Raw genomic sequence first — 246,040 nt, 5'->3', positions numbered from 1 at the left:
GAGACAGACAGCGATCCAGCTTCTCGCTCGGGCCCTGACTCATTTGCGGGAACAGAGAGGCCGCCGTGTCACGGCCGCGGCTCCGCCGAGCGCGGATGAAGGTGTGAAAGCTCGCATGTGTGAAACGAGGCGACAAAAGAGCACTCAGCTTCGCCCACTGCTTCGTCGGAGAACCCGCTCCCCCCACCAAGCCCAAACCTGTTCCAGGGATAATTCTAGATGTCTGTCAGAACACTCCCACTCCCGCTGGAACACTGGCCCTGGCGAAAAGGAAGCTTTCAGGCTGCATGAGGCCAGAGCTCCATTAGAGGCCTGTTGTCTTGTTTTTTTCTCCTCTCTCTCAGGCCGATAGAGAAGTGGGAAGTTACGGCGATATCTAGCGACTTTCTTAAATAACAAAGCAAAATTTTTTTTGTCATTGTGATACACAGCAAGCACAGCGCACGGTGACACAATGAAATGTGTCCTCTGCATTTAACCATCACCCTTACTGAGGAGCAAGCAGTTGACGGGCGGTTCAGGATCTGAACCTCACAACCCAAGTGCCATTATTTACCTGCTAGCCCGCTGAAGTATGGGCTTCCACAGGAGCCTCTAATCCAAACGTACACCTGCATCCCGTGCTCCTCCACCACTGCCTGGTTTGAAGCAGCCACCAAACAGGACAGGAACAGTCTGCATCAGACCGCAAGGACTGCAGAAACAATCATCGCCGCTCACTTTCGCTACCTCCAGGACATCACGATCCAGGAAACCATCAGGAAAAAATCATCTCAGTTTTTTGGGGTTTTTAACTCCTCCACTCTGGCAGATGTTTGCACCCAACATGGGACCAGTTTCTTCTCCCATGCCATGACAGTCATTAATTGTTAATCTACGACTGTTACTATGTCCTGTTCTACACCAGCAATCTTATTTTGATCTAATTTCACACTTAATTTCAAACGTAATTTTTTTTTTATATATTATGTATTATACTTCGCTTGTTGGAATGGCCAAAACCAAATTCCTTGTATGTGTCAGCATACATAAAAAAAAAAACTCAGATTGTCAATGCACCCAATTTTACTCACTCACTCACTCACTCACTATACATAACTGCTGCGTTGTGGCTGTGCACCCAGTTTAGCGATAATAAGAGTAACACAAAAAAACATTCATACAATGGATCAGCTATTTTGTATGAATTTGATTCACTGCATAGGATAGTGAATCACAACCACATAGTCGCTGTGAGCCAGGCCAGGTCGATGTAGAACATCATATGTTGCAGATTTTCCTTTAAACATTTATTTCTACACTTATTAGGGCCGGCAATTGATTAATTTCTGTAAAAATATGTTGATCAAACATTGCAAACAATAAGTTGTGACTGAAACTTATGACTAAAGCATATAACATTTAACATTAACTTTACTTCCCATTCACTTCCCATTCAGCTGTCTTGATCTCGTGCCACACATATCACCAGCATCCAGTCTGTTATAATGAACAAGTGTCCAAAAACAGCTTTCTGTCCTAATTCCCTTGTTAGTCTACTGTATGACTGAACATTTTTAAAACTATTTCAATGGTATTACTTTTCCAAACAGGATTTAGGTTTGTTCCACAGTTCAGTTTAACAAACACACTTTGCTCCATCATGCAAGATACACATATTTCACCAGTTTAGCATCAGCAATTAATCTGACATGCTTTTTTATGAGAGGAAGTGGGGACGGTGTTTGTAAAAGACACAAAACAACAACAAAAAAAGAACAATTCCTTTCATTAAGAACTATTTCCTTTCTTCCTGTGCATTGTGAGTAAGATATTTAATCAGGGCTGCTTATGGCGCATTACTTCAAGCAGCCCTGGGCTACGGAGCTGCATTTCTGCATTACAGGAAATTTAATTATGAAATTACACAGCGGCAGGTTGATCAGCACAATTTAAATTAGCGGCTACACACAGCATTAGCCTCTCTGGCTGTGGCCTCAGCCAATTAGGGCAACAGAAATGAGTTCCACTGGGTCTCAGTGAAGCTTTTCATTAAGGGAATAGCAAAAGCTTTAGTTAATTAAAAATGAGTTGGTAGGTAAACTTCCTCGTCCGCTCTAACAGGTCAACGCACCGGCAAAATGACACTTGCATTGATCCTGGTTTCCCCCCAACTTGTCTCCCAGAAGTCTTTGTGAGGGGGGTATTGGGTTTCCATAATGAAAAGATTTGTATTTTTCACTGCTGCAATTACACAGAACTGATTATATGTGTGTACGCATTCAAATGCAAATGCAGGTAGTTTAACTTTGAAAATGCTGCACGTATTATTGCAAAAAAAAATTCTGATGTTTTATAAAACGGGACGGTATAGTCTGATTCCCATGAAGCGCCTTTTGCTCACCTTCCTTCCTTCTTTTCAATGCAACAATTGCGCTCGAGTGTGAGAACAATGCACTTGCACATTTTTCTCATTTGAGTGACCAGATAAAAGTGTTTCAACTGTGCTCCAAACACAGAAATTGCAAAGAATAAGTGAGAAACAAGAGATGTGGCCCCGGAGAAAATGTCTGGGAGCCACTACTTAAAACAACAGATGGATAGGCTGGATTAGAATCAAAAGTGAGTTTCAGAAGAAGCCATGCTATTGTCCTTTCAATAATAACTTGTCATGGCACCGGAACACTTACACTGTGATCTTGCTAATATTTCTTTAATGGTTTAATAAATGTTCCTTAATGCTTTCTTATTTATTGTCTCTTTTGCATTTAATGTTGTACAATGAAATCAAAATGCGTGAATCTTGAATCTACCACCATTGTCTTAACAGCAAACAGCAGCAAACAAATTGCCAGCAATGGCCTGCTGTGCTGTGACAGAAACCAATGAGTATGTCTGTGTGTGTGTGTGTGTGTGTGTGTGTGTGTATGTGTGTTTGTGTGTGCCATAATTACAGCCACTAGTTCAAGCATCATTCCACTAAACTTTCTACTCAAGCTTTATGCCAAAACCAAATCCTGTCCTAGACTATACATAAAGTGCCTGTGGATTATACAGCAAGAGATCCTAACATGAAGCAATAAATATCACAGAGCTGAAATTAGTGAAAATAATAATGACATTTATTTAATCAAGACACAGTTAATAATTGAAACCGCAGAACAGAACCAATGTCATGCGGCGTTGGATAAAGCAGGACGAGGCACAAATTAAAAAAATGAAACCATGGTGCGATGGCGGGAAACGCACAGAACAAGAGCAAGACATGCAGCATGTAGGGTGCAAACCATTCACAACTTAAATCATAGTCCCAACCTACCCAAATAAAAAATAGAAAAACATATGGGTCGTGATGATCATAAATAGGCGAAGCGGTGCCACCTGGTGAGCCTGGGCTACTGTGTCCTCACTCACAGTCTTAAAAAAAAAGTGTAGTAATATGACGGCTGCCGGCTGCTCTCTGACACAATGTCCAGACTGAAAATGAACAAGCACCAAATACCTGTCATTTATAGCCTGATATGATGAGTGCCCCCTCATTCTCACCATGCCTGACTCCACCATTCACCTCTTTCTCTTGTCCACAGTCTTCACTAACTCCACTCTGATGCATCTGCCTTTATATTTCCAAATTAGGGCAGTCGAAAGTGATACGTTAATCATTGCGTTTAATTAGAGATATTAATTAGCCTAACACTGTTGGCGCAGCTGTATTTTTGAGGGTGGGCGTGTCTGTTGTGCAGCTCCCCTGGACGCCACAGGGGGTGCAGGAGCACCGGAGGAGCGCCACCTGCGTGATTGGGGCTTCGATTTAACCAGGCAGGGGCGGGGATCAGGAGAACGATTCTCCTCGTCCCCCGTCCCCCCCTTCCGTCCGGTTTGTGTGTGATGTCACCTGTTTGTGTCACATACAGAAGCGGGTGAGAGTCCAGGACGCAGGACTTGTGAAGGCTGCCTGGCAGCCTTACAGCTCTACTTACAGCTGAACCAGGGGGGGCTATTTTCAGCAGAAGGCGCCATTCCCAATAAACCGCTCCTTTTTTCCCCACCCTTGTTGCCCCTTGTCTCCATTCACCCCTTGGTCGTGACAGCAGGGAGCACTGGAGAGGCAACCAACTATTGTTTCTTGCTTGCAGCAACACAGCCCGACTGACTGGTCAACACTCTCACGTTCACAAAAATTGCTCTTTCTATCAACAAGCACCACTAGCAAGTAGGGGTGTGGACCTTCACTGGTCTCACGATTTGATTTGATTCGATTACGATTATCAATGCCTCGATATTGATGCCTCACGTCGCAGCCCATTCATTTTTTATCTATCTATCAGACGACCCTACCCAAATATAGACACCCACACTCAGCATAAATAATTCGTTTCTGGACACAGAAACGCTTGATGTGGGTGTGTTTCCAGGCGGGTCTGGTCTCTCGGCAGCAGCTAATGCGAGCCTGTGATCTGCCGAGCGTAAGTAAACCACCAGCTGCACACTGTCAATCGGGCGCGGCTTGAACCCCTCTTAAAGACGTCAGATCAGACCCTGCGATTACCTCTGCCAGGTTCTGCCGCGAGTCCCACAGGACTGTGTCTGTGTGTGTGTGTGTGTGTGTGTGTGTGTGTGTGTGTGTTGGGGGGCAATTGCATTTGCCGCCACTACAAGTTTCCGATAAGGGGAAGATTTGTTCTAAGAAACGCAATGACGGGGCAAGATTATCCGAAAAAACGGAACAGAGGAGCAGCTTCGGGGCGCAGCTACACCTTCAGGGAGAGGTCGGTGTCCGCCGCTTCCCAGCCGTATCAGGACAGGGCCTGCAGGTCACTGCGGGTAGAGCGGGAGGTGAGTGTGTAGCACGATACCGACAGCGGCTAAGTCCACCTCAGAGCGCTGTGGTTGAAATGGGAGATCATTATGCCTTTTTCCTGGCCATTATTGCAGCACTCAGGGGGGCAGCAGCTTCTGTAAGTGTGTGTAGTGAACGCAGTTAATGTGGGGAGTGGAAGCTGTTGTGGTGAAACTCTACAAGGCACACAAGCAACGTGAGCCGTTTGCTCTCCGCGCCCTGATACAGTGACTTTAAAGGGTCAGAGTCTCTGCTGCCACCAAGGTAAAGTCCTTACAAACTTTTTTGGATGCACTCTTCGGGGTGTCGTCACTACGTAGCTTCCTGACATCTAGTTGCCACAGACACCTGACTGCAAAGTGGCTTTTAGTAGCCTGCAATTGTGTGACACAGTGGCTGCCTTTTGCATTGCATTGTGGGATATCTCAGTGTTTGCACACTCCCAGTCAGACAGAAAAAAGGAACTGAGTTTTATATGTTGCACATTAGATTATGGTTTGAGACTGTGGTGGAGGCATTTCTGTGAAAGGTCAACAGCTCATAAATGCCAATTTGCGCTGGAAGTTAAGGATGGATATGTATGCAGAGAGAGCCATTCATTTCGTCCGTATCTTTTCAGAAAGCTGGTGAAGTCACGGAGGCCAGCATCGGCAATAGTTGAAGAGAGTAATGAAGAGGGAATGGTGGTCATATTTGAAGAGAGGTTACATGAGATGTTAAAAAGTCGTCAGATGGACAGAAATTCAATACAGAACAGATGGGAGGAGATTGGAGAGATTAAATGCATTAACATAACCTCCTCCACTATCTCCATGCCTGTTGTTGTCAGAAGGTCAGAAATGATTTAACTGCAGGGGATGTTTGGCACATTGATGCCAACGTGAATGATGTGCAGAAGAATGTAGACTGTGTTGGTTGAAACTTTTGAAAGGGACATTTGTTTCTTTTGTCCATAAATTGTGAACAAATGAGTCATAAGTCTACACCTTCACCCTGAATTGACCAGGGTGTAGGGCATACTTCTAGAGTTCATACTTCTATGTTGTGCAGTTTTGAGTAAATTTGACTTTTACGAAAATTATAGCCTCAACTCAACTACTTCTCAAAAAAAGATGTCAGCTCTTGAAGCTATAAATGGCCCCATGTTGATCCCCCTCCACCTTAAAGTTCGTTCTGTCACCTTTTGACCCAGAATAGGCTGTGCGGCTCAGTCGTCAGCCCTCCTATAGACGCATGCAAACGAGCCGCGCCTCCCCCGGTGCGGGTTTTAAGCGCAGCGGCATGGTGTCGTCTTGCAGGTAATTGCTCTCCGGTGGGAGAGGCGGCGCGACAGCCCGGGCAGATGTCAGTGCAGCCTGTCAGTGCCTTCAAGCCAGGAGTGGCAGTTTAAAAAGAGCCGCGCCTGACAGTCTGTCCCCACAGGATGTGTGCGTAAGCATGTCATGCGCCTTGGGTTAAAAGGAAATTAACATATGCAGACAATAAAGCGCTAGCGTGTGTGCACCGTTATTTAGGATTAATTGCCTTTCAACTTCTCAACTTCTTCAGTGAGGGTTTGGCCTTCTGATGCCAAAAAAGCCAAAAACACAAGAAAGCTGTTCAAAACCAGATCAGTATGGACATCGGTTTTCCAGAGCACCACAGAAGAAAAAATGTCATTCAAATCCCTATGACGTGAAATTATAAAAGTCATACTACTCAGTGTTATAAACCATTTTATTCCTTTCAAACTGGGACAGGTGGTCTAACATCTTGACCGGTGCTAACATCATAACTAGCTTGGATTTAGGCCTGGGTTGCATGAACAGTGGAAAAGGGGTAAAAATTGTGAATTTTGTGATTTCTGCCCAATCGTCCAATTTGGTCCAGTCACCACAACATTTCCAAAATACTTCCACTTCCTTGTTTTAAGCTGGGGATAAAATAGGGAAATACAGTAGTTATGGCAGCTTTATACAATTTTGTTGAGGGATTATAAAAGAAAAGACGATCAGTCTGTCACTGATGAAAGTGAAGTGATTCTCATTCTGAAACCCTGCAGCACAACGAAATGTGCCATTAACCATCACCCTTGGTGAGCAGTGGGCAGCCATGACAGGTGCCTGGGGAGCAGTGTGTGGGGACAGTGGAGGTGCCCCTCAGTGGCACCTCTGTCACTTGGGATTCGAGCCGGCAGCCTTCGGAATATACCCTACTGGAACAAGTTGCCTTTTTATTGACTTATAAAAAAGAACAATGAATTTTCAATTGCTACTGCAAACTCATAATAAAGAAACAATTAAAACATTACAACATGCACAGCAATTGTTCAGAAAAGCCGCAGAAATCTGGCATTTTATGCTGCAACAAGTTTCAGAATCCTGGAACCACTCTCTAATTTAAATCCTGAAAATAAGAACTCCAACAGTGACCACGAAGGCCAGCAGATGCTTGTTTTTATCAGTAGTTTATGAGGGTCACCATTCATGAATGGTGTCCACAGCACAAGCGCTCGTGCTGCTTCTGCGGCAGAGCATGGGTGGGAAGTGCTGAAATAATCCGAGAGGAGCCTCATTAATCAGCCGTTTTGCAAGTGTCCGGAGTGAGCAGGTGGCACAGGGAAGAGGGTTTAACATTGGAGAGGCTATATGCTCCATGTGCTGCCAGTGATGATAAAGGATGCTGCGTGGGAGGCAGGAATAAACCGTGGCTAATTGTCCAGGAAGCTCTGCTTCTGTTTTTTTTTTTCCTGTGGAAGAATCCATTCTCTTTAGGGCACGGACTTCTCATAATATTAAGAAAGTGAGAAAGTGAAGAAAGTGAAGTGATTGTCACATGTGATACACAGCAGCACAGCACACGGTGCACACAGTGAAATTTGTCCTCTGCACCTTGGCACAGTGGCACCTTGGCGAATGGGGATTCAAACCGGCAACCTTCTGATTACAATGCCGCTTCCTTAGGCCACAACTGCCCCCTAAAACAGAGCATGTCAGAAGTGGGAGTGTTTTGCAGTGCAGGTTGGGGATAAATACTTTATATTTTTCAAGTTCCAGACATCTGCAGCGAGCAGGTTGAGCACTATCTTTCACGTCAGGATGCATTTATTTGGAGTAATCACTTCATGCATCAACGGAGGCACAAGTGGCTCTGCTGGCAGAAAATGCACGGCCCTCGATTCAGCCACTACGTTGTTGTCAGATCTTGAAAGAGAAACAAGCAAACGGCCCTGTCGCAATTATCCCAGTGTACACCAAGGAACGACAGTGGGGTAGAAGGTAGGAGACAGCAAAGGATGATTTGGAAGTAGAAAGAAAAGTTGGAATGAGGATGAGAACCAGATAGTGATGCTGGATGACTGATTTCACTTTCAATCACTTCTGCACTCAATCCCCCCGGAATTTGAACAAATTTTCACTTTACTTTCACTTTACTCAACACATTTGCACACCTTCACCCTACCTGTTATGCATATTTTATGTTTAAAAACATACAATTTTAATATTTGCTTATGTTTGCAATATTTGCATATTGGTTTCACTTGAATACTTTAAATATTTGTAATATTGAGGTTTACAGCAGTCGCAAAAGCATTTCACTGCATATCATACCATGTATGACTGTGTATGTGACAAATAAAATTTGAATTTGAGTTTGAATTTGACTGAGTCAGGTCATCTCCAGAACTGTTGCTCATGTATGTTGTTCCCTGTATGCAGTGGCTAGTACCATTTACATTTACAGCTTACAATCAGTAGTTAGAGGGACAGTCCTCCTGGGTTTATGGGGTTAATGACAGTTAATGGGGCAGTGGTGGCCTAGCGGTTAGGGAAGCGGCCCCCGTAATCAGAATCCCGATCCGCCAAGGTGCCACTGAGGTGCCACTGAGTAAAGAACCGTCCCCACACACTGCTCCCCGGCGCCTGTCATGGCTGCCCACTGGTTCACCAAGGGAGATGGTTAAAAGTAGGGGACACATTTCGCTGTGTCACCGTGTGCTGTGCTGCAGTGTTTCACAATTACAATCACTTCACTTTCACTTTGAACCTGTGACTTTGTGGCTTCTGGTTTATAGTACTGGCCAAAAGTCATCCATGGAAGGACAATTGATGAAATAGTGACTGGGTCTTTAGCACCTTTTATCTCACTAGTCTCACTGAAATTGGTAACACAGTAGATATGTGTTGAAGGAAGAGCAGACCATTGGCTGCTGCAGTAGGAATCGAGGTTTCTTGGTTCCATGAATGGAAACAGGCATTGTCCTAGTGTGTATGAAATCAACATTGCAAAAAAGTTCTGTGCAAAGTTTCATATAGATGACATGTAGAACCCAACAAGAGTAGCTACTGTTTACCTATACACCAATTCAAGGAAGCAGCGTTCTTTCAGCAGTACCTTGCACCACAGTTTTCAGGAACGATTTGAACAACATCTTCAACACTATTCAACATATGTTCATGTATAGAACTTAAAGGATCTTCTGCTTGGTAGACCTATGCAAGGAAGACCTTGAGGGCTTTCTGTCTCCTTTATGTATTTCTTTTGATAATTTGTTCAGTATTACTACTAATCCACTTTAAATTTATATAAACATCCATTTGACATTCTAATATAAAAATTAATTGTATACAACTTAACATCTGACCTTTTGCCAAAAGTCTATTTATGTGTGATTTAATGACAAAATTACAAGCCTGAAGAGGAATTTAATAAGCATACCTGGCAATGCTGAAGCATGTTCACTACACACACAACTTGGAGCAACATTCCTCAGGGAGCTGAAACTTCCCCCGTTTTTTTATTTCCTACTTTCTTTGGTTTGTTTTTCTTCCTTGGAACTTACTCGTATTAATCTGTCTTGTTTGAATTGCTCCAGGAGTGTAGCGCGGTGCTAAATGTGGCAGATCCCTGATGCACGCGCATAGCCGATGCTGTTTTTGATTTACTGCTTGGCAGAGTAAATTAAATCGTTCCTCAAGGCCTTCCCAGGCCTGCTTGTCCAATAAAAAGATGCATCGCCCTGAGTGAGTCTTCCAGGACCCCCCTATCCCACCCCCACCCGCCACAGAGGCAACTGGGCAAACTTCTCTGGTAAATAGGTGCTGCTGGATGGAGTTCAATTTGGGCGCAGAGACTCAATATTGAGAGACAGAAATACACTTTACATGCCCATAGGCATCTTTACTTTCAACAAAATGATTATCAGCTCAATTCCTTATCCTAAAAGCAATTTTCTTCTTACCCGCTGGAACACTCCATACACAGGACTCTCTGCCAACATTATTAAAGTGTTTTTGTTCTGGGGAGTAGCCTTAAAAAAAAGACATCACAGGTTGAGGACAGTATTTTTACACAGCATCCAACGTAATAGTAAACACAGGAGAAATCCAATGAAAGAAAAGGATTTATATATTCTTTTTGCGAGTTCTCATGATACATCATCATTATTGGAACATTCTAATATTTTTAATGAGGACAATAATAACCCTGAGTGTCTCCAGGGGGACTGTCCCTGTCCCTACTGACTGTAAAGTCACTCAGGATATGGGCTTCTGATAAATGGCACAAATGTAAATGTAAAAAGAACCATGTTCTGTCATACGCACTGTTGTGTCAGTTCACTCTGAAAAAGAGCCCGTTTAAATTTCATTTCATTCTAAAGAAAATTACCTTGCGAGTACACCGAAACAATCATTTGTATTTTTGTAAACTTTTATCTGAGCCTGTTTGTTCATAAAACTTGCATGAACAGATGTGTCTGTATATGGTTCATGGTACCATAAAGGCACAAATCTCTTCCACTTCCAGCGTCCTGGTAGCTACCAATCCAGGAAAATGCTTAACAACCTAATAATATTTTCTACCTTCAAGTCTTGAAACACAAGGAGCTGAGCCCAGGTACAGCTGCACCTCTCGCTGTGCAGTGGTTTATGGGGTTGACCCCCCACCCTCAGCCGGCTGAACAGCGCTGCATGATTGATGGCATTACAGCGCTTTTATCCAGGTTTTATCAGGATTTAGGGGGTCTGCTTCAGCGCTGGCTTCCAGTGGGCCCCGTTTTAATAAATCATGGCTACACCTCCCCGTTCCACGCTGGGGCTGAGGGAGTGCAGATGGAAGATTGATGACCTGACCGGTGCTGTGTGCCAAAATCAACCCGTACGACACGCCGAGGGATGAAACATATGTACATTTTTACTTCGTAATGGAAAATGTCAATCTCGGCGGCTGAGGCCAGGAAATTGTATTTCTCATTATTGGAAAATGCCACCTCATTTCCTATTTACAAGCTTCCGATTAATTTCAAAAGGAAGAAAGACACGAGAGACGTAGGTGTCGGACGTTTCGTCCCTTCTGTATTTGTGCGAATGCTCGTGCAATTACGGCATGAGCAAATGGGCAAACAATGTCGATGGACTTGTTTTCAGCTCTGAAAAGAGCTGGGAGCGTCCCCGACGCCCCCTCCCCGGTTAACATGGCCTCTGCCAACAAAGACACAGATTCCCCCATCAGGGTACAGAGGGAAACAAGCGATGGGAGAGATGCAAATTAAAATAAAGTGAAATAAATGGATAAATGAACAGAAGTGCTCCCTTCCAAACGAGTGACACTTAAATGGAAAAAGTGGGACCAACAAAGGCCACCCGGTCCAAACATGAGACCCCTGACACCGGGCCTAATGGCATCAGATGGAATATTCTAGTCAAATTACAGTGCTGGGACAAGAGCGTTGATTCGATTTAAATGCTGATTCTCTGCGCCGTTTTCTCCCCCGCGTTAGAAAGCATCAACGTTCCGTGGCGTTTCCCGCGCTTTGGCCAATTTGGCCACTGCGGCATCAGATGAGGATCTGCTCCACAATTCAGTCACATGATGAACAGTCGCCGCGTTACCGTAGTTATGCAAGTTCTCCATGGTAACAGATGTAAAGGGACGCTATTGCATGTGACAAGCCGGAGTTAAAGGATCCGTTTATTTTTAGATCACCTTGCCGCAGCCACTAAGTCACATACAGGAAAGAGAAAGAACACGCTAGACGCAATTTCGCGCAATCTTCTCCGCCCGGCCTCCATGACATCTGAAAATGCCTCCACTCCAAGCGCCGGCTAACATATTGCCGCAATTATTGTGTTTGCCGTACTGCGGCAGGCCCGCTAGCAATTTTCAAACTAGATGCGCCCCCCCTTCCCCCACACTAAACTGGGCTGACCTTGGCCTTGTTGTAATATAGGAGCATTCTGGAGAAGAAGTTGCAAGATGATTTAATCATCTTTGAAAGGGTACCGAGCATTCAGCAGTACATCACACACAGCAGGTGTGGCTTTCATCCACTTTTTTTCGCGGGGTGAATAGATTTTTTTTTCGAAAACCAATGTAATACTGGCAGGAACGAAGAAAGAATTCATCAGAGACGATAGAAACCTGGTGGGAATGAGAACTGGTGTTCCCTGGGGTTACAAGTGTCTCTGGAAACTCGGGTTTTAGGCTGGATATGAAGACATTTGATCATTATGCAAGATCTTCCATTCCAGCAGTAACTGGTTTGTTTTTAAGATGGTCTGGACGATCAGTTCAGTAGTTCTGATTGGCTGATATGTCTACAAGATAATTAGTTCAAATAAAGGTAGATCAATGCAGTAAAAATCTAAGTGAATTAACTGCTTGGTATTTGACATGGTATTTTGTGAGATAATCCACTTTAATGCACACCGGATTATGGAATATCCCTTTCTTATTAAGGCATATTCATTCATGGTGAAGAAATCTCTCTCTAGGTCTCTCTAGAGACATCATTCATGATTTTGGTAATTTATTTTATTAATTACTAATGTAATTAAAGGGAACAGGGGTCTATTAGGGTCTGGCCAATATATCAATACATAAATATGCATGCAAACAGAACCCCCATTGATATTTATTTTTCTGAACAAAATGAATTCAGACTTGATGTTCGGTGTTCACTAAGTGTTCGTTTTTTTCATTCCAAAAATGTAGACAAGTCTTTTTTTTTACGTTCTGTAAAACGTTGATGCTTTGTGTTTGAGTGCTTTTGTGCTAAATGTTTTTCAAGATAAAGACAGTTAAGCTTGAAATGCTCATGGTGATTTTCTGGTGACAGTGTAATGAAGGTGGTGCTCAGTCAGAAGAACACTTTATTACGCCAAGACATCAGCACCTTTTTTCTTCTTTCCATCTCTGATTTAATAGGGCCACGGCGAGCTAATCTGCTGCCCCCAAACCCAGACCCCCAGCGTCCACTCTCCTGGTATTACAGGCGAGATTATTTTCAAGTCATTTCTCTGGGCTGCCTTGTAGTGTGTGGGAGAGGAGGGAACAAGAAGGGGCTGAAAAGTGAAGGCGAGAGAGAAGAGGGTGGTGGCAGGGGGGAAAAGGGTCGGCAAAATTTCAATGCTGAAGGGAAAATGAGATTTCAAACGAATTTCCGCTATCGCAGCGCACACGGCTTATTTGCCCCTCCCCCAACCTTTTGACAGATTGCATTGGGGCTATTATTGCCAGATATAGAATTTTTTCAGTTTATGAGAAAATATGGTGAGATACAGTCTTCACGTCAAGGGACGCGGTCTCGTAAACCGCTGAGTCCAGGAACTCGTGACAGACGGGCTCCCTTCTGAGAGCCACGGTTAAGTCAATATTACAACATCCCCACGGCAGGCCGTCCACGGGCACGTTACCCTACACAGATACACACCAACCTATTTATTAAATCTGCAAAATCAATGGAATGCGCGAGCGAGAGAGGTTATGTGATACAGTAGCCCCACCCCCACAACACGTTGGGATTAAACAGGCCGCTTAATCTTGTTTAGTCTACAGGCGTCGGCCACACGAGAACGCTTTCCTCTACAACGGGTAGTCGGTGAGTTAAACACATCATTGTTCTCCAGCCTCGTCTTTTCATTAGAAAAGTGCACCGTAGAGAGGATTTCGTGTAGTTGCTTTATGAGATTCTGCATTATCCGCCATTGTTTTATAGATAATGGGTTTGGGGTTATAGGTCAGCTTGGCTAATATGACAGCATTTTCACAAAAACACCACTATACCATCCACATAGACATGCAGTAAAAAATATCCCATGAGGTAGTGGTGGCCTAGCAATTAAAGAAGTGGCCCCGTAATCAGAAGGTGCCACTGAGTCCCCACACACTGCTCCCCGGGTGCCTGTCATGGCTGCCCACTGCTCACCAAGGGTGATGGTTAAAAGCAGAGGACACATTTCGTCATGTCACCGTGTGCTGTGCTGCAGTGTTTCACTTAATTTTCACTTTAGAAAATAACTCTTCTGGGTCCCCTGAAATACCATTTCCCTGTGGACGAAATGCCCGATCGGAAATTATTTTTTTACAGAAAAACATTTTTCTGTTTTACAGAAAAACATTGTAATGTGGACGGGACCTTAGCCTTCCTCTCTATTGCCTCACTTTCCAGAATAAACAGTCCATGGCAGATTAAGCTATGGGTCACTTTCCAAAATTTATATGGTTCTGATGGGTACATTCTTCCTATTACTGGAGTCTATGGGAGGTTTGTAGGGTTTTTTCTTTTCTTTTTTTTATCGCCGTAGGCAACGTCTCACAAGGAGCATGATTGAAGGGCGCTTGAACATCACCAAGGTCATTGAGCACCGAATGGCCTGAAGAAAATTAATAAAATAAAACTGTGTGACCCAGAGTGAACCCTCTGCAAAGCTCCCTTATGACAGGTTTTATTTGCCGCCCATTTTTTGAGGTCTAAGGAGTTCCAGCGTCGACCTTTTGCCTGGTTCATTTTAAAAAGGAAACTGGATGTAAACACGGGAGAGCTAATTACCCCAGCAGCACATGGAGGACGGCGAGCTCCGCTGAGCAGAAAATGTCTGAGGGCATCACAGTCATTTCAGCAGGACAGACACGCGACCCGTAACTGAGCGTTGGAGACGAGGTGAATGTAAACTTTTACAAATGTTATAATTTAATACATAAAACCTTACTAGACTTAGGGTGCAAATAAGAATAAAAGCATTCATTTCATTATTTATCATGGCACCAGTTCACTGTTCCTGTCTGCCCTCACCTGCAGTCAAGTCCTCAACTTGTCTACTCTGTCTGTCTGCACCCGTGTCCTGTCCCAGCTCACTCCAGCATTATCACCTGCAGCAACAATATATATATATATATACACACACACACACACACACCACTATACTGTATATATAAATATATAAAACATATGTATATAAAATGTATTTAGTATTCCAAACTTTGTGCACACTAGGTCCAAGCCAGGATTCGAACTCACAGCCTTGGAGGTGTGATGTCACATCGCTATAGCCAATTTACTAGTTGATGTGCATTTTAAGTAAAATTAAAAAATGAATCCATCCTTCAGTAGCACAATCAACTGTTTAGCATACAGTACAGGACAAAAGTTTGGACACATCTTCTCATTCAATGTGTTTTCTTTATTTTCATGAGCATTTACGTTGGTAGATTCTCACTGAAGGCGTCAAAACTATGAATGAACACATGTGGAGTTATGTACTTAACAAAAAAAGGTGAAATAACTGAAAACATGTTTTATATTTATATCACCTGAAATGGTTCTCCAACAGTCTTGAAGGAGTTCCCAGAGGTGTTTAGCACTTCACTCTGCGGTCCAGCATACTCCACCCAATCAGAATGAGGCCTATAATAAACCCCGCCCCCCACATTGGCATGCAGGCTTGCAGCACGTGATAAACACACAGGTCATAATGAGTTATGCCTCAACAGATGAAAATTTGGGTTCTCCCGTCCCGCTCACGTAAATGCAAGCTGAAGATTGGCTCGCAAGCTCCAATTATCACTCCATTTCCACAGCCAATGACTTTATAATTCTATATATAATTCAATAACATATTTCTAGAACTCATCAATTGATAGCAAGAGTGCTGGAGAAAAAAATGACTTTTCACGGTAGTATAATTCAGATATTGATGGTTATGGAAATCTCAGTCAGTTGGGGTTTTTTTGTAAATGTAAAATATAGAATAACGAGTGTTATTAAAATACTATTGGTGCGGGTAAATTCAGCGTCAGGCTGACGTGCAGATGGCAGCAGCTTTGCTTGGTGTCCCACCAGGAGATTGTGATGGAGCGCATTGGGCATGTTTGCTGATGTCTCCACAGAAAGAGACGGACGCAAGCGAGAAAGTGCTGCTTACTGATCCAGACAACCATAAGACAAACTCTACATACACAGTCTAACAATACAAATACATAATACACTAATACAAAATTGTGTAAAATGATTGTGCTGCCTCACTTATAATTACAGCAATTACTGTACTTCATAGTTGATCTTTTTTTTGTATTAAAAGGGTAACAAACACCAATGTTTTTAGAGCCACAATTCCAGATATGGCCAAATTGTTTCTGTCTATTCCAGAACCGTCTCCGAACACAATCACGAAGATTTTAGATCTTAGCAGTTAGTCCCATAATTTTCCACTATTATTCAACTTTTTTTTTCATAAATTGACGGCCAGCTCAAGTACAAGATGATACGCAGGCATTCAGCACAACAGCAATCGTTCCCTCTTCCATGTTTGTTTGTCACTCGGCGGCAATGTCACACACCGCTGACAGGTGCACACCACCAGGCATCAGGCAGCCGTCCCCAGAGGAAATTCAGGCCCAGACGAAGTCTGCATTGGCAGGATGGGAACATTTTGCGTAGAGCAATAAGTTTCCTGACACACTGCTCCATAAAATCCCCTCTGGGATGCTAATGGGACCCCAGAGGCAGTTCCTGAAGACTCGTACACCAGAGACAGCTATCCTCATACCTTCAGGAGTCAGAAACGGCGAGAAGCCACCTGAAGCTTGGGGGCGAATGGGAGGAAGATGCTGTCCCACTGTTTGATGTGTGCAGAGCACCCGCTCTGGTTTTGATGTCTGGGGGCTCACAGAGCTTTGTGGCATCTGACACATCCAGACCAACCTTCCTTCAACCCTGCTGGTGAATTGGAGGGCGTGGCAGCCATGAAAGAGCGCGTTATGAGCAGTTATGCACTCAATGACAAATAAGTGAATGAATACATTCATAGAACATTTAATAGATGCTAGGGTCCAGCTAACAGACTTCAGTATTTAGAGTTTATCATCATATTATAATCATTTCAGATATCAGTGTTAGAGTAATCGTTGGAGTGCGATTAAATAGCGAAACAGACCCATAATGGGAAGGTTGCTGGTTCGAATCCCAAACCGCTGAGGTGCCGCTGAGTAAAGCACCATGTCATGGCTGCCCACTGCTCACCAAGGGTGATGGTGCTGTGCGGCAGTGTTTCACAATGACAATCACTTCACTTTCACTTTATTACATGATATTGTCTGTATATCAGATTATATCATATATAACAACAAGGCTATGTGTCCAAGGTCCTTCTAGATTTTTTTTTTCAAATGATGATTAACACCCGTATGAAAATGTGGGACTTATTAATGTTGAGCTCTTCTCCAGAAAGTAATTAGAGCAGCAGAAGACACATATATTGTTCAGAAACGATATATGTGGCGACCCTGAACCATCAAGCTGGCCTTTGAAGTGCCACAGACTGGCCCACGTGAACAAAATAAAAGCCGGCGCTCAGTTCAGATCAATGCGGATCAATGGCGAACTGGTTCTGCATTTTCATTCGCATTCCCTCCGCCGTAAGAGCTGACTCCTTTCGTTTGTTCTTTCTTTCTTTCTTTCTTTCTTTCTTTCTTTTTCTTCTCATTCCTGCTGCTGCTCTAAATCGTCTCTGTCATTTAGCAGAAGCACTTCTGGTGGCATCCAGCTCATTCACTCCTGAAACCAGCTGTTAAAAAGTCTTTTTTTTCTGAGGAACTTTCTCCCGTCTCTCCTCCCTTTGGGTCTTTCTGGAGTATCTGGAATTTTGTCCTGGGCCAGACGGCTTTAATACTGAGAATGAGCTGCAGTGAGGGCGATGGAGAGAGACAGACTCTGTCATAGATAGGACACAGACAGAGAATGGAATATGGACAGGCAGACAGTAAAAGGGAATGGCACATCGAGTGGACGGACAGACGGAAACAGTCAGATTTCACACAGGGAGAGAACGTTACACATATGGCAAAATAGACAGCGAGAGATAGACAGACAATCAGAGAAAGACAGAGCAAAGCATACAGAAAAGAAAGAGACAATGAGAGGAAAGGTGAACAGAGAGATTGAATGAGAGAGACTGAGAGAGAGAGAAAGAGAGAGAGATAGTCTGGGTGGGTCTGGAAGAGACATTATCATGCATCATCCTGAACACAGAGACCGAGGGGAAGTAAGGAGTAAGAAATAGAACCTCCCCCAGGGGAAAGCAGAAAAACAAGGAATATAAAAATCTCTCAGCATTAAATCATACTGTGTGTATGTGTGTGTTCTGGGCATATCACATGCAAACAACACACACACACACACACACACACACACACACACACACAAACAAGAAATGAACAGCATCACATGAGACCCAGTAAACAAAAGACAGGAGTTTCACCTCCAGGCACAAATCATAAGCGCACACCAAACCACGCTAAAACACACCACACCACACCATTACATACATTTGTATTTGATGACAGAAAATTATTCATATTTGGAATCATATTTAAAAAAAAAGTGCTAATAAATCCTAAAAGGATTTAAGCGGTTTGTCCATATTTAAATACATTTATAGGCACATACATCTTTAATATGACATTCTAATAGCTATGTTAATATGATAAATGTTTAGCTAGACTTTAAATTAAAATACCCAGCAAGAAACACATATAACCATAAACATAACTGAGATGTGCACTGGTGCCATGCTCAACGTTGCCAGATTGCATGATTAAGAACTTCAGGAAAATATTTTAGGAAAACTGCTTGTGATCAATAGGAACACATTTCGCATGTAAACATGGAAGAGCATACAGTTAAATATTTAGCATATAGTTTGAATTTGGTCTGACAGTCATTATCTGGCAACATTGTAATACATAGTGGGCCAACATGCTGTTTACTGGTTACTGAGCAGGGAATTTTATCTAACTGGAAAAATCTGAACTAATGCAGAAAATCTGTTAAGGATTTCAGTGGAACTTCTCTACGTGCTCTTTCCAGTGTAAATATTTTTTTCCACCCCATTCCATATTCTCAGCTTCTCACATTTCACACACAGAAAATAAATTTAAAGGTGTATAAACATGGCTGCATGGCTGATCTGTGCCATCTGTGATGTGTTTCTGATATGAATCGATGCGCTCAGTTGGCACCGCCGCTCAGGAAATGAGGGTCATTGTGTTTGAGGGTCTCGGTGTGTAGAGGCTTTGAATTAAAGCCTCTTGTGATTGTGAAAAGGAGTCAACAATGAGGAGTGATTGAGAAGGAGCGAGGGGGAGGATGGGGGGCACTGCCATTCGCCGGGTACACGCCTCTCACCATTAGACCGGCGCACTGCATGCGCCTCACGAGGGGCTCGACATGAAAGCGTTTAGACCCCTTCCAAAAAATCAAAGGCGCCTGACAACTGCCTGCCACGCCCATTTCATTAGCCATGCAGGACAACTCAATCAATGGGGTGCTGACGCAGACGCCCCCATCATGCCCGATGGGAGGTCAGGAGGGAGGCAGGTGGGCCGCGTTGACGCCGCAGAATCATATGAAAGGCGGCTCCACCTCTTTGAGCCGAACTGGGACTACCTCGGAGCTCTCTGGTTCTCTTTGATGAGGAGAAACGTTGTTTTTTTCCGAGGCGCCAGCACAGTCACATCCAGTTTGCCTTCTGATAATGAAAAGTAATATGTTACATTTACAGCCATATGTTTTGTTGGAATACTTCTGCTTGCAAAAATGAATTCAGAAAGAAAGAGAACCAAGGGTTATTCATTTAGTTCTGCAACAAACTTTTTTGTTATTGTAAAATTGGGTTAAGATACAAGGAGATAAAACATTGTATGTTTGTGAGTTTGTACAACACTTTTTTCCCCCATTTGTCTGATACAAATACGTACCATGTGCAGTCTGTCCAAATACACTCATGCATGCACAACACACACATTCCATCGTCTATGGTTTATTTGAAGTACATTTGCCTGTAATTGTAAACCGCCCACTAATAACAACAGGGTCGGACGCGGATTTGCATATCAAAAATACGGTCATCTGCAGATCTGAGATGCTGTGGGTTACAGATTCTTTTTCAATAAAGCTGTTTGCCCCGCTCCACCAGACGGTCAGGCTCCAGCAGCACAAATAACAACATCACACAACTTACATCTCAATACCTTTTATCAGAGTCGCTTTTTGGCAATTTATACATGAAGCAACCAAAAAAATATATATATTTCACAAAAAACATGAAACAGTGTTGAAGTCTGGGAAACTGAAACGTGAACCGAACAAAACATGTCATTTTGAAGGTGTCGCCTGGGAAGAAGAGTGAGTTTGAAATAAAAGTAAGGTTAAAATGCCAGGAGAGATGACAACTCTGACCATCTGGGAAGGGGAGGTCCTCCTCTGTGGAAGAGGGGCTGAAGGTGACTGTAGGTCTCTGATCTGGTACCAACATTCTTCATAAACAACGACAACAGCAACGACAAACGACGTGGTCCAACCCAGAGACAGGCAGGAGCTGGACCGGTGATCTTCAGTGACCAGGGCCATCATCACCATAAAATGGACCCTGGAGTTGCATATCTATTTTTTTCCATATATGTTTTTTCCATAATAAATTATTCTGTAGAGATACTGTTTTTATTCTTCAATCAAGTCACAGTCCAAGCTAACCAATAGGCTGCTTTAAAAAAAAAAAAAAAGATCAAAGTAAAAAGGCAGTTTGGCCCAAAACATGTCACACAGGCATTGTGGGCAATATTTTCAAACGCACTTGTCTGCAATGCTTGTTTGCCAGGGTGAGGTAAGGTGTGGTCAGGATTAAAATAAATCGATAAAAACACCCAGAGCAGATTTAGACTGATGTTTTCGTGAAAAAATGGGAGGAGTCCAATGATTGGCAGCTCTCATGCACATTTTTAGCTCATTCTGGATGATTTGAACCTGCGTCTGTTGATATGTCACATGCACAATCATCATTAAGGATTGTGTTTCTATATATTCTGTATACTAGTTTATTATTCTATCTATTTATTTATTATATCGAGGATTGTTTTATCTATTTACCTAAATCCGGAGGACACCTTTGACCTTACACTAGCAATCAAACCCCATGCTTAGCGCATAGCACCACCTTGAAAATAGTGCCCTGTGTGTGTTTTATGTGTGTAGTATTTGTGTGTGTGTGTGTGTCTAAAGCCGCTCAATGTCCCTGTACTTCTTCCTCAGGATGGACACTTGGTCCTTGAACAGCACAGGGTCCAGACGCATCTGCGAATGCAGGAGGGGCATGAAGCCGAACCAGCCGCTGAAAGAGTTCATGCAGGTCTGCCGCTGCGCAAAGTGGTCCGGATCGGCCCAGCGGGAGGTCTTTGAGCCCTGCGGAGAGAACACACGCATCATTGCACCGGGGTCTCGAGCCCGACGTGGTCTACATTACAGCGGCCTAAAAGCAGAAACGTGTCGGACACGACAAGGACGGAGGACATTTTTTGAACCCTCTAACTACCGTCACAGGCATTTTATCCAACTTCAGAGATGAAGATGGAGAAGGGAGCCGAGGGTACTGGGACTCATTCGAGTAGAGGAAGGATGACAGATCTTTGATTTCCCAGGCAGGGTTTAGATCAGGACGGAATGTTCTAGATCACACAGCAGAAAAGTGCTTCTCCACGTGTTCCCTGTAAGAGTCTCCTGTGATTTCCACCAGAAGAAACACATCAAGCAGTGGACTTATGAAGTGCCCTGAAGATGCAAAAAGGCACCGCACGTATGATGACCGGTTCAGGGAGAGCGAAAGAGAAAGATCTGCAGCAATAAATCCTTATTCTTTACAACTAAGACATCTGTCTAAGGGATCCACACTGCTGAGTCAGCAGCGGAACATCAGTCAAGAAGGACTCGGGTGGAGCTGACCTACGTCCACCTCACCTGTCCCGTCCAATATAACTGGAGCAATGAGACACACAAACACAGTGTAACAACATGTGTATTACAACTTTGTATCTATAGATAAACACTATAGATAACTATAGATAACTTTTGTCTCTTTTTTTGTCTCTATTTTTGTTATCTATTGGCCCAAAGACAAGAAAGTACAAAAAAAAGTTATCTTACAGTCATTGTCTAAAAAAAAATATGGTAGATAATTATGCCACACACGCACACTTCTTAGTGGTGAACTGACCTGCTGCATCATGGTCTCCTTGTACTGCTTTTTCTGAGTGACTTTGATTGGTGGGAGCTTGGTGACCGCAGACACCAGGAAGTTCATGAGGATGTCCTCGCAGTTGGCCATCTGGTCCACCATCCCCAGGAGGCTGGCGGGCAGGTAGTGAGTGTACAGGTAATGGTAATACCTGCATAGAGAGTGAGAGAGACCAGTCCAGTACAGTTTAGTTCCCATGAATCCACTGATTTTCAAAGCTGCCCAATTCATCCTTGAGAAAAAAATGCTTTAAAAAATAAATGAGGAGAAGAGAGGTGGGACGAGATTGAGTGGGCATTTGCGGAAATGAGCAAATGCGAAACTGAGCAACTGCAATGCTGCGCATGTTTGGAATCCATGACTGTCGGTGGAGTTACTTTTTTAAGGGGGGTGGGAAATTCTCTGGCCGGATAAAGCATGAGAAAGGGGAGGTAACCTTTCCCTGACATAAGCGGACGACATAAGCGGACAAACTCCAGATCTGACAGGCCCTGCAGTTGACACTGTCCACAGTTTTCCCCTTTCTGTAGAACAGGAAAAAGGAAATAAGAGACCTTGTAAAGGAGTGACTCATAAAAGGACCCGTTTCCAGGGTCCCAGAGTCCACCAAGGGGCAGTTATGGTTAACACTAAATCGATGGAGAGGCGGCTCTAACTTTTTAAGACCTGGTATAACCTTTCTTTGAAAAGATTGAACTGCTGGCTGTGCTGTCCCCACAATGTCCAGTGGTTGTGCTCTTTTCTGTCCACATTCGCAGGCTTTTATCAACATGGCCAGATCCTGATGAAACGAATGTAGGGTACAGAGCCTTTAAGTGCATAGTTAAGCAATGGGAAGCCTGGCTACCCTGACATCTTCACGGCACTACAAATATTTGATGGCACTACAAAAAATTCATTTGTAATATTTGTTTATATTTCATATTTGTAATATTTGTAATATTGAGGTCAACAGCAGTCGCACAGGCATTTCACTGCATATCGTACGGTTTAATTTGACAAGGGAAGAAAGCTCCAACCCTGAGACATTCAAGGAGACCTCCAAACGTTGTGAACGATTCACACTGGAAACCTGGGGAAGTTGTGTTTGAGTTAAAAAAACCTCGTAACAACATTCAAGATATGTGTCTTTATAAAGTGGGTGTCTGGTCACGCTGGCTTCTTCACTTCTTCAGTTCCATTTAATCAAGTCTCAGGAATGTCTAATTCACCGCAGAGAAATGGAGTCTGTGTCTCAAACATCAAACTGGCAACACAAACAGAGAAAAATAGCGGAAAAGGAGAGAGATTTAAGGAGCCGAACACCATTATCGCCCCTGAACTCAGACGTGAAACAAACCGGAACAGCAGAATAAATACGGAAAACTGTGTTACTGGCTGTCAGACGTGTCCCACGCAGCGCTAATACCTTTTTGCTTTTTCAACCTCAAACAAATCCTTCTGCAATGGATGTCTTTTCTTTGCTTAATGTGGCTTTTCATTCGCCGAGAGGTGTTTAAAATGCGTGTGGTAATTCTGCCGCTGCAGAGGGAGGAAGTGGAGCGTCGCTCTCTCTCCTCCTCTACCTCCTGCCACGGCTCCCCGGGAGAGACGGATGTTTTAATTTGTGACTGGAGGCTCCTCTCGCCACACTGGCAGCCCTGATGGAGTCGTGTCTCTTCTGCTGTTTGATTATTAAGCTGTGGCTGTCTGTGTCCTGAACAAAAGCCTCTCTCACTTCCTGTCCTACTGAGCAGTGGAGATAGCCACAGACACACACACACACACACACACACACACACACACACAAGCAATTCATAGAATAAATACATTCAAACAGTTACAATATAACTGACATGCATGTGTAGACACACACACATACAAATGCATAAACCTACACAAACATACACACATTCTTTTTTTTTGTGGCTGTTTTGCTTTGCGGCATCAGCATGTTGCCAGACAGCAGGTGGTAAATCTCTGTCACCTCGCTCTGAGGTGTCACTGCGAAGGTCTCCCCAACTCAGGTGTCTGTCTTGCCACGGAGACAGATGCGCGCCCAGGCCTTCCTCTAAAACAAACTGTGTGCCCCTCGCTCGCTGGAACTATTGATCTTTAAAATACAGCTCCTCGACCTGTCAGGGACTACAGTTTCTCCTCCTCCTCTCTCTGTCCATCTATAAAACACTCTCATATCACGGAAGTGGAAGAGTCCACATATTAAGCATTATATTTAACTGGAAATGATACTGATAATTATACAGTATAAAAAAAGCTGATCATGTTGTAGGTGTGTTGGTGTTGCTGCTATAGAAACAGAGAGTTATTAAAATTGTATTTTATTTCCAGAGCTTCATGACAGATTTATTTCATACTAAACTGTGCTTTCAAACAATAATGTATTGATTTTATGAATGATTAAACTATAATATTTTAATTTCAATATTTCAATTGTCATGTAAGCAGAAGTGTAAAACAAGCATAATTTCCCTGAAAAACCCAGAATAGTGAATAAGTATCATGGCCAAAATCTTTTATGAAAAGTTCAAATTATTAGCAATTTTGCATGCATGATTGACATCAGAGCTGGTAAATTCAGCACAGTTATACATGTTCCCACCCGGCTGCGTCTTTATATAATGCATCAGACGCATACGACAGCCCTGTTGGCTTCTCTTTAACTTGCCATAGCTTATAATAAAGGTGGCGATGTGAAAGTGGGCTGTTGTTGGGTGCTTATCAGCAAGTGGCTGAAAATAAATTACTTGGCATCTCTCATGAGACGGCAGATTTCTCAACTCAATTTGTTGCCTGGCCTGATGCTAATATTTCTTTGAAACGACTCCTGTATTCAATATTACATTTTTCATAATAGAGTAACTATGGAGGGGGGCTTTTATCTATTAATGTTGTTAATGAAAGAAAACCAATGCAAACCATGCAGAAAACCAAATAATTACTTAACACATCTTATAATTGTAATAAAGCTGTCTAAACCTAAACCTTATTCTTTTAAGATTATTTTTGAATTATTATGTATAATATATGTCTAATAAAAACTCAAAAAGTTTATATTTATTTTTCTAGCAAAATGTCACCGTTTTCACACTTTCCAACTTTATTAGAACACACACACACACACACACACACACACACACACACAAACAACTGAGATTTCAAATCCCAGCTTGGTCTCTATCAGCGTTCACTGGTCAGGATCATTTCTTATTTATTAAGGAGTCAAAAGAAGGTTTTGGATGAACTCTCCTGTTGCTAAGGCTGCACCTATGGAGGGCTGAGGTCAAGTCGAGAGAAGTAAATTTGCTGTGTCTGCAATGTCTGCAACTCTACATCTGAAAAGATTCATAGAACTAACCTGCATTTAGATCTCATATTTCTGAGGTTGTTTTTAAGAAGGAAACCTGAGAATAAAACTGGGTTATTGACTATTTGAAGAATGTTAAACAAAGATCTAAAAACATGGCATAATTGCATGATAAAAACACAGCCAATCCAGACACTTGCCTATGGTAGAAGGCAGCTCCAGTGAGCACCATCGAGTACTCGTTGGTCCATTTGGACGTGTAGCCCCACCGCGCTTTGCCCGCATCCCAGTAGTGGCTGCGTGCCGGGTATCCCACTATCCTGTCTGGGAAGCTGTGCCAGACGATGAAGGCGAAATCAACCTGCAGTCATAAATAAAACCGGAAAAACAGAAATAAAATCAAAACAGGGTGGTGAAAAAAGTTACTTTCATGTTCTCACCTGAGGATAAAAATCCCAGCATGGTACGCTATGAAAAGTGGTGTGAAGAAAAAAAAAAAAAACACCTGACAAGTCCCCTATTAGGACCATTCAAAAATATCTTCACACATTATGTATATTTATTTTTGCTTTGGGCAGTGAAACCTGTGACAAACATGCTTTTGAGGTGAATTTCTAATATAGGATAGATTAACCATCATGTTTACCCTGTCACATAAATAATGCACTTATTTAAAATTCTGATTCTTTAACTGCCACATCCCCTGCCCAGGCAAAGGAGAAACAGTCAAACACAACAAACACAGAGAACAGACACCATAACAAGGGGATCGGTGAATAAGAATAAACTAGGGTTGATACTCAATTAAAAAAATAACTAATCAATCACATATGTTGAAATAAATTAATCATGATTGATCAGAATTAATCATCTGTGGCTTAGGCTTGCTATAATGGATATTTTTAAAAAGTGTGGGAAAGAGGCTCAGACAGGGAATGACAGGGAGATGATCCAGTCATTTTTAAAATATAAAACTCCCTGCAGACACCCTAAAGTAATTAGAATGGACTTAAAATTTTATGTAAATGACTTTCAGTTCAGTGCTGATTCTGATGTGTCAACAAAAGTAAACATTTTACATTTCTGACAGCCCTAGAACATACGCAATCATCAGTCAAGTTGCAACAACATGATGATGCCAGGCAGTGTTACAGGTACGCCAGGGCTTCTTCTTTTTTGAATGATGGTGCCGATTAGGAAGTCAACCGCATCAGTACGCGGGGCAACAAATCTGCCAATCCAGGAAGGACGGCATGATTTTTCCCCATTTATAAAGTGTCTGGTTGAATTATGAATGTGAAATATGGAGCGTGTCTGAAGATAAGCAGGGAGATGGAAAGGTAACATTTGTAATCATATACAGGTATACAAGACCCTACTGTATCATATCCTTATGCTTCTGTCTAGCGGATAAGGAGGTGGACATCACTTTCACGTTTTCACGTTCACTTGGGCTAGAGTTCAATGGTAGGCGTGGCTGTGCTTGGTTAAAATAAGATGCCTTGTGTGTTCCATGCATGATTGGAAGGAGGATTGGTGGAGTGGAATAGCTGTGTTGAAGTAATTTGTCAGTAAAGTGACATTTCCTGTTATTCAATTACATTTAGGAGAAAGAAATGTTACATAATATATGAAACAGTATGCTATTTTCATGGTTTTAATTAAGAAGCTTCTGGAATGTCAGCTGATGGTATTTATTTTGTGTTCCACTTCATTGGCTCTGAGAAGGATCTTGCACAAATGTGATTTAGATTACCAGTTTTTTTTTTTCTAGTTTTTCTAGTTTTTCATCAACTTTCGTAAACAGTATCTTTATTTGCTTATTGTGATCAATGCATGTCTTAAATCATGTCTGCACCTTTGTTAACTTTTAAAAAACAAACTAGTTTGGACATTTGGGCAACATGAAAGTGAAGTGATTGTCATACAGAGCACAGCACAGCACAGCACAGCACAGCACAGCACACAGTGCACACAACAAAAGTGTGTCCTCTGCGTTTAACCCATCACCCTTGATGAGCAGTGGGCAGCCATGACAGCCATGGGATTCGAACCGGCAACCTTCTGATTACAGGGTCGCTTCCTTAACCGCTAGGCCACCTCTGTCCCAAAGGCCACCACTGCCTTCATCAAAGTGATGTCAAGACAGCTATGGATGGAAGATTCATGGTGTTCAGTGATCTGGAGGTGGAATTTGCAGATGATGTCCTCATGGTCCCAACTGATCCTGACCATCAATGCACACTCAAATTATTTGCAGCCAAATGATAAGCATTTGAGATGAATCCGAAACTCAAAATCAGGTAAGGGGGAAGACACTGCCTCTAGTTCAGTATCTCACACAAGTGATGGCAAAAAGGGATTTTGAGATTGACAAGCAGATCAGCGCCAGCTGCACTGGTCTGTCATGGTGAAGAGAGCTAAGTAAAAAAACAAGGCTCTCAATCCACATCCCTATTGTCACCTATGGTCATGAACTTTGGGTAATGGCCACAAGAACAAGATCTCAGGCCAAAATCAGGTTACTCCTCAGGAATTACTCTCCTTAACAGGATGAGTAATACTGGAGAGCTGCTGCTCCTCTGTTTGGAGAGGGACCAGCTGAGGTTAGGGCATGTCATAAGGACATCCACTGAGATGTCACCATCGCGTCTCTTTCAAGCACAAATCACTGGGAGGAGAACCTGGCGAAGGCCCAGGATCTGCTTCTAACTCTCAGTTTTCTGACCGTTGCTGGGTCTTGTCTTGGCATGTCTTGTCTGAGCAGATCAGCATGCTGATTCTGAAACGTAATAACTATTTACTTTCTCAAATATAATGTGTGGCAAATTGATTACAATTAGACTTAATAACCTGTTCATTTCTTAGATATAATGCATGACATAATTTATTTAAATACAATTAGATATTAGCAACATTTTTTGATATGCTTCCAGCAATGGGAGCTCAGAACATGAATCCAGTGGACCTTTTTCCAGCACATTCTTTCTGATAAGATTAGCTCAATGGCCCATCCAGAGCTGGTGGAACGAAATAAATTTGAAATGTTCAGAGAACCTTTCATGACCTCATTCATAAATAACATTCAATTTCATTTAAATCTAACATTTCACTTCCTCTTTAAAATAATAACCTAATCATTGAGTTGAAACAGGACATTATGGATTCTGTTCAAAGCATGATTCAGCAGCACTTAATGCAATATCAGAAGTTCTATTAAAGCCACACTCACATTTCTTTTTTTCTTGACTTTTCAATTAAACCACTTCATATGTTTAAAGGGCAATTACCAAGACGGATTATTAAGCAAATTGATTTTTTTTCTTCAAAAGATGTCTCTGCAAGTCTTTCAGAACGCCTCCAGATATCTTTGCAACATGATTTCTGTAATCCTGTCCCACAATAAAAGCTACGTGCCTCTGCTCAAGACAAAAGCAAAAACTCTGTGTCATTTAATTACATGTGGTGGGTTTTAGACACACTGGTTCTGAAGGATGATTTCATGCTTAAATGTCACAAGAAAGTTGTAGGACTCATTTTAAATGATTTGAATGGGGCATTTTACAACATTGGGGCTGTATGGGTTTACTGGCATTCCGGTATCTGACACCGAGTAAGGGGAGGACCCAGGCGCAGGTGCTTAAACAGAATTGAATTTAAAATGGACAAATGCATAGGCCTCTACTTGGGGCAAATGGAAGTGGAGACGGGGAAAGACATTGGAAACACACACTGAGACACCTGAGTTATCCACACTCAGACCACAACTCCTTAAAACCGCTGGTGTGGACCGCTACGGGTCTGCCCTGTGGCCACACGGCAGGAATTCACGCCAGCCCACTGACCCTTCACCATACGCTCACTCTCAACGCCCACCACATTACATGGTTTCTAATTTAAAGAAATCAAAATGTCAAAACTCCAATGCAAATGTTAACCTTAAATCTCCATGGCCTGTCTCAGCGCTAAAAAAACATATATTAAATATTGTCTGAATGTGTTGTGTGAATCATTACACACACACAATAGACTACAATGCAAGTGCAGCAAAGCTGACTGTAATCAATGTTCTACAATAGATGCAAGTATCTTATTTAGCTGTTTCCACAACAGGTGGCACAAAAACCCAGCTAAGACCCTCTCGCTCACAGGCCTGAGGAACTTAATCAGTCTGTGACTTCTAATGGGGGGCAGTGGTGGCCTAGTGGATAAGGAAGTGGACCAGTAGTTGGGAGGTTGCTGGTTGAGGTCCCCTTGAGCAAGGAACCGTCCCCATGCTGTGCTCCCCGGGCGCCTTTCAAGGCTGCCCACCGCTCACCAGTGAGGCTGGCACAACACACATTTGCATCTCACCACAAGGGGAGATTCTTTAGTTACATTTGGCCACATAATAAGAGCATCGGCAGAGATCTCTTACACTCAGGAAATATTGGGCACTGAAGAGAATCTGAATATAACATACTAACAAAATGATAATTGTGTGTAATTTTAGAGACTAAAATGCCATCTTTTATAGTTTAGCAAAATCAGAATTCAGACGAACGTGAGGGTTTTTCCAAGAACAACCTGTAAACACAGGCACTGAATTATGATTAACTTTCCTCAAATGCACATTGAAAAAAATCACATGTTCAAATCTCAATGTTGTGTTCCAGAACATTCTGCAGGAATTGATAGTCACATTCTGTAATGATAAAGATAACTTGGAAGATAACTGGAAAATAAACGGTTGTTAAATCATAGAGCAACCTGGAATATGAAATTGTCAGAATAATAATGACGTCATGATTTCTTTCACTTATGACATTATATTCTACTTATTTTACAGTTGCTCATAATTGTTTTTTTGGAAATACAATCTTAGACACTGTGCCATTGAATTCATCACCCCTGTTACTCCAAACATCAAAAGACGTGGATACCTGGTACTACCCATAAATTGCCCATAGGTTTGAGTGTGTGGTGTAATGGCGCCCCACCCTGGGTGGGTCCCTGCCCCACAACCAGTGGCCCATGATGAGCTGCTGCCACCAACCGCGGTGTGGATTAAGTGGATACTTACAATGAATTTGAGAATTTTTTTCCTTATAAATTACTACATTTTAGCTTTAAAGCTACAAGGCCTTCAGCCCCTCTGCTATAAAAGCAGACTCAGATGTTAACCATGCAATTTAATCCTTGCCATCGCGATTTATTCCATCCCATTAGTTGAGAGCTTAATATTGTAAACTGGCCGACTAAATGTCTCTAAATCCTTACTAACTTTTAACAGAGCCTGTGACTGGGTTAAAGTAGCCGAGTCCCAGCCAAGCTGCACCAGACGCCTGCACACGTCCAGCCCAGAAACTGTCACCGCAGCTGGGCTCCCTCAACACCTGCTGCTGTTTAACTGCTGCACCATGTCAGGGCTGGCCTTTTCAGACTGGACGGCAAAGACAGGAAGGCACCAGGACCAACCTGTCCTCAAATAACAGACATTATTGTTGTGCTGCATTGTACAGGCAAGAACAATTAAAAATGAGCTTCGCCAGCCTGCTGACTCAACTCCGTTTTATTGGTGGGGGGGACTAATTGAATACAAAAGGAGAGATGGGACCACATTAACAAACGCAAGGCCTGCACAAACCACGCTGCTGCAGAAAAGAGACGCGTTCAGTGCATGAAAAAGATAACAAGCTGAATTAAGACACAAATTAATGTATGATGAACAACTACAGAGCCCTTCTGTCCCATTTTGTCCCCCTCTGTCCACCTCCTGCTGCTGATTCAGGCAAAAATGCCTCAGTATCACCATAACTGATGAAGTCATCCGAGAAAAATAGAAAAAGGCAAAATTGCAATGTTAACAGAAAATGCAGGATCTTTTAGACCCACGATCTGAACACACTCTGTATGAATTGTGCAACTGCTCTGCAATGCAGTAATAAATGTTTATGTGCGTTTCAGATGGGCTCTGCCGTGGCGTTTATTTTAGACCAGCTGCATGACGATCTGCAACATTAAATTTGAACTATGCGTGAGCGATGGCTTTGGTAAGACCCGTTGGCAAACCAAGAATACGTTTCCTGAAAAAACCAGGGTGGAGTGGAGTGTCCGTAATGGCTCTGCTGCATTTCAGTTTCAGGGGCGGGGGTGGCAACTCTTACCTCATTGGTTGACAAGACGGAGTCCTCGTCCAAACTCAGGACAGCGTCTGTGCGGATGGCATCATGGGGGAAAAAGCGACTGCTCATTGTCTGAAAGGAAGTTGGAAAAGGTTTATGAGCCGTTACAGTTTTAACTACACCTCAGTGTGACGGCAAAACAAGTCAGCAGAGGCAAGAGGGCCATTTTATGGCTCTCTATGAACTGTGTAAAAAGACACTGTAAAACACCCTGCGTCTGCAACCTCAAATTCAGCCCCAGGTATGGTTTTTTATTCTTCCCGGTAGTTAACCTAACAGTTATTGATTTGGTCAAGAAAGATTCAAAATCGAATTAAAGACAATGCAATGCCAGGCCAGCAGAGAGGGTGAAGTGATTGTCATTGTGAAACACTGCAGCACAGCACACGGTGACACAACTCTGCTTTTAACCATCACCCTTGGTGAGCAGGGGGCAGCCATGACAGTCGCCCAGGGAACAGTGTGTGATGAGGTACTTTGATTCTTGCCATGTCATGTTCTTTTACCCCAGCTTCAATTCCACTTCACTGGTTTCAGCATCAATTCTGGTGCTGGTTTCACTGAAAAAGATTAGTGTCCATGGTCCCAAATCAGAATGCTGTATTGGTCACAATGCAGAATTGGATGAATAAAGTATCAAAAAGCAAAATTGGAGACGTTTGGGGTACTGAAGACACAGATGCATTTGAAAAACTCAATGTTTTCCACCATTGTTATGTAGCAGGTGAGCCTGAGAACTGAAAACTTCTCACATCCTGGGGTAAAGTTGGAGGTTATCCCAGGAATCATTATGTGCAAGGTAGATGCAGATGTCTGAGGCAACTGGGGGCAACCAAAGGAAACAAAAGGGAACATGTCGAGAATGTGCTGACTCCACATACAGAGAACTGAGGAAATGCTAGGTCAAATGCACCATGTAGCCTCTGCACAGCCTAAAAAGTAAATCATCATACAGACATGCTAATGATTCCAGACATGGACAGCTGGCAACCATCTTCACAAGTGTGTTAAATATACCACAATGCCACAGAGATGGCAGAACCTTTACTTGGCTTAATTTCAATATTTTTTTTTTTCTCCAAGTAACAGTCCATGGATGTATCTTGAGATGAGCCGTAGCCTTTTCACCCTCTTGTTTTGAGAGACAGATCACTCTTCGTTGAAAACCTTCAATGTCAGAGCCTTGCTTTGTTGTTCAATGTCCCGTCAGCCTGAGGCCTCCACATCTGGCGAGCTCATCTCATTCTACTCAAGCTGCTTTCATAAATTGCTAAAACCCAGTCTGCTGCTCAGTTCAGATATGATCCAGATGTTGATGACAAAGCAGCTGGACAACATCATGTAAAGCCCTGCATTAATTATGGAATTATGTAGTGGTTTCCAGCCTCAGTGCGATTAATATCCAAGAAATGGACAGAGGAATGAGAAGAACTACTTTGGCCTCCTTTGTCGTGCTGGCAAATTGGAGATTATTAGCACCATGAATTATATGTGGTAAATGTTTTTGGTGGTAAAGAACACAAAAACAACTGCAGGCCAGTTGTCATCTGCTGGCGTCACCCTCCATAAACAACTGTAGGGTAAATACGCCAAATATGTGGTTATGAATCAATTCGTAAATTTTGAGTAAATTATTAATAATTCCACATGTTTGACCACTTTCCCGCCGAGCAAGTCCCATGGTCATTTTAATAATAATGTTTTAAAAAGAGCCATGGACAAAAAGAGCAACCCCAGAGGTCATCTGAAGTCTACTGCCTGATTATTGTATGCCACAATACCATGATTATTAGTCCGATAACAATATTTAACAAAAAGGATTTTCCTCTGTTCTTCTGGGCTTTTTGAGGGAAGGCCTCATGACCTCTTCCCCAGTGTCCTGGTTAAAGGGGTGTCTTGGATTTAATGGCCCGGTTGTTCTTATCAACAGCCAACAGAGAAGGCTATCTAAGCTTTGTGAGTCTCTTTGTTTTTTCATTTCTTTGATCTGAACGTTGCTCTGTAATGAAAATTTTGCTCTGCTCTGGTGTGCCAGTTTATTTGGAGGTTTGGTAATGAAATATGTTTTTTTTATGTTTAAAAAAATATGCCTGATGTCTACATATTTTTACTGTTAGGCTAATTTTTATTCAAGAAAATTGTTTGTTATAGATTAATAAGAAAGAGAAACATGCATTTAATGGGGGTAATGTATTACAGTAAAAAGCACAGCATGATATTTGCTTCCTTTATTGCAAATTACTATCTTCAGGGCCTGTATTAGTAATTTTCCACCCACCCTTGGAAACACCTCACTCTGTGACTCCAAACATTTTATATGAAATACCTAGTAGAGAAACGTTTAGTTTTGAAATCATTTTTACGTCACAAAAATTTGAACATCGGCTGGTTGTACGGTTGTATACACAATAGCAGTGCTATTTAATTCACAGATTGACAGACCTGTGCTTTTTAATGTATGCAATAAAAGGTCTCCAAATATTCAGGAAGCCAGTAGTTCAGTCAGAATTGAAGGTCAATCAGATGTGATCAGAAGAGTATATTGTCTTCTTTGGAGACCTGCTTGTATGTGAGTGTGTCCATGTTACGGTCCAGCAAAGACCAGCAAAAAAAAAATAAAAATAAATCAGCGTCAGCACTGGCCACCAGACAAAATGGAAGCCAAATCGAAACCCCTCCCTCCCACAGTGGAAAGCTGCCAGATCCAGTTCATACCTCGAGAGAGAAAAACGGAACCTGCACAGTACAGTAATGTACCTGACACTCTGCTTTAGGGGTTAATGTACCCTACTGCATAACCACTTTCCCCGCGACCGCCCCCGTCGGAAAACCATTCATCATGGTGAGTCTTTATCGACAAGAGCCTGCTGTCAGAGACATTAGCCTCGGGTAACCTGCGTAAGAGCAAGTGGATGCGGTGGTCGGCAGAAACGGGGAGGCTGGTCTGTGCTGGCAGTCAACTGGCTTTAATTGGCCCATTTCAGAATGGGGCTTTCGGCTCCTGTGATCGAGAAGACAGAACTTGGCCCGTCTACCCTGAAGCTCTTTCATGGAAAAAATGGTGAGAAGCTCCACGGCAATCAGGCTATTTCATACCTTCCCTGTCCAGGAGCCTTTATTAATTGTGGTTTCTGCAGCACTTGTTTATCGTGCAGAGAGGTTCCTCAAATGCCACGAGTGAGATGAAGAACATAATGAAGCAGTCTGTCCCGTGTGGTGATTAAATACCCTGTAATCAGCTATTTACCAGCGGCACTCGCTGCTTGCAATGAATGACAACGATCAGGCCACGCCGAGGACCCCAGTGAAAATGACAAATACTAAAAGTCACCTAAATGACTCTGACTGAGTAACTGAGGTCTCAAGGGTCTCAAGGAATAATTCCCCCCCATATTCTTGTGCCGCAGGGTTTTGCTCTGCTTTCAGACAACCCTGATGTAGCAGCTCATGCTGTAGCACCTCACAGATCAAGTGCTACAGTGCGAAAAGCAATCAAAAAGTAAGCATATATACAAAAGCTAACATAGAATAGAATTCATTACATTCAATTTTACATGATGGTTCAAATGAATTTTCACTTTTGGGTCAAACGAATTTTTTTATTTTACCAAAAATTTCTATTTTTCTAACACTACCTCATGTTTGCATTTTATGACATTTTCAGAATTTTCAGATAATGCTCTGCAATCATTTTTTTCTTTTCATAGGCTGTAATACCAAGGTATATTAGTCTGATTCTTTATCGGGACAGTCTGGTAGCCGTTATCTAAGATGCATGCATTTTGGCTTTGTGCCAATAATTCATACAACTATAAAACTGATAAGTAGATCAAACAAGACCCAATGTTTACTAATGCTTACGCATGTGACGTAATCGTGGCATACATTTATACCATTTACTAGACTAGATTATCGAGACAATCAGTAGTTACAAGTACAGTCCCCCTGGAGACACTCAAGGTAGGGCTGCACAATTAATCGAATTTTAATCATTATCACGATTTTGGCTGCCACGATTAAATTTAGATGATCGTTTAAATTAAGATGACATTTGAAGAGCGGGCTCTGCTGTAAATCAAATCAAGCACTTTCTCAAGCCAACCACAAGGGGGCGAACAAAAGCATAGGTGCCCCCTAGCCCATAAATATCAAGAAAAGCTCGCACATACACTATGTTCACTCGCACACATTCTACTTCTGCTGCGCATGGATTCACATAGTTTTTCGCGAACATTGCACATTGCGATTTTGAAGAATATGGTGCATATGTGCGAGCTTTGTATGTAGATGCATGAGGAAAAATTCATATATGTGCAAGCTTTTATTAATATATGGCCTAGTGGGGACCTCATACTCTGGCCAAGAATAACAGCTCTAGATCCAAGCTCATTCAATCTCGCTTCTCTGATGGTACGAGCAAAAAATGCCGGACTTCTGCGCTGTGTGTGGCTGTAATAACTAGCAAATGAAGAATCAATGCATAAAATGAGTAAGATTTTATTTTATCATCTTATGTTATGAAATTTTGTGTTAAAATAACGTTATTCATGTTACAGGCCAGAGCATCTGTCTTGCCACCCCCTACCACATAGGAAGGACGCAGCTTCAGTACTGATACCTGTATATATTGCAGTTTATTGTCTATAGTTCTTGACATACCAAATGCCTCTGTGTATGGACCTGCCCTGTCTATATATTGACTTTTTCCCAAATAATCAGGCAAATGGATATTCATTGTATTCATATTAAATATTAAATAATAAGTATTAAGGCTTTTTTTCTTGTTTGCACTTTATCATTGCACTTTTTTTTTGCCAGCCCTTTGTTTTGGGTATTTTTTTTATTTGATATTTCATTTTGAAAGACTTCATTTACTGTTTTTAAAACACGTTTTACCTGTGATTAATAATCACTATCACAATACTGATTAAAGTAATCATGATTATCATTTTGGCCATAATCGTGCAGCCCTAACTCAGGGTTAAGTGTTTTGCTCAGGAACATCATGGTAGTAAGAGGGGTTTGAACCTGTGACTTACCCACTGGGCTACTACCACTTGTTCTGGGTGAAAGAAATAATTGCACACCATCAAAAAAGGGTAGTAAGTTTCAATTCGTCAAGATAGAGATAACTACCAATCAGATCTTGTTTAATCTATTCATGTAAATAGACAATGGCTTCTATTTACCAAACTAAACATAGAAAAGCAGACAAAGGTTGTTTGTACAGAATTAAAGTGTTCAATCTGATATATTTTAGAGGCATTAAGGTACATATTCCAGTAATGAGTAGACCTGGAGCTTAATTCCCAAAATTCAGAAAGAGTGAGTTGGGTTTTAAATAAATTAAGCTTAACGGCACCTTAATGAGAGCTTTTCACAGAAAAGAATATTTAGGAGATGCTTTTATAAGCAATATTAGTTGATCACTGCCAGGTCAGGATTGATCCTCTGGGCTTAGACGTTGGCTTAAATGAGACAAGCTTAATCAAGGCGTTGACTCATAATTAAGGATATGAAATATTTAATAGTGTTCTTTGCAAAAACGGCAGCATAGGTCTATTTAGCAAAAGACCCTGATCTGAAATCTAAATGATGCGACCCATTTTCAGCTGTAATAGTCTTAGAATAGCCATAGGAACTTGGCATCTGGGCTAAACTTTGTCTAAATTCATTATTTCTCTATTGTGACTTTTGACTAAAGCCCATGCGGTGATGGTCATGTGACCACTTACAAGGATGCATTTCTGCTTTGTGTGAATGCGGATGTCAGGTAATAACAACTATTTCAATTTGATTAATTTAGTTAATTTTGATTAATTTATATAGGCCCATACACACTGAAAAAGAAAAACTGCCAAATTTTTACATTACACTCTTATTCCTCACTTCAATGCAGCTCTTCCCATTAGCCATTAATGGTTAAAAACTGCATTTCCTGTGTAAAGATTTAATGGCTGCCATTGCACCTCTTCTTTCATATCTACTGCCTACATACCCTCTCACCAGGGTTATCACGACAGCCAGACATTTCTCAGTGCCACAGATCTTCTCATAATCCTGCCTTTAACTGCAGGTTTCTTCTTTCTCTGAGATTTTTCCACCCTTTTCTTTTATTAACTATTAAAGGCAAAAGGACATATGTGGGGACTTTGTGTCCTTTGGACTGACCACTGCTCTCCTGATCCTGCTTGAAGGTGCCCTGCTGCCTGGTGTTGTGACTTCCGGGCTCCTAGAGCCGGCCCTAGAGAGATAGCACATCACTGGGGTTTCATCTTCCTGTCTCTGGCCAGTGTTAATGCATTCTCCCCCCAGGCAGGAATATAATGTGATACCGAGCTCCCAGTGAGGCTGTGGCATCTTTCCCCCCCTCACTCGTCCTCCTATCTCATGTTACTCACTGAATCCTCCAGACTGACTGCAGGACATCATCAGAGTCTGTCCCAAATCTCTCCTTCCTCTCCTCTCTCTTTTTCTCTCACTGACATGTACACGAGTGAAATGATAAAGAAATGTTCATCATGAACATTTAGAATCTCACCAGAGTGAACATTATGCTAATAGAATAAATGCATTGTAAAAATGGGTCTCATCAGCGAGTGTGTGTGTACCATTAAAATGCAGCCCAGAGGGGCAATGCTCGTCAGTGTCATATCAAATATTGTTCTGCAGTGTTATAAGTGAATGGGAAAAGGCTGCCTGCTAGTTATCTGTAGCTCAGACAGGCAGAAAGCAAGGCTATCTAACTATACCCTGCAGTATTTTCCTGCTCATTTGGATTTCTTGTTAACGTCCTAGAAGATGCATAGTGTCTTCTTCATGCATGGCGACAGGAAAAGCTTCTTCTTTGAACTTTTTGTTCTGCACTTTGTGTAGTTGAAATTTAGCACATTGACAATTAAGGCACTTTTTTCAAGTGCAGTGCTATGCATGAGGCTTGTTCAGGTATTTGTATCTTGAATATTCAGAATCAGTTTATACTTGTGTGGAATTTGATTCCGGCCGATGGTGGCCAATTGTTGTACAATGGTCTAAACAATGACAGTATACAATATAAAAAAAAATTATATATACACAAAAAATACAAAGATTACAGACTGCATTAGTGAGTAGGTAACAGTTCAGTAGTTTAGGGGGGTGATGGCAAGGGGAAAAAAAAAAAGATCCTGTGTCGGATGGGCCTGGTCTGCAGACTTCTGTATCTTCTGCCAGAGGGCAGCAGATCAAAAAGTCTGTGTCGAGAGTGTGAGGGATCTGTGATGATCTTCACTGCCTGTTTCCTGGTTCTTGGATGGAGGGCATTGAGGCACCAATGATAGCCTTTTGTTGAGGTGTAATTATTTCTTAAACTAGCTAACAAACTCCCCAAACAGCTATTTGAATGCACTTAAAGGACTTTTAAAGAATTGCTCACAAAATACAATTTTTCTCAGTCATACAAAACTTCTCACATTCATACTGAGGACGATTTGGAGTTCAAATTTGATCCCAAACGCATTTGTCAAACTGAGTGACAGCTCTCTCTGCCAATTCTACACACTCTAAGGTTTAAAACGACATATTACATGACCTGGGTGCGTATCGGTCAGTGTCTCACGTGAGTCTCAGCAGGCGGTGTATTACGCAAAATGGCCCTTCTGCTAGACAATTCTATGTAGATTATATTTTTGCTTTATAATATTTTCTAGGTGATTTAATATGTTCATACATGTATTTAGCAAAGTTTATACATTTTTTATGCATGCGTCCGAGACCCTGATGATTGACAGCTTGGGACACCTTGGTATAAGGAGTATCCTTATACACATTGCTAAGTCTTATAACCATTTGCTCCAAAACAGAAATTGCAAAGAATGGCACCAATGTGACTTACCATGCGCCCCAGATGAACTAAGCCAAACCAAGGATGTCATCCTGAGAGCTACTCAAAGCTCAGCCTTTGCAAAGGAGCTGTCAGCCCTCCAAACTAACCAACCAATATCCACAAACAGCCCTTTCAAAGAAGCTCAAATCTAATCCTGGAAGACGATCTCATGGTTGTTGGAGGTCGCCTCCAGCATTCCAGGTCAACACCTACAGAAAAGGACCCAACAACCTTGCCAAAAAACAGTCTCATTGCTCTACCGCCATCACCATGAGCAGGTCAAACACCAAGTTTGTCACCTTATGCCGGTTTGTGGATTTTAAAGGCAAACTGCTTATCAATTCAGTGATCCATATATGTGTGACCTGCAGTAAATTGGGTGGCAGACAGGAAAGGCAACACAAGGCGAATCTTTCACCTGAACGCCTCAAGATCTCCCCTTCATTTGGCTCTGCATGTTTTTGGTCCATGGTTTGTCACCACAAGGCATACAAGAGGAGGACATACTGAGAGCAAAAAATGGGCTATTATGTTCAGTTGCATGAGTTCACGAGCAGTAAACATCGAGGTCAATCTTTGGATATATTCAGCTGCATAATTCTTTGCACTTTGAGGTCCTGTAAAACTGATGCAATCTGATTGTGGCACAAATATTATAGGTGCAAGCAAGGAGCTTGGTATGGACAAAGCTGTGCAAAGACATTGTGGAATGTTTTTGCATTATTCTGCTGGTTTATGCAACACCATACTAGTATTAAACACTGAAAATACCTCCAGAAGGCAAGATAAAAGCAGGACACTCCCTGCAGGACTTGTTTCTCCTGGGCTTTCGTCCAGAACTGCCCACCCTCTGCTTTCTCCAGCCCTATTCTGCCCCATTAGCGGCCAGTTAAATTTAATCAGTCACATTGAGATCTAGTTTTAAAACTCTGCTTTCCAGGGATAAATTCGATGAGCAGTGGAGTAAGTGGGTTGGGTCGTCTGCTGTCGGCTTTGCAGACCTCTCTGCTCCTCTCTCCTCTCCCTCCACTTGTGATGAGTTGGGGGGGTTCAGGTCCGGTGGGAAGGAGTGCTTCTGGTGTTCCGTGGCCTACATCAATAATGTATGATGAAAGACAGATTGCGCTGCCACTGGCGGATCTCAGCCTGACAAACCCCCTGTCCAAACACAGAGCCCCCCCACTGAACATGCCAAAGGAGTTCTGGCTGGTTCTGCAACGCGGCTGGGAACACTGATGTTCACGACCCATGCCCTAGAACCCAGCAACCAATCCATTCACATTAATTAAACATATGCTTTTTTGCTTCTGTTGTGTTCAGAATTGCATAGATATAGCTGCTAGGAGAGGGAAAGAAACCATCCAGATAAGATACTAAAATTAATGAGTGAAATGTATTAATTAGCCTGCCATCTGCTAAGGCTGCAGGGAAAAGAAAAAGTTATGCTTAAATTGATGGCGGTCAAAAGTGTGAGTGTCCTTTGGATGGAATAGATCTCAAAACATTTGAGGGTCTATCAATTAAAGCTTGACCTTTGGATACTCCTCACTGGAATTATGACTTACAGGCCAGCTTCCTCTTCATGTTATATCTTATATTCATCAAGTCATTTTTACGTGTGTCAGTGTGTGTATGCAAGTTGATTGCAAAGAACTAGTGAGGAATTAGACACAGTGTTGTAGTAAGAATCTAAAATGATGTTAAGGTCACAGGTCCTGCAGATTAATAGGCCACACACATTTTCTTTCACTACAAGTCAAATGGTTTAGACACATCAGCTCTGTGGTAGTTATAGAGAATAAGATGGAGCCATGTTGAAGAATCCAATGCAAGACTCATATTTAGACATTTTTGTAGCAGGAGAAAGCGAAGTATGTTTGATGATCTGTTTTTTCAGAGTCTCCTCTTTTTACCTTCATGTCTTCTTTGTTCACTATTGCCATCATCAAAAGACAGGGAGTGTATTATCTCAGTATTATGTTATAAATTTGTAAATGTTGCTATGTAATTTACTCTTGTACCAAGAGGTCAATCATCTGGGTCAGATTTGTTTGTCATTTTAAGGATATCTAAGGATACTTGGGAAATAATGCACAAAGGTGGCAAAGCTCCAGCGTTTCTCTCTGCAGGCAGAGTCTGGAAGTCCTCAGATAGCAGCTCTGAGCCTTTTAACCTGGGCGTTTCCTCCCAGCTGGGCATCTGCAGCCAAGAGACAGAAATGAGGAGACTCCGTTGCTGCGTTACAATACTCCAGGAGAACAATTAGGACCTTTTGGAGATGCAGTTCATTGTTGTCTTTGGCGGAGATAACAACATTTTTAAAAACACGCCCTGTGTTCATGGAAGAACACAAACGGAATCAATTAGAAGTCCTGCCGCCGGGTCTTCCAGCTCAGACACTGAGCGCCTGCGATCCAATAAAAAACAAATCTGGGCCTGACCAGTGGGGTAGAAATGGAAAAAGCAAGGCATGTGTGTGTGTGTGTGTGTGTGTGTGTGTGTGTGTGTGTGTGTGTGTGTATGTGTGTGTGTGTGCTTTGCGTGGGCGATTCAGCTCTCAGCTGTACTTGTCGATGAAAGTGTACATGAAGTTGAACAGCAGGACTTTTTTCGTTTCATGCATCTCCACGAATACGGGGTTGTGTTGTGCATGTGTGTGTATTCTGCATTGTTTTTGTTTTCAAGTTTCCATAATTTGCTCTGGCTTTAATACCCCCTTTTTTCTATTATAATTTTATTTGATAATTTCAGAATTTTTGATTGTACGAAAGTGCAGGATAAAAAGGCTTTAGAGTAATCTTAATCTAAATCTCAAACTGAATGCCCGTTACATTAAAGGGAATTTGTTACCACGTACAGTCTGCTTTAAGCATCCTCTAACCCTTCATGTGAGGTGAGGTCAATTTTTGGGGTGTTGATGAATTTAGCAGAGATGAATTTCTAATTAAATGGCCCATGTATTTCTTCAACTGAAGGGAAGAAATATTAATATAAAGGTGGAAAAAGCACAGATAACTGGAGTCCATCGGTGCACATTTTGCATGGCCGATAACTTTGACTGACAGCCAATATAATTATAGTGGCAAGAAGACAACGGCACTGAGAAATGATCCAGCCGACAGTTTCAGATCGATACGACTACTTTGCTAAGAATACTAAAACCGTTCTCTTTCCCCACGCGAAGCAAACATGATATTGGCGGATTTATGAATAACTTATCGAATGACTTCTGCCGGCTGGATGCGGCTGTTAGAAGGACTGCGGGGGAAAGTTTAGGGCGAGTAGGTCATGCTAACACCTGTCATTTGTAATGACGGTGATTATTCTGCGTTGGGGAGGCGTCGGCTGAGGGAAGAATTTGATGCTGTGAGAGCTTCGTGGGAGTTACTCATGCTCCAGTAGTGTCCTTGCATCACCCCAACCCGACACACAAACTAACGGAGCCAAGCAGCAGCCTCCAATACAGGACAACATAACACGGGTTGCACACATAAAAAATAAAAGAAGAGTTGCTATAAATGGGCTAATTAAATATTTGCAAACCATAAGATCATCTGTTCTGTACTCAATCATGAAAAAATAATAGAGTCAAGGTAGTGCTATATTGAGACATGAATAAATTACAAGAACACATGCCTGCACACTAATGACCGTACATGGTTCACCCCTTATTTAATAATAAGTGCTGCATTAAAAAAAATGCACAAAGAATCTTTATCTACAAAGACACTGCTCCTAAGCAACATGCAGCAGTGAGTATCATTAGGTAGAAAAATATTTAAAAGATATTTAAATAGCTGTCCTCTCGGCATAAATCCAGGTAATTGCTGTATAGTATAACTTGTTACTTTCTTGCAACTAATAAATTATCAAATCATGCAGAAAGAATTTGTATTAAAATGTATTTTTTAATACGATTTCAATGAAGTCATTAATCCAATTAATTGATATTTTAGATTAATTTGTCCCATTTAACAAACACAGATGAATTTCATTTATGCAAATGAAAGGAACAATGTCTTGTTATTATAAAATATTGCATATTATATTTCCTTTGTAAGCTAACACCACATTTTTAAAAATATTTTGAAAAAAAAAAAAAAAAAAAAACAGCCGCATTTGGTTGTCACTTTTTTTTATTAATTATAACCCTATAATTGCTGCATTGTGTGTATTAAGAGTCTGCCAAAAATCTTTCCAATTCTGCTAATATTTTAACGAGAGGCGACAGTAAAAATCCCCCTTAAATCCGCATCATGAGATACAAGAGGACTGTCAGGAGCTTGTAACTCATAAATGAGATTAAAAAACCACCCGCTGTGCATCACTTGGACAAGAAATGTCCAAAACGCTACATATTTCCAGAATCTGTCAGAGAACCCTGTTCACTGTCTCGTTATGCTGCATCTGAGAGCTTGGTCTACTGCTACAACCTCAACTGACCACTCTTATCAACATGAACCACGAAGTCACATATAAAAAAAGGGGGGAAATGCTACCGTATTTACTTATTGCAGTTCGGACATCAGAAGGCTTTCTTAGAAAATCTCAAGAGGGACTTAAAGGACATTTACAGTGTGTATTTATAACTCCATTTTCACCTGACTGGTTTATGCAGCTGGCTGACTGTAAACTAAGTGGGATATTTTCATGGTGCTACTTAAGGAATAGTGCATTGGGGGTGTTCACAAATGTCATATTCAATTCCGGAGTAAAGCAATGATAGTCTATCTGCATGCTTGGGTTTTGTAGCGGATATGATCCTGAGTAAATGGACGATCTATCCAAACAGTGAAAACGTGCTTTGTCTCACTTACAAACCATCTTCATGATGTTTTAGGTCATGTCATACTCTGGAGGTAATAGCATAGTGGGAAACACAGTCTCCTATTAACCAAACCACAAAGTCACAGGTTCAAACCCAAGTACCATTGTGTCCCTGAGCAAGACACTTAAGCCACTGTCCCTGTCACTACTGATTATAAGTCGCTCCGGATAAGTGCGTAGGCTAAATTGCATGCTTTAGGCTGGAAGGTAGACACATGCATTTCTATGTGTTCCTTTATTTGTATAACATTGCACTTCCAATATTGGGACATTTGGGACATCAGCTATTCTGAGGCTTTAAATGTGGTGTCTGTAATTCAACAGTATTAACAGACTACTACTACTAACATAATAGCACAGTACTTATCACTAAAAACTCACTCTTAGGACCCCCCCCATATACATTAAATCACAGGCCTGCAATAGTGACTCGGCCATATGGTCTGCACCGCTAACCTGCACTTACCTTCCTCTCTCCCTCGATGACGGTGATAGGCACGGAGGTGGTGGGCCATTTGCTCCTAGGGGGTAAGGGCTTGTCACAATTCCACAGCACTATTATCTAAGGAAACAACCCACCACTTATTAGATCAGCTGGCACTGTAACAGCATGACAGAGTAAGTCACACATAACAGGAAAAAAGGGGGCTGTAATTTAAGTCCACCAGTGAACCAATTCAAACCTGCCACTTTATTTTAGTGCTTGTCTCCAATTGGTATGACTAAACTATTAAACTATTATGTTAGAATTAGCACTAATATATAGAGTGTGTAAATAAATATAAAGGTTTAAAAAAGTCTAAAATTCTACACACAATACCCATAAACATTCAAAGGCTTTACCATGACACTAAAAAATGAACTCATATAGAAGAAATTTGGAACCACCTGGACTCTTCCTAGAGTCAGCTGCCTGAAGGTGACTAAGAGCCCAATGGTCATTCTGACAGAGCTCAAGCTCTGCTCCGGAGAACCTTTCTGAATAATTCAATGAATAATTCACTCCATCAACCAGTTCAGTTTTGCCAAAAGGTACCCGAAGAACTCTCAGACCACGAAAAAACTAAATTATGTACTGAGTCAGGCCTCTAGGCAATGTGGTCTTACACCTCCAGCTCAGCGTTCCTTGTGTTGGTGTCCGGGTTCTCTGGTTTTCCCCAACCACCCATGGGCATGAACACTAGGTGAATTTGTGTCAGTGAATGGTGTATCTGTACAAACAGGACCAAGTGGTTTTGGAAAGTGGAGTGATTGTCCTACCTATTGCCAAATGTGCTGAGCAAAGCCTCTGAATTCATATCTACAGTTGATTTTGTTTTGAGATTTTTTTTTATGAACTTGCAAATGATTCAATTAAACCTTTTCCCTTGTGATAGGGTATTGTGTGCAGAACTTTTTCAGGCTTTGGAATGATGCTGTGTGGAAAAAGTGAAGCACTGTGAACGCTTTCCAAAGGTGCGGGTATCTTATGTGTAGAGGTGAAGCAGATTGCGAGAGGAAGTTCTGTGTCCTCTGGTGCACTCAGCCCTCTGAGCTGTAGTTAAGATCAGAGCCCAGTGCCTCACCTGCGCACAGAACTTGGATTTGGCAACAGCGATGATGAGTTTGACCACAGGCTGCAGCTGGGACTGGAGAGGGGTCAGCACCTGGACCACAGCCGTGAACTCCAGCGATGGGCTTTTACCTGCAGAAGACACCCGGCGTTAACACTCTCCCCTTACACACTCACACTGTGTGTCTTTGACGCACACGGCAGTTTAATTCTTTCACTCAGGTGTACACACAGACACACACACCCTCACATTTCTGGATGGATGCCTAACTGGGCCCAGGCCTAACTAACAGCATCCTAATCCATCTCCTTGACATGGAGCTCTGAACCCTGCCCTTCCGCTGAGACCCACTCAAGTTCTATTTAAAGATAGGCCCTCCAGATGAGGGCTGAGGAGGGGAGGTGACGCCCCATCAGCCTCATTTTTACCTGAAACCTATACTGAGGGCTGTTTGCCCAAACAAGCATCAGTATAAAGTTTGATGAAAATCACTGTCTGTGTCTTCCAGCAACAGACATCTGAAAGAGCAGGGTGAAGAAAGAAAAAACACTAAGATGTGCTCTCGCACCGACAACTGCTTTAAGCGCCTCGCAAATCTCCCAGATTTAATAAAACAATTTACACATATTTGCCTGGAGGCTTTTGACACCCATTTCTGTCACGCATCTCTATAGTTCAGTTCAAACGTCTGTCTGAACGTGGCTTTATGTATCCATGAGCAACGCGTAGTGCAAAGTGCAAACTGCTTCTATTAATGAACATGTGAAGCAAATAAAATGTCAGGTACTCTAAAAGTAACAATATTCTAAATACACTAACCTTTATTGTTACATGTATTTGTTACATGCAAACTCTGTTCTTCAAATCTGATGTGGACCAAAGTAAAAATAAAGGTTATAGTAATCTATAAATGGATAAATGTATATGAAAATGCTGAGCGATTGAGGAGGCACAGGGGTAGGACATCATGACAAAAGTGAGTTTTTAATAAAAGAAAAGAAACAGGCAATGGCCAGACACACAAACAAACCCAACTAACACAACGAGAGTTCAAACCAAGGCACTTACAAATATAGACCAGAATCAGTTCAAACGAAATCACCCAAATCATGAATTGGTGTCACCTGGTGACTGCAGGGGAGCTCTGGGAGTCTCCTAATCTACAACGGCATAGTTCAGGATAAATACATTATTTTCATCTACCTGAACAATATGCTGTTGATAAGTTAATAAAAATACTTTAAAGAGTTATATCAGCAGAAGCATCAGCTCAGTATTTTACAATTGAATACTAACATTTTAACGGAACATTATGCTAACGTACTGTAATTTTTTTTTTTTATCATTCTACACAACAGAAAAACTTTTTGGCCTTGTTATCTTGAGACCACAACAAAAAATTCTTATTACCTCAACACAACTAAAAGATGTTCTCGAGAGTAACAAAAAGATCACAGTAACAAAAGATCTCTAGATTTAGATAAAAAATGTTCTTGCCTGGTTGCTCTGTCCCCGTTTCAGGGATCCCAATTTGGTCTAGAGTAGAACTGACCCGAGTCGGGTTTGGGCTCAATTTCTGTTATTTTAGTTGTCACATTGTCAGGTGATGTGTTTTAATTATCACAAGAGAGATTTGAAAATAGATGCTAAGGAGGGGAGGTGGAGGCTAACCTCTCGCTCATTTCCCTGCACGTTGTCGAGCACGGGCTGGGCTTTTAAAAAGATGTATTGGTCGGATCAAATTCTGACGCACTAAAATTGGCCTTGGGCTCTAGTCTACAGTCTGTATAATCTACTAATTCTCTTAAGTGAAGTGATTGCCCAGCACACGGTGCACACAGTGAAATTTGTCCTCTGCATTTAACCCATCACCCTTAGTGAGCAGTGGGCAGCCATGACAGGTGCCCGGGGAGCATGTGTGGGGACGGTGCTTTGCTCAGTGGCACCTCAGTGGCACCTTCGCGGATTGGGATTTAAACCGGCAACCTTCTGATTACGGGGCAGCTTCCTTAACTGCTAGGCCACCACTGCCCCTTAAAGGTCCCCTGACATTAAAATTTCACTTTGTGAGATTATCTAACATTAATACAAGTTCCCCTAGCCTGTCTATGGTCCTGCAGTGGCTAGACATGGTGATAAGTGTAAAGTGTGCTTTGGCCTTTCTGCTTCGCTGTTCAGAGAGCTTCTATAGGCCGCAATCCTCCTCGTCCCGCCTCTTTCCTCTTCATTAGCATTTAAAGCTATACACACTGAAACTGTGTGTCCTGGGGAAATCTCATTGCGGGACTGGATAAAAGTGGCTCTAACTCTGCACCAAGGCTGAATTTTGGAAAAAGATTCCAGATGCAGTATTAATGGAACACTAAGACCGATAGAAAAATAATTATTGGGACCTTTAATCACAAACTCTAAAGCTGCATTCACACAATTTAAAAAACAGAAAAAGTAAGTGTTGGCTTGCTAGTTAGCTGTAGCTCTGAAAGCATTTCAGGTCATGATGTTCTATAAAAACCTACAGGTTGTGCCCCATGCGCTGGTCTTCACTGTGTTAAAATTCCACTTTAAAGCTCCAGTTCTGAAGGTTGCCGGTTCAAATCCCGGTCCACCAGGGGCCACTGAGCAAAACACCGTCCCCACACACTGCTCCCCGGGCGCCTGTCATGGCTGCCATCTGATAACTAAGGGTGATGGTTAAAAGCAGAGGACACATTTGGTTGTGTCCCCGTGTGCTGTGACAATTACTTAATTTCAACTGGCCTCTTTAATATTGACAAGGGTGATGGGAATGGGTGCTGCCATGAAAAAGAAGCATCTCCACAGGTCAGGGACTGTGGCGGTCTGGTCCAGCAAATGAAGCAATTTGAGACATTTTTTTAAGTGCTCGGACATTACGGCAGCAGGCGAGTGCAGGCGGCCATGGAGAATCAGAGTTTAATTATCAGGGCTTCTGAAAGCCAAGTTGATGCCACCAGCGAGGGGGAATGGTAAAGCTGCCGGAGGTGAGAGGATGTTGGAGTCTGATTAAATGGGACTCAGTGGATGTGAAAGGCAGAGTGGACTCCCTTCTTCTCATCCCAACTGATCGGATCATTAAACCTGTCTGCCACCCCGTTACGGGCTTTCACGTTTTACAGGAGCAACACTGTCAGCTCCTCAATACTGAGTCCTCACTAAATTGCAATTTCCTTGACTGCTCTGCAATGAATATTTCCACAAAGACTCTCCGGTTTTTAACTTACGCTTTGAGGACAGTTTCCAAACGGGTGATGGGTCCTACATGCCAAGTGTGGGGCTTGTTCGCTAGTATAAGGTCAAAAATACCCGCCTAGCAATACCTCATCATTTAAGATCAAATAGTAAAGTTCTTGGAATTTAATGCTGTGCCCAGCACCCAGACCTGGGACTGATTTGTTGCCTTTGGATGAGGTTTGCATGGGTTACTTTTGCAGGTTCTAGTTTCCTCACATAGTCCATAATACGCAAAAAAGGTGAACTGATGATGCTATATTGACCTTGATGTGTGTTTGGTCACCCTGAACTCACATATGAATCCTCTGGATAAGTTGACCTAAATCCTAGACAGAAAACGAATAATCATAACTCCATAAAAGTGTTGTTAAGCTGTGCTCAAAAGACATTTGAAGGGATTTAAGAAATCAAAAGAGTTACAGCAGTTTTTGGCAGAAGTGGAAGTAAAATGTTAAAAAAAAATTTCAAAAGTACAATTTCAACAGCAGCTGCATTCAATTAAAATTTCAGACAAATAAAAGATAATAAAAGTTTTGCAAGTGTACAATGATTAATCTGTCGCTATCAACTATGCGGTTTAAACCTGACAGCTCTACTGTTAACTGAACAACTGAGTTGCGACCACAAAGGTGGCAATGAAACAATGATGTCTGTAACGCCAGCGACTGAGCAATGTCAGTCTCAGCTCCATAGGAGAAAGCATTTGCATTCTCATTTACATCACAAAATCAATTACGAAAAATACCCCCCCCCCTTTTTTTTTTTTTTTTTTTTTAGAAGAAAATCATAGTACTCTACCTAAGGCAGAAACTTTCTTCTTTCTTTCCATGCTGGCAAGGCTTCACAGCCCTCCAGCTTTCTGCACTTTTAAAACAGCTTCAGAGGAAAACCTGTCTGTATTTTGAAGCTCACAACAGGAACAGGAGGCTGGCAACAGGCAAGAGGGAAAAAAAAAGAAGCTGACTGAACACGGTGAGCCTGATCGCCCTTACAGGACAACAAACGTCCGTCCGTCCATGTTCCAAACTCGTTTCATCATTAGAGGCTGGTGGGGATGCTGGAGTCTCAGCAATCAGACACAGAGTGTCAGTCTAAACCAGCGGATGTCTTTGAATGGTGGGAGGAAGCTGGAGCAGCTGGAGGAGTAAAGTCCATCAGCATCAAGAGCATTGCAGAAATGCCCATATGCATTGATTAACGCATGTAATTTTTTTTCAGTATATTTTATTTAAGCCTAATTAATCATAATTTATTTTACATTTAATACATACTCAAGTCATAATTTATAAGAAGTTAATGCTTCATAAGAAACACGTAAAGCCATAAACATTGAGACAAATGAATGTTCAGGCTGTGATCTTAACACTAGACACACGGTAAAGACCAACTATTTGATCATGATCATGCCACAGACATACAGTAATTCAAGGGGTATATGACATTTTGCCAACTTTTCAGAAGAGTATAAATGAAACATGGCCACATTTTAGATGTAAGTTTGTGTCATGATGTTTTAAAGGTTAATAAAAAAAAATATATATATATAAAAAAAAAAAAAAAGATATTTTTTAGCCAACAACTGCTTCTGAGCGTTTCACAAAACAATATAACCTGCTGGTCAACCACAGATTATTTTGATGAGCAATGGCTGGAAGACTGAATTTAATTTCTTCACAATTTATTGATATCTTCTACTACATGCTTCATCTTTAAGCAGAAAAAAGGTAATTGCATGTGACTAACACTATTGTTCATCCAGCTTTGCAGGTGGTTGGAATAGCAACGTGTATGTGGTGTCAAATCCAGCATCTCCACCCCCTCCAGAGTGGAGTGACTGATTTACAGCAGAGGGAACAAGCTTCCGTCTGAGTTATGGCTTTGTTGCTGCGTCCCTCAACATGCAGAACTAAAAGCAGAGTACTACACTGGTGTGAATCTATAAAAGAACTGGTACCTGAAATCCAGACACAGAAAAGATGGCTGATCATTCTAATGAAACTCAACCAAATAGAGATGCCTGGTCTCTGATGCTGATAAAGTTTGCAGACAATTTGAGTTCTGATTCCAGTAATTCCAACAATAATGCTGTTTCAATACAAACTGTTCATGAAGAATGTTCACAGGAGGAAACCCATGCAATGCTTGCATAAAGTACATCATAAAGTACATGATATCACACACAAGGTACAATATAGTAATGATATAGATCGTACTTATATTTAAAGCAGGGAGATGGGAGCCGGTGAGGACAACATAAACCGGGAAATGAGATTGGGGATGGGGTGATCTCTAGTGGTTTGAGTCTGTTTCAGTGGAGAGATGACACCTGCCATACACACCAGCTTTCTTCTGTAATTCATTTTTCTTTGTACCTGTCTGAATTACTGACAAGCATGGCATATGCAAATGAGAAGATGGGCGACATCCCATGTCCTATTATTATGATTAATACAATTCATTTATCTTAATCAATTGATAGCTCAAATGTAAACAATGTGAAATTAAAAAAAAAAGAAGTTTATCTTTCCTGCACACTACTGAACCGACTTTCTGCTCTATTTGCTGCCAAGTGCCTTCATACAAAATGAATCTGGACACCTGCTATTATTATGCTATTACTGGGCCATTAACATGCAATTAACATACAATAATCTCAACAGCCAGGCTGTAATTACGCCAGCATTGACATGCGATGGGGACTCACCCAGCGTGGAGAAGTAGAAGGGGAACAGGGAAGGGTCGGTGGAGAACTCCGGCAGGGTGTACAGACCCCCCGGCAGCGAGTTCCACATCAGCCTGGACCTAGAGATGTGGGAGTTCACTCGGTCCTGGATTATCTACAAAAGTAAACATGGATTTGGGAGAACTGAGCTGAAACAATCTATGCCATGGTTTTGTGTGTGTGTGTGTGTGTGTGTGTGTATATATGCAAAAATCTGATGTTGCCTTAAACATGCCTTAAAAACTGGATTTAAATCGAACAATCTTTTTAATATTTAATATTAGTTTTGATAGAGTGCAGAATTCATGTACGTGGACATGAAAAAATAGCAAATTAAAATTAATAAGGAATATAATCCAATAATGAAAAAATAGAGCCTACAAAGGTGCTTTGGTGTGATGTTGCCAAGAGACCCCTGGAGGCGGCTTAAAATAGAACCCATTCTGGCTTTTGGCTGAAGGTTCTTGGCTCTGAAGTGTTGGGGCTCCATATGGACACGTCCCTCTTTTTCTCGCCGAGACACTGGTTTTCCAGTTTGCTCTCAGACTCTGGGCTGCTGGTCCTAATTCATCAAGAGCTTCTAATTAGCAAATAAACCCCATTTGCCAGAGCAGGGAATCCACCCCCAAGGGTGTAGTGTTCATTTATGATTTCTAGCGCAAAACCAACAAAAATCCTCCACATTCCCTCTGTGTGCACAGTGTCTGACATTTTATCAAGGTTTTAGTTGTTTTTTAGTCAAGATTTAAATACTGTTACGTTTTATTCAAGGTTTATTTAAAAATATGTTAATCTAGCACTATTTTAAAAATGCATTTGCTTTCATTCTTCTAAAAAGACTAATTATAACCTTCATTGCAATGCCATCTAGTTGATCATTAACAGAGATTTTCTCATTGGTATTTTAATTCTGTATAATGCACAAGCAACTGCAGTTCTGTTTAATAGCTGTTGAATGAATGCAGTAGCCACCTTGATATTGTCAGAGAATCGCTGACTGTGTCCATCATCTGTGAACTGAACGGCAGCGCAGATGGCAGTGCTGTTTGCTTTGTATGGCGTCTAAAGGCTCCTCTAAAATGGCCCATTCCCTCCATATTAATGACTTCCAGGTAAAAGTTTCTGATGCAGAGTCAGTTATGTTCCAACCAACAGCACAGGTAATGGCTGTGCTGCAGCTATGCTAAAGTCCGGATACTAAACCAAATAATTTTTTTTTTCTTTGATATGAAGTGGATGTTGGCCAATGAACCCTGAGAGTATAATCACAGTAAAAGGCAGTGGTGGCCTAGCGGTTAAGGAAGAGGCCCCGTAATCAGAAGGTGGCTGGTAAGAATCCTGAGCCACCAAGGTGCCACTGAGCAAAGCACCGTCCCCACACACTGCTCACCAAGGGTGACGGTTAAAAGCAGAGGACACATTTCGTTGTGTCACAGTGTGCTGTGCGGTAGTGTCTCCCAATGACAACCACTTCACTTTCACTTAAGAGACAGTGGAAATGCTGAAAGGAAGCTTCAGGAAATATGTGATCACACCCATTCATCCAGACTGCCTGTGTTGAACAACTTAACCGGGTGGGTGAACAAAGCAATTATTTCTAGTGGGGACTTCTATTGTGAAAAGCAGCATAAAGTGGAAATCCATGTTTCATATAATACGGGCCAATCAGAACAGTGGAGTTGACATAATCAATATTATTGAACAATATATCTATTTTTTTCAGAGCTGTCAAAGTTAAAACATTAATATGTTAACAACACGTCAATGGCAACATTTCTTGGTTTAACCCTTTGCGCTGCAAGTCAAATCCTTCCTAGCTGGCTACTGCAGCTACAGTGGGTACGGAAAGTATTCAGTATTTTTTATTTTTTGTTATATTGTAGTCATTTGCTAAAATAACTAAAGTTTATTTTTTCTCATTAATGTAATGATTGGACTTGATTAGGAAGCCTCTCCTTAGTGCAAGACACATGAAAGCCCACATAGACTTTGCTAAAAAAGGACTCCAAGATGGTGAGAAATAAGCTTCTCTGGTATGATGAGACCAATATACAACTTTTTGGCCTTAATGTGGAGAAAACCAGGTATGTGGAGAAAACCAGGCACCACTCATCAACTGTCTAATACAGTCCCAACAGTAAAGCATGGTGGTGGCAGCATCATGCTGTGGTGGTGTTTTGTAGCTGAAGAGACAGGATGAGTGTTTCTATCGAGGGAAAGGTGAATGCGGCCAAGTATAGGAATATCCTGGATGAAAACCTTCTCCAGAGTGCTCTGGACCTCAGACTGGGCCGAAGGTTTACCTTCCAACAAGACAATGACCGTAAGGGCACAGCTAAAAAAACAAAGGAGTGGCTTTACACCAACTCTGTGACTGTTCTTGAATAGCTCAGCCAGAGCCCAGCCAGAGCCCCGACCATCTCTGGAGAGACCTAGAAATGGCTGTCCACCAACATTTACCATCCAACCTGCCAGAAATGGAGAGGATCTGTAAGGAGGAATGGCAGAGGATCCTCAAATCCAGGTGTGAAAAACATTTTGCATCTTTCCCCAAAAGACCAAAAAGGGGCTTCTACTGAATACTGAGAAAGGTTCTGAATACTTAGGACCATGTGATATTTCAGTTATTCTTTGTTAATAAATCTGTCAACAAAAATGTCAACAATTCTGTGTTTCTTCTGTGTTCTGTGAAAGTAAATAAGATATGTAGCGCTGTCTAATGAAGTGAAGTGATTGTCATTGTGAAACACTCCAGCACAGCACAGGGTGACACAACGAAATGTGTCCTCTGCATTTAACCATCACCCTTAGTGAGTAGTGGGCAGCCATGAAAGGGACGGTGCTTTGCTCAGTGCCACCTTGGCGGTTCAGGATTTGAACCAGCGACCTTCTGATTTCCTTACCCACTAGGTCACCATTGGCCCAGTCTGGATGTCTGGATGGGGAATAAAACCACATTGCCACTTTTTTCATTTCTCATGCCTTAGAGAACGATGGGTAAAAATAATATATCAGAATGCATTGCGAAAGCTCACATACCAAGTGGCAGGTGCTCACTGTTTTCTTAAGTACAATGCAGAATTGTGCTTAAAAACAATATTTTCAATTATGAAAAGAGGGAAGGCAAATATCTCTTTCTGAACAACTGGTGTAATTGTGCAAAACTGTAGAAAAAGACTGAAATAAGATGGACAAATAAGATGAATTTGATTATCATCCAGGATTACTGAGGGACCACGGGAGGCGGGTTAAAATAGAAAACACTCCCGCCAACCTCATCCCCGGCAGCCGCCTCGCGACAGACATCACTTGTGTTACACACACGCACACAGCGGTGCATGTCACCAGAGTCACCTCACACCACAGCAAGAAATCTAACACAACAGCACGCATTGTGCTGGGATGAGAGGAACCTGGGAAAATCACACAATTCTGTGGGCTGCCGGTACTGACCCGACCAGCATGCTGCGTCCGGCCTGCACACAGCTTACTAAGGATGAAAGAATAAAGCGTGAGGCCGTCCACGAACAGTCCTGTCAGGAAGACACAATGTCAAAGCAGGGCTGCGGACTCATGAATGTTTTGCGTCAGGCGTGGCCCAGCGGTGGCCATCAATTCATATCCTGAAAGAACCCATCCATTACCACATGCTCCCCGACATCTGAACGAATGATTCTGCAAATGGGAACACTTACCTCTAATGTAGTTAACACTATTTTGGCTACCGAAGAAAAATAGGCGTCCCACAGGAACTGCGTCTGTTGCCGGAGTGCCAATATTTTGTCATGGTCCACAGATCGGGTAATTGAAGGGATCTGTGAGAGGGAGAAGATGAAGATGTGAGGGGAAAGGGGGAGAAGAAGGAGAGGCAAGTGTGAGAAATTGAATGAGGTTGGGGACGAGGTTGGGGACGAGGTGGGCTGCGCTCCGGGAGGGACGGTGACATTTCCCAGCTAGTCTTTCACCCGTGGAGTGCTGTCACAGCAGGACCCTCATCTGGGTGTTGGCGCAGCGCCTTGATGACCTTTTTCGGTGCAGCAGCAGTATTAAACGACAAGATAAACCTCACGGTTGATTGTGGAACCACAATACAAGCACAATAAGCAAAAACCAATCAATCAATCAATCAATAAAATGTTCCTAAAGAGGAGGTGTCAGTGTGTTGAAGGTAAACATACCAGCAATACAGAGGCTGTGTAAGTGTGTGGATGTGTATGAGTTCACAGATACACTCGGCAAATTTTTGAACAGTTTTCAGCTGAAATGTTTGTGTACCTGGCAACACCGCTTGAGCTGCTTTGCATTGTGAGGCATTGACAGGAGGGGGGTTAAATTGTTATACTTGATGTATACTCCCCACACAATGAACATAGGTCTCTCTCTCTCTCAACTCTGTGTGTGTGTGTGTGTGTGTGTGTGTGTGTGTGTATGGTTCGCAGTGCTGCCACTTTTCTCTCATCAAATGATGAATTATACAAGCAGGAGAGCCAATAAGCTGCTGAGACTCTGGGACCCCATACGATCAGTGTTCAGGGACCACATTACAGGGCCACAGGGGAGCAGACAGCAGGACAATGAAGCAACACACTAAGGCAAAGACAAAGCTTTTAATTAATAAGGGGGATATAAATAATTCTAATTAACTGACATGCACACACACATATTGTAGCATTCTCCTGCGCCTACTCATGCACACAGCCACACTCAGCATAAAAAACGCTATGATCTAAACAGAAGAGAGTGTACTCATGAAACGAAGAGACAGGACAGATGCAAAGATGGACACAGCCAGTGAGACACATCCAGATCGATGGAGAAATAGAAAGTGAGAATGAGAGAGAGCGGCTGATGGAGAGACAGACACAGGCAGATTCTGCATGAGAGAGTGAGAGACAGGTAAGACAAAGAGACAGTGGCAGACACATTTTAAGAAAGACTGAAAAAAGATAGAAATGAAGACAGAAAGAGATAAAGGGGAAATATTTTCACGAGTACAAGGTGAAGGGCGTCCGCAGTATTTAATTAGATAGATAAAACCGGAAGAACTACTCAGTAGTTATCTGTATCTTGAAGAAGAGAAACAAACTACCATGTTTTGTTGGTGTGTAATTATTTTGATATGATCTAAACATCCCTAAAGATTTATTCATGTAAATCCTGAGGATGCCTTTGGCCTTACACTAGTGAACAAGCCCCCCGCTGCAATTATTGCGGCACTTTGTACTTTACCGCTAAAAAAATAGTGTCCGAGGGGAGAAGGACAAATAGATAAAGTGACAGCCAGACAATGTGGGAGACTGATAAAAAGAGACAGACAGAGAAACGAGAGAAATACTGATGGAGGGAGAAGACAGTGTCAGGCAACAGTAACAGATGGAGAGACCGTGAGACAGACAGACAGTATATGTGTTGCAAGCTACTACTGCTGTGTTCTGCTGGAGGTTGCGCTTCACTCCTCAGTTTAATTGAATGTAACGAGATTCTGTTTCTTCACCAGGTGCACCGACTCGGTTCCAACGCGTAGGACGCGGAGCGGCGGCTCTTCCTTAAACCCGTCGTCTGTGTCCCGGGCAGATGTGCGCCAAATGGAGCCGGCCACTCATTAAACGACCTGGCTGTTGTTCCTCCTGGCAACATGGTTAATAACGCCTGCCGCTAATGGCTCTCGGTTATTCATTTCCACTGCGTCTCTAATGCGCTGTGTCTGCAGGCTGAGGCATTAGCCGGAGTGAATGATGTTGGTCGCCCTGACTCGGTGACGGCGCCTCAGTCAGGTTTAAAAGTGGTATCTGCAGGCCGAACGCAACCTGTAGGTCTGAGGAAAGTGAAAACTGCTCCACTTTGTTTGTAAGGCAAATGGCAAAATGCACAAGGCGCACGGACATTTATGAATAAAATGCCACAGTCTAAATAAATAACTGTGTTTGTCACATTTTAAAGTTGTAAAATTATATAAAAATGCTCACACCATGTGAAAAATAATCAGGAAAGGATGGGTCTCACGGGTTAGCTGTATGAGAGAGGATGGGGGAAAGCGTGATAAAACCGTTCAGACAATTCCCTCCATTCTCTCTCCTCTATAAACCCCAACACACCCCACCCCCCAGCGGCATATAATGTGCTCATTCACTTTCATGTCTTGGGTGACATTTTGTGCCTCATATTTCAGAATCCCGGCTTTTGCTATATTAATTACCCCTCTGCCTGTGAGCCATGGAGGGCCAGATATGCAGCAGCTGCTAATAAGTTCTGTAATTAAACCTTATAAATACCATACTTCACGTGGGACGTGTCGGTAATGAATGGCAGTGTTTATTGATAAAGGGGTGGGAGCTGTGGGGCTGGATTAATATGCCCAGGTATTGTGGCGTCTGATCACCCAGTTAGCCTCCTCCTTCTCACTTGCTCTGACTGGATGATGTGCTGTAATTTGATCAATATCCTATAGCAAATCTAGCACAATATCAGCAAATATAAAGCAGTGTTCTGCAGAAAACTCTGGATGGACATTTTAGATTTAGTTTGTTTTTTTCATGATGACACAATCGCATTTGTTAAATGCCAGTCTGTCATTCTGGGCACTGCACAGTATTAAAATGTCAGTCCAATAGCCACACAGCTAAGGCTGTCACGATTAAAAAATATAAATTACAATTAAATAGTACAATGGAAAATTGTGATTAAAGTGCATAAAACTGTCTCAATGTTTTTGGCTTTTTGTATGTAATTTACAGTGATTTTCTATGATGATCTGTGATTACTGGGAGAGTGGGGATGTCTTCATACAACAATCCAAAAAGGGTTTCGGAAAAGAGAAATATTCTGCTCTTTAGACCCATACTACATGGGCTCTTGTGGGTGAATCTGTTCTCTGGCCACTCTTGGCTGGAAGTGGCCTATAGTTCATTCATCATTTCTCCTTCTCTTGCTGTTCATCTGGCTGCTATCATAATTGGTGAATCATACATTTTGACCTATATTTGTCTTAAAATTTGTATCAGTAGATGGGATTAAAAAGGAAGACTAAAGTAGTCTAATTAATGTAAGCTAAAATTGCACATGACCTTAATAAAAGCATTGAAACATTGTTCATCATTGGGGGACATGTACCAGTTGTTTACATTGCTGTGGTATAGTAAATAGTACAGTGTTTCTTGTTCTCAAGAGTGGAAAGTACCAAGTCAGATGAGGAGATTGAGACAGAGGCTGGAGGGAGTGCAGGAGACACAAAGATGGAGCCAACAGGATGAATTCAGAGACAGAGGTCACACTGAGGGATGGTGTTATTTTTTAGCACATTGTACGGATAACGTATAACGTAAGTGTCACGATTGGGTGCAGCTGGAGATGCACCTGGCACCAATCTGCATGGCAGCAGGGCGGTTATAAGGAGCTTCTGAGCAGCCATTCAGGGCTGCGACGACTTGTGTGTACAGTAGTTTTCAGTTCTGGCAATCGCCACATGCCTGCGGCTTTGTTTATGTTCTCCCCTTTTTGTTTCCAATTTTATTTTGGCCCTCATGCCTGTTTTGTTTCGTGTTTAATAAATCATTGTTTCCCAGTATGGTCCCGCCTCTGCTTACAAATCTCGGTTCATAAATGAATGTACAATGAAAGAATAAGCGAGAATTGTGAAAGATGAGCTCAGACTAGCATGACACTGTACCTGTAGCAGGAGCCTCTCGTCGCCGATGATGACCGCTTTGCTCCAGTCGATGACCTCTGAGAAAGGAAGCTCCCAGCCGTTACTGAGCAGCACTGGGATGCAGGCAGCCTGAGGGAACAGAAGTCATTATAAGTTCAAAGGTCATATGAAATCTCACATTGTGACCCCTCAGCACCTCAGACCATAGCTCCTTTTTATTCATTATTATATTAATGCAATAAATTAATTGATTATTTTTCTGTGATTTTGCTGATTTCAACTAAAAATTATTAATAATATAATTTATAATATAAATTATTACAATTTTAATTTTTAATAATACACTGATTCGGTCGGCAGCCAGATAGACAGCAGATGCTTGTCAATTCATGCTGTGACCATTAAAACCAGAAAATACAAATGCAAAAGTATGTTTTGAAAGAGGCTATTTTTTACAAATGCAAACTTCACTTGCAAATGCGTACATGACAGCATGTCAACGGGACCAAATTTCATGGAAGTGAAGGAGAAGCAAGATCCTGTGGACTGTTCTTGTTTCCAGTTTAACTGTTAAGGCACCAGGAATCAGCACCACAGACGGAGCATCTCCACACGATGCTGTATGTGAAATGGAATAGGTAACTGGGATCCACAGTGGCCCCTGTGATTAGAGGATAATCAATACATGATTATTGCCATTACTCACCTGACGTCTAAGAATATTTTGTAACCTCTGCATAATTCACGCAGACTGCCTACGCCGTGGGACTGAACAGCAGAAAGTAGCAGCAACGCTTTGCTCTGGCATCATTCACACAGGCCTGACAGGAAATGTAGCGCTGGCCGCATCCTTTGTCTTTAATCTCGCGCTTGATTGACATCGGTAAAGTGCGGAACCCACTGGCAATGCGAAAATTGAAGGGAAGCGGCAATGATGGACGCTGCAGGCCCATGAAATGCTGTTGTCAAAACCGAAGTGCATCTTCACTGACAAAAGCACAGAGTCATTATGCTCTGTGTTCCACCACCCTGACAGAAGGAGAAAAGAAAAAAAAAAAAAACACAGAACACGTCTTCATTCATCCGCTTATGCCATTTGTTTTTTTTTTTTTAGAGCGAAAGTGTCAGGAAAATAAGCTTTTGGGCCAATTTTTACACGATTTTATTGTTCACACAGACAACTCTCAGAAAATAAAAAAAACGGACGTACACATTTTACACTGATGTGGAAATGAGAGCGACCTATAAGCACTCAGAAAGGGCTGTGCCGAGACAGCAAGATGATTAGACATGTTCGCTAGCGAGCTCAGAACAAGCTCCCCACCCAACCAATTTGCTTAAGCAAGTGTGTCTTAAATTCAACCGAAAACAACCAAGTAAACGCTCCAATTAAAAGTGCAGAGGAAGAAAAGAAAAGTGCAGCGCAGTGCCGGTGCTGATTTGTAACGACTGATTTGCTCTCGAGTTTAAAGTCTTGAAAATCAAAATCCAAAAACAAACTAAATTTCACTGTACTTAATTAATCACATCAAACGCTTTTGGGAACAAAAAGGTTAATAATGTAATAATTCCTAAGCAAAACAGTAATAATCATACAATACATACTACTGTTCGAATGTTCAAAGGCTTAGTGGGTGGTAGTAGCCTAGTGGGTAACACACTCAGAAGACCCAGGTTCAAATCCCCCTTACTACCATTGTGTCCATGAGCAAGACACTGAACCCTGATAAATGCTGTTGTAAATGTAAATGTAATTCAGAAAAGGTCATTTGAAAACAACAGTTCTGTCTTCCAATTGATGCTGTGTTCGCTAATGCTAGCCCATCCCTTATAGAAGGTTATTCGATTATTTGAAGCTGAGAGCTGAGAGCATTTGGACAAATTAAAGAAGCAATTAAAGTATGTGGTGTAAGTAAATGTGGGTTTGTTAATGATTATTTTATTCCTTTTGCATTACTTTATTTTCTTTTTAAATGATCTTTCAAACAAAATTTTTGTTTTAAACTTAAAACTTTCAATTGCATCAATGTTTTTTATTCAATGAAAATATAATACACTGTTCAAAAAATAAAGGAAACGCTTAAACAACACAGTGTAACTCCAAGTCAATCACACTTCGGTGAAATCAAACTGTCCACTCAGGAAGCAACACTGATAGACAATCAATTTCACATTCTGTTGTGCAAATGGAACACAAGTGGCTCAGGTTCTGCAGCTCATCCAAGATGGCACATCAATGCGAGGTGTGGTAAGAAGGTTTGCTGTGTCTGTAAGCGTAGTGTCCAGAGCATGGAGACGCTACCAGGAGACAGGCCAGTACGTCAGGAGACATGGAGGAGGCTGTAGGAGGGCAACAACCCAGCAGCAGGACGCTACCGCCGCCTTGTACAAGAAGGAACAGGAGGAGCACAGCCAGAGCCCTGCAAAATGACCCCCCAGCAGGCCACAAATGTGCATGTGTCAGCTCAAAGGATCAGAAACAGACTCAATGAGGGTGGTATGAGGGCCCGACGTCCACAGGTGGGGGTTGAGCTTACAGCCCAACACCATGCAGCACTTTTGGTATTTTCCAGAGAACAGATTGGTAAATCCGACACTGGCTCCCTGTGCTCTTCACAGATGAAAGCAGGTTCACACTGAGCACATGTGATAGACAAGCCAGAGTCTGGAGACGTTATTGGAGACCCCTCAGGAGACCATCCACCACCTCATCAGGAGCATGCCCATGCCTTACCATGTAAGGAGGTCATACAGGCACACACCACTGAGCCTCATTTTGACATTTTATCAAAGTTGGATCAGCCTGTTCTGTGTTTTTCCAATTTCATTTTGAGTGTAACTCCAAATCACTTTATTATTATCAATATTTTTGTGTGATTTTATTGTTCACACATTCAACAATATAAAGTATTTAAGAATATTTAATTCATTCAGATTTAGGATGTTATATTCTTATGTTCCCTTATTGTCTTTGAGCAATGTATACAAAAAATAAAAGATTAACTATAGGAAGTTTATTTATTTTATATGTTTTTCATTTTAGACAATATTCAATAACACTCAATTAGCTATTAATGATGAATTGAAAATGATCCAATTGATCCATGGTTCTCTCTGTAATTGGTGAAGAGGTTGCAAATATTCGGCTGTTTATGATAACCCGAAATGAACAGAGTTTAGTTCGAATCGTATTGTCCCACTTAATGGACTTTAGCCTAACGCCACTACAGTGCGGTGTTATGCAGACCATTCACCAAAAGTTCACCAAGTCCTAAATTGAAATCCCAGACTCGGGCCCAGGGGATCCAGATCCTTGTTCAGAGCTCAAGAAAAACCTTGTAGGTCGGTCGGGTTCGGGGTTCCGTCCCCGTCTGGCTAAATCCTCACTGCTCCGAGCTGTAATGCTTAGCACAACGCTTCACCACTTCTTTAGAGTGAGTGAGAGAAGAAGAAAGAGGCCATGTTGGGAGTGCTCTGCCTCTCTATCAGCGATGGTAATTGGAGGGTGTGCCGCTCAATCCGTGTTGCGGCTAATAAGGCCTTCTGATGTACTGCTTTCAAATTGGCCCCTTGGAACTCTAGATGCTGAGTGACACTTCCTCACAGCAGAAAGACTGCTGTTCTTCCTGTTTTGTGTTTCTTATTAATTCATTCTTAATTGGCCGCCTTACGCTCACAATTACGATACAGTGTTGTTTTAAAAAACATCATTCATTTTGTTCATCTTTTGGGTTTCTAATAAAGTCCTGAATCCTTAATGTTTAGTGTGGCCTTTTGTACTCTAGGAGACATGGACCAGACAGTGTCCAAAAATGTTAATATGCCACAAGAACTAAGAACCTACATTAGTTCAGTATATAACATCCACCAATAGGGTTACAGATTACGATCCCACCCTCCATTTCACTGCATGTTCTGAACCTGTGGTGGCCATCAGGATCACATTACCACCTCATCATAGAAATTTGAAATGCGTCCTTCATCCCGCTTTGTTCTCCTGGGCTGCTGTACAAGAACCCGTTATATTGGCTTGATTTGGTGATAGAGCAGTGACTGGACAGTGACCTTATTTCAAATGTCACACTTGAAAACCTAGATAAAGAAAAATAACAAAATGAAGACGAAAAAGGACAAAAGGGATCGCTAAAAGAAAAAAAGGACGAAAGGTATTGTGAAAATTATGTGTGTTCTAACGCTGCTACAAGGTCTGGGTATCAACGTCTCCTGCGTTCCTAATCTTAAAAACAACAAGGATGGAGTTCTCCCAGCAGGATCTCTCCATGGAATTACTTAATCCACCAATGATTATCCAATAAAAGACAAATTAAAGGTCATTCCTACAGGACAGGCTTTGACGCTCATTTACCAACGAGACGAGAAATCCAGTTTCACGGAACACCCCGCAGGCACCTCTCCCATAATACACCCCGCTCCGGAGTCTCTCGGAAAATGACCGGCGAAGTGATTACATTGATTAAAAAAAGAAATAGGTGAAACAAATAAATACTGTTGCTTTTCTAAACCACTTAGCCATCTACCTGCGTTACAGCGAATTAAATCAGCCAGATTCTGCTGTGGTCATCACGGCAAACTTAATTTTAACTAACGGCTGCGGGCAAGGCCGTAAACCGCAGTCTCTAATGAAAAGCTTTACTTTCGCAATGGATGACAGGAATTGCTCAGCATTCACAAGGCATTTAGGTGCATTTTAATAAAGGCCTTAATAAGCGGGGTTTTTTTTGCAGACAGAGAGGGGGAAGAGAGGGAGGCAGAAATGAAGCAGGTGCTAATGAAATGAAAGTGGGTGGATAAAAATAGCCCGACTCGTTGTGGCTACTGCACAGAAATCTTCTCAGGGCTGTTTTTTTTTTTTTTGGTATATAAAAAGATGACAGGTTGTCAATACCAATAACCCAAACGTGGCTGCTCTGAGCCCAGAGGGCCTGCAAAAGAATATGTCTCGCCACAACCTTGCCTGCCGACAACCACGGCCAGTTACCAAGGGAACCACTCAGTGGACTGGTGGGGAAAGCATCTGGTCTGGGTAAGTTTAGAAAGACGAACCTGCAGGGCCTCCAGGAAGCGGAAGGAGCCCAGTCGGCGACCTCGGGGCACCAGGCAGAAGCTGGAGTTGTGCAGCAGCTCCTGGTAGCCAAACCTGCCAAGACAGAGAAAAAGAAAGAGAGAGAGACACATATCAGTCAGCTGTCACAAAAACACTCACATGCCTTGAACCGTGAACTTCTCAAGGTTATATAAATAGATGAAAGAATGACACAAAGCAGCCAGTTCTGCTTCTAAAACTTGATTGGCCAGGTTTTTATATGCACCAACAGATAATATATAGTGTTAACATTGTTAATTTATTCATATTTAAGATATATAGAGATATTTGTGCGGACCTGCAAAATAACAAACGACTGCACATTTTTTAAGTATGATTATCCAATCCGTTTGAGCATGTGCTAGGAAACATAGACCAGGCACACTGAAAAGCATCACCTCATGCATCTTCCTATAACGCCTCATTTGGTGGGAGGGACTGATTAATGGGTTCCCACACGTCCAAGAAAAACGTCTCCAGATGGTTGCGGGTATAAGTGGAATGCTAACAAAGTGACGTGAATCGTACCTTTAACTTTCACAGAACATGAGGAACCTCCATAAATTTCCCCCGCTCTGCATCAGCATGCGTTTGAAAAGCAAAGCACACAGAACCAAGCATCGGATCTTCAGGTGCAAGCGAAAATCACATTTACGGCATTCAGCTAACACCCTTGTCCAGAGCGATTTATAATCAGTAGTTATAGGGCAACGCAGGGTTTAAGTGTCTTGCTCATGGAGTTTGAACTTGAGGCTTTGTGGTTCCGTGGTTCACAGGCAAATGTCTAACCCCCTAGCCACCCCACAAATATCCCATGCAATGATGCAAAAGATTTTAACCCATAACTTGGACCCATTTCGCAAATTCACCAAACCACTTATTTTATTTTAATTTATGTAATATCACAATGGATATTATGTGACTATTTTAATTCAATAAATCACATTTTCTCCCCAAATTACAATTTCAGTACTGATGGAATAACGTTTGACTTTCTCTCTTTTGCGTCACCTCGTCCAAGCATATGGCCAGTTCTAAAGTGATGTAATGCAAACACCATTTCACCCACTGTCACTGCACCAGGAACTTCTGGAAAGGACTTCTGTAAAAATTAAAGCTGCATGAAAACTCTGTGGAACGTTTAAAGTGTTCGTGACACCTGTCATCTGGGCTCTTCTGGGCTAAGCTCCATAAATGTGACACATCTTTGAAAGAAATGTGAATATTTCTGGATATTGTGTGATGTGAGCATGGCTGGTTTGACTAGGGGCTGCCTTAGAACCTTCGTGAGGACCCTCTGCCCCCTCTGTGCCACTGGACTGCCAGCCCAGAGGGACTACCGATTAACACTTAATCTGTCTGGGGGATCGACTGCCCTGACAGCCTTCAGACTGCCCTTTGAGAGTGTGTGTGTGTGTGTGTGAGTGCTTCTATAAGTATTCCTGCAGTGACAGTCAACTGTCATTGAATTTCTCTTATTTTTCCTCCCTGAAAAGCCTTGCTGAAATCATCGATGCACCCCCCCTCCCCCCATATCCCGATGTCAAGAGTGATTGGTTTGGAGGGAGTTAAACGTTGTTTGAGTGGAGTGCTGTTTTTTTCAGGACCCTGGGAAATAAAGCAGCGATTGCTGAGCTGGGAGAGGAGAGCCGGCATGCCCTTTAGAAGCTTAACCTGCCCAGGAGCCCACAGATGAAAAACTGATGCCATTTCATTTGTTTTTAATATGAGCCCAAGACATCAAGAGGACCGGGGCAGAATACTCTTTTGGGTCCGGCAAGTAAAAACAAGCCTAATAATTCTCTTGAAACCTGTCTGGGGCTGAGCGTGTGTAGAGTGAAGACGCATTGCCTGCTGTTCTCTGATACGAATTGCAGAACGCTGCCACTAGGGGGCTCCTGCACTGTAATGTCACCTGTACAGCATTCTCCCAACAGCCACAACACTGCAGTGCACAATGTGAAGTGGCACAGGCCAGCTTTTATTGGGACTTATTAGGAAGCCCGCAGTCAGTTCTAGACATTGATGGGTTTAAACAGTCATGACAGAGGACTGGATTCAGAGAATCTGCAGAACAGCTGGTCTTGATGGATGTTCTCAGTAGGCAGATGTTCAGTTGGTACGGTTGATGAACCCGCAACCGGGTCATGGGTGGCCAAGGTTCACCGCCTGTAGGGGTAGGTGATGTTCTGGGCAATGTTTTGCAGGGAAGACCTTGATCATTTGTGTGGATATAAAAAAAATTATATATATATTTCAGTGTTTATCTTATCTTATTGGAGTTTTATTATATTTTTCCTGGTTGTTCCTTGTTTAATATCAGTAATATCTGAAAAGTGAAATGGAATGACTTCTTTAGCAGTCACCTACAAACATTTTTTGCCAGTTTCTGATTATGTTATTTCTGAACGTACCATCTACCTCAACATTGGTACAGACCACAGGAACTACAGCATGGCCTGCTGGCATACTGGCTTCAGAAATAGCTTGAAGAACACTTCAAGTTGTTGATTTGGCCCCTAAATTCCTCGATCCGACCGCGCATGGGATGTGCCGGATAAACAAGTAATTTCCTTGGAGGTCACGCCTTCCAGGACTTAAAGGATCTACCGCTGACATCGTTTTGCCAGATACCGCAGCAGACCAGCTGGGTTCAGGTCCGTCAAGGTGAGGCTAGGTAAGAGGTCACAATAAAATGGCAACTACGTGAATTTCAAGCACTAGAATTTAAAGCCTGAATGTTCTTGCTCATTATATTATTTGTTAGAAATACAAAACAGAACAGAAGAGCAATTTTATGCTATGTACAGTTCATTTGCTTGCTGATATTTAATGTTGTCTTCAGATCTGAGGGGGTGTATCTGTTATCCTGTAATTCACCTCGCGACAAACCCCATCCCGTCGGCTCAAAACAACATTTATGATTTTTTTCCACACATAATCTCTTTTGCGGCTGAACAAAGTCATTCAGAAATTACACACCATTAATAAATCACCGCTTTCTTCTCCCATCCCACTTTTACTGTATTCCGCGCTCACATTTTGACACATGAAATAGAATCCACTCAGAAATCAATAAATCCTGTCCTGTGCATAGCCTCTCTGAAGAGGAAAATCCAATTATGAGAACACAGCAGCAGAGAAAGAAAAAGAGGAACGAGAGAAAGAGCAGGAGATTAGTGAGGAGCACTTCTTGCAGAAAATAAGAAATACTGAATACCGAAAACATCGCACTGCTATTAACCCACCGCGCCCATCATGCCACGTGGACTTTTAACAGCCCTCCTCATCAAACCCCCACGGACGGAGAGAGAGAACTGCCCTTCACCCCAGAAACGCTGACAGAACGTCAGATAAATAGAAGAATAAGAAAACGTGAGCGGTTCGGTCTCCTGCCACGGGGAGACTTTCAGAGTAACATCGACGTTGGTGTTAATTTCAAATATTTTTTTTTTTTGTTAGACAGAAGCTTCTTAGCAAAAAGACAACACTGCAGCCAGCTCTGTTTTATCAAGCCGAGTTCGTGGCACCCTAACAGCAAGCCCAGGGCAGCGAAGAGAAAGCCAGAATAAATAAATAAGTGAATAAAAAAAAATAAGGCCTGACACAAAAAAGCAAGAGCTTCCCCCTGACTCTGAGGGGAGCCCGTTTGCCTCTGGCTGGCCTGGGGATTCGTGCGGTTCAGAGGGTAACAGGCAGGCACTAAGAGGCAGAGAGGAGGGAACGCGAAGCGAGGGTCGGGTGAAGACGTGGAGGCTGGCACAGGGCGCTGGCACAGGGCGCTGACACCGGGCGCTGGCACAGGGCACTCGCTAGGCCGCCGCTCCTTAACGCAAAAGACCAAGATGCAAGGGTGCCCGGATCACCCACAGAGAAAGGAATCAGTCAGGGGAATCGATCATTTCTTTCATTTTTATTATAGAGCAGATTTGTGACTGCATTTGAGCGCCGCTAATTTATGACATTAGCATGTATGACATGCTAATGCTAGCTATCGAAAATGATAAAAAAAAAAAATGAAAGCATTGGAATAAAACTTGTTTCTCAGCTCTCGGATAATACTAGCCAGAAAGCCAGCCAATAAACAGTAACCCTTGTTTTTTTTTTTATTTAATTAAAAACTAGCTAGCAACTACCAACCTAGCTAGTCAGCACGGATGCTCTATGTTGTTATTTAGCGTTAATCGGGCCAATGGAGAGAAACGTTACATTTGAAGTCCATTCGTTGTTGGAAAATCAATATGGAGTACACAACTGAAGTTCTATCTCAGAATGTTGCCAACATGTACTGCGAAACAATCTCCTTGTGAACTGGAATGCTGTCAACTCGGGTGTGACGTCACTCCGAGCTCCAGCATCTGACAGTTGAAGTAAATGGAACCTGTTGATTAAATTGCTCTCTGAGATCTTAGATTGCATTTTTCATTAGACCTCCCTTTTGAGACTGTTTAGTCCTGCGTTTGGATTTTGTTTCAGTCGTGTCGTAAATGTCCAGTCTCCTCTGCTGCTGTGAGCTGATCTGGTGCTCCAGTGTGGGCACTGCGAAGGACGCTGAAGGACACCTGTTTGAGCGACAGCCCTCCTGGGAGGGCTTCATAACCCCGGCGAACCTCCCGTTTTTCTACTGGAAATAAATAAATAAGCCTCCCATCCACTCAGGATCTTTCAGGATCGCCTTAATCCCAGACAGAAGTGACAGGCCCGGCTGTGCACTCTCCCACAGGCGCCCGGAGCCAGCAACAAATACCACGTTTAATTCCAGAAATGTCAGCCCAGGAAAACATCTGTATTACTTAGCATATTTATCCTCGAACACTGCAATGGTGCTGCAGTGCATGCAGGTGACCGTGGGGGGTTTGTCCTGTATACGTTTAATGTAAATGTGATAGAATTCTTCATCTGATCAAACCGGGACAGAATTACAAGATTCAGAATTTGAACCAAGCAAGTGAAAGAAACATAATCTTTGGATGGCCATTAATGTCCAAACAATGAACCGTCAACTTGTATGTTTTAGTGATTCGGTTCGTTGAAGGACGCTCAGCGGTGAGGTGAAGTGTTCAACAAGCCCACTTGAACACATCCCTCTACCATCATTCAGCCTCTGTTCTGCACACTTGCAGTTCCACCATTGTAGCGGCTCCAAGGCACTTTTTCTTACATTTCTTGAAATTCTATTTTCCACCTGACAGCAATGAATAAATTAAATGCTCTGACAACAAGAAGAAAAGAAATAGAAAACCAGTGGCAGTCGCGGGGCTGTAATACCTTGTCCCGTCTTTTCATATGCCCTGAATGCAATGACTGGATGCCCTACCTGTCTGTATGCCTACCAACCTGCCTGCTTTTGCCACCCTTTGTGCATAACCGTATTCGTCAACCAGGCTCCGAACAAGTATTGTGAAAGCCACACATGGCCGGTATGAAACCACAAAAAAAGAGATAGTTCTCTTGTGTATTACGTAAATGTTAGGTGTTTCATTATAGATACTCAGCAAAAATATGGAGCAAATATGGTATAGATGGAATGTTTTAAATTATATTGACTTATAAATGAATGTTGTCTGTTTTACTGTGATGATGTATCAATGCTCACAACCTTGCTTTCATTTGTGTGGTTTCAGGTTGGGGGGATTTATCAGTTGAATACTTTCTTGATCATTGTTTTCAAATCTCTTAGTGCCTTCTCCAGCATTGCGTGCTCTATAGTTAACTCTACGTTACTGTAATTAGCATATGAAAGTATGAGAGTAAGATGGAGAATGAAGAAAGATTATATGTGTCTGATGTCTATTTCTAACACTGAGCTTGTCCTGTTGTTTTGCATACAATATGATCTTACTTCTTTTACAAAAGACTGGACCTAAAGGTTCATTGTGGAAGTGACTACAATAATACATTTCTGTAAAATTGCAAAGCTTGAAGAATGACCCCAGCAGGGTGCCGTACAGCATCCCTCACTGAGACAGACGACAGCAGGCCATCGCTTTTTCAGGCAGCGGGCGACGACATTCCCAATTCCTCCATTCCATTTACCCCTGACTGACTAATTCCACCACATCTTCCCCAAATCCATCTGCAGCAAAGCATATTAAAGTCTACACCTGTACGCAGCCCCATGGCTCCCACTACAACGTAATACCTACAACAGTGCAGGAGTCTTAGAAATAATGAAAAACTTTTATTTTTTTACATTTTCAAATAAAAAATTAGGCAAAGAAGCATGTATGTAATTTACTCTGGCAAACGGCTCCATAATTTACCGTAGAAGGCTTTTCCATTGGCTGTCACCATGTCTAATGGAGACTTATATCCTTCTTTCTAAGGCTTCTAAGCTCCAAAAACGCCCAAACAGCATTTATTTGTCTCACAGAAAAAGTCTATTCTTTTGGTGTCACCTTATTGGTCAACAATAAGGAATTTTGTGCCTTCAACATTACAGATGACAAAATCTAGACTTCAACATTGTCTAATTTAAATGATGTACAATTTGCTAATAGAATTAGCTGGAATTGTGTTACCTCTGTACAGAATGTGCTGCTTTCCAATGTAAATATGCCATTGTAACAGCATTATGCTATAGACCATGCACCCCTGAGGTGATAAGTAAAATGTTAGGCCTTAAACACATCTTTGCACAATTAAGAGTGTTAGGACAACCTCTTTCTGCCTTGTGCTGGCACAAATGTCTGTTCATTTCTTCCACAAAATAAACATGGGATCTGTGCGTAAATGTCATTCGCCCTTCCCGCTGTGTGCAACACTGTCACAAATAGGATCTAACAGTTGTGGACTTGTGATCAGACGGTTGCAGTGATGCCACTGATGTCACCCTTGATCAAGGTGCCGTCCCCACACACTGCTCCCCGCCTTTCATGGCTGTCCACTGCTCACAATTGGGGATGACTTTTGCAAATAATCACTTTTACTTGAACTCTTTTAAAAGAACTTTCCACAGCTCTGTGTGTTTTGCATGGGACGAGATCTATGGCTTCTTTTTTTATTTGCTCTGACCCTCTCATCCCCTGTCCTCTCTCCAGCTCGGGTCTTCCATAATCCACCTCAAAGCCCACATTTTACAATCAAATTATTTCATCGCTATTTGACGCCAGCGCCCTAACTTTCTGTGTGAGGCCGTACCGACAGGCTGGGGGGTCAGGCGAATACACCCTGCCCGTTCTACTCAGACCGCGGCCAACGTCGGGGTGAATTAACGATTGATGGAGAGGGGCCGCGACGCCCCCACTCCCTAATTGAAGGCTTGATCAGTAGGTAATGGCGGAGCCTCTCAGCACCATCCAGGGCTGAGAGTGGAGTGGGCCATTATGCTGCGTGAGCAAATCCCGCCAATTCATCTCAACTCGTTTGAATTGAAAAGCATTGAACAACTGCAGCAATTTGGGGTGTTTACTCGCCCGTCTGCTGCCAGCTTGTGGGCAACAGTGACGTGTATGCACCCTGTCCTCGCTGTTTGGGGTAACGGAGGAGATACTGAGTCATTTTAGCAGATTCGTTTTCTCAAACAACATAGTACTGTTTGAGGTGTGTCTGGATCTGGACTTTGAGGGTGCAATTACGGGTTGAGAGTTGCCAAGGTTCTCCGCAGTGGAAATGTTACCCAGCTGCTGGTCCTGCATAGTGCAGTGTTTGAATGAAGTCACTTACAACAGACCTGCTGAGCAGCTGAGGACTCCCGTCCATTTTAAACCATGACACTTCAACGTTGTTTCCGGTCATGGTATCATTTCACTTCTTTCCTTTGGATTATGCTGCACATTTTCCCCTTTAGCTATCATGTGACAAAGACATTGAAGCTTAGATGTGACACTTTCAATGACAGCATAGATCGCACCATGTGACCGTGGGCCTCCCTAGACGTGTCCTAGATCTTATAAAAGGGTGGCCTCGCATTAATCCTTGATGAGCATCAGAGCGATTAGAGGAGAGTCCCGCTGTCTTATTTACAGTCCAGTATAGTGGCTACCAGTTTCCAAAAGAATAAAAAAATAATAAATAAAAACATCAGACAAGCCTAAATAATGAAACAATATGGTCCTGAAATAAGACTTTATGTGTAGTCAGGAGATCGGAACAGTATATACTTCAGAGTCCCATCTGTTTGAACAGTAAATACTGCAAAATCGTTGCTGTTTTAATACTTTTACATAATTTTCATGCCCCGGGAATACATTACTAGAATGTGTCCAGAAGAAGGAGAATTGATCAGGGTGGCCTCTGGCTAAGACTGGTGCTTCCATATTGCTAGTGCCTAGAGGTCCCATCCTGGGACCTGATGGCTACTCTCTGTAATCTTTGTAAGAGCCTGCGGCTGGGGAATGTCATCAATCGTGGGTGACACCACATAAAACCACAGCATAAAAACACAATGATCATCACTTTGTCACTGCAATTCATTCAGCAGGGAAAGATTAGTCTCTGTGTTAATAATGACAGTAAAATGTTTAAATTAAATTAGTCAGTTTAACATAAACCTTTATTTCTGTTTGAAAAAAAAGTTTCTGCCATATTTAACATTTGGTCAGTGGAACAAAGTTCTAGACAACTTGCTCAGATTGCATTTTACCATGGTTAAATTTCTCAAGGCTATTATACATGTTTAATTATAAACGAGTATTATACAGAAGCACTAAAAGTCCATGATTTAGCTGGTTTTAATTCCTCTGTTTTGCCATGATGAGTAATTTTTTCTTGAGATGTAGATTTATGTCTACCACAAAACAACAAACTTGTTTTCCAAAAATAATGTCATCTTCATATGTTGGAATAATAAATGTGTCGTTTGACCATAATTATTGAGTATTTTATTGAGCGCTCGAAATACGAAATTAGCTCAAGTATCTCTCTGCCCCTTAAGGCAAAGTTTAATGAATCATTCATTCTGGTGGAACCCAAGAGCTATTAATCAGCTTCCCAGTCAACAAAATAACATCCACTCAACGTCCCCTAAAGGTCCCGTCTGAATGTTTTCTAACCGTCATTTTAAATGGTTCCAAGAACATCTAGAGAATATTGGAGAGACCAAATGAGAACATCAATATGGACATCAGTGACGTCTGGGTAACGTCCAGCAGAGAACATTGGGATGGGGACCAATTGGGGAATGTCTGGGGAATGTCCTTTTTGATGGGTTGACAACATTTCTACAGAGACACTCCATTCAACACAAAAGAACAGCTAGCATGTGCATTTCAAAAAATATATTTTTCACTGTTCTCATAATTACTCATAATAACTTCAAAATGCACTTGAAATTGTAGGTGAATTCTTCATTCTGTTGCCACTGTGTTTTTGTTTGTCTATGTTAATTAATGTATACCCTCGATTTAGCTGTTAGTGACATTGCTGTTACCTTGTTATTTGGAATAAATGGTCATGAATTCTCAGAACAAATCGACACAAGAAGCCATGTTACCCACAGCCGAGTGAAACATTCCCACAGAACCGAGGCTAAAACATCAGATGTGTCGTTATGAACACGTCCCCACCCAACACAGCAGCAGCAGGGTTGATCTTCGCTCAGCAGCTCTTTAAAGCGAATGCTGCATTATCAGGCTGATGGCTCATGCAGGAAGCCAGAAAGGCCCTGGATGCTTTTTGACTCAAGACCGGACACGTTAGAAAGTCTTCAAAAAAAATTGTGAGTCAGACAGAAAGAAGATGAACCCCAACCTGTTCACATCCCATATCAACAGACCTGGAAACAGAACTTTGAAAAAGAGAGACAAACCAAAAAAAAAAAAAAAAAAAAAAAACAGATCACATCTGTTAACACTTTTCTGTCAATTTGAAAGGATTTAAAATGTTCCACAGTCGTGCTGCATAAAGAAGGTTTTCAACTTTGGAGAATTCTCCTGGCTCAGAAATGCAGTTTTGAAAGACGGAGCACTTTGAAACTCAGGAGAAATTAATGGACATGTTTTTTTTTTTTGGCTTCTGTCCACGACTCACCTTGTGCAATTCAATTTATTCAGGGCTTTTCAAGCCACATAATCACAGCATTCTTTGTGGCAACGTGTGGGAATAACCCCTGTTCTTTTGAGATCTAAGAGTGAATCGTGGAGGGGAAGAGTGGACTGAAAAAAGGTTTGATGTAAAAAAATAACTAACTAAAGAAAAATAATTAAAAACCAGCAGCACCACTCTCGAAAATGAGGTTTGCTGATGCCACAGAGGTTTTGTCTTCCATTTATATACTCTTTCGTTAGACCTAAAAGCATTTATTATCTTCAGAATGCCCCCTGTTTATGCCCAGTGTTGATCTGTCTGGATGTGCTGCTGTTCTGTTTGGGTTGCATGTTGCACACTTTGGTCCAAGAGGATGGTGTTTCACCTCTACTGCATGCTTTGTAAAGTGAAGTGAAGTGAGTGTCATTGTGAAACACAGCACAGCACATGGTGCGCACAACGTTCTCTGTTTTTAACCATCGCCCTTGGTGAGCAGTGGGCAGCCATGACAGGCGCCCGGGGAGCAGTGTGTGGGGACGGTGCTTTGCTCAGTGGCACCTCAGTGGCACCTTCTGATAGGTTTGCTTCCTTACGTGCTAGGTCACCACTGCTCCCTGAAAACAACGAAGCTCTTCTTGATCAGACTTTGCAGACTTTGTCAGGTTGTCTTGTGATGTTGAGATAAAGATGTTTCCATACAAAAATGTTTCATTCTTTCGATAGGTGCATTAAAAAGTGCATAATTTATTAGATGCCCTTATCCAGAGCGACTTACAGTTAGCAATTGTAGGGACAGTCCCCCCTGGAGACACTCAGGATTATGTGTCCTGATCAGAGACACAAGGGTAGTAAGAGGGTTTGAAGCTTTCTGGTCTTCTGGTTCACTGGCAAGACTGTACTACCAGCGTGACAGCATGAGGAACTGATTAATGTGAATCTGTGTGTAAATGTGTAGACCTGTGGATGTGACGATCAGAATGTGGGTGAAAGTAACAAAGATGGCTCACAACAGTAATTAAAATGCATTTTCATGTAAGGAAAGACAACCCTGGCTGATCAAATGTCGGTGGGTGTTGACGTGATGTAAGCTTTTATTATCCTCTAGAGGAAAAGTGTAATTTAATGGATTTCGTGCAAAACATTAATTGCAAGCAAACTGCTAAGTGCTGGAGGAGGATGCTGTCACAAACAGAACAGTTATCTTACGTAAAGCCATTATGTTGCGTCAGACCACCGTACACACACACACCCTCATAGGACAGACTAACTGTTACATAGCCTGTACCCAATCTTAATGTAGAACCTTGAATGCCTTCATAACCTAAAGCAAACTGTGATTCTGCAAATGAGCTTGATTTATATTCAGAAAGGAGGATCTGTGTTGGAGGTGAGGGTGTAAAAATAATCTGCGGTCGTATTGGACATGGCTTGATGAACCGAGTCCATGAATTTCTCAAGTGTGACACGCTATGTAAATCATGAACTGAGTACTAAGCAGCGTAGAAGATTCTGTGCTGCATGCTAAATCCAGCATCTCAGCTCAAACGCGGCCCAAAGGCCCCCTCCCCCCCCCACAATGTGTTTACTTATAAAGATTATAAAGTAATTGGGTCAATTACATCTTAAAGAAATGACTTGTTGACCCCCGGAAATGTCACAAGACAACCCATTTTAAGCGGCGGTTAATTAAGACGAGGGAATTTATGAAGGTTTATACATATTTCAGGTTGCTCCCAGGGCAGGGACAGGTGTAATGAAAATATGGATTAAAATCCACCGCAATCTCGGCAGCCCGGAGGAATGAGAGAGCAGGTGAAAAGAGCAGGCGATTTGAAGAAAATGAGTCCGCCGGTCTATTTCTCACCCACCTTTCAACAAGCTCCGCAACGAGCGAGCGTTAAGGGGAAATAAAGGGGCTGCGACAAATGTGCCATCCGCGAAGGCAACCCAATGCATTTTTTATAAGACGTTAATCTATTCCCCCTGTGTAGCTCAATATAAATCAAATTACCGCCCCACAATGCTGTTACTACACCAATTAGACGGTGGGCCAGCACAGTGCACACCTTAAGGCAGGAAGGAGTAAGAATCACATCACGTCTACTCTCGCTGGTCTCACTGGACTGCCATGCAAGACGGGTTGTAGCTGGACTGTCCTGGAAAGAGAGTTTACATGCGAGGATGTGAAAAGCATTAAAGTGATGCATCTGTTGCAGTGAGAACGTGATTGAGGTGGTGTTGATGGACTAATCCAGAGGTTTTTACGGCATTGGCGCTACAAGTGTTGTAAGTTCTGGTCTGGAAATAGCTGGTTTCTGATACTGGATGCCAATAAACCAATACCAATTTTTCCAACGGGACATTCAAAGATCTTTAAAAAGTTGATGACAGACCCGTGGAACGCTTTTTGTTTTTCCTTGGGTATGTTTTATATCTTTTTCTTCTGCCAGTGAAGGTATCGTCAGAAGTCTTATTAGGGCGTGATTTTCAGTTTTACTGTTTTGCAGGACAACGTCGTGCTGTGAAAAAACTGTAAGAATTTTAATTGGTCATGGGGAGGTTGTAACACACATGAGGACTAGCTAATTCAAAAACTATGCAATCATCCAGAGATGCTGATATTTGATATCTGTCACGGTAGAGAAAAAAAAGCCTCATACGAGACCTGTGTGATTCAGAACATTTAGAAGTTTGCACGTAGAAGGTTTATTTGTAATTTTTGTCTGTCTCCATACAATAACACAGGCGGCGGGAAATACAATCCACAGGTCCATCCATCAACGCTGTTCTGCACCACGTTATTGGTATTTTTTACCATTTACTCACAGTGTAGAAGCTCAGAAAATAATTATTTGCCGCTTTTTCACACGGGTATACCCATGTTGTATCAATACAAAAGTAACAGTCCAAAAAATATATGAGTAATGTTTCCTGATTGTGTTCACCTGTGTCTGATTGTATAAAGCTGCCCTGTTTGTGTCTGTTCAGCGTCGGGTCATTGTTACATGTTAACCTGTTAACCGGATGTCACCCCTGTCCTGTTCATCACAGATTAAACCTGTTTCGTGATGTCGTGCGAATGCGTCCTTCTTCATCATCAAGTCTTGTCATCATCTCAGATCACCTGCCTCGCCATGCCAAATGGGCGTGACAGACTTGAATTATCAACAAAGAAAGAAGGGAAGGATAAAATTGTGACCAGCAAGCATACTATGACCTATGTGCAATCCGGTCATCCCCTCTAATCATGCTTATTCTCCCTCAGCCAAAAATAAGAGATTCATGAGAACGCTTTCATTAGGGTTTCATTTTGGACACAAGCAGGAATTAATTTGCCAATTAGTATCGCACACTGTTTTTCAGTAATATTTAAATGAGTTACACCTCACTTCAACACAGTGGACCAAAACGGCAGAAGAAGAGTTTCTTCACGTCCGAAATATTTCTGCCGTTTGAATCATTTCCCCAGGAGTAAGAAAATGTTTATGCGTCAGTGTTTTTTGTGGCTCTCACTGGAACTCAGAGGTCACCCAATTCCTTTCAGTTCTTAAAGGCACCACCAACGTTACAGGACTAGGCAGATTTTTTTATGCAAACACATCCCCAACACAGCCTGGAGACTTCAGAAAGCCAGCGGAGGCAAGTCCGTCACAAAATGGCTGAGACTCACCTGCATTTCAAGCGCAGTTGAAACTGAGGTCCTTCCTCATTAAAGCTTAATGCACAGACGCCCTGCAATGAATATTTATAGACGTCCGGGCCGCTGCTGAGAAGACCAATTGATTACCTTTGTGCTCTTATTCTCGCAGTGGCCTTTATACTGTCACATTGTTTAAGTGGAGTCACACGCAGGTAAAGGAGGATGAATAAGTGAAATAAAAAGCAACTGCTGTGGCATACAGTTTTAAAGGAACATGCACAGATAAATATGGCATGGCTGAACTTTAGAGAGTTTTCCTTGGAATCTGAACCTATACACCAAGAAAAAGCAAAACACTTCTCCTCCTAATAATGTCTTAGATGTGCAGAAGCTCTTTAGACAACCTGTAGACAACCTCTGCGAAACCATTTAAGCCGAAGCAGGTTATGTCTGGCACCTATGGATGCACCGGAGCCTAAATTTAGCCTTGCTGGTTTAATTTACCTGCACGGTTTTGGATGTTGTCGTCATACATAACACATGATAAGAAAGAATAATGCTCTTGACTGAATGAGTGAACACCTCTCCAGGGTCCATAGGTTTTCATTATGAGTGAAGAGATTTGTAAAATATGCACAAATCTAATGTGTCACATGCATATTCACAACTGATATGTTACACGGTGTTCAGAGAAAGAGAGAAAAACACTAAACAGCTGTAATCAAGAAAAGCAAAGGCGCGTTTGGGAAAGAGAACACGATTTCTTGATGTTTATCCAGCCATGTCATAAGCTCAGTTGAATGCCTTCTAACTCATCACATGTTACAGCGGCAGAACGTTCGTCCAGCAGCTGCCTCTGCCAGTAAACACAACGTCGTCCACCAGGGATTCACTGATAAGGCAGGATGGGACAGAGCCCAGTAAACATCGTCCTGCAGATTGTTGTCAAATGTTGTCCAAATCCAGCAGAATCAGTGAGCCCCAGGCTTAGAACTGGGAAAGCCAACTTAATCTGGCTGAAGGTTAGTTTCTCAGTCTGACTCTGAACTGGATGTTTTTTTCACTTGCTGGTCACACAAGTGTCAGTGGTAATGGGAGGAGGGATAAATAGCGTTGCGCCGATCAACCGCAATCTAAATGTTTAGTCAAGTCTCCACTGCTCAGGACAAAGGTTCAGAAACACAACATTGCATGACTGTACAGCTCATAACATCTCAACGTTTGGACTTGTAAATTTACATTTAACATTTTATGGCATTTAAAAGACAGCCTTATCCAGAGTTACAGGGACAGTCTGGGGTAACAGGGCTAAATGTCTTGCTCTTGGACACGTAAGTAAGTGGGGTTTGAACCCGGGTCTTCTGGTTCATAGGCAAGCGTTTTACCCACTAGGCTACTTCCACCCGTATGAACATTGTACGGAACGAAGCAAGCCTCTTGCAATGTGTAAAAATGGATGAAAACAGTAAAATGACTATCAATGACTTTGATGGATTGGAACATGAAAGAGATGGAGGTCCCAGTTCCTTCCCATGATGCCGTGCTCCCATTGGCTGTAGCTGGCCCGCTTTCCTAGGTATTTACCTTCCTTGATATTAGAGGTGTGAACCTTCACTGTTCTCATGATTTCATTTGATTAAGCTTATGAATGCCTTGATTATCTATGCATTACATTTCTACATTATTTTACATAATGTTTTCAAATGCAAGATTTGTAGAGGCTTTCATGTGATAAAATGAGCAGAAAAATGCCTTGTTCAGACAGGTGAGCGCTGACTATAAAGTATTTGCACATTTGTTACTCTGCACCTTAATTACTAATCTCAGTGGTTTTTAGCGCTGTCCGTCTTCTTTGTTGTCTGCATGTTTTGTTTGATGCTACTTGTGTTACTCCTGCACTGCTTGACTTGCACTGCCTGCGTCCCACGTTTTTGCACCTTACGTAGCCCAGTTTGTCGATGTCACACACAAGTGCACTTTATGCCTGTATGTAACTTTCTTTAAATGAGAAATATTGTTTTGTTAGACTTTTTTTTGTTAGACTATGTACTATGTACTGTCTAACATGTATGTAGCTGAAATCACAATATGATGCAACGTTTTGTGGTACTTTTTCTAAGAAAAAAGAAGAATAAATAGCACTTGTTGCTAATTCTAGAAGTAAACCAAGATAGAGCAAAATTGCTAAGTTGCCAGTGGCTTAAGTCTGAGCTATCAGGTATTTCTAAAATGGTCGGCCTCGACTCACCTGCACCAAATAATTGTAAGAAAAGCCCTGCTTTTTGGTAAGGACAGCCCGATACCCTGCAGCCAAAATGTCCCCCCTTCCTCCAGCCTCTTGGCAAAAAAAGAGAGGGAGAGCGAAAAAGAGAGAGGGAGAGAGAAGAATCCTGGTCCCTGATTCCCAGATTAATCCATTACTGTCGGCTCAAATCAGAGTCACCGGGGCGACGGGGGGAAAGGGGTGGCCTCACATTCGCACATTTAGATCTCAGACTGCACAGAATGATTGTCAATGATTGATAAGCCATGTAGCATCACAGTGAGAGATTGTAGCTGTATATCAAACCGAGAGAGGTTGGGGTTGTGCTGGGCAGGCGGGAGAGAGAGATGTGCCGTGGTGTGTGTGTGTCTGTGGTCTGCTTGCTTGGTTTGAGTGGAAAAAATAAAAATACAGTACAGGCCAAAAGTTTGGACACACTTTCTCATTCAATGCGTTTTCTTTATTTTCATGACCATTTACGTTGTAGATTCTCACTGAAGGCATCAAAACTATGAATGAACACATGTGGAGTTATGTACTTATGTACTTATGTACACAGTCACCGGACCTGAACCCAGTCGGGATGGTTTGGGGTGAGCTGGACCGCAGAGTGAAGGTAAAGGGGCCAACAAGTGCTAAACACCTCAGGGAACTCCTTCAAGACTGTTGGAGAAGCATTTCAGGTGACGACCTCTTGAAGCTCATCGAGAGAATGCCAAGAGTGTGCAAAGCAGTAATCAGAGCAAAGAAACTAGAATATAAAACATGTTTTCAGTTATTTCACCTTTTTTTGTTAAGTACATAACTCCACATGTGTTCATTCATAGTTTTGATGACTTCAGTGAGAATCTACCAACGTAAATGGTCATGAAAATAAAGAAAACACATTGAATGAGAAGGTGTGTCCAAACTTTTGGCCTGCACGGTATATTTAAAAGAAGGGACAAAACTGCAACAGAATGGGGAAAAAAAGTTAAACCACTGCATATAACATTAATGACAAATTCAGCCCCTTCCTGGCGCTACTTCCACCCTGCCGGGCGGCAGGGCCATCCAATTTGCACTCAGATGTCCTGGCGCCGCTGCAGTTCACTGGTGCTTGACTGATAGAGAAAGCCCACTCCAGTGAAAGCCTGACTGGCAGCATTAGGCTCTCTGATCTGGTTAAGCTCGGCTAAAGTGCGTCAGGGCTAATCCACAAAGACGTGATGTATGGGATGTACATACGCAGGCAGCGCCGCCTGCCCAAACTCAATTCAGCCCGAGCTCGTCTCGCCGAGGAGCTGCCAGGGCGAGCGCTTAGTGCGGATGTTAGCGAAACGGAGGATGCATCTGCCATGGAGTTAATTGCCACCATCCATAACTGTTCAGATCAGACACACTGGGCTCTTTGCTGTGGAAATGGCGCAAGAAGATTCTTCTCCAACATTTGCACCCTCACTGTGCTACTGATCACTTATCTAAAGGAATATAAGAAGAATGGGGGGGTGCATATTACATATACATATTGGGTTAGCTCCAGCCGTGCACAACTATTCGGAGCGTTCAGATCCCGAAACTTCTCAATCGGCCGAATTAAACAATCGTCAGTGCGTTATTGTCACTTTATCCGGATCAGAAAGCCCGGATCAACTGCCGGACGTTGTGCCTGTCCACCACAGCAAGAGCACACCCACAGGCCAGGCCGTTGTCTGTGAGTGAGAAGGATCCTACACGAATATGCAGAACATCTGCATATCTTTAAAGCGGGAAAAAAAAAAAGACAGTATATGCGTGCGATGACAAGCATGCTGTCGTGGGGAAAATTGGCAGAAAGCCGCGTGGTGTAAGTCTGACATGAGTCTGCGCGTAACCATCCTCCGCGCTGCGGCACACACAAAATAATGAGGCGACGTGCTCGTGGAAGGGAACCAGTTGTGTTTGTTTGGCCCGTCAGGCTGTCCCTTACCTGGCTGTGAAACAAAAGTGACTGGAAAGTGACTCGGAAAACATCGCGGTGCGAGGCAGGCGCTCTAATGGCCGGTCCAACGCCGCTGTGGCAGAAGTCATTACTGTCTGGGTCAGGGAGATTACATTTATATCCAGCAACAAAACCAGCCCTGGTATGCATCGCTGCTCCGTTATATATGAGCTCTGCCAGTGCGAGGGGCTTATCAGCACGCAGCTCTCGTCTTCAATATGCATCTCTTTATGGCCATATTAAAGACTTTATTGCCATGCGAGCATGTAATAGATTTTCCTTTGTCCCAGTACTACAAAATGCACCTAATAGGAAAAAGCTCATTTTTCGGATGCAAAATCAAAGCGATGGCTCTCATTAAATGTGATCAAATTTGATCCCAGTCTCCACGCCGGCTTTTTTCTCGCTCTGTGAAAACACCTGATGATAATCTAAGTTCCGCGCCTGTTTTGAACGGGCTCCTTTATATTCGAGCCCGATAACCAAATGTGGGCTTCCAGTCGACCAAATCCTGCGATATGAATTGTTGTCCCGCGTTGCAAACAAAAAGCCCTCAAAATCTCCCCATCGCAGCCCCGCTGAGACGCAGTAATGGCTTTTTCTTGTTGACAAAACTCCATGACCTTTAGGGCCCTTTTTTTTTAGCGGTGGCCACTGTGCTGCATTAAAATCTGTCATGTCCATGTTATCTGCTGAATGCGGCAGATGCGGCCTTTTCCCATTGCTTGAACTATCTTCGGATGGATCAAACTGTTCTGCTCTTTGGCTTTTCAGGAAGGTAAAAGCAAGCTCATATGTAAAAAAAAAATCTGTTAATATCTATAAACTTTCGCATACATAAAGAAATGTATATAATGGCCTGTTAAAGGATGTTCCCTGGAACAGGTCCAGGAACTACTGGGTTGTGCAAAAAAACAGAACAAATTCAACACTAATACATAAAAAGTCATGCATTCAAGATGCCTTTTTAAATGTGTGTGTAAAATGTTCTTTTTTTCAATACTGAATATATTTTTCATGACTAATTAGTGGGCAGTGGTGGCCTAGCGGGGGCAGTGGTGGCCTAGCGGTAAAGGAAGCGGCCCCGTAATCAGAAGGTTGCCGGTTCGAATCCCGATCCGCCAAGGTGCCACTGAGGTGCCACTGAGCAAATCACCGTCCCCACACATTGCTCCCCGGGCACCTGTCATGGCCGCCCACTGCTCACTCAGGGTGATGGGTTAAATGCAGAGGACAAATTTCACTGTGTGCACTGTGTGCTGTGCTGCTGTGTATCACCTGTGACAAATCACTTCACTTTCACTTTCTAAATGCCGGAGCAGAACCGCTGTTAAAATGATTTAGCCCCAAATACTGGATGTCATAGCAAATACGCTACAGCTAATACGCAGACTTTTTATATGTCTGGTTTTATATTGTGTTTTATTCTCTGTCATCCATATCTGCAATAGAGCATGCAAAGCTGATAAATTTAAATTTTTAATGAATTGAATGTACAAGGCAACATCATTCTAAATAGAACCTGTAAAATGTGACGCTGATTGCATAGAAGATACTTAACACTCAATCTTTTTTTTATCACTGTGATTACTGTGGGACTGTACCTAATAAACCCCTATCTGAGAATTAAGAAAATCAAAAATATAAATAACATTTTTGTGACATCCAGTGAGTATTGGTTTTATATTTTTTTTAAAAAGAAGAACTTTCACCATAAACTCTGTTACTCTGCACCTGCATTCATCGTGAATAAAACATCTAAAAAGATATGCAGCATCCAGGAAGTTTTCGAAGTCGCCAGGTTTCGGACATTATTTCTGCCTGACGCATCATCTGCCTCTCGCGGCCTGACGTGGGAGTCAGAGAAGCATGACAGGAGTTCATCTGGAGGTAATAATGTAGAGGACAGAGACACAGCTCAACAACTCCCTGCCAAGGACTGTGACGGCAACAAAAAAAAAAACACAGGCAGAAGGACAGCTCTACAATTTTTCTCTCCTTTTCTCCGCAGCACTTTCCACCCCATGGCAGAGATTTTAATCTCCATTCCAGCAGGGCCAGATCATAAGCAATCAAAATTTTAGGGGTTGTAGGGGTGCAGAATGCTTTATTCATTGCAACACTGGGACACATGAAAGGGAAGGCCTGGCTGAGCATCCGTGCCACTCCCGCTGTCATTACGTGAGCACACTTCTGAAAGCCAGATTTGTTTCTTTAGGTTGGTAGTAGCCTAGTGGGTAAGAGACAAGCCCACAAACCTGAAGAGCAAACCCCAATTTCTACTATTGTGTCCCTGAGCAAGAAATTTAACCCTGAGTGTCTCCAGGGGGACTGTCCCTGTAGCTACTGATTGTAAGTCACTGATAAGGGTGCCTGCTAAATGCTATGAATGCCATGTCTGCAGCAGTGGAGACACAGCAGATTCCAACCTCCTTTGTGTCTGACAAACTGATTAATTTCATAAGATAAGATCCTTTATTAGTCCCACAAGTGGGAAATGTACATTGTCACGGCAGAAAGTGGACAGCATAAAAGCAGCAAAAACTAAACAGCATAAAGACTATGCTGACAATATAATATAAAAGTTCACTATACAAATAAATAATCTCAAAATAACTGTGGATGAGTTATTAAAAATATATTTCTGAACAGGCTAAAAGTTCAATGTGTTTTCTTTATTTTCATGACCATTTACGTTGGTAGATTCTCACTGAAGGCATCAAAACTATGAATGAACACATGTGGAGTTATGTACTTAACAAAAAAAGGTGAAATAACTGAAAACATGTTTTATATTCTAGTTTATTTGCTCTGATTACTGCTTTGCACACTCTTGGCATTCTCTCAATGAGCTTCAAGAGGTCGTCACCTGAAATGCTTTTCCAACAGTCTTGAAGGAGTTCCCAGAGGTGTTTAGCACTTGTTGGCCCCTTTGCCTTCACTCTGTGGTCCAACTCACCCCAAACCATCTGGATTGGGTTCAGGTCCGGTGACTGTGGAGGTCGGGTCTCCACTTTTTGTTAAGTACATAACTCCACATGTGTTCATTCATAGTTTTGATGCCTTCAGTGAGAATCTACCAATGTAAATGGTCATGAAGATAAAAAAAACACATTGAATGAGGTGTGTCAAAACTTTTGGCCTTGTCTGTACATGTATATGTAAATATATGTATGATATGTATGTATACACATGCATGAATCAATTTTCCTCCATTTAGCTTTAATGACAATGTGAATCAGGTTGGATGGCCCGATGATTCATGTTGTCCAGGCAAATTTGTGTCATGATGGCTGGACATGGCGAAGAAGGAGGACGCATGTGCACGACATCATGAGACAGGGGTTTATGGAGCACACGACATGGTGAACAACAACAAAAACGAGCCGACGGCGAAACCTTCAGGACTAGATCCTGAGAATTTGTAATGAACTGGACATCCAAAAGCAGAGCCTGTAGGGTTCTGGCATACAATCTCCGCTTTCCTTCTTGTGTCACTTGTAGATCCTGAAGAAGCAACATTTGAACATAGACCAGTTTGGGTCTCCTTGGGTTAAATTAGATGTGTGTCATAACTGTGGCACAAAATAAAAAAGAGCTATAAATCGTGCAAATGTTATAGATTATTTTTTTTTACTTCTAACATCATCTTAAGATTTCATTATTCCAATTCCTAAAAGGATCAGTGAATTTCCTACATTGTATTTAAAAACTTGAAATGCAGGGTGTCCTATTCTTGCTCCCCACTGTATGGATGTATTCCCCTGTCTACACATTTTTTTCTCCCTTAACCTTAAAACGTACATTATCTGGGTAAGGCAGCAGATTTAAAACTTTCCAAAAATAATTATTCAGCAAAAACTGCACTTTGAGAGTGACTTTAATCCCTCGCAGATGGCTGGAAATAACCCGCAATGAAGCCGTCATGGTTACCTGCCCCTGTAATTGTGAAGCCGAGGGAGTTATTATACATTATGCGCACTGTATCTTCTTAAATGAGTTAGCGCTGCAACCAGCTCGGAGCAGAGCGCCCAGCCTAATGGCGAATGCAGAAAAAGTGTGTGGAAATAACGGAATTGATTGTTTAATTTCATAGGCCATTTGCAACCAAAATGGGTTTAAAGCCTTCCCATGGCCTTAAGTAACAGTGACAGCTTAATCATAACTGCAAAGGTTAATTCCACAATGGTTTTTAGATTTTTTAACATCTGTCGCTGTTCAGTGTTCTTTATTCTCAACACAGTATTGGTTGTTTTATTACTTTGTTTCGTTATATCTACTGTAATTAATTTATAGATAAATCCCATTGCTACAATCTGATTGGTGGGTCCAGAGGCCCATTCCACATTTTACTTGACTGCCATTATTACATTATCAAATTAAATTTTTTTGTTCAATTTACCTACCTAGTAAATGCAGCCTTCATGGGAGATAAACATACAAATGTACACACAATATTCCTTTTTATGGTTAAATTTACATTTTGAATCAATCATATTCTGAATGAAGTTGTTTAAGTCAGTGGTTCCAAAAGTAGGGGTTGCGACCCTACTGAGATGATTTCCAAGAAATCCTAAGGTAATTACGACAGTTTAACGGCACATCAATAGCTTCAGTTGCAGCAGATCAATGTTAAACATGTTAAACATGTTAAACATAAACATGTGCACATAATTTTCATCGCTTTATGCTCAGAATATTATATTTGTTAAAATTTAAACATTGGTTAATATCAACCAATGACAATGTAGATAGGCCAGCAGAGAAGCACCACCATCAGAAAGCCCATCGTCCTCAGATACGGAAAAAGACCGGCATGTGCATAAAGAGGACATCCATAAACAGTCGCTGGATGGATGTACTGATGCCGTTCTGTACTACCTACTTGTGCGAAAAGACTTTTTTCGGCACTCACGTACATTAAAAATAAATACAGGTCGCGAATAAACGTGGAGGATTAGGATCTCAAAATTAGGATCTCAAAAATTAAATGGACTTGCTATGCTCCATCCATTGTGCCCACCCATCTTATTACATGAGGTGTTTTGTTGAAATTAAACGAATTAGTAAATTACTATTAAAAAAATGATATGGTTGTTAGACCATTGTGTTCTTTTGTGTTGTCATGTTCATGTTTGGATAGACCTATTGGCATATTTGTGTATGTGTGTATGTGCCATATACGTGTGTAGTATGCTGAGCCATTATCTGTTTGCAGCATCTCATCTGTCCGTCCCCCACTGACTCCCCTTTAGCAAGACAGCTGCTTATGGCGGAAGATTTTTTCCCCTAGGCCTTGTTTGCTGTTTGCACTAATTTCCTCTCATTTATCCCACACTAGGCGTCCTTTGAAGCTCCACATGCACAATGTTCCCTCTTCAAGCGCTCGGCTCCAGCCGAGCCGAAGGACCCGAGGGCCCACGGGAATGTTCCTGTCCCCGTTCTCTCTCCCACTACGTCCTTCTCTCATTCCCTCAATGGTTCTTTTTGACTCTGCCACGGGCAAAAAGCCCAGACAGAATCAGATAGGGACGTATCCACTCAAACTAATAAAGACAGGAGAGATTACTAAAAACGCACGATCACAAAGTACTGCACATTAATAGGAAGAGGTCAGAGGTCAATATATCTGCAATAAGAAGATCATTTCCTCATTGCTGGATCTCAGAGTCCTCTCGTTCACCTCATGTCCCCTTAAATCCCCTACGCATCTGGATGCCAGCCTATCAGTGCTGAGGTTTTTGCAGACAAAAAGACATTTCCAATCTCCAAATATTGAAATATACCCACTGGGTTGGTATGGAGACAAATTCCTCTCCTCAGGTGACCCCCGAATGGCCCGATGTTGAGGTGAGTCACAGCACACCTACAGCAAACAGCTGGCGAAACCTGAATAAAGTCAAGATTTTTATCCCTGTGTAATATGTGTGCGAAAGAGGGTTCAAGACCCGAGCCGTCACATCTACAGATGAACAGAGCGGGAGAGTCACGGCTGGGAAGTCTGTTTATTTACACCAAGAGCGGAGAGGCAGCCTGTCATGAAAAGATCTCCATCAGTTTGTGGGCTGCAGACATGCTTGAGAGGCGGCTGGGGTTAAGGGTGACAGAGAAAAAAACAGGATGGAGAGTGAGTAGGAATCGGATATTGGAGTTATGCAAAAGAGAGTCCTAGTACTGTCGGAACCACACACACAGTTAATGCTGAGAAAGGGCATTTTGTGCCAGGCATTCAGTACGGCGCCGCTCTGCAACTCAATGACACTCAAGGCACCGGCCCGACACTTAGGACAGAAAGGTGATTATACCACTCAATTTCAATCAGGGGCTCAGTGTGGATTTGGCAAATGGTCGCACTCGAGAAGCGACAGAGGAGCCGGCGCATTGTCCCCTTTGTTACTGGAGCTCGGAGCCGGTAAAGGTTCTTTTCATTCGCCGCAATGGGCCGACAGAGCGTTTAACATTTAAGTTGTCAATATGAGAGCGGTATTAATTTAGGTGATGAGCTGAGACGTGGTTGCTGTCACGAAACACACACATTATATTGGATATGTCACTTATATGAGTTGGTAGTGAATTATCACAGTCATAAACATGATTAACAATCAACAAGAGGATCACAAAAACCTCATTCTAAAATACGATTGGCTGATTCATGTTCAAAGCTCTGGTAAGATACTTGCTCTAAACTGGCGCATTTCACTTGAATTATATATCAAAGCTGCAAGAGACACTTTTATGTTGCTTTGGTTGATGCGTTTCTAGACTACTAATGGAAGGTATTACTTGCTGGGATAATCATTTGTATTGATTAGGAATTTTAATCAGTAAGGTGTAACCAGACAGTCTGGGGCGCTAACGGTGAAGGGTTCATGTCCTGACCGGTGAATTCCCACGATACAACCCAAACATACGCACACATACACTCGCTGGACACGTAGTTCAGGGGTCATTCACAGGTCAGAGATGGAAAATCTGCGTCCGGATCCGGCCAGAAAGGTGGGGGCAACAGTCCCCACTCTTTATTAATTACGTGAGGTCGTACCATCATGCTCGGCTGGACAGAAACATATGAGACAGTGATGGAAACCGCTCGTCGTGGATCTCGAAAGGTTGTTCACATTAATAAAAAAAAATGGCTCCTTGGATGAATGAGCCACGCGGTGCATAAACATAAAGTTACTCTGTCCGGAGTGGGTTGGGTGGGTGTGTGTGTGTGGGTGTGTGGGTGTGTGGGTGTGTGTGTGGCAGGCGAGGTGGCAGGCGAGGCGTGGCCTCCGCGCTGCAGTACATTTACATTCATCTATTTGGCAGACACTTTATCCACAGCGACTTATCCACAAACAACAGAGTCTCTGCAAATGAAGATGCAAATAAAAGCGGCAGCTTTGCTGAAAGAATTTAGAGTAAGTGGTACAGTTAACACAAATACTCCAGAGAATGACAGTAAATGTCTGAAGAAACACAGATGCATTTTGGGACGCATAATGTATAATTATTTCAAAATGCTTGACACTGGCCCAGTCAAAGTTAAGTGCGGCCAATGATAACAGCCAAATACACACAAATGCTAAGGATTTTACAGCGATTCCACCATGACAGAATGTCACGAGAATGAGCGTTAGTCTCTTCCAAAATGTCACTTTGGCGTGACAGATCTGCTCTTAATGATAATGTGACAGCAGCCAGATTTCACTCCGACTGGCTGAAAGGCATAAGCTTGCGAACAAAAATAAACCTGGATACGTTTGGGGCATCATTTTTCTTATTCATGTTATTGTTATGTTATTAATGCAGCATCTCCGCGGAAGAAATACACAGAATCACCAGACATCAGCCCTCTTTATTTCAACAGCTATCTCCATCTCTCCATCTTTCCATGTACCTCTAACGCTCACAGCACGGCTCCAGCCCACATAATAACCGAGAATCTGCCCTGCTCTGCCACCGGCATCGGTGGCACGGAGAGGAAGGAGTATAGCGGGGTGGCAGGCGTAGGTGGGTGTCAGGGAGTGGTGGAGCGACTCCCAATTAGGAAGACATTAGGGCTGGGCAGCAGACCAGCATGGCTGAATAGCCATGATACAGCTACTGGCAATGGATAAATCATACGGTAAATGGCCTCTACAGGTAAAGTCAGTCAGTGTGTCTGCTATACCGTGATATCTTTTCATGAAATGGTCAATTAAAATGTTATTATTAACAATAAAACATTAAAGAAACCTTTTTCAAACTGGTGCACGGCACAGCACAACATAATTGTCATTGGTGATGGTTAAAAGCAGAGGACACATTTTGTTGTGTCACCGTGTGCTGTGCTGCAGTGACAAACAGTTCTTTTTCACTTCACTTTTACTTTCACTATGCTAGTAACCAAGCTTAGTGCCAGTTTGAGAAATAGTTCTCTAAGTTATTATTTAAAAAGAAATCATCCACCTAGTGTGAATAAGTTTAGCCGGTAGGAGGAAACTGGACAACCCTGGGGAAATCCACACCAACACAGCATGCAAACTAAAAGCTGAGACCCCGATTCAAACTCACAATCTTGGAGGTGTGAGACCACAATGCTACATGCCGCACTTATAATATGCTCACTAAAAGAACCACTTCTGCTACTGGAGATTTCTTTGATGCCCCCCTATCATGAGATTGTCTAGTCAGCCCAGAAAGTCTAATATTTGATGAAGGATTCAAATTTGGGGCTTGTTGCATTGACCAGAAACCAGTCGTCTGTGTCACACAAGTCACAGTAAACAAGGACGAGGACATGACCATCTGGCAGTAGAAAATTAAAAAATCAAAATCAAACTGGACCGAGAAATACACGATTGGTGCAGCTGTGCATAAAAACTGCATACATATTTATTAGAAAAGACATTCTGCATTGCCAGACGGAGATCGGAAGAACCCTCACGTGAAACACAGGACATGATTCCAGTCATGAGTTATGAAGCGACAGGAGCCCCCACAGCACTTTTAGCTCCCAAACGAAAAAAATTCTGCCTCCACTTCCCAATGTGTCACTGATAAAATAGCATCCATCGCCTGTCTGATTTAAAAAAAAAAGAAAAAAGAAACACGCTCATTTTTCAACTTGTCTTTCTTCGACCTCAGCAGCATCGCGTCTCTCCAAGCGAGAACAGTCCACATGTCTCCCGCAGCTCAACAACCTGACCCGCTCCCGGGTATGAGAGAATTAACAGCCGCTCACCTGAGCCAGGCGTCAAGGTGGGGGTGCGGGGGAGTTGGGTTCGGGACACGACGGGATGTAGATAAGAGAAGGAGGTTTTATTAATCGGGTTATCAGCGGCGGTGGTCTGTGGTGTGGGCACCTTCATTCAGCTCAGAAGGGAGAGGAAGGGGGAGAGAACCACCCCCGAGGTGTCCATTTGTCTTTTTTTTTAAACCTTCAACCTTCAGGAGGAATCCCTCTCACACTATAACCATAAAATTCATAATACTAATGTTGTGATATTTTATGTAACACTTACAAAACATTGCCATGGCTATGACATTTTCTTCTTCATAGGACAAGGGCTTCCTCCTATAAGGAGGTACTATGGCTAACCTTGGAATTAATTTGCATAAAAGAAAACAAACAAGTAATAAACGAACCTACTCTAATGCTCTTAAAGTGATTTTGACATACAGTATGTGTCAAAAGTGTACAAAAGAGTCCTCATTAAGTGTACAGGGATGGTAGTCAAATGTCCCCTATTATGATTTTTCCTTTGCTTTTATATCTTTCCGAAATCCAGCCGTGCTGCAGAATTGCAGCCACTTTACGCCAGTGACAGAATGAGATTTCCCCAGGATCCGCTGTTTCGAAAGTAAAGTGAACGGGCATTCGGGGAAATTATGTCACCAACACGATTCACCAACCACAATGTTTGGCGCAAACAGGAAGTCATGTTGGCGTTTATCCAGAAAATAATAAAATCAACTCGCTGAGCAATTGGATTGCTTCACCAAGCCATGACGGTTGGTTGAACTACTTTTTTAGGGGAGGGGTGGGAATGGTAGGTAAGGGGCCAATTCCTGGTGCGACCGTCTGAGCTACCTCTCTCTGAATGGTGAAGAACCGCCAAACGGTCAAAGCTCTCTTTACACCTAGTGCCATTTCCAGCCATTGCAGGATCATAGACAGGCTCGGGGAACGCGTATTAATGTAAAATAATCTCACAAGGTGAAATTTTCATAATAGGAGACCTTTAAGGAAAAAGAGAGTCATTTATCTTAATGAGTATCATTTTTTACTTGTTCATTACTAAAACTACAACTGGCCACATACCTCAACAATGCAATTCATTTTTTGGTAACCATCCCCCCACTTTGCATACAACCTTGTGTGTCCTTGACCTTTGGCCCCTAAAAAATCCAATCAATTCATCTCTGAGTCCAAGTGGACGTTTTCACCAATCCTGAAGATGCTGCCTCTTGACATATCGCATTTGTGAAATGATAACGCCTGAGGCCACAGCCATTGCCACGCATACCAATCATGTTCTAGATTACTACCTGTCATCTGGTCTCTACAGATGTCATAGCCTAAGGAAAATTAGTATTAGTATTAACATACAAATATCATTACAATGACTTCTATCATATTCAGAGCATCTAGCCTAGCTTTAACTGTCGTCCTCTCTGAAGATAATTTGAAAAAAAAAAAAGCCCAAATACGACCTGGATATTACGTACTTGCTTAGTAGCAGCCCAACACAATCAAAGTTTCATCAATAAATAACAAAGCTTGTGTTACAGGAAGCTGCTGAAATTATTCTTTTTTTGTCAAACATGGCCACAAGATTAATATTATCTTGCAACATATCTGCAAGACGATGGTATTGGTGGAAACCACTGAGGTGCCATACACACTGCTCCCCGGGTGGCTGTCATGAGTGCCCACTGCTCACCAAGGGTGATGGTTAAAAGCAGAGGACACATTTCATTGTGTCACCGTGTGCTGTGCTGCAGTGTTTAAAAATGACAATCACTTCACTGCAGTTCTCCACAGATGCACAAAGAAAAAATAGACAAATATCATAAAAATGTTATTTGGTCACAAATATCATTTAAATAGTAGGGATGTCCTGGTGTCAGGATTGCCTGCAGCTGGCCTCCACACCTGACTTTAATCCTGACGCCCCATAAATGCCGGAAGTTTCCGCCCGTTCGGGGTCGCTGGCATTTTCGTGAACTCGCTGCACGAACTTGACCTTGTTTTGTTTCATGTGTTTTGAGTTCTGGCAATCGCCACACGCCTACGGGTTAGTTTGTGTTATTTCCCTTTTATTTCCCGTTTTTGGCCACCGCGCCATTGTTTATTTGTGTATTGTTTATTTAATAATAAAACCCCTTCCCAGTATGTCAGACCGCTGCGCTTCCTTCCCCCGTAAGTCCGTAGTCGTGACAGAATGCCAGCGACCCACCCAAAAGCGCAGAGGTGGAAAGCAGAGGAGAAGAAACGCCGCGAAGGACGCAGCCCGGCGCGGCGAACGCGGACGCCAGGGGAGAGACGCGCCGCCCGTTCTGGTGGAGCGATTTCTCCCCGAGAAGCCGTGGTACGCGGCGCCGCGTGATGACGTCACCCCCGGGAAACTCTGCGAAACCCGGAAGCGACAACGTCGGCGGGTGAGTGGGCGGAGCGAGGACGTTGGCGTCGGCAGCAGCGAGGAAGTGACTTGGGCAGCGAGCGCAGAAGATGCGACCCCCACGATCTTCGCCATGTCGAGCCAAGAACTCTGCGCTCTGCTGGCCAGGCTCCCCGTGGACTGGGACGACACGGACGACGACGAGAGCACGGGAGACGAGAGTTGGGCTCCGCCCATCGCGCCAGTCTGCGATCGTCGCAAGGTCCGTGGGGACCCACGTCACTTCCAGGGGGGTGAGAAGCGGCAACAACAACAACGGCGGCGTTCCTCCAGCGAGGAGGTGGGCAGCCTCCAGCCCGAATGGCCAGAGTACTGCCCATGGGAGCTTATCGCGCCATGGGTCCAGGATGTCCGCAGGGTGGACGACCCTTGGAGTCACCGGTGGGAGGACACGGATGACGAAAGCGATGATGACGTGGATTTTCGGTGGGCGGTCGGTGCCGGGATGGCTCCGCCCAGCGTGCGCGTCCGAGATCATCGCGGCGTCCGTGATGACCCATGTGACTTCCGGGGGTACGAGGTTGACACGGACGACGACCAGGATGACGCCGTTTGGGCAGTCGGTGCCGGGATGGCTCCGCCCATCGCGCCCATCCAGGAGCGTCACGAGGTCCGTGGAGACCCACGTCCCTCCCAGCAGTGTGAGGAAAGCTGGTGGAAGAGGGCGACGGGAGGTCGCCAGCCAGCAACTGCGCTGCCGGGACTGCCTCGCAGGGAATCCTCCATTCCTGCTCCAGTCGCCGACCCGCCTTCCCTCTGCCCGGACGTTCCCCAGCAAAATGGCAGCGCAGCACCAGTGTCCACACCTGCTGGAGAAGACGTCCACCCCCCTCCACACCACACACCTACCACCATCTCCAGCGACGTGCCCAGCCCCGTGTGGGACCGCCCAATTGTCCCGGGACCCTTCAGTGGGGCAGCAGACACAGACGAGATCACTACCATCCTCACGTGTCTGACTGGATCAGCATGGGGCTGGAGCACAACCCTCTGGCAGCAGGGAGAGACAGACAGGAGTTTTCGGGACTTCCAACAGAGACTGAGGGCGGAGTTTGATCGGCCTGAGCCAGGGATCGAACTCTGCCCCTCCACCACATCCAGTGCCAGTCAGGATCCGGGGCAAGAAGACCCAGCACTGGTGGGCGACGAGAAGGTCGCTCCTCCCGAGATCCTGGCTGTGCCCCCTGAGGAGGTCCCGGAGAGCCCAGAGAGGGAGCCAGACGACCCTCTCTTCTGTCTGTCTCTGTCTGTGTGTGTCTGTGTGGCATATGTGTCCGTATGTCGCCCCCACTTCCCCTCTTTGTGTCCACCAGATGGCGACCCAGCCGCGGAGCCGAACCCCAGGGAGGAGGTTCCTGACCCGAATGTGCTGGTCCAAGGCGAGGTGGACAAGCCCCAAGGTACCCCTAAGTCCAGCCGGGGGGGGTGCTCCCCCAAAGAATTTTTTGGGGGGGTGCAGTTCGGGTTGGGGACTCCTCCTGAGGGGAGGGGAGGTGGGGAAGCGATGGAGCTGGGTCCTCCGGTAGCCAGTGAGGAGGGCGGGGCAGGCATGGGCCTGCGTCTGCCTCCAGAGGGGTGGAGCGCCATAGAGCCCCCGGGTAGGCATGAGGACCCAGCTGGGACAGGCAGGAAGAGGGCCTGCTTGTCCCAACGGACGCAGAAGGGGCTAGCCGGATGGTCTGGCAATGCCCCCCCCTTGGCACCAGGGCCGGGCAGCGAGAGGGGCTGCATAGTCCCAGAAGGCACCAGCCTGGGGTGCCTGGAACAGTCGCCGGAGGCTCTGGGACAATCTCCCTGCGCGGTGCAGGGGGTGACACAAGATGTGTCAGAGGGGACATGTGGAGACAGGGCCCACACGTACCCAGATGGATCGGCCCTGATTATTGTGTGCAGATACGGGAGTCCGGGGCCGTCATGCGGGACCACGCCGGGGAGCCAGGCCGAGGGTCCGGGGCCGCCAAGCGGGACCACGCCGGGGAGCCAGGCCGAGGGTCCGGGGCCGCCAAGCGGGACCACGCCGGGGAGCCAGGCCGAGGGTCCGGGGCCGCCAAGCGGGACCACGCCGGGGAGCCAGGCCGAGGGTCCGGGGCCGCCAAGCGGGACCACGCCGGAGAGCCAGGCCGAGGGTCCGGGGCCGCCAAGCGGGACCACGCCGGAGAGCCAGGCCGAGGGTCCGGGGCCGCCAAGCGGGACCACGCCGGGGAGCCAGGCCGAGGGTCCGGGGCCGCCAAGCGGGACCACGCCGGGGAGCCAGGCCGAGGGTCCGGGGCCGCCAAGCGGGACCACGCCGGGGAGCCAGCCCGAGGGTCCGGGGCCGCCACGCCTGACCACGCCGGGGAGCCAGCCCGAGGGACCGGGGCCGCCACGGCTGACCACGCCGGGGAGCCAGCCCGAGGGACCGGGGCCGCCACGGCTGACCACGCCGGGGAGCCAGCCCGAGGGACCGGGGCCGCCACGGCTGACCACGCCGGGGAGCCAGCCCGAGGGACCGGGGCCGCCACGCCTGACCACGCCGGGGAGCCAGCCCGAGGGACCGGGGCCGCCACGCCTGACCACGCCGGGGAGCCAGCCCGAGGGACCGGGTCCTCCAAGGGGAGGATACAGCAGGGCAGGAGCCCTGTGGTTGCCGCCGTCCACCCCGCCGCCTCCACTGATGGTACTGTTGGGGCTCCGAGGACGTAGCCCTTGGAGGGGGGGCTCTGTCAGGATTGCCTGCAGCTGGCCTCCACACCTGACTTTAATCCTGACGCCCCATAAATGCCGGAAGTTTCCGCCCGTTCGGGGTCGCTGGCATTTTCGTGAACTCGCTGCACGAACTTGACCTAGTTTTGTTTCATGTGTTTTGAGTTCTGGCAATCGCCACACGCCTACGGGTTAGTTTGTGTTATTTCCCTTTTATTTCCCGTTTTTGGCCACCGCGCCATTGTTTATTTGTGTATTGTTTATTTAATAATAAAACCCCCTTCCCAGTATGTCAGACCGCTGCGCTTCCTTCCCCCGTAAGTCCGTAGTCGTGACACCTGGTGTGGTGTAAACCCCAATTTTTCAAGTACAACCAATATGTGTAAAAGCATTTCCATTTTTATTCCCTCGATATTTCTTTCCAGATTCTTCCACTGCCAGTAACGTCACACCACAAAGTGGAAAATATTATTCTAGCAATAATATCGGACAATCCAGTTATATTTTTAGTTAGCATCACCCTGCTCTATCCGATACATGCTGCAGATTATCACATACATTACCGTCTTTGACCGTGTGCTCCCTATGGCCTTAAGGTGGTTTGTTGACCATTTAATCATTCCTGTTTTCAATCGTTATGCATTAGAAACGGCGGCGAGTCGGAATTCAGGATCGAAGCGATCGCCTCACTCAGCGGCGTGATTTATTCGCTCGCTGCTGCCTGAAAGATTATTTCAATCCTTGTGAGGAATGGGGGCCCGGATATCATCTGTTTCCTATTGATCTTTCTGCTGGATGGTTAATTGAACTTCTTGGGGTATATATAATTGAGTCTGGTGTTCCGACATTAAGGGCAGAAAACAATGTTTCTCTTTCACTCTCCCTCCACTTTCTCAACTCTGGTGTTGTTGTAATGCCACAGGCCAGTCGGGGAAGGGAACAGAGGCTGCTGAACCACCATCCAACAATGTGATGTATGTTTATTGCTCTTACTAGAAGTTGGACTTACCGACTTGCTGGCAACATCAGAACACGCACAATCGAGCACAAAATTAGTGAACTAGTGAAGTGACAGATTTCAGGAAAACATCAAATTATGGAACGTGTTTTAGAAAATCTATATGCATCCCAGTGGTGACATAGGCTTGAGAATCTGGGACAAGGTTCTTCAAAAACGATTTAACTTGGTGATAGTACTGGTACTAAAGCCTAAGGCGAAGCAACGTGTTTTTGCTTGCATTACGTGTTTTTATGATCGTATTTGGCGCAAGGTTATTCGTGTCCCTGAATTTGCCACCTGTAAATATAAACTGGCGATTTTAAACTGCATTCCCTGTAGCTGTTAGCCTAGTATTGAGGTGACCTCAACAGGTCCGAATTTCAGTAGTTTTCCCTATATATACTGCCAAGTAGATTTGAGTTTTTTTTAGGATTTCAGGATTTCTGAGTTGCTTAAAACCTGAACAAAGGCTTTTACAGGTTTCTAAAATTGGGATAAATTGATGTGATTAAACCCCCCCCACCATGCTCAACTCCATGTAAATGCAATCAATAGGTAGACCACTCTTTTTGGGTGGAGGGACGCAGCTCAGCAGCATTGATTAATTACTCAATGTGATAACTTTTGGTTCGCCACCAGAAACCCTTCACCCCTCAGCACCCCACCCTCCCTGGCACAGCACGTCTCCATTGATTAAAATTAGCTCAATTCGCGGCCGCTCTTTGCGCGTTTAGCGGCGTAATTGATGGGGCCTGCCGGCTCATCTCGCCGTTGCGCTGGATGCGCACCGATGCTCCAGCCACTTCTCGGCGTTGCCGCCACTACATCATCCTGTTTGCAAGCTGTCTGCCAGTGTAGCGTAATGAGGGAGGGGGAGCACGTCGACGCGTCCCCCGACTTTGCTGTCCCGCCGCCAACCCCGGTCATAATGTATGCATCATCCCCACGCGTACAAACCTCACATACAAGCTATACGTTTAAGAGGCTGCACATGTTGCCGGGAGGGGTGTGTTCATGCAATATGTATCAACACTCTGGAGAAGCAATCAAAAAAGGTCTGATGTGGATATTTTATGTGGCAATAATCCTAATGAAAAATTCAACTGAACTCTGCCATGGCGACTGCACTCTGCATCAAACAAAAGCTATAGCTCATCACATTTAAGCCATACATTATATAGTGATAGTGACAGTAATAGACTGTTATGTCCTCAGACAGGGATGCTTGTGGGTGGGTCTGTGTGTGTGCATTGAAGTGTTTTTGTCTTTTGATATTTCCATCTCTTTGAAAGCAGAAATCTTGCTCCCTTTTTCGAATGTGACAAAAGGCCAACAAGTCGACTGAAAAGACATTTTCCTGGTACTCTGTAATATTCCTCTGAGCCTGGGGTGCAAAACAAATACCCATAATGCATCAGAGTGCCCTCCTCTGTGCATCCCTCCTGCTGTGTTTATTTGACCCTCCATTTGCAAGAGAATTCCTGCTGCGATAAAAGCGCCCAACGAATGAGCAGTGGAATTACACACTGCTTAATATGAGCGCTTTCAGTTCGCCTGTATTTTTTGACGCCTCTTGCACAATGGCCTTCTAGAGCAAATACAATAAGGGCCAATTTTTATTACAAAATTATAATTATAAATGGTTGAAAAGGTGAGCAAATACAAGAGTGACTAAGACATTCTTTTCCCCCTTTTTTTTTTACTTCTGTTTTAATTGTGTGTTCTCTAGATAGACAGACTGAGAGAGTATCATTAGACATCTACTTGGCCCGCAACAGCACCCCACCCACCCGCTGGCATCGCCACGGCAACACTGCCAGCCGGAGAGTGTCATCACAGAGCTTTCTAATCAATAGCCTAATACACCTTCCCTCTCACACTAACCCAGCCTGGTCAATGTTCGGCCCGTTGAGCTCACGTCCGGTCCTCTCGTCCTCACGTGTGCACTGCTCGTCTCTGGCGCCATGAATTAGTAAAGCTCTACTTTAAATAATACAGTCAGGCCTGGCAGTGTGTAGACACTGATCCTCCGTGACTTCTCCCACTATTATTTCTGATGGGTACATGACAAGCGCGGTGCAGGTGGCTACATTAAAAGCTCAACTGCCTGGAGAATTAATAAGCCCGCCGACCAAAGGGCGGCCTGTCGCTTTTCTATTTTATTACAATCTATTCTTTATTACAATCTGTTTACACTCCTATTTATCCACTCAAGAACTCACACTTTGCCACGTTGCATTGCGGTTGAACTGTTACCATAAGAGCCATCACCACCACCAACAAAAATACTGGTAAATACTGACATTTTTATAAATCAGTGTGTGGTGCATATTGGATGTGGTCGTCGTGTCTGGTTTGCACTGCAAAATTCCAGTGGATTTCAGCTAATTTCAAGTGTCTAACACATCATAAAGTGTTAAAAAGAATCAGATAAACATTAAAAAAACTGAACTGAGTTGTGTGAAATCCCAATCTCGGTTTCTGTAGACCCCAAGAAACATCTTCTGTCAAATATTGCTAAGTTCTTTTTTTGTAATGGTGAGCTAGCTATTTACTGAAAGAAGTGATGTGGAAAGAAGCTAAATGCTAATTTAAATAAAGAGCATGAATAACGGAGGAGGAAAATAAATGAGCCCGTTTTAAATTCGTAATTTGCTGATCATCCTCGATTAACGTACTTCAGCCAGAGCGTGGCAGCTAGTGTAAAGTAACATTTAGCCTATACCAACGCTGGGTTATTGTTCGGTGAAATCTACCCACGCTTTCAGCGGACAATTTTACATTCTCCAGCTAAGACGTGCCAGGTTCTGACTGCTTTTCTCTCTCTACCTTGTCATCCATCAATCATCGGTCCTGTCTTACCGACTGAGGTCATTGCTGGCTTCCAAAAAAAAAAAAAAAACGTTTGAAGGAAAAACGGGGGACGCGGTGAAAGTTCTGATGCCCTTCCGTTGCCTTGTTTTTGTTCTCTATAGCTTCGAGAAACATGCCGATTAGCCAGCGTTTGAATTTCTGAAACAGCATAAACTCTATTGCAGGAAATATGCATTGCGGATTGTCCCCGGATGACACAGAGGACTATGTGCTGGCAATAAGCTCCAGACCCAGTTTAATGACCAAATTATGTTGTTACGGCGCTCACCGTACGGTTCTACCAAACCTGCATGAACGGCAAAATGCCACAGGAACCTGTCCAGGTAAAGGTACGTCAGAACCGGACTCGAATGGACGTTTCTCTTCGCTGTTATCAAGTATAGCGGCGTCTCGTACGGATGCCGGGTGGCATGCCGAGGCATCAGGGGAAGATTGAGTTATAGAAATAATCAGACGTTCATTGTCAATGAGTGTGTCAATGCACTGATGGGTTGAACAGTGAGCTGAAGATAGTTCTTGTACCTACAATCAACATGTGGACACATGTACCAGGGCAATGAGTACATGAGTGATTGCTACAAAAAAAGTGATTGTGAGTGATCACCATTACCTCATGATGAAACATTTCTATCCTCATGGACCTGCTTTGTTCCAGGATGAATTCCTCCTCCACAAGAACAATGGAGGAATAGAGTCTTGAGTAGAATGAATTAGAATTGGTCAATTGGTCAAGTTACAGCTCTAAGGGTGTTTTTTTTTTTTGCATTTTTTTGTCTACTAGTTTCGTTCGAACAAGGATAAAACGAAATGCCTGTCGTGTGTGGTTACTGCTCTCACCCATTGTCACCCACTCTCACTCCTAAAGGTCCTGATCCAATTCTCTGGTCCCAATTAATCACTGGAAACACCTGAAGATGTTTTTTCTATGAAATGTGCTTCTTCTCCGTAACTGAACTAACAAGCACCAACATAAGTACTAATACAGACTCTAAAGACTATATTCAGGACAGGTGAACCCCTGGAGGCATCGTACCCAGCATCTGTGCCCGGGCAGGGCTTCCCCTGCCGGGTATACTGTGAGCCAGGTCTCCACGGCACAGAGAGTCATGGCACGTGACTCTGACCAGGCGCGGTCCCCGTGGGGCCAAGGGCAGGATGAGGGCTAATGGGAGTGAATAGGGCCGAGCGGCGCAGTGCTCAGGTTCTCTGTGACTTCGCCACAGGCTGAGGAACTTTGATTCCGCTGCCAGCGCAGTGGGCGGCCGCTCAATATGCAGTGAAGGAAGGGACCCCCCTTGCTGAAGTCCCGGGTATAAGAAATCGCCGTCGTGCTCCGACACTTTCTCTACAATTTTTATGGAGCAGTGAATGACGTAAACAAAATAAAGTAATATGAATGAACCGAATCATCTTCCTGTTTCATACCACCGCCATTCATCTTTTAAATGTGTTTTGGCCCTTATAGTAAAAACAGTTTCCACTCACCGAACATAAGGTGAGTTTGTAATTTTTATATCTGCTGAGAGAGACGGAAGATAGGCTTTACGTAAACAGCAGCGGATACTTTCAGTGGGGAATTTATTTTATTTCCTCTGTCTCCATATTTCCTCTGTCTTCCATCCTTTCCTTTCAGATTGTTACAGGGAGCTCCACCAGACGCCTACAGAAAAAAAGTTCCACTCTCTAAATCTCTCTCAGCTTCTCTGCTACACACACAGATCTCACTATATTGCCCATGAAAACAGCAATCAGAAAGCTGGATTTGGTTGTTTTTATAGAACTGTGATAGGCATTTTTAACAGCATCACCTTATTCGCTCACAGAATGTGTGACGTAACAAACATATCATATGTTGAATGATTTCTTATATAATACCTATAATACCTATTTTTAAACAAATGTCCTAATGAAGTTTAGTCAATCTCTCTAAAAATGTGATCTATGAATCGGTACCCCAGACCTCTGCGCTCTCAGTGTGTTGAATTATTTTTTAATAGATCCCAGTTGGTGGCGGTGTGGTAGGCCTGGGCTACTACCTGCAGGGAGTGTGCATCGCCCTGTTATCCAGAGGCCACCCACCACCCACTGTGTGTGTGTGTGGAAAAATGTCCCTCATGAATATAATCTCCCATTCTGTTCCACTTATGTACCTTTGCATTTACATCAGAACATCAACTCAAATCACACTTTTCCTTTTTTCCCAGTGAAATTCCACATAATGTAACTCTCCCTTAAAAGATGAATTGAAACACGGCGCAATACCCAGTTTTGTATTTTTTTATGAATTGGAAGAACAACTCTTTTGTAAGAACATATGTGACAATGAATTACTCATATCAGAAAAGAAGCAGACTAGCGTGAGCCAGTCATGCAACATTGTTCTTTTATTTGATATGGTTTTTATGTTGAGGTCAAATGTGAAGCACTTTTATTTTACAAATGGAAGAATATGTTATATTGTGAAATAGTTATTTGCATGAAATGCACATAAAATTTACATGTAAATGGTTTACAAAAGCAAACAGTAAATGGTAGTAGTCTAGTGGGTAACACACTCGCCTATGAACCAGAAGACCCAGGTTCAAATCCCACTTACCACCATTGTGTCCCTGAGCAAGACACTTAACCCTAAGTTGCTCCAGGGGGGGACTGTCCCTGTAATTACTGATTGTAAGTCACTCTGGATAAGGATTAAACTATTAAAACTATTAATAACATAGTTTTTAGGTGAATAAAAATGAATTTCATAGGGCCCTACTAGGCACGCCCCATAATCATGCAGGTGATAGGGCACTAGACCTCTGGCATCTATATCAGGTATTGATATCAGGTAACTAGCAGTGCATGCACTCTGACACAAATAATTTGTTTAATTACTCTCAAACAATGACTTGATACAGCATTATTTTACAGCATTATCCATATCTTTTTTTGTTTTAACATAGTTTTTCATTTGTATATTAGCGCGCGGCCGGATTTTGTTAAAAGCCAACATTGAAAATCCTAATGTTGAGGAGAGAAAGGACTTTACTTTTTGTTATTGCTTAAATAAGTAACTGAATGCTTCTTTACACCACGACTGGATCTGTGTGCACAGCACATAAAGAGCTCAGCTGCAGAATGCCTTACATCAACAATTGCTAATCACAGCAGGGGTGACCATCAGCGCAGTTTTACTCCTCAATTTCACTGACAGCATGCAAGCTGCTTTGCTACAAAACCCATAATAAACTCAAGTCATATAGTCGCATCCTGCACGCTGACAGAGCAGCCATCTCCATCATGCTGACAGCTGGACGGGAAGATCCGATCTCCTAACTATTCCATGACCAAAGCCAGTGCTCCTATTTATGGAGTGATAATGGTGTAAGTAATGTATGGTAGCCGTGTGGCCCATGGGCTGCAGGCATGGCTGGAGCCCTAACACGAGGCCAGCGAGCACGGGCCGTCCTACACGGGCTGGTCCTAACCTGGTCTGATGACATGGTCAGCAGAGCAGAACAAGGCCCCTGATGTTGGGCAGATGAGACCCCTGATAATCGCTGAGACTCTGAAGCAGAGGAGAGGGTCTCTAAGGAAGGAGGTGTACGCAATTGGAAAGAGGGGGACACTGGCTGCCTGCCTGCCTAAAATGACCCTTTGCAGATCCATGCAGTACACAAGCATGGATGTTTTCAGCTTTGTTTTGGCTCTGGATTAAATAGGACCGCACAATTGAGGAATAGAATCCAAGAGTGCCACCTGAACAGAAGTCCTGAACATGAAATGAGACTGAAAATTCCCTCTTCACGGGGTCTCCCATTCCAATCAACTCTGTTCTCCGTTGTTGTCCCTGGCTGGTGGAACAACTTGCCCTCTTACATTTGACTAGATGAGACTACCACCACCTTTAAGAAGCAGTTGAAAACCCGCTTATTCAAAAAGTATTTCAGACAAATCTAACACTTACACACGCACATGCAGACACATTGCACAAAATAATAATAAAAAAAAATTTTTTTTTTCTTCGTAAAGTCCCAAACGGACACCTATACAAAAATATCCCAGTATCCCAATATCATCCCCCAAAAGACCCATTTTAATATATGTCTAGTCATGTTGATGCACTGTCATTAACACACAGTTATCTGAATTCGTAGTTATAACCAGGGGTGAGTAGCTCTTGCTACTGACTCTTTTAGCCCTACCGGACCATTTCAGCTTACTTTTGCCACCATAACATAAGTATAAAAAGCTTCTTAAAGCTTATTCTGGGGCAACATAAGCTTTTTTTAAAAATATTTAATGGATTTGACCTGTCTGGAGTCATGGTGTCCCACAAAGTGCAATATAGGACCTTGAGGTTGCTAAAGGAACAGCCCTGAGGCACTACCAAAATTGTTACAATTCACAAACAGTCAAGATCATACTGTCATCACCCAAAACAGAGTAATTAGCTTTTTTTGGCCAATTTCTAGCCGTATCTGCAAATAATTTCATTCCTGGTCGTTTCTCAGTGAGTAAGTTTGAAAATGCAGTGTGGAAGTGTGAGCATTCAACCTCGATTATGTAAGCAACAGTATTCCTCTTCAGCCTACAACCGCACAAAACAAGATTATTATTTATGATTCCAAGTTGGAGGACTGTGGATAGATTAGCGGGCTTGCTTCATCACATTGGCCCATAATGGTATAAGCTAAGGTTAACACGGGGCTTGTAGTGTGTGTGTGTGTGTGTGTGTCGAGGCAGCGGGAATGAGCACGAGAACGTCGTGGAAGGTGAGGCACAGATGGTCCGTTCGAACGGCGCCACTAATTCCCTCTGACAGAACACATGACCGTGGGGTACAGTAAACACCAACATCGCACAACAGGCCTATTATTTAACAATGAAACTGGAGAGGTGTGGAACCTGCAAACATGCCTACAGGTACCTGGGAGCCGAGGCTGTTCATAACTTTCTAATCATTTCCAGCACTTAAATGTGTGTGTTGGTGTGTGTGTGAGAAGTGTGGTAGTCTAATTGTTTGTGTGTGTGTGTATAGGCAGTGCAGCAGGTTGTTGAAAGGAACTTGCCACAATTTCTGAAGTGCACTTCCTCTCTGTGCCACTTCTTGGAGGCTTCAGGCATAAATTAACATGCTTTTTGTTGGTTTCTCTCTCACTTTTAATTTTTAGTTTGTAGCCGTCCCCATTTATACAGCGTCCTCGTTTGAGGAGGACCTCTCTTTCTCGACTCAACCGCTCGAGTCGCGCTGCGCTTGCGGCCCTGGGGAGGCCATTCAGCCAAGAAGCCGCACACAAACATTACTTACAGAGCCGCAGCCCTTTCATTTCCATGCCTTGGCCAGCTCAGGAGCCGCCGCTACCGCTTGGCCTGGAGCCTATCGGCTGCTGGGGTGACTGGCAATAAACAAGCGGGGGGTACGACGTGTGCCAGGGAGGCGCGGTACAGTCAGCTGCCACTCTCAATTGCCGGGATCGTTGGTACGACGACTCCTCCAGCAGAAAACAGGACTCTCATTTCACACCAAGTGCCTGCACTAATTACCAGTGTAATATGAACAATGCCAATTTACATAACAAATCCTATCTGGAATAGCAGACCCTCGCTAAGAGTACCCGCTTTACTGTTTACCGCAGCTTCCCCCCTGCACATAACACACGTACATATTAAACACAAATAAAGGTACGAATGCATAGTATTCAAATGCATGCACAGAAGCATACATACATGCACACACTAGTACACACACGCAGATACAGTAAGTGCATGAAACACATGCAAAAGCAAATGCATTCTCCCAGCAAGACACAAAAACGAATACAGACTAATACAGAGAAATAAGCATATTAAGCACCTACATTAAACAAAAACATTTATTAAGTGAAGTGATTGTCACATGTGATACACAGCAGCACAGCACACGGTGCACACAGTGAAATTTGTCCTCTGCATTTATCCCATCTCCCTGAATGAGCAGTGGGCAGCAATGACAGGCGCCCGGGGAGCAGTGTGTGGGGACGGTGCTTTGCTCAGTGGCACCTCAGTGGCACCTTGGCAGATCGGGATTCGAACCAGCAACCTTCTGATTACAGGGCCACTTCCTTAACCGCTAGGCCACCACTGCCCAACACTGTACGGAAGACAGGGACTCACCCAGGGGTCGGCAGTATACTATTATATTAAGTTATACTGACACAATTACACGTAATTGTGGCATGGCAGCTGACAATTTGTCCTTTTCCAAGGTTGTAGAGTCAGATCTTGTTTGTACGAATGCCCTCCCCATCTTGCTATGGGTTTCCTCGAGGTTCTTCGGTTTCCTCATCCAACAGCATGTGCAGTAGGACTCTAAATTGCCGCATACACTCTGTGACGTTTGTGTGCCCTGCAGTATACTGCCGTCCCCTGGGTGAGTCCCTGCCTTCCATCCAAAGTACCAGGATGGGACCCGGTGTCCACAACCCTGATTAAAACTAATAGGTGATGGAATCATTAGATGCAAAAACTGCACAAACCTGGCATAACTGAGAGCATGTTCCTTTCTATTCCCGTCTCCTCTGTTTTCTGGTCAAAAAACATTAACAATTACAGACCAGTTTCCCTCCTCTCATTTCTATCCAAAATCCTTGAGCGCTGTGTCTACAACCAGCTATCACTCCATCTATCACACAACAACCTACTGAATCCTAACCAGTCTGGCTTCAGAACAGCTCATTCTACTGAGACGGTCCTTCTGGCGATTACCGAGCAGCTACATGCAGCCAGATTGGCAAAACTGTCATCAGTTCTTATTCTCTGCGACGTCTCTGCTGCATTTGACACCGTTAACCACAAGACTCTCTTGTCAATCCTGAAGAGGCTTGGAATTCGGGGCTCAGCATGGCAGTGGTTTGCTTCCTACCTTGATGAGCGATCTTACCAAGTAACTTGGAAAGGATCCACTTCTACCTCATGTAGACTCTCCACTGGTGTCCCTCAAGGCTCGGTGCTAGGTCCTCTCCTTTTCTCCCTCTACACGAGATCACTTGGTGAGGTCATTTCCTCACATGGATTATCCTACCACTGCTATGCTGATGACACACAACTCCTCTTCTCCTTTCCTCCCTCTGATTTACATGCTGCTTCCAAAATCTCTGCATGTCTAACCAACATCTCGTCTTGGATCCATCACCTCCAACTCAATCCCACCAAAACTGAACTAATATTCATTCCAGCAGATTCTTCACCACATCAGGATCTTGCTATTTACCTGGACAGCTCACAGCTCTCTCCTTCTGCAACAGCCTGCAACCTTGGAGTAACAATAGACAACCAACTCTCCTTCTCAACTCACATCAGCAATGTAGATTCCTTTTCTACAATATCAGACAAATCCGCCCTTATCTGCCAACCCAGGCCACCCAACTACTGGTTCAGTCCTTAGTAATCTCAAGACTGGACTACTGTAACTCCCTTCTAGCTGGTCTACCTCTATGTACCATCCGACCTCTACAACTACTACAAAATGCAGCAGCATGACTAATCTTCAACCTTCCCAAATTCTCCCACACCACCCCTCTGCTACGCTCCCTCCACTGGCTCCCAGTAGCTGCACGCATCAGGTTCAAAAAACTGATGCTGGCCTACAAGGCCAAACATGGAGTAGCACCACCCTACATCACAGCCCTTATTACACCTCACACTGCACCTCGTATACTCCGAGCCTCCAGTACTGCTCGCCTGGTCCCTCCATCTCTGAAGGTAAAAGGAAGACGCTCATCTAGACTCTTCTCTGTCTTGGCCCCTCTGTGGTGGAATGAACTTCCCCTCAAGGTCAGAACAGCTCAGTCACTGAGCACCTTCAAACGACAGCTCAAGACCTTCCTCTTTAAAGAATATTTAGATTAAATTGTAATTTTCTTGTTGTCGAACTTTGTGTACAGAATCTACAACAGAGTGAATAAAATAGATGTATTCATAGTTGGGCTCCTAGTGAACCGGAATTGATCTCTTCATCGATAGTAACTTAAGCACGTTGTAAGTCGCTCTGGATAAGGGAGTCTGCCAAATGCCGTAAATGTAAATGTAAATGTTCACAGTGCCTTCAGCAAACACCTCCAATGTGATCGTTTATAGTCACTTTTATTCAAGAACTCGGAATGATCAAGTAATAAACCTGACATCTGTGATCACAATATATCCAATATGCTATGTTCAAAATACATGCACCACCCCTGCAAATCCCACACAAATAAACACAAGGCCAAAGCACACTGACTCCATTACACATATATCTAGGTAGATATATAAACAGGGTACTAATGATAGGTAAAAAATGCCTCTGCTTATGTCGAAAAGTAATTTGGTCCTTTGGAGTTACAAACACAAATATTACATACAGAATGCCACGGCTCTCCTGTAATAAAGCAGATAATGAACTTCTTTGTGCAAATTAAAATACAGTTTATTCCACAAAATGTAATATGTTGATACATGAAGTTGTTCATTTCATTTTCATTGATGTGCTGTATTTAACTATTGTTATATATATAATACACAATAATAAAAAAAAGCCACACTTAAAAACCTTGAAGTTGAATGGATTGTCAGCAAAACAGATGGCATTTAGAATTCATTGCTTTCGGTTACAGTCTACAGTGAAATTATGTTTCTTTCACTTAATACGATTGTGCGGCCTGACTCAGATTCGGTATGAGGCTGAAATAATGTATAATGTGATGGTGGGGGGGGTCTGAAATGCTTTCCATTTTTATTCAATTGATGTGAAAGCGGCCCACATTAACCTGCATTAACCTCTTACTTATATATTTCAATAAAACCTTGGAGATGAATTCATACCTATTCATTTCTCTTGTAGGCAGTAATCACACTCGCTCTCGCGATGCACAGAGAGCATCTGCACTGATTCTTCTCTCTTTTATTTCTAGTGATGAATACCCAGGACAGGGTACCCGAGAGGAGAGTCTGGTCTCAGATTAGAAAAGTCATGGTCAGGGGCCATGCTGCCGAGGCAGCTGATGGAGTCCATCTTAGCATAATGGTGGGGACTCACCCATAGCAGGTCACCAGCCCATAGCAGGACGCGCACACACACACACTCTGGGGGGGAAGCAGCCAGAGGAAACCCACACCGACATGAGAGTGAAAGTAAAGTGATTGTCATTGTGAAACACTGCAGCATTGGTGACACAATGGAATGTGTCCTCTGCTTTTAACCATCACCCTTGGTGAGTAGTGGGCAGCCATGACAGGCACTTGGGGAGCAGTGTGTGGGGACGGTGCTTTGCTCAGTGCCACGTCAGTGGCACCTTGATCGGGATTCAAACTGGCAAACTTCTGATCCCTTAACCACTAGGCCACCACTGCCCCCCTGGGGAGGGCACGCAAACTCTGTGTCAGGATCCGGTCCGAAATGGGGGTTACTCCGGTCCGGGTCAGGATCAGGATCCGGACCGGAGTTTAATTGTTGTCCTGTGTAATGTTCCCTAATCGTTTTCACCTGTGTTAATTGTATAAAGCTGCCCTGTTCGTTTCTGTCCGCTGTCAGGTCTTTGAAGTTATGTTCTATGTTCACCAGTGTCTTCGTCTCGGATGTCTCCCCTGTCCTGTGATTCACCAATTAAACCCCTGTTCCGTGAAGTCAGGTGAAAGCGTCCTTCATTCTTCGTTCCTCGTCACTCCTCGTCCTCCTCTACGTTCACCCGCCGCGTCATTCCCGCATGGACGTGACACTCTGCACACTTTGAGAAAGATGTACCCATTTTCAAATGCATTAAAATATTTTTTTGCTGCACAAAATATTCAATGTCGCAATTTCATAAAATTTGGTACTAGTTTTCAAAGGATTCAGTATTTTGGAATTGTGGTGAATTGAAGCATAACCATGTTTTTAGGGGTAAAATAACAAAGTATCATTTATGGAATCTTAGTAATGGAGAGATTTTGTAAATACTCAGCAAAGTGGATTGTGTTTGCACTGAATTGGATAGAAAAAGGAACTGACACACATACACCTAAACAAAGCAAGTTATTGGTTATTAGTGATGATGGGCTCAATGCTGATCTGCTATGAGGGGTAGGTTCCACACTTCCTCCATAGCCTCACAGGCTTCAGAATGATCCCTCCGTGAAATTCCTCACCTTCGCTCCAACCACGAAATGTACCAGCAATGTTCTGAGACGGAGTCCGTCTTACCCAAGCTCAGTAACTCCTCCATTAATCTCCTGTCTAATACCCGCAGATCGAGAGCGAAATGCCACCAACAGCCCACTCAGATTTCACTTCTGAGGTCACGGTGGTTTTGTCTGGAAATATTTCCTCAGGTGTTAATGACATTTGACAAGCTCTGTGATTCGCTGTTGGTTTTTTTCCAAACGTTTTTGTACAATGAGAAATGGCACTGTAGTATCTGTAAAAATAGGAAACTTAAATAGTGTTAGCTTAACGGTAAATTGGTGCTTTTATCACAAGAGAAGGAAGCGAAATGTTTTGGGGAAAAAAAGCCAAAAACTATAACAGCTCTAGCATTTTTATTTAGATTAGATTTCACATCTGTGTCATAGCTCAGACCCACACAAGAAGTAAATGAAAGGCATTTGATTTAATTGTGTCAATTTATTTTAACGCATTTTGTATTCATAAAATTCAATGTGCTACATTTTCTGGACCTCATAATATGGACTATATATATAGCTAATCTGTGTTGCCAGTTTAGTACATTTTTTTGTTAACCAATCAGCTTTCTGCATTTATGTGATAAATTGCAATAAACACTGAGGTCAACTGAGAATATGAGGGTGGTGTAACCCACATCACACTCTATCTTGGGGCGATTATGCAAAACAACAACCAAAAATATATTGTTTTTACCCCAATTTATTCAGTTCGGTTCCTCAACACTCTATGGATGAATTTGGAGGCTCTCATAAGCCAAACGAATTTAAGGCAGGAGCGCACAGAGGCCAATTTTCCCGCGCCATTCAGAAGCGGATCACAGATTGTCTAACAGCAGGCAGCGTGGGGAACAATAGTCACTTTTAACAGTAATATGCGCCTCGGTGGAAATACAATATGTGTTTGCTAATTACAATACTAAAAAAAAGAGGGGAAAAAAAAAACAAAAGAAACACTTGAGAGTAATGGACCATTTGCAAAAAACAAGCTGTTGCAGTTCAAAGACTTTTTTTATTTCCCAGACTGCCTTTTGTTTGACATGTTCATTCATTGTGGCTCTAGCATAGAGTGTGCGTGCTTTTATGTGACATTCAAACTTCTTCAAAAGTAATTAATTAGACGGGTAAGGTGCGTTCTCTTTCACCACAATGACAGACACCGTAGCCGAGCGCATTAAGCGCTCATTCGTAAATGCAGTATGGCGCTGGGCGCACCAAACTAGATCACGGTTAATAGAGAGAGATGCATCCAGTAAAACGCATTTAATTTCACAAGGAGCATCTGCCGCGTCGCTGGAGAGCGGGCTGAGGCAATCACGGCCTCGCCCCGCCGTTCCCTCACTCCGCGGCTTCCTGTCAGCTGCCATTAGGGACGTCAGGCCTCGGATGGCGCCGCACGAGTCTCATTGGAAGGCACATCTGTTGTCTCCGTCATACACCCCACGCCCGTCCCTCCATCGTCCCTGCTGAAGCTGTCGCCATTATCACAAATGATTTATCCGCTTTGGGCCAACAGGTTGCTGAGATGTTCTTTAACAATGTGTCGCTCCAGGCCAATTTTAGTATGCATTCAGATATTTGAAGATTTCAGTAAAAAAAATGTACATCCCAGTAGTACGGAAGATCATTTGCGCCATCACAAAAACACAAGAACATTTGTTAAAATGTGAGGTTAATGTGCCATTTGTTGCACAAGTAAATGAGAGTTGCATCGAATTTTGAGTTCCATCTTCACGCACTTTAATTACATTCGTTCAGCATAAAAATATTTGCACGCAGCTGTTCTATAGCATCCGTATGAGCTGTGGGGAAAAATTAAGGAAAGTGCACATATTGCATTTGTTATTGTACAATGTGTTCTGTCACAGGGAAAGTAGAAAAAGAAGGATAGAATTTGGCTAAGCAATGGACACACTAATCAAATATGTCTTTGAAAATAGGGCAAGAAAATGCATAGAGGGGACAAATGCTCATGCAGGCTTATATTCTTGCAAACACAAGTAAAATCAGTCAGGGTCAAAAGTTAATGTTACATTTTCATTTTACATTTACACTTTTGACATTTAGCAGACGCCCTTGTCCAGAGAGACTTACAATCAGTAGTTACGGGGACAGTCCCCCTGGAGACCCTCAGTGTTGCTCGGGGACACGATGGGGACAAGAGGGATTTGAACCTGGGTCTTTGTGATCTTCTGGTTCACAGTAGAGGGAGTTACCCACTCGGCTACTACCACCTCTTTACAGGGCGTGGCCATGCTCATCATCCATTATGACAACAATGACCCTGAACTGTCCGTCAACAAATTGAAATTCTGAACACTTCACAGAAAAACACTTCACATAGCTCAACAAATAATATATGTCTGTGCATATTCCTATATCTCATTGGTTTGTTTTTACTTTGACACCACTACTGTGGATTCAGGGTCAATCAAATAAGAGAATCTATTTTTTTAAATATATGAAAACTATGTGCAAGATTGAGTGCAAAGGATCTTTTGCTTTTGACATATGTCTGACAAAAACTACAAAACATTAAGTACCATCTGCGTCATGATGACCTAGACAACAGTCCTGACAGGCCTCTGCATTTGAATTCAATGCCACCGTGCTGGAGTAGCTGGTTTACCTCAGACCCATCAATTCTCCATTCATCCCAACTAAAGGCTCCAGAGCATGAACCTGGGGAACAATTGCTTTCGAGAGAGGATTAGAAGAGCGCATGCTTTTAATGATTCATTATTCAATGGCACTGCTCTTCTCCAGGAAACATGTTTAAAAATCCCTGCACAGGCTAGGTGACTGCCACATTAATAATGGACGCTCCGAGTATAATGTTATTAACTTTAAGAACTTTGCTGCCAGAAATAGACTCTCTTTTCGAGTCCAAGGTAATCTGTAGGTTTAAAAGACGTTCTCTGCAGAGACAAGGGGTAAGATAAGTGCAAATGAAATGGTCTGAATAAATGAAACACTTCTGCCCACTGCTATCAGGGATGATTGTAAATCCTCATCTACAATTTTAGATTATGCCTTCCGTACGGAAATGTCAGGTAAATTACTTAAGACACATTTTTCATGAATGAAATAATTCCATTTTCTATTCCTGTTCGATACCTGATCTCATTTTATTCTTCCAATCGAATCCATTTTTGATTTTTGTAGTGTCCCCATTTTCATATACAAGGGAGTGGTGCAGAGGGGCTAATTTGGGTGGATTAGGCTGCCTAGCTTTGTACCTTAAACCGGACTATATGTAAGTATTTATGAGCTTCCAGCAGTCAGTGAACTGCCTGGGATCTACTTCTATGGTCTGCCTTTGATGTATAGACATTATCACCACCCCAACGTGCAGAACACTGCTGGCAAGTTCAAGTCCCAAGCTTCTCCACTCAGGAAATATGAGAGAAGTCGACTGTGCTTCTTCGCAGCCTCTCTGTCACACTGCACCATACTTTTTTTTTTAGGTGAATACACATCACAGTCAGAAAAGAAAGGAAGACGCTCGGGCAACCCCTGAAACTTGTTGGTTCCCAACATCGGATTCCAGCAGATGTGCTGGAGCTTCAAGAGATGCTCGACCTCGATCCCGGCTGCTCACAATGGTGCTTTCACAACACTGCTTTCACAGCAAGGCACAGAGACAAGCCAGAAGACTTCTGCCACCGCAGGGTTCTAACTCCATAGGGTACACAAAATGTTATTTACTAAAAAAGTAAGATGGAAGGATTTAAAACAATTGTCGTAATTTTGTCAACAGCACGGGAATGTGAAACCTGAAATGTGAAAACAGCACCGTGCTGAAAGAGTGCAGGGAATTAAGAAAGAGTCAGAGAGAAAAGAGAGATGTTTAAATCAATGTTAATTGACCTAGAAAGTGTACATTGTGTACATTAAAGTGTGAAGGTAAGGTGCATATCATAGTTGTAGCATGCGCCCTTGGTTCTCAAACTGTGATACCCGGGCTGCTTGTAGTGTTACGTCACGAATCTTTGAGATTATTGACCGGCGGTGTAGTTATTTTTCTTAATATCCTCCATGCAGAGCAGTTGAGGGTTGGCTGTAGTCAGTAATAAATAAACTTAAAATCATAAATTTTCAAAATGATTACTTAATGAACCATTAAATAGCCAGTCTTTATTGAACATTTAGCATTAGAACAGGACTTTCATTAAAATGTATCTTCACAACTTTAAACGAATACAAATAAAAGGACAGGATTTGTGACACATGGCAAAAGCCCGGCATCATTGAAAAATGGAATGCTTCAAAAGTATTATTGCTGATTTTTTCTTGTATTCATTGGAAGCCAAAATCAAAATGGTTAAATAGGCCTAAGCTACTGCTGGTCATAATAGCGGTGCTGGAAGAGTTGTGCTCTTGAGCCAATGCTATGTGTGAGTATATTCAGTAGGTGGCCTAGCGGTTAAGGGAAGCGACCCCATAATCACATGACTTTCACTTCATATGTGTATGGGTAATATGTTTATGTATATATGCACGTACAGAGAGCATAAATGGATTGAAGCCGCTGTTTAATCAGATATATGTGCGTATGCGGTTTGCCAGACTTTGTGCAGTGCCTCTGTTCCCCCTCCTGATTTCTGTTAATGAACCGATGAACCACAGCAGGAGCAGGAGCAGCTTTGACTGCCACGGCCCTCTCGGTCACCTGCACTGCCACCGTCATCGCCATTCATGCCCCCGCCCACCCCTACAGCACCAAAAATGTCACTGCGTCACGACACTCTTAATGACCGAACATGACGGCCTTGCATCACTTGAGGGTCTGGGGCAACAGTTACATCTATCCAGAAAGAATGTTGCCAAAGGACGACGTAAATACAACACGCAATCGCACGTCACGTCTGCATTTAAACAGTCACAGATTCCTTTTTGAGCACAGAGGAAATACTGAAAGCAGGATTTTCTGACTAAAAGGCTAAGAACAAAAGCGAAGCTCCAAGACGCATGCAGTGGGCACAGTGATGAGGTTGAGGGCGAAACGATTTCATCAGTCAAAGTGACAGCAGCCCACGAAAAGCCTGTCTAATATATCATTAGAACTCATCACCCAGAGAAGGCAGAATCTGCCGTGGATCGCCGTCTTGCAAAACCATCACCCTTCGCATGAAGCAGACACCTTTTAATATAAAAAGGTACACAACTGCGCTGACATAAATCCGACACGGGGAGCCACTCTGGGTTGGTTTGGGTCTAAAAAATTATGGTATTTTCGAGCACCCAATCCATTATGTTAAACAATAATCTGCCGAGTGATTTCGGCAAATCATATTGGCAGCAAGAACTCATGTTGAGGAGAAACGCCCTTGGAATCTGAGGCAGCTCTTGTCACTTTGCATTATGCAAACTGTGCAATCTTCATTTCCATGAAATGGAAATGGACACAGCATGGGCCAAAGGTCCACTCAATTTTAGAGCGGATCCATCTGACATTAGCAGAAAGTTATAAACATTCCCTATTAGGTTCATAGAATTGTTCTCCTGCCAAGACATCTAGAGTATATAGACAAAGGCTGTTTTCTATGGAATCAGATTTGTACCAAAAATTTGAAACAAAACTTTCCTAATATCAAACAAAAGACAAATGTTGCTAAGAAAAATAAGAGTTTAGGGTCTACGTTTCTCTCGTGTGGGTGGGGCTTTGCCTCATTTGCCAGTGGGAATTTGAGTGACAGCTTTATTTCCTATCACTGTGAGATGTGAGCATACAGCAGCAACATCCATTAGCATATGGACCGCAGAATAATCAACATATTTGATCAATACTTTCAATTGGTTAATTGGATGCTGAGCACAAATCTCAATCTATATGTGAATACTCACCCACGCGAGAGTTCTGTGCCAATATTCCACCGGCAACGTAAACGTAAAAGGGGCGGAGTGACGAAAAGCCAGCAGTGAAACTGTTAAACTAGCAGCGAAATTGAAAGTCTCACAGGCTAAAATGAAAAGGAGTGAAATGTAAGCAAAAGCATAAGTTGTCAAATTTCCAACCTCTTATTTTTACATGTCAATGTCTTATTTTTGTTTGATATTAGAAAAGTTCTCTAAATTTTTGGGCACAAATCTGATTCCATACCATACACTTAAATCAGAATGTGTTACACTATCAAATAAAACATCAAGCTATCATGTGATATACTAGCAGACATGGGTTAGTATAGTCTGCGAGAGCTGTCAATCATCGCATTTTAAGATTCATATTATATTAAGATTGGTTTCTTGGTGATTTAAATAATTTCATGTTAGGTGGATGTTTCCTTTTCTTCAATTTACAGATGACTACAAACCAGTACTTTTGTGTTATCTGAAGTTATCTGAACTTACACTGGCATACAAGCCCTATGCTTAATGCGTAGCACTGCACTTAGTGTCAGTTTAAAAATACTGTTTTTGCCCCAATTTTACCAAATATGATACGTGTTGTTACCTATGGGAATCTACCATGAATGTTACACCACCACCAGATGAAGGGATAAACTGTTGTATTCTTAAACCAAACATTTTATTGCATGGTTTCGTATTGAAGTCTGGCTAAATAAATTTTAATTTATTATTATCTGAATGTTCCATACATTGTTTACATTTACAGCATTCATCAGACGCCCTTACCCAGGGTGACTTGTTTAATCAATATAATGGAAAAGCATGGCAAACCTGTCTAGATATTTTATTAGCATTAGAAAATAAAAAACATGAAAAGAAAAAAAAATTAGATTGTGCTGAGTGCTTATTTGCCTCTGTAATATGCATGAAAATATTTTAATGCACACCTTGTCATTGATTATGCCTTACATGGTACACAAATAAGTACTATGTAGATAAAGCACTGAACAGAAGACCTTCTACAGAGACTTATTCTTATTATAACCTAGAACAACCTCATTGCACAGAAACACATAGCACCATATGGATGCATTAAAATGCGACATTCGTTTAGGCACCACTGTACACAACTAGACAAGCTAATAACTGCATTGCAGATGCAGCTCATGGCCATTTCTTCACCACGTCGAGCGATCAGCATCTGACACAGTGACATCAGGTGCGTAGCGCGGCACATATGACTCCTGATTAAATTCCCGTAATTAAGCCGCCTCTGCTGGCCTAAGACATGTTTAATAAAACGAAGCCATTTTCTCACCGCTGGCTCCGACTGATGGCATTGACCTTCTGATGTCAGATACCGGGCCTCTGTGAGTGACAGCTGGAACCCAGCAGCTGGGCTGGATTACTATATTTATAGTCTGCGCCGGCGCTCAGGCCGCCACCGGGGATACAGATGAGCTCGCCTTGGGTTGGTGCGTCTCTCGTCCACTGCAAATACCACTGGAAATAATGCCACTGAAAGGGCAGCGAGAAATTAGCATGGATGGAGTATTTAATGAGGGGATAGTTATGCACACAGGCGACTAATCCCCTGGCGACGGTTGGTTCTGGGCCCTGGAGTTTGCAGTGTTCACTGGTTGGTTTATTATTGAATAGAATTAATTCCATTGTTACCTTCTCATACGGTAAGAGAGCGTTTTGGTCTCAGTCTCCCCTGGAGGTGTGAGTTTGAATCCCATTTATGACAGATGACCAGTTTCATCTAGGGATGGAGTTCAGTGGTAGCACACATACTTCGCACATATGGGGTTCAATCCCAGACATCTCCATAGTCACTTTTGTTTTTAGTACAAGTTTCTGTACGGTTTGCCTCACACACCAAAGGTCACATGGTGTGTCACATATGACAAGTAATCACTTTTATGTACATGATATCCATTCATTTGTGGGAATGCAAGATTTTGTAGCTGCCATTTTGGGTGGTGGCTTCATTACTATAGCAGGACATCATTGTTTCATCGTTGGATAAAGGTGGCTCCTTGGGTTCACCAGTGGAAACAAGTCTTAGGACTTACTCTTGGGTTTATCCAGGACTTTGTGAAGTAACTAAATAAGCGACAAGGTGAACAATTAAGTGGTTATTAGTGCCACAGCACTGCAATTAGTGATAATTAAAGTGAATTAATGATAATAATCATAATAATACATCGTCTTCTTTCAGAGAGACTTTAGAGGAGCTTGCCTCACCTATTCAATCTTGTTGATAGGGTTTTTAGTGCATTAAAAAAAAGTCAGCCCATCCGCACCAGGAATGTGCGGTTGTTTTTGAGAGACAATGTGAAAAGGCGTTGCTCGCTTGATGCCTCGTTTGCGGGGTGTGAAGTGCTGGGGCAGCTTTGTTTGCCTGCAGACTACGTGTCTCGTCATTTGACATTGAACACAGTCCGTGCATGCAGGATTTTACAAGTGCTCGAACCTTTTGTTGTCCTCTAATGGTGGTTGGTTGTTGTTTTTTAATGGATGTTTCTTCTCACAGCGGGTCCCTCATGAATATGAAGATTGTGGACTTGGGTTTGAGTGCTGAATAACCTATTAATGTGTGAAAATTGGCAAAAAAAAATACAATGCTGGACCCAACACACACCTTTATCTTACTGGGTGTGTCTGAGGCTTCTACCATTCCAGCGGTTTTAGAAACTCTGAATATGAAAATCTTTTGGAGAAGCATGTGATTCAAGAACCTATTTCTAAGAAACATGAGTGATGCTAATTATTATTTTCATGAATTACTTTCATAATAAGCAGAATATACACAGATAAACAACAACATTATGACCACTGAAGGCTGAGATATATATATATATATATATATATATATATATATATATATATGTGTGTGTGTGTGTGTGTGTGTGTGTGTGTGTGTATATATATATATATATATATATATATATATATATATATATATATATAAATTATGAAGTAACAACAAGACATGAGGCAGTGCTGAGGCAGAAAGTGAATGTTTTGTCCTTGCAGTTGATCGTTGGCAAGGATTTGAGCAATTTTGACACAGACCAGAGTGTAATGGCTAGACGGCTGGTTCATATCATCTCCAAAACCACACTTCCCTGTCTGCAGTGGTCAGAACCTGCCAAAATGGTCCAAGAATCAGTGATCTGGTGTCATGGTCAGCCAAGGCCCTTTGCCTGATCTAATATCTGAGTTATGTGCTTGGAAAACAGGTCCGAGCCACGGAGGCACAACCTCACAATTTACAGGATACTACAGCATACCTTGTTGTCTCAATGGTTTAGGGCTGCTTTGGTGGTGAAAGGTGACCAACTCAGTAATAGATGGGTGGTGTTAAAATTATGGCTGATTGGTGTGTAATACCAAATTGAATACACCATGATCAAGTTCACAGCAAGTGCATCAAGTCCACAGCCCACCTCCAGAAGCCACCAGAGTCCCAAACAAACTCCTCTCTGCATTTCAGAGAGTCACCCAACACAAAATAAACAACAGCTGGAACAAGAGGTCCTTAGAAATACATTCACTATGGAATTTGAATGGAGTTTGGTTTTTAGAATCTTTGCCATGTTATTATTTAATAAACACACAAAAAGATCTGCTAATTGTAAATCTCAACTGAGCTATTGTTTCTTTCAAGGAAAACTAAACAGGCCCCGCCCTGGGTGAGACATTGGCCAAGATGGGCTATAAAATCCGCAACCTGCCTGAACTCGGCACTGTATATTTCTCGGATTGTTCTTCCATATAAAAGCATTGTCCCATTTAGGCCTTTAAAGGTAAATGTTGTATATTTTTTTGGCGTTCCACCAAAAAATATTATGTTCTGAAAGCCTAGAAATACCGAGACTAAAACCATGTGCACATGTCCACTCGAGACACTGATGGTAAACATGATGTGTATTAGAAGGAACTTGGAATCCCACAGAGCAAATTTAGGCCTTTGCTGTTGCGGTAAACCAAGGTAATCAGGGGGACGTTTAATCTGAGCCACTACTGCTCTCGGGGACAATGTGGTTGTGCAGCAATCAAAAGCAGATCTCGGTCTTTGACGTGTAAATATAATTAGCGAGTGTGACGCAAGGCCCTGCTGACAGTTATTTCCTTTTCCGCGTCCCTCTTATTGCACATGAGACATTAGAAAATAGCAATTAGCTTAATGACTGCGGACAAAAGACCACGTCACGTGTACACTCAACAGAATAAAAATTATTACAAAGCAGCAGGAGCTTTTCAAACGTTTCAATACACCACTGCCTGGCGTCAAACCGGTGCTTGAAAATTGTATTTCTTCCTTTGCTCTCATTTGTAGGATTCTTAAAAAATTCGAAAAAAAATCTACATTAACTATGTTCTGTGTCAATAATGTTTTATTAAGATCTGTTTTCAGAGCAGAATACAAACACAATGTTGATCTAATGCTATGACGATTTAATCAAATTATTTTTGTTATCCTTTGACTGCTAAATCTTTAATTGCTTAATTCCCACATGCTGTACTGTGAATATGAATGGGCGGACTGATAGACAGTCTTATGATGTAATAACCTCTTCAACCAATTACACAGCGGGTTAGAAGGAGCTAATCTCGCCGGCTCATTCATGTGCGCGCAGATTACGCTCTTATCAGACACTCGGCGCATCTACAGACTTCGGGGCCACAAGATGGGGGTTCAGACACGACCCTCAACGCTGCCAAATCAATCCTTCACAGAGCAATCGGCGTGCAGAGAGGCTTCAGACGGATTCAAATAAATTCTTTAAAAATGAATGGGGGAAAAAAAAAAGAAAAAGAAAACGTGTAGACCTCCTCCGAGGCAAGATGGAAAGCTGTAATGCTGCTCGCACTTTATCTCTGGCCCGTGACAAATGGATTGAAGCATGTAATCAAAGAACATTCTTCTTTCCCAGTGACTTAAAAACACAAATAATGACAGAGTAATTACATAATGAAGCGATTTTCCACAGAAGAGGTCGAGATGGGCGAACCTTGAAGGGAAGATGAAAGGTTAAAAAGAAAATGTTTGGAATGACAAACAATCAGCAAATGTCAGTGGTGAATGTTTTCAATTCTTTAATAGGGCTCTTAATAATATGTTGGTAAAGCGGAAAACCGCTCTGTGACATTTTCTTTCAGCCGGGAGGGTGGTGGCGTTGCGCAGAGATCACCGGGGCAAGCAATTATCAGAGTTAATCAAGAAATGAAATGCACAGTAAACCCCGGCTTAATAGTGTTTTCCTATGTATGGAATAGTAATGATGGAAACAGAATTTTAAAAGGAACGTTTTGGTCATTTTCCACTGTTATTTTTAGATAATTGCCTTTAGTTTTGAGATGCATCCTGAAGCACAGTATAAAAAAAAAAGTCCCAAAATTTTGAACTTGATTTGAAATTAATTTTTGTTGATTTGAACCTTTTGATTACACAATAATGATTATTATATTATTATAATAATAACATTGATCTGTAGAAAGCAGTTAAGAGAATCTGTCTACTTGTCTGTAAATGCAATCTTCATTTTATTATGTATAGTTATTGTGCAGTTAATTTACATGATATATTGGTGAGAGACACCTATGGCCAGAAAGATATGAACATATTTGCCAAATAAACATGATTCTGATTCTGACTAAGCTTATGATTGAATGTGATGAGCAGCGTTACGGTATGTTAGATATAATGCATAGCTCATGTATTAACTGGGGTAAAATATTGCATATAACTTTCATGTATGTAAGCTATATAACATTCCTTCGAGTGTTATATAACGTATCTGTATGGCACGTGGAATACAAGTGTCTGTCTTCTTCCAACGTAGAACCAGTTAAAAAAAAATGTAAAAGAGAGAAATGAGAATAAAAGAAATAATGTCCCCCACAACCTTTTTTTTTTACTGCTGTCTCGGGCACACCCTGCATGAGTCTTTCTGGTGGACGCAATGCCACTCATGGCAGAAAAGCAGCCTGTCCAGATGCTGTCACAGATTAAATATGATCTGGAATTTATGTGCCGCTGACCAGAGCTTGACTTTATACCCGGGGAAAGATTTAGCACCCCCGCCCCGGTGATCGCCATTAGACACATGGCCACTGTGCTTGAGCTGATATGACCCGTGTGCATGTTTAATGCCACTTTCCAGAATGCTGACTCGAAGCTTATTTTCCGCAAAGTTTGGCCTGTGTGAGTGTGTGTGTTGGAGATAAAGCCCCAGTGGCCATTTTAAAGGCTCAAGTTGCCACATGCACACACCAGAGGGTAATTAAAGGGCCCCGATGAAACACACTTGATAACGGTCCTGAACGCTTTAGGTAATGAAACGGAAATCGCGGGGGAGTTGATTTGAGCCGCGCACCTCTGTGACACTTCCCTCAGACTAAAACCAATTTTGCCTTGTCTACTTGTCTGAAAAACATCTGGAACGTTCTCGGGTCTCGCCTCCTTGTCCTTCCTTCCCAGGCAGCAGCATGAGAGGAGGAGAGCGAATAATGCCAGGACAACAGATGCTGGAGGAAAAAGATGATAATGTAGTCACGTGTTGGACCTGATCCAGAGATGCAGGGGTGGTGTCGGCGAGGATGTGATAGAAGGCCTGGGGTGAGGTGGAGGAAATATCACGGCCCTCATTAGGTGGAATAATAGCCCCCTCCCACATATACTTCAAGGATTAGAAAGGTGCTTTACATACTAATAAGTCTTCAAGTGTTCATTTCATTTAGAATTTTCTTGTCACCTGTTCACTTTGAAGCAGTTAGTCTTGTATTATGTAACATTGTAAGGTGTCGTAAGTGCCAAAAAATGAATAAATGCACATGCTGCAATGGAAAAAGTTTGGACAGGTTGGAGAGAAACATTTGACCTTTTTCCAATGAGCGGGATAGCCTGACAACCAGGATCAATTAAGCAGCCCTTTCCATGGCAACACAGACTGAGGCAAACGGCATCATTGCATGGAAATGGCCTAAAGGTGAATGTCTTTATTACATATTATTCACTTTATTAGGTTGCAAATTTCCTCTTGTGGGACTAATAAAGGATGCTGGTGCACTGATGCAGGCACACTTATATAGATAGGATGTCAGGTGCGGGGAATCAAGGGGGCGTGGCCTCCGGGTACCGTCATCAGGTGTGCCCATTCGTCCCAGGATCCACCGTGACAGCACACTAAATTTAAATTAAAGAAATTAAGTACACAAACTTTTTTTTTAATTACTACTACTTATCTGATATCTTTTAGGATAATGCCTATTGGCAAGAGCAAGTAATTAAGATTTCTAATTAGACTATAAAAACATCAAATTAAGGACAGACAAAAATATCACAAATGTGGTATTTTCATATTGGTAAACACTTGCTATGAATATTTGAGGCAAAACCTGAAATAAATAAATAAATAATAACATGCAACACAATATTTAAAAAGAAAATATTCTAAAGTATCTTTTCAGAGACACTGTGATACATTTTACATTTTAATACTTCTAGGCTCTACAAGACCAAATGTAGTGGAAGCTGAAATTAAAAGAAGTAGATGAAAATGTATATTATAGACAAAGAGAAATAAAACAACTCATCTTCAATATCTTGAAACTGACCTCTCTGCAGATGGAGAACCAAGTACTCTTAACTTTATGCACTTTTTTAAATATGAATAATCATTCCAGTTCCAGTTACATTTGTACAGTACAGAAGAAACACAATACAAACTGTAGCAAGTTCAGCCGCAGATAAACTGTCAGGATAAAGGCCACAGGACGTAGGTTAATAATGCAATTCAGTGTTAATGTGATTGATTTAAATGAATGGGTGCAGTGGTGGCCTAGCAAAGCACCGTCCCCACACACTGCTCCCCAGGCACCTGTCATGGCTGCCCACTGCTCACCAAGGGTGATGGTTAAAAGCAGAGGACATATTTTGTTGTCACCGTGTGCTGTGCTGCAGTGTTTCACAATGACAATCACTTCACTTTCATGAATTGACTACATTAACTAAAGTGCATGGAGAACATGCAATGAAAATTCAAACACATTTTCAGGCCCAAGAAAATACCTACAAAAAGACCAAAATGCAGTCAAACAGCCCTTCCATTAGCTTTTAAACCAAATGCGTTGAAAGCTGCTGAATTATACAAAAAGACAATGGCATTCACAAGGCTGCTGATTTAATCATTAAGCAGCTAATCGGCAGTATTAGAAATGGAGTAAACTCAATATGGCTCGTAACAGGGGAGGGGAGCCGCAGGTTTTAGTTTGCCCTCATATCTCTCCCCCATGCAGCGATCTTCTCTAAGCCGTCTGAATAATTCAGTGAGGGCACTTGTGCATGTTTTTGCATCCCGTGCCTCGCTCTTTTTTTCTAATCTGATATGCATTAAGTGGTGTTTACAGTTAATAAAAGCCCATATTGCCCCACTCAAAACAGCCTCTGGCTTGGGGCTCTAGCATGTGTATGATTGCATTAAGGCAGGAGGAGAGAAATTACCCCCCCCCCCCCCCCCCCCCCAAAAAAAAAAAAAAAAGATCATTATCTAATTACTAGACATAACTCAATTACCCAGCACTCTCTCTCTCTCTCTTACTCACTCAATCTCTCTCACAAAGAACGACTGGCATGGCTGTTCCTCACACTCTGCCATGAACACGTTTTTAAAGGTTTCACTGGGTAAACTGTAATCATTAACACCGGATCTCCTAATGAACATTTAAATTGTGTATTTACCACGATTTAATGTTACCCGGCCCAGTGCATTCATTATTGAACGCCTTCCTGTAGCTATCGATCAGAGTGTAAGAGCGCGGTCCCGGCTGTTCTATGGAACCATCTTACATTATGCATCAACTGTGTTAACCAATCAAACCGATTGTCAGTTGTCTAAATGGTCTATTCCATGAGTGAAGCAGGGACGCCCCAGTCAATCTCAGGCTAAATGGTCACACATTAAAGCAATTTCACCATTCTACTGTCACTCACAACACCATGTCTGAATAAAATGATCAAAATCACCTATTATCAAAATGATTGTAAGTTTGGAGCTTTGGCTTGTCCAGTAGTGACATATACAACCAAATTGTTTTGTTTGAAACGCAGCGGCTCTTCTTCGAGAACACCCAAAGCTTCCAGTGTGCTTAAAAAAAATCTGCCCATGAGCCACATGCGTTTTTCACATTTGTCGTCTTCAGAATTAGAATTTTTTTCATTGATGCCTCATTACTAATCTGCTCTTCATTTGTGAAGGGATTGATTTCATTTTCAGACGAAAATATCAAAAATCCAACTAAATGCCTTCCTGTTTTCAAACCCCGTCTTGCAGCCAAATAAACCAGACGTGGCTGAGCACATCTTCTGTCACTTAAGTGATATTGATATCAAAAAGTGACACGGTGGAGGACGGGCCTTGCGCGGGAGGTTGAGGCGGGTCAGGAGTGTCATTCGTACCATTTGTTTACCAGCCGCTATTGATGGCTGGGCGCAAACCTTCCCCAGGCGATGTGTTGAATAATGGAGAAGCTGTGAGCCCGGGTCTATCTTCAACTGCGGCCTTCCTCAAGGTTAAACATGGACGGCCCGCGAAACTCAACACCTGCCACACAAGATGTCGATGTGTTATCGATGCATGCCAGGGGGTCACTGGCCTCGCCTCTGATGACAGGGACTGTGAGAGCAGCTACTCCTCATTGCGGTACTTCACTTTTTCCCAAGTAACTAATAAAGATGAAGACTATGACTGACGGCCGCGTTCTTCTTTATTTCCACACAGGGGAAATTCACTCGTGATACTGTAACAAGTGATTTTCTCCTGTGGGAATCAATAAAGTTGATTTTATCTTATATTTAACACTCCAGAAGGGATAAGCAGCGGGTAGTAGCTTAGTGGGTTCAAACCCCACTTCCACTTAACCCTCAGTTTTTAACAAATTTTTCAGAAAAATGACCTTAATTGCATAACTATACGCACAATCTCATTCAACACCTCACAAATGCAATGTTTTAAAGTTCTTCTGATGGTCAATGCTGTGATGCTAGTCTATATGTCCATGAGGTTTAGCTTAATTGAAATAAGTCAAAATTGCATACTTGATTTTCATAACAAAATAGTTAAGACTGCTTTTTTTAATCTGACGAACACATTGGATAAATATTCAAGGCATTACGTTAAATATGGGCATTATTATGGTCAATATAAATACTTAACATTGGTGGGTTTATTTAAAACATATTTCTGAAATGAATAACATTTTATGTTTTATGAGGGTCATAACATTTTATGGGTACACGAATTGACATCCACCTAATATTTCAAAATAACAAGACACTACAGCTATTTGTGTGTATGTAATTCAACTATAAACCTTTCTCAAAATTCTAAAGCTGCAACAACGCATCAATTAAATCGATAAAAAACGGTTACTTAAAGAGTTGGGAACAAACATCATAATCGCGTTTGATAATGAAAAAACTTTAGTTGAGCGTGGGCCACAGCGAACTCACTTGGTACTCTCTCACACACTGATGCTAGCAGAGTTCGGCACCTCAGACAGAGTGAAGCAAAAATAAAGAAAAAACGAGCAGATGTAGAGGGAAGATTCAAAGCCATTTGGGCCATAATTCGCTTGTGTTTGCTTGCTTTTTATGAAAAAGGCGCCGCTTTGAATGTCCACAGCACGGTCTGTTTTCTGACCCGCCCATTTCTCCCACGCGACAAAACAGCGACCTCGTCAACCCACATGACAATGGTACGGCAAGCTGGAGAGATCAGGTGAGGTGAGGTCAGGTGAGGTCAGGTCAGGTTAAGTCAGGTGAGGTGAGGTGAGGTCAGGTGAAGTCAGGTGAGGTGAGGTCAGGTGAGGTCAAGTGAAGTCAGGTGAGGTGAGGTGAGGTGCCTTTAGTTCGCATTGCACAGCTGTCTTCAAATTATTTGGCAGCGCATAATGAACAGCGTGGCTGTTTGAAAGTGGATTTTTGTGTAATTTATTAGCATTTTTATGGTCCAGTGACATTCTTGAATAATTTTTATCACCCTCATTGATGTTCTCACATACTTTGGAGAAAAGAACCTTGCCAAGGAAGAAAACCCATTACTGTGGTGATTAACAATGAAAGATTTCCCACGTTGGCCAGGCTAGCCAAGTGGGGCAGTGGTGGCCTAGCTTGTAAGGAAGCCGCCCCGTAATCAGAAGGTTGCCGGTTTGAATCCCGAACCGTCAAGGTGCCACTTAGGTGCCACTGAACAAAGCACCGTCCCCGCACACTGCTCCCTGGGCACCTGTCATGGCTGCCCACTGCTCACTAAGGGTGATGGGTAAACACAGAGGAATACACATTTCGTTGTGTCACCATGTGATGCAGTGTTTCACAATGACAATCACACTTTTACTTCTTACCTGATGTGCATCCCTGTCGACACCATCTGAGTGGCTGTTTTCTGCAGCAGGCAACATAGTCTCAAAGAGCGAGCCTGAGCCTGGAGCATGAGAACATGCTCACATTTTGGCCTTGTCTGAACAAAGGGAGTGAAAGAGAGTAAGTGTGTGTGTGTGTGTGTGTGTGTGTGTGTACTGTCGAAAACAAGTTCTGACATTCAAATAAATCCTGTTAAATTTTCTGATTTTTAATTATTACATCTATGTTTTACAGATGTAAAGCATAGATGTTTTTTGTGTTAGTCCATTTTTATTCTATTTAATTATCATTATAACAGCTCAAGGAGAAACATGTGTGTGCACTTTCTAAATATTTTTGTTTTGCTTTTGAATAAAGGGTTGGAATATAATGTTGTTCTTTTTTTTTTTATCCAATTAATAATAATAATAATAATAATTATATATATATATATACACACACACACACACATACACACACACACATATATATATATATATACACACACACACACACAAATTAAAATAATAATAAAATAATAGTTGCAGCCCTACAAAATTCCTTAATTAATTATCAACTTATGATCAGTTGCATAATTTTTTGGTTTGAAAGTATTTTACTGAGTAGTGAAGCCACTGTTTTCGGTATTGCAGCAAGTGAACACATCAAGAAATACAAAAAAATCCAATAGTCCTTTCCAGCTGTTCATGAACAACAGCAGAAACATCAACTATGACTAACAGAGCAGCAATGAAGCCAAATGAAAACCCTGTAAAGCGTGCGGCGGGCGCGGCCCGATGAAAGGCGCTGCCGCCTTCATACATCTGAGAGAAGCCCAGGTGTACGGCTCCCACGATGCTGGCAGCTGTGACAAATGGCTCTGGATGGAGGGAGCAAATTCATTTTCAAATAATTCGCTCTGTGACTTCACTTCCTTTTAAAGACTCCGTAGAGCATGCCCCGCGTGCTAATTCGCGAAGCGGGCTGAGAAACCCTCTGTCTTTGCAGGGAAACTCGTTTGATCTTTCATTCGACAAAACGGCCAAGCGACACTGTAACGCTGTAAGCATTTTAATGGAATTTCTATAGATTGGTTGTTTTCTTGGTGGATGATCCAGGCCATGGGTTTCAAATGAATAAAAAATAAAAACAAGAAGGATATATATTTTTTTATACCAAGCAGTTGGCCTTGTCACCAACTTGGCATGTCATTCTTAAAAGAATAATCGAGTGAAATGCGTGATGGCCACATGTGTAATGGCCCTGTTCAAAGGGGCAGAGGGAGCTGCTGGAGTGATGGAGGGAAATAAAAAAGAGGAGCAGGGGAGGGGTAGAGATGAGAGGTGCACACGGGGCGAAGTTGAGATGGATTCGGCTTCAAATCATTACTCGCGACGAGGGGTTGCCATTCAAGCAGGGGCGAACACTGCGCCCCGCCCGCAGACTCACAGGTGGGCCTCCCGGTCAAAGAGGCAGTTTTAAATTTACTGATCAATAGCGTGGATGACACACAAATCCCCCCTGAAGATGGCTGTCGGCAGAAAGCGACCCAGAAGCAATTACTGTTCCTCCGCCGGAATCTTCAAAAGGTGTCTCCTAGGGGTGGCTTGCTTAGAGAAAAACAAAACAGAGCAGCCCACAACTGCTCACCATGGAACACGATTCACACCATCACACCATCGTTTAGGGTGGCATTCTGTATTCCCTATGGTCTCTGTGTGTGTGTGTGTGTGTGTGTGTGTGTATATATATAGCTGCTAGTTTGGTATATATATGTGTGTGTGTGTGTGTGTGTGTGTGTGTGTGTGTGTGAAACTAGCAGCTAAGATTAGTAGTTTACAATAAAATGGGAAATAGGAATTAATGAAAGAACGGATTAATTACACAGATGGATATGAAGTAGAGGAGAGATGTGAAGTGTGATTGATGGATGTAACAGGTATGGGTGGGTGAAAGTAGCCTAGTGGGTAACACACTCGCCTATGAACCAGAAGACCCAGGTTCAAATCCCACTTACTACCATTGTGTCCCTGAGTAAGACACTTAACCCTAAGTTGCTCCAGGGGGGGACTGTCCCTGTAACTACTGATTGTAAGTAGTTACAATAAATAAAGTAAAGTCGCTCTGGATAAGGGCGTCTGATAAATGCCGTAAATGTAAATGTATGGAACTCATAGCTGGGTTAACTAGGCTTCTGTATAGTCACATGGTTCTAGGACGAAAACTGCTATATGTTGACAGGAGGGAAAAAGGGATGAAAATGAGAACAGTGGAATGGAGCTTGTGCAAACAAGGTCCAAAATGTTGGTGCAATCACTAGCAATTGTTTGCCAGAGCCCTCTTTACTAAGAAACACAAGCAATGATCACCATCCCGGCAGAGGACTGGGCAGAGTGTGAGCTGAATGGAGCGAATAGCAACCAGACAGATTTTCTAAAAATACCACAGAACACGGGGTACTAATGCAATCCAAGTTTAAAAAATGGGGAAAATGTACTGTCCTCAATTCATGCGCCACATTTCAAAGACAGGTGGGGATAGAGCTGCAAGTGGAATCCATTGGTTTTAGTCCCTGATTGTACTCCCATATGATGCCGATGTGAGGATTACAGATTCACAGAGGTGCCAGACATACATGCAAGAACAAGATTACCTGGGGGTGGCTATATTGTCAATGGAAGGTAAGACCGAATAAATAAATAGCGTCCTCAAACGCTGACATGGCACCTTGTTCGGTTCTTCCATTGTTTCGCCTCTTTGTTCTTGACAAGTACCTGATGAATTCAACAAATGCGTTCCTGAAAAGAAGCGAGGGGAGCCTTGTTCCTCCCCTCCCCTGTTTTCTATTGCAAACAATAGGCACGAGGACGTACATTTATATCTGGGATTACCACTGTTGACAAGCTTAACTATCTCCGACTGCAGCAGGACCTAAACAGCCACTTCTTGTAGCAGGAGACGCTGTATGAAACCGGCGGCAGGCACTTATTGATATTTTTTTTTTAAACCTCCCCCATATGCCAAGCCTGGATCGATGTGTGCATCTCCTTCACACCCCCGTTAAATAAATATATAAACGTGACCAAAGTGGGTTTGATTCTCGCCACCTAGCTTCACCACACTTCATAATGCCACAGCAGGGCTCCAATTTAGCCCTGTGTTGCCGGCCCCGACTCCCTCTTGGAGCATCATGTACCCTTAACCCTTAATGTTAATGTTTTATTCCAAGCCAGTTGTGACTCTGTTATGTTACCACTAGTCCTCCAGCACTACTCATGCACTAGTGCTTCAGCTAGTCTTCCTGTACAACATTAGATCTCAAGAACTACACCTGTACTACCAGTTGTCCTCCAGCCCTATTACTTGTCCTCTAGCACTACCCGTAATGCAATTCCACTACTTTGCCAGCACTATAACTAGTCGTGGTGCAGAGGTAGTACGATAAGACTAGTCTTCCAGGACTACCACCAGATCTCTGTTCTACACTACCACTTTTCCTTTGAACAAATCCTCCTGTATCGGGGACAGAGCTTTCCTCTGTATAACTACTATAACTGTAATTGGTCCTTCTTGCCCTGCAGGACAACTGGTGCCTTGGGGGACATAACGATGGTAAGAAGGAAAGGATTTCAGTCAGTAACTTTGTGGGTCAGCTGATCCTCGAGTCCACCCACTGCCAGTTCCAAGAACAATTGGCGGCAACGGTTGACTTACGTAGCCAAGTTCTGTCGCGATAATGACCAGGGTACTGTAGCCACACAGACTGGGGAACTGATAAGGCCATTTCTTTCTGTGCATTAAATGCTTTCCGGGGTTCTTTTTTTTCCAGTAGCTACACACTCATCCATCGGGCAGAATAAAGAAATCAATAAGCATCAGTCTGACATCAAACCTGGATTGTGGAAGCCATCCATTCATACCCTATGATGTTTATCTTCAGAGACTGAAAAATGTCTCAAGTGTCCCAATGTCTGTTTGCCAAGTTCCTGTTACAAAAAAAAATAAAAAATACATCTGCATTTGAAACATTCTAAATTCCTGAACTTCAGTTCCTTTCTCGAGCCAAATTATAACTGCTTGCCATGTCAACATTTCATTGGATGTCTAGAACCACGTACCACTTTGTGCTCTTGCACATTCTGCAGCTGTGCAGAAACAAAGCTTCTTAAGAAAAAAAAAGTTAACACCGCTTCACTTCTGGCAAATAATGTAGCGTGTCACAGTGTCCCCCACGGTGCAAAAACCTCCTGCTGCTGTACAGCTCCTCCATCAGAGGAACCGCGGCGGCCGCTCATCTCCGCAGCAGCTGCACTGTGAGATCCCAGCTGGGCCTTACGCAACCGCAGACTGGGCTCCAGACCCATCCAGAACAATTCGAATGTGAAGCGTGCAAACACAGGAATAGCAATCAGCCACTACTGACAATGACAAAACTACCCAGGGTTCACCACCAGCTTTTACATCAACACAGGTCTGTCCAAGCAGGCAACATGAGTAAAACAATACATAAAATAACATTGCTGTCATATTATAATGTTCCTGAGCTTTATTCATGATAAATTGTAAGCTGTAAGGTAAATCACAAAGAGATTATTTCTAAATATGCATGTAATGCAAATTTGTTTGAAAAAATTAGCAACATGAAACTTGAGTAAGTAACTTGTCTTACATTAGAAATTCATGTTTATGCTTAATCATAATTACACTACATAGACCAACAGTCTCTTAAGAATGCTGCCCACACACTGCCTTTAATTGCCGTACAAAATTCATGTTACTACAACAACATTTCTGAAAAAAAAAGAGTAAAGTCTGAACTTCACTCTTTATTATGTTTCACCATTAATATGGCTGATCAAGATGAGTTTATCACATATCGATGTTCAAGTAATACCACGAGCATGCAATACACATTGGTGCAAACCTGGTATAAACAATTGCCATAAGCAATTGCAAGCAATGCTAAACATAGTGACTGTGGGCAATAATCTCAAACTAGCACTGAGCGCAGCACTATGCGCTAAGCGTGGGGCTTGTTTGCTACTGTAAGCTGACACACGTCTTCAGGGTTTACATAAACAAGTAGAAAGAAGCCTCTTTTTAAATGATATTTGCACAGAATGAGAAGGTACAAAGTGTGTTCAGGTAATTACAGGTGAATGCAGGTAATTACCAAGCAGTTCTTTATGTAAATTATTAGGACACCTGTGGCCTTACAGTAGTCCCATGCATAGTGTGTAGCTCTGCCCGTCTTGCCAGTTCACAAATAGTGTATCTAAGCCCCAAAAAAGACTATATCCACATGAGAGTGATTTTGATTAAAATATTTCAGATTTTTAAACAATAATATACAAACCAAACCATTTAGCTAAAAACAAATTGCTGAAAGATGTCACAGATTTAGGAGGAACGTTCATAATGACACCTGGCCTTGCCAAAAGATCTCTGAGGTGGTGAGGAGATATAACGCTTTGCATTTGTCCAGACAGGAATCTGTCAGGAAACAACACAGAAACCCGTGTCAGCTAACCACAGACCCTGGGCGCGCCACGGTGCCCTTGAGAGGCCTGGGCTTGGGTGACGCCATTTCGCGCCCCTCAGCAGCAGATCGCTTTACGTGGAGTTTCTCGTTCGGCCTGTTCCGCAGCGTTTCACTCATCAGACGGGCCATCGATTTTCCTTCTTCTTAATCAGGAGCTCTTATCAGTGGTTACATGGTGGATGGAAAAAAGAAGGGGAGCATCTGCCAGTTCTGGGTAAATAAATACTTTGCTAATATCTTGTGTGAAACCGCAGCTGTTTGTTTTTATTTTCGAAGGGTAAAAGCAAGAAAGAAGGACAGAATAAAAGTTTTTGGAATTACTTCTGAAAACACAAATAACATGAATTGCAAATGTAATATATCAACTTAAGCACTATATGTACATTTACAGCATTTATCAGACGCCCTTATCCAGAGCGACTTACAATCAGTAGTTACAGGGACAGTCTCCCTGGAGCAACTTAGGGTTAAGTGTCTTGCTCAGGGACACAATGGTAGTAAGTGGGAATTGAACCTGGGACTTCTGGTTCATAGGCAAGTGTGTTACCCACTAGGCTACTACTTAACAAAAAGTGGAGACCTGGCCTCCACAGTCACCGGACCTGAACACAATCCAAATGGTTTGGGTGAGTTGGACTGCAGAGTGAAGGCAAAGGGGCCAACAAGTGCTAAACACCTCTGGGAACTCCTTCAAGACTGTTGGAAAAGCATTTCAGGTGACGACCTCTTGAAGCTCATCGAGAGAATGCCAAGAGTGTGCAAAGCAGTAATCAGAGCAAAGGGCGGCTATTTTGAAGAAACTAGAATATAAAACAGTTATTTCACCTTTTTTTGTTAAGTACATAACTCCACATGTGTTCATTCATAGTTTTGATGCCTTCAGTGAGAATCTACCAACATAAATGGTCATGAAAATAAAGAAAACACATTGAATGAGAAGGTGTGTCCAAACTTTTGGTCTGTATTGTAAATTACAAAAAACTGATCTCAGAGAAAGAAACTGAATAAGTGAAAAGAATATATGAAACTGCAAATTGCGAACAATAGTCTAAACGTGTCTTAATGAAGGGTTCAATGTTGACACTCTCTAATTGGGATTTTTCTAGTTGAAAGTCTTCAGTTAAAGCTTCATTAAGTAATGATGAAAACATTAGTGATGATAATAGAAATAAAAATCTTAAATGCACTTCACTTATACAAACAAGAAAATAACAGGATTTTCTGTGAAATATGTTTACAGGAAAAGTATTTCATTATAACACATATCTGTAATCTAGCCTTAATTATGGTAGTCTAATGCATTTGCACTGTGTGTTTTGTTAATTAGTGTAGAAGGTGAACTCCCTTCAGAGTTCACCTTTGGTGGCTGACAATGCTTCATTAAAAAACAACAAAGCTTATTAAATCCTCTATTGTAATTACATACAATTTGGCAAGCGGTATATACTGCAACAAGTCCACCAGCTGGTGTTGACTAAACTTTCCTGCCATTTTAAAGTATTTGGTATTTGTACCTTTTTTATTTTTCCATTTTGTGGTTTGTAAACTGCATTGTTTCAAATCATGATTTTGATAAAAAAAATTTTATTAATTGTGCCGCCCTAGTTAACACCTAGGTCACTGTTGCGTTACGGACCTAAATGGGAAACCCACAAAAACGCATCGACCCCATTCCTATATCTTGTAGAAAATGAACGGTATCTCTCACACAGACAAAGGCCCTAAAGAGCGTTAAAGGCCGAGATATCTGCTCAGAAATTTTGCACGTCCATTTTCATCATGATCTTAATCTCGTAATTTCTGTGAATTACGCCCGGGGCTCAACGTGGCCCCCCGTATTCTGCTGCACACCTCATAAACGTCAATTGCTACCTGCCGGCCTGCAAACAGTCGGCGTTAAATCTGCCCCAGCCACACACGCTCTCAAGGCAGGTCAGGGCCCGCGTGCTGTCACCAGTTATTTTCTGCTGGAGACGAGTGGCCTGCTGCACACTGCATGATAGTAAAGTAAGATAGCCGCTCTCTCTCTGTACTTCCTTTGTGTACACTAAGTGCTGTCTTGAGTAGGTTGTGAGTTCTGGATGGTGTGGTGCTGTCTGAAATTGTACCAAATTTCCCATTGGAGGGCATTCCAGACAGCACAGCACTTTGGTTGACTAAGATCATTTAAATGTGTTCTATAAATGAATGAATGAATGAATGAATGAATATGGTGGGGAGCCTGTTCCACTGAACTTTTAACCCTTTGTCCCTGGGACTGTCCCTGTAACTGCTGATTGTAAGTGGCTCTGGATAAGGGCATCTGATAAATTATGTAAATGTAAAATGTTGCCATGATTGTCAGTGTGAACGCACTTATGCTCTCAAAATGCCAGGCCTAAGTACAGAAGTACATGATTTCAGCCTTTCAGCCACATGAAAACATGCTGTCACAACAAAGGAGAGGTGCCACACGCCATGACACATGCAGGAAAGCAGCCATCCAGGCCCTGAACAGCAGAGTCGTTTTAAACTGCCACCATATTGTCATTAGGCTCTACGCTCATCTAACTTGACAGGACCTAGAAAAAAAATCACATAAGTAAGCATACTAGTTGTTTTTGAGAACCGGGACACACTGGCGTATATAAGCTAGTAGACAAGTAGACAGATAACGTGGGCATTTCTAATCAATCAAATGGGGACCGACTGTGAGTAAATCGATAGGGACCAAAAAGTCCTAGGTCTAAATGCCACTTACAACCCTAATACTTTGAGCAAAACACTTAACCCAGAGTGTCTCCAGGGGGACTGTCCCTGTAACTACTTCTAAATACAGTCAATTTTAATGTAAATGATTAACAGCCAGTTTGTAAAATAATAATTAGATACACGTGACATCCACAAGGCTGATAATATCACACTGGGCGCCATGTTAGTGGCTGTCCTTGGCGACTTCCTCGCTGACATCACTGTCCTCGACATTGTTGTCTCCAGACTAGAGAGACAGGACCAGAGGGGGGTGAATCAGTGCTTGGTTGCGGCCAGCAGCCACGGTCCACAGCTACCAACTCTCCAATCAGCTTCAGTGCTGCCTCAGCCATCTACACAGATTAATTACCGTTCTGATTAATTATCCATGGGGCTCTTTCAGACAGCCGGGGCCCAACCCGGGTGGTTGACATGGTAAAAAAAATCACGACTCTCATTAGGAATTTACAATGCAAAGGGTCTACAATATTTATGAAGGGCAAGAGACACTGAAAATCTGAACGCAGTTTAATCACCCAGAGCAGACAGAGACAGAGAAAGGGAGAGGAAGCGAGAGAAGACCTTGCGCTGGCTGTACTATTTCCATCTCAATTTGCATGAGTTTAATTAATTGTAGGAGCACCTTTCGAAGGTAAGAGCGTAGAGCTGAGCAGGGAGGGGCATCTGATGCCACCAGAATTTTTAAAAAGTGACAAATTAAAAGTAAGAACAAGAATTAATGAGATTTTATTTATCCACTTGAACCCAGAGAGGCAAAGGACAACACAAAAAGATAATGAGTGATCAAATGGTTGATGTAAATACCCACAGAAGATTTTGGAGTAACATCTTTAAGCCATATCTCCACCACTGTAAATTTCCCACTTGTGGGACGAGGATCTTTTTATCTTATATCAAAATGTTAAATGAGTGAATATGAAGTCTAGAGAATCTGCAGGCTTGAGGGGTTCAGCATGTTTTTGTTACATCTTCAGAACCCGTTTAAGCGGGTGAAGTGGACATTACACTCAGCATCACGTATTTACGTTTGTATGGTGCAGTCTTCACACATGTACCTAGGCACCTAAGATGACGACCCCTGAGGGTGGTCACCAGTTATCAACCCAACTGAAGGAAAACTTTTATGCAATGTCTTAAGACTCCATCACCACAAAGCACCAAATGAGGGCGGTGGTGGCCTAGCGGTTAAGGAAGCGGCCCCGTAATCAGAAGGTTGCCGGTTCAAATCCTGATCTGCCAATGTGCCACTGAGCAAAGCACCGTCCCCACACACTGCTGTCATGGCTGCTCTTGAAGGGTGATGGGTTAAAAGCAGAGAAGCAATTTTTAAAGAATAGAGTCTCTGGTGCTACTGATGCTTTTTTCTGCTGTGTTTTTGTTAGGTTTCTAGAACCTATTGGCAAATCCAGACACCCATTCCAAGCAGTTGCTATATTAATTACATCTAGCGGATTATCTGTCTTAATTTGTCACTCATATGTATATTACAAGACAAAAGTATAAGAAACCTGATTCAGTGCCTTTCAAATGAAACAATAGTGTCTTGCCGCCGTTGTTTGATGTAGAGCACTGATTGGGTGCGATGGTCATACCATTCGTGAAGATGTTCCCGAGAAGAGATCCATGCACTGGATTTGAAGTAATATGATCGTATCGAGCCGCCTCTTCCCCTTGTAAACAAAACCGCACAAGAGCAGGCCTAATTAATGTAACCTATATTCCCCAGTCAATAGAACCAGGTCTGTTGGCAGGAAAGCAGTCACACGGCACGTGTTCTTCAATGGATTGTGCAGGTCTGAAAACCACACAGAAGGAGCGGCTAATTAAGAAAACGCACTCTGTCACCTCGTTTTTTTTTTTTTCTTCGAGCTTGGGTGACTGTGCCAGGAGAAACCCACACGGGAGCTGGACATTTCTAGATTAAATGAGAATCACAATTTCTCCACCAAAAAAAAAAAAATTAGATCGCCTTCACCCTTTCATCCCCACCAATTCTCGTCAAAAACAATATTTACAATATTAATGTTCACTCTTCGGTTTATTCGGAGGAGACGATTTATTTATTTAAATTCACCCGCAATTTATCCCGGGTCTCTTCATTCTGAGAGGTCATTATTCACCGTGAATAAGCAGGGTGCTGGGTTTTCTCGCGCAATTTATGGGTTTATGAATTGTGAGACGTGAATCAAGATCACAATTTATTGTGCAGCCATAACGAACAGTCATTTTTCTCCCAGGATGAGAAAGTGTGTGTGTGTGTTGTTAAGATGGAATGTGATAAAGACTTCCCAGATTTAGGAACCTCGGATCCCTCTGGAATCAAGCAGCATATGTGAGATGTCACTCTCAGGAAGAAGATATAAACCATGGGGAATCATCAGCTGCCGCTTCACCTCTCGCTCCCTCCTCTTCTCGCCATCACAGGTGGGTACAGGAGGGAGCTAATAGCCTGATGGAAGACCAAATGCCAAAAATAGCCCACGCCCCCCTTCCAAGCACTGAGAGAACCTTCTGAAAGGTGCCCTGGTGTCTCTGGGTGGAGATCAGGATGCAGTGTGTGTACAGTACCATGCACTTTTGGCTCTCCAAACACCAGAAGAAACCGGCGATCCCTCTTTGGAAAAAATGAATTTGCCTCCTGCTGGGAGACTTAGTGGCAGATAGCTTTCCATACTTACAGTGGCTGGCAGGGAGAGAGAAAGAGAGAGAGAGAGAGAGAGAGAGAGAGAGGAGCCAAGCTTATCTCTGGCGCAACTGCCTGAAGACTGAACCTCTGGTCCAAAACAATAATGTCTCGTCTGTGTTCACATGCAAAGCGGGGCGCAGCATCACATATCAGCATCTGAAATGCCATCGCTATTGTAGATAAGGGTGATGTGGTATAAACAGAGATTTAATGGCAATAAATGTCCTGCTTCTTATTGTTCCTGGGACGTTCCTGCACAGGATTCTTATATCTTTTTCAATCAGATGCGTCACAAAACAGATTAAATAAAGTGCCTCGGTAAATTCGCTTCCAGAACACCTTCAGTGCTCCTTGTCCTCGGATGAAACCATATGCCTGCAGAACGTATATAAACGTATGCCAAGAATGGGCATTTTATTTATGGGCACTTAACACTTTAGACTTGCTCTTGCTTTTAAGGTTTGCTTTTTTGTCTAGACTACATTCCCTGCAGGTCATGGCTCGGTGTTGAGTTTGCTGCCAGAATGGCATTTTTTTTCAAGCACAAATTTGCATGTAGAAGGTGATGACGTGACAAATGTCCAATCATCCAGACAAGTCTAAAAACCTGCCCGGACATCAACATGCCCAGGGTCTACACAATTTACTTATCAACTTAAACATATGCAAATCATTAAATATGGCAAACAACTGTTTACTCAACCCAAGAAACGTCAGTATTTGAAACGGTACTTTGTGGCGGGTATATACGCATATTTGTGGCATTTGTGATGCATATTTTGAGCAACACAAAATGAAACACATTACAAGATCACATTAAAATTACAAGATAAAATTTCACTTTAACGGGGAGCCACAGTCTAAGGATGAAAGGTCCACATGCGAATGACCCCTGGTCGAGAATTTATCTAGTTAAGGTCACCACGTTGGATCGTTTGGTGGCAGTTGACCCTGGAAGTCACCGTCCCCATTAGGATGTCTCATCAAAAGGCATCACTCACAATACCCCACAGATCGGCTGCCCCACTCACTTCTCTTCCCTTTTATTTCTCTCTTATCTGTACCTTCTCTAACGTGACCATGTCCCACTGAGACAAAACCTCCCATCACAGGCTGGTGCTGTCACAATCAAGCACAGCACGCCCAGCACAGCAGTACGGACTTCACGCCTTTCGAGGCAATAATTAGATTAAATATAATCTGAAGACAGGAGAAGATGAGCTGTCACACCGCATACATCAAGCGCTCTCTCTCCCCCTCTTGCCGTCTCACGCCCCCCCTTCCGCACACTGAGACGTCTCCGGGCCGTCTTCGGATCAGGCGGCAGCCTGCAAACACGAGTGACTGAGCGCCACCTCGGTCCCACGTCTTCCTGTCCCATTCCAGCCTTCCCCTCAGGTCAGATTGCATTCTCAAACGCGGATAGGCGTGGCGTTTTCCCAGGGTTTCCGAACAAAAAATTGCTTTCAGGAGGTCTGCCTGGTGCCAATTAGTGAGTGATTTGGTTACCCACCCATCCCTGGCAGCCGAGCGCGGCTCCGTGCAGCAGGGACTTGGGCGTAATTGAGACGGCGTCACCTCGCCGGTGCGCACAGATGCAGGCGTGAGAAAATGGCGCGCTCTCGCATTTAGCTCATCTCCTGTGTGCCACCGCTGCCAGGTTACCAGTCCAGTCCTGCCTAAAATTAGCACAAAATAAATAAAGAAATCAGTTAAAGAGCCAGCGCGGCGCTGAAGGAGAACAGCCGCGCCTTGCCAGTGCTTGAAGGAGAAGAAAGGAAACAAAAGACAGAGAGCTGGAAGGCGTGAAGGGAAAGGGGAAATTCAGGTTTCTGCCGTGCTTGGGAAGAAACTGTCTCCCATGGGGCTTAGTGGAGCTGCGAGTGGACGTGGGGAGGAACTGGCTGTCTCCCTGGGCCATATGAGAACCAGGTGACCATCTGGAAGCCTCCCAACGCTCAGGATGAGGTCGGGCAACTTACATCAGAACTGTAATAAGCGGCCAGATGTGGGGGTGGGAAAGTAAGGCCGACTAACACAGTGGTGGCCTGGCGGTTAAGGAAACGGACCCGTAATCCGGACCCGCCAAGGTTTCACCGAGGTGCCACTGCGCAACGTACCGTCCCCAGACGCTGCTCCCTGGGCGCCTGTCATGGCTGCCCACTGCTCACCAAGGGTGATGGTTAAATGCAGAGGACAAGGTTTTATAATTTTAGCTTTAGATTACAGCACAGGTTAAATTATGGTGTCAAATTAAAGGGATGGTTTTCCTCTTCCTAACATTTCACCTTGAACAATTGCCCAATGCTATTTTAAACCTCAGACTGAAAACTAACCTGTCCCTCACCAGCTGTACAGTCAGATTCTTGCTGAGTGGTTAAAAATATTAAAATATAAAGTTGAAATTTTTTGCACTGTCAAGTTATTTCTGACAAATTGGGATACTGGCCCATCAGTACTGGCCCATGGCTGCAGATCCAGGGTTCAGATGGAGTAGCAATGTGCCACGCAGTGGATCCAGACCTGCCAGCTCATCTGAAGGATCCTGGCACAAAAAACAGACAGTATAATACAGGAGGAAAAATATGTGTTGGTTTTTGGTACTAGTCTTGGTTATGGTCATGGTCAGAGTTGGTGAGATTCAAGGTGGCAGTCATTAGACCCCTGATTGAAAAACCTGATCTTGATCGCAGTTCAGATCCTTCTCATATAGAGCTCTGAAGTTGTGGAACGGCTCGCCGGTCAGTGTTCGGGTGTTTAAATCTAAACTGAAACACATCGGTCCCAGACACAGTTTCAATTACTTAATTACAGTCACCTAGTCAAACACAGACAGTATTAAATTCACCTTAGTTAGGCTGTCCTAGTTACGGTACTGTTGCACTGTTGCACAAATATCCCACAATAGCCACATATTTGTGTACCAGTTGTTCAATGTCACCGTCTGCCGCTGCTTCTGTTTATTCTCTCCAAGACACGGAATCAAGCACACAGACTACTGGCAGACTCCAGTGAAGAGACCAGGCAACTGCTAAACAACGACTTAGCACGAAACGAACCAGACCGCCACCGCAACAACTACAGCTTCAGGGATTTTCAAATGGACCAGTATCATAATGGACACCATGACACTGGACTAAAACCTACTCTGCACCGTCCAGTACCTCCAAACATGGACACTACACTTTGGACTTCTCCACCTCTACAACTGTAGGACTATTTCTCTTATTGGACAAACCATCACAAAGCCTGCACAGACACCACTTGCAGGCTCACTATCCTGGAAGGGCGTCCCTCTCTGTATCACTCCATCCCAACGTTTCTTCCTTTCTATATTCCTCTCTCCTGGAGTTTTTCCTTGTGTGCAGGAGGGTCAAGTGTTGTGCTTGTGTGAAGTAAATCCCTGTGTGAGTGATTCATTTCCAGACCACTTTCCATGTCCCCTGTCTGAAAGTCAAGCCCTGTATCTTAGTTCAGTGTAAAATAAAGTATTAAAATAAAAGTAAAATAAACTACTGCCCACCTGGGTCCTCCTGCTTACATTTACAGCACAAAGAAAACTTTACAATGTAGTTAGCAGTGTGAAACAGAGCATGCTGGCATCATCAGTCATCTTTCAAAGAATTCTGCAAAATTATATTGCAAAACTGCATTGTAAACACTTGTTTTGAATGTGCTGTTGAGGTACATCATATGTGACTACTTCCATGATAGCTTGCACAACATGCCTGTGTTGCCTTTGATAAGAAATAATGACTACAAGTGCAATATACACTAAACTGCCAAAATCTATAGGGTTCATCACTGTGATCCTTGTGATCTATGACTCTTGGAATGACATTTTTGGCATCATGGGACGTTATTTTTTCTCCTGTAACATAACTGAATAGAAACACAGCCATTTCACAATAGAGATGTTTAAAAGGATGGGGAGACTTGATCGGTATGAAGGGAAATCTCGGTGCCAAGGAGAAGACCCAGAGCGCAGGCTGGGGACAGAAACTGGTGGAGGCCAGCAGTAATGGTGTAATCAGACTCCGGAGGTGAAGTGGCCCACATCCATCGCTTTCAGCATGGTCACCTAGGAGATGCTTGTTTAGCTGGGATACATTGGAGGACCAGAGACCATCCAATAATACTCCCCCTCTCCGAAAAAGAACAAATTGACTTTTTGTCTTTGTCCCATAATACATCAGGTTCTTATTACTATCCTGCCATATTGTATTGATCAGCTGAGGCCAAGACGAGGATTAGTCATCAGAAAGAAAACATGGTGCTGATTAGCCTGGGAAGCTCTGGGAAGAGCAAGTAACAAAAGCCAAAAGTAGGGCCTTGTAGGAACTGCAAGATCTTCCCCAGACACTCACAGGTAAGAAGTCAGGACTCGGAGCACTTACTTTAATTTCCTCTTGACATTTTAAAATAATTATGGTTCCTTGATGAGTGTTTGTCTCCATTCTAAAAATGTGTGTGCTTATGTTGCCAGGTCCAGCTGTTAGTAAAAGGGCCGTTTGCTTTAAAATTCAATTTTAAATGATATTACAATAGTTTACATTATACTTAAAAACACATGCTATATGACAAAATGCATAAACGTAAATTGTGCAGTAACAAAAAAAAAATGGGGGATTTACATAACTACTGGAACTGTTTGGTGTGATACTGTTTTTCATTATGTCTTGTGAAATTCTGTTTATTCATCTTTTTTGTTCTCCAACCCATTCACGATCTGTGTTTATCCCAATCAGTTGCCTTATATAATACTTGTAATGGTTTACATCAGTGCTTTAGACGTGTCTGGGACTAGTTTGGTTCGTCATGAAAGACCTGATTCCCAGCAACATGTAAAAGTAACAGTAAACAAAGCAACGAACCAGCTTTGTCAGGATTCCAAGTAAAAGCTACATATATCAGCCTTTTATTTATTAAAAAACTCAGCATCTGTACCAGAGTGTGGATTATTCTGTAATTTCAACAGTGGGTTTATCACCTTTTCCACTTCGTTGTTCAGGCCACAATCAAATAACTTCAATTGTTTCACCCTTGCAATGTAATGCGGGATATTTTCTGCACACAGTAGGCTGCTTCGGTACAGACGTTATGCTACGGAATTAGAAAATCGCATGGATTCCCTCGCTTCTGCAGCTCAGGTAAATCCTTCTGAAACAAATCTTTCACAGAAAGAAAACAATTCATTTCTTATTTATTCTTTTTTCTATTGAGGAGCAACCAGATGACCACTCAATGGTGGCCACTGGGCCCGAATTGATCCCTCGTCCAATCATTAGCTGGCTTGTAGCATTGGTGCTTCCTGCGTGTAGGTGGATGCTCTATGAATAATGAATACATCGAGAGATGCTGTCAGGCAATGTTGCAGAAAATGTAGCGGGCCTGGTGCAAAAAGAAAGAAACACCTTCTTTTAGCAGAACACGCCAACACACACACACACAAACACACACACACACACACACACACACCCATATTTCACCAGAGAAGTAAAAACTACTCCATTCTTGTATGTTATGATCAAACTATGGCTGTAGTTTCCATTCATGCTAAATTAATGTATCATTTATTCATGTCAGTCCTTTAACACTAACAGGACGCCATGTATTTATGTAATAGTTATTGCATTAAGAATGCATTGTTACGGCATCATAATAACTATATTTCATTAAATGTATTAATTCATTTATTTACTCCTTAGACACTATATGTCTAATTAGATCATTTTGATCATTCAGATTTTGCACAGGAAAATAGTCTATTCTAAAAACCAAGCGATAATAAATGGATATCATTGGATGATATCCAATGATCCAATGATATCCAATGATATCCAACTTCCGGCGCCCCCAGCGAGCGGTAGCTGGTTACGGCAGCTCTGCTCATTTCTGAGCTTCTTTCCTATTTTATTCTCTTTACTTTTTTGTTTTATATTCAGTAACTTCATTCGACAAGTTTTGACCATCTTTGTCTGGCATTTTTTACTTTTTTCACCCGTGTCTGGAGACCCGGCATGCTGCTCCTTTGATTTTTTGTTTTTTTTTTCTTTGCTGCTGTTACTTCTGTTTCTATCCACAGTGCATTTTAAAGCCACTCTTTTCATAAGTATCCATATACTTGTGTTAATGCACTATTTGTAATCACTGTTAGTGCACTACACATTAGTTAATGTTAGTTAAAATGCTTCAAACCACAGAGCCACATTTGCAGTATACCTACAGATGGTCCAAATGCTCAAAACCTAGAATAATATGTGCTCTATATATGTTATATATTACATGTTGTTTTTGTTTTTGATTTTGATTTTTAATGCACATGTAACACAGTTATTACAATGGCTCAAGCAAAGATTTACATCAAAACGTGTGTGTAGAAAAGTTTTAGACTTGAAGTACGACTAAAGGAAAAGAAGCTTTTTAAGCAGAGGTGATCTTCGCTTAACACCTGGTTTGCCATGACGTGGACCGCATCATGTTTCCTCCCTGACGAACCAGCGGAAGATTTGCTCTTTTCGTTGCTCCTCCGCTGGACAGAAATAGCCTCCAGAGGCCGATGAGCCGGGCTCAGGTAAACACCGCCGGCTAATGGATCAGCCGCCCTCTGCTCACTTCTCCTTCACAAAAGTTCAAGGCCCCCCTCGTTCGTTCGGGGGGAAAAAGTTCAATTTTTATATCCTCATTTTGTACAAGAGCAGCCGCGACAGGATATTAACAAATAATTACCCTGTGTTCCTGGCCGACGGAGGAGGTAACCTTTACTGCGCTATGCAAATCAGTCCACGGCTCACACCAACAGTGGAGTTTTGAAAGAAAAAAAATAAAGAACTATATACTTATTAATCTGAGTAATTGTACTATCAATCATCCTGACCTTCACACTTGTGATATGTTGTTTAGGGTCCATTTTTCCATTATGACAGCGTCATGTTAAGTCATTAGCATGCTATAAATGACACCGCAAAACTATTAGGAATTGAACTTCATCAAAATATCATAATGCCGAGGTGATCAATTATCATGCGAGGCCTCCAGGGAAGAAAAAGGAAAAGGGGGCGGGGCCTGGGAAATCAACATCCAGTCATACTGCTGCCATTTTATAAAAAAAACGAAAGTTGCAACCCCGGAGGGAAGAGTAAAAATGGGGGGATCGTCCTTGAAGGGGACAATGGTTTGGCTCAATCTTCAAAGGAGGATGCACTGGCGGCTCTCATTATCTGCAAGAATCACCACGCACATCTGTGTTTAGAAATAAGGCAGATGGGCCTGTAATTATTTGTCACAGCAAAGGTTGTTAAGCTGATCCTCACACCACGTTGTTGAGAATGAGGTCCAGAGCGGCGCGGTTGTTCAAACCTCCGGAACGAACCGACGCAACTGCGCTCCGCACATCTGTAATTTTCATTGCAAGGGGTGTGTGTGTGTGTGTGTGTGTGTGTGTGTGTGCATGATATGTGTCTGTGTGAGTGGCTTGGCTGAGGGTGTCTGTATATGTGTTGGTGCTAATCAGCCCGCCACCGAGTAGCTGGTTAGGTGTGTTTGTGTATATTGGTGCCTATGTATATATTACTGTGTGTATGTGTATTTGTGAGAAAGTGAATGTAAGAATATGTATGTAAGAATAATATGTGTGTGCATGTATGTTTTGTAGCAAAGCAACTAGTTGCTGAGTGACTGATTATGAAGGAAACTGTGTTTGTGTCCTTATGTCTCCAAGTATGTATTTCTGTACATTAACATTTGCAATGAGACGTGTGTTTGAATGTGAGCGCCTGGTTTAATGTGTGTGTGTGTGTGTGTGTGTGTGTGTGTGTGTGTGTGTGTGTGTGTGTGTGTTTATTCCCATGCATGCCTGCGCATGAGTGGGAATCAATTCAGGACGGTGAACTCAGAAATGCTTATGGTCTCTAAATAAACAGCAGCGTATGTGGAGACGCAGCAGTTTTCCGAGAGCCAATCTCAGACTGCCTGCTGAAATGTGTAATGGTCCCAATCAACAAATGGCATGGATGGAAAGCCAGGTTTCCACTGTGCCACCAAACCGCACGCCGCACACAGACCCAGGTCAGCGATCCCAACCAGAGGCAACTGTAATAAAGCAAAATATAGAATTTCTTTTATATGTAAAAGGCATAAAAAAGTGCTGTGATTTCAAATTCTGTATGTAAAAAACTGTGCTTCAGTATCAGTCGGGAAGCAGTCACTGTTGACACTGTGCATGTTTGTTTAAAGCAGTGAATGCAGCAGAAGATAAGATAATTCCAAACAGAAAGAGCAAAAAGGGTCAAAACACCAACAAATGATAAGAGGAGAAAGGACAGACAGTCCATAAATAAATCAACACCTAAGACGAAGCAAGCTAGCGAGCGAAATATTTTTTTTTTTTAAATCTGCACAAATCTCTTTGGGTAAAAGTGCAAACATATATATACATAAAAAGGAAAAAAACTTTGGGATTAAAAAGAAGGGTCAAGCAGGTGCTTCTGTCCGTCTCTAGAAAGAGACCCAGCGCTTGCTTGGTGCTTTTCTCTCTACATTAATGATTCAGAGGCCGCTTAGAGTGGGCACATGAGCAACAATTCCTCACCGCCACAGGGGAGTGAAACCAGAAGCCTTCTCTCAGTTGAATTCTATTTCCCCCCACCAAAACTGTAATGGAATAAAACTTTTTAGAATAAAACTCCATTTAAAAAAAAAAAAACATCTAGCACATCCGGGCATGCAGGAACCCCATGACAAATGTTAAGACACCTCAGAAAACCAGACAAATCTAAAAACCATACAGACGGGATAAGAAATGTCACCAGATGATTAAACATGCAACCATTTTGATGGTGAATGCATAAAAAAAAATCAATAAATCATAGATGCAAGATAACTTGTTAATCGGAATGATGTGATAATATTGGGGGAGGTTATATTGGCTGAATCTGATTTTTGTAGGGGTCATGACCAAAAATGGATGATTGGCTGAAAAGCACTTCAAGGGGTGTATTAAGGAAGCGGCCCCGTAATCAGAAGGTTGCCGGTTCGAATCCCGATCCGCCAAGGTGCCACTGAGGTGCCACTGAGCAAAGCACCGCCCCCCCACACTGCTCCGCGGGCGCCTGTCATGGCTGCCCACTGCTCACTCAGGGTGATGGGTTAAATGCAGAGGACAAATTTCACTGTGTGCACCGTGTGCTGTGCTGCTGTGTATCACATGTGACAATCACTTCACTTTTCTTTTCTTTTTTCTAGGTAATGGGGGGATGGGGAGTGACACATTCCAATGGGCCACCCATGATTGGGAGCCAATTGTCGGTGATTGAGTTCTTAGTTTCAAATCAAGGGGCCATTTGGCCTACCTCAGGTAGGGCTGATGGGGTCTGAAAACCTGGGAGTTCTAGTGTTAACCAGTTACTCCACGGACTGAATGTGGTTCACTCTTTAGAGGGAAATATTGGAAGTTGGCTCTCAATGGCCTTGTAAAGACAACGTATACCTCCTTGACGGTGGAACAAAAGTCAGCCGGTTCTCAGAGATCAGGGGCATAAAGCTGCAATGGTTGCTGTAGCAGGTGCATTTGAAAATCCTGGGTGTTTGGTCACTTTTTTTGAAAAAGCTGGAAGAATAGACTTAACGCCGATGTCAGAGACATTTCTGCCAAAGACCTGGGATGAGTTATAATAAAACTCAACATATGCACTTTTACAGTTTAAGGATTCAGAAATAATTTTCCCCAAATGGTCGCTGCTTAAACAGAACTATTCAAATATAAAACATTTCAGGTAATTTTCATCAATAGCAATGTGTCTGAAACCACATCAGCAAGTTAATGGGACTGTTGAAATTGTTTGACCCATGAATTTATAACACACCAATTCAGATGTCATGTACATCTCCAATGAGCATCCAAGCTAACAGAAAACACAGAGGTTGACCTTTCAGGTCACTTTTTTAGGTTTATAGGTCTATACTCTTTCTGCACTATAGTCTACTACTTTTGTCAACATCTTATTAATTTTTTTATTTGGTACTGAGTTCAAGAACTTCTTTGCAGGCAATCATGCTTGCTGTTGTCTTTATATTCAGTTAGAATTCAAGATTGAGACAGAATGACAGTAAGTCTTAAAACTCAAGACTGCATGCCCTCAGAGACAGTGCTTATCATCCTTGCATATCCCAGAAGGAGAATGGTGTAAGAGCTAGAGTTTGGGGAAGGGACCTTATTTCACAAGAGACCAACAGGGCCCCATGGGAAATGGAATTATCAGCCTGATGGCCTATCTACAAATTCAGTGGTGGCCTAGAGGTTAAGGAAGCGAACCTGTAATCAGAAAGTTGCTGGTTGGAATCCCAAACCGCCAAGGTGACGTGAATTGAAAGTGAAGTGATTGCCATTGTGAAACACTGCAGCACAGCACACGGTGACACAATGAAATGTGTCCTCTGCTTTTAACCCATCTGACCAAGGGTGATGGGTTAAAAGCAGAGGACACATTTCGTCACTGTGTATCACAATGGCTATCACTTCACTTTCACTTTTTCACAAAAAATCAAACAATTTCTATAAAAATATGTTTTGTTTATACCTTATTTGATAACACCAGTCATAGTCCCAACAGAAACAATCAGCCATCACATCAATAGGAAGAAGTTCTGACAGGGGTTTTAGTATGCAGTGTTTTGGGTCACACCACCAATCACAGTCTGGGAACAGGGAAACTGAGGTTGAAAGTGTCTTCACACACACACACACACACACGCACAGTACCATGGGAGTCTCAGGTGTCCACAGCTTTAGTGTCATCCTTAACCTTGTTGCATTCAGGGACCCGGCGACAGCAGCTGTTTTCGCTCTCATTAACTGTGCAGAGAAACACAAACACTCCCAACTTTCCTGCTTAAAATGCAATTAAAAACATTTTGGGTCTGCAAGTCATTATAAAGGCACTTGGGTTACACTCATATTTTATCTATGGAGCAAAAACCACAAAAAGGAACAAATTTACAATGTTTGCTGTTCTTATTCATAAATTGGATTTCAGCATGGCTGCAATGACTCTAGGAATCTTATTAAATAGCCTCAGCTTTTCTAAAGATAGAAATCTAGGCTCCCCCATCCAAGGGACGGCACATGCCACAGAGAGATATCGGACCTCAAATCGCTCTGCAAATCCAAACATACCCAGGCGCACTCCATCATGGAACCACAGCTGGCACCAAGCCGCACGTAGCCGCTGAGGAAGTTGGCAGCTTTATGAGCACGCCCTGGCCCAGCCGCATTCATCTGCCGCAACGCTGGATTTTAAGACAATTAATTTCAAACCAGTTAAATAATTCACCCTCACCGGCGGCTCTTGCTGCTCCAGAGTGATGGATGCGATGAGTACATAACAGTCGCCCAGGCGTTTACCTACAGGAAGCCGAGACGCCACCATCAACGCACTTTGAATGATTGTCGATGGCTTAGTTCAATAAAACCAAACAAAAATTTAAGTGGTTTGTTAGTAGTTTGATGGATAGTGACTCCCTGGATGTGCAGAGATGTGGCATTTTGTGACGATCTGTTGTCAATCTATCAGCCAATAAATAAATGTTTCATTGTCATACTCAGAGCTCAGTCACTTCCACTTCTTGCTATTTCCAAATTCTGCTCATCAAAATTAGGCCTATAATTTAAAATACATTAGATATTGTAAAATAACAAGTCATCACCAATAATAATAATAATTATTCGTAACACTGTGATATTACTAATATTATATAAATATTTATGCATTTATTTATTTTAAATAGTATATTTCTGTCAAGGATCTATAAGGATTATATTTCAGGAGCCAGTAACGCCAGACAGGAAACCCAACAATGTACCATTCAGGAAGCTGGTCACTGGGTCCTCCTCATGACATTTCCCATAATTCCTTGGCCCAAAATACACAACTGAGCTGTGCGGTGAGGGGCCAAGCACCATGCTGACCAGGGAGCATGTCTGAGTTTGTGTCTGAGATTACTTTATTGATTCTGTGGTATTTCCAAGCTCGAACCCTGTGACTCCAACCGACATTCCTGACTTCTGTTTGATAGGAGCACTTAGCCCAAATCCAATCAGCATGTTCACCAGAACGATGTTCAAATGTAGCAAAACATTTGTGGACACACTGACCTTATCTTGATCATTAAATGACACAAGCACATCGGACGATTGAAACGAAATAATGAGTTGATCTGATCAGGCAGAAAATTCATTCAATTAAAAGAGAGACTGGAAAATGACTGATTACGCTGTCTGAAAATTTCAATTAAGAGCAATTAATCAACAAGGCAACATTTCAGCCACCAAATGCATGGCATTTCAGAATGAGCGAGTGAAAAAAAAAAAAGACATTTCAGCACCACAGACTGAAGTGAGGAAGAGGAGTAGGGTAGAAAAAGGTTCAGAAAAAGATAATCAGTAAAGCGACTCAGTCAGCCAGTGGGGTTTCAGAGCCCCTACCTGCTCTACATAAAAAGGAAGTGTGTCCCGAGATGCCACCTGGCAATAAAACCGCTCATTAGCTCTCCCCCTCGCCGTACCCTCTCCCTGGTTCCCTCTCTCCGTGTATGGAACCCAGTTCTGGCTCAGTCTACCTCAGTTTCCCAGCTGCTGCCAGCACACGGAGAAATAGGCCGTAAAAAAAAGCCTTTATTCACCCCCCACCCCATTACTATATATCCCATGCATTGAAGTTCTAAATTCTGGCCGATTTGTTGGCTCTTCCATAACCTTTCACCAACCACAGAAACTTCCTTTGACCACTTACTACAAATCCGGGTTCAACACTCACACCCTCCACATGTGAGTCACAGAACTGCATGTTTAATCTCGTAATTAGAGATTATAAAATGTTCATTGTAATAGTTATGTTGAAAAAGTTGGATAAATTAAAGAAAATTGGAAATTATGACAAAAGACATTTTCCTTCCACATGTGTGTGTTTTGATTGCACAGTTGGATCAAAAAATTATAATTGTGCTACCGGCAAAAACTTTATTTCAGACAATTAGTAAGTAGCGTATAATAATACAGCAAATTATGACAGAAAAAGTGAACACTGGCTAAATAAAAAAAAAATACACCAAACAAACCTGTTGTCAGCAGCATTATAGTAAAGTAAAAAAAAAAAAACTACTTACTCATTAGCATCAATTAGACAGCTTAGTTTAAAAGAGCAAACTAATAGTTTTTAACTACATTAAACGCATTAAACAAACAGCTAAAAAAAACTTAAAAAAAATATATATATATATATATTTTTTGCATTGCTGTAATGTAAATAGACCAATCAAACCTGCTGTAACCTGTCTGTTTACATTATGTCAACGCGAAAATATTACGTTTATCCAGTGTTCCCTTTTTGCGCCAGGCAATGATATGACCTTCTGTAAGTGTAGCACACGAGTCCAGACGAGTAGTTACGTGAGAGCTATATGCAGCTACTCCGTGACGTGATTGTAATACACTTGAAGGAATGTGATACAGACCAGCTGTACTGGCTGACAGCTGTCTCGGGCTCATTCATTTTTTTTTCTCCTCCTCTTCCCTCACACTTAGTCTCGATCTGTAGCTCAAAGCGCATTAGTGTCAGTGCACTGATGTCACCGCCATGCCATCGTGAGCTGGTAATTTCAGAACTCATTCCGAACGAGCTGTCAATAAATCTCTTGAGATTCTTGCCTCTGTAAGGCGGAAGAAAGAGGCAGGGCGGGCAACGGAAAAAAAAAAAAAAAGTGAGGAACAAGATCCTTGCTTTACTCTGACGAGGAATCAATGCTTCCTCAATTAAAGGAAACAAGCGGAAGACGAGTCGCGGGAGCAGAGAGAGCGAGAAAAGGAAAGAAAACATTCCGCAACGTCTCTGTTATTCCAGCTCCCCACTGTCAAGCTCCATGTTTGCTGAGTGGGCTGACGGTCCCGCGGTAACACGGTCTACTCTGGTGCTCATGCACCAGCAGAAAACACACACACACACAGTTTCATTACATTCACAGCTCAAACATCATTGGGAAAACCGATTTTTGAGAAGGACAACAAAGGAAAGCCCTGATTTAATAAGAAATGGACCCACTGAGAAAGGTCATTGCAAATCACCAGAAAATGATTGTGAGTGACGAAAACTAATGGGGCTGGTGCCTTTCAGGCTGATGATTCCTCTATACCCAGGACACAAGTTTCACCTCAGGGTAGGTGAGTTTGAAATTTTCCACTTGTGGGACGAATAAATGATCTTCATATCTCATCTTATCTTACGTCACATGACCTTCACGTATTAAGACCTCAACTCAAAATCTATAGGGGCATTATGGAGCGAAATTACATTTACATTTATGGCATTTATCAGGCACCCTTATCCAGAGCAACCTGCAATCAGTAGTTACAGTGACAGTCCCCCCCGGTGGGGAAGTGTCCACTGAAACAAGCACCTCTGTATACATGACAAACAATTTCACCTCCCTTCCCCTGTTCATGTAACACTCAGGGTTAAGTATCTTGCTCACAATTTTATTAAGTGGGATTTGAGTGTGTGTTACCCCCCGGCTACTACCACCCCAAAATCATAGGTAGAGTTTCCACTATCACTACCAAAGCACCAAATCAAAGCTTCCATGAGCTAAAGTGATATTTTGGAAAATGTCAAGTATAAAAATATATCTATATAGAGTTTTTTTTCTTTAAAAATTGACATTTTCTGTTCACTATTTCAATGTGCCAATTTGTGCAAGGTTAATGGAAATGTGACTTGTCACAATGAGCACCGCAGTTCATGGTGCCCAACGTTTTCTGTTTCCTATTTCCTATTTCCACTGATGTGTTTTTCGCTAAAGTGCCTGTCATCAGTGAAGATAAGACCGCGAAGGGTAAAAGACACACACATACACGGTTGGATGACATTTGTAGTTCACAACCCAGAGGGGGTGGGGGGGGATCTGAATAAACAGACATTTCTGATGTGAAATTGTTTGTCATGTATACAGAGGTGCTTGGTTCAATGATGACAGAGGAACACACACACACACACAAACGCACTTTAAATTATCTTTGTTCTGCAGCATCACCCCCTGCCGCTTCAACCCAGTGTTGGGCTGTGAGGTTGGCATTGTGTTCCCACTGCTTACACGGACGCCTGGGATACCGCCACATGATTGGCTGAAGCTGGATGACACTTTTCCGTGACACTCCTTGTGGACCTGCTTTTTTTTCTCAAGCACACTTATGGAGCTGGACTCCGCAAGAGTGTTTTTGCAAGTGTGATGGCAGTAACTGCGTCCTAGACTGGGTGAGCTGTTTTTTTCCTTTCTTTGAAGTTCATTTCAATACTGGTTCCCATAATGCAGCGTGTAATCAAATCAGAGGATTCATAAATTCTATGATGTAAATTGACACTTTCTGTGTTTTTACAAGCCACTCAGTGGGCAAAGCAAAAATTGTATCATCATCGCTGATTATTTAGTTGACCAATAACACCCATTGATTATATATTAAGGATTAACTTTTAACAAGTAAAGCATACAAGAGCATTGTGTAATTGTTTTTGTGTGTGTGTGTGTGTGTGTGTGTGTGTGTGTGTGTGTGTGTGTGTGTGTGTGTGTGTGTGTAGAGCAGAACAATCATAAGACAATCACAACACATTGTTGTCAAGTCCTGGTCCTGGCCTCTACTAGAGGCAGCAATCTAAACTCAGGACATTTCACCAGCATTACTTCATTATGTCAATGCCCTTCCCATTGTTTCTCATGCATGTTATATGAGTTCAGTCCCATTGTCCTATGCTCAGGTTAACCAGGATTCTTCACAGGCACAATTCACTCCAAAAAGTGAAGAAAGTCAGAGTCAACAGTAAACAAATCAGATCTATTATTGAATGTGCCAGTATTTCTTATGAGGCTGTTCTATTTACATTTACAGCATTTATCAGACGCCCTTATCCAGAGCGACTTACAACCAGTAGTTACAGGGACAGTCCCCCCCCCGGAGCATGTGTCATGCTCAGGGACACAATGGTAGTAAGTGGGATTTGAACCTGGGTCTTCTGGTTCATAGGCGAGTGTGTAGGCCAATACCACCCAGTGATGGTAGTGGCTTATGAGCTCAGTTAATTACATTAGTAAAAAGAACAATCTATTAATTAAAAGAATAACATCCAACACACCCATCTCTTTTTATTTATAATCTTGATCTCTTTCATTTTCAGCCATTGTAAATACTATGGCTGCATGGTTTTCTTTAGACTATGCCCTCGACAGCTTCTAATTAGAACGATCTGAAAACAATTACAGAAGTATTAATTATGGCAACAACACAGGCGCCACATGTTTACACATCAGCTCTATGAAGCAGGTTGGGCCGAGCATCTGCCGCCAATGGAAAATCTGGGGGGTGCAGTGAAGTGCCTCACATAGAAATATAGAGTACAGAGGTACACTATAGCTCCACCACAGACTTCAGTGTGTTGTTCACACTGAACAACTCCTCTGGCACGCAGAAAATGCCACCGTCTAGCGTGAATGACAAGCTTTCTCTATCAAAGACGACTTCCACATCTGTTCCCACCACAGGCAGAGAAGCGCAACATATAAAAGGCACCTGAGCCCCCATTCTCACTCCACAGCCAGCTGACCTCAGCTGCTTTGTGGAGGGTCTGGTTGCCGAGGGATCAGCACCCACCAACGTTCCCCAGCAGGACCCTACCTGCCTATCTCAACACATGCTTCACCAGTCAGGATGAATAGAGATCAGCATCCAGACCCTGAGCATTTAAATATATCAGACGTTCGGCTGGCGTTTAAAGGAAAGCCTCTCCTTTATGACGGGTCTTTACTCGGCTTTGCAGCGATTGTTTGGTGGAAATTGCCGACAATCTCTCTGTAAGCCTGTAAGAGGATAAAATGTATGTAGAACATACTGTGGAGTTTGAATTACACAAAAGGATGTGTTGAAAGTGGCTCACAGGTCTGCTCACAGGTCTGGGTGGTAGTAGCCTAGTGGGTAACACACTCGCCTGTGAACCATCAAATCCCACTTACTACCATTGTGTCCCTGAGCAAGACACTTAACCCTAAGTTGCTCCAGGGGGGGGACTGTCCCTGTAACTACTGATTGTAAGTCGCTCTGGATAAGGGCGTCTGATAAATGCTGTAAATGTAAATGTAAATGAACAAAAGCGAAGGTAGAGAAGTTCAAACCTGGATCCAAAATAGAAACTACAATGAACTTTAATCAGTATGAACCAATGGTTGAGCTGTGGAAAGCTTTTGAATATTTTAGTCATATATATTGTTATTTATAGATATTTTTTTTCTAATGCCATTAAGAATAGTATATTTACAACTGCGTGTGAACCCAACCTGTCCTACCAGGTTTTCAGACTAAATTTTTACTGGTAGGCATGGACCAATAAATGTATGTTAAAATAATTCTGTTTTATTTTAAATAAAATAAAAATAGGGATCTCACTCTGAAAATAAATTGAAATTATTAACTGAATCAAATTAAATGAGCAATTTGTTATGATCCAGGCTAATGAACTTTTTACCATCTTCAGCTCAGTGCAGCGTAAAATATTAAAATGTAAAATCTGCCACACTGAACCTGAGCATGCATGCACACAGTTTTTAATAATAAATACACCTTCACTGAGTTTTTGAACTACATTTTGTCATGTTGGTTAAATTTTGGGGGAAATTATTTCTTTCGGTTTCTTTCTAAATCTTCTGCCTCTGGATCTCTGTTCAGGGATGAGATTGGTCAGTTTAGAATTTCAGCAGCCTGCCGATGGTGAATGCCCTGGTATGAATATTCATTTAATATACAGTTAACAAACATGAAATAAATCACCGAAAGGACCCCATCAGTGCAAGAATCATTCATAAGCGGTTGTCAGGTGCTCATGTTGGAATGTGCTTCCATCTAGCTAGACCAAGATTTAAGTACCATTGGGTTTGGATCATACCAAACCTCAACATAAACTGGAAGTTGAAAGTTTTTTTTTATTAAACTTGGAAACAATAAAAAGAAGAGAAAAAAAAAACACAGTTGCAGTTTTATGGATCCAAACGGTGTATAAATCACACTCATCTGAAGAGACAAGCCTTTTCCCTCTTCCGAATAAAAATGCTTGCCTGCCTTTCATTATATCTTTTCTCTGTGTTTTCACCAAGAGACTCCATCAAAGTGTACGGCCAATCAAAGCCCTAAAATTTAATAAAACGCACATCTCACACGCTGACATCCAGATGTCTGTGAGCCACAGCGACAGCAATTTAAAAAGTGCCGGGAGAAAGTGTCGGCTCAGCAAGTTGCCGCGTTCCGAGGAGCCCCCGGGGCTAACAAATAGAATCTGGCACACTCATGTTACTTATTAAGAGCATTTGCATGGGACCGGGAGACCTCACCTTTCAGCGGCGGCTACAGTCAGCACTTCCACGGTAATCAAGCTGGCCTCTGGGCCACTGGGCGCCCCGGTGCATTCTGGGAGGGGAGAAGGGGCACCAGCGGTGATGTTTGCAGGCCCAGGCCATTTTTCGGAAGTGTCAGCCACGCCTCAGAAAAGAAAAAAAACACTAAACCGCAAATCTGATACGAGTTTGGTTTCGTGCTTTTTTTTTTATTCTTTCTGGATTGTTTGCTTTGTTTATTTATTTTGCTTTCACTCAAACCGCGGCCCGGCCCCGAAACAATTTCCTCAGCAGAGCCGGGGCCCAGATGCCACCGTGCCCTGGGGGGGGGGGATGACAGCTGGCTTTGAGATATATATTTACCGGGCTCGAGTCTATTTTACATGGCCGCGAGATCTCCTGCCACGCTGACAGCGCTGTCAGACACGGCCACAGACAACGACCTTTCGCCGCGCGGGAAAAAGGCCACAGCGGAGCCGCTGAGGTGAGGGGTGGAGAAGCGGCAATGATGGCGGTGGCAGTCCGGTGTGATGCGCGATGCGAGATCAATCGGACACGAAGGCCCATCGAGCTCAGACATAACTACGGTCAATAATCATATGGCTGTTTTCACTCATTTGTGATATTGATCGATTTATTTTGGCTCCAGCATTAACAGGTTAGAGCCTCCATCTCACCTGCAATTCACTGCAAAAAAGTAAGCGAAACTATTTACATAAATAATTGTTTACTACATGCAGACAATTTGTTTGATTATTTAAACATTCAGTTATTTGCATGAATTTGTACTAGATAATATATTACTGATGGCCATTACTCAGTGCAAAAAGAACATTTAAAAAAAATTTTTGGTCGTAGAGTCCATGAAGTGCAATTGCAAAAGAAGACAAAGTCTAAAGGATGAACTTATCAAAGGCATGTTTGTTTAAAGTAGAATCGAAAGGTTGCCGGTTCAAATCTGTGGTAGCTGAAATGTGGGCTTCATCTCCGAGCCAGTGGATCAGACAGAGTTAATGTAAATAAATCTTTTAGACCCACTGAGGACCCTCAGACTGTAAAAACCTGTTTGTGACTTGTGAGTTTTTGACATGAAAGAGACACAAGACCTTCCCCAGTCATCTCATAGCAATTTTTATTAACATAATTTTTTTTCCCAAGTGCTGCTGATACATAGGCAGTGGTGGCCTTGCGGCTAAGGAAGCCGGTTGTGGGTTCAAATCCCAAAACGCCATGGTGCCTCTGAGGTCCCCTTGACCAAGGTACCGTCCCCACACACTGCTCCACTTCCACTTCCATGGCTGCCCACTGATCACTCAGGGTGATGTGTCGTTGTGTCATCGTGTGCTGTGCTGCAGTGTTTCACAAATCACTTCACTTTTACTTATCTATTTTAAGCAATCCACACTTCCATAGCAATCCATACACATGTGTGCAATTTGCGTGTGTGTGTGTGTGAGAGAGAGAAAGACAAGCAGCACAGCATCTGACCTGGAGAACTTCATACTCGTTTCTCAGGTGAAGAAATTCGCATCCATATGAATCTGACTGTGGCACCTCAGCCCACTGCACCCTGCGTGCCTTGGTGACGAGCAGCCGAGCTCTAAAAATACACGCCGGTGAAATGCAGGGGAACTTTAGCTGGCAGCGCTGATTGTGTAGACGAGCCAGCGTTCGTCTCTCGACCTTGAAGGATTTCTGCATCCGCGGCCCACCTGTTTTTCCTCCTTCCTTTCTCTGTCTGCGTCCCGGCGCATCTGCACCGCCGCCCGTACCCCTCCACCCCCCACCCCCCAAAGGAATGGAGGCGACACAGCGCAACGAAGGGACGTCGCCACAGATTCCATTTTGGCACAACATCCGAGTGTCAGAAATAGCGAGACAGAAAAAAAAAAAAACAACAATAAGGAAGCAGCAACAGCAGCGTTACAGTTGAGAAGAAGAAAAAAGTATCCCATAATTAATATAAAAAAGTACTGTACACATTCAATATAATAACACAAGAACAACGTACTTTGCATATATGAAGCATTGTTGTAATATATTTCAATATATTATATATGTATATTATCCCGTACACTTTCACCTCCAATCACTCCGGACTCTTTTGCACAAAATCACTTTGCACAAAATCACTCTGCGCTTTTTACCTTACTGCTCTTTTTTTTTTTATGGCTCTTTATCTCTTTTTTTTCAAACATTGTCTGTAACTCATTTGCACACCTTCACCCTACCAGTTACACATATTTTATGTTAAAGACGTAAAAGTGTAATATTTGGTTATGTTTGCAATATTTGCATATTGGTTCATTGTTTACTTGCAACATTTGCAATACTGTGGTCTGTAGCAGTTGCAAAAAGCATTTCACTGCACATCATACCGTGTATGACTGTGTATGTGACAAATAAAATTTGAATTTGAATTAGATAATTGTACAGTGAGCCATTAACCGACACTACCTGTGAAGTAGATTCTGTGAAGGACGTCGCTTGAGGAAAGCGTCATGGTCTACGGAATGGGATGCAGAAAAGGTCATAGTCATGCTGACCTTTGACAATGAAAATATGCGAGTCCAAGTGAGTGTGTATGCTAAATCTATATAAATTCCCTCAATGCATGTAACTGTGTTCATTTGAAGACCTTCATTGAGATGTAATTATGGGACACAGGAATTATAAGACAACCTTAAGACACAGCGGCTCCGGAGTTTGAATATAAAAATGTAAAAAATGTATAAGAAGTGATCATTAACAAAATGTGATACTCCATTTGTCCAGTTTTATTGCTTTTTTATTGCTGTTTTCAGATGCACTTGGATCACTGCAAAAGGGTTTTCTAATAACCAATGAAGCTTTTAAAGTGACAGACTCGCATTGGCCCGTCCTCTGCTTCTCTTCAGAGCTGACGCCGCGGAGCATGGTGATGCAGGGAGGCCTGCGCCGGCCGGAGAGGAACCGCAAGTTCCTGTCATAACACGTCCGGCCGAGGTGAATTCAAAGTCGGCTTGATGTGGGGATTTCATAATATCGACCGGCCAGCGCTTCGGCCAGACTTCCGCGTCCAACAAACTGACACGTGTCATCATGCCGACAGCATCAAAACACATATCTGTCGCGTCCGCTCGGGAAGAGCGCTTAAAGGTCAAGCCGCGCCAACGTGTCAACAAGTAACTTCAAGGTCTGACGTACAAGTTCCCGGAACAAGTCGCGGAGGGTGACGGCGCCAACTCAAATCGGACTTTCACATGTCCGATGCTTTTTTTTCTGTCCAGGGCATCTTCATCGAGAAAAAAACTAAATAAAAAAATAAGAAATTTTTTTATATATATATATATATATGTGTGTGTGTGTGTGTGTGTGTGTGTGTGTGTGTGTGTGTGTGTGTGTGTGTTTTTTTTTTTTGGAGTGTAGTCTCTTTAAAAGAGTGGGTAAAAAATTACAAACCAAGGCCTACATAATAATAAATAAAAACAGGAGAGTCTAGACTTTCTGCGTGAAGGACTTCTGTGTTCCCTTTATATCGTTTTTTTTTTTTTCCCTTCCAGTTTTAAAAAATAAAACGCTATTACCAAGGCCTTGATACTTTTGCCTTATATTTATTCTGTCACATTCAATGCATGTGGGAAAAATACGTTTTTGAAGTTAAAAGCACCTCTGCATGTCGCACGTCTTTTGATTTCTTAGTGGAAATCCGTGGTAGCTGAAATGTGGGTGAAAGTGTTGGGTTTGATCTCTGAGCCAGTGGATCAGACAGAGTTAATGTGAGGACCATTAAATAAATCTTTTAGACCCACTGAGGCCTAAGACTGTAAAAAAAAAAAAAAAAAAAACCTGTTTGTGACTTGTTTTTGACATGAAAGAGACACAAGACCTTCCCCAGTCTTCTTTTAGGGTATCTCATAGGAATTTTTATTAACATAATAATTTTTTTTCAAATGCTGCTGATACATAGGCAGTGGTGGCCTCGCGGCTAAGGAAGCGGACTTGTAACTGAGGGGTTGTGGGTTCAAATCCCAAACCACCATGGTGTCTCTCAGGTCCCCTTGATCAAGGTACCGTCCCCACACACTGCTCCACGGGCGCCTTCCATGGCTGACCACTGCTAACCAAGGGTGATGGTTAAATGCAGAGGACACACAGAGAACAAAAAACAATCACTTTCACTTTCAATCAACCCAGCCACTGGGGATGAATGTGACAGTGAATTTCTTGCCATCGTTCCCAATCCCAGGTAAATGGGGAGGGCTGTGTCAGGAAGGGTGTCTAGCGCAAAACTGTGCAGACAACCAGATCTGCTGATCTGCTTTGGTGACCTCTAAAGCTCTAATGTTGACCCACTGAGACCCACCTGAATCCACATGCGATGTTGGTACAGACCATGAATCTGAAAGTGAAAGTGACTATTTTTGTCATTGTGATACACAGCACCTCACACGGTCCAGAGCAATACCAGTAGATGTAATGTAATATGTAATATGTAACATGTAATGTGATATTTTGATAATTTTTCTTAATGAGGAGGTGGGTACTGTATTTCTGTGCAGTTCAATACTGTTTTCAATGTGTTACAAAATAGACAAGCAGCTTGCACTTCTGTTCTGCAACTTTGTTCAAAATGCAATACTCTGCTATGTATTACATTGTGATTTGACCCAGTTTATTTTGAAGAACATCTGTGTAGTTGAACGGAGGCTGGTGCATATGTGGATTTGTAAAAAAAAAAAAAAAACACACACAGCTATGTTTCATCAATACTGGCATTGGTTTGAAACAATTTGCACCAACTGTATGCACTCATTTCATAGCAGCACAACGTTACTAAATTAATGCTAAATTAATGCATTGCTTAATGAGTGACTCCATACAGCAGCAGATGTTCCGCACAATAAAATATGAAAAGTATTGTTTCTAATCAATGATGATTCATAGCTGAATGTAGTACACTAATCTCCAGCATTACTGTAGCCGCATGCACACACCCCTAAACACACTCTCCATTTGAAGTGGATCTGTGGATGTAGACGTGATACCACTGCAGAAGAAACGCACACAAGGCCGACCTCTGGAGCATGGTAAACAAGAGAGCCGGGGAGACGGCCGACTCCGACTGCCTCGGAGTGTTTTCTCAGGGAAGCCTGGGCTGCTGTCTGCACTGGAGACTCCTTCACCTTGTGCACAGAGTGCATGCTGGGAGCAGTGCTTCTTACAAAAGGGCAGGCAGCGTATACTAAAGTCCTGCATTGCCGAGGTTCACGTTAGTGAAAATGGTGATGAGAAGACTTGACATAAGTGAACCTGAAAACAAACCATACAAGACCGAAATTTTGACTGAACAATTTCCAGAACAGTTTGCTCACTTATGGGAATTTGTGGGCTTGATTTGGACTTGCCGGCCTTGATCTGGGATTTGATTTAGGCATGTCATGTCTTCACTCTCACACAGTACCCTCCTTTGGATCTTTCCTTTTGTCAGGGTTTCTTCCTACCGTGGATTTTGTCATTTGACAAGTGAACCTTGGGTTTGCTCAATGGGATTTCAGTGACAGAGAGTAAATATGAATTTATCTGACATTAAATTGATCAAATGCTTTACTGTCACGACGGAACTTTTTATTGTTTGTCAGTGTAAGGTCAAAGGCATCTTACCCTTTTTGTTGCAAACACCCTTTAGAAACAACCTTCTTGTCGAGATCAAGTGTCAGTGCACCTCCTCTGTTTGGCATGAAGAGTGTGACGTAGCTCAAATGCCATCACTGAGGTTAACTGCTCGAGCAATCCATTTCAAGGGAGACCCTTTCACTATACAAATGTTAGCAAGGTAATTTACTGCTTGGCGAAACGCAGTCAGATTCCATCTGTGCCCACATTTCCATCCAGTTCGCATCCCTGGGGGGGTGGCCAGGCACGATAATGGATGAAGATACTGGGCAGGCAAAAGGAGTAGAGATTTAAAGCTCATTCGGGGCATTTATTTATTTATTTATTTAGCCCCTTGTACTGTCTTCAAAAGGGGGATACATTTTTGAAAAACTGTAGAAATCGTCGTTTCAGAGCTTATGAGTCTTGAATCAATCAGAATCTTTCTGAATCATTGGTCGTTAATAGCAGCTTGCCATCACTCTACTCTAAGGAAGTTTGATTCATATGTTATTCTAGTCACATGTGTCATGCTTGCGATAGGACACAAAGCATTGAGTGCATGACATTGTGAAACCGGCAGGATGGCCAAAAACAAAACCTTAAAGAGATTTAAGGTGGGCCTGAACTGAATCTAGCAAAGGATGTACAGTTGTGGCCAAATGTTTAAGAATGACACAAATACTGGTTTTCACAAAGTTTGCTGCTTCTGTTTTAATGGTAATTTGCATATAACCACAATGTTATGAAGAGTGATCAGATTAATTGTAAAGTTCTTCTTTGTCATGAAAATGAACTCAATCTCCCAAAAATTATTTCTACTGCTGACCTGCTGAGATCATTTCAGTGACCGTCTCCTAAAGATGATTTAACTGCTGGATTGGTGTGCAACCAGTACAGAGCTTGCTCAGGAATGGCAGCAGGCACGTGTGAGGGCATCTGCATGCACAGTGAAGCGAAGACTTTTGGAGAATTACCTGGTGTAAAGAAGGGCAGCAAAGAAGCCACTACTCTCCAAGAAAAACATAGAGGACGGACTGATATTCTGCAAAACACTGGACTGCTGAGTACTGGGGTAAAGTCATTTTCTCTGATGAAGCCCCCTTTCTGATTGTTTGAGGCCTCTGTCAAAGTCTGAACACTACCATAATTCCTGTCTCGTGCCAACAGTAAAGCATCCTGAGACCTGGAGCTGCTTCTCATCCAAGGGAGTAGGCTCATTCAATTTTGCCTAAGAACACAGCATGAATAAAGAATTGTACCAAAACATCCTCCTACAAAAACCACTCCCAACCATTCAAGAATAGTTTGGTGAAGATCAATGCCTTTTCTAGCATGATGGAGCACCGCACCATAAGACCAAAGTGATAACTAAGTAGCTAGAGGAACATTGAAATTTTGGGTACATTGCCAGGAAACTCAGTCAGGATTTGGGCCAGAAGGTGATTGACAGCAGGTCAGGGCGACCTGCAGAGTCATTGAAAAAAAGGAGCTACAAAAAAAAAACACACTGCAAATATAAACTTGATGTAATTGTCAATAAAAGCCTTTGAAATTGCTTGTAATTATACTTCACTACAGAAAGAACTGACAAAAAGATCTAAAAACACTTTAAAAATTCACAAATTTTGATTGTGAAACACTGCTGCACAGCACACGGTGCACACAATTAAATGTGTCCTCTGCATTTAACCCATCACCTTAATGAGCATTGGCAGCCATGAAAGCCATGCTAGGTCAACACTGACCCACTTAATCAAATACAATTAAAATGTTATTAAATTTAAATTTAATTAACAAAAAAATAATACAATATTATTCTGGATATTTTAAAAATGGGCCAATAAAATCATTATTAAAAACAAATACTATGATATTTTCTTATCCTTATTAAATCTCAAAAGCCTTTCTCCAAAAATGAATTTTTTAAGAGCTGCAGGAGGACCTGGTAACCTTGTAAGAGGCAAGCTTGGCTGCAATATTCCCTCTTGTGATGCCAAATGAAGACACAATACCTGATTACAGAATCATCCCCTTTAGTTTCATGGTTCTGATGTGCTGCTTCCCAAGGACAATTTCCTCTGAAGGTCTAATTATTCCTAATAAAACTGCGTGGAGAAAGCGCAAAGGGTTTGTTTAAAAAAGCTGTGAGCATGGTTTATGTTCTGCATGCTGTATTTTAGTCAAGTACTAATAAGACTCTCAATGGGTTGAATACATTTTATTAAAATAAGAAGGCTGAACTACAAAGAAATGTTAATTCCTGATTGGATGAACACACAGAAGCACAATAACCTGCCATATAAACTAATAGTAAATCATTGTGTTTCCACACATTAATCAATAGAATGTGGTACATGAGAAGTGGCCATCTTGTGAAATAATCACACACCTCTTTCCATCACCGCTTGCCCTGTGCTCTCATTGGTCATGGATTAGATATTTAGCATACTAGATAGCTGGTCAGAGTTCAAACTATCAATTTGCCTCCAATCAGGAGTCGTCTAGTTGGTTGGAGACATTCGGTTACCTCAAAGTTTAAAAACGGTAAAGTTTTAAATGGTGAAGCCAAATTAAGTACTAGCATATCACCAGGACCAGCATGTCAGTGGAAGGCAAAGATAAAAACGTAACTTCTGGACAAGACCCATGTTAACAACGTTATTGTCCATGCTGAGACAGTCAGGACTAGAACCCAGGTCTTCTGGTTCCAAAGCGGCGGCGCTAAAGAATATTCCAAATGTGACCACTGCCGCTGGCGTCCGATTGTTCTGCCTCGGCCTGCTCTGCATATGGTGCTGATGTGCGCGCCGTGTACCCGGCCCGGCCCACACACCCCGGCTCTTGGATCGAGCCGCCGGCGGTGGGGGTCCCAGAACAGCTGGCTCTCGGGGCAAACGCGTTTGTTTTCAAAGCACAAAGAGGAAAACAGTCATTTGGCAGACATGTTGGGGGAGTAATCCTATCATCTGGCCAGCACAAACGTGAAACGGCAGATGAGAGGGCTTCTTGGGGCTTATATCCCTCCCTCGCTCTGCTCTCTCTTTTTTTTTTCCTTCTTCCTCGTCTAGTTTTTTTTATTTACGGCTTTCTGACAAAATCCCTTCTCCCACTGTGCCTTTGGGATGAGCATGGCCCCAAAGCCTTCAAAGTCAAGAGACTTACCACAGGTTTCTTTTTTACTTCCTGAAACTCGGGTTCATTGCTGATTAAAACTAAAATAAATAAATGGTTTCAGAAGAGAACATAAATAACTGAAGATAGTGGAAGTGTGCTAGAAGATATAGAGTTGTCCAGCATCAGGTGGAGCCTGTTCTTTCTAGAGGTGTCTGGCCCTGATATTTCAGACACTCTTTAACAAGAACTATTCATCAATGACAATTTTTCTATGACCAAAGAGGCAAGATAAAACAATAATTATGGAACCTAATGAGAACTGTTTATCTTAAAATAAAAAATGTCACTTAATCCTGTCAATGCGTCATTACAGTGACATTGAATAAAGGTCATATTTGTTGCGGTTGCGTGTTTTTATACTTGGTCCTTTTGTTCCATGCATATGTGTGCACTCCAAATGGAGATGAGCTCAGATCAGTTTGATTCAAATCCATCTTTCAAGTCAATTAATGTGTACTATTTGCCATGGCATTTTGATACAAATTGCGCAGTATTATACATGGAAACCAGATGAAACAAATACGTTTCCACAATCCCACAATCAAATAAGCTATTATTGCCAGAGGCCATGGACAAGCAGTCATTTAGTTTAGGTTAAGTTTAGGTTTCAAAGCTAAATCATCTTTCAGATGAACTCACAGTTAGAGTGTCTTCTCATATTGGCCACCTCATATTGATTTATTAAAGCAGTGGTTCACTAAACTGTGCCAAACCGAAAAATGTTGAAAGCAATCGGTTGGTTCACATGAAGCATTTATAAAAAAAAAAAAAAAAAAAAAAATGCATCATATGAAATTATTTTGTAGTCTGAAACAGATTTGAGTAATGAATGATCTCATCAGAGTTCTCAGGCTATGTGGCTCTTTTTGTAATAAGAGAATAGGTGCAATTAAGCCTAGACTTAGACTAAAAGCAATGTTGGATGGAGAATTTCACTTAAGTTCTCTTTTAGTTTCGGACTAGTCATAATTCATGAATGAGAAAAATGACCCTCAATGATTAATGAAAATAAAAGTGAAGTGATTGTGATACACAGCAAGCACAACACACTGTGACACAACTAAATTTGTCCTCTGCTTTTAACTATCACCCTTGTTTTTTTTGTGTTTTTGTTTTTTAATAAATGAAACAATTGCAAGATTACTGCATTAGAAACGTTGCTGGACAGCAACGCAGCAGCAAAACTACTTGCTTGTTAGTTTCTTGTTAAACTTTGTACAAGTAGAATTTGTTTCATCCCGTTATATGTGCACGTAAGTCTATATTCTTAGGGTTTGTCTTGAGGTGGAGGCCAGCAAACTGTTTCTGGGAGAGGATGGATTGCTGCACAAACGTTGTTTCTATCGGGACCATGTAATATGCATGATAAAACCAGTTATGCTATCAGAGCGGAAAAATGGCAGAGCTGAGGGTTTAAAGAGCCCGCCGCCCTTGGAGAAGTGAAAACATTAGAGCTTGCTGTGCGCATTATATCTCGCACCATGCAACATAACCTTGGATCAGAATGGAAATCTTTCAGATGACTGTTTGCTTCTTTCCAGCTCTTGTTCTCCTTCCACTCGACACGCCTGCAGAGCACCTCTGATCTTGCAAATAGAAATAACTGACAGATGAAGTGGCGTATTTGTTAGGACTGTGTGTGTTGTTTGTGCGCGTGTCCTCCCTTTCTTCATCTCTTCATCTGTCCATCTGTCTCAGGGGCCACCCTGTGCACACAAATGAAGACAGACACCTCTGGCAGGCAGGGCAAATTACCTTTGCTCTGGACATACCTGAGAGATCAGAATCTTCTCAAGGGAAACTGCATTAGTCACACACAGACACACACACACACACACACAGAGAAAACACACACACCTCCTGTTTGCATAGACAAGAAAAACAGAGACTATATTCCCGTCCCACTTCAATCAGCATTTACTCCTACAAACAGGTAGTCACTGCAACCAATGACCTCAGACAGTGACATTGTCATGTAACTCCGGAGGCGCTGTGATATATACTGAAGAGTCTACTGAAGAAAGTGATGAACCCAAAATGAATTCTCACTAATAGGTTGCATGATTTTGGGCTGATTACAGTTGTGAAACAATGGTGGCTGTACTTTGTTCTGAGTGAGGCACAAAGATGGACTCATGGTCTTGCAACCAATGATAATAATTTTCTGACAAAGGCCTCATACTGTATGGGCTGCTACGACGTGTTATGTATACTGACTAGCCAATACAAATTCAACATGAACGTGACAAAAGCCAAACAGCGTGGAGGCAAAGTGTAGAAACAGCAGTACGTGGGATAGCAATAAAGAAGAAATGCTTGTGAAGTTGTGGCAGCAAAAGGTCTGGCTTATACAACGTGTCCTGTTTACAATGGCTGCATTAAATAGGTACTGCATGGTAGCCAATATCGCGGGAATTGCAGCTCTCAGAAGTCACATGACTGTTTATTGTATCATGGGTCACAATTCAATGGGTGTCATACATCATTGTTAAAGGTCACTATAGGTCATGGAGTGGTAAAATAGGTATGGGGTGGTAGATGTGGGGGGTGGGGTGGTATTTACATTTACAGCATTTATCAGACGCCCTTATCCAGAGCGACTTACAATCAGTAGTTACAGGGACAGTCACCCCCTGGAGAAACTTAGGGTTAAGTGTCTTGCTCAGGGACACAATGGTGGGGTTTGAACCTAGGTCTTCTGGTTCATAGGCAAGTATGTTACCCGCTAGGCTACTACCACCCATGTATGGTATGTTGTGGCAGTAGCTAATTGTCTACTCTCACCAAGGGTGGTAGTAGCCCAATTGGTAACATACCCGCCTATGAACCAGAAGTCCCAGGTTCAAACCCCACTGTCCCTGTGTCTCTGAGCAAGACACTTAACCCTGAGTGTCCCCAGGGGGACTGTCCCTGTAACTCTAGATAAGGGCATCTGCCACAAATGTCAAAATTTTATGACTTCTTACATAAAATTGAGATATACTGTAATGCCTCACACTAAAGCTTTTTTGTTTAAGAACATACACGCACAGCAACATAGTAGCTTTACAATTGTATTGCACCCAGGTACAAATTGTGTGTGCCCATACACACACACACACACACACACACACACACAAACAAACAAACATATGCAGGACGATTACCCTCTTTCAATTAAACCGTTATTGTCACCTAGTCGTCTGCAGTGGCTCCCCTCCACTGACATGACCGGGGACATGGCCATTGTGTGTCCAACAATAGCAGCAAGCGCCGGCTCTCTGCTCGCACAGCCTGAAGAAAGGCGACGGGACTTATCCAGGATTGCCGGCGTGCACGCGCTGTCACTCCTTTGTTAGCAGGACATGGAGGACAGCGGCTAAAGCCCTGCACTCATCCGCAGGCGGACTCCTTTGAGAGGACGAGTCTCTCCCTCTCTCTTATATTTTTATTCCGGTTTTCCATGCCGAAGGGATAAAAGGAGACAAAATTAACATGTATGCATCAGCTGCATATGGCTGGTGTTGGGAGGGCTTCTCCGATCCCTTTTGAACCCTCTACTTTCTCTGGAGAGTCTGTGGCATCCGGCTGCCTGTGTGCAGGCATTTCAATGTTTGAATAAGTATGCGCGTGTGTGTGTGTGCGTGTGTGTGTGTGTGTGTGTGTGCATATATGCCCTGTGTTGGTGCAGTGAAAGAGACTCTTCCGTAAGATGATCATGACCACTCGCTCACACACACAGACACACACACATTCCTTTTTACATATTTGAGAGCACCGTGGTGTTAAATGTGTTAGGCGGCCTTAATTTTTTTTTATTTTTACATCGCTAAACCTAGACCTAATGCCAAAGTAGCTTTAAGAAAATCCGAATGAAATCAACTTTTTACCTTAACTTATAGTGAGAAAAAGAACTTCCTCAATTTTCACTCAAGTGTTGTGCTCCTGTGACCTGAAGACACAGGGCTGTTATTGTTCTTAAGGTCAGTGCTGAGCACCTCAATCTACTCTATATTAGTTGGTGACCTTTTATGAATGAAAAAAAGCTAAACACCATAGCAACAATGACATGGAGGAAATTGTGAATAATTCTGTAACTCTCCGGAGATGTAACAAATGTGAATGAGACACGTAGTGTTTCAACATAAAATAAGGTCATAAATAGTCATTTTTAATATGGTACTCTAGTATAAATCCTGATTTGGACGACAGTTACTTCAACGAAAATGAAAAGTCTTTTGCGTCATCATATTACATGATCAATATTACAGCGATGACAATATGTCCACATGCTGAAAAATAGCTAATTACCACAGCAAATATTGTCATAGAATATGCATTTTGTTTAAGCAGCCCTGTATGAACTGAACTGCAACACAGACCCCACCTACCCTAGAGCTTAAGTAAATACTGAGCTTTAATGACACAATCCATACCATCTAGCATGAATGCACATGCACTTAGGCACACACATGCATGTCCACACACACATATTAGCCACAAAAGCATACATATTAACATAAAGCACATACAATATGAATAAACAATGACACATCCATGCACGCTCACGGTACTCCTAATCACAAATACTGCCATTAGCATATGCCATTAGCAAACAGAAAGCATGTCCTGAGTCTTTATTTGCATTGTTAATTCCCTGTTATCTCCTGAAAGGCTACACAAATATACTTATAAGTCGGCTACACACACAAAACACACACAGTCACAAAGGTCTCCGCTCATGGTTCAGGGAGCGACACACAATGAGACGAAAATGCCACCGAACCCAAGCAGGCCTAACTTGAGTGGACAGGCTGTCCAAATAGGCCAGAGATGGACACTTCCCTGTGACACTGTCATGCTCTAGGTACTAAACTGACGTTACGATAAGTGGACTGCAGAGGGCTGGCAACTCCGGCCAATTTTGGGAGAAGCTGTTTTCATGTTTGCAACCACTGTTACAGTAATGAGAGGTCAGGGAGGGCTCACTCTCCCTCTCTCTCTCTCTCTCTCTCTCTCTCACTCACACACACAAACACAATGGGTAATACACACTTATTACTATAAATGTAACGTGACATAAATATTATATTACATTGTAATCTGTAAAGCCATAGGACACTAGCCAAATTGATGATTAGATAAAAGCACACTTTAATAGTGTTTGGAGACACAACTGTGAAAAAAATTCAATTTGGAGGATTAAAATCTCAAAAGAAAAAAAAGCATATTAACCATAGAGACCGAAGAACAAGTCTGGACATCAGAAACTTTCCAAATACACCCTGAACTGTCCATTATCTAGTAAGAAATGTAGAAATAAGTGGGTTTGATTAAGAAGATGCCTGCAGAAACTCTGAAAACATGGGAGGACACATACTTCAGAAATCTATACAAAAAAGCAGGATGTACTGGGGTAATTGGGTTTTGTCAGAAGAAACCAGATTCATGGGCAAAAAAGCATTATTGCCATAATATGTTATATACTTTCCTATTGACATTTTTTAAATGGTCTTACATTGCTCTTGTAATAACCCTTTCCAAAAATATATGTTTTGGAGTTAGGATACAAAATGTTTTGCATCTTTTGGTGTACATTATCTTGGCCATAAATTGGACCGTCCTACCTCTTAAGACACGTATTAGCATCTTATATTATATTATATCTATGTTCACCTTTTGGCCCCCAGGGTCAGAAATGGACTTCTACTGCAACTTTTAACTTAACTGCAATTTAAAATTTCTAATCACCAGCACATTGACCTCGGCATCTGTGTGTAGACAGATAAAAAAAAAAAGAGTTTATTTGTACAGTGTTCTTCCGTACTCATGACAATAAATGCTTTGAATCCTTGAATCCAAAGGTCTGTGCCCAGCAGAGGTGCCTTAATTATGTGTATTCTAGTTTCTGGGCTTTTTCGGGGGTTTGCCCCCTTCTGTTATATTCGTCATCTTAATTAAGTTAAACGTAAACCTTTTTCATCAGTTACCATACAGTCAAATATTTTACATTTAGTAGGTGTAAGGCTTGTAAAACAGGAACAGATTGACACAGCAAATGAAGAAATATGAAGAAGCCAGTGTTCATCAGTGAGACGAATAATGAAACATCAAAAGGCATGTAATGGGCAGCGAGGTAAAGATGGTTACGTTGATGTGGCTCTGGATGCTGATTAATGATAGAAGCTGAGGGAACATGGGGGGGGGTTGGCCTCCTGCAAGGTCTTTTAGGAAAATGTCTCTGCTGCAAAGGAAATAAACGGAAAAAAAAAAAATCAACTTTCCACCAAGAGGTCCCCAGGTCCTGGTCAGATGATGGAGAAAAGTGCAGATTTCTTCTTAACCAGGTTCTCTGGACAATTTATCACAGCAAGGGGGGCCAGGGGAGCCAAGAGCCATCTATACAACCTCCTCATCTAAGGAAGAGGAGTGCAGAGAACATCTCCTCGCTCCCGTTTACTCCCAAATATTGAGTAATATAGAGTAAAGCCCTGGAAGCTGCCCCTCAGCCCGGTCGCAGAGAGACGTGTTGCTGTGGACAGGAGAAATGAAACAAGGCTTAAAAGATCTGAAGCGTTTTAATGACTCCACTCGCCTCGGGCTTCCGGCCGACGGCCCCTGCCGCAGCCGGTGCGAGTGGGCCCGTCTCACAGCGCCAGGAAATTTCACATGAAAATGGGCCTCGATGGCTTGTGGTTCATTGAACATATCGTCCGCGAGCGAGCGTCCCTGCTGCCGCTGTCGCTTTGACCATTTTGTACATTTTATTGGCGTGCGGTGCAGATCAATGGCGGCGGGGCCAGGCGCTCAGCATCGAATCATCTGCCATTGTCTTACATTCAAAGGCCACCTCCTACTTTATTTCATCAATACAGCTCGTGGCTGTCCCTTAATGCAGCGGCAAATTTCTTCACAGCGGGACGCTCTCCATTCAGTGTTTATTGCGGCCCTCTTCCCAACTCGCTCCTAACTAATAATACTGATAACATCTGACCCCTTCAAGCATTTTATCTGCTCCTCAATGGGCTGGAAAGCTTCCAAAAGTCCTCTGTTTTTCCTGAAACTCACCTGCAAAAAGCGTTTCGTGAAGTACACAGCACCAGCCAACAGTCAAGAGACAGAACAGCCTTTGTGGCTCACTGCGAACCGGAGGTGAAGAAGGTGAACGGCACAAGGATCCACTAGGAGCTCAAGGATGCGGCTCTTGACATGGACCACATGGCTGTGCTCAGCTGTGCAAATAAAAGCCCGCCCAATGGAGGCTTGAGTCACTTCGTGCCACGGCTGGGTGAGATGCGAGTGCCGAACCCGGGCGGTTCTCTTTCAGACACAAATCACTCGCTTTTCTCTACCCAGGAAAACAGAACCCTACAATGATGAGTGAGCGAAGGTATATAAGATGACCCTGAATATAAAACAAGCGCCACCCCTTTTTCTGACAGAAAAATCAATGTGTAAGGTTTCTTCCACACATTCAAAACATATCTCATATGGACAACAATATACTATACAAATGTATTATTTAATATTTTTAAAGACATTGGGAAAATGAGAGTGTGATATATGAGCAGACATTCAAGCATCTTTACCACATTTGTCTGTATAATATAAATCTGCTTTATAGCAAGCTTTTTTATTCATAATTAATATATACTGGTATGTGTTTAATTGGTAATTATATGTATTTAAACACCAAAGTTTCAGAGCCTAAACTAAACCTCCATGGAGGCACTCTCATTAATATGTCATGTGACTGGTCAGGTGACGGTCCATTCATAAATATTAGTCACTACCAACCAGCCGGTGCTCAGTCATTCAGTTCGCTTATGCATGAGAAAGTCGCCACGACTCACCGCTACTACTGCGATTCATCGCTCCCCTACTCGTCTTCTCAGCCTCGACCAACCTCCAGCCCGTCCTCTCACCTCAACCAGATCAGATAAGCCATTTCCCATCTACTCCCTCACGATTGGTGTTCGGTTTATCAGTTCCACGCGTCCGAATAACGAAGGCGAGATTCACCTTTCCACTTCTCTGCCACTCGGCGATTGGATTCAGCAATCTCGCGACAATCGTTCTTTTGTGTCAGTTCTGTCCGACCTGATGACACAATATGTGTCGCTGAGGGCATGCTGGTATTAAAAATCCTTAAAAAAAAATCCTAAAAAGAACAAAATATTGTATCAGTAACAATGATTTGAAAAAGAATATCAATGATATATTTTTTTGCATCACATAGAAAGAGAAGATTTATTCTGGTATCAGGAATGCAATAGACAGACAGACAGAAGGGGCGCTTGGGCTTTTGAGCATGCATTGTCGTGGTAGATTTTGAAGGCTATTATTCACCGAACAGACAGCACGGCGACATAAAGAGCCATATCTGTCAGGCCCTCTCCGCTACGAGGCACACGACAGGTCAATGTTCTGCGACGAAACAGAGTTAAATAGGAACAAATGTCCCTCAGCTCAGCACCTCCATCACATCGCCGCTCCACATCCAGGTTTATGGTGTGGCTGAAGACAGCATGCACTTCATCCTCCATCTTGACTTATGTATCCAGTGTCTGGGTTATTTCCTATTAATTTTTCAACGGAACTGTGGTAACCTTGAAAGGCATGGTTATGTGACATTTCACAATACCAATGCATTCTACTGTTTATTAATGCAAATATCTATTACCATACCAGAGACAGCGTCATCCTTTCAACTCCAGCTCTCCGAATGTAAAACCCCCTCCTTCACGAGTCAGGAGGGGCTCTTAATTCCCCGCAATTACAACGGCCAAGCCTCCCTCACCACCATAACGGCACCCTTAAAATGTCACATATCCATATTTCATGCAGGACTATACGCACTGAGCATAGACACACAAGGGAAAAGGATAGCTTATTACAGAGGGACGAGCTTTTTTTTTTTTTTATTCTAATTATTATTATTCTTCTTCAGCCACGGAGGCTGGGCGGCCGTGAACTTTCGCGAGCCTGGTCTCAGTTTAACGAGTGTCCCGTCTGACGGGCCGACACATAACCAGACTGCTACAGATAAAGGTTAATGAGGGGGACCTGCGCCGGCTTGTTCTCGGTGCCACTGACTAATTGGGAAGCGCCTCCTTTTAAATTTAATGATGTGAAACACGAGCCACTGCCCCTCTGCCCCTGTACAACATCACCTGTGCTGCGGCATGGGCAGCCGCCATCTGTAGACGGAGGCCTGGGCAGAGCCTGTAATTACTCTAAAGGGGTTAACCTCAACACAGCGCCCACACCGACACTCACGTTTCACTGTGGACTTGGCCTTTTGTATATATGGTCTATTTTATCCTGTTGGTGCTATTGCTGCCATTTTCAAATTAAGGAGATAATTTCTGCTGCTCTTTTTCCTTTCTAACATGAGGGAATAGCTGGTCTTCAATGGAGCTGTTCACAAGAACATTTCACTAATGAAATTGCTTTTACATTGTAAAAATTTTATACTGAAAGAATATATGTTCAGCACAACATAATGTTTTATATATATATATATGCTTTGTCAATTATTGTATAATTTTCATTACTCTCGTACTAAAGGCTTTCATTGGTCACAACCAATTTTATGTTGGCAAGAACAAGAAGGAGCTCTGCGCATGCAAAGATGAGACTTTTATAATGTAAATATATTACTTTTATTATTATACAGCAACCTTAAAATATATATACTTCCGTATCAGACATGTACTCTTTTTGAGACATGGTAATAGCATCTGGCCGGGATTTTCGAATTATCCAATTTATTTAGCTGCCTAAACATTCATCACATCATGGCATCCTACACACCTCTTCACCTCTGGTGGATCGGATCAAACAAAGTTCCACTATTAACTCTAACACACACACACCGTGCCTGTGCAAGTGGAATTTTTGCTCACACACACACACAAACGTGCACTTTGTCAACGTTGATAGGCTTTAAAAGGTGTTTAACGTTTAAATTTAATTGAAAATTAAATTTATACAACGCTACGAGAGCTAGGGGAATGAAGTGTGTGCATGTGGCATGTAAATAGTTGAGTATTACATTTTCTGAGATTATTTAATATTAAAAAAGACAAATCCTAACTCCAAGTTGCAAAGGTCCATCGTAAGTAAGTGTACCTCAAAATGGAGTTGCATGGCTTTGAGCATAGATACAATTTGTCAGGTCAACTCGAATTTACATCGACCCCTTTTGGTCTCCTAGAAATAACATACCTTAATTGCAGATTTTATCAAATCAATTAGACCAATTATGGCTATGATCAAGGCAAATATAGTATGTGAAAGATCTTATGTAATAAATTAAATTAATTTGCAGATATAAAAAAGTTCAAATTAATCACTGATGAATCACAAGATTTAAGTGAAGTGAAGTGAAGTGATTGTCACATGTGATACACAGCAGCACAGCACACGATGCACACAGTGAAATTTGTCCTCTGCATTTAACCCATCACCCTGAGTGAGCAGTGGGCAGCCATGACAGGCGCCCGGGGAGCAGTGTGTGGGGACGGTGCTTTGCTCAGTGGCACCTCAGTGGCACCCTGGCGGATCGGGATTCGAACCGACAACCTTCTGATTACGGGGCCGCTTCCTTATCCGCTAGGCCACCACTGCCCACACCACTGATTTATGATTATTGAGTTAGATAGACATTTAAACAGGTGACAAGGGTTTTGTTAAGATCATACAGAAGATCATAAATAAGCTGCATGTTGTAGAAACTCATGAATTCTTTCATTTGCTTTCTAAAAGGATCGTACTTCTGGATAGTGTCAGGGTTGAGGTAATGTTTGGGTGACATTCACCTGCTGGCTAGAGGACGGCTATGCAGTTCTTTTATGCAGTGGTGAGTGTTTTTTGGCATTACTGCCAGTCTGTGACTGCAGGTAAAGATATAAGAGTCCAGGCAGTAAAAGTGTCTCTGCCCTAAATCCCTTTAAAATCAAATCCCTAATCCCCCTGAGTGCAATCACTGTTAATAAACCAAAGGGAAGGAGCCTCTGGCATGGTCAAGGTCTATGCCTTGTTTTATTTGGTTCTGCTGCACATACCCAGTCTTCTCGCAAATCATTTCAAACATCTCTTAAAACACTGAAAGTGTACGGAGGCCATGGATAAAAAAAAGGTGAGGTAGTTTAAAACTTTCTTCTGCAAAAATCTATAAAAGTAATCCACACACAAAAGTATTAATAACACATTATCCATCATACATACAAAGACTAAAGGAGTCAGGGTGAAAGCAGCTGCAAGTGCTGTCTTTCAGCAGGAAGGGCAGTGAAAGGTCTACAGGATTGGCACAGGTTTAATTTGTGTCGGCTTTTTTTACAGTAAAGCACTGGGATGAGCATTAATATATGACATGGAGCCTTCAGAAGATTGATTATAGGAAGATAGAGAGGCACGGCAAAGATCACAGCGATGTGAATGGATGTTCTGTAACTCGACCCAGAATTAATGGACCATTTTGGGGAAAGCATTGCCTACTAAACATGCATATTTAAGTACGACGCTGCACAGCTCGCCCCTCTGTTCTATTACTGCATGTGTGAAATGCAGGCTTTTCTGGCACTGACTATGGAAGTAGAACAAAAAAGAGCGTAGACCTTTCAAAACCACTAGCGGCAATGAGCAACCTGCTTAGCAGAATGACCTTCATGCTTTTAAAAAATTTATCACTTTTGCTTATATAGATTTTATGAAAATCAAATCCCTGGTTCTTCATAAAACATGAATATAACATGCTTTTAGATTCTTAATTCTTTTTTTATATGTGTATCACAAATGTAATCACAAATGCACACATTTTAAAACAAGATTTTTTTACATTAAATGAAAGTAAAATTGCATTATTAAACTGCACTCTGTGTCTGGTCTTCTGTTTATACAGTAACGCAAATGGGTATAAATGTGCATACTATTAATGTTTGAATTGTTTATTTACTTAAAACAGCTCATTCTCACGTATCCATAACTGTGAATCGATATTTAGAACAATATAATTGGAACCACATAAGAATGTTAATTCCATTCCCTTCCTCCATTCCCTTTCCCATTGTCACACTACATTACTCTGCGCTGTCCGACCCGATCGTTTTGAATTTTGCCAGTCCTCACAATTACCGTGTAAACAATGACACTTTATTCTAAGTGTCAGCAACAAAAACCCATCCAAAAAAAAAAAAAAAAACACCTAGCATCAGCATTTCAAAGCCACAAGCTTGAGGTGCCTAGAGAGAGAGAGTTTTCAGGATTTCATTGCCGACTGATACAAACACCTCATGGACGCGAGGTTTGAAACCATTACATTTACAGCATTTATCAGATGCCGTTATCCACAGAGACTTACAATCTGTAGTTACAGGGACAGTCCCCCCCCGGAGCATTTCAGATCATCTACTTTTACATGTGGGGTGTTCTAGAAATGCGTTCCAATTGAAAAAGGACTAGGTTCTAGCTAGCACAGTAGGAGTGGCCACTCAGGAACTGTCTGATGTTTGGTTTGAGACGAGGCCTTCTGACAGCCTCTAGGGAAAGAGCAAGAACAAGAGCATAGAACATGGGTTCTGTATCGTGCCCACTGCATCGCTGCAGCTGTTGGAATTAGAGGGCTTCGACTGAACAAGCTCGACACATAACGTGCAAAAAGTGCCCTGGAGGTTGGAAGAAAACATTTTGTCCTGATGAGCGGATGCAAGAGGACATCACACAAGGGCTTTATTTAGCTGCTGCACAGTTGTTGTTTTTTTTTGTGTGTATGTGTGTGTGTGTGTGTGTGTGTTTGTGTCCATTAGGAACAAATTAGGGTGTTAGTAGCCTAGTGGTTAAGACACTCGTCTATGAACCCAAAGACCCAGGTTCAAACCCCACTTACTACCATCGTGTGTCTGAGCAAGACACTTAACCCTGAGTGTCTCCAGGGGGGGACTGTCCCTGTAACTACTGATTGTAAGTCGCTCTGGATAAGGGCGTCTGATAAATGTAAATGTAAACAAAAGCTAACATACAGCTAACATCTAACACTACTACAATACTGCTCGGTCCTGCTATGTTGTTAGCATTATGCAATAAACCATGGAATATTCCATGCTTGGTTCATTAACACTCTCACACTTCTGGCCATTTAAAAAAAAAAAAAGTGAAGTCACACACAGCACAGCACAAGGTGACACAACAAAATGTGCCCTCTGCTTTTAACCATCACCCTCTGTGAGCAGTGGGCAGCCATGACAGGCACCCGGGGAGCAGCGCGTGGGGACGATGCTTTGCTCAGAACCTTCGGCAACCGTCTGATAACAGGGCCGCTTCTTTAACCGCTAGGCCATCACTGCCCCCAAGTCACCAATCCATGCATTTGGACGGATTGGTGGGAGGAAACTGGAGAGCCAGGAGGAAACCCACATGAACACAAAGCCATAACCTGGAAAAAAAAAACCCGACTTCGGAGGTGTCAGGCCACAGCACTTACCACTGTACCACTGTACTGCCCTCATCATCTATTCACAATATCAAAACATGTTGAATATTTTATGTGATAGCCCTCAATGGCAAAGCTTGTTTTCACACTGCTTATCTGCTTACACTAGCTGAGACCAGCTGGTTACGATGGTTACGCTGGTAGCCTGGCTTAGCTCTTAATACAGTTTAGTTGCCCATACCAGTTAAAACCAGTTAACTGCATTCTTTTGTGTCTGGTGCATCTGCGAATGTGCCAGCACTGGCCCAGTAGGGTTGTTGTCTTCAGGGAGCCTAATAGGAGCCTATTAGAGTTATTTGTAAAACACATCACTAAATTGTCATGGATTTTATGTAAATTGATTTTAACAACTTGTAAATTCCTTGGAAATGCATCTTACCATTACCAGTGTACATCGTACTCAAGACTGATGACCAGTTTCTCCCCAAACGCTTACCCTGAGATTATGAACAGTACTGTACAACAGTACGGTATCCAGCCTTGCAACCAAATGAAGCCTGGGCCACACAGGAGTGAAAATGTATGAATACCACACCCACGCACTTCCTCGCACTGGGATCACCATTGTCCAACACAGAGTGTGGCGTTCAAACGGGCACGCTGGTGAACACCAGCAGGAATTGTAGATAAAGCCAAGACAGACACTGAGAAAGAGAGAAAGAAAGAAAGAAAGAAAGAAAGAAAGAAAGAAAGAAAGAAAGAAAGAAAGAAAGAAAGAAAGAACGATGATGCTGAGTGAGATGTGATACTCAGTCGTGAGAAAAACACTCAAAGGCCCAGGAAAACACTCAAAGGATTAAAGAGAGAAAAATAAAACACCTGAGGCAATCCTCTTGCCACTGCAGAGCACGCCGGTGCGTCCCTGTGGTCTCCGCTTTTGCAGCCTTGAGCTCAGAAAATAGTATTATCTCTGGATCAAAAATATATAAACAGGCAAAAAAAATTGTTTTACTTTGTTCAGAAGATAAATATAATTGTACCATTCTGTTTCAGTGCTCAAATGCTTTTCATTTGAGTAATAACCTATAAGAATGAATGTAAAACATGGTTAATATCATTTAACCCACCAGGGGTGTGGCGTAAAAAGGGAAATAAGGGAACTTTTTCATTTGCGAGATGTCTATTTTTAATAGAGAACTTTTGACATTATTGTCAATCCACTGCCGGGGCACCAGGGGGCGCTCCAACAACCTCGACCCCGGCGAACCACGATAACATCCTGCCTCCTTTCAGTACCGGTACTCAGAGATGAACCCGGACTCTTCCCATGATGCCTTTCACCGAACACACCGCAGAGGCCGCAGTTGCCACCGCAGCTCGGGCCTCGGTCCCGTTTCCTCATCGCTGACGACCAAGGTACCTGCACCAACACATCGACCAGCCGCTCGAACCCGAAGCGGCAGCTGCAATTGTATCTGACATCCATTGTTCTGACACGAATAATATACTGACCCACGTTTCCATTGATTTATACAAAATGAGTAAGGTTTAGCACTTTCTAATGCTAGAAAGATGCCACTTTGCTGTGAATCTTGGGGCACAAAATCTTATTGCAGAACTGAAACTAATTTCGTTTTTGTAATGGTTACAAAGCCACACAAGCCATTTCTTTTCTTTTTTTAAACATTATTAATCATTATTTTATTTAATTTGATAACTGATATGTAGACTAATATATAGGCTATGGACTTTGTGTCCCAGTAAATCTTATGTAAAATCGTCCTCAGCCACTTCCTCCCTGTGGATGGAGCACAGAGTCCGGTCCAAGTGGAGCAGGAAGAATCTATTTTCCTCACGCACTCTGCCCGGAGCGCTGACAGGCCCGATTCTCCCCTCGCCGAGAGGAAGCGGTCGCAGCCTCCTGCAGGTTGTTGTTTACGCACGACGGCCCAGCCGGGGCCGCCTAATTGTGTACGGTCTGCATTAGGGAATTGGTAATTTGCCAGGAATAGGTGTACAGGTGGAATATCAATGGCGCTGAGGATGCGGGGGGGGGGGGAGAGCGGATGAATCACCGTGGAAACTGAAAATGAGTGTCTGGGGATGGAGCGGGCACAGATAATGCATGCTGTAATTCAGTACGGTGACATGGACGAGTGTTTGCATTAAGACCCCGGCAGAAGGGAAAATGTGCGTAATTTGTTCCGTACGGGAAAATGTAAATCACTCTCTTAACATGTCGACAAGAGAAGCACCGTCTCATACTTAACACAGAAGATGTTCACTGCCCCTTGACTCTTTGGGTGTGTCTGTCTGATCTGGTATGCAGCGCAGGCCTCTTCCATGGCTCTTAAGTGTACAACGTCTCTCCTGGGCCCTGGACACCCACAGATTCTCCCCTGCCCCGACTGTCAGAGCCCAACACCATGAGCTGCAGCAGTGATCAGTAAGTTGGCGAGGAAACGGAAGCAGAATGGATGAAAGGACTAGAAAATGACCAGTTTATGTGCATGTGGCATTTCACTAACGTCACATTCACTAGTGAACTTATCAGAATGCTTGAATGACAATCTAAGATGCATATAACAAGCAAGCAGGCAGTCCTTATTGGTTACTAACTATGTCTGGTGACATGAATCTCAAACTTCTCACTGCAACTGTCTCCTCTGAAAACATTTGCTTCTCCATGGGCCACCATTATGACCAACTTCAAAATACAGTAGCCTAATAAGTGGGTCTAATAAATTGGTTTACAGAAGAGGTAATTTTACTCCATACATGAATCTGAATTATTACTGCCTGTCATCCACTGTCAAATCTGCAGTCAAACTCAATTTAAAAACACAGCAGCTTTCAATATGACAATAATGTCAATGTCCCTAAAAGTGAACTGCATATGGGAGCATAATTGTAGCCTTTGGGTCAACAGTATGTAGTAGCTCAAGAGCTGCTATGACAGTGTGTATCTCCACTCAGCTCTGCCAGGCCAAATTGGAAGGGTTGTCCTCATGTCACTTTAGTTGGTCCTTAAATGCACCCCCCTGCCCCCAAACACCCTCCCCTATGAGCATCAATTTTGTGCAGAACTCTGCCACCCAGGCCTGTGCTTGTCTGTCTTATTTTATAAGCCCATTAAAGTGATAAACGTGCCTTGGAAACTCTGGTGAGGGAAGATCGAGAGAAGGAAAGTGGAGAGATGAAAATGAACGGTGAAAAAAAATACAAAATTTCTAAATAGGTGACACAGCTGCTGGAAGGACCAATACAGTGACACTCAGTGACCCAGTGTTTGTCCCGGGAGTTGCCACATGCCCCCAATCTGCTGGAAGGGTCTGTTTTCACGCAATTTTCACACATACCAGCATATTTATTCAAATTGTTTATCTTACTTTCAATTTGAGAACAACTACGAATACTACGAATTTCAATATATTATAGTATTTTGAGTGGAAGTGAATAAAGCCTGCATTCCATTTACTTCATGTGTAGGTCTGACCTATGAAAAGAATGATAAATTGAACAATCACAGGCTCCAAAACACAACTTCAAGCAAATCACCAGCCTCGCTCCTCATGTAGCTGCAGCCCGTCAGGTCGCGGCCTTCATCACGGCGCCACTGCAGGAACTGGGGAGAGTGAGAAGGACGCACAGCGACCAGTTCGCCATGAACCTCTAATACGTCTTCAGCAGCCCGTGGACGGCCCTTGGCCTTGTCTGATCTTCCATTTTTCATAGATAGAGGAATGATCCGAAGAGACGGCGTTTGTCCCTGGTAAATTCCATATCTTCATGCAATACTGGATGAGAATCCCCACAATTCTGATGCCACCACCGCTGCTTCCTGTTGCTGTAGGTAATCTGTGGTTTGGCTTGTTTAAAAAAGTTCATGAAGGGAGAGCTGCATGATTCAATTTAACCTCACCCTAGTGAATCAAGGTGAAGAAGATATATACATATATTCTAGTTTCTTCTAAATAGCCGCCCTTTGCTCTGATTACTGCTTTGCACACTCTTGGCATTCTCTCGATGAGCTTCAAGAGGTCGTCACCTGAAATGGTTCTCCAACAGTCTTGAAGGAGTTCCCAGAGGTGTTTAGCACTTGTTGGCCCCTTTGCCTTCACTCTGCGGTCCAGCTCACCCCAAACCATCTCGATTGGGTTCAGGTCCGGTTACTGTGGAGGCCAGATCTCCACTTTTTGTTACGTACATAACTCATGTGTTTATTCATAGTTTTAATGCCTTCAGTGAGAATCTACCACTGTAAAACTGGGCAGTGGTGGCCTAGCCGGCAGTGATGGCCTAGTGGTTAAGGAAGCGGCCGCTTAATCAGAAGGTTGCCACTGAGGTGCCACTGAGCAAAGTTCCGTCCCCACACACTGCTCCCCGGGTGCCTGTCATGGCTGCCCACTGATCACTCAGGGTGATGGGTTAAATGCAGAGGACAAATTTCACTGTGTGCACCGTGTGCTGTGCTGCTGTGTATCACAAGTGACAATAACTTGTTTTTATTTTATTTATATTATAAATGGTCATGAAAATAAAGAAAACACGTTGAAAGAGATGTTACCATCATGCCAGCAAAATAGTTCTGACCCGGTGTCTCATAAAGACAAGTATTAGATATGTCACAGCTGGGTGAAGGGCAGAACACAATTTCTTGACAAAAAAACTGGGATTTACTCACAATAAACACAGTACAGTGGTCGCTCACATCAGTACACAGGACACGGTAAACTCCACAATGACCTCCACAGATTGCCCTGTAATCGACTGGTACTGCCATCACATAATACTGAATAACACAGCTCACTTGTTGCCTAATACACCCGGCAGTGTTTTCGAACCTTGTGCTAAGCACATCACTGCACATGGGGCTGGTTCGCTAGTGTAAGGTTGAAGGCGTCATCAGGATTTCCATACATAAATAAATAAATGGATAAAAGCAGGAGAGAACTGCTTCATTGGTTATCCGTATCTTGAGCAGAAAAGAAGGGTTGGTGCACAACCTTTAAATATGTTTTATTAACTCATTTTGAAATGGAAGGAGCCTGATGACTAACGGCTCTCATGGTTTAAACCTGCAGCTGTCTTAGTTTTTTTATCTACTTTATGTAAATCTTGAGGATGCCTTTGACCTTACACTAACGTATACCAATTGTATACAATTCTCACCACCATTGTAGGTGTTTTAGGGGGGTAATGTATGTCACCCAGCTTCTCTTTGGCCTCTAGTTCTCCAATGGCATGAGTCGAGGCCACGTTCGCCAGCCTTTTCCCCCACAAAAGTAGGGGATAAGCAGCCCTCCCTGGGTTCAGGCGCTCTTGGAGCCCTGCTGTATCCGCAGGGAATAAGCTCTTACGCTCCATTGCCGTGGAAAACTGTACAACAGCCTCCCGCCTCCTGAATAACCGCCGCCTGTTCATGGCTGATATAGGGGTTCTTTAGGACCTGACCTGTTATTTTCCCAGGCAAAATCAAATGCTTGAATTTTGCAAGAGAATATGTTGAATATGTGCCTGGTCCTCATACTTCACTGAAAATGACAAATTGGAGAATGAAAAAAATCCAGTGAACTCAAGAACGGAACAAAGAATTCATTTGCAGATGTGGACTTTCAGACCCTGGTCCTATACGGCAGCAGAGAGCTTGGTTTGTTCCATGTCCACTGGGTGGTAACATGCCGAGAGATTGAATTGGGAGTGAAGACCCCCGCTTCACGTCCTGTTGAACTGGAAAGATCTTAACAATAGGGTAGATGTCACAGTCGAGTACTACCGAATCAAATGTTTTAGGGCAGTGAATCAACACATTCACTTCACAGTTCATCAAGACCACCACAGCACCTTACTGTAGGTGAGTGCGTTCACCCAAGACACACATTTCAAGGTTCTGTAATCCTGAAGGCCTCTGCTGCCACAAAAATCAGCTTTAACAAGCCCCGGGTTTGCCTCATCCATCCATTGCCCCTCCCACCCCTCGTTCCTCTCATTTCCTCTCACCATTTATCCGCAACTCACTTTTCTCCTGTCTGATCTATTCTGCCTCACAAACAGATCCAGTCTGATGATTCACACTCCATTGTACAGTGAAAAACAATTCTAAGTGCAATAGAATTACCACCCAAGTAATCTTTTTTTTCGGTGCAAATGGTTTATTGGGTAACAACTTGCACTTAATTTAAGCAAATGTCTCCTCTGAGACACCCTGAGGGTATTATAAAGCCAAATTCACTAACTGCACTGGCAGCCAAATGTACTTACTGTAGGCAAAATGCCGCTAAAGCGTGCTGTTTAAATTCAATGCAGCATTTTTTTGCCGTGTAAACAGGGATCAGTGAACAGAGCCGCCGATAAGACAGGCTAACTAATGCACCAGGTCGGGCTAAACACTGAAATCTTGATGCTTGCAGTGTAGTTTCGCACCACGGATAATCAGCCAACATCACAGCTCACGTCCTCTCTCGCTCGCACAGCCTCCTCCTCACCATGCTGCTCGTCACCATCAAGCCGCGCCGGAGTGACAGAAAACAGGATCTCACAGATGGCGGATTAACCTGCGAGATGCGGCGAGGCGGTAAAGACCGGGGGGAGCGCGGGGTTCAGGAAAGGTTCTGTCCTCAGCTCCAGGTGACAATCCAGCCCTCTGTCTGCACGTATTGACCGAGGTGTCCTGGTTTTAATTTAGCTGTTCTGTCCCTCATCGGGTCATTGTGCCAAGTCACACCAATTCAATTTAATGGACTATATGGGCGGTTAAAAGCCTTGAAGTAATGGCCAGGCAACTTAGTGACGACTGTGTTTCCTGATATGCTGTTTAGGAATCATGGGGAAAGTCACTTATTTCTTCTCTAAACTCAGCCATCAGAGCACACATGACACAATGGGTCATATTTTCCCATTGCAATAACACACATGGGGAGTGCATGGGGAGTGTTTTCTAACATTTCCAGAATTATCCATGAATATTTTAGTCTGGTTTTTGTCAACGAAAACTGATCACATTTTAGTGTACTTTTAGTCAATGACTAGTGTTGGTGACCCCGAATGCTCCAGTTGGTTGCTCACTGACTGTCTCCAGCCAACCCAGAATGTTTGCACATGCATATCCCCGCAGGAACCCTGGGGTTGCAAAATCGGTGCGATATATAAAATCGAATTGATTCAAAATGTAATTTTGGTTCCATTTTGATATATCGTTCAGCCCTGCTCCCCAGAGCTACATCTACTGTGGCATCTGCAAAAATACAGCTCAACGGCAGAGTTCATTGGTCACATCTCAGTTTAATTTCTCAAGAATATGTTCTTTATTCAGATAAAATCAAGATGCAAATCAAGATCATCAAGATCAACACAAAAAATGCAGACTGTTTCCTAGCAAATGGATAAAATTTCACCACAACCCTAGAAATGGCGTGTATGGCAAATCTTCACGAGCCCTCTCCATTGTCATCCAGACAATTTATCAGGCTATAGGTCACGTGCAAGGACACAATGAGATTGCTTGGAGTGGGACTGGCCCAAGAGTTTCTGCAATTTAATTGTCTGGCACTAAAGATGTCTTCCCCTGCAATCTCTCAGTCTCTGTGTTACGACGTGCCGAGGCACAGTTTTGAAAAATAAAAGCTGCTGAGAGGAGCTCAGATATACAGCTTCACATAAAAAAGACGCTACATCTGCAGAAAGCTGCCAAATGCACAGTGGCTCGAGCCACCAACCATCCTCCACCAGCGTTATGGAGGAAATTAACTCCTTCAAACACCAAAGAAGGTTTCTATGAATAAGACCTTGCAAATGCTATTGTTGAATTGATAGTTAACGCTAAATAAATGAAGAGTATAGACACTGTAGATGTGCTTGAGTTTAAAGGGAATTCAGGAGCAGTGAAACTGGCAGAACTTTCTCTACATCCGGGGACTTTTTGTGTCAGATATGGCGGCTATGGGTCAGAGATTCTTGAACATGAGGGTTTTTTTCTTTCCCAGAAGGCCATGCATCTGTCGGAGACATTGGAACTTGAGGGCATGACCGTGGACTCTGGCACTTCACAGGAATGACCTCAAATGATGGTGTGCTGCTCTGGCTAACATCGTCTTGTTTTCCAGACACGCACCGCTTGTGATGTGTGCGTAGGAATGCGGCGATTTCCCACGTGTTCTGAGCAGAATTGGAGCCAGGCTCCGGTGTCACGCAATCGACATGGGCACCTGCAAAATGTGAACAGATGCGATACATGCAAAAAAGGAGGTGCGAGAGAGATTGGAATGTTTGGTGTTCCTAAACTCAAGAGCAATGAAATCAGGTCAAATGTCAATTGATAAAATGTAAAAATTTGTTATGTCTGGCCTCAGACCTTCATGGCCATGAGTTCGAATCCTGGCATTTTGTGTGTGTAATAAAGTGTGCTCCAAGTGTTGGTGTAGCTTTTCTGGTTTCCTCCTGCTGTCCAAAGGAAGGACCACTAGGTAAAATGGCAACTCTAAATTGTCCAAAGGCATGGCTTTCTGAGTTAATTGTGTGTGTGTGTGTGTGTGTGTGTGTGTGTGTGTGTCTGTTGGTCTGGTGCCCCCCCTGGGGTGAGTCCCTGCATTGCACACACTTTTCCAGCCATAAATAGAAATAGAAATTAGAAATAAGCAGTTATGAATAGAGACCGAGTGTAAACTTGGGGTGGCCAAGGCAGGGGTCCATGCTACCTACCCAAGAATGCACTTCTTTTTTTGCTTTATGTGCTATTTTGTATACTTTGTATGAATAAAATTAACTTCATGTTCTTTGATATTGTCATTGAATTTCTTAATATACCCTTTTATACTAAGAATATAATATTTTATTCACTAGAGTTACTCAATGAACATATTTAATGGGTGACCAAACGTATTTTTTGGCATGGAACATAGTTTCACATTATAAATCACACAACAACAACAACAAAAAATTGCTCTAAAGCTGGTTCAAAAAGAAAACAGAAAAAAAAGGTTTGCCCAACGCAACCAATACATCAATCCATCATATGAGAGCAGAGGACCGAGCACACATGGAACCCTCCAAACATTTGTCGTCATGCTCATAATTCACAGGCATGAAACAGGCGTTCAGGTCAGTATGGGGTTGCACTAGATGGGTTCCTGAGCCCAATCTTGATCTGAGACATGGTTCCCTCTGGTGTGGTTGCACAGAATGCTAAAAGATAGAGCGAACAAGTCAGCAATCAGAACCACATGTGAAGCCTAATTCATCACCTCTATTAGTGAGTCTGAAACACACCAAGGGTATCAAAGACGGTATCATATTTCTTTGATACCCTCTGTGTGTTTCAGACTCACTATGAGAGGTGATGAATACATACACATTTCCACATCATACAGCAACATAGTGTCGACTCCACTCCAGACATTAATCATCACACCATTCATATGGTGGACTTCAAAAGCTGAATCATGAAAAAAAAAACAAATCTGAGCAAATTGATTTAATTTAATAGAATCATAAAAAATATAATTATGCATTTGCTCTGCTTCAGCGTCACCTGCTCCTCTCCACCCTGGCAAAATCAATTAAGGCTAAATGCAACTGATATTATAAAAAGCCTAGTGATTTACAGAATTAATCAATGCGCTTTCTGTCATAAATCTACACCTGTAGACTGGATTATAGCATACGATAATAAAGCAGGACCTGATAAAAGGCACATTGGAATACTGGAAGTGGATTTTGATGTCAATTTCCCTCTCTCCATGCATGTGGGGAATGGGATTACACCGAGAGCGAGGAAAACTGTTGTTGATGCATGAAGGCGTGTCTCCGGCCAGAGGAAGCAAGTGTCCTCCAGCTAAACGGCCAAAAACCCCAACCCTGCTCTGTAATGAGGCAAATCCGATACCTTCTAACTACAACCAACGTCGATTTCCTATTGTAGCCCTGGGGGAGGTGCACCAATTGACAATTAACCCTCATTAATCAAGACAAGCAGAAAGCAGAAGAATACAGTGCTTACGAGAGCGGCATTGACAGGACAATCGTGAAGAAATTACTGAGCTAATAGCCTGTGACGAGCCTAAGGTTATAGATGAGGAACAGGGGCGTGGCCAGATTTTCATTTTTTTTCCCCTGGATGGACTGAGCAACCGGGCGGCACAACGACTACTTTAAAAACACTTAACATCTTTGGGAGATTATAGCACACTGTACTAAAAGGACACATTATGTTTGTTGCAGTCATGTTTTTGTGGTCAGCTGGTTTTTCAGAGTCGCCTTTTTCTTACATTCCTGGCGGCTTTTTTCACTGTTGTCATCATAAAATGCCGCTTCATGAGACGCTCCTTACCATGAGTGAATGATAAGAAAGTGTTCAGAATAAACCTTCAGGAATGTTATAAAAAAACATCTCTGTTGGTGGAGCGAAGCCAAGAGTGTCAATTGCTGCCATCACAGCAAAAGCTCCCTGCTTTGGACTCAAATGTCCAACTTTTGTCCTCATTTGCTTTTTTAAGTTTGTTTATTGCATAACCACATGTGTATAATTTCATAGTTCTGGGTCTCTGGGATTTGCTGTGTAATGTACAAAATGCAAGGTTAAATAATGAGTAGGTGTGTCCCGAGCTTTGACCAGGGGTGGCTGTGAGAAAGCGGAGCTTCATTAATAAGGAGTTCTCTACTGTCCAAACACGTTCATTTAGTACAAAAAGAGGTTGTCTTCCCTGAGAAGTCAGTGCTGGTCACGCTGCATTTATCTAATTTGTTCTCTCTGAGACACACTGTCTTTCAAACAACTCGACTTCACCTCTGACCCGGAATTTCAGCACCACTCCTTTCTGATCTAATGTCACGCAGACATAACTGCTCACATTTTTTAAAAGCAATGAGATGTTTCTTTGTTGATTTATTCCTTTCGAGATAGACAGTAACTGCGACCCTGGCCTGGATTATGAGGTTTGGATGCTTGAACGCATGGATGCAAGGTCCTTCAATTAGTTCCTTCATCTTAGGAAAAACATTCAACCCTTACCTATTAATAGTTTTGCATCATAGACTAACCATCTTCAGGAAAATTGCTGGGGAAAAAATGCCTCCCTCTGTCCCTTCCTCTGTGTCTGTGTGATGTCTCTTTCTCTTTCTCTTTCTCTCTCTCTCTCTCTCTCTCTCTCTCTCACGTCAGGAGCTAAAGACCAACATATCAATAGATTTAGCAGGCCTCCATTAGCACAAATGTAGTTTTTCAGCTTGGCCTTTACGGAGCAGGGCGACTAATTTCAGCCCCCCGCCCCTCGGCCGTTTCCATTAGGTGCCCGGCAGTGGCGGCTGCGCAGAGGGACTCTGATCAATACGCCGCTCGCAGTCGATAGCTGGCATGCACCCACTGACAACTATTTATTGTTTCAAATATGCCAAACAAATACACTACATCAGCGAGGCCGAATGGACCGGGCTGCATTAGCACACACAGGGGTGGAGAAAGTGCAAAGTTTCCGTCATTCTTGTTTTCCCTTGATGGCCAGCTCGATGCTTGTTGCTAAGAACACCAGTGGACATACCGGCGGTGCCTAATGTTTCTGAAAGACTTCTGATGGATCGCCCCCCCTTTTCTCAGCTTCACAGTGGCATGATTTTCACCCATATATAGTAGGGGTGTTGAAATTAATTGTATAATCGATGCATCACGATGCTGATGTGGACTATATTGCATTGATGCAGTGCAGAGCATAATCGATTATCATAATGATGTTGCTTGGTGATTTTCTGTTGGTAAATCTCGTTAAAAAGTAGTGCAGGTAGTGAGTGTGGCGGTCTGTTCTACAGAACAGGCCGTGTCAGAGTTTTACGCTGCGTGGCGTGGCGACCATGACGTATTTTTGCGGGCGACCAATAGAATCCAAGCGGGGGTGTCTTCTTTCTGCCACTTCGAAACAGACACACGAAGCGGGAATGGAGGAAAAGCTGATCTTTCTCTGAGTGTTCAGAGATCTACAACACAACAATATCATCTTACCGGGATTTACAAAAACATGCATATTTTTCGTGCAGTGAGCATTCAGTTGAATTAAAAAAAAATGTATTCTGTAATGAATACTATTTGGAACTAAGGAGTCAGAATAATTACACGTACCAAATATTACTGCTTTTATATAATACAAAATGAAATAATACAAGGACCACAGGGACAAGGACCACAGAGCTTGGACCAGTCTGCTCGGTTCCTCTGCTTGGTGGAGATGTTGATCTGCATCAGGACCGGGGCAGATGATTAACTCCGCCCACAACATAGTGCCGTGTGCATTTAAAGGAGAACTACCAGTATATACAACTGTTACAAGGTGAGTGCGGACGTAACAAGTTTTTCTGCTCTGGAGCAAATCAGAGCGTCCACACAGGCGAACGAGTCCTTAACATCATGTGACCATGTAGAAAATGTCTGGGATGCATCGCAATGATAATCGTAATCGAATCGAATCGTGAGACCAGTGATGGTTCACACCTCTAATATATAGTCAGGTTCAGAAATATTGGGACAAGGAGACAATTCTAATCGTTTTGGCTCTATGCTCTTAATGCTATATACTATAAATGAAACAAATGTGTTTTAGCTGTGATTTTTAATTTGAGGCTATTTACATCCGAATCAGGTGATGGTGTAAGAATTACAACAGTTTATTAATGTGCCTCCCACCAGGGACCAAAAGTAACAAACAAAAGGGACAAAATAACATTCATTTATCAAACTTTGACTTTTTAATACTTGGTTGCAAATCATTTTCTGGCAAAAGTCTGGAACACATAGACATCACCACCCGCTGGGTTACATACCTGGTGGTGCCTTGCCAGGCCTCCACTGCAACAATCTCCTTGAGGCATTTTTCCCTTCAATTTTGTCTTCAGCAAGTGAAATGTATGCTCCTTCTGGGCTTTGAGCAACGCAACGCATTCTTGTTATAAAGACCAATACATCTTTTTCTAGTGAACAAAAATGTTATATAAATTTGTAAATTCAAATCAATTGTGTCTTCAATGAGTCTCAATAGACTTTTATAAATGCTACCAAGCAGACAAAGAGCCCAATATCACCCAAATTCACAGTCAAGATATTATGCCTTGTGAGAGAGTCTACAATTGAATTCAAAATCTAAGCAAGCAATGAGTAAAAAGCTCAAATGTTCACCAAAAAAAATCAAGTCGAGGCACATCTCCGAGCACCAGTCATGATTGCATTATGCTTCAGATATTTCCAATAAAAATGCCAATTGGTGAACTGTGGCAGAATTCAGTGATTCAACACAGAGGGCCATACTTATATAGGCACCGTAACAAATATAGTGCATGGGGCACATTGGCTAATAACACATCTAGTAGGTATTTTGTATTTACACAAAGGACAGCTTGCTTTAACTTGGATAAAGCATGGATATATCTTAAAAGACAAAAAAATGTTTTAGGAAGAAGCCATACACCCATATTTAAGCCTGCTCCTGTAAACCATCTGCCTCATGCCTTAAGGCTTCTCCATCCATAACACCCCTTGTATCCTTCACAAACCCTACCAGCGTGCAGCATCTTGCAACACTGGCAAAATATGGCCCAAGTCACCTTGTTCTTACTTTCATTTAAAACCACGAGCACTATATTTTGTAAAAAATGTGCCTCTTGGTCATCAAATTAGAATGACAAGACCTACTTGACCCACTTTAGTTCATTTGGTTTTAGTTTGATGATATTTTCCATACATCAATTGCTTCTCCTTGAGCTTTCACTATTTTTTTATTGATTTATGGTGAAACATGACTGGAAACACTGGAAACAAAAAAACTTTTCTTCGGCTTCAGTTTACCACTTGTCAGTGTCCGGTCTGGAAAGGTTTTGTCTGCCTGTATAAAGATGCCCCTTCGTGTGCTCCATGTAATAAATCCCCTGTCTCGTGACGTCGTGCATATGCGTCCTCCTTCCTTGCCATGTCCAGCCACCGTGACACCACTCTTCCTGTACAGCTTCTGCCCTGCTCCCTTCTGAAGTCTCCTCTCAAGGGTACGTCTCAAGGGCACGTCTGAGAGAATGCCTATTTCACTCCCCAGGCCCAGAGTAAAAAAAAACCCAAAAATAAATGAAGAAAAAAAACTTCCCATCAGAAGTCGAGTGCAGTTATCTGGTCTCCAGCGGAGGCCACAGCCTGGCAGACAGGCTATCTGCCACTTCAGAACCCGGACCCATTCCTCACGCGCTGATATGGCGTTGCGTTCTGTTTTTTTTTATTTTTTATTGTTTTTCTTATTTTATTTTTTTCGTTCCAAGCAGCTAAGGGCTGTCAGGAGCCCACGAAACAGCAGGGCTGAGCAGCTCGAGGATGCTGGCGAATCAGAAGAACCCTGTCAGCCTGTCTCATTACCCAGCAGCCTTCGCTGCGGCTGGCCTGACAGTTCAAACGGCCGCACACACCAGTGGATAAAAGCACTCGCTCTTCCTTTTCGCACGATAAGTTATTTATCGCTGGACGGCTTGCGGTCTCCCTTTCCTCCACGTTTCGGGGGTCTCCCCACACTCTCTTTTCCGCTCACCTTCACTTGGTTTTTATGAATGAGTTTACGAGTTATGGATTTTTTTTTTCTTTGTTTATTCAGATTTTTTCCACAGTTGTGGGTCAGATTTGTATTTTTTTTTATTGTGAGGTTACAATATCATGTGTAAAATGCGCATATTACCTTTTCATTCCGATGGGTGTAGGTCATGAGCAGAACTAAAATGGCAACAGAACAGTGAAAAGACTGATAGACCAGTAATTAAAGTAAATTAATAAAGTAACTCTGCTGAAGTTAGTTGCTCTAGCTTTTCACTCCTAATGTATATGTATAATAATGTGACAACTCCTAATGTCATGTATAACCACATCCTAAGTGCCCGGCTAGCTCAGTCAGTTGAGCATGAGACTCTTAATCTCAGGGTCATGGGTTTGAGCCCCACGTTGTGCGTACCTTCGGGGCAGTGGTGGCCTAGCGGTTAAGGAAGCGGCCCCGTAATCAGAAGGTGGGTGGTTCGAATCCCGATCAGCCAAGGTGCCACTGAGGTGCCACTAAGCAAAGCACCGTCCCCGCACACTGCTCCCCGGGCGCTTGTCATGGCTGCCCACTGCTCACTAAGGGTGATGGGTTAAATGCAGAGGACAAATTTCACTAGGTGCACCGTGTGCTGTGCTGCTGTGTATCACAAGTGACAATCACTTCACTTTCACTCACTTTCACTAAATCATTGTGGGATTCTTCAGTAATATTCAACCTACAACTGATGCCAGTCCATGCCATTTGCCCAATTAATTAATCATAAGCACTCAGGAGTCAGAAGTAAATCATAAATTTAATAATATATTACTTGTTTTTCCATTCATAAGGCTACTGTACTAACATAATCATATTGCCTGTATAATAATCTTTTTAATGTAGAGATCGGCTGTGGATAATTCACCCATTAGTGGACAAGTGAGTATAGTGTAATTTGGTCAGGGATTTTAATTTACTTACATGCCATTATTTGCCCCCACCATAGACAGCGTGACAATTTTGCTGTGACAAGGTCACAAATAATTCTCTGCCGAGACCACTATTTGTCCAAAAAGAAAATCATGACTGCTCCGTCTCAAGATGACAGGATGGATGTCGGAGAACATAGTTACTATTCTCCCAGCTCAGACATGAAGAAAGCCACCTGGTGTTTGGATCCACCATGCAAACCATTCGCCATCTTGGTTATCTATCACGCAGAGCCACCAATGTCCTTCCCCTAGTGATTCAGTCGATTAAAACAGAGTAAAAAAAGGGAAATGTGCCCTTGACCCAGGGCGGAGGACCTCCTTTAGCGTGCCTCCACAGACATCAGGATCTCACGATTCATTTCCAGCAGAGTGAAGCAAATTCACCTTTTCACTAACTCCATTAATAGCTTGTTGCTTTGGGATCCCCCCCCACAAAAAAAAATGGCAGATGACTGAGAGTCATGTGCGTGAGTGAGGTGTGATGACGTTCTTCATCGTCGCTGCTCTTTAACACTTTTTTGAAATTATTTTTGAAGTTTTGATATGCCACAGTCAACTCATTCATTGAAGAGATTTTCCCTAACTTGTCTTACTTTCCATAGCTGCCAATCACATAATTCCCCATTCAAGGCTTCTGCCACCATGACCAAAAAAAAAATTATTTTGTCACAATTTGTTCTCCTTTTTTAATGCTGAAGCTGTCTTTGGTCATTTTATCCCTTCACAACTGTTGTGTCTTTTTTTTCTGATCAAAGGCAAACAATTACTTAGTGCCGCTTGCTGATGGCGAGAGGACGGGGGGAGAGGGAGAGAACAAAAATCTGCTAATTAGAGAATTTGCTGTGTCTTTTGTTCGCTTTGTTTTTCCCCTTCACAGGGGAGAAACTTCTTCCTCGATCTGCATCTTGGCTGCGCCGATGTGTGTTCTGAGGGCATCGTAGGTGCAGTAGGAGAAGCCTGGAACAAATAGAGGGGTGAAGATCAGAGGGCAGCAGCTGTGAGGAGCGGCATTAGAATCCGGAGCAGATGGGGGGAAAGGACTAGTCTTGTTGGGGAGCTGTTAATGTCTGCCAATGGTGCTTTGTAGGACTAACATGTGTATGCAAAGTCAAATTGAGCATTTGCTTATAGAGCCCCAAATATTTGGAACAATCTTCCGAGGAACATGCGGGATTCAGACGCAGTATCGGTATTTAAATCCAGGCTAAAAACCTACTTATACACTCCCCTCCCCATTAGTTATAATGCTGTAGTTAGTGCCGCTGGAAATGTTACTGTCATTTGTTGATAACTCATCACTAACTCACTCTTCTCTTTTCTCTATCCGTCACCGTCCACTCCACTGTGGACGGTATATCCTGTCTGGGGAGTTTCCTTGTCCGGAGCGCTCATGTGACACGGACGACCTCCATGGACTGTCCTACTTGGCCCTCTGCTGACCCCATCTGACAGTCATCTGCTGGGACTTTAACACACTATCTGGATGCTACTTCATCATACACAAGTGGACTGCGATAACCTTCATATGCCATCATTTTCCTAGATGTATTACACTGTAATCCAGAGCTGACCAGTGGAGGATGGGTTCCCTTTGCTGGGTCTAGGATCCTCTCAAGGTTTTCTTCCAGTTTTTCTTTCCTGCCCAGTTTATTGACCTGTAGGTCCGTTGCTTTGCTTTGCAAACTTAAGAACAGTTCTATTACCATTTATGCAAAAATCCACTGCAAGAAAAGAAACATTGCTGTGGGTACATCATCACTGTAGTGGCTTCACCAGACCATAAAGCTTTAATGCAACATGTGCATTTGAGTCTTGCAAAAATCGAGGTGAGATTTAAATAAATACATGAGTGATCTTGTACTGGTCATTAAAATGGAGAACTTACAAATAAACATTTTATGAACACCTAAAATTGTCATCTTAAATGACTATATAATATTGACTGTTGTCATAATAAGTTAACATTAAATGAATAAATTTACATTAACTGCAATGTTTTTAGAAAAATTTCTGCATGTTTGTTGCTAGTTGACATACCTGTAAATGATCCTCATGCTTTTTGTCACACGCACACAGTTTTTCATGATTGTGTTTATTAGGCCTGCACGAGCTATCGCCTTCTCGTTTTAGTATTGAGACAATCGACCACTGTTATCTGTCCAAGAGCATGCTTAGAACAGAATATTGTAAAGATATAATGAAGCTCTGCATAAAGGAAAGAGGAATGAAGTGTGTCTTTGGGCCTGCCTTTTTGCACTCAGCACACAGCCAGCAGGCAGTTCGGCTAGAAAACAAAGTTACTAATAAAGCATCAGTGCCATAAATCAAAATATCATTTGCACACTGTTTAAAATTACACCTGTCGGCCACTCGATTTGCAGCCATAGAGTGAGCAGGGAAGCAACAGACCATTCTTCATATTTTGTCGACTTGGCCTGAAGGCAAAATGTTTTTGTATTTTGTAAAAGAGCAAAATGAAAGAAAATAATAGACAAAAAAAGCTTTGGAATATGGGCAGTGAACAATGCTAATTCCTTTTTCTACTAGCTCGAAATGCAACCACTTGGTGAACTCTTACTCTTGTTTGTGCATATGATCAACACGAAGCATGGCGTAATGAGGATTTTTGAAGAAGGTGGACTGGGTACTTCAGAAGGTCACCCTGTAGACCTACTGGGAGGTTTCAATGAGCACGTCGGGAAAGACAGAGAAACCTGAAGGGTCGTGATTGAGAGGAACAGCCTCCTGGATCTGAGCGTTACTGGGACTGTTATTGGACATCTGTGAAGGTCATTGACTGGATGTAACAAACACCATGTTCGAACATAGAGAAGCTCATAAGAGTACTTGGTTCCAGAAGTCCCTAGGCTAAAAGTCAACGTTCGACTTGAGGCCTAATGTTCTGGACACTCAAATGAAGAGAAGGACAGAGCTGCCGAGACCCAAGCTAGCAGTGAAGATCATGTGGAAACATTAGGAAGATCATCAGGAAACATTAGACAGGACCAACATAAAACTCTGGTCCGGATGATCCCAGACCTGGAGTAACTCCTTCTAAACCGGATCATTGTTTGTGTTTCTGACATAGAAACACAAACAGAAAAATACAGTCTGCCTGGCACTGTCTAATGTGCCCTTATTCATTCATTTTGAAATTTGGTTCAGAAATGTCCAGCTATTGGATGTTAACTTGCATCCATTGGCGCTTACAGCTTAACATGTATTTAAAATATAAGTGGAGCTCATTATAAGCTGCCCAGTGCAGCGTATAAATCAACTAAAGTAATTCTGACAAATGCAGACTGTTAGCTCCGCCGCACCACAAAACACAGATTGTCTTAAAGGTACATTTTACATCTGCTACCAACCACAGCAAAATGGTACCTGACTATCAACAGGCATACAGTGGCACATGAGATAAAACACAAGAAAATAACCAGTGCATTGTGCTCTTCATGCACAAAACATGGCCCAAAAACCGAGGTACTGTGAGATACCTGAGCCGTTGCACCCCTAGTATTACCATATCGAAAGATTGTCTATGAATCCCACCCCTTCTCAAGTTAATTGGTAGACATAGATGTCAGCCCTTTTCTTCTACAAAATCCCCTCACACGTATCATCCGAGATCAGCAGGTTAACATGCGAGGTGTTCAGACCGATCTCTCCCCTTGTCCCACCATAAATGGCGAATTAACGGGACATTAAGGCTACCATAAATAAACGCGCCCGGCTGCTGCGCACGCTTTGTTGATGCTGTTCAATTACGGCAGAATCAATGGCCCGGCCGCGCCGCCCTGTCAGACTACCACACTTTCAATTGGGGAGTGGAAAGACGCGAGGTCAGGCCCATTCATCACCACGACGCCTGGCCACCAGCCCCGCCTGAGCTGGAGAACACGGATCCGCCTGCTGCTCTGAAGATGCTTAAGATGCTCCAAACTGCATGTAGGATTACCTGAATGGAGTAAATATATCACTTCAAGGTTATGGCCTTGTGTGCACACACACACACACACACACACACACACATTTCCTATTTTTATTCTTATTTTGTGTTCATTGACAGTTAAACACAAGTAAACAAAAGCATGAAAGCAGAATTGCAAGCAAAAAAATAGTCATCCAAAAAATTGTAAGATTTCTGCAGGATTTTGTGTCTGAGATGAGCGTATGAGCTGTTAATAAATGCATGTGGGAGCAACATAATGAGACTATTCTTAGCTGCCGCATTCACACTTATTCGATCCAGACGTGCCGAAGATCACATCAACCATCCTGTCATATTTCAATCATCATGCAACTGTGGGAGATAGACAGAAAGAGAAAGTGAGAGAAAACGATGTCAAAAAGAACAAAAAGAAACAACTTCTTTCGAACTTTTAATTTGTCACAGAGTTTCAAGGACGTTTCCATCATCAGCACAGCGAAAAGATCACAGAATGCCACTGTGAGAAATCTTAACCCTTATGGAGATCTGCTGCGCTCAGCGTAACAAACCGGACGCAGCTTGGAAAACCATAAATCCTGATCACAGTGAAAATGCTAGCGCCTCATTCCTGTTCATTTAGCTGCAATTCCTGGATCTTAATTATCAACAGATGAACTTTAGGACGGTGTTGACAACTTGAGGCCTAAAAAAGGTGAATATAGGTCATATAACCTTGTCCCTTAAATTATTTGACCTTTACAAACCTTTATTAACTCACTGGAATATCAACAACATCAATTCTGAACTTTGACCCAATGGGACCCCTCCTATTAAAATACATGATGGTTTGCTACCCATAAAGAGATTTATATTACATACGTTACTGATTTATTACCACATATCCATAGAATGACAAAAAAATGTGCATGCATGCATGCATATGTGTGTGTGTGTGTGTGTGTCTGTTAAAACATTGGAATTGCCAGTACATTTACACAGTGCTAATTCATTTGGCTGATGTACCTATCCACGCATTAATTACAGCATTAAGTCCCCCTGGAGCAACATGGGGATTAAATGTGTTGCTTGAGAGCACAGTGGTAGTAGCAGGATTTGTAATAATGAACTTAGGTTGCCTTTCTAAAAGGGTCTCATTATCAGCCTAGATACTATCTGCATGCACTCTGAATGTTCTCCCTCTTAGTATAGGTTCCTAGAAGGTTTGTGTGTGTGTGTGTGTGTGTGTGCATGAGTGTGTGTGTGTGTGTGTGTGTGTGTGTGTGTGTAAATGTAAATAAAATACATTAGTATGTATTGTAAAATACATCCAGTATGCCTGGATGACTTTCACAGTCGTTCACTGGTAATGGTCTAGTGTTGTACTGTGATGAGCTCCTGACTAGACCAGGTTCAACAGCCCAGAAATTGCTGACAAGGCATTTCTGCTCCAAGTTTGTCCAATTGCTGCATACATTTGGAATTTATCATTTAATAAAATCCTTGGGAGAGCTAGTAAACTTGCCTGAAGAGTCCTTCTCCCTCAGACTCCGTGTCATGCTGTTCTAATTGCAGTTGCTTTAATAGAAGCTTCTCTTGAAAAGAACAGCAAAAAAAAAAAAAAAAACATTTCATTAACACTAACCCCGATCACATCCTGCCAACAACACCGTATTTCCCATGCAGCTCTGGTTGAGGCTTCTCAAAGGCCGTTACATTTCTAAACGACTTAATCAACACATTTGAATGAATGAGCTTCAAACGCTGCCTCCCTGGTGGTACGACCACAGGGTTTCTAAGCAGAAAGTACCATTTGGGGAAATAAAAAGCGTCCTGTGGCCCTCCCTAGGTAGAAAAATCCCGGCCATGCTCCAAGCGAGATTTGCTTAAATTGTGATTGAGACTGCCAAGGGGTTATCCTGGTGACATGTGAAAAGTGACAAGTGCTCTGATGAACATGAGTCAGGGCTGTCAGGCTCTCTCTGACTCAGGAAGATGGACAGGAACTCAAGCTTTCCTCCCAGAACGTGCTCAGCCGAGCCCTCACGATCGTAGCGGAAGGGGAGGAAATAAGAATGGAGATTAAACTGGAGATTAAACCCGCTCTCCTCCATCAACGTCTCTGGTCCCCTCCTTCAACTGTCTCCAGCTCTTTTAACAGTGTGAGAGTAGTCTAGGCGTGGAGAATACAATTACAGCCAAAAACACTACAACAGTAGTTTTAGTGGATTTTGATTTTAAGATTAAAATCACTATTATCGAAACATATTGTACAATTCTGGGCCCTATTTTCAAAGCACTATAATAGACGTTGCTCCTGGGGCTTGTTCACTAGTGCAAGGTTGAATGGATGTAGATAAATAAAGAACCATTCGCAAGTTATCTGAATCTTGAAGATTGAAATCTTGACTGACAGTTTTCACACACCATACCTGCTCTTTCTGGACCATTTAGAACCTGTCAATGCGTGGAGTTGCGTAAGAAGTTAACACATTTCAGCCCCACAAACTGCAAAAATACACCAATGCATACACAGATTGTTGACCACCCCCCTCCTTTGTTTACTTCCAGTAAAACGTGTTTCGATCAAACCTGCACAATGATTTTCAGCTCTTCTATTTAGGTGATAAAACTGGTCAACTTTTCAACCGAACCGATATGAAACATCTTAGATCATGTTAAATCTACCCGCTTTTTCTACAATTGTTGACTGTGGTTATGTGATGTTCTAGTAAATCATAGATTTACCCCTTAAAGTTATCCATATCTTTTTCAAGACAAACACATACAGTGTACACAGGTTCATTGGACATATACACAATAAAAAGCAGTGTGGCAATTACCCACTATGTATGCAGAGGAGAAAACGATTGGAAACAGCCCAGTGTATGTAATGAACTAAAAAAGAAGAGGTCATGCAGGCAAAACACCAGGTAATAGGGCAACATCCCCTGGGTGGGTGGCATGGGTGGTGAAAAAAGAAATGATGGATATCAAAACTCGTTACACCATAAATGGTGACTCATATTTCCTGCTCTGTTTAGTTATGACAAAGATACTCCAAATAAACACACACACACACACACACACTTTGCAGTGTGAGATTCAACACCATGCCCTACCAACGCAGACAAATAAAAAGTGCCTGAACTGCTGCACTCTTATCTAGCAAATGGTCTTCTTCTCTGATGGAATGCCAAGCCACACTGCACTATTTTACCAAGCACACAAACACGCGGTTACTCCAACGACCGACATAAACGGTCATGGCCAGGTCACCGAAAAGCAGCTGCCAGTGGCAGTTTCCGGTGATGAAGGAGCGATAAAAGAAGAGATAAAAGGGGAAGGACGGAGGGAGTTTCCACCTTGCGGATTGTGTGCGGACGCTGCTCAAACGTTGCACCAGGAACCAGATGGAAGGTGAAGCTTAAGGAGGACTGGAATGAAAGCAGGTGTTCCCATGGACTGAGGTGAACTACTTCTGTGACATCACTGTCACACCCTTTCTCACGCTTCCATAAAGAGAGATGCCCGTGTGTGTAGTGTGCAGTGTTTCGAGGTGGCCTGATAAAATATTTGCTTCACCAGTATCCACAGGGAGAAAGAGCTGATAAAACCTGCACCGCACACCAAGCTGTGGGAATCTGAAGTGGGAATATTATTGTGGGATAAATATTGAATGAGCGCATAAATAAATCAGAGTCACAGAGTGGCGCTGAGAAACACAGAAACATGCGGGTTTTTTTTTTCTTCCAACATGTTAAAGGAGAATAATAAAAAGGCACATTATGAATTTGGCCAGGTTGACAACACTAAACCGCACCGCTAAACCTCAGTGTTATACATTTGACTTATTTCATTAAGACATGATCCCTCTGGTTTATGTTTCAATATCCGAAAGAGAACAGAGATGAAGTTGATGATGGGGAGGTATCATGTCACGAGTCAAGAAGCTGGAGCTGGGCGTATCCCAGACATTGGGAGGATATTTTTGCTATATTAGACACAGGAAGTTGTGGATGTTCCAAACATAGCCAGTGCTCATTTTTCAGTGTACAAATGTATTTCTGTAAAATATGTGACATTAAATATGTGACATTAACAAACGCTGCCCACATGCTAGAACAGTTACAGCTCTTTGAAAGTATTTTGCAGTATTTTGACCAATAGAGATCTACAATAAAATAAACATTAAATGACTATATATTTGATACATATACATATCTGTCTGTTTTGCTAATGTGTTAAAAAGAGGGCCTTCGGTTGCATTGTTGTGCTGCTTTTCTTCTTTTCAATTCATTTGATGAGGAGAGAAAGTTCACAAAAAAAGTGCTGTCAGCTTTAATACTAACAGTCAATCTGAATTCCTGACGATTAAAAGCAAGGTGATGCCAGAGGAGCGCAGAACAGCAGCTGGGAACATTAAACACAGCAGCAGGAAACGCCTTTTCACAAGTCATTAGATTATAGCCGAAATGGTGAAAGCCATATGCAGGGCTGTATAAAGCCATATTAAATGTGACAAAGCTTTAGTAGGGAACGTAAGAACGTCACATCAGCCCAATAAACATGAACAATAAACAAAAGAACATGACTAACTGCCTCCCGACTGCAGAATGGGTCATTTTATAAACAAGATTGGGGTCCACAACCACTCACGCTGGCCTGCAGTACAGACACGTACATACAACACAAACACAAACACACACACAGAGGCGTCCTCTGTAATGCAGCCAAGCCTGAGGACTCTAAGACACATCCAGCCAAAAGAAAGCAGCCGCAGGATCCTCCACCACACTGAAGTTCCTATTCTATAAGCCCATGGACAGGGAATACACACTGCTTTCATATGCATGAGTGACTACATTGGTGTGGTGTGTGTGTGTGTGTGTGTGTGTGTGTGTGTGTGTGTGTGTGTGAGGGTAAGATAGGATTTTGATTGCTTTTCACATTAGGTGCCAGTTGGCAACCAAGTTCAAACCTAAGAATCCCTATAATGGACACCTCTAAAAAGTGATTTGTTGGAAAGAAGAAAGTGAGGGTTGGGGCTTAAAAGCATAATTAAATAACCACTGAATCCAAACTGGTCACGGGTGAAAACGCCATCAGGTCCAAGGCACACCAATTATACACAAACTTGCACCTAAGACTAATTTAGATTTGCCAGTAATGTTGTTTTCAACAATGAAATAACAAAGAAGTAATGCCATGTTCGCATATTGCGGAAGTGACGTCATCTGTGCAACCGGATAGGAGATACAGGAAACAGAAAGTGCAATATAATAATGTGATTAAATAATAGGAAATTACGTCTCATCTCGTTTTCGTCAACAAAAATAAAGATCCATTTTAGTATAGATTTTATCTTGTAAACCATATTTAGTATAATTTTTTTTCATCAACAATATCGCATGATATATGCTGGTTACATGACCAGCATTTACCTTGCGTCATGTGTCATCTTCATCACGTCAAAAAGGTTACTTCACTAAGATGTTTCAACACAAATTTCATGGACGAAAAAAAAAAGAGTTGTCGTTCACCTACTGTGCATGCTTTTGGATGGTAGGAGGAAGATAAGATAAGATGATGCTTTATACGTCCCACAAGTACAAGATAATAGCAGCAAAAAAATAATAACATAGACAATGTACAAACTGTATAATATAAAATGTCCTATATACGAATAAATAGTCTGAAAAAAACAGTGGATGTTTCTTTTAAAACTTTATCAGTATATATATATATATATGTGTGTGTGTGTGTGTGTGTGTGTGTGTGTCTATCTGTATACATAGAATATAAGTAATATGTACAGAGTAGATATACAGTACAGGCCAAAAGTTTGGACACACCTTCTCATTCAATGTGTTTTCTTTATTTTTATTAACATTTACATTGGTAGATTCTCACTGAAGGCGTCAAAACTATGAATGAACACATGTGGAGTTATGTACTTAACAAAAAGTGGAGACCTCCACAGTCACCGGACCTGAACCCAATCCAGATGGTTTGGGGTGAGCTGGACCGCAGAGTGAATGCAATGGGGACAACAAATTTTGAAGAAACTAGAATATAAAACATGTTTTCAGCTATTTCACCTTTTTTTGTTAAGTACATAACTGCACATGTGTTCATTCATAGTTTTGATGCCTTCAGTGAGAATCTACCAACGTAAATGGTCATGAAAATAAAGAAAACACATTGAATGAGAATGGTTGTCCAAACTTTTAGCCTGTACTGTATATCCACATATTGCACATAACAAAAATGTAGATGTGTACTGGATGTGTGTTTGTGTGGTCAGCTGTTGTAGAGCCTGACTGTGGTTGGCAGGACCTTCTGAATCTCTCCATCCAACATCATGGGTGCCACAGCCTGCCACTGAAGGAGCAAGTCAGTGCTGTCAGGGTCTCCAGCAAGGGGTGGGAGATGTTGTCCAACAGAGATGACAGCTTAGCCACCATTCTCCTGTCACTCAAAACCTCCACTGGGTCCAGAGGGCATCCTAGAACAGAGCTGGCCCTCCCGATCAGCCTGTTCAGTCTGTCCCCAGCAGAGATCTCCCCAGACGCCCACACCATAAAAGATAGATAAGGCAACCACAGAGTCATAAAAGGTCTTCAAGAGTGGGCCCTTCAATCCAAAAGACCTGAGCCTCTGCAGCTGGTACAGCCTGCTCTGCCCTTTCTTGTAGAGGGCATCAGAGTTGTGAGTCCATTGTAGTTTATTGTTCAGAAGAACACCAAGGTACCTGTAGCTCTCCACAGCCTAAATGTCCATAACCTTGATGTTCAGTCGCATCCTTCTGATTACGAGTCAGCTTCCTTACCTGCTAGGCCACCGCTGCCCTGATTCTCTTCATTCAGTTCTCTGTATTCCTTGTCATCCCCCACACAACTATTGCACAGTCATCAGAAAACATCTGTAGGAAGCAGTGGGTGGAGTTATGAGTGAAGTCTGCAGTGTAGATTGTGAAGAGGAACGATGCCAGCACTTTGGCACTAAAACCAAACAAGAGGTTGTCCAGAGCTGTGGAACTCTCCCCAGCTTCAGGCTCAGGTTGAAAATATCTTCCATCACCCCACACAGTAGATCTGTGCAGGACCTGATGGAGGGTTTAATCCTCCTCAGGTCCCTCCTGACCTGCGTGGTTGAGAGAGTGTACTGGGGTGATAGTAGCCTAGTGGGTAACGCACTCGTCTATGAACCAGAAGACCCAGGTTCAAATCCCACTTTCTACCATTGTGTCCCTGAGCAAGACACTTAACCCTAAATGTCTCCAGGGGAACTGTCCCTGTAACCACTGATTGTAAGTCACTCTGGATAAGGACGTCTGATAAATGCTGTAAATGTAAATGTACTGGATGAAGTGGTAGGGGATGGGAGCAGTGAGCAGGGTGTGTGGATGAGGTGTTATGTGGCTGAGCTGGCTGAGGTGGAACAGCAGAGGGGATTCATTCATTCTGGATTAATCAAACCTGTTAAAGAAGTTATTTAGTTCATTTGCCCACCTCAAATGCCCCATCGATTTTGATCTTTGTGGCCAGAGATGGTTCTAAGGCTTCTGCATACTTTGCTCACATTGTTGCGCAGAGGCTGGTTCTCCATCCTCTGCCTATTGCTGTCTTTCCCATCCTTGTCCTTGTCCTTTCAGCTCCCTTTTCAGCTCCTCCTCTTCTGCTTGAGGAAAGCTTTTACTTTTGTGGTGATCAAAGGTTTCTTGTCGGATAAGCACGGCATAGTCCTGGTGGGTACGGTGTTATCCACACAGAAGTTAATGTAGTCTGTGACGCAGGTGACATCGCAAAGCACCTCCCATAAAGTAGACTCAAAACAGTCCTTAAGAGCCTCCTCGCTCTCCTCCGACCATCTCTGTACAGTGCAGGTGACTAGAAGCACAGAGACAAGGTGCATTAGGTGGTGATCTAATGCACCTTGCGAGATCATGCGAGAATTCTCTGGGGAGGGAATTCACAGTGATGTGCCCAGAATTACACTGCCAGTCGCCCTCCTTTCCTCCTGTCCTGGATGTCAAATCCCCAACCATGATGAGCGAGAGATTGAGAGAATGGTGATTGAGTTATTGATAGTGTGTGAGCGACTAAATTGTGGTGACTGAACATGCAAATGTACATGAGTTGAAGTGACTGAGTCAGTGAGTGACTGAGTGAGAGTGTGTGAGTGAATTGTAGTGACTGAGTGTGTGTAAGTGAGAGAGACATCGAGAGAGTGGTGACTGTGTTATCGATAGTGTGTGAGCTACTGAATTGTAGTGACTGAGCATGCAAATGTAAATCAGTTTAAGTGAAGGACTGAGTGAGTGAGTGAGTGAGTGAGTGAATTAAGATTAGTGAATTAAGTGTATGAGTAAATGAGTTGAAGTGAGTGAGTGAGTGAGTTGAGTGGGCGTAAGTAAGCGAGTTCGAGTGAGTGAGTGAGTGAGTGAGTGAGTGAGTGAGTCAGTGAGTGAGTGAGTGTGCATAAGTAAGCGAGTTCAGGCGAGTGAGTGAGTGAGTGAGTGAGTGAGTGAGTGAGTGAGTGAGTGAGTGAGTGTGCATAAGTAAGCGAGTTCAGGCGAGTGAGTGAGTGATTGAGTGAGTGAGTGAGTGTGCATAGGTAAGCGAGTTCAGGCGAGTGACTGAGTGATTGAGTGAGTGAGTGAGTGTGCATAAGTAAGCAAGTTCAGGCGAGTGAGTGAGTGAGTGAGTGAGTGAGTGAGTGAGTGAGTGAATTAAGATTAGTGAATTAAGTGTATGAGTAAATGAGTTGAAGTGAGTGAGTGAGTGAGTTGAGTGGGCGTAAGTAAGCGAGTTCGAGTGAGTGAGTGAGTGAGTGAGTGAGTGAGTGAGTGAGTGAGTGAGTGAGTCAGTGAGTGAGTGAGTGTGCATAAGTAAGCGAGTTCAGGCGAGTGAGTGAGTGAGTGAGTGAGTGAGTGAGTGAGTGTGCATAAGTAAGCGAGTTCAGGCGAGTGAGTGAGTGATTGAGTGAGTGAGTGAGTGTGCATAGGTAAGCGAGTTCAGGCGAGTGACTGAGTGATTGAGTGAGTGAGTGAGTGTGCATAAGTAAGCAAGTTCAGGCGAGTGAGTGAGTGAGTGAGTGAGTGAGTGAGTGAGTGAGTGAGTGAGTGAGTGAGTGAGTGAGTGTGCATAAGTAAGTGAGTTCAGGCGAGTGAGTGAGTGATTGAGTGAGTGTGCATAAGTAAGCGAGTTCAGGCGAGTGAGTGAGTGAGTGTCACGGCCATGTGAGTGAGTGTCATGGCCATTTGGCATGGTGAGGCAGGTGATCTGGAACGATGACAAAACATTCGCATGACGTCACAAAAACAGGGTTTTAATATGTGATGAACAGAAAGGGGCGACATCCAGTAACATATAAAATGTAACAATGACCCGATGGTGAACAGACACAAACAGGGCAGCTTTATACTATCAGACACAGGTGAACACGATCAGGAAACATTACACAGGATGAACATGAAACATGAAACTGGAGTAACCCCTTTCGGACCGGATCATGACAGTGAGTGAGTGAGCGTAAGTAAGCGAGTTGAGGTGAGTGAGGGAGTGAGTGAGTAGGCAAGTTGAAGTGAATGAGTAAGTATGCGTAGATAAACGAGTTGAAGTAAATTAGTGAGTGTGTGAGTGATCCTACCTGAACTTTGATTTCAAATCAAAGATCCAATTCTCAGCACCATGCTTTACTGCTTCTAAAGAAAACTTGATCCACAATGGCCCTCAGCTAATATATTTCCCGCTTATCAACACTTCCTTCCCCCTCCATGCTTCCCAGATCTGAGAATTACAGGTATCACCTTCATTTGGTGTAAAACAGCTTTGATGCGACTAAATAAGGAGATCTGCCTCCTGTATAAGAGGCAATTGAGACTTCTGCGCCAGCAGGAGATAAGAAAGCATGTCTGCCTTTGTTCTGTCAGTGTAGTAACGCTGCATTGTGCCGTCTCGCTGCAGCTGCTCCCCTTTTTGATCATTTATTCCTGCTACCTGACTTTACCTTAAGAAGAAAAAAAAAAACATCCGCCTTAGAAACAAAGAATGTCCCCAGACAATCCCACGCAGAGTCCGGACTGGAGACATGTCCACGATCGGAGTCGTGGAGTCCAGAGATTAGAAATGGTTTGGTGAATAAGAAAAGTCGGATATATAATGTGAATACTGTTGCTGAATGTTATTAATTGATTAAGTATGTTGTTTAATACTGAATTTACAGCTATAGTCTGACTATATTCGTGTATTGATTTATTCATATTGAAACATGCACAATACACAACAGAGAAGCGCAAGTACAATTAATCATCCCTTTGTGAGACTGGACATGGTGGCAACATGGATTGTGGGATCTACCAAGTTATTTTTTTATTTTTTTTATTACTGACCTGTGTCTGGTTTAAGTATACAGTCATTTTGTGTGTTAGTATGTATGTGTGTTTTAGAAATTCAACTATGAAAATATGGAGTGACAGGCATCGAAGATTAATGCTGGCTCCGTCTCAAAATGTTTGAGTGTGATGGTCTTATTACTACTCAGTATAAAATGTACTTGAAAGCATGCTTCATGGCTCATGCACACAAATAATACATATAATGTGTTGAAATATTTAAAACCAACGAAAAAAGAGCCACCATCGGCATCGAGTCTATAAGGTGAGCTCGTCGTCACCTGAGACAAACATTACAGAACATTGGGCACGGCCTCAAACCCTCTGTCACTTACGACCTGCTGTAATTTTCCCAACATGCCGAGCGGCTGTCAGCATGTGCTCACCGTATTATTATCTGTGTTTATTGCCCCAGCACAGGACCTCGTCGCTCCACTGAAAATAATCTCACACGTGACTCATACATAATGCACACTGGGTCGCCTTGGCAACACGTGGCATAATGATGGATTTTACACTTGTGGAACCCCTGGCGATCGGGGGGGGGGGAGTCTGAAGTGTGCCTGAGAACACCAGCAGTGCTTCAAAACGCAATTTATTAGTAGATTTGGGAACAACACGTTAGAATACATGTATTCAGTAATGTGTTATGTTACACTACATAGAAACACATGTAGGTATTATTTTATAGTAATTTTATTTTAGAAACCCAGTCACTGGGGATGCACATTACAGTGTATTTGGTGCTAGTCCCAAGGCCCGGGTACAGGGGAACGGTTTGGTCAGGAAAGGTTTCCGGCATAAAAATGTTGCCAAATCAATCAACGGAAGGAGTCAAAGGAATTATAATAATACATTTTAATTTAAAATAAATGAATGAAATGCACATGGGCTGCTCATGTGCCATGGCAGAGTTCGCATGCTCTCCCCGTGTTGGTGCGGCTTTCCTCTGGGTTCTCCGGATTCCTCCCACTGTCCGGAAGCTCAATTTGCAAATCTGAAATGTTTGTACGTGGTGAATGTGTGAATGAATGGCGTGTGTGTGTGTGTGTGTGTGTGTGTGTGTGTGTGTGTGTGTGTGTATGTGTGTGTGTGTGTGTGAGAGTCCTGCAGTCAAAGGACTAGCACCCAGCCTTGGGTGAGTATTTCCCCAGTGCCCAGAGTCTCGGGATGGGCTCCAGCAGCTGCAATGACCAAGCTGTTATGAAGAGTGTGTGAGTGAGTGAGAAATAAATCATTTTAATAAACAGTTTTTAAATAAGTAATTGTATTCTAAAATCGAGATTGTGAAACATGGACTGAATGCAGAACACTTCATTTGTGTTTTATGAATCCAAATCAGAATAGAAACCTGATTATTACCTCTTTATTTATTTATGAAACAAAAAGTCTTGTTGGACAATAAATGTGCAACGTCCTGCTGTTACGTTAGAAAAAAAATTCTTTATCGAATCTAAAATAAAAAAAATTCAGCATGCATACAGCAAGAACATCTGGATGCAAGTGTGGTGAGAGAACTTGGCCGGATAAGACATTTTTCCCGGCGTTGTATTAACTGACACAGCGGAACACAGAGCAGAATATCATTTGTCACCGGAGTGCAGACAGGCTAATTTCTATCTCAAATAACATCTGAGGCACTGATTGATGACACTGTGACCTCTTAAGACCCTTACAGTAAAGTATGGCACACTCCATCACATATTACGCATTGATGATTGCTTGGCTTGTATTATTTTTATTATTATTTTAACAAATGTTTCTTCTCCACTTAAAAGGCTAGATAATATTTCAAAAACCAAATATAGCCACGTCTGCACTTTACCTTCAGACGCACAGCCAACAGCCACAACAATCCATCTTGGTTTTGTTTGAAGCGCTGTGCTATGATTCACGGCCGTCGCAGACACTGGCACATTCCTTGGCAAGGACAGAACTGGCTTCCTCGCAAAACAATAACATTTTAATTGGCACGGATGAATGTGGCCCCTTGTTCTCAGGAGACATTCCTCAGTCTGACGTTGCATCTGTACTGTACCATAGACAAATAAGAGAGGTGCGAGGGACACACGCACACATATGACGCAAGCCGACCCCTTCGTTCGTTACCTGTTACAGATCCACTGATCGATAAACAGGGGTGTCGTCCGATTGTAGAATACACTTGCACACATGCCGTGTCAATACTGCAGCAAAAGATGGGATAATGGAATATTCAGGTATCTGTTCAAAATATTTATTAGCCGAAATTGGTTTTAAAAATGGGAATTGTTATAATTGACTGGTCTGGGCCCTTTCAATATGCTCTGACTCAGTGGCAACATTTGTTTTTGACTCTTTGGTAATAACTATGTAATGTGTGTGTTATAAAGGTATAACTACCTATTGGTCATTCTTGTAGGCCTCAACCATTACCCCAGTAAAGTTATAATGGACTAGTAAAATACAGCCAATTTATTTCTAAACTGGGCTCTGCCGTGTTGGACACACAAACACACAGACTAAATTAGGTTTGAATGATGACTTACAATTCCAATGCATGTGTCCAGACCGAAAATAAAGTGTTTTTAGTAAAAAAAAAAAAACATCTAATACGCTATGAAGCAACAGGAGTATCAACACACATTCTAAATAATGTTTAATTCACTGAAATTCAGAGCTTGTACTGAAACTGAGGCCACATGCAAACACACGAGCGCACACACACACAGAAGATGCATCTGCCGGCATCTGAGCACACGGTGAATAAACCCCAACGCCGCCCCCCAAACCTTAACTACACTTGTGATCAATTTTCAGTGCACTTCCAGCGTGCGAGTGCGCAGTGGACGATTGACTGAGGTGTAGTCTAATACCCCAGCTGCCAGCCTCAAATTACAGGGCACAGACAGAGACGGGGGAGCCGCTCCAGTACGCCAGCTGGCTGGCGCACAGCGACCTGCTCTAATTTGTGCATTATCTCACCTCCAAAACGACTTCCCGGTGGCAGCACCGTGCGTCTCGGAGAAAAAATTCCCACCGCGCTCCATCAAAAGGAAGTTAATCGCTAAAACATGACGTTGTTCACAAATGCACTGTTCCCTTCATTGCAGGAGGACAGATACGTTTGACTGTTACAAACTCTGTGCTACATTCTGATGAGTTGCACCATTGCAACAAATTTCATGATTGATTGTGCTAAACGTCAACTCTCTCTGCCAAGTGGGGTTCAGCTATTTGATGTTTTTCATCTACTTTTGGACATAACATCAAAATGTCATAGACTTATGTAGCATATTTGCTTAGACTTGGCTAATTTTTTCTGCAATTGATGCTATAAGAAATGTGGGTTTCCTTGTGCTCGCATGGGAAGAACAACAGTGGCAGTGTGATGGTGATGTTCTGGTGGTAAACCTTGTACAGCCATTCTCCTTTGACAAGTACCACCTACCTAAGCTTACGTACACTCCTACGTTCGCCGGTGTTCCCTGATAGTAGTGGCTTCTTTCAGAAAAAGGCCTTGTGATATCCATGACAGGGTCCAAGCTGGTCTGGATCTACACAATGTCAGTGAGGTGGTTTTAATCTTGTGCCTAAACATTTTAGTTTCAGAGAGAAAGAAGACTTACAAAGCTCCAGGCACTTGCTGTCTTTTTATGTGAGTCTCTGCTCTATTTCCTACCAAATAAAACCCGTTCACATAAAACATAAAACATGGCATCTGCTGTCCTGAGTCTTTCTCTCTCCTTGGCTTTCTTCTCTTCAGGACACAGTACAAAAGTGAGGCCCTCGCCAGAGGTGTTTTTGAGCTTCTGTGAACCTCCACAGACAGGATTCAACACAAAGATTCCATTGGCCTGTAGGACAATGCCCCCAAATGTTCCCATCCCGTGCATCCCTGTTGCTGGCCTAGGCCACCACCCAGAGAACACGCTTTAGAGTTGAACTGTATGGGGCTGAATGTTTGCCTTAGCAATAGTTTCAGTCTTCAGTGGTAAATATTGTGATATTTTTTTCCAAAGTGAACAGATAATTTGATGCATCAAAACTATGAAATAGTGAATACGCTATGAAAAGCGGTCACATTGGTGATCTGCTCTATGTAATTTTGTATAATATTATATTATTTTATATTATTTAGCTTGCTCATTAGGGTAATGTTGTCAAAAACATTGATCCTCAATTAGCTCTGGTAACTATGCAAAATTCCAGTTTTGCATCTGCCACAGAAATGCTACAGAAATTGCCAACAGACCACAAAGAAAGACTAAAATTTAGCAAAGCATTTGAAAGGTCATCACTCCAAATGATATGTTTCTAAAGGGGAGTAAAGTTGTTGTTCAAACATAATATGTTGTTCAAACATTAATATATATTAATATATTAAATGTTCATTTAGTTATTTATTCATTCATGTCTTTATGTAGATTATTTATGTGTATCTGAGAATCTGTGGCTGGTGTGTCCGAAAGACAGAAAAGGATTTTCGGAAACACCACATACCGGTCCATTTCAAACCTGCAAACACTCTGAGACAGAGACTCATCCATCCCAAAGACCGGACACAAAAACAGAAGAAGAGCAATGTAGTGAATGCTGTCCAGTGTGGTGAAGAGTGCTGTACATCAGGGAAACCAAACACAGGAGGATGGCCCAGCACAGAAGGAGCAAAACCTCAGGGCCAGAACCAGCTGTGTACCTTCAACTTAAGGACAAAGGACACTCATTTTTGGACAAGAATGTTCAAGTATTGGACAGAGAAGGTAGGTGGTTTGAGAGAGGAGTGAGGGAAGCTTTGCATGTGCAAATCAACAAACCCTCACTCAACAGAGGTGGAGGCCTCAGACACAACCTATTTCAAGATGGCGCCGGTGAGGTCGGCTGCCGTCGCGACTGCTCCGACCAAGTTTAGTTTGTTTTTGTTTTTTAAACCCTCTTTTAACAACCCTACACCGGCAAATCTACCACCATGCAACGCATTAAATACAGTAGAGACACTCTTGTTTCTATTAGTATACAATGCACTTACAATACGAAGACTTTGACTGCTTTTCCGGATCCCAGCTGGCCGAGTGAAATCCTGAGGAAGAACAAAGGACGCGACGCGAAGCTGCGGCCCCGGGGGAAACGAGCCGGCGTCAGGAACAGGCTGAGGGCCCGTGCACACAGCACACCTCTGCCTAGCATCCTGCTCGCCAACGTCCAGTCACTGGAGAACAAGCTCGATGACCTCAGGGCCAGGGTTCCAGAGAGACATCCGGGACTGCAACCTCCTCTGCTTCACCGAGACATGGCTGAACCCAGCGGTGCCGGACCACGCCATCCAGCCGGCCGAGTTCTTCTCGGTCCACCGCATGGACAGGACACGCGACTCGGGGAAGACACGGGGAGGCGGAGTGTGTTTGATGGTAAATAGGAACTGGTGTAATTCCATTGCCCCCCTCACACACTCGTGCTCGCCGAATCTGGAACTATTGTCCATCAAGTGTCGTCCCTTTTACCTTCCTCGGGAGTTTACATCGGTCATCATCAGCGCCGCTTACATTCCGCCGAAAGCGGACACGGACACTGCCTTAGGCGAACTGCAGGAAACACAGCACCGGGACGCTGCGCTTATTGTGGCAGGAGATTTTAATAATGCCAGCCTCAAACGCGCAGCTCCGAAATTTCATCAGCACATCACCAGGGGCGAAAGGACACTGGACCATTGCTACACTACCATAAAGGACGGGTACAGGGCACAATCTCGTCCACCATTTGGAAAATCCGACCATGCCGCCATCTTCCTCATGCCTAAATACAAACAAAGGCTTAAACGGGAAGTTCCGGTTCAGAGGGAGGTGGCACGCTGGACGGTCCAATCGGTGGACGCTCTTCAGGATGCACTGGATGACGCAGACTGGGACATGTTCTAGAGTAGTTCCGGAAACATCAGTGAGTTTGCGGAAGCGGTTGTGAGTTTCATTGGGAAACTAACGGACGACACCGTTCAGAAAACGATCGTCAGAACGTTTCCCAACCAGAAGCCGTGGGTGGATAAAACCATCCGCGACGCTCTGAAATCTCGCACCGCGACCTATAACGCGGGGCTCACTTCCGGGGACATGGAACCATACAAGGCTGCGTCATACAGCGTCAGGAAAGCGGTGAAGGAGGCGAAGCAGCGCTACGGGAAGAAACTGGAGTCACAACTCGAACAGAGTGACTCTAGGAGCCTGTGGCGGGGACTAAGGACAATAACGGACTATAAAGCACCAACATCTGGTACGACGAACGCAGACGTATCTCTTGCAGACGAGCTAAATACGTTCTATGCTCGCTTCGAGGCTGCAGCTAAAGGCGCTAGCGATGCTACGGCTAGCGGCTCCAACAGCTGCAGACGGGAGGACACTGCCAGCACCGAGAACGCGTTCGTCATCACCGAGCATGATGTGAGGAGAGCCTTCAAGAGAGTGAACACCAGGAAGGCAGCAGGACCAGACGGCATCTCGGGGAGAATCCTCAGAGCCTGCGCGGACCAGCTAGCACCTGTGTTTACAGAGATATTCAACCTCTCTCTATCTCAGTCGGTGATCCCCACATGCTTCAAGGAGTCCATCATTGTTCTGGTCCCCAAGAAAACCCATCCTGCCTCCCTCAACGACTACCGCCCTGTAGCCCTCACCTCAGTAGTGATGAAGATCTTTGAACAGCTGGTCAGAGACTTCATCATTTCTTCACTACCAGATACACTCAACCCACTACAGTTTGCGTATCGTCCCAACCGGTCCACAGATGATGCCATATCACATCTCCTCCATACAGCACTCACCCACCTGGACACTCGGAAGGGAAATTATGTTAAAATGCTCTTCATTGACTACAGTTCAGCATTTAACCCAATAATCCCTTCCACACTCACCACCAAGCTGGAGCACCTGGGACTCAGCTCATCTCTCTGTCAGTGGATCTCCAACTTCCTAACCGGGAGACCACAGGCAGTAAGGATGGGTGGACATGTCTCAACCTCCATCACCCTCAGCACTGGAGCCCCCCAGGGCTGTGTTTTGAGCCCCCTGCTGTACTCCCTGTACACCCATGACTGTACAGCCACTACTAACTCCACCACCATCATCAAGTTCGCTGACGACACTGTCGTGGTGGGCCTGATCTCTGACAACGATGAGACGGCCTACCTGGAGGAGGTTGGAAATCTGGCGAACTGGTGCTAGAGGAACAATCTCCACCTGAACGTCAGCAAGACTAAGGAGTTAATAGTGGACGTCAGTACAAAGCAGGAGAGGACCTACCAGACCCCTGTCATCAACAGGAGCCCAGTGGAGAGAGTGGACAGCTTCCGTTACCTCGGTGTTAACATCACGCAGGACCTGTCATGGTCCTGTCACATCAACACCGTGGTGAAAAAGGCCCGGCAGCGTCTTTACCACCTCAGACGCCTGAGAGACTTCAGACTGCCCTCCAAGGTGCTCAGGAACTTCTACTCCTGCACCATAGAGAGCATCCTGATGGGAAATATCTCACCCTGGTTCGGGAACAGCACCATGAAGGACAGACGAGCCCTACAGAGGGTGGTTCAATCAGCCGAAAGAATCATCCGTACCAAGCTGCCTGACCTTCAATCTATCTACAGCAAACGGTGCTGCACCAGGGCCAGGAAGATAGTGAAGGACCTCACCCACCCCAACAATGGACTCTTCTCTCTGCTGTGATCAGGGAAGCGCTTTCGCTCCCTGAAGTCCAACACAGAGAGAATGAGGAGGAGCTTCTTCCCGCAGGCTGTCCAAGCTCTCAACAACAGTACATAGAACTCATGCACTTTCACCTCCAATCACTCCGGACTCTTTTGCACAAAATCACTTTGCACAAAATCACTTTGCACAAAATGACTCTGCGCTTTTTAGGTCCTTACTGCTCTGTCTTTTTTAGGCTCTTTCTCTCTTTTCTTTAAACATTGTAAAAAAAACTGTAACTCATTTGCACACCTTCATGCTACCAGTTACACATATTTTATGTTAAAGACGTAAAAGTGTAATACTTGGTTATGTTTGCAATATTTGCATATTGGTTCATTGTTTACTTGCAACATTTGCAATACTGTGGTCTGTAGCAGTTGCAGAAAGCATTTCACTGCACATCATACCGTGTATGACTGTGTATGTGACAAATAAAATTTGAATTTGAATCTCCAACCTATTTCTCCAACATTTCTTCCATCAGGCCCAATTCACACGTTCACCAGGTTGGCCACATTTAACGACCCGCTTAATGGGGGCACGAGGAGCTGCCAGGGCGGGGCTGTCACACCTACCCACCCCCTCTCCATGCCTTTGTTCCACGAGCCTATTCAAGGCGGGATTGAGGTGAAACCAACCTGGAGGATAAATTTGTGGGCACAAGCCCTCAGATTGACAAAGTTCTGTGGATGCAGAATGAAACGTCTCTACCTTAAAGAAAGAAAGTCCAGTTGCCATGACTCAACTTTCAGACATTATATATATGTGTGTGTCTGTGTGTGTGTGTGGTGTTCTGACTTTATTAAGAATTTTTATTTTTATTTGAACAATTATTGAAAGGGTCAGGGCCCAGGTCCCGAGGTGCACATGCACATCTGGCCAAAGCAGGAGAGGAGGTCAGGGGACTGGGGCTGTCTGAGCAATGGCACTTGGGTTGTAGCCGAGCGGTAGTGAGGGAGGAAGATCCTGAGTGGACATGCTCGGGTTAGTCCAGGGTTTCACTCCGCAGCGGGTGGACGACACAGCGCAATTAACGAGGAGATTGGATCAATCGTGGTGTAATTTTAGTGGAAGGTGGCAGGCTGAAGAATCATCAAGCGGCAGCAGTTGGCAACAGAAGGGACTCAGTCGGCGTGAGACAGTTTCAGTCCAGTTTCATGGCAGCCTGACAAAAAAGTTTTTTCTCCCACTGCACCATCCTTAGTATTGGTATCAAGTTACAAATTTCATTATAGTGACAAGCCTACACTAGAGCCTTGAACATTGTTCAAAGCAGCTTTGTGCAATATACATTGTATAAAGATTGATTGATTGATTGATTGATTGATTTGATATTGTATTACTGAGAACAGTCAGAAGTGTAAAACAAGGAAAATGAAGACTTTTAGATTTTTAGAAACAATACATTTTTTTAAAGTAAATATAGAAATAAATGTGCATTCAATTATGGGTCTTATTTTCCTGGTACACAGTCATGTGTATGATCACATAAATTTGACCAATGACAGAGATTTTGATTATACCGGCCAACCGCCGGTATAATCCGCTCCTCGAAAATATCCGCTCCTCGAAAAAAATGACAAGGTGGCGTCACCTGCACAAAACCACACCTACTTGCAGCACGAGCCATTAGTGCATGTGCATGGCAAGGTTTCCACTGATCCTTACAAAGTCCTAAATTGGACGCATGGAAATGACCAGGGGCGGCCATAGCCTGTATAGTGCAAAAAAGTCATTATGATTTTAAAAATTACAAAATAATATCTTGGAATCCTTGAGAGACTGCATGATAAAATATGAACAAGCAGACAGCTGAATAAAGAAAATCCCAAAATTGTATATAATCACACCATACAAATACCTGGTAGTTCACTAGCATTATGGGTGTGACAGAAAGTCCACTTTCAGTAGAATTGCCCAGTTATTGTATTATCTGCTATACAGTTATGCTATACGTTGATGTATCTGTAAAAGTTTATTATACAACCAGCTGCAGTGCCTTTGCTATGGACACATGTTACCCTTTCAAAAACAGTTACATTTAAATGTATTTATCAAAGTTTATGCCGTTATATATATATAGTCATCCGCCTATGGTTAAATTTATAGCGCAATATTAATTTATGCCATATAGCACAGCCCTGCTTGAGTGAATGAACGTAGTAAAACATCACCACCTGTGCACTTCTTGGAGAAAACTCCATTCATACATATATATAAGTGTGTGTGTGTGTGTGTGTGTGTGTGTTGTTGTTGTTGCTGAATTGCAGTGTATCATATTGTACTGAACCAGAAACTGTAGCTTGCACCCAAAATTCAAGTCATGCCTGAGTATCCTCACCCTTACCAACTCCCTCAGTGACTTTAAGTCGAAACACTGAGTAGGAAATTGGTGGTAAAAAAAAACAGGTTGGCTGCTTCGATTTGGGGCAGCGTTCTTGCTGAAGGATGGCTGTCACCTTCACGCCTCCACTCGCTCATCCATCCATCCTCAGAGAGTGAGGCTTTAATAACAGGCCAATTCCGCTCAGAGCACAGAGGTCAGATCGACAGGTCACTTGATGGCATTTCACAATCGCGCCAAGCTGGAGAATCAGAGCATAACCTACCCTGGTCACCATGTACTAACACACACAGACACACACACTTCCTAGCAGGCCAACTCAACAGCATTAAACTCATCAGTGCCATTCACTGCACCTGCACAATTACAGCCCCTTTCACCCAACCAGGATTAAACTCGATGGTGGGGGAGTCATGATAGCCCGATGATGGGGTCTCCTGCGGAGGAGGCCGGCGCGGTGATTTTCTCATCGTAGAAATGTGGCTGTGGCGGCCGAGCCAGCCCCGCTTCTCCTGCTCCCCCTGCTGAACATGTCAATATGTGATAAGCCTTATCTACACCTACTGAAAATGCATGAGAGGGGCTTGAGCGCGGCAAAGGCGCTCATCGGGAGGCATTAACTGTTACCGGCTCTGGCTCGGCAGGGTCGAGGCGCGCCGGTGGGTGTGAGTGTCTGTTAGCACGAATCAGTTGCCGCACAGGAAAGTGCAATGCAAAGCAAAGTTGCACCAAAACAAGAGAACGTCAGCAAAACGCATAAGTCCCACCCCCCCCAACAGTTGAAAACCTTACAGTTATTAACATACAAGTAATATTTGCTGATTTCAGCCACCATATATCTGCAGCATGGCTTGTCACAAGTTAGCGCAAAAGAAATCCAATCCAAGGCACAAGCCCATGATTTAGGGGACTTCCTACCCCACCCCGGTCACACTGCCCTCTCGCTCCTCTGCGATGAGGTAATGTTTATTGATAACTTGATGGATTCATATATTCTGGTGGAGAATGCAGGAAAAGGTCCTGCATTGATTGGGCTAAATCAAGTTGGCCTTAAATGAAAAAAGGAGGCCATGTTCGGAAACTGGATAATGCCCCCGGCACATATATTATGAATAAAGCTACAAACACTGTCAAACGCCCGGAGAGAGATGTTTTATATCGCAGCATTTTTTTAATTAGGGTCAATGAGCAATAAATCCACATCGATTGCATTATGAATTTGTCCAGCTCATCGCTTTCTACTGAAACCATAAATAAAGACCTCTTTTTGCCAGCAGTGAGAAAAACAATAAAGTCACAGCCGGCCCAAGCAGCAACAGCAACACCATTATATTTTCTGTTAATATGCAAGAAAATTAATTAAGCCTTACTGAAATTGTTTAATACTTCTTAAAAATATGCTTATTAAAGGGAAAATTTTAGGACATTTTAAAATTAATCAATTTGCAAGGTGGCAAAAATGTCAACTGTCATCATCAAATGGACAATTCTTTATATGATGCATGGGACTTTTTGATTACACAAGTTCCTTTATCATAACTAGGGGTCAGAACTATGAATAAGTGTGACATGTACAGTACAGGCCAAAAGTTTGGACACACCTTCTCATTCAAAATGTGACTTGAAGCTCATTGAGAAAATGCTAGGAGTGTGCAAAGCAGGAATAAGAGCAAAGGGCGGCTATTTTGAAGAAACTAGAATATAAAACATGTTTTCAGTTATTTCACCTTTTTTTGTTAAGTACATAACTCCACATGGGTTCATTCATAGTTTTGATGCCTTCAGTGAGAATCTACCAATGTAAATGGTCATGAAAATAAAGAAAACGCATTGATGAGAAGGTGTGTCCAAACTTTTGGTCTGTACTGTATGTAGTACTTGTTGTGCTTTACTACTGTGTAGTTTAATATAAAGTTATAACAAAAGCCGTACAAGCAGTTTGAAAACTTGCCATGTGAAGCACGGGACACAGAAAACTAGTCTCACTTGTTAAAACAAACTTCCACAATAAAATTCTGATCGCAGCAGAGAGAAGAGTCCATTGTTGGAGGACCTCACCCACCCCAACAATGGACTCTTCTCTCTGCTGCAATCAGGGAAGCGCTTTCGCTCCCTGAAGTCCAACACAGAGAGAATGAGGAGGAGCTTCTTCCCGCAGGCTGTCCAAGCTCTCAACAACAGTACATAGAACTCATGCACTTTCACCTCCAATCACTCCGGACTCTTTTGCACAAATCACTTTGCACAAAATCACTGTGCACAAAATCACTCTGCGCTTTTTACCTTACTGCTCTTTTTTTTTTTTTATGGCTCTTTTTCTCTTTTCTTTAAACTTTGTCTGTAACCCATTTGCACACCTTCACCCTACCAGTTACACATATTTTTTGTTAAAGACGTAAAAGTGCAATATTTGGTTATGTTTGCAATATTTGCATATTGGTTCATTGTTTACTTGCAACATTTGCAATACTGTGGTCTGTGGCAGTCGCATAAAGCATTTCACTGCACATCATACTGTGTATGACTGTGTATGTGACAAATAAAATTTGAATTTGAATTTAGCATTCAGACAAAAATATTGCAAGAAATATTTCAATGTATAATGTGAGTCAAAACTGTACAACACTTCAATAAATTAAGCTATACCAATATGTGCATTTAAACTAACCAAGACTGCACGAGTGCTGTTAAATTTAACATATGATAGCAACAAGTTAAACTCTGTTGCATTGTATGAATATTTTAATTATACCTGATGCACAATTCAGTTAAACATATATAAACAGAGCTTTGAATGTATGGGTTATTATTAAAATTTGCTTAGAATTTCATTGAAATTAGTAAATTTTTTACATTGTGAGAGTTAACCGTGTTTCAAAGGTCTACAAAACCTTCAGTTTTTAAAATATATTGAAATTAAATGATGTGAGTACAAATATTACCATATTTTTCCAGAAAATCAACAAAATGTCAAATGGTATGACCCAACTTATGTAAACACTTTTATAAAAATCACAAGTTTAATATTTTTATATTTTGAGTTGCCAGAGGTACTTTTGAATTTTGCATTGCCTGGTTTTATACTTATGCTAAGGCTGCCAGCAAAGCTGAAATGTCTTTAATGTGTTTGTTTAATGTAATGTGTTTAAGTGCTGGACAGACAGACTGAAAGATCACATTCATTCCACTGGACCATTTTGAGTTCATTAGTTCAGCAGCTCGTTTTCTTGATCCAACACAGAGATATGAATTAGGTTAATTATCCAGTATCTCACCAGTGGGAGTGTTGTACCATGAAATATTGCCACTGGTGAGCTGCATCTTAGGCATGAGGCCAGAGTTGAGGCTTCAGTTTATCCTTCATTAACCAACTGAAAAACATCTGATATATCTCAATGTCTATATATTGATATTTTGTGACATACGATTGCATGTTTTGCCAAGGCAACTCTTGATCATATCAACATTTTTATATGGCAACAATCAGTAGTAATGAAAAATCCATTATTGACCCAATCCTAACGATGGCAGTAAAGTTTCCTTCTCTAATCTTTAAGAAGAACGGGTTATTAAGAGATAAGATAAGAAATAAGATGACCCTTTATTATTCCCACAAGTGGGAAATTTACATTGTCAAGTCAGAAAGTGGACAGTACAAGATATACCAAAAATTCAATAGATGAATAAATTATTCTGGAAAAAAAACAGTGGATGTGAGTTTTAGAAATAAAATATATTTGTGAATTGCTGTATACATAGAATATAAGTAAGTGTACATCAGTACAGAGTGGATTTATATACACATATTAAACATAAGAAAATGAAATGGTGTACATTTTTGCTATGATTCGCTTGTTTGATAAAAGCAAGGTAATGTGCAAGTGGTAATGTACCCTTTAAGCAGTACGACACCAAAGACAAGCTACTGATAAACGGTTTCCTAAGTAACATCATCCACGAAGCAGCTAGCTGGACAGTTTTTTTTAAGGTGCAACTCCATGCACCAAGCGTAAGAAGATACGGATAGATTTGAGTAATTAGGTGGACATGGCAGGAGCCGACCGGGGCTGCGACATTTTCATTTGGACCGTGCAACTTATGTGCGTAGTTTTCATTTCTGGCAATCAGCACACGCCTACATTATGTTTTTGTTCACCCCTGTTTTTGGCCATCATGCCGTTTTGATTTGTGTTTAATAAATCATGTTTCCCAGTATGTCCTGCCTCTGCGCTTCCTTCCCCCGTCAGGTCGCGGATGTGACAGTTGGTAGTTATCTGATTTTGAAGAAGACAACCTAGCAACCCCTTTTCGTTGATTTCATTCTCACTGAACAGGATCTTTAATGATAGTTTAATATTGGACAAGAATACAGCGATGGTTGACTGGTCTCGCACATGCTATTTAGTCTCTCTACTTCAATATACAAATAGTTTTTGGATTTACAAATATTGCCCATTTTCACTCCCAGGGTCCAGCTGTCAGGTCAAAGCTAACTGTGCTATGATACAATGCAACCACAGAGGAAAAACTCTTGTCTCTGGTTGTGATTACATGCAACTGGGGTAAAGAAACACGATCGGGTACTTTAGCAGCCCGAAGCCTTTTGTTGGTGGCAAAATCTCCTGATCATATTTCCAGCTCTGTGTTTAAAAAAATGCTCTCTGTTCATAGGACTTTATAATCAAATTCCTTTATCCAAGTATCATCCTATTCTGAAGCTGACACCAAAATTGTGTCTGCAAAAGAAAAACATCTGACACAGATTCTTGAACTCTGTAATCTGTGGTGTGTGTGCCTGTCACTGCATGTGAGGAGGACAAAAAAACCTGACATGCTATTAAATGTAAATCTTGGATTTATAAATTGATTTTGACAGGACAAATAAAGTGTAGTTTTATTCAGGGGACTGTCATTCTTCATAAAGGCCACGTTGTTAAGATGACTGACGTGCCAGCGTCGGTGAAAGGGAAGGGGCCGGGGACTTTGTTGCTCAGAAAAAGGCCATTTTAGATCTCACCGACTTAGGGATCAATGGCCTTGTATCTTCCACCTCCACACCTCCAGCACCCTTCTGTAGCCTCCAACCTGGCTGTGGCTCAGGGAAGGCCCTGTTAACGTCTCCCACAGAGAAGCAAGGAAGCTCAGTCACTTCATGCCATCAAATCCCACCACATGGGACCCCGGCACTGAGCACAGAGGCTTAAATGGGTTAACTGAAGCGTGATGTCGGCACTGTAAAGACAAGATTTTAGAGGGTGGCACTTTTAACGTTGAGTGTGTGAGTGCAGAAAGAAAAGCTTCGACAAGCTTTCAACTTGGCCCTCGATCGTGAATAAAGGCTCTCCGCCACTTCTATCAGACCCCTGATTTGCCGCACTTTACACCCCCTTCAGCGAGAGAGAAGAGCTGCAGAAGGATCAGCAGGAGTCAGCGTCAGGCAGCTCATTTTCAGATGTTCAAGAACCCCCCCCCCCAAACCCCCACCCCTCTCCAAAACATTATTGATTTCCAGTAATCAGTGTCATTTTAAAACAGCAATTAGCTGCAGCCGAGAGATTTCAACACTACTGTAGATCCTCTAAAGCACAAAGACTACTGACTGACATACACGCAGAGTTCTTGGTTAAATTGCTTGTTTTTTTTATATAATCAGGGATTGTTCGTGTCTGACATGATGGTGCACATATCCTACTCCATCTGGCTTCATGGAGATCTGGTATGCAGTCGTTCTTCACAACTTTCCTTAGTTAGAAGCCTATATGGTAGGGCTTGGCAGTTATACAATGATTGCAGTTAAAATCAGCTTGATCTGGGTGATTGAGCATTTTCATGATCACAATAAATACATGAATTGTTTTATGGAGACATGTGGCTGCTGAGGTGATGGAATATGGAAGAATCAGATGCAGTATCACGTAATCAGGCTTAAAGTTACGCCCAACAAGACCTGAACCCGGTTATGCCCAAGCCCGGCCCAACAAGTCTATAGCTTTTTAAAAGCCCGAATCCGTTTGGTTGGCCAACCTGATTGTAAGGGTTGTTCAAACCAACCGTATACAAACATGTTTTGTGTGCTGAATCAGGCATTTTTCTGCTGTTTGTGGCTTTAGGTGACCGCAGACTGAACACAGACCCCTTTTTCTGCTTATTATAGTAAATAGAAGCGTCCACACAGGAGTCCGAGACCGTAATATATTTGAAAACATCATGTGACAATGTAGAATTTTTTTTGGGATGCATTGCAATCAATATCGAGGCATTGATGATCGTAATCGAATCGAATCGTGAGCCCAGTGAAGGTTCTACTGACTGTACCATCAAACTTTGCGGCAGACTAAATCCCAGCCACTATGGATGCGCGTGACGGTACGTTTCTTGGCGCCGGAAGGGCTGAAGGGCAGAAGGGACTGGGAGCAGCCGAAAGCAGACACACACACAAACACTAGACTAAGAAGGAAATTAAATGTGGGGGGAAATGAGCGGGTTGGACGTAGTTGAAAGTAGCATGTTGAGATGTGCCTAATATACATGGCGTAAACAGCTTAGTGTAGGTGGGCAGTTAGGCATCGTCTCCATTGTGTGGAGTAAGAGAATAGGAGAGTAACCATTAGTCAGTAACCATAAAGTGGGTGTGTTGTGCAAAATTTAATCGCCAGATGCAAGCTTCCATTTCACCTCCTCAGCATCCATTTTCGCTTTATTCTCATGCAAATCAAAACCCATCACCTGACTGTTCATTTACCATGCTAACCCGTGTAAAATGATGGAAATTTAGCCTGGGCAAAAATTATGTTTGTGCAAAGTGCTGGCTCTAGGTTCTAGCAATACTTCACATAGCGCAAGCAGGAGGGAAAGCAATGTGAATAGGTGTGTAGGATGCCCATGGTCTCACAAATGTTTACTTGGACAATTCTAAAAACTAAGTATGAAAATTCTATGTTTTAAAAAAAAGATCCCTTGCCACCCTATTGGTTATGGTCAAACCAAGCTGGAGCAGATAAAGCCGCTGTGTAAGGTAAATTTCAGTGTGGAAATGTAAAACTTTTGATAAAAATCGATTGAAAAAACGAATCGTTTAAAATTGGGAAAGTGTGTGTGTGTGTGTGTGTGTGTGTGTGTGTATATATATATATATATATATATATGTGTATGTATGTATTTGCCACATCTCCCAGCCCTAATATATGGTGTATTTCATAACTCTACAGCAAACTGAAGATACAGTTAGATTACATTACATTGGACATGTATTGGTCAAAATTGGAAGGTGTTAATTCACCATTTTGGTGTCATTGAATACATCCCAAAAATCAGTGAAACTGAACATGAATGGCACAGCCTGATGTCTAATGAACCTCCATCTGTACACAGCTGACAGCTGCTCAGTTGGTACTGCCTTTCATTAAAGAACATTAATTATGATCATGAACCTCAAATCGAAAAGATTATTTTGTTTAAAGTGGCCTTTACATGAATTCATTTAGCTTATTCTTAAACAGATTACAGCTTCACGCCCCCTGTAACAATTTAGGGTAAAGTATTCTTCTCAGTGACACAATGGTAGCAAGACAGGCTTTATGCAGGTTTAAGCAAGCCAAATTATGACTTTTCAAGACATTTAATCAAATTTAAGACCTTGCATTGGAGTCATCACTACATTTATTCAAGGGACAATCTTAATTGTAATAATTTTTACATTTATTATCTTATTTTTTATCTTAAGTAGCATTTTATTAATTTTCCTTCCAAATTTCTGTAACAGACTAGGGCAGTGGTGACCTAGTGGGTAAGGAATCAGACACGTAATCAGAAGGTTTCAGGTGCAAATCACAAACCGCCAAAATGCCACTGAGGTGCCAGTGAGCAAAGAACCATCCCCACACACTGCTTTTCGTTGTGTCACCGTGTGCTGTGCTGCATTGTTGCACAACCACATCACTTAATTTTTTTTGGCAAAAAACACATTAAGATCTTTTTAAGACTCTATGATTTGCTACAATGAGCAGAAAACCGTTGCATTTAGTCCACAAAAATACGTCATGGCGCAAGGTCAAATTCAAGTTCAACGTCATACAATAAGTTCAAAACATCAACTTTGACCATGGTGCACGCACAAGGCCGGTGAGTAGAGCATCAGACAAAGCGAAACTCTTCCCCGGAGCACCGCTGTCCTTAAATCAGGCAGCCGCAGTCACTACCGGCACTACTTTTTATGACAAGAATTTTTACACCTCCACCAGAAAATCAATGGGCAACATCATTATGATATAATTGATTATGTCCTGCACTGCATTGATGCCGCATCGTCCACGTCTGCATCAATTGTACAAATAATTTCAACACCCCTACTTAATATCACTTCTAACCACAGTTTACTGTGCGTTTACTGCTCAGTACCATCAATCAGACACATATGACCCCCTTCGGAAAACTTAATTTTAATTCTCGCAACTTGCTACATGGGAACTGAATAAATAAAGACAGCAAAAAAAAGTTGCAGGACAGGTGTTCTAGACTGTCTTGGTTATATCTGAGCATGGGTGTAAACATCAGTTTTGTATATACATTTCTTAATGGGCCATTTCAAAAGAGAGCGAGAGAGAGAGAGGGAGAGAAACACAAAGCGCTGATCCTGTACAACACAGCCAGATGGGAAACATCTAAGAGAAAGTGTTCGTGGCTGACTCCCATCCAATTTCTCCATTAACTTTTCCATCAAGGATAGAGGGCAGATATCAGACCCAGAGAGTTTAAAACGGCAACGGAGGAGGAAACACCAAAAGGATACTTGGCTTTATTTCCTGACCCAGTCCATTTCTCTTCATCAGAGGATGTCTCCGTTTCCATTGAGGAATGTTGGATGGTGATTCCAGGCTTGTGTGCAGGCTGAGAAGGACTGTTCTGTAATGCATGTGCTTTACCTAGTTAGAACTTCTCTTATCTGCTTAATGATGACCAACATGTAGCGACAAAACATTACCCCTCCTATATGGAAGGACCACTAGATGGCACTAACTGACTGTGAAGGTACAAATAAATTGTCAGGTAAGAAAGCTGATGTAGAAGTCAAGGCCTTTTGTCTATCGTAGACAGCACATGAGCAGAAGGTGAGTGTCCAGTGTAGAAGTGACAGGGAATTGTATTTCACCTAAACGGACTGAGGGCCAAGGCGGGAATTTAGTCAGTTGAACAGGCAGACAAATGCACAGAAAAGGCACAGAAAAAAGCACAGTAACATAGAATACCAGGCAGAGAGTCCTAAATCAAAAATTCTAAGCCAAGACAAGAGCTATCACAAAAATAATGAGAAGACAGGAACAAAAAAAGAAAAAACACAATACAACAAAAAAATAATACCAATAGCATTCAGGTTTGGGGGTTGGTGAGCAAGCAAAGCAGCTGGAATTGTACTGCTACTAAAAAAGCGTGCCTCATCAAATGTGATTAAAATAATGTGCTGAGTTGTAATTGCTATGTCATTGTTTATGACATTCCTTCTCAATCATGACTGCATGTATTGCCAAAATATCACTCAGATAATTAGTTATTATCAATCAACCTTTTTCAATTATTTTAATACAGTTGAAAATGTCTGCACTGATTAAAGACGTAATAAAACCGTCCAAATTCAGACTCTTTGAGTGTTTGGTATATTAGCAAATGTGGCTTTGACTACATCATTATTTCAAACTCTGACTCAATGACTGTTTCATAGTTTTTTTTATTCAGACTAATTTCAGGTTTTTTTTAAAGAAATATCTTAAAAGACCCACAGCTTTTAAATGATTTTGTTGAGTTTTCTTCTCAAACTGAATGCATCATACAGAAAATGACCAGTAAATGAATAAATGACCATTTAAAAACATAATTCAGTGTAATCCAAATTAAATAAAGATATGCTGCCACAGTTCATCTCCCTCTCACCCCCGGAGAGTCTGCAGTGGAGGTGGGGCTCTCGTTTACATTAAAATGTGGCCCATTGATCAGGCCGCCCCCAAAAGCACTCTGAATCAATATTGCATCTTATTGTCTTTAATTCTTGCCAAAAGGTCTTCATACAAATGCACACCACCAGCCTGCCCGGTCGGGGAGTCTTCATTTAATTTCTGATTCGCCGTGCGTCTCTCCAGCACCGGTGAGGTGTCACGTAACACGATTAGCCAGATGCGCGTCTTTGTCAGCAGTAAATCATTATGAACGCTGATGAAATCATATGTCGGTGTTGTGCTAACCGTGTTTAAAGAATGATTCCTTAATTCCGCGGTTTACAAGGCGTCTTTTCTGCACTGACAGCATAAAGACATTTCCGTCCCTCAGCGTTCCCGCCAGGATTTAATTTGCACAGGCACTCCTTTTCAAAGACAGAGCTGCGACTAAAATGCTTTTCAAAAACAAGCCCCACTTGTCCTTGCACTTCGCTGGTCATTGGTTGATTTTAATTCTAATTAGCATTTGTTCTGCTTAAACTAATCGGACAAAAACACATCATTTAAGGGACGTCTGGGTTTACAGGTGACCTGCAACGCAGGCTGGGGCCATGTGAAGACGCAGGTAAATAAAGCTATTTAATGACAGGTTAACCATAACCTGAACATAGCGGCCATACACGACCCATTAGAAAAAAAACGGCCAAAGTGCGTGAGGCAAATTTGGAGAGAAAATAAATGAATCTCAAGTTGAGCTAGCAACATCACAGCAGGTTAAGATGGGACCACATACTATTACGCCTCGAAAGCCACCGCGTCTCACTCTCCCCGCTCCTCACATCCTAATTATCTCATGAAGCATTTCATAGATTAACTTCCTGTAAGAACAGCGCTACCCATTAATTTCGGCAAGACGCCGAGGAGGCCTCTACAGTAAGTAATCCCAGATAATGGGCTAAAGCCACAGACGGGAAAACAAAACTTAATTATTTTCTCAGGGGCTTCCACATATCAATCCGCAGCGAGTCGGTGAAGGCCGGCACTCTGCATACTGACAACTCATAACTCTCCCATTGGCTGGTGCTAGCTATACCACAAATCTCCCGCGCCGCAATGCACCCATGTCGTGAATCTTTAGGATCAACAGATTATTGGTGCTGATTTTTATAATATTTCGGATGGGCAAATTTGGATGCACCTGCTCGTTCATGGCTCTTTTTACATTACACAACAAATGTGAAGTCACAGGACTATGAATTAACACACATGAGATTATACAATAAAAAAAAAATTGCAAACAGGCCAAAAACATTTTAGTCTCTCCAAAGCAGGGGACTCCTGCTGTGATGGCAGTATTTTACACTCTTGTCTTCTACCCACCACCTTGAGTGGAGATGGTCCTGAAGGTTTATGCTGAACACTTTCTTTTCATTCAATCATGTTAATCTTGTGGTTTTTGATTATGAAAATAGTGTATAATGCTGTCAATAAGGTAGAAAGATGCGACTTTCATCAAACATACTTCACTTTACATTTACATTTACAGTATTACAGACGCCCTTATCCAGAGCAACTTACAATCAGTAGTTACAGGGACAGTCCCCCCTGGAGCAACTCAGGGTTAAGTGTCTTGCTCAGGGACCCAATGGTAGTAAGTGGGATTTGAACCTGGGTCTTCTGGTTCATAAGCGAGTGAGTTACCCACTAGGCTACATATATCATTTATAAAAATAAAATACTAATTATGTTTCTTGCACTGGATTCTTCATTTTAGTCTCCATAGTCTCTCGCAACAGAGTAGGTGTGTCCAAATTTTGACTGGTAGTATAAGTACGACGTGTGATGCCAGAACACAGTCAACCCCTGACAGGGTGAAACTTGGTAAATGAATCAACTCTCTAGAGGACGTCATGGGCATGACATTTTATATTGTGTTTTATGTCCCATAAAGTATGTTTTTTTCAAAAATGCTAGTTTTCTGACAAAATCACTCATTCACTTTCTGGAACCACTTCTTACTAAGCAGTCATCTACGGACAACTCGGAGTCACCAATTCTTATATTGTTCAACAAAATATCCCCCTATGCATCAGCACTACTTATCTGTTGACAGTGTCCTCAATTAGACACTAAAGGTCTAAAAAACTGGCCGTCAAATTGCCTTAGACGTTATACTAAAGAATCTGTACTAGGCCCCCCACATCCCATCTGTGTCAACATCCAGTACACCATCTCCATATACACATATTATGTGTATATCTACCCACTCTGCACATATGTAAAATCTCACAAATATATCTTTTATGTATTTACCGACATATTTTCACATTCACTGTTTTATTTTTTTCCATTCTAGGAATGTTTATTTAATTATTTTGTACATTATTTTGTAATTATTTTTTACCTTTTATATTGTACAGTCGACATAGTGTCTGTGCTATTGTTTTTTGCTATTTTATTTTGTACTGTCCACTTCCTGCAATGACAATAAATTTCCCACTTGTGGGACTAATAAAGGATCATATTATCTTATTTTATCTTATCTTAATCCCATTTACATTGGACTTAATAATAATGAATTAATGAAGAACTGTGTATACATTTAAGATAAAATTTGAGTAGGTGGGAGTACAGTGAACTGTGTGCAGCTCGCCAACAATTTGTACCCTTTCTGTTAAGGGCGGCAAATCATTTCGTGTAAATGTGCACACTAATGTGTCCAGTGATAGATGAGCAGACGGCACCCGGCAGAGAAGATCCCTAAATTAGGGGCTATTGATATATCTTATCAGCAGGGCGTCCTTCTTGTCTGACCTAAAAGGACCAAACAAAGAGATCTGACTGTGTTCTGAAATGAAGCACTTTTTAATGTCACTCCCGCACTATTTGATAAGGACACAAATATCAGCTGAGCCCTTGTTCTGTGGTGCCTGTTGTCCAGTCAGATCATCTGAGCTTTGTCCCTTTACTGCTCAGTATGGGGTACATGCCTTTATTTAATTCAGCTGAAGTCGCGCCATTGACTTATTCTGCTGCTTTGACATCCTCCTTGGTGCACTTCAACTGTAAGTGTCCCGTGGTCCAGGCCTTTCACTTGCACTGTTCCTAGCGTTGGCGAAAAAGAGCGCTTCTCTCTTCTTCAGCACACAGGCTAACTGAATACATCAACCTATTTACACTCGCCACACACTGTCTGGAATGTAGAGAAAGACTTTTCCATTTTGCTGCTGTCCACAAAAACTTAAACTTATTACTGTACGCCAAGTATGGTTAGTCTGAGCAAAGCTGCTTGTTATTGGGTGGACTGATCTAATTAATGACTTTCAAACTACATCTATTCATGCTAGACAAACTGGAATCGTACTAATTCAAATTCAGACTAGGACGCCCACATAATGTGACTGTGAGTCTACTTCAGCATGTACATATTTAATTGGACCCTAAGTGGCCCTGGTGGTCTGTGCATGCTCCACAATTCCCACTGGGTTTTGACCCAAAAGTGGGAGGACGTCAGCTTATTTATGAGCATCATTACATGCATTTTATTTGCAAAATACGTAAAAAAGAATACAGCACATGCACAATTTACAAAGCTGTGATGTTGTCCAGTTCACTGCTCAATATGGTACAAATATGCACCTGTGTGTTATTTTGTTCTGCAACAAAAAAGGTCAACCAGAAAAAGTGTAAAATGCTAACAAGCTGAAATGGGGCATATTGTCATCTATCATAGTGTAGTCAGACATACATTGGTCAATAAATTCCACTCCTGTGCATGTATACTTGGACAGGGACAGTAGTCTCATTAAATTGCCTATAGCCACGCTATAACTGTGCCTGAATGCATAGTGACTGAAAATAAAACTCAACTACGGGCCCAAATAACTGATACAGATAAAATAATACAAGTATAAATATACATTATGTAAACACACTTTACATGTTGCGTCATTTAAATAAATGTGACCCGCACGGGGGCTAAAAGCCGTTCTACTTTCAGACACTTGGGGACAACTTATACAGACATTCTTTGACATCCCTAGAGACTTTTTTGCATCTCTTGTCACTAGTGGTCAAACCCCCTCTTACAGAAGTAGTTCCATCTGAAGAACATCCCAGTTAGAAAACTTTTGAAAGGCGCTATGACAACGTTGTGATGACGCATTGTAGGTTGTGCAAGTTCTCAGGGGGGCAGTGTCCTGAAGAACAGACATTATTACAGTAGTCACAGTAACGATACGATTAATCGGCTATTAATCAATGGGGTTCACATCTTTATCGCCGCCCTCTTCTGAAACCGCCCGACCCGTCTCGCAAACTCCCACCTGTGGGATTTTAACTGGGATTTAAACACTGGCCACCGCTGAAACAGCAGCGCACACTGGAATGCCACTTTCAAAGCCGGGACCGGCCGTTATCAGCAGCGGCGCTGTCTTCTGTCCGCGAGCGGGACGCGCCACAACAAAGGGTGGCGGGCCAAAACCCGGCGGCACAGAACAAATCAGAGCTCGGCCAAACAATGGGGGTCAGCTCTTCCCATGTGGTCCCAGGTTAAATGAGGCAAGCGTGACGCGTCACGTGGTTCCGTAAAGGATTACTGGATTATGCAAGTTACCGTTTTGTGGCCATGTGGGAAAGATGGAAAGGAACAGGGACATAGTGGACAGCAAGATTCGTGTTGTCCATCCATGGAGGCCTGTATATGTAAGATGAAATCTTCTGCAGCCATTCTCACTTCCTTCACAGCTTGACATGTACAGTGTTCTTGTGACAGGTATCATCCTAAAGGACCCCGCACGCAATGTCGCTGGCACTGTGACCATGAGGACACTGCGCCATTTTACTACCGAAACCCCGGGCGGGCGCAGCAGCTCAGCGAAAGTGAACCCGCCGCCATTCACGCCGATTTCATTCGTCAGAAGCTGAAGCGGAGTTTTGGAGGAGCGTCTCCTGCGCACAGGTCCCTCTTAAGCATTCTGTCACAGCGCTTTTACCCCGACTTCATAACAAAGCAACCAACAGAACGTGAACTGCACTTTGCGGGCCGGTTCCCCAGACAATTCTGCGCCATTTATGCCAGAAACAAAACCAAAAAAAAAAAAAAGAAACTTCCCAGTCAAACTCATAATACATTTTTTCCCCCCCAAAAAAATCCTTTAGGACACACACACCCGGATGATGAATCACTTTAAACAGTGCGATATATGCTAATGTTGGAGGATATGCAAATGCACGGCACGGCGCGGCCACCACAGTCTCTTCAGGCGAAGCACCTCGCTGAAATAACGTGAAAAAGTAATATCCTGCGGAAGGCAAGTTGTTTTTTGAAATGAAATATTCAAATGAGCTGGAGGTGTAGGTACCTTGTACTTAGCCCAAACAACACGAAGCGCAATTACGTCGACTCATCGTACGCAGCGCAACGCGGCGTGTAAACCAGCCACCAAATCGACACATAAATCCGCAGCGCTTACTTTGTGTATTCTTCGTTGTCGTGGTCGCACCGGCCGTCCTTATGCTTCTCCCAGTCTTTGCCGTGTTTGCAGGTAGTCAATAAAATGATATCGTCTCCATTGTGGATGTGGTACAAAGCGTTTCTGGTTTCGGAGCCTATGCCGGTCAGGTACCTTTTCCCCTTGAAAACGAGCAAGTATTTCCTCGACGGTGGCACGTTGTTGAGAGTCAGGTGTCCCTTGTCCCCTCCTTTCTGCGCGTGGTCTTTTGAGAACAGGGGAATGGACACATCAAAGCGTGGCCTGAAGTTATCCACGTCCACGCTGGCCTTGGCCAGCATGGCCTGGCCGATATCAAAGCCCAGCTCCTCCGTGTAATCCGGCCACGTGCCGGAATAGAGGTTGAAGATGAGGTGGTTCCGCCCGTCGTTCCACGAGGGGAGGCTCTGGATCTTCGCTCTGACGTTGTGCACGTACTGCGCCGACAGCTGATCCCGGTCCAGAGTGTCCACGCTCAGGACGAACAGGCACGCCTCGCGTGGGTCCGCGGTGTGGAAGCGGGACTCCTGGACGGCCGTCAGGATCTTCTGGTAGCTCTCCGAGATCTTCTCGCCCTTGGCCTCGGGGTAAACGTACACCTTGAATCCGCGCCGGCAGAGGCTGAAGTCGAAGCACGTGTCCATCCGACACCGCCGGCTCTTGTAGATGTTGTTCCGGATCTCGCGCCTCTCCCGGGGCGAGGAGTGCTGGTGGATGACGAGGGGCCCGTCCTCCTCCTGCTCAGCCCCGTCCAGGTAGGCCTGCAGAGAGTGGCTCCACTCCGGCCAGCGCGGTCCGGCCAGTCCGGGGCCCTGGGCGACTTTGTAGAGGTGGTGGCTTTGGTGGTGAAACTCCCCGATCTGCACTCCCCACAAGTAGGCAAGCAGAAGAAGACAGGCCCCCAGAGACACCAGCAGGTACCTCTTCTTGGCCTGCATGTGTGCAGAGGGGCTGATGGTGAAGGGAAGGAGAAGGAAGGGAGAAGGGGGTCCACTTCTAAGCCGGCCGACAGGCTCTCATCCCAGGACCGACACGCTCGCAGAGTCAGAGCCACTTCTACAAGATAAAACGGCCCGTTAAATGCGGCGTGCACGGAAAATGTTCACGCAGAAGTATCTACACGCATGTTAGCAGAACTATGTGCAACTCAACTGTTTCATCACACCACAGAAGTGAAACCTTAAACCTTTAAGCGAAAAGGTGTCCGCAGGGCAATTCATTTTTAATCAGTTTTTTTTTTCTCAGCATTTAGCATTCATCTTATATATGCCCTCATTTCCCCATCTTTAACACACGAACAACGGCACGATTCATACGGACGCAGGCCAATCGCATAACAGCAGAGGAGGGTGTGTGTATATGCATGTGGGTGTATACACACACACACACACACACCATACAGGTGGTTTTTGGTGTGTCACTGGATGGGCACAGACCCTCAAGATCCTCAGGACAATCAGTCTATGACGCGTCCTCACTCTCAGAAACACCTTGCTTGTATCCGTCTCACTAGTCCTCCTTTTTCACCCGTCTTGTCGGAAATAAAATCCAAAATGTTTATCGCTGCATTTTTATGAGTTAAGAACCAGTCAAAATACCATCAAACTGAAGCAATAACACTTTTTTTTTTTTTTTAGATAAAAGTGCTTCTCACCCCGACCCATAAACTCGGAGCGAGAGTCCAGACTAAACATGCAAGCTCATGAACCCAAACAATTAAAGGTCACGACGTTACAAACAGCAAAGAAACGTGGACAGAAACGCTCCAAGACTAAATACCAAATATTCACTCTGCAACAGCTTTTACATTTTTATTACAAATGCACATGCTTACGTCACGTGTCCTGAGTGTTGGGAACTTACAGAATAGCGAGAACGGAGCTGTCACACCCGGACAGACGCGCGAATTCGATCTTTTTCTGTACGTTTCCCTGCAAATAAGGGTCACTAACTTCTGGAAGAGGCCCGAGTGCCTTTTCTTGGGACACCTGTGGCAGCAAAATCAGCAAAGGTCCCCACCCCACGTCTCTTTTTTTTTACCTCAAACAGTCACGTTTCCCCCCTTGGGCGCGGAGGAGTGGAGAAGAAAGTCGTGGCCTCCTGCTCTTCATGCCGTGGCGCGGCATTAATGTTTCATTCAGGTGGTCCCGTGAAAACCGCGCGGAAACAGATTCACGCTCCGTGGCGCGGAGCCATTCCGGAAACGTCGTATCCCTTATCGCGTCCCTGGGAACTATTTCACGGGGCGAAAGTTGCCGCCGGACTGCGCGGCGAACTTGGCGAGTCTCACGCCGCGTCTCTCCAACACACCGCGCCTCCCCAAAACGCGCGCCGCCCGCGGGTCCCCGGAGACTCGCGCGTGGAAAGTTCACGGGGTCGCGGTCACCTGAGCGGCGCCCGTGTCCGGCTCCGCAGCCCTGTCCATCGTCAGGCGTCGGGACGCGCCGCCGCGGCGTCGGCGACCGCGCTCGGCTCAGGCTGCGCGCACTTCATGGCGGGGTCCGGGTCCGCGCAGCATCCTCTCCTCCTCCGCTCCCCATCCAGCGCGGGGGGGAGATCCGCGCCTCCCACGGCCGCCGGCTGCGCCTCCGGCCTCCGCGATTGGAGGAGGAGGCGCGACGCGACGCGTCCGTCATCCGCGGGAGGCGTCGCCGGTCGCCGGTCGTGGTGAGCGAGGAGAGCTGGTTAACTCCAGCTGACTGACAGAAGCAAATTTATTAAATACACTAACCGGATCAGGGAACTTTTTGTTAAAGATGGAAAAAAATAACAAAAGTTTTTAAATTAACATTTACAGCGACTTACAATCAGTAGTTACAGGGACAGTCCCCCCCCCTGGAGACACTCAGGGTTAAGTGTCTTGCTTAGGGACACAATGGTGGTAAGTGGGGTTTGAACCTGGGTCTTCTGGTTCGTAGGCGAGTGTGTTACCCACTAGGCTACTACCACCCAGTTTAGCAGTTGCCAGGAACCATGAAATGGGGGTTTGAACCTGTGACTTTGTGGTTTTCTGGTTCATGTGTTACCCACTAGGCTACTACCACCCCCGAATTTTTAATATTTCACAAGTGACGTTCGTGAAAGTATTATAATGAAACATTATTGTGAAAGAGCACATGCTACAGGGCCAAAAAAAAAGACTAACCCCAATAACAATGCATGAAATGTATTAAAAAACGTACTGGGAACCACCCACAAGCCTATTCTGTGGTTCTACTGGGCCGCCCTTCCAGAAAACGTGCTGTTCTCTCTTCCACCGCAAGTACTTAAGCAGCACTGGGATAATGTAACTTTATTGACATTATATTTTTACCCTCCATCAACCTCTCAGCAATGTTTTGGTGCCGGTGCATCCACTTCACCCGTTTAAAGCCAGTTAATGCATTATTAAATGCTTCAGGTCATTAAAAGTAAGGAAAGAAGAGAATAGAGAGACGGCGGGGCCTGCAGTTCATGCAAAGCAGGAAAGTTATTTTCTGGCTTTAATAACGCCATGAAACGTGCCATTGACCATTCAGCCAAATGTGACTAATTCTAAAAAAAAAAAAAGTTACTAGGTTTTCAAGCTAGGACGTTTGTGCATGCAGAATTAGATCTGGGACCCGAGGACAACAATATAAAATAAACGTTTTCCCAACGTTTCGCAAGTTATCAATATGCATTACCAATTAATAATCAGTAATAAACAGAACAAAAGATATTTAGCCATGTTATCAGCTAGTTTTATGGCGGGAGAGCTGTAATTGAGTGTGAGGGGCGGGGCCATGCCAAGCTAGGCCTCAATTTACGGCCCGGGCAGAAAGACTGAGGAAAAACTGTTTCCCCGTATCACTTCCCTTACTGTAACGCCTACATATGATCCTAATGGAGATTTAATGTGCTCGTGCTGCCGGGATGGGGGCATCTGCCCCATCAGCATCATCCTTTTGGAAGATTCAGTTGTAAATTTGTCAGAGGCCGGAGTGCTTGTCATGTGCACTTTAGCTGTCAAAAAGGGGCTTATAAAGCATTTTTTTTCGAACCCCCAAGCCCCGGGACGTTCCGCTTGATTCATGGCAGCAGGTTCCGTCGCGCGGAAAGTCTGCAGCGGATCAGGGGAATACAGTCGATGAGCAGGATCCCCGCATCCACAGTTTGGTGGCTCCGATGCTCAATTAAACCCTTTCCAGGCCTGGGCAATGGGCTATGATCATTTATAATATGCATTTTTTTATATTGACCCTAAGCATTGTTCTTTCTAGTGTGTGAGGGAAGGCTTCATGCTTTTGGGGCAGTGGTGGCCTAGCGGTTAAGCAGCCCCGAAGGAAGGCTGCTGGTTCGAATCCCGATCCTCCCAGGTGCCACCGAGGTGCCACTGAGCAAGGGACCGTCCCCACACACTGCTCCCCGGGTGCCTGTCATGGCTGCCCACTGCTCACCAAGGGTGACGGTTAAAGGCAGAGGACACATTGCATTGTGGCACCGGCTGCTGTAATGCAGTGTTTCACAATCACTTCACTTTCTCTTTCTTTCAAGAGGACTAGAAAAACTCAATCACAAATAAATTATTTAGATTTCACATTGGCAAATTATGTGTATAAAACATTTGTGTATAATGTGACCACATCATATTTAATAATTGTGTGTGTGTGTGGGGGGGGATAATTACCTGCAATTATAAGTGCAACTGTAATTTGTAATTTTCACCTCAACATGCAATAAAGGCCGCCATCTAGTGGTGACATTTGAGAAGAACTGTGACTCGGTCCTCGGTACAGGTATTTGTGGTTGATCATTTAAGATGCCTTTGATTAATAACGAGTTATTTTTCACAGAGTAATTACAGTTGCGTATTAACGTATTAAACTTTAATGTGTAATTAGGGCACTGTCCAGTAGATGGATCATTCCCTCTCTGGCGCTCATTTTCTTTTTTCCTCTCACGCTCTCGCTGTGTGTGGGAGAAGGGGCCAGTTATTTATGAAGCTGGAGGATGGACTGCATATTTCTTGCTTCATTAACCGGTGACCCATGACTCTTCTTTACTGGCATTTCCTGGGGCGAGCGTGTCTGAAGCATTCCTCTCCCCGAGTCAGACAGCTGATGACAGGGTCCAGTCAATGGCAACTCATCTTCCTCTCTCATAGGAGACTTACAGTCAGAGACAAAGAAAAATACACAGTCTGTAAACACACATTTAAAGGAATTGTCAGAAAGAAGCAAACCGTCGCTCAACGTAAGGTACAATTTATTCCCATTTATTCAAGAAAAAAGCGATACTGCAGTTGTGGTTATGGTGTAATAAATATGTTTCTGCTGAAATGATTATGGTGTTATGGCCTTCCGCTGTAATACTGTAGCCTGAAGGCATTTTAAGTAGAATCCCACCTCCCATCATAATCACCCGTGCACAATAAGTTACAGCTTCACGGCATTATGGGTACGGTGGAATCCGTCCATTAATGGAAAAGTACACATCATTCCCCATATGTAAAGGGACTCGGGCAGCTGATCTGCTGTCACTGGGTAATTGAGAGTTGTGTGCGGTGCTCGGATAAGCACTGCATAATGGCACTGTATGTGTGTTCGGGTGAAAATCTAATTTTCCCCTCGCCTTTCTCTCTCACAAGGCTTCATTAGACGCACCGTGCCTGCTCGGCGCTGTGTGTATGTGTGCGTCATTGAGTTCTGGAGTCTAGATATAACAGCCAATTGCATCCGAGCTCAGATTAGCTAATCGAAATAAAGCAGTACCCTTTTTGGCATACATTTCCAACAAAGGTCTTCTTCAAGAAATATGCTGTGGCAAATACTGGCCTGAATCTGTGTTACATGTGTCATAACACAACATCCAGATCTATTCCGCTCATATGTTCCTCATTCCACACATCTGGCACATTTATATTCATGCCCATGTACTCATAAGCTGAGGTCTTTAATATAGGACTTGGACAAGACAATGACCAGCAGAATCCACAATCTGATCTGGGACCATGCCCATCTGCTTAAAAAGGTCCACAAAACCAGATCAGAAAAGTTTTCTGTGGATGGGGTTGAAAGATGGAAAGTTTCATGTGCAATAAAGCTTCTTCATGTGCAATTAGGTTACTACCTCACCCTTTAATTTAAATTGTATATATTTTATCACATTTTGTATTATATTTGTATTACATTTTGTATCATATTAGTTTATGTCTTCTTTTAACATAGCTCCTTTTTAACAGACAGTATTTAACATACCTCTCTGGCTCAGGGACTGCATCTAATTCTGATTCTGAGTTCCACATATTTTTTTGTGTGTTTATTGCCTCATTTTATGACACAGATGTAACATTAGCTAACTAACCGAGTTGCTGACGCTTTTGAAAACAAGACTCCACGATCTCCATGACTACACTTTCAGCCGAGGTCTGGAAGACAGGACCTGTCCAATCCATGTAAGGCAAAGTTAAGTGTGGATCTGGCCCATCTGCTCAAAAAACGAAGGGCATCTGGAACAGGAGGTTTTCTTGTGGATGCAACCCAAAGATTCTTGGCATCTTGGAAGAAGCTGTTCTCATTCCTCTTCGTGTAATCGGTTCAATCGCAGCTCAGGCTGATGTTAACCTGGATCAGATTCTAGCTGCTTGTGCACCTGCATCCCACTATGATCCAGACGCAGTGGTAGCTTAGTCACATCACTCTTGCACCTGAAGATGAGGATGGAGCTTATCTCAAGCGTTACACCCACCCCCGCCCCACCCCCAGAGAGGAGTCTAGTTGGGCTTGTAGTCATCTGCCACGCTCTGGTGCCTCAGGAACAGCGGCCCATGCATGGCCCAAGCGCATATCAGGGGCAAAAAAAATGGTGATGAGCTGGTGATGTGTGTAAGGCCACGTGAGGTACTGTCTACGGGATTCTGGAGATTAATGAGGGCCCTGAGTTCGTAAAGATGCCTATTTGCCCCGATGCCCTGTTTAACGTCACTTTAATTTGAGGGTGATGTAAATGCGGTGAGGATGAAATTTAATAATTAAAAAATTACTTTTCTGTAAAAAAAAAAAAAAAAAAAAAAAGAGATGCATTAGTATGCCGTATGTGCATTAGGCAAATTAGACAAATTATCAGTAAAACGTACAGCACTCAGTAACACAGAAATCCATTATCAACCCAACCCTAACTGTAAATGACTCATCTTATGATGACGTGGTAAAAAGCTAAGCAAACGTGTTATTTACAGATCTTCTTAATAAGCAGCCCCGCTTGGGGAAACGACATCTCAGCGTTTCACACGGCCGCCCCTTAACAAAAGAAACAAAAGTCTCATCTGTTACGGAAAAGCTGTGTGCTACATTTGTCTACATGCAACCGCTGTGCCGTGCATGCTGAAATAATACAGGGTCATGGCCACACAATGAGAATTTGAGGAGCAGCGTCACAGTGTCTGAGAAGGTTTTTCAGCCTGCTGGCCATTAGGTCCAGCTCTGGCCATATAATACTAAAGCTGTCACACCCCTGCATAGAGAATATTTATTATACCACACCCATGCATTATCCTCAATTCCCCATGCACGTTTTTTTTTTTTTTTTCATCTCCCATAGTCAGACACGCCATTTGAGAGCAACTGCTTCAGTGTTCCAGACAGACGTGTCTCCGAAAACTTGTTGAGACAAGGTTCCCTGCCATTTTTATCTTTTACTCGGTACGTGTTGTGCCAGCGCGGCTTCCTGGTCGTAAATGAGACGGTCGTCTGCACAACAGATGCTGAGCGCTGGGCAAGTTTGAACCTGTGCAAAAGGAAGCTGGTAGGGAAGTTACAGCGTGTTCCAGAAACTTTTTGAAATTGAGGGGTTAGGGTTGGAGGCAGTACTCAAGTTGAGGGGGGAAGAAGAGGGATGTCACCCCCCCCGGAAACAAAGAAAGTCTAAATCATCCCCACCCCCTTCCATCCGTTGTGCTGTTTTATCAATGAATTCATCGGCCTATTGAGTAAAACACAGTGAGCGAGGGGGCACACGCAAAAAACCCACCTGACAGTAAAATCCAACCCAACTTTGTCTGCAGGTGCCTGTGTGCCCACTACGGCAAGCCATCAGGGCCAATAATCGGCAGGTGTAGGCTACAATCATTGTGCAGCCCACATGCCAGTATTTGAGTGACACGCAACATCTGCGTATCCATAGCAGGCACGTTGTTTTAGATTTTCGGAAATAAATATGAACAGATGGCTAACTGGTAAAATGCATGTTATTAATCCAAGACAGGTTAAGTGGAGGAAATCTTCCGGCACCCATGGTGGTTTTTTTCATTGAAATGGAATCAGGCACAAAATCATTAAATGACGTAGCACTGTAATCTCAGAGCAAAGGACAACAATTGTGATACATTACTAATGACATCAAACCTGTGGAAAACAATGTATTTTAAAATATGATAACTGGTGATTTATAACTAAGGAGCTCTTTTGTGGTTCATGTGTCTATATTCAACCAACCACTATTGGGATTAAAAGTCAGTCATTTATTCGATACGCAAAATCCCACAGAAGCAGAGATGTACACTTTCCTGAAGCCTGTCAGGATCGGACGAAAGGTTCTGCCCCAACGATGTGAAGTCGTTTAAAGCTGCTCAAGGAGAGTAAAAATCCATTAATCAGTATTTAATTGTTACATAATTGTCTTGGCTATTATTTGCTCTTATCTGGAGCTTAATTAGCCATGCCATGTCATTAGGCCAGGCAGCCATGGCTCACTGTCAATATTGTATTTGCTGAGCGTACACTTGGGCACAGCTAATTCCCACTCCCCAATTCCCACCCTGCAGCCTTATTTGGGGGTTCGGGTTAACGAGGGTTCGGACATTGACGTGGACTGGAGATTTACATGTAGTGTAGGTTGGCTGGGACAGTGCCCCGACTTCGGCCCTCGTTGCGCTCTGTGTACTAATGACTGTGCTGCTCGGCCAGGTCGGGGGGAGATGAAAGCGATGGGAATCGTGTCTCTTGCAAGATGAAGAGGATGAGCAGAGAAGAGATGAGGGTTTAAAAAAACACCCCCTCTTCCCCCTTTCCAAACACCCATCTCGAGCAGTTCTGGTTTAGGAATAAAGCTTTTGGGGCTCAGTTACCTCCTCGTTTGACATCAAGCAGAAGCAGGCTGCCAGGGGCTTCAGGTAAGCGGCGTGCTGAGTTCTTTGGAAAATATCTTGCCGCTCGCTGACTGTTAATCCTCTGTCATCCCAGCAGTGATGATGAACCTGCCCTTAGCGCTGCTTTGCACCCAATAAGGGAGAGCCTGGGGTTATTTTTGTGATTCTGTATTTTTGGCCTGTGGAATGGTGCCACAATAGTTTGAGACCTTGGTTCAAATGTCTGTCTGGGGTTCTCGTTGTGGAGTCAAAATATGTCTTGCAGCCTAGTAGACAATGAACCTAGAAGAACAACCAGGCTTTATTCCAGTATAAAGCAGTTACAGTGGGGCAAAAAAGTGTTTGGCAGCCACCAACTATGTAAGTTGTCCCACTTAAAAAGAGGTCTCTCACACTTCAACTGTGAGAGACAAAATGTAAAACAAGATAATAGAGGGAATCACATCGCATCATTGTATAATGGTGCATAACAGTATTTGGTCAATAGTAAAAGTTCACCTCAATACTTTTTAATGTAACCTTGGTTGTGGGTCTTCATCAGGTTTGCACAGACTGTTGCTGGTATTTTGGTCCATTCTTCCATGTACATCTTCTCAAGAGCTGTGATGTTTTTTTTTATATTCTGTCTGTCCCAGTTGAAGTGTAGCTTTGATGGAAATATCAGACTGCTCTCATCTTTTTAAGTTGGACAGTTTGCACAATCTGTGGTTGGCAAATACTTTGCCCCACTGTATATGGTATGTGAAATATTTTCTGGATTCAGCATTGAAGTCCTGACCATTAAGCATCCAGCCACATAAACTGATACAACAACTACAACAACAACAACACTTATTTCTTGTAAAGCCCAAAATCACATACAGTATGTCTCAAAGGGCTTTGACAGGCACTACAGGTGACACCCCCCACACTTGAGCCAAAAGATTTTTCCTTGTCATGGCGGCATGGTGCAGGAAAGGACACATTGGCATGGCTTCAGAAGTGGGGGTGTCATGATCCGGTACGGCAGGGGCTACTCCGGGTCCGGAGTTGGTCCTGTGTTATTATGTTTCCTTGTTGTTATCTCCTGTGTATGATTGTGTAAAGCTGCCCTGTTCGCGTCTGTTCGCCGCCGGGTCATTGTTTGGTGATGTTTCCCTTGTCCTATCTACCATGTATTAAAGCCCTGTCTCGTGACGTCGTGCGTATGCGTCCTTTTTCCTTGCCATGTCCAGCCATTGTGACAAGGGGGTTTATTACATAAAACAGGGACACGCATCAGAACAGGACTGTCAGATTAAGGACCCGGCACGGAATCGATACAAGAGGGGACATTTATATGCCCACAACAGCTGCACAAAATCAGGTTAACAATGAACAAAACACAACGAAGTTCCAGCAGCCGCAGTGCCCCTTCCAGTGTAAGTCCACAACAATAAAATAAATTTTATTCTAAAGTTATCTTAATGACGTTTTTCCATAGGCTCCAAGGATTCTTCATAAGGCTACAAAGAAACTGGTGGCTGTTGGTCATGTGTCAGTTTTTACATTTACATTATTGGCATAGTTACAGAGTTATAGCAACTCAGGGTCAAGTGTCTGGCCCAGTTAAAAATGATTAATTTGAGAAATGATGCATTTGAATGGTATATGCCAGTGAGCCAGTCACATTTCATCAAAACATCATTTTTTTCTCAGCATGGGGTTCGAGCCTCAGTCCAGCTCATGGTGATGAACAGGTTCCGATTTGGTTTCATGTGGCAACAGGAAGCTGACCCCTCGCCAAATTGGCGCAGGGCTCGCCAGAGGTCTGGGGGACTGTTCTTCCCATGCCTCCTCTTTCTGATTACAGGCCCTGTCTTCCCAGCTTCCTGCCGGCTCTCCACCTGTCCTTGGACGCTATCAGATCAAGGACGGCGGAGGGTCTGGGTGTGCGGCGATTGCGAGCTTGGGATGAGCAGCACAGACTCTCGCAGCCAGAGCGTATCGGTGGCAT

At 42.9% G+C, this 246,040-nt stretch overlaps 1 protein-coding gene across 4 annotated transcripts; it reads right to left on the bottom strand.

Moving 5' to 3' along the window:
- Nucleotides 1-19,766: 19,766 nt before the first annotated feature.
- On the bottom strand, nt 19,767-237,485 carry LOC114763427 (exostosin-1). Of its 4 annotated transcripts, none has more exons than XM_028953118.1 (12): nt 237,000-237,485; nt 234,942-236,015; nt 64,536-64,629; nt 59,493-59,600; nt 55,522-55,641; nt 51,809-51,941; nt 45,868-45,986; nt 44,769-44,864; nt 31,594-31,683; nt 25,648-25,808; nt 22,123-22,294; nt 19,767-21,314 (listed from the first exon to the last, which is right to left on the bottom strand). In XM_028953118.1, exons 2-12 carry the CDS (start codon nt 235,895-235,897, stop codon nt 21,129-21,131), a joined length of 2,235 nt encoding a protein of 744 aa, XP_028808951.1. In that variant the 5' UTR covers nt 235,898-236,015; nt 237,000-237,485; the 3' UTR covers nt 19,767-21,128. The 4 variants fall into 4 exon arrangements, with proteins under 4 accessions (XP_028808951.1, XP_028808952.1, XP_028808954.1 ...); XM_028953119.1 differs by having other exon boundaries at nt 237,346-237,485; XM_028953121.1 differs by having other exon boundaries at nt 234,942-236,012; nt 237,000-237,020.
- Between the last annotated feature and the right edge of the window lie 8,555 nt (nt 237,486-246,040).

This window comes from Denticeps clupeoides, chromosome 14 (assembly GCF_900700375.1).
Source record: "Denticeps clupeoides chromosome 14, fDenClu1.1, whole genome shotgun sequence".
Taxonomy (NCBI): domain Eukaryota; kingdom Metazoa; phylum Chordata; class Actinopteri; order Clupeiformes; family Denticipitidae; genus Denticeps; species Denticeps clupeoides.
The sequence above is the reverse complement of the archived record's forward strand: the minus strand, read 5'-3'. Positions and strand labels throughout refer to the sequence as shown.

What these genes read in the sequence shown, in the direction of transcription:
- LOC114763427 (XM_028953118.1), bottom strand. Translation starts at nt 235,897, where the DNA reads ATGCAGGCCAAGAAGAGGTACCTGCTGGTGTCTCTGGGGGCCTGTCTT. An exon ending in AATCCAAGTTCTGTGCGCAG is followed by an intron (nt 44,865 to 45,867) that starts GTGAGGCACTGG and finishes TTGTTTCCTTAG; the next exon opens with ATAATAGTGCTGTGGAATTG. An exon ending in AGGAGACCATGATGCAGCAG is followed by an intron (nt 21,315 to 22,122) that starts GTCAGTTCACCA and finishes TTCTCTCCGCAG; the next exon opens with GGCTCAAAGACCTCCCGCTG.